Source organism: Drosophila virilis, chromosome 3 (assembly GCF_030788295.1).
Source record: "Drosophila virilis strain 15010-1051.87 chromosome 3, Dvir_AGI_RSII-ME, whole genome shotgun sequence".
Taxonomy (NCBI): Eukaryota; Metazoa; Arthropoda; class Insecta; order Diptera; family Drosophilidae; genus Drosophila; species Drosophila virilis.
This window is the reverse complement of record NC_091545.1, coordinates 26,548,391-26,835,576: the sequence shown is the minus strand read 5'-3', so window position 1 is coordinate 26,835,576 and position 287,186 is coordinate 26,548,391. Positions and strand designations below refer to the sequence as shown.

The 287,186-nt window shown below is 38.4% G+C and overlaps 26 protein-coding genes and 1 long non-coding RNA gene across 56 annotated transcripts; 15 read left to right on the top strand and 12 right to left on the bottom strand.

Moving 5' to 3' along the window:
- The first annotated feature begins 60,457 nt into the window (after positions 1-60,457).
- On the top strand, positions 60,458-128,067 carry pHCl-1 (pH-sensitive chloride channel 1). Of its 22 annotated transcripts, XM_070207820.1 has the most exons (17): positions 60,458-60,645; positions 79,945-80,060; positions 80,114-80,983; positions 81,181-81,195; positions 84,602-84,690; positions 85,621-85,695; positions 85,960-86,024; positions 86,083-86,303; positions 88,423-88,505; positions 93,483-93,620; positions 94,087-94,239; positions 95,020-95,172; positions 101,146-101,360; positions 113,321-113,371; positions 116,374-117,003; positions 121,633-121,743; positions 121,818-128,067. In XM_070207820.1, the coding sequence occupies exons 3-17, from the start codon at positions 80,124-80,126 to the stop codon at positions 121,962-121,964; spliced, it is 3,006 nt and encodes a 1,001-aa protein (XP_070063921.1). In that variant the 5' UTR covers positions 60,458-60,645; positions 79,945-80,060; positions 80,114-80,123; the 3' UTR covers positions 121,965-128,067. The 22 variants fall into 22 exon arrangements, with proteins under 22 accessions (XP_070063921.1, XP_032289894.1, XP_070063919.1 ...); XM_032434003.2 differs by lacking the exon at positions 79,945-80,060; XM_070207818.1 differs by lacking the exons at positions 60,458-60,645; positions 79,945-80,060 and adding an exon at positions 61,145-61,788.
- On the bottom strand, positions 90,443-91,368 carry LOC26530998 (uncharacterized). Of its 3 annotated transcripts, XR_001450473.3 has the most exons (3): positions 91,085-91,340; positions 90,577-91,016; positions 90,443-90,479 (listed from the first exon to the last, which is right to left on the bottom strand). It is a non-coding gene; the product is annotated as an uncharacterized lncRNA (long non-coding RNA). The 3 variants fall into 3 exon arrangements; XR_004303378.2 differs by having other exon boundaries at positions 90,443-91,011; positions 91,085-91,368; XR_004303377.2 differs by having other exon boundaries at positions 90,443-91,016; positions 91,085-91,360.
- A 10,129-nt stretch (positions 128,068-138,196) lies between the features above and the next one.
- meru lies at positions 138,197-145,935 on the top strand. The gene is made up of 5 exons (XM_002048643.4): positions 138,197-138,737; positions 142,267-142,669; positions 143,762-143,918; positions 144,286-144,428; positions 145,002-145,935. Exons 2-5 carry the CDS (start codon positions 142,295-142,297, stop codon positions 145,815-145,817), a joined length of 1,491 nt encoding a protein of 496 aa, XP_002048679.1. The 5' UTR covers positions 138,197-138,737; positions 142,267-142,294; the 3' UTR covers positions 145,818-145,935.
- Positions 145,936-147,133: 1,198 nt separating this feature from the next.
- On the top strand, positions 147,134-148,217 carry LOC6622240 (zinc finger protein 706). The gene is made up of 3 exons (XM_002048642.4): positions 147,134-147,328; positions 147,727-147,895; positions 147,967-148,217. Exons 2-3 carry the CDS (start codon positions 147,752-147,754, stop codon positions 148,054-148,056), a joined length of 234 nt encoding a protein of 77 aa, XP_002048678.1. The 5' UTR covers positions 147,134-147,328; positions 147,727-147,751; the 3' UTR covers positions 148,057-148,217.
- Positions 148,010-149,567, bottom strand: LOC6624419 (CDAN1-interacting nuclease 1). The gene is made up of 3 exons (XM_002048641.4): positions 149,245-149,567; positions 148,699-149,187; positions 148,010-148,639 (listed from the first exon to the last, which is right to left on the bottom strand). Exons 1-3 carry the CDS (start codon positions 149,502-149,504, stop codon positions 148,501-148,503), a joined length of 888 nt encoding a protein of 295 aa, XP_002048677.1. The 5' UTR covers positions 149,505-149,567; the 3' UTR covers positions 148,010-148,500.
- A 777-nt stretch (positions 149,568-150,344) lies between these two features.
- NUCB1 (Nucleobindin 1) lies at positions 150,345-152,701 on the top strand. Its single transcript, XM_002048640.4, has 3 exons — positions 150,345-150,717; positions 150,789-151,436; positions 151,506-152,701. Exons 1-3 carry the CDS (start codon positions 150,475-150,477, stop codon positions 152,346-152,348), a joined length of 1,734 nt encoding a protein of 577 aa, XP_002048676.1. The 5' UTR covers positions 150,345-150,474; the 3' UTR covers positions 152,349-152,701.
- Positions 152,702-153,926: 1,225 nt separating this feature from the next.
- ssp2 (short spindle 2) lies at positions 153,927-162,240 on the bottom strand. Of its 3 annotated transcripts, none has more exons than XM_015176096.3 (7): positions 162,087-162,240; positions 161,768-161,877; positions 161,567-161,685; positions 158,819-158,895; positions 154,974-157,364; positions 154,756-154,917; positions 153,927-154,698 (listed from the first exon to the last, which is right to left on the bottom strand). In XM_015176096.3, the coding sequence occupies exons 2-7, from the start codon at positions 161,812-161,814 to the stop codon at positions 154,495-154,497; spliced, it is 3,000 nt and encodes a 999-aa protein (XP_015031582.1). In that variant the 5' UTR covers positions 161,815-161,877; positions 162,087-162,240; the 3' UTR covers positions 153,927-154,494. The 3 variants fall into 3 exon arrangements, with proteins under 3 accessions (XP_015031582.1, XP_002048675.1, XP_015031583.1); XM_002048639.4 differs by having other exon boundaries at positions 154,756-154,914; XM_015176097.3 differs by having other exon boundaries at positions 162,008-162,157.
- Positions 158,902-161,548, bottom strand: Nxf3 (Nuclear export factor 3). The gene has a single exon (XM_015176316.3). It carries the CDS (start codon positions 160,837-160,839, stop codon positions 159,025-159,027), a length of 1,815 nt encoding a protein of 604 aa, XP_015031802.1. The 5' UTR covers positions 160,840-161,548; the 3' UTR covers positions 158,902-159,024.
- A 123-nt stretch (positions 162,241-162,363) lies between the features above and the next one.
- Positions 162,364-164,865, bottom strand: GNBP2 (Gram-negative bacteria binding protein 2). Its single transcript, XM_002048638.4, has 4 exons — positions 164,648-164,865; positions 163,849-164,595; positions 163,734-163,790; positions 162,364-163,022 (listed from the first exon to the last, which is right to left on the bottom strand). The coding sequence occupies exons 1-4, from the start codon at positions 164,778-164,780 to the stop codon at positions 162,565-162,567; spliced, it is 1,395 nt and encodes a 464-aa protein (XP_002048674.2). The 5' UTR covers positions 164,781-164,865; the 3' UTR covers positions 162,364-162,564.
- Positions 164,866-166,502: 1,637 nt separating this feature from the next.
- Positions 166,503-168,956, top strand: GNBP1 (Gram-negative bacteria binding protein 1). The gene is made up of 4 exons (XM_032434033.2): positions 166,503-166,689; positions 166,748-167,593; positions 167,656-167,972; positions 168,615-168,956. The coding sequence occupies exons 1-4, from the start codon at positions 166,548-166,550 to the stop codon at positions 168,810-168,812; spliced, it is 1,503 nt and encodes a 500-aa protein (XP_032289924.1). The 5' UTR covers positions 166,503-166,547; the 3' UTR covers positions 168,813-168,956.
- A 469-nt stretch (positions 168,957-169,425) lies between these two features.
- On the bottom strand, positions 169,426-171,217 carry LOC6624326 (gram-negative bacteria-binding protein 2). Its single transcript, XM_032434035.2, has 4 exons — positions 171,149-171,217; positions 170,374-171,036; positions 169,778-170,115; positions 169,426-169,727 (listed from the first exon to the last, which is right to left on the bottom strand). The coding sequence occupies exons 2-4, from the start codon at positions 171,014-171,016 to the stop codon at positions 169,524-169,526; spliced, it is 1,185 nt and encodes a 394-aa protein (XP_032289926.2). The 5' UTR covers positions 171,017-171,036; positions 171,149-171,217; the 3' UTR covers positions 169,426-169,523.
- Positions 171,218-172,134: 917 nt separating this feature from the next.
- LOC6622232 (gram-negative bacteria-binding protein 2-like) lies at positions 172,135-174,145 on the top strand. The gene is made up of 4 exons (XM_032434034.2): positions 172,135-172,371; positions 172,449-173,132; positions 173,191-173,522; positions 173,872-174,145. Exons 1-4 carry the CDS (start codon positions 172,254-172,256, stop codon positions 174,073-174,075), a joined length of 1,338 nt encoding a protein of 445 aa, XP_032289925.1. The 5' UTR covers positions 172,135-172,253; the 3' UTR covers positions 174,076-174,145.
- On the bottom strand, positions 174,084-174,882 carry Sgf11 (SAGA associated factor 11kDa). The gene has a single exon (XM_002048635.4). The coding sequence runs from the start codon at positions 174,792-174,794 to the stop codon at positions 174,153-174,155; it is 642 nt and encodes a 213-aa protein (XP_002048671.2). The 5' UTR covers positions 174,795-174,882; the 3' UTR covers positions 174,084-174,152.
- Positions 174,883-175,461: 579 nt separating this feature from the next.
- LOC6624214 (uncharacterized) lies at positions 175,462-176,035 on the top strand. The gene is made up of 2 exons (XM_002048634.4): positions 175,462-175,629; positions 175,689-176,035. The coding sequence occupies exons 1-2, from the start codon at positions 175,529-175,531 to the stop codon at positions 175,984-175,986; spliced, it is 399 nt and encodes a 132-aa protein (XP_002048670.1). The 5' UTR covers positions 175,462-175,528; the 3' UTR covers positions 175,987-176,035.
- Positions 175,999-177,030, bottom strand: Chmp1 (charged multivesicular body protein 1). 2 transcript variants are annotated; one of them, XM_015176095.3, is made up of 3 exons: positions 176,932-177,030; positions 176,810-176,850; positions 175,999-176,742 (listed from the first exon to the last, which is right to left on the bottom strand). In XM_015176095.3, the coding sequence occupies exons 2-3, from the start codon at positions 176,829-176,831 to the stop codon at positions 176,153-176,155; spliced, it is 612 nt and encodes a 203-aa protein (XP_015031581.1). In that variant the 5' UTR covers positions 176,832-176,850; positions 176,932-177,030; the 3' UTR covers positions 175,999-176,152. The 2 variants fall into 2 exon arrangements, with proteins under 2 accessions (XP_015031581.1, XP_002048669.1); XM_002048633.4 differs by having other exon boundaries at positions 176,810-176,996.
- A 54,511-nt stretch (positions 177,031-231,541) lies between these two features.
- Positions 231,542-237,535, top strand: LOC6623227 (mediator of RNA polymerase II transcription subunit 1). 2 transcript variants are annotated; one of them, XM_002048632.4, is made up of 4 exons: positions 231,542-232,083; positions 232,149-233,504; positions 233,583-235,369; positions 236,100-237,535. In XM_002048632.4, the coding sequence occupies exons 1-4, from the start codon at positions 232,050-232,052 to the stop codon at positions 237,321-237,323; spliced, it is 4,401 nt and encodes a 1,466-aa protein (XP_002048668.1). In that variant the 5' UTR covers positions 231,542-232,049; the 3' UTR covers positions 237,324-237,535. The 2 variants fall into 2 exon arrangements, with proteins under 2 accessions (XP_002048668.1, XP_032289922.1); XM_032434031.2 differs by having other exon boundaries at positions 231,543-232,083; positions 236,105-236,434.
- A 508-nt stretch (positions 237,536-238,043) lies between these two features.
- Adsl (adenylosuccinate lyase) lies at positions 238,044-239,677 on the bottom strand. Its single transcript, XM_002048631.4, has one exon. It carries the CDS (start codon positions 239,576-239,578, stop codon positions 238,133-238,135), a length of 1,446 nt encoding a protein of 481 aa, XP_002048667.1. The 5' UTR covers positions 239,579-239,677; the 3' UTR covers positions 238,044-238,132.
- An 802-nt stretch (positions 239,678-240,479) lies between these two features.
- Positions 240,480-246,744, bottom strand: MED1 (Mediator complex subunit 1). Of its 2 annotated transcripts, none has more exons than XM_032434128.2 (4): positions 246,547-246,744; positions 245,122-246,477; positions 243,241-245,042; positions 240,480-241,868 (listed from the first exon to the last, which is right to left on the bottom strand). In XM_032434128.2, exons 1-4 carry the CDS (start codon positions 246,569-246,571, stop codon positions 240,657-240,659), a joined length of 4,395 nt encoding a protein of 1,464 aa, XP_032290019.1. In that variant the 5' UTR covers positions 246,572-246,744; the 3' UTR covers positions 240,480-240,656. The 2 variants fall into 2 exon arrangements, with proteins under 2 accessions (XP_032290019.1, XP_002048666.3); XM_002048630.4 differs by having other exon boundaries at positions 241,546-241,863; positions 246,547-246,743.
- Positions 246,745-246,855: 111 nt separating this feature from the next.
- ORMDL (Orosomucoid 1-like) lies at positions 246,856-247,628 on the top strand. Its single transcript, XM_002048629.4, has 3 exons — positions 246,856-247,091; positions 247,163-247,314; positions 247,377-247,628. Exons 1-3 carry the CDS (start codon positions 246,915-246,917, stop codon positions 247,510-247,512), a joined length of 465 nt encoding a protein of 154 aa, XP_002048665.1. The 5' UTR covers positions 246,856-246,914; the 3' UTR covers positions 247,513-247,628.
- Positions 247,629-247,769: 141 nt separating this feature from the next.
- Positions 247,770-249,432, top strand: LOC6624095 (galactose mutarotase). Its single transcript, XM_015174905.3, has 2 exons — positions 247,770-248,086; positions 248,158-249,432. The coding sequence occupies exon 2, from the start codon at positions 248,191-248,193 to the stop codon at positions 249,322-249,324; it is 1,134 nt and encodes a 377-aa protein (XP_015030391.1). The 5' UTR covers positions 247,770-248,086; positions 248,158-248,190; the 3' UTR covers positions 249,325-249,432.
- Positions 249,433-249,774: 342 nt separating this feature from the next.
- Positions 249,775-251,349, top strand: LOC6623858 (fumarate hydratase, mitochondrial). Its single transcript, XM_002048627.4, has 2 exons — positions 249,775-249,968; positions 250,024-251,349. Exons 1-2 carry the CDS (start codon positions 249,783-249,785, stop codon positions 251,290-251,292), a joined length of 1,455 nt encoding a protein of 484 aa, XP_002048663.1. The 5' UTR covers positions 249,775-249,782; the 3' UTR covers positions 251,293-251,349.
- Positions 251,350-251,726: 377 nt separating this feature from the next.
- On the top strand, positions 251,727-253,440 carry LOC6623097 (probable fumarate hydratase, mitochondrial). The gene is made up of 3 exons (XM_002048626.4): positions 251,727-251,971; positions 252,030-253,038; positions 253,102-253,440. The coding sequence occupies exons 1-3, from the start codon at positions 251,810-251,812 to the stop codon at positions 253,359-253,361; spliced, it is 1,431 nt and encodes a 476-aa protein (XP_002048662.1). The 5' UTR covers positions 251,727-251,809; the 3' UTR covers positions 253,362-253,440.
- Positions 253,441-253,799: 359 nt separating this feature from the next.
- On the bottom strand, positions 253,800-255,385 carry LOC26530379 (fibroleukin). The gene is made up of 3 exons (XM_015176105.3): positions 255,251-255,385; positions 254,018-255,189; positions 253,800-253,968 (listed from the first exon to the last, which is right to left on the bottom strand). The coding sequence occupies exons 1-3, from the start codon at positions 255,317-255,319 to the stop codon at positions 253,851-253,853; spliced, it is 1,359 nt and encodes a 452-aa protein (XP_015031591.1). The 5' UTR covers positions 255,320-255,385; the 3' UTR covers positions 253,800-253,850.
- Positions 255,386-255,797: 412 nt separating this feature from the next.
- On the top strand, positions 255,798-257,091 carry LOC6623956 (galactose mutarotase). The gene has a single exon (XM_002048625.4). It carries the CDS (start codon positions 255,886-255,888, stop codon positions 256,987-256,989), a length of 1,104 nt encoding a protein of 367 aa, XP_002048661.1. The 5' UTR covers positions 255,798-255,885; the 3' UTR covers positions 256,990-257,091.
- A 120-nt stretch (positions 257,092-257,211) lies between these two features.
- Atox1 (Antioxidant 1 copper chaperone) lies at positions 257,212-258,499 on the top strand. Its single transcript, XM_002048624.4, has 3 exons — positions 257,212-257,417; positions 257,519-257,594; positions 257,768-258,499. Exons 1-3 carry the CDS (start codon positions 257,412-257,414, stop codon positions 257,899-257,901), a joined length of 216 nt encoding a protein of 71 aa, XP_002048660.3. The 5' UTR covers positions 257,212-257,411; the 3' UTR covers positions 257,902-258,499.
- Positions 258,500-261,335: 2,836 nt separating this feature from the next.
- Positions 261,336-285,800, top strand: LOC6623985 (ankyrin repeat and BTB/POZ domain-containing protein 2). 2 transcript variants are annotated; one of them, XM_032434066.2, is made up of 7 exons: positions 261,336-262,015; positions 270,585-270,766; positions 281,415-283,308; positions 283,376-284,336; positions 284,416-284,779; positions 284,850-285,177; positions 285,239-285,800. In XM_032434066.2, exons 2-7 carry the CDS (start codon positions 270,648-270,650, stop codon positions 285,476-285,478), a joined length of 3,906 nt encoding a protein of 1,301 aa, XP_032289957.1. In that variant the 5' UTR covers positions 261,336-262,015; positions 270,585-270,647; the 3' UTR covers positions 285,479-285,800. The 2 variants fall into 2 exon arrangements, with proteins under 2 accessions (XP_032289957.1, XP_032289956.1); XM_032434065.2 differs by lacking the exons at positions 261,336-262,015; positions 270,585-270,766 and adding an exon at positions 276,962-278,749.
- A 457-nt stretch (positions 285,801-286,257) lies between these two features.
- On the bottom strand, positions 286,258-286,849 carry Cpr78E (Cuticular protein 78E). Its single transcript, XM_032434068.2, has 2 exons — positions 286,762-286,849; positions 286,258-286,694 (listed from the first exon to the last, which is right to left on the bottom strand). The coding sequence occupies exons 1-2, from the start codon at positions 286,771-286,773 to the stop codon at positions 286,284-286,286; spliced, it is 423 nt and encodes a 140-aa protein (XP_032289959.1). The 5' UTR covers positions 286,774-286,849; the 3' UTR covers positions 286,258-286,283.
- Between the last annotated feature and the right edge of the window lie 337 nt (positions 286,850-287,186).

Here is a 287,186-nt window from a genome sequence, read left to right as displayed (position 1 = left end):
CAAATGATTGGGAACATATCATGTGAAACATTTATTTTGAATGATGATATTTCACGAGGGGTGGAGAAATTAAATTTAGTTATTGACACGCTAGCAGAAGATTTGCTAGCAATATAGGCTGCCAATGACTCAGAAGTGGTGTCCGACGAAAGTCGAGACACAAAAACTTGCCTACGAGGGGCAACTACCGTTAAAGTAGGCGCTGATGGGGCTGTAGGTAATACAGGAGTTGGAGGAGCTAACGAGGCACAATGATTGCTTTTAACAATCTGCGCAAGATTGCGCGCAGGTCTACCTTTGCGGCCAGGAGCTGACGGGGCTGAGGCAGTTTGATTAATTAGGACGGAATCAGGTACGGGCTCTACTGGGTCTAGTACAGGGCTTGAAGCCGGGGTAATTGGACAGTCGCTTGGAGAAGGCGATAAAGACAACATTGGAGATACCTCCAAGTTGCTAGGAAGAGACAAGAAAGTCGTAGCATGCATCATATTCTCACACAGCCAGCAATTCGTCAGCCTGCTTGAACGTGCACGGTTTCTTACAGCACGACATAATTATTAAATGCACAAGCAACTTGCGAGAGCGCAGAGCAAAACGAAACGAAAACGGTGCACAAGTAAACACTCAAAAAACAATTATTCGTACACAAACAAATTGTTTGGTGCGAAAAGCAATAGAAAGAATTTTGTGAGAGCGCGATGCACAAGCAGAAAGTATGCAGCGAACACACGCACAAACAAGTGTATGCACAGGGGAGCACAAAGGCAAAAGACTTAAAACAGCCAATAACAACAAACACGGAACTGACGCCGCGTTTTATAAAATGTAATAATTAACAGACACGCTGCACAACAGATGACACTTTGCACAGTTTATAAAAGCTTTTTAAATCAAGCACCGAAAATGCAAAATTTTGAAATATAAAGCAGGATAAAAGCGCAAAAATATATAAAAATCTTGGAGCACAAGTAAAACACGTCAATCACTCTCAACTGAGAACTCTCTCTTTTACAACGAGTTAGATAATTCTCATAGCATTGAGAAATAAGAAGAAAGAAGTTCGACTTGGCTATGGAATATTTAGCCAAGTCTGTACACGAACCAGACCTATTAAACTTCAAAAATATTTTAAAATATTTAGATTTTACATTTTTTAGATGTGATAATCTGGGAGTAAACCAGGGTGGTTTTGAAAAAGAAGTCGAAGGAATTGACTTAGGAATACACACATTTAAGAGGGAGTTTAGGGTGATATAAAAAAAATTAATGGCTGTATTCATATCAACTGAGTCATATAAGAAGGACCAATCGGTTGCATAAATAAGGTGATTCAGAAAAGAATAATTTCTTTTGCGAAAGCAACAGCGGGGGTTATTGGCTGATGAGCACGAAATGAAAGGATAAGAATTGAGCATTGCAATCTCTAAAGTAGGATGATAGACATCCTCAGGAGGAGATAAAGGAGGGGACCTAGACACATTAGAAATAAGGTAGTCGTTAACAAATACAAGGTTAAGTATTCTATTCAAATGATTAGAAATTGAATTGATTTGAAATAACGAAAGATCAAGCATGCAGTCTATAAAATCGTGCTGTGCTGAGGGCACTAGATAATTTTTTAGCAGTGAATAATGACCAAGAGATGTTTGACAAATTAAAATCACCCGACACCATTAATAGGTCATTATCACGCACGTGTGAACTTCTTTAATACAAGTAATATGTTTCATATAAACTTGAATATCAGAAGAAGGTGGGACATAAGAGCATGTTACATAGATATTCCGTGTAGGAAAAGACACCTTAACTGAGACAATCTCAGCATCAGTAGGCGTACTAAAACAGAATAGTTCAGACTGGAGATTGAGGCAGATATTGATTGATATGGTTGAGTTTAACCATGTTTCTGAAAATGCTATTATGTCCGAATCGAAGGAAGTGCTGGCCATGAAAAGATTTTTAAGCTTTGAAATGAGATCTCTAACATTCTGATAATGAATACAGATTTGGTCAGAAGATGATGCTAGTTTTTTAAGGCAAAAATGGTACCCTGTATTGAAGGGACTGGAAGGGTGACAGGCTGGTTACGCTTTTTAGGCTTGAACTCGTGAACAATCAAGTGTGGAGGCCAAAATTTGGGACCACAAATGATTGGGAACATATCATGTGAAACATTTATTTTGAATGATGATATTTCACGAGGGGAGGGGAAATTAAATTTGGTTATTGACACGCTAGCTGAATATTTGCTAGCAATATAGGCTGCCAATGACTCAGAAGTGGTGTCCTACGAAAGTCGAGACACAAATCTTGCCTACGAGGGGCAACTACCGTTAAAGTAGGCGCTGGTGGGGCTGTAGGTAATACAGGAGTTGGAGGAGCCAAAGAGGCACAATGATTATTTTTAACAATCTGGGCAAGATTGCGCGCAGGTCTAACTTTGCGGCCTGGCGCTGACGGGCCTGAGGCAGTTTTAATAACTGGGACGGGATCAGGTACGGGCTCTACTGCAAGTTGCGAGAGCGCAGAGCAAAACAAAACGGTGCACAAGATAGAGCAAGTAAACACTCAAAAAACAATTATTCGTACACAAACAAATTGTTTGGAGCGAAAAGCAATAGAAAAAATTTGCGAGAGCGCGATGCACAAGCAGAAAGTATGCAGCGAACACACGCACAAACAAGTGTATGCACAGGGGAGCACCAAAGCAAAAGAATCAAAACAGGCAATAACAACAGCACGGAACTGACGCCACGTTTTATAAATGCAATAATAAACAGACTTACGCAGCACAACAGATAACACTTTGCACAGTTTATAAAAGCTTTTTACATAAAGCACCGAAAAATGCAAAATTTTTAAATAAAAAGCAGGATTAAAGCGCAAAAGTATATAAAAATCTTGGAGCACAAGTAAAACACGCCAATCAATCTCAACTGAGAACTCGCTCTTTTGTTGACATATGGTAGGCTTGCTCCTGCAAACCGTACCGCCGCCACAGGAGAAACTTCTCCAAGAGCTAGCTTTCTTGCATCCCGCATCGATTAGGCTGCGCGTGGCTGGCGGCAAAGCTGGTCATTACGTGCTTCCTGGCATCATCGACACAGCGTTTAGGTAAAAAGCCAAATTGCCATCTATTTCCATCAAGAAGCACCTCCTTCAACCGATCCACCAAGATCCCCTCAAGCACCTTACCAAACACTGGCAATAGGCAGATGCCCCGACAGGAAGCTGCATCGAGCGCTGAAGCAGCTTCGTCCGGAATGACGATGTCTTAACTCGACTCCGCAACTGGAAAAAAGTTAAGGAGGATGGAGCTCGCGCAGTCATACCATGTTATAACCAGCCTGCCATCCGCCCGAAGACACCTTAAATCGGTGGACCGTTTTTGTCCCCGGCATATCCGGTAGACATGACACCATCATCATCTCTGTGGTCTCTAACGAATCGTCGCCAGTTTTCCTTCTTCGTCTTCAGGATGAGCGTCCTGAACTCGCGGACGGCTGTCGGCAGATGAGCTGCAGGAAACTGCGCAGATTCGTAGCCTCTGCGCCGTGCATCCTGGAGACTCCGCACCAGTCTCCTGACCTCCCGGCGTTTGGTACTCAGTTCGGCAGTGCACCATTTAACTTTTCCCTGGGCTCTCGACGGACTGCGGCCTAACACTCTGTCGCACACAGACTGTACGACAAGGCGTAGTGCAGACTACGCGGAATCTAACGGCACCATCCAAATGTCCTCCTGGAAAAGGTGCTAATCGATTTCCTCTACCAGCTCCAGTTCGAACAATCGCCAATAAGCCTTAGGGAGCTTCCAGGACAGCACAGGAGAATATGCATTTGGGGATGGCGACATCACAGCAGTGATTATGTTGTGGTCGCTCAAGTCCCACTCGTCCACACTCCAGTCATATGTGTTCCACGTAGACGCTGCTTCGTTGAAGATTACGTCGATATCGCTCTGTCTTCTTCAATTATCATACGTGTACACCTTACTGACTTAGTTTGGCACGCCAGCACGACTATCGAGTATCCACTCACTCAATTGCTCGCCTTGTCTGTAACTCAGCTGGCCCCGAAAGAATTTTCTGAACCACATGGGAAACACATCATTTGCGCCCAGGCTAAAGATTACCGGCGTATTGTTCGCCAGTAGCAGTAAGGCATATATAGCTCAATATAGCTCATATAGCACAATATCCTCATCAAATCAGCATGAACATGGCAGTATATGGGGTCAAGTAAACTGTGCCACAGTCACCCTCACAAATACTCCAGCCTCGGTGGTCAGCGACTTCACTGGTAGGCGGATGGCATTCGGGTAGTGTATAATAGCAGCGGTCCTTTCCGGTCTCCGACAGTGTGGCTTCCGAAAACGGGCTGGGAAGCCCGTAATCTTTTCGCCGACGTCTACATATGGCTCCTCCAGCAGCGCAAAGAAGTGGCGGTGGTCACTCATACGTAATGTTTAGCGTGCACCCTCGCCAACTCAGCGCCATAGATCGGGCATGACCACAAAAGCATATAATGCCCTGAGGGCATCCTCTTGAAGCGGCAATTCCGGCAGTCCACCGGATTTACCCACTTGACTTCGATGTGTCCCATCTGCCCACATTACCTACATACGTACTGCTTGAAGCGCCACTCAAAGATCATATCAAAGCCGACACATCTGGGAAGCATAGGTGAGGACGAGTGACCGGCATCGACTTTCTTGAAGGCTCTGCGGTCATTTCCTCCTTAATATTATTTTTATAAAGCTCCTCCATGAAGATCTCCGGCAAGATCGTCGTGTCCACGTCGTATACTATGACCTTTGGTTTCAGACTGTTTGGTTGGATATGTAGTCCAACCTCTCCAAACTTTTTATTCCCCAACACCTTCTGAAATTCGTTTACCGATGGCGTGCGGATGATGGCAGCGATGTGTTTAAGCTCTCGCACATCGTGTACACGCACACCAAGTGATGGTACAACCTCCTCCATAATCTTCTTCGCTACCGATTTGCCTGATTCACTTGGGTCTTGACTCTTGACCACCGCGGACCACGACACCACTGGCTTGTTGATTCGTGGCGCAGAATAGTAGCGGCTTACTGGGATACGGGTACTTTGCTTGAGATTCTCTCAAGCAGCGCGTTCTTCACTGATGGCGACATCGACAGCTCTTCCAATCGCTTTATAGTCATCTGCACCTATCGCAAGGATCGTCGACGTCCATCATACGATAGAAGAAGCAGCAGAAGCGGCTCTATGACCATCCTCCTGGGCTGTAGAGCTCCCCTTCGTCGTTGCGGGTCTTGGAATGGGCTTCACGAATTTCGTTGTGTCCGAGTTTGAATTGCCTGCCTCTTCGCATCGATGGGCTCACAGATTATCGGCAACTCCTTGCCACGGTTCTTCCCCTTCTTGTGTCCAGCAAAACCGGAGACCGACTCAGCACTCGATTCAGCTGCAGTTGTACTAGCGGAGCGGCTTCTAGTGCCCATGACGTTGGCGTCCTCCATCGTACAGGAAAATGTAGGTCGCCCACGGACCATATAATTTAAAGCCTTACTGCACTTGTTTCACTAGTTAACCGTCGAATATTACTGCTTTCATAGAACACTAATGAAAATATTTTATTATATATATTAAAAATCTCGACGATAGAATCAGACCATTGAGTAACTCTGATCTTTTTTTCAGTTTTAAAAAACACGAGACATAGATCGGGTTGGTCCGAAAACGCAAAATCAAACCCAAAAACAAGCTCATTTACCATAGAAAGCAACAAAAAATCACTTACGAAACTCAGCGCAAAGAAAATGGACAAATAATGCCACTGTGTTTTTTGCGGTTTTCTCTGTAGTTCTTACAAGACAGCGCGTAGAAAAAACAAAAGTACAATTTGGATACTAATGTTGTTGTTGCTGAACCGAGTCTCGGCGCAAGTAGGTAGAAAATTTTAATGCCTGCAGGCCATGGCATTCAAATCAAAGGGTCACGCTCACGGCGCGTTAACATAAGAAATTATGACGTCACAATGTATTGAATTTTATTTCTTGTTTTGACGAATATGTATTCCAACCTTTATTATGTACATTTCAATAATTTTTGAAAAGGGCCCTTTATAGCAAATAATTGATTGACATATGTAATCATTTTTTATTTATTTTTCTGTTTTATAAAATTTTGTTTATTTTCAGATCTGGTATCCTGTTACTCTATTTTAGCAATTTTTATCAGAGTGACGTAATTACTTATCTTAACGAAAATTGTGGATTTAAAATTAGTTTAATAAATTAGACATATATACATATATTTACAGGGACATGTTTAGGGGTATTTATTGCTGTTTGTGACCTATATATCGATCAACTAGGTCAGTTGGGTAGGTCCTCTTCAGTCGCCTTCTTCTACGATTTGCGCTTTCTTCCAGGCCGCTGGGAAGTGGCCTAGTCGAAGAGCTGCATTGAAAATGGAGACAAGAAAAATCAAAAAAGCAGTCTTCGCCGGGGGCTTTGCGGTTTTTAAGACTCTTGATCTCCTGCTTCACTTCGTGTACTGTGATTGGTGTCACAGGGAGGGACATTTGGAAGGGGTGCTCCAGGGTTTGCGCGACTCTGTAGCCTGTCTTGTGATGCGGTCTCGAACGGCGTGAATCGCTCCTCCAGATTGCTGACGAAGGCTTCTGCTCTGTCCTTTGGCGATCTGGCCCAGGTGCCGTTGGCATGACGCACGGGAAACTTGGGTGCGGCTTGCCGTTCATACTGCCTTGTGAGGTTCCAGAGCGCGAAATTCGAGCTCACGTCGACTGTTGCTTCCTCCAGCTTGGTGTCTGTGGCATTTTTTTCTGGATAATCAGCTCCTTCCTTACCCTGTTGGCAATACGACGATAGATCCTGTCAATCGTGGGGTCCTGGGTACGGACATACTCCCTCCTCAATCGCTTTTTTAGGGCAAGTAGACCTTCCAAAATGAGGGAAAATGTCCTTGAGCGCTGGCTTGTAGGGGCTGGTTACGTATGTCGCAGCATTGGCGGGTGCGGCAACAAAAAATCACTTGCAAAACAACAACAGTGCGCACGAAACTCAATTTGTTCTTAATCCTTTGTTTTGATCGATAAGAGGTTTGTGAGCCATGATGAGGACTTATGAAACTCAGCGCAAAGAAAATGGACAGATAATGCGTGTTTTTTGCGGGTTTCTCTGTCGTTCTTACAAGGCAGCGCGTAGAAACAACAACAGCACAATTTGGATACCAATGTTGTTGTTGCAGAGCCGAGTCTCGGCGCAAGTAGGTAGAAAATTTTAATGCCTGCAGGCCATGGCATTCAAATCAAAGGGTCACGCTCACGGCGCGTTAACATAAGAAATTATGACGTCACAATTTATTGAATTTTATTTCTTATTTTGACGAGTATGTATTCCAACCTTTATTATGTACATTTCAATAATTTTTGAATAGGGCCCTTTATAGCAAATAATTGATTGACATATGTAATCATTTTTTATTTATTTTTCTGTTTTATAAAATTTTGTTTATTTTCAGATCTGGTATCCTGTTACTCTATTTTAGCAATTTTTATCAGAGTGACGTAATTACTTATCTTAACGAAAATTGTGGATTTAAAATTAGTTTAATAAATTAGACATATATACATATATTTACAGGGACATGTTTAGGGGTATTTATTGCTGTTTGTGACCTATATATCGATCAACTAGGTCAGTTGGGTAGGTCCTCTTCAGTCGCCTTCTTCTTCGCCTCCTTAGCAGGCTCCTTTCCAGGACGTTAGGATGGTTGTGGAGCTTTGTTGAGTAGCTCGCCGCTTGCCTGTTGACTACATCGCCCACCATTAGTACCCTGAGGTCCTTTGCGATGTCGCGTGTGCGAATAAACCATTCGGCTCCAGTAATTTTGCGCAAAGTTTTGGCCTGAATGATGCGAATTTTGTTCAGATGTGTTTTTGCAGTTATACCATAAACTTGGAGACCATAACGCCACACTGGGGCAAGGATTACTTTGTAGATGAGTACTTTGTTTCGGAGCGAGAGTTTGTTGTTGGGATTGAGGAGCCAGCTCATTCGTCTTATCTTTGATTTGATGCTTGTTACTGCAGAGACGTGCTTACTAAATGTAAGTCGTCTGGCAAGAGTGACTCCTTTATGTTGGCTATATTGATCTAGAAGTTCACCATGAAGAAACAGTCCCGGGCAAGAGTGCTTGCGCAAAGTGTGAGTAACAGTGGCGTATTTTCTAGGGTTCACTGCGATGTTCCATCTACAGGCCCAATTTTTAAATCGTTTGAGGTACTCCTGCAGGAGTTCAGTTCCCTTGTATACACATTTATTCCTAGCCAGGATTGCCGTGTCGTCAGCAAAGGTCCTGCCGATGATTTCGTGTGCTTGCATTTGCAGTGGGCATATCATGAGTAATCAGGCTATATAACGTGGGACCCAAAACGCTGCCGCGTGGAATTCCCGCGTTTATGCGTTTACTTTGAGAGGTTATGCCATCCTGCAGCACTTGGAAGGTTCTCTCAGTTAGAAAGCTCGCAATAATGCTTAATAGCTGTGGATTTAATTTGTCCTTGATTTTGGAGAGAAGACCTGCGTGTTACACGCGGTCGAAAGATTACTGAATGTCGAGATATGCTGCCACCGCATACTGCTTTCTGTGGAAACTATCTAGCATGAAGTACTACCGGATGTACTACCGATGGAGTTGCTCAGGTGTACCATGCCTGAGTCGGAATCCGAACTGGAACTTCGGGATTGCATGTTTTATCTCCGCACTTTCAAGGATCCTTCTAAGGGTGCATCTCTCCAGAATTTTCCCAAAGGCAGGCCGGAGGCTAATGGGGCGATAGGATTCCAGCTGGTTGGGAGGTGATGTAGTAGGGCGTCCGCAGGGCTTCCAGATGAACCTTACGTATTTCTGTATCGTTGGGTGAGCGTTTCTGCTCTGCACAAATTTACTTAAGAAGGTTTTGAAAAAAATCACGTTTGTTCGCTTGCAGTTTATTTTTTCTTTCCTTCTATATTTTCAGGGTACATTACAATGTATTAGTGTAAGTGAGGTGAATTTCATGTTCCATGTACTGGTTCCGGAGTTACATGGCGGTTGGATAGCGACTGCCGGATACACTTCTTGTGTGAACATGCCGCCCGCCTTGCAGTATTGCAAAAAGAAAAGGGGAGAGGGAAGTGCTTCTGTTCCTACCGGTGAGCGCAGGAGCCGGACAGTATCCACCCGAAGACCGTGTTTTGGGCCAGTGGTGCGCCGCCATGGCTCGGCAGGACGCCTTGGAGAATAATGTCTGGGTAGATATCCGAGCCCAAAACCAGATTGGAGATTTCCGGCTGGAACCAGTGATCGTCTGCCAATCGAACGTTGTTGAAAGGCTCGTTCAGTTTCTCGCTGTCAAGCTTCGTTGGAGTTCGATACCGGAGATTTGGCATCACCTGCAGGATAACCTCTCGCTGGAAGCTAGAGGTCCTGGAACTTATAATAGCCGAGCATGCGTTGTCTTTACCGACGCTGGTGACGGATAGCCCGGAGGCCTTTGCCAAGGATGCGTCGATAAGACTTACCGGACAGCACGGGTCTAAAAGTGCCCGATTGTCGCGGGTCGCCTTGCCGTTTCCAAGTCGGATGTGTGCTCTCGGGAGCACGGTTGTCCTTTTGTGTTCCATTAAAATCTACAAGGAGATGGACCCAGAAGATGAAGGCGGCGCGGAGCGTCGCGCTTGGGCCTTGGTGCTGCGCATTGTTTGGAATCGCTCTGGAGATCGCGATGGCATGCGACGCGCTTCTTGGAAATGAAACAAGATGTGATGGTCGCCCTGGCACTTTCGTCACTTGACCTTGCGGCGACAGGACTCCCCGGAATGTTGGTGAGGCAGACAGTTTGGGCAGTATTTGTTGACCAGAACTACTCGGAGTCTCTTCTCTGGAGACAGCCGCATAAACCGCTGGCACTTACGCAGCGCTTGGACTCCTCGGCATCGGAATGATTCCGTTGCCGGCGTGGAGACATCGTGCTGTTACGTGAAAAAGATGGAAAAAAAACATAATAGACATTACTGATGCGGCTTTATACGGATGGTCCGCAGACCTATTTATCCAGTATTCTAGTCTTTACTGGAGATTCTACTGGATGGAGAATGGGAGAGAATGAAGAATGGAGAACGGGAGCAGGATCAGCTTAGAGATAGGTCTCTTGGAGACACCTCGGGCTGTTAACACGTTGACCCCTCGAACTCTTTGGTCGTCGCCAGGATAGGTCGTTTGGATTCGACCTAGACGCCAGTCATTAACTGGAAGATTAACTTCTTTAATAATGACTAGATCGTCCCGTTGTAAGTCTCGCGTTGGAGTTTACCATTTGTTTCTTTTGTGTAACTCTAAAAGATACTCATGTTTCCAACGGAGACAGAACTGTTGTTGCAAAGCCTTCAATCGCTGCCAGCGGTTGAAGATGGACGCGGCGTTTTCCTTGATCTCTGGCTCTGTGGCGGAAAGTAGAGGACCCCCGACTAGAAAATGACCGGGAGTCAGAGCTAGGAGATCAGTAGGATCTTCCGACATTGGAGATGTCGGTCTTGAATTCAGGCATGCTTCAACTTTGGATAGGAGCGTGGAAAGCTCTTTGGAGGTCGATGTAGACTTATAAAGTAGATTTTTGAAACTCTTTACACCTGCCTCCCACAGGCCACCCATATGCGGTGCACTAGGAGGGTTGAAGTTCCAGGACAGTTTCTTGAGACTGTAAGTGGCCTGGAGTTGAGTCTTAAGCGCTTCTACAAAATCGCGCGAGAGGACTTTGGCCGCTCCGACGAAGGTTTTGCCGTTTTCGGAATGCATTTGACTTGGGCAGCCTCGTCGTGCCACAAATCTCGCAAATGCACCTAGGAATTTTTCTGTGGTCAGGTCAGATGTAGCTTCTAGGTGGATGGCTTTGGTGCTGAAGCACACAAAGACGCACACGTAGCCCTTTGTAATAAGACAGGCTCACCTGTGTAATTTTTCACATCGAAGGGGCCTGCAAAATCGACTCCTGTGTGAGTGAACGGCCGAGAGAATGTGAATGCGTTTGCAATTTCTTTTTTCGAATGACACAGATTTTGCAGGAATGGATTGTGGATTTGACGAACACCTTCAGCTTGGTTGAGCTGGTTGCCTCCATGCAAGGATATAAGATGGGTGAAAGCGGTCAAGAGACGCGAATATGCACGTGTGTATGGCAGTATGATTGGATGCCGCTCATCGTAGCCGAGTGCTTCGGCCGCTCTTACACGACCACATGCTCGAATAATTAATTCCCTTACCATCTAGAAAGGGGTTCAAATTAAGGAGTTGCTGGAAGTGAGCTGTTTCTTCGTGCTCAGGCAAGCGTAACCATTCTGGCGCGTGCCACCACAGCTCATTGTTGACTAACACTTGTGGTGGGACACCTCTGCTCGCTAGGTCCGCTGGATAGTACTCGGATCGTACATGGGACCATTTATTGAAGTCGGTGGCCTGAGTAATTTTTGCGACTCTGTTTGCTACAAAGGTAGTCCAGGCGCATGTTGGCTTATGAAGCCAAGCTAGCACAATTGTGGAACCTGTCCAATAGAACCAGTCACCGCGAGCGGAAGGTAGCTGGGGACTGAGTGCAGCGGATAACTCGGACAGAAGTGCTGCTCCGCACAGTTCTAGTCGTGGCAAGGATACCATCTTGACCGGAGCAACCCTCGTTTTCGCTGTTAGGAGATGTACTGAGATGCGATCTTGTATCTCAGTGCGCACGTAAATGGGGGCCCCCTATGCACGCTGCGAAGCGTCACAAAACCCGTGGTATTGAATAGTCCCCTGTGGGCGGAATTCGACCCATCTAGGGATGCGAATCGCACTGAGGCCCGGATACTCTTGCAGAAATAAATTCAACTTACTGAGAAGACTCTCAGGTAGCGGATCGTCCCAGCCCAGTTCTTGGACCCAGATCTCCTGCATGAATATTTTTGCCTGAATAATGACTGGACCCAGCCAACCTGCTGGATCGAACAATTTGGCAATCTGTGAAAGGACTTCACGTTTGGAGACGGACTGTTTGGTTGTTAGCTCGGATGGAGCGAAAAAGAACTCATCGGTGTCAGCTTTCCATGTGATCCCGAGAGTCTTTGCCGAACAGGCTTCTTCGAAACAAGTGGTCCTTGGGAATCGCTTTTAGCAAGTCCTTTTCATTGAATGTACATTTTCGCAAGGGGAACCCGGCAGATTCAAGGGCTTTGCGGAGTTCTGCAATTGCTTGATCTGCCGTTGATTTGGAATGGAATATTGTTTGCGATAATGTGACTTGCTAAGGGATAGAGCGAACGAACGTCATCAGACAACTGATGAAGTGCCCAGATTTCCAAAAAGGGTCACAGTTAACTCCAAACGTGACTGTGCTGAGTTCGAAGTCACGAAGCACGAAGAATTCTCTGATAGGGCGTGTGTGTGGGATGCACAAGTATCTGCCGATACATTTTCGTGATATCGGCATTGAAGACATATCGGAAGAAGCGCCATCTTAAAATTTGAATGGTTAAGTCGGATTGCAGAACGGGCCCTGCATGTATCACATCGTTCAGACCTTTACCATTCGATGACGGGTAGAAGGCGTTAAATACTACGTGGAGCTTGGTCGTGGTGCTGTCAGGCTTGTGAACAGCATGGTGTGGTAGATAAAAGTTATCCGAACCATTGCTTGGAGGGACTTGTCGCATGTGACCTAAGTCCAGATATTCCTGAATCACCGCATCGTACTGCTCCTTAAGGGGGGCATTTTTTGCCAGTGTGCGATGGACCTTGAATGGCCTAACTGGATGTGATCGGAATTCTTGAATGGTAGTGTGACCAAGTATCTGCCGTTTTTATCCCTTTTAGTGTTTTTTTGGAAATTGCGCTCACAAAACAGGTCGGATTCCTTTTCGTGCTGTACTGGAATATCCTCCACCTCCCAAAATTTTGTGAACAGTTTCTCCAAGCTCGCATTTGAATTCAGCGAGACTTGAGTCGAAAAGGATGCGACCGATTTGGCACTGGTCTTAGAAACGGGGCCTGTAAGGGTCCAGCCGAAAATCGTTTCTTGACCAAGGAGAGTGCCACATACTTTTGGATAGGAGCCCACTAACAATATGAATGGGAGGATATCGGCGCCGAGAAGCAATTGTATCTGTGAGCTCCTATAAAAAGAGGGATCGGCCAAGTGTGGGTGGTGTAGGAGGGCAAATTGCCTGCTACCTTTGGAAGAACATAAGACGAGGTTTCAATATGAACCCTTTATCGGAGAGCCAATATTAAAATGGCACAGTTTTTGAGGTTGAGCCGAAATAGCTTGATTCAAACCGGAGACCTGTGCGTCGACGGGTTGATAAGGAAGTTTAACCCTTTTGAACAATCGCTCTGAAATAAAGGTCGCTTCAGACCCAGAGTCGATTAATGCCCGATCGGTATACTTTGTGCCCAAATGACACACTTGAATGACAGCCGTGCCGAGGAGAACACCATGTGAGTTTGCGGAAAAGTAGTTTTGAACGGTAGCTTGGGTTGAAGTAGAAGTGGACTGTATAGACGAAGGAGGGTTCAAAACTATTGGTGTTGTGGAAGCTGAGGGCACCTGGGGTCTGTCACGGTGGAGCAGCGTGTTGTGACATCCCTTGCACGTGAAACAACTATGTGCGCTGGTGCAGTCTGGCGAAGCAGTTTAAGCACAACTTTGTTGCTTAATGACGGAAACTCTCTCGGGTACGGACATTTGTAGAAAACGTGGGCATAGACGCACGGGATGGTTTTCCTTCTGACACAATTTGCAGTGTTGCGACTTTGTAGTCACTGTTGCTTCGAAGGTTCTCAGGTGGTTGGACTCTTTTCTTGTGGGTTTCGACTGGGGTGGCGTATGTGCGGTAGGTCGTACATCCTCTATCGCCTCCAAGGTGCGATATCGGTCGATCAGAAATGAATTCATCTCGGACCATTGAGGTATCTCTGCCTTATCGTTGAGCGATTGTTCCCATAACGACAGCGTGAGCTTAGGCAATTTAAAGGAGCACAAGAAAATAAGCAGACAATCCCAATTTTCGGTGCTCACCCTGGACAAGTCAAGAGACGTAAAACATCCCTGGATTGTGCCCTGAAGCACTTTAAGGGCGGCTCCAGACTCTCGTGTTGCTGAGGGGAGATTGAAAAGAATTTTCAATTGACTATTGACTAATAGTCGCTTATTCTCAAATTTATCCGTCAGGCTCGCCCACGCTGACTGAAAGCCGTCATTCGTGAGTGGGGACTTGGAGACAATTGCCCCAGCTTCGCCGCTGGTTTTGGAATTTAGATGGAACAATTTTTCCACCGGCGTCAATCTTGGATTGTTAATATAAACCGCTGTAAACAAGTCTCGGAAAGTAGGCCAGCGTAGGTAATCCCCACTGAGAACTTCAGTGTCGCATGGCGGTATGTGATTATTTGGTGAAGGTTAGAATGGAGAAGCGCATACACTTGTTGTTCAACGGAGCGAAAGCCTATGTGTGCAGATATGTCTTGATGTACTTGCGTACATCAATATGGCGATCGGTTGTCACTTTGTAGATGCCCTTATGGCCACGAACAATATTTTATTTCCGTTTTTTTTTTTTTTAAATTTTTTAAATACAATTGCCGCTCTAACCACGGACAATGTGAAGCGAAAAAATATGTTCAGACACAAAAATATGAATTAATCGGACTGGAGTTGCCGGAAAATTGGCAATGGACGAGTTGAGGTAGGTGCACTGCTAATTATCTTGTTTGAATTTGTAGCTGTTCCTGGAACCTTTTATTGCAGATCCACCAATGCTTGCTGGGGCGAACTGGATATGCCAAATGCTGATGAGAGATCCGGCTGGAAGGACCAAGTGATGTAGTAGGGAGTCCGCAGGGCTTCCAGATGAACCTTACGAATTTCTGTATCGTCTTATACTTAAGAAGGTTTTGAAAAAAATCACGATTGTTCGCTTGCAGGTTATTTTTTCTTCCCTTCTATATTTTCAGAGTACATTACAATGTATTAGTGTAAGTGAGGTGAATTTCATGTTCCATATACTGGTTCTGGAGTTACATGGCGGTTGGATGGCGACTGCCGGATACACTTCTTGTGTGAACAGGAGGCTTTCCGCTCTTGTACCGCTGGGAAGTGGCCTAGTCGAAGAGCTGCATTGAAAATGGAGACAAGAAAAATAAAAAAAGCAGTCTTCGCCGGGGGCTTTGCGGTTTTTAAGACTCTTGATCTCCTGCTTCACTTCGTGTACTGTGATTGGTGTCACAGGGAGGGACATTTGGAAGGGGTGCTCCAGGGTTTGCGCGACTCTGTAGCCTGTCTTGTGATGCGGTCTCGAACGGCGTGAATCGCTCCTCCAGATTGCTGACGAAGGCTTCTGCTCTGTCCTTTGGCGATCTGGCCCAGGTGCCGTTGGCATGACGCACGGGAAACTTGGGTGCGGCTTGCCGTTCATACTGCCTTGTGAGGTTCCAGAGCGCGAAATTCGAGCTCACGTCGACTGTTGCTTCCTCCAGCTTGGTGTCTGTGGCATTTTTTTCTGGATAATCAGCTCCTTCCTTACCCTGTTGGCAATACGACGATAGATCCTGTCAATCGTGGGGTCCTGGGTACGGACATACTCTCTCCTCAATCGCTTTTTTAGGGCAAGTAGACCTTCCAAAATGAGGGAAAATGTCCTTGAGCGCTGGCTTGTAGGGGCTGGGTACGTATGTCGCAGCATTGGCGGGTGCGGCAACAAAAAATCACTTGCAAAACAACAACAGCGCGCACGAAACTCAATTTGTTCTTCATCCTTTGTTTTGATCGATAAGAGGTTTGTGAGCCATGATGAGGACTTATGAAACTCAGCGCAAAGAAAATGGACAGATAATGCGTGTTTTTTGCGGGTTTCTCTGTCGTTCTTACAAGGCAGCGCGTAGAAACAACAACAGCACAATTTGGATACCAATGTTGTTGTTGCAGAGCCGAGTCTCGGCGCAAGTAGGTAGAAAATTTTAATGCCTGCAGGCCATGGCAATCAAATTATGACGTCACAATTTATTGAATTTTATTTCTTATTTTGACGAGTATGTATTCCAACCTTTATTATGTACATTTCAATAATTTTTGAATAGGGCCCTTTATAGCAAATAATTGATTGACATATGTAATCATTTTTTATTTATTTTTCTGTTTTATAAAATTTTGTTTATTTTCAGATCTGGTATCCTGTTACTCTATTTTAGCAATTTTTACAGAGTGACGTAATTACTTATCTTAACGAAAATTGTGGATTTAAAATTAGTTTAATAAATTAGACATATATACATATATTTACAGGGACATGTTTAGGGGTATTTATTGCTGTTTGTGACCTATATATCGATCAACTAGGTCAGTTGGGTAGGTCCTCTTCAGTCGCCTTCTTCTTCGCCTCCTTAGCAGGCTCCTTTCCAGGACGTTAGGATGGTTGTGGAGCTTTGTTGAGTAGCTCGCCGCTTGCCTGTTGACTACATCGCCCACCATTAGTACCCTGAGGTCCTTTGCGATGTCGCGTGTGCGAATAAACCATTCGACTCCAGTGATTTTGCGCAAAATTTTGGCCTGAATGATGGATTTTGTTCAGATGTGTTTTTGCAGCTATACCATAAACTTAGAGACCATAACGCCACACTGGGGCAAGGATGACCTTGTAGATGAGTACTTTGTTTCGGAGCGAGAGTTTGTTGTTGGGATTGAGGAGCCAGCTCATTCGTCTTATCTTTGATTTGATGCTTGTTACTGCAGAGACGTGCTTACTAAATGTAAGTCGTCTGGCAAGAGTGACTCCTTTATGTTGGCTATATTGATCTAGAAGTTCACCATGAAGAAACAGTCCCGGGCAAGAGTGCTTGCGCAAAGTGTGAGTAACAGTGGCGTATTTTCCAGGGTTCACTGCGATATTCCATCTACAGGCCCAATTTTCAAATCGTTTGAGGTACTCCTGCAGGAGTTCAGTTGCCGCGTACACACATTTATTCCTAACCAGGAATGCCGTGTCGTCAGCAAACGTGGCCACCAGAAGGTCCTGCCGATGATTTCGTGTGCTTGCTTTGGCAGTGAGCATATCATGAGTAATCAGGCTATATAACGTGGGACCCAAAACGCTGCCGCGTTTACTTTGAGAGGTTACGCCATCCTGGAAGGTTCTCTCAGTTAGGAAGCTCGCAATAATGCTTAATAGCTGTTGATTTAATTTGTCCTTGAAGCTTGCTGAATGTCGAGATATGCTGCCACCGCATACTCCTTTCTGTGGAAACTATCTAGCATGAAGTACTACCCGATGTACCACCGATGTCGTTGCTCAGGTGTATCATGCCTGAGTCAGAATCCGAACTGGAACTTCGGGATTGCATGTTTTATCTCCGCACTTTCAAGGATCCTTCTAAGGATGCATCTCTCCAGAATTTTCCCAAAGGCAGGCAGGAGGCTGATGGGGCGATAGGATTCCAGCTGGTTGGGAGGCTTTCCGCTCTTGTACAGCATAACGATTTGCGCCTTCTTCCAGGCCGCTGGGAAGTGGCCTAGTCGAAGAGATGCATTGAAAATGGAGACAAGAAAAATCAAAATGAAAAAAGCAGTCTTCGCCGGGGGCTTTGCGATTTTTAAGACTCTTGATCTCCTGCTTCACTTCGTGTACTGTGATTGGTGTCACAGGGAGGGACATTTGGAAGGGGTGCTCCAGGGTTTGCGCGACTCTGTAGCCTGTCTTGTGATGCGGTCTCGAGCGGCGTGAGTTGCTCCTCCAGATTGCTGACGAAGGCTTCTGCTCTGTCCTTTGGCGATCTGGCCCAGGTGCCTTTGGCATGACGCACTGGAAACTTGGGTGCGGCTTGCCGTTCATACTGCCTTGTGAAGTTCCAGAGCGCGAAATTCGAGCTCACGTCGACTGTTGCTTCCTCCAGTTTAGTGTCTGTGGCATTTTTTTTCTGGATAATCAGCTCCTTCCTAACCCTGTTGAAAATACGACGATAGATCCTGTCAATCGTGGGATCCTGGGTACGGACATACTCCCTCCTCAATCGCTTTTTTAGGGCAAGTAGACCTTCCAAAATGAGGGAAAATGTCCTTGAGCGCTGGCTTGTAGGGGCTGGTTACGTATGTCGCAGCATTGGCGGCTGCGGCATGTACGTGGTCCAACAGAGTTTGGACTGCATCGTCGACGTCCTCGGCTGACTGAAGCTGCGTGTTTATGTAATCATTTTAAATACGAAATAATCGCACGGAAAAAGCTTTAGGGTGTCGCAATCTTCTTAAGTTCATAAACTTCCATTGGCTTGGCAGGCATACATATATGCAGATTTGCACCAATATGTGTGAAATGAGACACACATACAACAATTTTTTGGAGAGTCGCGGCATTAATTCTCTTATTGTCATCTCGACATATAATTATTGTTTTCTCGATACATTATAATAATTGGATAAAAATGTATATATAAGAAGGTGTGTGCTATTTGGCTACATCACTTATGAATAGTTCAAATTCTCTATTTTGAGAAATTGTGCCTTGCTGGTCGAAAAATGAAAATTTATGAGGAAGTATTTCTAAAAAGAGCTTTTGATCCAAACGACTGCTCTTTCTCTTCATTACTCAATGGAATCAGGCTGGACGGACAGACAGAAGGACATGGCCAGATTGACTCGGCTATTGATGCTTATCAAGAATATATGTACCATAAGATGGCAAACGCCAACTGGCTACTAAGCCCCCACCCTTAATAAAATCGACTAAAGGTAAGTCAAATGAAAGTGGAAATGAATATGATCAGGACCGAAAGGCCCATAAACTGTAGTAGATGACGCCATGGGGGAAGATAAATCAAGAAAAGCCATAAATCAGATCGACCTCACTAATGCTCTGCACAAATTAAAAGTAGACGGTATAGAGGAGGTCTCAAGGGAGAGTTACGGCAGTTGCAGATCAGAAACAGCTCGGCTGATAAGGAAAACAAATTAAGCAAGCTATAAGAGTTTGCAAATCGTAGCTACTAGCCAATAAATTTCAGTCACCACCTCTTCAAGGCAGGTGTTATCTTCAACATCCCCACTCACATCCTCGATGAATCTATTCGGAAGTCAAAATTGCACAAATATCGAGAGCTATGAGGAAAGGAAAAGGAGAGCCTAATAGTGAACGAGTCCCCATTGCAGGGTGAAGGTCTGGTTTAGAGGCACTATCTTGCCATCAGAAACCAAGTTTTTCTAGTCGAGGGTGGATGTCAGTCTGTATATACACTTTAAACAATGCCTTCAAACACCTTTCCTTCAATCCGTCCGCATGGAAAGGGTCGATCCCTGATCCATTGCAGGAGCGCTAAGTCAGTTCTGGGTCAACTATCCTCTACTGCGTTCTAAAAACCAGTTCAAACGCCGGACTCCCTCAAAAAAGTTAGTTGATATTCGTGAAGGACGACAAACAGCTCTGAGTGCACGATTGGAATCGCGTGCACAAGAATAGCTCAATGCCGTCATTGCAAAACTTTCAGCACATCTAATGGACACGAGCAACAGCAATAAGGAAAATGCAACCCTTATGAACTTTATTTTGAAGCTAATTCATTATATAAACAGAAGTAATGTAGATCTCGATATATACCAGATCTCCCTATTATTAAATAACGACTAATGATTCTCCAGCTTAACATCCCAAGGTTGAACCACAACTACCATAAACAAACAAACAGCTAAATATTTTCCCAATCATAAATAATATATATAATATAATATGGACATTGAAATTGTATCTGAAATATGGGTAAGGGACAACGCGGATTGTAGCATCGAGGGATACATGTATTAAGGCATACCTAAGGACGATGGATACAGGGTATTTACTCTAAGGAATGTTCCACCACAGCTTTAAACTTAGAGAAGGAATCAAAAAGAGTGTTGCCGGTGGCATCCGCCCTAAACAAACCCTCTTCATAGGAGGAGACTTAAGTGCGAAATCAACGATATATGGAAGCAACAGAGACGGCTTTATTTGTCTAAACGACACAGCCTAGTACATACAGTATGTCAAGAAAATGTTTTGACAAAGCGAAAAATTCATATTTTCCAGATTAATATGCAATTTAAACCACATACTTTTAATGCTTTATTTTTTACATATTTTATATCGATATATTATTTTTCTTAGAACTATTTAAAAAAATACATATTGAGATCCATTACTCCAAACATTTTTTAAAAATAAAAATTAAGAAGTATCCATTTTTAATGGTGTCGAGAAATTGTTCTGACAAAACGTTTTTAGACCTATAATATTCATGGAAATAAGTAAAAACAAGACGCTAATACTTTGTATGACGGCCTTTGGCAGCACATACAGCCTGTAATCTCCGGTTCATAGACTTAACTAGGTTATCCATATTATAAGTTTCAGGAATCTTTATCCATTCTTCAAAAATATCAGCTTTCAATTCGTCGCGAGATTTCGGACTCCTTTTTGGCACTGTTTTCTTTAAAAAGGACCAAACATTTGGAATAGGATTTATGTCAGGGCTCTGTGGAGGAGTGTCCAATACTTTATTACAGTTGTATAGCAACCACAGCCTTTTGCTTGGGGTCATTGTCTTGGTAAAAAAAACCCAAATTTATGAGCGCTACTTATTAAATAAGTCTTTAATATTTCCAAATATTTGGCAGCATCCATAGTGTTTTCAATAAAAGCCAAGTCACCAACGCCCTTGCTTGATATACAGCCCATACCATCACGGAACGTTTTTCAAACTTTACCGTCGGTATTATGTTCCGGGCTTCCAATGCCTTTAAGGGCTTCCGCCAGACTCTGGATGGTCCATCATTATAAAAAAGCATAATTTTAGTTTCGTCACAGAATTAGACGTCATCCCAATACCCTGCTGGCTTCCCCATGTGCATTTGCGCGAATAAAAGCCGCTTCTCAATATTAATATTTGAAAGCAGGGGCTTCTTACGTGCAACCCGCGATGTATAGGCATTGGAATTCAGGATCTTTCTTATTGTTTCATGGGAAACATTGATACCACTTTCTTGCTCAAGATCCCGTGAAATGTTCCTGATAGAAATTTTAGGATTTTTTTCCACTTTTCCCAATATTTTCCGCTCATCTCGATCAGATAGTTTTCGCGGACGCCCACTTGAGACCTTTGTGTCTAGTCTATTATCATTTTTTGCGCGGTCCAAGATGTTATATATTGTTTGTCTGGACAACGAAAACAATTCGGATAACTCACTGTTTTGCCGATCTGGTGGTTATAGTAAACCAATTAGGCAATATTAAAAGATGTTCGCTTCCCTAGCATTTTTGTTTATCCACAAAGTTCAACACGCGCTCAAAATTTCTTCAGAAAATGCTAACAGAATTCATAGGCAAAGTAAGAGCAAAATATGAAAACTGAATTCTAACGGGATCGCATCAAAAGCGAATTGCGAAATCGATGACAGTGGTTGTCAAAACAATTTCTTGACACCATTAAAAATGGATTATTTTTGATTTTGATTTTTAAAAATTGTTTGGAGTAATCGATCTCAATATGTATTTTTTTAAACTAGTTCTTAGAAAAATAATAAATCAATATAAAATATAAACTACATAAAAACATTAAAAGAATGTTGTTTAAAATGCACCTTAATCTGGAAAAAATGAATTTTTCGCTTTGTCAAAACAATTTGTTGATATACTGTATTTGGCCCAATTCCTATCCTTCTGTAACGCAAGCATGTCGTATGCTACCTGGGAGGTTAAGAGAGACAAAATCCCTACATTAATCCATTTCGGATTGTCATATCAGTGAACAACATAACCCAACCAATCACAAACAGCAAAAGAAGGCTACATCACCAGGTAATCAGGGGGCTCAACGATTTTTCAAGTACAGAAGAATTAAACCAAAACCTAGCTAGAATCTTAACTGAAAACACCCTATTAATCCTCAGCTCAAACTGATGTGTCCAAGAAATGGACAACGAGACGGAAAAAATTCACCAGTTGCGAAATGAGTGGCTTAAATTTAAGGTCGCCTTGGCGTATTTGTATATACAGTGGCTCACAACTTATTTTAATCTGTACATTAAAAAAACTGCAAACCTATAAAAATAAACTAAACAAGTAAGAGGTTTTAGTCGGGAGTTCCCGACTAGGGGACACCCTGAACCCTCTTATTCCAACACAAAATGCATCTCGCGCGTTCATTTAAAGTAATAAAGACAAATTTAAATCGAGAAAGTAAGGCTATGTTTGGCACGCGGAAGATCTAATACCCTTGCAGACCCAACCTTTTCATAATGCTCATAGTGCTTTGGCCGTATCTAAGAAGCACAGGGACCATGGTTAATGCCGGGTTTGATCAAGATATCTTTATAGCAGATATATGATAAAGTAGTCCCATGTAAATAAGATATTGCTAAAATGAAGGGAGCATAGTGAAATCTAAATGCCGTGTTAATCAAATTATCTTGAATGACAAAAAATTTTCCATACAATGACTTAACCTTCGACCGACCCTTCCCATGGCAGCTATATGATATAGTGGTCCGATCTTAATAGGATTTTGTACATATATGAGGGGCATAGTAAAACTAATAAATGCCGAGTTTGGTCAAGATATCTTGATAAACAAAATATTTTTTCATACCACTTAATTTTGGACCGATCGTTCCTATGGCAGCTATATGATATAGTGGTCCGATCCTAATAGGATTTTGCATTAATATGAGGAGCTTAGTAAAACTAATAAATGCCGAGTTTGGTCAAGATATCTTGATAAACAATAATTGTTTCCATACCGATCATTCCTATGGCAACTATATGATATAGTGGTCCGATCCTAGTAGGACTTTGCATTTATATGAGGAGCATAGTAAAACTAAAGATACCGAGTTTGGTCAAGTTTGATTAATATCGAGAAAGAAAGGCTATCTTCAGCACGCCGAAGATCTAGTACCCTTGCAGACCCAACCTTTTCATAATGCTTATAACGCTTTGCCAGAATTTAAGGAACACAGGGAAAATAGTTAATGCCGTATTTAATTAAAATATCTTGAATGACAAGAAAGTTTTCCATACAACAACTTAATTTCCGACCGATCGTATCCATGGCAGCCATATAGTGGTCTTATCATAATAGGATTTTGCATATATATGAGGAGCATAGTAAAACTAATAAATGTCGAGTTTGGTCAAGATATCTTGATAAACAAAATGTGTTTTCATACAAAAACTTAATTTTCGACCGATTGTTCCTATGGCAGCTATATGATTAGTTAGTTCTTCGATCTTAATAAGATTTTGCATTTATATGAGGACTATAGTAAGCCTAATAAATGCCGAGTTTGGTCAAGATATCTTGATAAACAAAATGTTTTTCCATACAACAACTTAGTTTCCGACCGATCGTATCCATGGCAGCTATATGATATAGTGGTCTGATCTTAATAGGATTTTGCATATATATGAGGACTAAAACTAATAAACGCCGAGTTTGGTCAAGATATCTTGATAAACAAAATGTTTTTTCATACAAAAAAGAGGGACTTCTGCAAGACTTTATGAAGATAGCTTTAAAACTGAGCGAATAGTTCGCAACGAAAAAAACAGAACATGGTTATATCGACTCGGCTGTTAATACTGACCAAGAATAAATATACTTTATGGGATCGGAGATGTCTCCTTCTCTGCATTACACAAGGGTACAAGGGTATTAGAAAATTTCTCTTGGGTAGGTTCGAGCTCGCTGCTAACTGCACTACTTACCGCCGTCCCTATACCTCGGTAGGGCTCGAACTTCCGACAGACCGCTCCATTTTGCGCGGCCTCTAATCAACAGCCACATCAATCATTAATTCATAATGAGAAAAAAAAAACGAATAAATATAGCAGCTCAGAAAACAAAACGAGGTCAATTGCTATGCTGTTTATAGAATTTGAAGCAGACGCGAGTGAGAGTGTACAGAAATTCTTGGAATTTGGGCTAGCTGCCGCAAACACGTGTTTTCTAACCGATTTAATACAATTTTCCACAGTATATTTTATTGTACCATACAATATTTGGGTATTGTTCAAAAGTCAATTGCATTAAAATTTTGGCTTATATATGTGGGAAATACAAGTTGGGTTATTAACTTAATGTATAGCTCTGCGGTGGTAGCGGGGAGTTGGCGGTAGGTATAAAGTAAAAGATCCTTGATACTATATATTATATTTTACAAGCAACTTATCAAGTTTGGTAACTCTAGCTCTTATTATATACACAATTTTTAAAAAAAAACAGGATATCGATATCGATTTTTATCGATTACTTGGGAACGGAGTAAGTTATCGGTTATCGGATGGAGAACCTACAGCTAATATTTCAAGTCTCTAGCTCTCATAGGTTATGATATACATACTTTATGGTGTCAGAGATGCTTTCTTCTGCCTTTTGCATACATTTACAAAAATGCATAATACACTTTTTACCCGTTCTCAATGGGTATTAAAATATATGAAAGTTTTAGAAATGCAGGTTTTTAGCCTGATTAAAGAGATCAACTATAATTATGTTAATTTTCTCAAATATTTTATAACAGCTAAAAACTAAAAATTTAACCAAAAACAATGTCACAGGCTATTTCAACCAGAAACTTTGCAATTGAGCATTGATCCGTAATTTTACGATGCAACGGTTGTTTCCTTTTCTTTGCTTTTATTATTAAATTCGCAATATATTCTAGCTGAATTTTGAGAATAGATGTTGCAGAAAATGGTTTTCAACGAAATGGGACCACGAACAATTATCGAGCAGAGAGAACTCGTTCTCAATAACTTTAAAATAGGCCATACGCGCAGGAAAATTGGTGAAATGGTTGGACTAAGTGAATCTACATTGCAAAGCATAATATACCGGTTTGTCCGAGAAAAAAGAACCCATGACAAGGGGAGAAATGCTCACAACAAAATTTTTAACTCAACCGACGATCTTTATATTGTTCGAAAGATCCGGAAAAATCCAAAGCCCGTAAAATAGCCATTGATGATTAATGTTCGACAAAACGAGTGTCTACCGCATTATTTAATAGATTATACAATAGAGGTGTTTTCATTGCCAGACCGGCCAGCTGTGCACCTTTTCACAGCTAATTTTGTCAGTGATGCTATTAGAGCCTACATCTAAGCAGATAGGTGTAAGCAAGAAAAATATGTTCTTAGTTTGCTATATTAATTAAGAAAATTCAATGAATATAAAAAAAAAGAACATAAGAAGATTGTAAGTGAAGTAAAGAAAAGTAAGCAAGATATAAAGAGTATTAAGAAAATATGACATCTAGAAAAGTAATGGGAAATCACCGACCGGTGGGGGAAAATTTACAGCCTGTCCGGCAAGCTATGCCCCTGCTCATAGCTGGGAATGGTCAGCGACTTCCCGAAGGTATCCTTAAAGCAACGATTTTAGTAGGGGTAGAGAGAGTTCGGTAGAGAAAACGGAATGCAAATAATTTTTGCATAGCACGCGAAAAGGATTATGCATAGCGTAGTCTGTTGTGCACGTAGATAGGAATAAGGGGCGATAATTTCTGGTTGGTCTAGCCGGAACAGAGAATTAAAGACACCCTAGCAGAAAAGGAGAATCTATGTCGCCAATAATCAACTTATGTAGAGAACACCGAAAATTGTCCTACGGTTGGTTAACGACGGAAGGTTGAGAAGAAGCAGTCTGCTGGAGTAGGATGGCAATCGAAGATTAGGGTCCCAATTTAAACCTCGTAAGGCAAAAAGCAGAAATTGCTTCTGAACAGACCCAATACGATCCTGGCTATTGTTATACTGTGGAGACCAGATGCAAGAACAGTATTCAAGGATAGGGCGAACAAGAGAGATGTACAGAAGTTTTGTTATAAAAGGATCGTAAAACTCTTAAGACCATCGTTTAATGAATCAAAGTACACCTTTTGCCTCATTAATAATGGTATCTATGTGAAGATGGAAACAGAGCTTAGAATAAAAATAACGCCTAGATCCTTAACTGTTAGTATACGCTGCAAAGGGATATTGTCGATTGTATAACTGACAAGAAAAGGTGTAGTACGATTAAAAGTCATAAACATACACTTTAAACAATTTAGATGCAATTGATTGGCCGAACACCAAAGTTGCATAGCGTTCAAATCGTCTTGTAGACGAGAATGATATAGGGGATTAGTGTGTGATAGGATAAGTTTTATATCCTCCGCATACATGAGTACACAGGAATGTGATATAACAGAGGGCAGATCATTTATAAAAGCAGTAAAGAGTAAAGGTCCAAGTTGACTACCTTGAGGAACCCCAGAAGTAATGTGAACTTGTTTAGAGGTACTCAGCCTCAGCATTACTCTTTGGGTCCTACGTTTTAAAAAAAGTAAAATGTCATGGTGCACAGAGTAAAACGCCTTAATGAAGTCAGTGTAAATAACATCAGTTTGCATTTTCGAAAGGAAAGCATCATTTACCAAGGAAGTAAACTCAAGCAGATTGGTCGTAGTTGACCGATTCTTTACGAATCCATGTTGAACAGGGAAAACAACTGATTTGCAGAAATGCTGCAAATTCGAAGTGATTATTTTTTTAAATAATTTAGGAATGGCGGACAGTTTTGCAATGCCCCTGTAATTTTGTATATCAGACTTCCCACCTTTCTTGTGAAGCGGAATGATATAAGATGCTTTCCAAGGAGATGGAAAGACAGAAGTTTCAAGGAATAGATTAAAAAACTTTAGCAATGGATAAAGAAGGGAAGAACTACGCTCCTTGAGTAGACAACTAGGAATATTGTCAGGCCCAGGAGAGTAAGAAGATTTTAAAGAGTTTATAGCTAATAGGAGAGAGGATTGTGAAATAATGGGGGGAGGTATGGATCTAGCGGAAGAAATAGTATAAGGGTAAGAATTAGTATTAGGACAGACTGAAGAGTAAGTTGATTGGAAAAAATTCGCAACGAGGTTAGCAGAATCAGTGGCATTGCTAGCTTTATCCATCCCAAGAGAAAAAGAAGATGGCAAACTTAAAGATTTACGCTTCAAGTTTACAAAATTGTAAAACTGTCTCGGATTTTGGGCAAATTGCCTTTTACATTTTTTACATTTTTTTTTACATTTTTTAGATGTGATAATCTGGGAGTAAACCAGGGTGGTTTTGAAAAAGTAGTCGAAGGAATTGACTTAGGAATACACACATTTAAGAGGGAGTTTAGCGTGTTATAAAAAAAATTAATAGCAGTGTTCAAATCAACCGAGTCATATAAGAATGACCAATCGGTTGCATAAATAAGCTAATTCAGCAATCAATAATTTTCTTTGCGAAAGCAACAGCGGGGCTTATTGGCTGATGAACTCGAAATGATAGGATAACAATTGACCATTGCAATCTCTAAAGTAGGATGATAAACACATTAGAAATAAGGTAGTCGTTAACAAATACAAGATGTTCTATTCAAATAATTAGAAATTGAATTAATTTGAAACAACACAAGATGAAGCATGCAGTCCATAAAATCGTGATGTGCTGGGGGCACTAGATAATTTACGGAAGAGCATAATGACCAAGAGATGTTCGGAAAATTAAAAATCACTTAACAACATAAATAGGTCATTATCACGCAACTGTGAAGAAACTTCTTTAATACAAGTAACATGTTTCATATAAACTTGAATATCAGAAAAAGGAGGGACATAAGAGCATGTAATATAGATATTCCGTGTAGGAAAAGACACCTTAACTGAGATAATCTCAGAGTCAGTAGGCGAACTAAAACAGAAAAGTTCTTACTGGACAGTGGCTTTAACGGCAATTAATACCCCACCATTGATTGAATTTAATCCATTCTTTATTGAAGGGACTGGAAGGGTGACAGGCTGGTTGCGCTTTTTTGGCTTGAACCTATGAACGATCATGTGCGGAGGCCAACATTTGGGATCACAAATGATTGGGAACATATGTGAATATATATGTGAAACATTTATTTTGAATGATGATATTTCACGAGGGGTGGGCAAGTCATGCCACCCAGAAACTATTTGCCGAATGCTTAAGAAGCCTGATTTCGATGGCAGAATAGCCCGCAAGAAGCTCTTTGTTAGTGACAAAAATAAGAAGTGCATCCTAAAGGTTGCCCAGGAGCACATTAATAAGGACAATAGTTTTTGCAATACCGTCATATTCGGTGATTAGCCCAAATGAGGTGCGTAACGAAATTTGACGAAACTATCAAAATATTACTTCAAACACTCGACAGATCGAAAATGTTGTTAAATCAACTCACACGATGGAATAAAATGAAAATGCAAAGAGTAATGTGCAATAGAGAATCGTTACATTCTATATTTAGCCTATTTTGGAATTGTCCCGTTTGATTTGCTTCTAAAATCCCGTTTCTATGCTGAAATTTTATTGTCACGATATTATACAAAACATTCGAAAAACTGATCTTTAGGTGTGCGTATCAACTTTGTTTGAATTGCAATTTTGAATTTGATCAATTTCATTGAAAAACTCATTGAAATGCCACGAGAAACGCGTTTGACTAAAGAGGAAAAAAGGAAAATTCTCACTTTCAAAGCCTTAGGCTTATTAATTAACCAAATTGGAAAATCAATTGGTCGAACGAGGAAGGATACGGCAAAAATAATAATGCTGGAGGGAAATCCAAAAAAACAAGTAATTCGACTTTGTCGTCAACTTGCTGCATACAGCAGCATCCAGTGTCACCAATGTGCGTTTGGCGTACTTTTAAAACATCCAAACATATAGTGCAAGGAGTAATGAAGAAGCAGTCAACTCTCAAAAATCCCCACAAGGCAGCACGACTTGAATTCGCTATTAAAAACATTGATACGTGCTGGGACTTGGTAAGGAATCGTTGTCAGGTAATGTTTCATGCAACATGCAGATGCAACACATGCAAAAAATTTTAATTTAAATGGTGTGTAGTATGTGCATATATCGAGGGTACACTATACCAAGAACTCAGCATAAATATAACAGCAACACTTCGTAGCATTAAATAAACAAAACCAATTCAAATGAGCGTGAAATATGATCACCCACTTATGAACTTCGCTAAGTCAGCATTCCCACGCTGACCGCCAATAACATATATATATATATCCACATAAGACTCTCTCGCGCTCTGATACTGTTAAGACATATACATATATGCAGCCACTCCGCTGCTAGCGTAACCGGCAGCTAAGCTACGTGGCTTTAGCCTAAGCACTTATGTACATAAGCTAAGCGTACGATAAGAATATATTGAATAAATTATTCTAAAAGCTCAAGTCCATCAGCACCAACGTGCTTCTGTATTTCAATTAAATTCACAATTATTTCAGGTGCAGATGGATTTCGCGGCTGTTGGCACGATTTGCGAAAGGAACCCATCGAATTTTCAAAACGGAATTTTGGAGGTGGTTCTGTTATGGTATGCGGTGCATTTACCAAGTGCAGCACCCTTGAACTCCGCTTTGTGTCTTCAAGAATGATAAGTGTAGATTATATGGAAATGTTGGACAACACTCTCCAACCGTTCCTACAGGTTAACAGGGAAAGTCCTTACAGTTTCATCCAAGATAACTTACACCAGTCGTCACACGATGGCTTACCTATTGTCATCCTCTGTCAATACTTTGGACTAGCCTGCATGTTCACCAGATCTGAACCCTATTGAAAACCTCTGGGGAATTCTTGTACCTATTGTTTACGGCGAAAATAAGAAAATTGATAGTGTTACTGAACTAAAAAGTAAGATTTTAAGAGAATTGGGTAAATTGGACCAAACCCTTTGGCAAATTTAATAAACTCAATGAGAAGAAGGTTAGGCAATGTGGGAAAAGAACAATGATTAATGGTTTTATAAGCTAAAAAAAACATGTTTTCGTATAATATCGTTCCACTCGAAAAGTGTCATTTTTCTTTTCTATTTTTTTCGAATATTCTAAAAACTATGAACATTTAAGTGCCTATATTATTATATAATGTCCCTTTAATATACATTTTCGAAAAAAAGCATTACTTTACTTTTAAGATTACTCAAACAAAAAAAGTTAAAAACCAAAAAGTTTCGTATAATTTCGTTACGCCCCTTATTTTTGGCTCTGATGGAGCCTCGCATGTGTGACGTTAACCAAATACAGAGCTGCAAACAAAAAATTTGAAGACTACAGTAAAACATGGCGGTTAGAGCGATCAAAATATTGAGACGACAATGGACAAATCTCAATATCTTGAGATTTCGGAGAATAATTAAATAGAAAGTGCGGAAAATCTGGGCATACGGGATGTGTTCAGATTTTACCAAGACAATGAGCCGAAACACACGTCGGATATTGTTCACTCGCCAGACATAATTGTAAACGCAACAAATTAATAAGTTAGATCTGCATTCCTAAATAGAATCCAAAAAGGTACAAAATGGTTATTGACCACAAGGCTGGTCACACTAAATATTCAGAAATTTTGTTTCGCTGTAATTTTTGTTATTAAAAGTGAATTTAGAAAATGGTTTAAATTACCTGTGACATTGCTTTGGGTTGATTTGTTTTTAACTGTTCTAAGATGTGAAGAAAAATATTCAAAAAATACATGAAGTCATAGTTTTAAACTTGAAACAATAATATAAAAACCTGCATTTATATAATTTGAATATCTTTCTTAATTTAATTTTTAAAGCTTTCCTAAGTTTTTTATACCCTTGCAGAGGGTATTATAATTTTGTCGTAAAATGTGTAACGCATAGAAGGAGACATCTCCGACCCCATATAGTATATATATTCTTGATCAGCATCAACAGCAGAGTCGATAGAGCCATATCCGTTTTCCGTCTGTCCGTCCGTCTGTTTTTATGCGAACTAGTGATGACTAGTGAACTCTTAATGAAACTTTGCAGAAGTCCCTATTTCTGTTGCACGCAGCACATATGTCAAAACCAGCTGGATCGGACCACTATATCATATAGCTGCCATAGGAACAATCGGTCGAAAATTAAGTTTTTGTATGAAAACACATTTTGTTTATCAAGATATCTTGACCAAACTCGACATTTATTAGTTTTACTATGCTCCTCATATATATGCAAAATTCTATTAAGATCGGACTACTATATCATATAGCTGCTATAGGAACGATCGGTCGAAAATTAAATTCTTGAATGAAGAAATGGTTTGGCTTTCACGATATTTTTTTCCTGTGCCTTTAAGATGTGGGCATTATGAGTCATCAGTGGAATTAACGTTATTTCTACAAGTGGTTGATTTAGAATGTGTTCAGAAAGGAGGCTAAAAAGCATACGTTTTTCAGCAAAAAAGTTGTGCTTAAGTCAAATATTCGCAAACGTTTGTGAAAAATCGGGGTTTGTAGTTATATTGCAGAAGAATAATTTAATTGTAATACAAAAGATCGGTATTTATTATGTTACCTTAAGCATTTCAATGTTACAATGAGCTTTTTCAATAGGTGGTACTAGCGCGGCGGCGAAATGAAAAATTGAGAGGGCATGCTTTGCAGCAAATTTTAAGTCATCGATTTTTGATTTTTGCTGTAAAAAGTTCCACTGAGATGCCCTAATAAAAATTGTCCTATTGAATTAAATTTTAAAATGATAATCAAGGAAGGAATCGCTTCTGACCCCTTAAAGTATATACATATATTCTTGATTAGGACGGCAAGCTGAATCGACTGAGTAATATCCGCCTACCTGTTTTTCGGTCTGGCGGTGTGTCATATGTGTTATCTAAGTTATGTTCACATATATATATATAAATTATATATATATGTTCAAAAGTTTATCAAATTACCTATACATATATCCTATCGTAAATCTACTTTTAATCTATATAAGCAAATTAAAATATGTTGTTTTATGTTTTAATATTATATAATTTAATATTATTTACATTTATGACCGAAGCGCAAATACATTAAGTTGTATATTCGTAATATATATAAATATATATCTACACTTACGCATAAGTATGTATGCTTTTAGTTATACAACCGTAATAAGAAACTTTTATATTATTGATTCGATAAATGATCTTTTGCATGCAAATGTCGTTGGAAGTGCGCGCAATGAAAATGTTCAGTGAACTTTGAAAAAGCGAATTCGCCTATTGTCAGGCGAGACAAACGAAATTGCCATTCACTCTTCAACCAACCATCGATTTGTGCGGTCGTCGATTCTCGATTGCGATTACGATTCTAAGAATTTGCGTTTTTCTTAGATTTAAAACAAATAAAAACTTATTATTCGTTATAATAAGATCCAGTGCAACTGAAATTAAATAATTCTTCGGTTAGTTCAGTGCTTTAAAGAATATTTAATATGACAATCTATAATCGGGTTTGCCGCGTAAAATCGTCAATTATTCCCCGCCAGTGCTAGTGAACATTTGTGTGTGTATGTGTGCGTTGACTCGTCGTTAGACCTCACCTCCCCCTTAGACAAACAACCTGTGTGTGTGCGTGTGTAAACATTTTGTGCAAGAGTGTGAGGGGCACTTGCTAGCGGTGGACCAATAATACGTGAGTGTTAGTGTTCGTCTAAGCGTTGTTATATGGAATATATATATATTCAAACTAACAATTAAATTATCAAATAAGTTAATATTATAATTATTTTCTTTTTCAGTATCCATTTTAAGTTTCGATTCATACTTAATTATTCTTTGTTATCTTAACATAACTTTAATTTTCGAAATATTTGGGAATAATTTCTTCAGTTTTTTAAAAATGCCTCGCGCGTTTAACAAATCCGCTTATCAAAGGCGCCAAGGTGCCATTAATCGTAGTCGTGTCTACTACATTGAGAATACCGAAAGCGTTTGCCTTCGAAGTTCTCAAAGTTAAGCTGACTGTCGTGAGTGCAACGGTGATATTCGTGAAGTAGACCGTAATACTGACGCTCTGGCCCGATCTAAAAGATGAAGAAGTGGTCGATTTCGACAGGATGAAAGGGATCTCGATGCAGCATCTCGCGCAACGCAAAGACAGGATGAGGATATGCGAGCTCTGGAGCAGACACAAAATACAGCAGACCATGCTGTTCGGCGACAAAATCTGGAGTACCGTACCCTAGAGCGTGAGCGCCATGCAGAAGCCCATGCTACAAGGAGACAGGACTTAGAATTTAGAGTGAAGGGCAGGAATTAAACACAGTGGAACACACTGTGCGTCGCCAAAACGTGGAGTACCGCGAATCAGAACGCCAGCGAGATGCAGCCGCCCACGTTACAAGGTGACAGGATTTAGAAATTCGACTGCAAGTAATCGAACACAGTGGAACACACTGTGCAACGCCAAAACGTGAAGTACCGCGAATCTGAACGCCAGCGAGATGCAGCAGCCCACGTTACAAGGCGAGAGGAGGAGCAGGAAATTAACACAGTGGAACACACTGTGCGTCGACAAAATGAAGAATATCGTGCATCTCAGCGTATACGTGATGCTTCTGCTCATGTAGCGCGAAGACTGAATGTTAATAGTTGTGAGCTAGAGCAGGAAGCTAATACAGTTCAACATAACATTCGCCGCTAAAATAGAGCATATCGCACTGGAGAGCGTGAAAGAGACGTCTTAAATAAGCGAAATGTCAAAATATTATCGCAAGACGCAGAGAACAAGTTGTCAATTTCTCTCAAAGACGAGTTACTAGAAACCAGGCTCGTATAAGAGAGAACGAATTCCGAAATATGGCTGAAGCTCGACTTATAAACTTTAGAAATAGTTTTCAAAATCGTGCCATACCGTCAGCTCAGCAATCTCAGAGAAATAGATATGCTAGAGAAGAAATGTCACCTGAACAGCGCGAGCAACAGCGTGACTTGCAAAGACAACGTAGAGTTTTTTCTGCCAGAGATAAATACCTGGAAAATATTAAGAAAGGCCCTACAAAAATATGCATATCATGCGAAGAACTTGGTTTCCTTTCCAAGTGAAGCTTTTGAATAAAATAAATGTATCGGTAAAGTGTGCAAACATGGATATTTCAAAAGCATTTTATCTGTCCAATAAGTTCCCAAGTCTATCTGAAGACTATTTGTTTTGCTCCACTTGTCGCCGACACATATCGTCCGGCAAGATTCCGAGTCTCTGTCTTCAGTTGCTTCCAACTGGCTAGGTGTAAATGCTCACAATGAAGAAGTCCCTTTTGTTGCTGATCCAGCTGATATAACAGCTGTGGATAGCCTTCTTCGCTGCCGAATGGAAACAGATTCAGAAGGACACGACACTTCTTATATTAATCCAGGTGGACAGGAAACTTTGTTGGATAACGAGTCAATAGAAAACAATGCTATAATTGGTCGTATTGCAATGGCTCCAGGTGAGGGTCGACGACCAATTGATATGACGACAGATGAGGATGCTGAAGAATTATCGTTCCCAACCATTTCATGTGGCGAAATTTGTAAAAGCAAAAGTACTTATTGTCAAAAGGCCAAATTACAGATTCGGTATTACGATTGTCGTTGCGCGAAAGTACCAAAAATTCTGTATATGTATAAGTGTTATGAGCTCACACGCATAAAAAGTTCTATTTCTATCTGCCTTCGGGAAAAATCAATAAACGCCAATATCACCGTTGGTAACTTGAGAGATGAAAGTCTTGTCAGCAATCTTGTGCAGCATGATGACGGATATCATGTTCGTAAGGGCCTGCGATCTGCTCCAGCATATTGGGAGGCTGAGAAGACAAAAAGTGCTGGCAATGATTCGTAAGTTTGGGCTACCAAATTTTTTCATAACGCTTTCTGCTGCTGAAACCAAATGGAGTGAGCTGCTGGTCATTCTATGTCTCATTTTGGATAATAGAGTCCTTGGTGAGGAAGAAGCAGCGAATCTTTCAAGTTCCGAAAAAGCTCGACTAATTCGGTCTGATCCTGTGACCTGCTCGAGATGTTTTGACTATAGGTTTAGGCAGCTGTTGAAATTATTTAAAACAGATATTTTTGGAGAATATCAACTCTCTCACTTTTATTGGAGAATTGAATTCCAACCTAGAGGATCGCCACATTCACATGGCATGTATTGGCTAAGCAGCGCTCCTAAACTAAATGAGAATGGTTCCCAAAGTAGCCGTCAGGTTATAGAATTTATTGACAGATTCGTTACAACAAACGGAGAGGAAGGGGTTATTAAGTACCAACAGCACAGATATAGCTTTTCATGCCAAAGAGAAAAAAATAGGCATAAAATTTGTCGTTTTAACATGCCGTACCCTCACATGCCTCAGACTGAGATACTATACCCCCTAGAAAAGGGAGATTCAAATCTGAGAAGGCATCAAGACATGTGGAAAAAAATCAGAGAGCTACTAGATAGTTCAGTTTCGGACGCTGAAGCCTTAAGCTTAAAGAACTTTGATAGTTTTCTTGTACATATAAATACGGATTATATTGGATATAAATTTGCACTGAGATTGAATCTTAAAAAGCCGCAAATATTTTTGCGCAGAAAATACTGTGACAAAATGTTAAATGCAAATAATGAATATATATTGAAGATATATATAGAGCCAACATGAATATTCAATACATACTAGATGCGTTTGCTTGTTGTAGTTATATAATAAACTACATAAACAAATCGAATAGAGGGGTTTCTCAATTATTGCGAGAAGCCATGAACGAGATAAGTAGTAATAACATTTCAGTTAAGCAAAAACTACAACATATCGGTAATAAGTTCATCAATGGAACAGAAATTTATTTATTTAGATTTATTTATTTATTTATTTATTTATTAATGGTCGACAAAACGAGTGTCTTCCTCATTATTCAAAAGATTGTACAATATAATTATATGCTAAAAGCCTAGTTAAAGGATACAATTTTTAAATAGCATCACCGACCGATGGAGGTGTTTTATTTGCCAGTCCGGCCAGCTGTGCCCCTTTTCACAGCTAATTTTGTCAGTGACGCTATTAGAGCCTACATCTAAGCAGAAGGTTGTAAGTAGGAAAAAAGTGATCTCAAGTGAAATTAAAAATAATCTTAATTTGCTATATTAATAAAGAAAATACAATAAATAGGAAAAAAGAAAGTAAGAAAATTGTTAATAAAGTAAAGCAATGTAAGTTAGATAAAGAGTGTTAAGTAGATAGGACAAAGAGAAAAGTAATGGGAAATCACCGACCCGGTGGGGGAAAATTTTTCAGCCTGTCCGGCTAGCTATGCCCCTGCTCATAGCTGAGAATGGTCAGCGACTTCCCGAAGGTATCCTGAAAGCAACGATTTTATTAGGGGTAGAGACAGTTCGGTAGAGAAAACGTGATGCAAACTATTATAATTTTTACATAACACGCGAAAAGAATTGTGCATAGCGTAATCTGTTGTGCACGTAGATAGTAATAGGGGGCGATAATTTCTGGTTGGTCTAGCCGGAACAGAGAATTGAAGACGCCCTAGCAGAAAAGGAGAATCTATGTCGCCAATAATCAACTTATGTAGAAGGACAACACCGAGAATTGTCCTACAGTTGATTAACGACGGAAGGTTGAGAAGAAGCAGTCTGCTGGAGTAGGACGGCAACAGAAGATTAGGGTCCCAATTTAAACCTCGTAAGGCAAAAAGCAGAAATTGCTTATGAACAGATTCAATACGATCCTGGCTATTGTTATACTGTGGAGACCAGATGCAAGAGCAGTATTCAAGGATATCTATAATTTGTGGCTAGCTGACTTTGCTGCCAAATTTAAATATTCTAAGTCGCTAAATGCCCATTTAACGAGGAGGAAAATGATGATGAAGAGCGGGAGGACAATGCCAATGACGGGCGTCCCATGGTACTCAAAAATAGATCAGGAATTTTGACTGAACGTAGGCACTCTCTTATCCTTCGGTGGAGAAGGTATAGCATAAATATATCCCGATCTGTTTAGTTTCGAGAACTTGTAATGCTCTTTTTCCCTTGGCGAAATGAGCAAGTGGATATTCTTAGCACCGATAATGAGCAAACGTTCAATGCACAATTTTAAATCATCGAATCAAATAGAAAACGATATGAATATTTGGATGAGGCTCATTTTCAAGAAGTCTTAGATGAGATCCGAGAAGTCAACAATGACAATAACGATGGACAAGAAATTTCAGCATCTCAGTTGCTTGATGGAGAATTCAGGGGATTTGCAGTACCAAAAGTTCCTCGAAACATTAACGTACTTGAAGATAATGTGCATGAAGCCCACTCTGATGAAAATGCAATCCGAATGATTAAATTAGCTGCACAAGTTCCAGAAAATGAGCTTAATTTAATGGTGTGATCACTTAACAGTAAACAACGACTATATTACGCTTACGTTATGCATAATATGAATGTTATGCAAATATTTTATGATTACGTTGGAGGTGGAGTGGGTGTTGGAAAAAGTAGGCTGATATCAACTATAAATCAGTCATTAACTTTAAGATTTAACACCAGAGTTGGTTGTGACTCTGATTCTGCAAGGATATTGCTGTGTGCCCCAACTGCCAAAGCAGTCTTTGGAATGGGTGGACTCACTCTCCATTTCTCTTTCACTCTCCAGTTCTCTTTGCCTGTTAACCAATATTCAATGGAATTAAGACCCCTTAGCAACGACGCAATCAACACTATGCACTCAAGGCTTATAGACTTAAAGCTTATTATTGATGAAATTTAAATGGCGGGTGCAAAAATGTTGTCGTACTTGGATCTTCGTCTAAGGCAAATTTTTAGAAATAATACATACTTTGGCGAAATTTCTATATTGGCATTTGGTGATCTAAAGCAGCTTCCACCAGTTGGCGATAGATGGATTTTTGCTCCAAACTCGAGAGACACATATAGCATAATTTTGGGAGCACCACTTTTGAATTTATTTCAATATTTTGAATTGACCGAAATAATGCGGCAACGTGAGGATTGCGCCTTTGCCATCGCAATAAATTATATATCAGAAGGAAAAATGACTGACACGGACAAGCTGCTTATTCAACAGAGAATTGTTTTGCTTTCTGAAATAAATAATATTCCCAACGGTGCATTTCAGAAAGCGAGCGACTACAATAATATCCGACTTAGCCAAATTATTACTGAAGAATATACTTCAAAATCCAAAGATATGCTGAAGGCCAAATCAATAGCTGAAAGGAACAAGCTAAATATTTTAGAAAATATTAAGGCATTCAAGACTTCCGAAACCCAAGGCCTTCCCTATCTGTTTAAGCTCAAAACCACAGCTCAATATAAATGCCAATGATGGTTTGGTCAATGGAGCAAGTGGACAGCTTATGCATATTGACTATACAGCCACCGGATCTGATGGGTTAGTTTCGACGCTTTGGCTTAAATTTACTGAAGCAACTGTGGGAGCGCAAGCAAGAGCAAAAAAAACATATCCTTTGCACTCTGATTGGACACCAATTTAGAAAGAGTTTTAAGAACATTTCAATATAGAAAAAAGGACCAAGTAACAATTGAACGCTTGCAATTTCCAGTGGTTCCTGCTGAAGCCATAACCATCCAAAAGAGTCGGGGAGCAACCTACAAAAAAGTTGCAGTGCATTTGCAAGATGGCAAGAGCCGTGCAGCATTATACGTAGCTTGTAGCAGAGCGACTAATGCATCTGGGCTTTTCCTTATAGGAAAGTTTAATCCGCCTAGAGAAATATAAGCTACCGACCCCTTCTATATTGAGTTGGAAAAACTCCGGGGCGAGAAACCATCACCATCAGATATATTTTGAAAGAGTAGAAGGAAATATTTTGACATACTTCCATAATTTTCAGGACTTGCATAATCATAGTTTAGGCATTTCAAATGATTTTATAATAAAGTAGAGAAGACCAAGTATATAATATAGACGGCTTTGACATACTCGGTCGAATCGATGGTAGCATGTGTACAGTACTACCGCAAGGTGGTATAATTATTTATGAAAAGTGTACATTGCACAAAGTGCTGAAATATTGTCTATGGTTAATATTAATCTGGAACATAATAAAGTTTTTTTATTTCAACACTTAGATACCAAATGTGTAGTTGTTTATAGAAACCCGTCCTTCTCCTTTTCCGAATTTCGTAAATTATTTTTAGAACACTTAGAGCAGGAGTTTGATAGGCACAGTAAAATAGTTATTTTAGGAGATTTCAATTCATGCCGGGCTAGAGTTCGAGACCAGTTAGAAATTAGATTGATCGAGCTTGGTATATCATCTCTTTTGCGTGGGGTACCTACAACAAAACAGCTAACTGAAATAGATTAGGTATTTTCTACTAACGGACTGGACAATAAAAGAGCCGAGGTGTATGAAACGGCATATAGCTACCACGATGGTATTTTCGTTTTCAATAGCTAGGAAACTTTTGATAAATTTATCTTTTGTGTGATAGATCAAAAACATATATATAAATATATATATATATACTATATTCTTCGGCTGTTCGTTCTCAATCACATATATTTTTTGACATGGACATGGACGGAAGCCAGATCAAAAAGCTTAAGTTCGCACTTAATAGAAAAGCGTCGGTCTGCAAGAGTATTAAATCTTCGGCGTGCCGAAGATAGCCTTTCTTTCTCGTTTAATGTACTGGTTGAATGAGCTGTGAGCCACTGTATGTCAAGAAGTGCAGAAAAACGAACATTGAGCAGTTTAGGGCAGGGTTAAGATTCTTTACAAACAGACCAAACCCATAAGCAACACCAGGTCGGATAATGATAATGAAGATTTCTCCTGTCAGCACGTTATACATCTCACCACCTGTCGTAAGAAGCTCAGGGCGAAAAAGACTTTCCGACCTTTTTGGGGGCAAGAAACCCTAAATCCGCAAGAGGCCTAGACAGTCTGTCCTATAGCATGCTCCAGAAGCTTTCAGCAGAAAAGAAAGTAGAGATATTCAAACTTCTGAATGAAGTAGAAGCAGAAAACTGGAGATTAATAAGAAGTGTACCGATCCTAAGAAGAGGCACAGCCCCGGCAAACATATGTACCTATAGACCTATTTCGCTGCACAGTACTCTGCTCAAATCAATAGAATGGCTAATCAAAATTATATTTGATGCGCACATATCTGCTATAGATGATCTCGATATCGTATTCCTAAAGCTGCTATGCGGATGCACATTCGAAGTGGATCCCAGATGGGATTAAGCTCTGTATAAAACGTTCGTACGCAGCAGACTGGAACACGCATGTTCGTCTTTAAATAACCTATCCAAAGCGACATTACATTAAATCAAAACACATTGTATTTCGAGGCTAAGGAGGGCACTGGGACTCAAAAAATCCACTTATGTACCGATTTGGTGCTCCCTCCCGAAAACAGGGTTCAATTTCTGATGGCAAAGGCATAGGCATTGCCTATGATCTGCCAATATTGGAGACGCCTTGGGTGATAATGTGCTAAATAGTAGCTCCTCTAGAGTGAAACGAGAGAAACAATTAAGATTGTCTAGTCGGGAGCTCCCGACTGAACCCTCTTATTCCAATACCAAATACAGCACGCGCTCGTTAGTAATACACAGAGAAAAAAACGGCGGGCTATAATGACAAGACTTTTCCTAATTGATTTTGAACCAAACAATTAATAACGTTGTAAGCCCTAATCGAGCTAAAAATTCTTAAGTTAAGTATAATTCGTATTTAATTTCAGAGTAGCTCCGAAAGGAATGAAAATAATATTAATATTCTTGAATCAAGTATAAAAAATTTATTTTAAGAAGTATTTGTACCTAATGTTAGCTTTAAGAAATCAAGAATAATAATAGTTAATTCAAGATTTTAAAAATCTTGAATAGGTGAAAAGCGAAAAAAAATATCAGAGAGAATTGGCACGCGCTCGCTCTCTCCTTTTTTTATACCCTTGAACCCATTGAAAATGGGTAAAAAGGGTATATTGCTATTTGTGCAAAATGCAAATGTATGTAATAAAGTATATATATTCTTGATCAGCAGCAATAGCCGAGTCGATCTAGCCATGCCCGTCTGTCTGTCTGTTCTTCCGTCCGTCCGTATGTATGAACGCAAGGATCTCAGAACCTGTAAGAGACTTGAAAGAGATCTAGGTAGAGATCGATATCCTGAATTTTGGGCAGTCTTCTGTTGAAAGTAGATCCAGCGGGGGCATTCCGGCCAGCATTGGAGCTGCGTCGTCTGAGACGGTCCGAAAGGCGCAGAGGACTCGGAATGCGCTTCTTCTGTACGATGCCCTGCATTTGTGGCTGTAGGAAGGGATCCTCATTGCTGGTCTAAAGATCGATGACGCGTAGAGGAGCATCGACTGGACCACGTTACAGATCAGCCGTCTGCTGCGCTGTCTAGGGCCTCCAGTGTTCGCCATTATGCCAGATAGTGCATTTATAGCTCTACTCGCCTTTTCACATGCGTATTTAAGGTGGTCCTTGAAGCTGAGCCTGTGATCCAGCAAGACGCCTAGATATTTTATTGAGAGCTTGGAAACTACTTCAGTGCCGTCCACTATGATGTTGGCGGTTTCCTTCATTGGTTTTCTCTCCACCTGCGCTTTCTCTTTCGCCACCGTGATGATTGCAATGTCGTCTGCTAAGCCTATTATGCTGCAGCCAGGTAGTAGGGAAAGTCGGAGCACTAATACATCACGTTCCAAAGCAAGGGTCCAAGCACCGGTCCTTGAGGAACGCCCCCAGTAATGGCGTACTTGCGTCGTCCAGCAGTCATGTCGTATATGAGTACCCGGTCCTTGAAGTATCTGGCAACAAGACTGATGAAATACTCGGAGATTTGCAGCCTGGAGAGTGCCAGGAGTATATTTGGCCAGCATGCCGAGTTAAACGCGTTTTTTATGTCTAGCGTTGTCACAAGGCAATACTTTTTGGATCCGCCGCGCCATCGCGTGCCTTCTATGGCCTTCCGTGCCATGTCCGCTATCAAATTGATAGCATCGACAGTACTCTTCTGTTTACGGAAGCCGAACTGCTGGTCCGAGAGTCCGTAGCGATCAGCGATCTCCTTCTCCAGTCGATCGCAGATGATGAGCTCGAATAGCTTGTCCGTGGAGTCTAGCGTGCAGAGTGGCCTGTAGGCAGAGGGGTCCTGCGGGTCCTTTCCAGCTTTAGGGATAAGGACCAGTCTCTGCAACTTCCAGCACGTTGGAAAGGCTCTCTCTGCAATGCATCGGTTAAACACATTTACGACTGTCTCTGAGGGGCGCTAGCGATGGTGTTCAGCACTGCATTGGGGATGCCGTCGGGTCCTGGCGCTTTATTTGATTTAATGCGCCTTAGCGCGGCACTTATGTCTTCTGTGTCGATGGGAGGCACCACCGACGTGCCTACGGCTGGAGGGTTGTGGCGTAGCTCTATCTAGTGCGGGAACAATGTCTCCACTATCTGCTTTAGATGCTCTGAGGGGTTGGCAAACGTCAGGTCAATAATTGAACTGCGTCCTGCCTTGGTGAAGGTGTGTTCGGTCCCGGTGTTCAGCAGTGTTACATTAGGGGCTGCGAAGGCGTCTAGCAGCGTGCAACAATGTGGGTTCGCCCTGACACTTCCCAGTCCACTGCCCACGCGTTGAAATCGCCGGCAATAACCAGTGGAAAGTGCGTTTGAGCGTCCGCCACTAGTTCATCGAGCATTCTTGCAAATTCGTCGAGTTGAACGCTGGGGGCCATATTACAGCTATACCAATAGGTGCCGCCGATCTTGGCTCTTGCGTATCCCAAGGCCGTCTTCCAGTCGCTCACTAGGAGTGGTAGGTTTCCGCAGCTCCATACACTAGCACCATGTTCGGTGCTTTGAACCCAACTCTCTTCAGACATTGCTGCGTATGGTTCGTTCAGTAATGCCACTTTGGCTCGTATCTCTCTGGCTGTTTGGGTCAGTAGCTCCTGCGCGGCTCTGCAGTGATTTAAATTAAGCTGTAGTAGCTTCAATTTGAGTTTCTTTTATTTGCGGCCTTTAAGAATAACGGACTTGACCATCTAAGGGTGTTGTGTCCCATGTTCTTCTGCCCCTTATGATTACATGGCATGCTTTTGATGCATGTTCCTCCGCAGTTGTATCACTTGCCTGTTTCGTCATGGATGTTTCTACACCTGGTTGCGATGTGCCCGAAGCACTTGAAACATCTCGTGGGGTCGGTTTTACGCCGAATGCGGCAAATTACCCATCTAATTCTTAGTTTACCGATTATCAGCAGCTGTTCGGCTAATTCGTTGGGTAGAAGGACTCTGGCCGTCTGGGTTCCCCGGTATGCTGCTCGCAGCTTGGGAGTGGCTTCTACGGGAATGTCCTCGTTTTTGCAAAATTTTGGATGCAGTATCCAAAACATCTGTATTTGAGCACGACTCGGGTATATCTTTGACCTCTATCATGGCTTTTTCAGAGATTGATTTGACATCCGCGAGTTCTCCTATCTTCTCTTGTACGGCCTTGAGCAGTTTCGCTGTCGCATCGTCTACTGCTTTTTCGATCTGTACCAACAGCTCTCCAGCGTCTGTTCGTCGTATTTTAGTGACTTTTCTCTGTATTTTTGAAGAGATTTATCCTTTTTCACTGCCTTAAGGACCTCGGCATATGAATCCGTATCCTTGCACTTGACCACCAGGGCATTTAGTCTGCTTGGAATTTTACGTGGCTTTTTTGGTCGGCGGTTCTTGCTGCCACGTGCTCTGTTTGGCGGTTCCCTCCTTGGGGCGCGCCGCCGGTCTTGCATGGTTATTGTCCGTACGGCGACCGTTTTCGGTAACTGCAATGTTACGAGTTGGTGCGTCACCGTATTCTCGTATTCTTTGCCTTCGCTGTTTGCCTGCGTTTACTGCGGGGCTTACTGTGTTCGGCGTGTCCTTGTTGTTGCAATTATTGATCTGCGCAACCGGTTCCGTGTCGCTTTGCTTCTTAGCGTCTTTTTTGCATTTTGGGGCAGGTTGTGTCTATCCGCAACTGGCCTTCTGTTTGGTCGCACACAACCTACTCACAACCCTCAGTACAAAACATGCATTCATACATATGTCAACACAAATTTGGGATGGGTCATGATCAGCGCTAGGAAACTAAATATATATTATAAATATATTTCTTTGCCAGCCAGTCACTTTACCAGAGCAGTGGATGACAACACATTCATCTACAGTGGCTCACAGCTTATTTTATGCAGTGCATACCCACGATTTAAGAGGTATGTAGTAACAAAATTGTTAGGAATTGAATAAATATTTTGGTACCATTTTAAAGAGTAATATGTCTAGTTTAGTAAAGAACATCATTAATTAATAATATACAGTAACTATATACTTTAAATTAAGAAAACAAAAAATACTGAACATTTTAGGTCACAGCTTATTTTATGCAGGAAGTTAGGATATGGATAACTTTACTTATTCTGGTAATATTAATATGTTTAGTACTTTGTATGATAGCCTTTATTGTTTAGAACTGATTTAAGGCGATTCTGGTAAAATTTGCTGCCATTCAGTCTTCAGTGTCACTTTAAGGTCGTTTTTATTAGAAATTTTGTGTTTTCGAATGTTTGTTTCCAATATCGACCATAAATTTTCAAGTACATTCAAGTCTGGTGACTGGGCTGGCGGAGTCATCACGTGTGGGCAATTATAAATAAGCCACGACTGAACTATACCTGCTTTGTATTTAGGGTCATTATCCAGATAAAAGCGAAAATTCGTCCGTATGCCCAGATTCTCAGCACTTTGCAACTAATTATCTTTTAAAATTGTAAGGTACATAAATTTGTCCATCGTACTCTCAATTAAAGTAATGTTTCTAGTCTAGTTTCTAATCCCTCCAGCAGACATACAGGCCCAAACCACGACGCTGCCACCGCCATGCTTTACAGTTGATTTTAGGTTTTCTTTTTGCAGCTCAGTGTTCGGTTTTTGCAAAACGTAAGACATGGCAGCTGATCCAAATAAAATTGAATTTAGACTCATCTGCAAAAATCACTGACTTCCAGAACCTTGGGGCCCATTTAAAATAACTCTAAGTTAGGACACTTCAAGTGACAAATTCAGAATAAAATGCTTGCAAAAACATTTCTAGAAGCATAGCAAAGGCATACAAAAATAAAGTACCGTTAGTGTACAACAGTAGTGTGCAACAGTAAAGTATCGCTGCACATAAAAGTGTCTGCATAAAATAAGCTGTATTTTCAATATTTTTCGTTTTTCAATTTGTATGCTACTATGTAATTTTATATTTATAAAAAATGAAGCTCATCGCTTAGCCAGACATTTTGCACTTTTAAATGGTCCCAATATGTTTATTAAATTCCTAATAGTTTTATTGCTACATACCTATTAATTCGGGAATATGTACTGCATAACATAAGATGTGAGTCACTGTATGCTGTTATGTATGCAGATATATTCACACGCATACAAACATAAATGCTTTTACGGCCCTCATAGAGCCGAAGCAGAGTACATTCTATTTTAAGCTATTTTGCTCTCTCGGCTATGAGAGCGCAATGATACAGATTTGTTGAAATAACTTCAAATACCCGGTTGGGTAGGGAGCTATACAAATTTTCCAGGATTTGCAATGAAATTGTTGTCCACGCCGCTTTAATCGCCGCAACTATAGTTTCTTTGCAGTCGAATTGTCTGCCTCCTTCAAATACCTTGCGCGATAACAACCCCCACACATTTTCCATTATATTAAGGTCAGGCGAATATGGAGGCCATTCAAGCAAGTTCACCTTTTAAGCCTTAATCCATTCTTTTACCACCCTATCAGTATGAATGGGGGCGTTATCGTGTTGGTAAGTCCATTGAATAGAGTGAAAAATATTTGTATAGTGAGGAAACGCCTTTTGAATTATGGATTTATAGGTTATCGCGTTTATTTTGGAAGATACAAATTCAAGGTCGCATGTGCCATAGATTGATACCGATCCAAAAACCATAACGCCTCCTTCACACGAGTGGCGACGGCTCAGGAAATGCTCCTCTAGCCATCAGGGCCGTCTAAATTGAATTTGTTTTCGTCGGAAAATACAACGTTGCGCCACTCCTTCGTCCAGTTCATGTGCTTGCGCGCAAATTGCAGTCGTGAAGCTTCACGTGCATCATTTAAAGGTGTTTTTTTTAAGTTTCAATCTTTTTAAATGATCAGCCGACAAAATCACACGTCTAACTGTTGACACACCTGCTTTAATACCACAAATTTCTTTAATTTTGGGTGCTGAGAGATGCGAATTGGACCCCGGTCGAACAATATGCCTGCTGTCTGTCGCAGTGGTTGCGTATTTGACTCCGCCCTTCATATTTTTATCATAGACGGCTTTGTTTATTAAAAAATTACTGACAACATTTTGGGTTCTTCTAATTTTTTGTGCGATTTTGCGATGGCTAAGACCACTTTCATGATAGGCTTCGATTTGGCCTCTTTCTTAGTCGGATAATTGCGCTCCGCGACCCAATTTTTCATTAAATATGAAGTAAATATATTCATTTATAAATTTACAAAAAAATTTTGTCGTTATATCGCCGAATTTCATCAAAACACAAAATCATTCAGCTGAACCTATTCACTTGAACCAAAAAATTGCATTTGCAATTTAACGAACGCGATATGAAAACAGAATGTGCAAAGTAACGGTACATGGCAAACTTGACTTTACAAGCGCCGACCGATTGACACAAATATAACGTTTCAATAAAATACAAAAAATATGTGTACATTCAATATGTATTAAGAAAATCATGAAAATGCAACCAGAATTATGGGAACCTATTCAGTTGATCGGCAATGTATATGCATTTCATGTAGGAAAAAGTGGGCTCAGGCAAAGACAATATATGTATGTAAGATAAGATGAGTAACGCCCATACATTTGCATTCGACGTTAAATTTCTAGCCTGGCTTCCTAAACTGGCTTTTACGATTTCGCACGACGTGCCAGCCGACTGCTATTTATTTAGACGAACGAATACCGAAGTCGCAGCTTGCTGATTCTGACACGATCAGCGAATTTAGTCGCCAGCCTGCCTTCAGCAAAGTTGGTCGACGCTGCTTTGCGTCGCTTCGTTTTCGAAGTACATTATGCGAAAAAGTTTAGAACTTACGATCGACGTAAAGTGCTTGTGCTTTATCCATGAAATGCATGCTTTATTTAAATGATATATTACCCTAGATATTAACAAATAATTTTACAGGAAAATTTAAGAACTTATATAATTTTTACACAAGGCGCTTCTTGCGCAATAACTATGTTAAGAAAATAGCACACATAGATTGATTTCACTTTTCTTTTTGGACAGTGTATGCTCGAGAAAAGTTCTTGTCTTAGCCAATAGCGTGCGTGCACCTTTCCTTGTATGCGTGAATTATACATGCATAAGATCTTTAAAGTATGTATGTATGTGTTATTTACTGCTCTGGCTTTAGCTGGCAAGAAATTAATTTTGTTAGTTTTCTAGCGCAGATCATAACCTATCCCAAATTTTTGTTGATATATGAATGCATTTTGTGTACTGAGGTTGGCTCCGCAGAAAATATGTATTTCTTAGTCGATGCATATATTTACATAATTTCTTTAAATTAAATTAATATTATTTTTATTCTACAATTAAGAAATAAAAGAGTTCTAAAAAATACAATTACATTTCAAGTCGACTCGAAGGTCATATTTAGTTATGAGCCCGTTATAATTATAATGGCCTCCTCGCGGTGTTCCCTGCGTACTTTGTTTTTTATAATTCGAACAAAAAATAATAAAAATTAATTTAATGTATCTTTGAACACAACAAATTTGCACTTTTATTTCTTTAATTTATTTTGTATTACTTAACAATAATAATAATTTTATAAAAAATTTCAAATATAAAAAATTACATAAATATTTGCATCGAGTTAAAAATGCATATTTTGTACGGAGCCAACCTCAGTACACAAAATGTATTCATATATCAACAGAAATTTTGGGTAGGTCGTGATCTGCGCTAAAAAACTAAGAAAATTGTTTCTTTGCCAGCCAAAGACTTTGCCAGAGCAGTGAATAACAACACATTCAAATATGCTGTTATGTATGTATATTCACACGCATACAAACATAATTGCTTGCACGGCCCTCATAGAGCCGAAGCTGAGAGCAAATTCTATTGTTTAGCTTTTTCGTTCTCTCGGCTGTGAGAGCGCAATACTACAGATTTCGTTTTCGTTCTCAATTTTCAAAAAATCAAGCTGCATAGTAGCATTTTGTTGTATGGCGTTACTCATCTTAGTGTTTATATTGTCTTTGGTTCAGGGTATCCCCTAGCGGGATATCCCGACTAGAACCTTTTGGTTTTCTATGTGTTCTTAGTGAGGTGTCTATTGCATCTGTAGGTAGAAAACATGTAAAAACCGTTTAAGATATGGAATTTTTTTGGGTGTGAATGGAAAATTATCTGATACCGATGTACTTATTGACCGTTCGATTGATGAGGTTGTTTTTGCGTTTGTAGTTATATGATGGTGTTTGACGATATAAGCTATTGGAGTGTCTGTTGAGTTTAGAAGATTTTTGACGAGTTTCAATGGTAAAAGATTCTTTTGAAGTCTAATGATAGGATATTTGCTTCAAGAAGGATCTTGAGCAGAAGGCTCCGAGTGACATTCGCATTGCAGCGTTAAAAGTTGTTTTCAGCTTATTTAAAGTTGATTTGGGTGTGAAGCCTTATATAAATAAAGCGTAATCTATTTTAGAAATAACTGTAGCTTTTGTAATTGAGAGAAGTGTTATAGTATTGCAGTTAAATCGGGGGCTAGCGAGACATTTTATTACATTAAGTCTTTTAGATAATGATGTTTTGATTTTATTAATTTTTTAATTTCAACTGTATTTATTATTTATTGTTAATCCTAATAGCTTTATTGAAGTGACAGTGGGTATTTGCATGTTATTGTAAAATATATTATATGTACAATTATGTTTTCTACATATGTGTAGATGCTTGCATTTGTTGATTGAAATGGCGGCCGCTGAATAGGAACACCAGCTTTGACTGTTTTCAAACGTTGTATCAAGGTTGTAGGTGATATTTTTGTTCTTGTTGAAATTAATTATGAGAAAAAAGTCATCGGGATGATATTATGTTGGCAAGTTTGTTGTATGCAATGAGAAATGTTATTACGAATAATGGTGATCCCTGTGGTATGCCATTACTCAATGGAAGGGTATTAGATGATTGCAATGCGACTCTTACTACAACTTTTCTGTTTGACATAAAGTTTTTTATATATTGTATAATTTTTGGTCCTGCTTTCCATTCCATGAGTTGATCTACTTTTGTATGTACACCGACTCTATCAAAGGCCTTATAAAAATCAAGGGAGATGATTGATGTGTGTTGTTTTTTGTTAAGGGATCTTGTGATTTAAAACCGAATTGGTTTTGGTGTAATAATTTGTTTTGCGTTAAGAACCACCAGAGTCTTTTGGCTACTATTTTATCTAGTATTTTAGCTATACAGCAATTGAGTGATATAGGTCTGTACGAAGATACTTCTGTTTTATTTGGGTTTGGTTTTAGAAAGGGAATAATTAAACTGGTTTTGTAGGATTGTGGAATGTAGTTATTTAATATGTTGTTAAAATGAGTTACAATTTCAGCTTGGACTGTATGTGAGCTATTCTTAATCATTGGATAAGATATTCGGTTGAACCCAGGAGAGTTTGTATGCTGGCTTAAAATTCAGTTAAAGTGATGTCCTTTTCTATAGAATCCATCTGGGTTTTTGTACTTTTCTTCCACAATATGGATACTAACGTTAGAGTCCCGGGAGAGATCTGACCAATGACTTACAAAAGTATCTGCTATGCTTTTGCGTGTGGTTTCGACTATGTTATTTTGTCGATTTGTTATGCAGCGTTTGTTTTTGGTTGGACTAAGCCCACAGAAACGTCTGTCTGACCAGATACTAGCTATAGGTGTAGATGGTTCTATTGTCGATGTGAATGTGTTAGTTGCATATATTTTTCTGATATTTACTTCGTTTTTGAAAAGAGCGTTTGCTCGTCTGTAGTTAATTATGTGTTCCGTAGTAAGGTTACGTTTTATTATTCCACGTTTTATTTTTATACCCTGAACCCATTAAAAATGGGTCTAAGGGTATATTGTATTTGTGCAAAATCCAAATGTATGTAACAGGCATAAAGAAGCATCTCCGACCCCATAAAGTGTATATATTCTTGATCAATAGCCGAGTCGATCTAGCCATGTCCGCCTGTCTGTCTGTCCGTATGTATGAACGCAAGGATCTCAGAACCTATAAGAGCTAGAGACTTCAAATTTTAGATGTATGTGCTCCTAGTTCCCGCGCAAATCGAGTTTATTTCCGATAATCGATAACTAACTCCGTTTCCAAGCAATCGATAAAAATATATCGATATCGCTGTCCTGTTTTTTTTTTAGCAATTCTGGTAAATAATAAGAGCTAGAGCCACCAAACTTGACATATAGCTTCTAAAATAAAATATATATATGCATTTGATGCTGAACGAAGAGGGTTCGGGGTATCCCCTAGTCGGGAGCTCCCGACTAGAAACTCTTACTTGTTTTTTTTTTTTTTTGTTGAGTAAAAAGTGAGTATCTATTATACTCTATATACATATATGTAGTGTTCATAGTGTTTTCGACTGATCATATTAGCCTTTGCATTCTATTTATTCAATTCAGACGCGTGTCAATAATGAATTTACTTTTGCGCCTATAATCTTCCCACTTACACGCATTTTTTTGTGTGTATGTGTGCCTAGCGCCCCTAACGATCTGAGGCATCACCGTTCGTTAGGTAATTCGCCAACGAACGTTGATGCGATGGCCCCCAGAAAAAGATGACAACTAAAGATCTTATGCATTACTGATCGTCAGGAAATTCGATAGCGAATGGTCATGCAATGCGTGCCAATCAAAACGAAAATGTTAAAGATTTTTTTTTATCATGAAGTCTATGCTTCGTCTCAAAAATTTGATGACGACCAATAAAAAGATATAGGCAACAAGGTCAATGCGGCACGCGCGTCTTTTGTTAATTGTGTAGTTTCCTTTTACTTGTGATTCTGTCTGCCACGAGGTACATAACTTTAAAACGTGTCATATGTGAAGTGAAGCTATGAGTTGTACGTGCAAATTTTACTTAACTGGAAAACGTTAAAACATTATTATTCTAATGGGTATGTATTTGCATTAATATTCATATATTTTTTATTCAGTGTTAATTGGTATGTATTATTAAAAAAAAGTTAGCATTTGAAATGTAACATTGACTTTTAATTTCAGAGTCTATATCAAAGGGAAATGCTGCTCAAAAAACAATGCAGCTTCTTAATTATAAGGTCATTTGTTTGTAAGTTAATGCTAAGAAGGCAATTTTTTTAAGAAAATCAAAATTGTATAATTGTAGACAACTATGAGTATTATTTCAACTATCAAAAGAACAAACCACTTTGCACCAGCATTTCCGTTAAGTAAAGTGTGCTGGCGAAATAGTTAGCCCTTTTGGATCAGATAAATCGCCCTCATCTTTGCTCGAGGACAATCGCTAAGTAAAGTGTGCTAACGAAATCGTCAACCCTTTTGCACTAGCTATATCGCTAGGTCAACGTCATGCAATGTCGTAACGCTCGGTACGCGGCAATGACATTTTTGCTTGTGCGGACAAATACACGCACAGACAGTACAACAATAAATACGCAAATTGAAAGAGCACTGAGAGTAAGCCAAAGCATTTTCCTGTAGTGCGACGGAATAAAAAACAACAGCGATGCCGTTCTATCGCACAAGACATATGTAAAATGTGTAAATGTAGTAGAACACTTTTGTGACTATTGGCGACTGCGCTATGTTGCGTTATTCGCCAGATGGTCAGCTTAGCTCGATGCAGGTGTAGAGAAATGTTGCGTAAGATCCTAAGTGGCGTACGTGCCAAAATAATGTTAGACTGAGAGATAATTATTGTGCGTGTAATACTGAGTCACTGAGAGAGAAAGAGATAGCAGTAGTGCTATAGTGTTAACAGAAGGCGTGTGAGCAAGGTTGCATGAAAGATGCGATTATTACGTTTTGGCAATTGAACAGAACAGTGCACGCGGTATTCTTCGCCATAGACAATATAGTCTAGCCAAAGACAATATAAACACTGTCTTTGGTCCAGCGAGTGCCTCGCACTATATGCAAGCCTCATGGTCACGTCCCTAACCTCAAAATGGCGAAACATGAGTACAGAGAAGATAGATGAGAGAAGATAGCGCACATGGCAAATTTCGAAAGTCGTTTGCAGCGCATGATGTTGTCTTCCAATATACAAACGAGAACTCAACTTCAAATGGAACTGAAGGCATTTTCATTTGACAAAAAGCGCAGCGCTAAAGATTCTGATGGGAGCTAGTGGTGACTACAAGCGAGTCAAAATTGTGTGCCACTTATGCAAGAAAACAGAACACAAAATGGCTGACTGTAAACTCAAACGTTCTGATTTGGAAAAACAATTACAGCGAGACTTGCGGAGTGTAATCTGTTACCGATGAGGACAACTTGGACATCTTGCAAATCGATGCACGAGCAATACAACAACATCTGGAGCGGTTTCCGAGAAGAAATGTAATCAGTGCTCTGTGTCTGAGCCAAAGCAGTTGTAATACACTGAGGTGAGACCTTTCCAATTTGTTTCGACGCCGGAGCGGAATGTTCGCTTATTCGAATCAGTGATAGCAGATAAATTTGATAGCAAGCTCGTTAACAATGTTGTCATAATACGGGGTATGGGCGACACGCATATAAAGCACCCACCAAAGGTTATGTAAATGTTCGATTAAGGCAAATATCATAGAATTACTATTCCATGTTATATCACACAAGCATCACACAAATGATATTGTATTCGGTAGAGAAATGCTCAATCAAGGATATGAAATTTCGTTAAATTCGGATAAATTTGAAGTTGTTAAGACAAAGTCCGTAAATTCTTGTGCAGTGTCTGAGTCATCTGCTCTATCATTTAATATTGATACTGAATTACTTGATAACGACAAAGAAAACGATTAAATTACTTAAAAATTATTCAGCAGCATTTACTGATGGAATCCCTTGCACAAAGGCTAATACAGGTGAAATGACCATTAGGTGGATTGACCCTTACAAAACTGTGCAGAGGCTACCATATCGACTGAGTCTTAATGAAAAAGAAATTGTACGTGAACGGATGAATGAATTGTTAAACTGTAACATCATTTGACCTAGTTGTTCTCCCTATGCTAGTCCTATATGATTGGTTAAAAAAAATTGATTAGACCGCCGTTGCATTGCTTATCGTGAGCTAAACTCCTATACGGTTTCTGGTAGATTTCCTTTACCACTTATTAATGACCAAATTGCTCGACTCAGGGGTTCAAAGTACATTACTTGTTTAGATATGGTTAGCGAGTACCATCAGATTCCAATTCACCCTGATTCCATTGAAATAAATGTGGGTTACTAAAAACTGCTGTACAGTATCTGGGGTATGTGGTGCGAACTGGAGAGTTGAGACATAATCCGTGGAAAGTTCTTGCGCTAAGTTCTTTGGCAGCGCCATCAACAATTAGTAGTGTAAGACAACTTATTGGATTGGCGTCTTATTTCCGTAAATTCGTGCCTCAATACTCTCAGATTATGAAACCGATATATTCACTTACTTCGAGCAAAAACGTTGTTAGTTGAAATGATGAATTGGAAGCAATTAGAAAACAAATCAATGCAGTTCTTACAAATAAGCTAGTGCTTATAATATTTGATCCACAATAACCGATAAAACTACACACCGATGCAAGTTCGCATGGTCATGGCGCTATGGTAATGCATCGGATAAATGGCAATCCTCACGTAGTGAAATATTTTAGTTAAACAACTTCCCCTGCTGAGTCCAGATACCATTCTTATGAATTGGAAACAGTGGCACTAGTTAAGTCTGTTAAGCATATCCGGCATTATTTGCTTGGTTGTGAATTCGTTGTGTATACATATTTCAATTCTCTCAAAGCATCGAGAACAAAGATGGACCTAACGCCAAGGGTGCACCGCTGGTGGGCATATTTAGAGTCTTTTGATTTCAAGATAGAATATAGAGAAGGTAAGCGTATGGCGCACGTAGACTTTTTATCCTGAAATCATGTACCAAGAGACGACTTAAAATCAAGGGTGTAAATTTCCCGAAAAGCGTGTAAATTTGGCTGAAATCACGGGCGATTGGCTTGCTGCTGAACAACGACAAGATTCTGAAATTACCGACATTATAAATAAACTTAACAGTAATGAATTGACTGACGATGTTGCGCAAACTTATGAATTGAGAAAAGGCGTTTTGTTTCAAAGAAATGGAAGGACACGATGTTTGCCCGTGGTACCGCATCCATTTCAATGGTCCGTGATAAATCAAGCTCACGAATCGAATATTATATTATTACAAATATTATTAGTTTGCTAAGATAAATAAATATGTTAGAAAATTTGCCGATAGTTGCATCACATGCAAAACAGTGAAGGGTTCATCTGGTAAAATGCAAGTTGAGTTGCACCCAATCCCAAAGTCAAATATTCCATGGCATACGGTGCATATCGACATTACAGAAAAGCTTAGTGGAAAGAATGACCTTTAGGAATATGTAATAGTGCAATTGATGCTTTCACTAAATTTGTTTATTTGTTTCATACATTAAAATTAGATACCGATAGTTGCATTCAGGCAATAAAATCCACTATTTCTTTATATGGAGTTTCGTCCAGAATATTTCCTGATCAAGGTAAATCAGTGGAAAATTTGCTGAGATTAGTGCGTCACAGGAGGTTAAACTACATATTATAGCTGCAGGAAGGTGTCGCGCGAATGAACAAGTTGAGCGCGTTATGAGCACTCTCAAAAACATTTTGTCCGCGGTTGAATCAAGTCCCCGGTCTTGGCAGGATGCTCTTAGCGAGGTACAGCTTGCCTTGAATTACACAGTTAGTAGTGTAAGCGTCTGGCAATCTCAACCCATTGCCATTCACAGCGAGTCGATAATTAGGTGAAGAAGTATCGAGTTAAGCATCACTAGAGAAAAAGCAGCAAGCTAATAAAGAAGGAGGACGGACGCTTCTTAAAAATCTAAGATATAAGCAAATATTGGTGAAGTTAACGCATTAAATTATTCTATAATTTACTTCTGTTTGTATAAGCGTATCTCACTCAGTCGAACTGACCGATTCTTACATTAGTGTAACCAAAGCAAGTCCTCTAGAGTTGCTAATCGGCAAAGAGGCACGTCCTCTGGGGTTGATCCCACCGTGCAATACAGAGATTGAGATCGACAAAGCAGATATTAGAGATAAGGCATTATAAAACATAAATAACCAGGCTATTTACGTCAAAACCAGATTCGATGAAAATAAATCGGCTGTCATTAGACACAAAGTTGGGGATTACGATCTATTGAAAAATGAAGAGCGGCATTAGTCCAAGTTGGATGCAAAGTTTATAGGACCACTTTTGATTAGTGAAGTGTTAGAAGGCGACAGGTACATTTTGAAGACATTGCATAATAAGAGAACATATAAATATTGCCATGAGGATTTGAGAAAGATGCCAGATGGTTATGTTCCGGAGGAATTGGAGTAACCGCCGAGATTTGTTAACATTGTTGTAAGATATCCGTGTGAGAGGATATGTTGTGCGATAAAATTTGTCCATTTATGTTGTTAGTTGCAATGGAGTTGCAATAACTTTGGATATGGATATGCGTCATTGGGCAAACACAAGTGAAAAACGAAAGTTGGAAAATTGCGTGTGGCGCTCTTGACGGAACCAGTCTCATAATCACAAGGAATCATAGAGAAAATAACAAAAGTCGAATTGTGAACCCTTAATATGCACCTGACTAAAATGTTAAGATATCCAATTATGTTAGACTGAGGTTTGAAGAAAGAGTTAAGCAGGAGATAATTATTGTGCGTGTAATACTGAGTCACTGAGAGAGAAAGTGATAGCAGTAGTGCTATCGTGTTAACAGAAGACGTGTGAGCAAGGTTGGATGGAAGATGCGATTATTAACGTTTTGGCAATTGAACAGAACAGTGCACTCGGTATTTGTAATGGCGCTTGTTAACAAAAATTAGTTGACTATTTTTTTAGTGTGCCCAAAAGTAGGCAATGGAATTTTCGTTAATGCAGTTGTGACTTACAATTGGTTTGCCACTTAGTAAGTATTACATTTCTTTTGGTTTTAGTAGTATTTTTGTTAATTATTGTAGTTTGCCTACCTACGCAGAAAATGACAACAAAAATAAAATATAAATATAAAATAATATTATATATAATATAATAATATAATATAAAATGTTAGCTGAAATATAAAATTACTCGATTACACTTGGAAATTGCACACTTGTGTTCGATCTATAAGAAAAATTCGTGTCTGCGAATTTTCGACACGGTGAGGTTAGATGACACTTCCGCAAGCCAGACTCGACCTTCCTACCAGTGATTGTCAACCAGAGCAGTCGCATTTAATAATTTTGCCTAAAGCTAAGCCTTACCTGCAAGGACGCTTTTGTATTATTTTTTTGTGCTAAATTTAAAAATACAAGACTAAGTTTAAATACTACAGAAAAGAAATTCATGCTTAATGGCATTGGTCCACAGAACTCCCATTGGCTTGAGTCCATGCAGGCAGCTATCAATTGGTACATAGCTGACCGTAGTTTGAAAAAACAAAGCCCACAGTCGGACGGAACAATCTTTCCATGTTTTCATTTTGGTGCCAATCCCAAAAGGGTAAATATTTCTTTCCTCTTGCGGACCAGCCGTCATTGCTTTTGGGCTGTGTACTTATTTTTCTAATTATCATTTTCTGGTGTACACTGATTGGCACTTATACAGAAACCCCTAAGCTAAGTTTCTCACTCTCTGAAATAATCGAGCAGAATCGGAATTACGGGCACAGGGAGCATGGCAGATCATCGCCACCTGACACAGTAGTGTTCGGCATGTGTTAAACAAGCACGGATCGACGCTCATAAAAAAGAAAAAAAATGTTATAAGTTAGCAAACGAAAGTGCCGCCGTTTGTAATAGTCCGAGCCATAACCTGCAGTGAAAACTAAACTTGTACTAAAGCGAAAAGTTGCCGAGTTAACAATAAGTGAAAAGCAAAGTGATTTTTGTCGGCAAATGAAAATTTTAAAACTTTAATTCATCTAAAACATTGCGTCAGAAAAATAAACCCTGTCTTTAAACATATTTATAAATACCACTCGTATGGACACCGCCATAAGTACTTTCGGTATTACTTGGCAGGTTCACGAGCCAAAATACGTTTTTTTTTTTCAACAGCCAAATGAGCATGCGTACGACAATTTTAAACAGTTGTTGTTGTTTTATCGTCTTGTTGTGCCAAAGCGTGAACCGAGCTTATGTGAAACCGGAGTAATCAACGGTAAAAAAAAAATAATGATAACAAATTGACGAGCGTTTGATCAGTCGCATGCAATGCATATCAGCTCTGCACCGTACAGTAGTGGGGCTAAATATTAAGCATACCTCCGGTAAATTTATTAAACAGCTAAAATGGCCTTTAGCCGCATAATATAATCTGCATAGCTTAATCCTACTTTTATTATAACGATACATATTTGTGTCTTTGACATATTTGCATATATAAAATATACATATTAATCTTTACTGTTTTAAGCAACTTTTCGCTTCGGTATAGTAATAAAATAAATCAACTAGTTTTTGGCCTAGAGTAAGCAAAAGATATGTAAAATTTGGTTAGTGGTAAGGAAGCAACTTTAAAGTAAAATTAACTCATTTATATGTTGTAATATCTTTTGGAATGTTAAGGAATAACCACAACTTAAATGAAAGATCTAATTGACATAAATAAAGAAGTAACCATGAATTCTAACTAAGACCCTTTCCCATTCCGGGATTTATGAAAAGCAGACTTGAGTCAATGTAAACACTATCAAGGGTGTACAAGGGATCGTCTCAAACATGTCTTGGCCCTTGGACGATCATGGTAGGGTGGGTATACGCTGCTTCCAATTTCCATCTCTGGGGTAGCTATCGTACACTATACATTCATAAATAAGTGCAGACCTACTTTTCTTTTTCTCCTCTTTTCTTTGTCTATGATGTCGTTCCAACCGATTAATGGGCGACCTGTTCCCCCAAAACAGCACGCGAAATTTTAATAATTAATAATTTGCAAACGAGCATTTGAAATCTAGGAATTTTTTTCTGAGCCCCCACATCGCCGACGAGATAGAGCCGGAAAACTAGCGCGTGCTCCGTAAGGTGTCTATACTTCTATCAGCTCGACTCTGCAACTGTCCTACGTTGTATGTTACATATTCTTCGCCATAGACAATTAATAAAGAATAATTAAAAATGAGTAGCAACCCGCAAGAAAAGCATAATGATAACCCGACATATACATATATATTCTTTATCAGTATCAACAGCCAAGTCGACATAGCCTTTGCAGAAGTCCCTCTTTCTGTTGTACGCAGCACATACTATGTACGTTTGTCAAAACCAGATGGATCGGATCACTATATCATATAGCTGCCATAGATCGGTCGAAAATTAAGTTGTTGTATGAAAAACATATTTGTTTAACAAGGTATCTGGACCAAGCTTTACATTGGTCATTTTTCCTTTGCTTCTTAGACACGGGCAAAGTACTATGAGCATTATGGAAAGGTTGGGGGTGCAAGGGTATTAGCCGATGATAGGCCTTCTTTCTCGTTATAATGTGTCTTCGTTCATTTTTACGAAATAAAAGCTCTGTCGTCGGTTCACAGACAATTGTTATTGACAAACGAAAAGCTAACATTTAAAAAATGAATTGTTGTAGTAAAAACACAGTATTCACACAGCACATACAGCAATATGTTTGTTTGTTTGTTTTTGAAGACATGCAGATATATTTATTTTAGTATTTGTTAATTCTAAACGAATATTGAAATTTTTTCGTCCATTAACCAACTCAATATTTTTCATAAAGTACAAATGGACAAATCCTATAAATTAAATCAATAGGGCTCTTGACGTGAGATTCGCATTTCCACACCTGCGTTTTTCCCCAGATCTTAACGTAAGCTCTGACTAGCTACTTTCCATTTCGAGGACATGAGACACGAACGAATAGAAAATTTAGATAACAGCAACGGGCAGTGTCCTCTTCCTTTCCTTCCTTTTAACTCACATATTTTCACACAAAAAGAGAAAAAACCAATTTTATAAAATTAAAAGATATGTTATCCCATTCGACAGGACCTTGAATACTACATTTCGATATTAATTTGCCATCGTTCGAACTAACAAGATGTGCAAAAGATTTCTCGCCATTTTCCTCACAATACATAAGCTCACGCAAACATTGAACATATTTTTTTAATAATGTTAAGCACCCGATAATTTTACATAATAAATATTTAAATAACTAAACAAATAGGGCAAGTTGTTAGTTCAAACCAGGAGCGATCAATTTTTTAAAGATGTATGTCTAGAACTAAGGGTGAATATTTATAAGTGTCTGCAAGTGCAGAGCATTCGTTAGTCCATACTTCGAGACTAGAGCACAATTTTAATTTTATATTGGTATATTGGTTTTGTATGTTAAAGTTAGAGACTCGAGTGTACGTGCAATCGACCCCAAGCAATTCAGTTTAAGCGTGGACACCTACATAATTTACTAATGAAATAAAATTAATTAGGTATTAATCAGTCAGACCCTCCTGACTTAACGGAGCTAAATTATTTTAGTTTGTTTTTTCTTCGAAGGTAGCCCAAGTAACTACGAATTTTGTTTATACTAAACATATCGAATGTAGCTTACATATATCTTAGAATTGTTTTTATTTTTTGTTGCTTAATCATGTTTTATTTATTCAAATAATGTTGTAAATTGAAAGGGCGTTATATTTCCGGTACCTCGAAACCTCGCTTCCATTAAGTAGCAAATTATTCTGCCACCGATGACGTAGTCTTTTAAATTTAATTTTTTTTTTTAATTTTAGCGTTTGAGTTTTACCGAGATGGGGGTTATTTTATATTTTACTTTCTGTTATTTTCTATTTTCCCTCCTGTAATATGGTAATTAAGCACCATTAGAAAATTACGTCATTTGTTGCCGTATTTTATTGTAGAGTACCAATTAAATGTAGGGGGAGGCGGCTATTTACACAAATCAGCTGTTTTTAGCACAAGAAGTGGGGGAGAAAGAGAGAAACTACTTTAAAAAAGAGAGCGTATGCACTTTGCGGGTATCAAATCGTAAGCTTTCCATGCAGAGCTTAGCGAGAGGACCTGCTCACAGCTTTAGAACCAAAAAGCTTGTCAATACCATTCCGAAAAGCAAGAGGCGCAACAGAGTTCGCCGTGTCGGGCTCTCTGCTGTGCTTTGATTCCGAAAAAATGCGTGCTAGCTGCATGAAAAAGAAAACTTGGTCATTTTATCGCTCAGTTCGGGTCGGGTTTGCAAAACAACAGCACAGTGAAAACGGATACAAATTTGAGCGAAATATTGACATTCAAATACCAGCGCAAGAGTCAAAACAATAAGCGGAGTATAGACTATAGCTCTCTCTATATGGAATATACTAAAAGAGAGTTAATTCAAAGGAAATCAACAAAATACAACACGGTAGCCAACGAATAATTCATATATAACACAAATACAAATATCGACGCGTATATAAGCCTAAATGCTTTACTGAAGCCTTTAAAAGTGTAAAGAAATTATAAGAGAACGAATCAACGTGTGAAATTGAAGATTACCTGTGTTTCGGATATATAAAGTGCTCCCTTTTAAGTTGATTTTGTTTGTTACGTACGGATGCAGTAAGTGAGTTATGTAAAGCGTGTTCGGGGAGGTGCATTGAGAGAGAAACGCGAATAACAGCTATAACAATAATGATATGCAAACATATATAAGCATCAAATGCGGGAATTTGAAAACTATATGCATAAAATAATCAAAGAGAATTTTTAAGAAAGTCAAATATTTTAAGTGGAAACGTGAATATAATAAATTTAATGTGATGGTACAAATATAAAAATAAATAAAAAATCGTATAAAAGCCATTTAAAACAAATGAAAGAAATTTGAATAAATAATATATATTTTTGGACATCAATAAATACAAAAATTTTAAAATTCTCAGAATTATTAAATAAAAGCCGTTTTACTTTATTTGTGCCGCTTTTAAGTCAATTATAATTGCATAAATAAATCATTAAATGTGACCTAGATTGTTGACTTGTCAACAACATATAGGCAGCGTTCAACTATCTGTTGTATAACAAATCTCTATAAAAACGCCAGTTGCCGTTAAATGGAGTCCGCCGCAGACACCAAACAACCCTTTTACGAATCATTTTCATTGCCATCGCACTATTTTTATTTTTAGCTGCACTTTTTTTAATATGAGTGTCAAGGTGCAGTCTGAAAAACAGAGACCTGGCGAAGACCGCATCAACTGTAACGACAACAACTACAATTGCAACATTACAAACACGAATAGCTAAGATTCCGCGCTGCCACCGCGAAACCGACACAAAAGTTGTTGGGCAAATGTGGCAGGCACAACGAAACCAATACGGAATACCGAAATCGAAACGAACTTAAAGGTGTCAATAAAAACCAACTAATAACAGTAGCATGAAGTACGGCAACAGAACAAAAACAACTGAAAAGAGTGACTAAACGACAGCGAGCGTAATAAGCAGAATTTATATGTTCCGATCTGGCTAATAGGCGGATATAGCTAATGCGATAATAGGGAAGGTAAAAAGAGTGGGGCATAGGCGGTAGCACGTGTTCGGCTTTAAAGTAAGTTGAGTAAGCAACAGTAATAGAAACCGCAGCAGGTAATAGTAAGACTTAAGTGTGATTAACCTACAGGGTAACTCATTTTGAATGTTAGTGCCTACGTTTGTTTGAGAGTATATTCGAGCACAACAATAAACATTTCCTGGTTTTCGAGAACTGTGAGCAATATTATATGTAATTTTCTTTATTCTCACCTGAACGAAATACGAAAATTGAATTTATGTTTAATTGCAAGAAACTAAAATTATCGTCTTCGAAAAAAAGCAAGAGAGCATAACTATATTTGGATAATGATAACATACACTGCAAACAAAAAGCAGATCAATATCCGCTGAAAACGTAATGGAATGTTGATTAGTGTGACAAGACATAAATGTGAACTAATTTTGACTAGTTTGCTTTACTAGGAGCTATACAATATATATGACCAATGTTAACGGATAAATCTTGTAATACCAATGTTAAGATACAATATTTTAAACATCAAAAATGTTTGGTCCGCCCGAAAATTCAGATTTCCACATTTGCAAAATTCAATTAAATCAAAGTTATATTGATGCAGGTCACTAGAAATCGGTGGAAACAAATAAATCCACTATTCAGGTATGCATTTCCAATGTAGGAACAAAAATCAAAGGCCATGAGTAGAGTGCGTAACTTACCACGCGACTGTTTGTGTGCTCTGTGCTCGGATTTGGGTACTAACGTAGGTCCACGTATAGTCCATGATTAGTGATTGTTTGCTGTATTGTGTATATATTATTAACGTTTTTTGGCCGTAAAAGCTTAAATGTCAGTGTGGCGTTAAGCTTTGAGGCGATGGGCACAGGTTCGTTCTGTTGTCGTGAATGCAAGTTCGACCCCGACAATAAAACACGTTGTTTAAAAATGTTGTTGCCAATGCACGTTAGGTATGGGAAAATTGTAGCTACTGGCTAAGATTGGAGCACGCGCGCGGAAATAGCTTTAGAATTTGATTATAGAAGGTTCAATTTATTGATAAATTCAACTAAGGGCTTTTTAATGGAAAGCTCCACCGGTAATTTATCTGGATATCGGCCGATATTGCGCATAATGTTCCCATTGCAGTGGGAGAAGATGTTTCAAGGTGTCTTCCAGTCGGGCACTCCCTATTGGAGCACTCTTAACTGTAGTTATGTTTTGAAAACAATAAAATGCTTAGAAAAGTTTCAATTGCGGCTTACACTCGATGAGAGGGATTTCTAAAAAAAAAGTGAATCATGTTGTATCATAAAGTTAATGTTAACAAAATTGTAGCAGGGTCGGGTAAAAAATAAAAGGATTATAAGGTAAAAAAGTTTCCAAGCTCTCTAGTAGTGGTCTGGGGGTTGATTACTAATCAGTCAGACAGTTTAGACAAACATATAAATATGTAGGTGATTTCAAAGCAAACTCATTACAAGGTCTAGCTAGAGCAGCGGCTAGGTGTGCAAGGCTTAACTTACAAGCGACCCACATTACTTAAATAGCGAGCTACACGCAAAAGCAATGAACTAAAAGCCGCACACGTTGATTTCTGAGACCTGACCAGGCGCCAGTCAGTCAACCAGTCAAATCATTCACACAGCTTTTGTCTGATGGGCTGCCTTATGAGTCAGCCTAATTTCGCTCAGATTGCGTGTTGAGCTGAGCCTACTCAGCAATAAATATGAGCATTGGTATGGAGTGTTCAGCGTACATGCGCGCAAGACATGTTGCATACTTTCGTTCTTGTCGTTGGATATTATATACGAATCTAGTGCATTCAAATATATTCTAACAATGGGTAGTCTCAGTGGAAGGCAAAACTGTTTTCCAGCTAAAGTTTTGGAATTCGAAACTCTCCCTAAGCTCATATATTATACTCATTTTTTATTAAAACCCGCGACCCTTTGTCTAACAGTTTCTATGAAAGTAAAAAACTCTCACTTTTTACAAACATCATCTGAAACAAAAAAAAAAATATTTACTTAATTTTGTTTGTTTTTGGAAACTTATTAGCTTAAGTCAAGAGTTAGGAAGTATCAGTCTCAAATTATATATCGCAAATCTGAAAAATGCTTGCAAGTGTATTTAAAAGTCTGCAAAAAGTTTATAATGGGGTTGGGCAAATGTATAAAACTGGCGGAAGGCAGCAACTCCGACGCTCTTGGTCAGTATCAATTGCCGAATCGATCTAGCTATGTCCGGCAGTCTGCCTGTATAATTCTATGAATACGTAGATCCTATCATCTATAAGAGCTTAAATGAAATTTTGAACGTAGGATATCCCAGTTCACGCGCAGTACATATTTATTTCTGAATCGATAACAGACGATATTAAAATCCTGTTTTTAAAAATTTATTTTAATTTAATTTATACGGTCGAAATTGCAGAAGGTACTCCTAGTCGGGCTTCCCCAACTCAAACAGTTTTGCTTGACATTTTATGAAATATGTCACACAACTCCGACCACATAATGTATATAGATTCATGATCAGTATCAATATCAGCATCCGACTCGATATACCCATGTTCGCCTGTCTATTTCTTTGGAAATATATATATTATAATATTTGTATATCTTGACCAAACTCAGCATTAATTACATAAACTTATATATTAGCCAGTACAAGTACAATTTGTATCTTCAATAAGAATTGTCGGTCAACAATTGAATTCTTGTATAAAAAATTTAAAAATCTTTTCAAGATCGAACTCCCACATCATTAAGCTTTATAGAAAGAATAGGCAAAAAATGAAATGAAAAAGTGCATTTTACTCACTGAAGTTATTCAAGAATCTACTCCATGTGAGTATTTGATATGTGAATTGGGATCGGCGTATGTGCTAGTAAAGTCTCCTTTTCGATAATATCAGCTTTTTGGTTATGTTATTAGAAGATTAAAAAATGGTTTAAAGTGCTCTAGCAATTGTAACAGCAGAATAAATCACCTCACAAGCCATAAGGCATATATATTTTTATCCAGCATCATGAAGACATTGGCCTCAGAGCCTTTAGAGCTGGTTTAAATAATTAAAAGCTCACCCTGTTCTCGTAAAATCGAGCGAATATCCAAATGTATTTAAAAACATGTTTCTCGTAACGTGTAGCTGGGGAAGAAGAACTGCTCAGTTTGAGGTGTGCGTGTATGAGTATGTATAGAAAGAAGGTATACTATGCATTTGTAATGACAAGTTTGCGCTGGTGTCTCATATCGGATTCTCTCTTTCTTTGTTTTTGTACCCTGAACCCATTTAAAATGGGTATAAGGGTATATTGTATTTGTGCAAAATCCAAACGTATGTAACAGGCAGAAGGGAGCATCTCCGACCCCATAAAGTATATATATTCTTGATCAGCATTAATAGCCGAGTCGATCAAGCCATGTCCGTCTGTCTGTCCGTCCGTCCGTATGTATGAACGCACGGATCTCAGAACCTATAAGAGCTATAGACTTAAAATTTTATATGTTGGTGCTCCTAGTGCCCGCGCAGATCGAGTTTGTTTCCGATAGTCGATAACTTACTCCGTTTCCAAGCAATCGATAAGAATCGATGTCGATATCCTGTTTTTTGAGCAATTTTAGTAAATAATAAGAGCTAGAGTCGCCAAACTTGACATATAGCTTCTAAAATAGAATGTATATATGCATTTGATGTTGGAAGAAGAGGGTTCAGGGTATCCCCTAGTCGGTAGCTCCCGACTAGAACCTCTTATTTGTTAAATTTATTGTGCTTGTTTGGATTACAGTGTATTTTGTAAATACTTTGCTTTGGTTTATTTTTAACATTAGTGCACATTCAAATAGCAGTGAAATGTCTTGTTGCTTATAAACATATAAGCTATTTATACCCTGTACATATTAAAAGTGGGTGATGAGGGTGTAATCGTTTTGAGTAAATAAAAAGCAATTCACGAATATTTTTGAAAATGAGCTCGAAGCAAAAAATTTGCATACAACCGTTCCCGCTATTTTGCCAAGGTTGCAGCTAGAAATTTAAGGTTAAAAATAAATTTGAAGTAAATCGGGCAACTTAACTTGCGTAAAGCATGGAACACTTCTTAAATTCCTTTTCATAAAGATGTTTGACAATGAATTTAAATGCGAATTCTCACCCACTTTCAAGTTTTTCGCGATTCTTCCACACTTAAGGGTGAAATTTCCCAAAACGTATTAGCATGCTCCCCCATCACATTAGAAAACTAGAATGAAAACATCTTAGATATCTTAGGTCCTGCAGCTTGGATTGCGCGCTGATCTCTAATCAGTCAAGCATAGAGAATAATTAACAGTTCAATATTATTTTTCATTCGATAGATTTCTACAACTGCCTCAAACGAATTATACCGGCTTAAATGTGTTTAAAGAATATGGGATTTAGAATTTTCAATAATATATACAGATTATAAATATTTACTTATTTTGCAAAAATCATGCTTTTCCCATGTTCTTGCGATAATGGACAAGGAAGCGCAGGCGCCCATAGAAGTAGAGCTAGAATTTTATTTACTTTATTTATTTTTATTTTGACAGCTTAGAGCTGGTTACAGAGTGTGTCCTAGTCGAGTAGTCCCGAGATAGTCTTGCATTTGTGAAACTAATTAGATTGATGAATAAATATATATTTACACGGTTGCCAAAACTTGGCACCAAGCTATATACAAAACACCATAGTTAATACATTTTTCAATGCAATTCTCTACTCTTCGTAGCATTTATGATGCTCACCCCGCACGTCTTGATATCTCTCGAGAATAATTCAGTAATCTGCGCAGTGCTGGTGATAAAAATACCCTAGCCGACACAACAAAAATTCAATATATTTATAATTTTGGCCCCACAACGGGTTGTTACTATGATGTATTGATTAGTTTTGCAAATATAAATTTAAAAAGATTGTTTTAACTTGTTATTGGTTGAGTTTTATTTATGGTTATAGATAGATTAAAAGGGTGTTCGTAAAAATAAAATTTGGAATGGCTAAGGAATCAAATTTGGAATGGTGCACACCTTACCTATCCGAGCCAGAGATATTAGTATTTAGCCTCAAATGTGAACTGTATTTAAGAAGAATCGCTAAACATACACACCCCACGCACGGCACATTCATCTAGGGGGTCGAAAGCAATTGGTTCGTTTGTTTTGGCGGGTGCATGAAGTGTCGAATATTAACGTATGCATTGCCTTGGCTGTACCGCTACATCTGACTACATCAATTATTGGCTAGAATTCATGTATTAGATGCATGTTTCAATACGACAACTTAGCTTAGGTACTACAAAACTTGGGCATTAGATGTGTGGCACGTGTATCTAATGTACAAATCTCTTTTGTTTAATTCTTTTTGACTATTTGATTTTCTTTATACACTAGGTTTACAAAGTGAATGTAGAGCTTTGTAATAAAAAATCCATTCCATTTTTATGGACCTCAATCTTTAAAAAGTATGGGTTTCAAAAATCGCTGGAATAAAGCGTTTCATACTGTAAACATAAGGCGTCTTTTCGAAAAAATGAATACATGATTACAGTGTGAACAGAATATTTTGTGGTCTATTGAACCCGACTGCACTACTACTACTTATTTTTAGATCCATTATTTCAGTTTAGTCGCTGAAAAATTATTTTCTTTTATTTATCTGTAAATTAATAACGAACGGTATTAGATGAATTAGCTATAATAGTGAAAACCATAAATTAATCACCGATTGGTAGCTTCAGGGGGCTAATCGGAAAATTATAATCAATTCAACATCTTTGACTGTTTGGATCTAAGGCTTTGAACATTTTTCACCGTCGCATAAGAGCAAGGTTCCTACTAATTCTAGAGTTTAAGGTGCACCTTTCTAAAACCATGTAAAAACATTTTCTTAGGAAAAGCCCAAGTCGTATGTTCAGACACAGTCACTTCCTATGGAGTAGCGACGCAGAAGCAATTTAGGAATAATTAAACGAGTCAGGACCTCTTTGTGCTTTCACACCCCTGAGTACAGAGCTACTCTCAGACGGAGGGTCTAAATAAAGCCTAGCATATTTCAAAAAGTGTCTTTTATGTATTTTATTAAGGAATATTAATAGTTAATAAAGTGGGGTATTGAGAAGAGCTCCATTAAAATACGATGGAGAATAATACATCACAGCTGAAAAGTCATTTTATATTTGGCTTCTTGTAGTAGACGACAATGTTTATGCGAATGTTGGGCTTTGAATCATTTCAGAACCGAGATTTACCTTTAATTCCGATGAAATTAGGTGGTGGAAGGGAGTTGATCAATCGTTTGCCCATGGAAACTGAATTCAGAATAGTACTAGATATATTTTCTATTGGTACAGATTATAAGTATACTGAAAACTCTCTTGGTCGACTTTCGGCTAATTTTTCCTCAAGTGGAATCTCGCCTAATAGAAGGAAATGGTTGAAGACTGATTGTTAATGGCTTGAGAACAAATTTTTGTCTAATGGAGTAAAAGTTAGGGTAATTTTGACAGTATTTCACTTTTTTGATAGTATTTTCCATTCCGTAGCCACAACCCCGAATTTTTTTATAGCATTCCCGACTTGTGAACCAAACATGGTGAACCAAACACTGTGAACCAAACATGGTGAAGTCAGTGAAACCCTACTGTAGTGATATTACCTAATAAGAAAACACATTAGAAATCCTTTCAGTATCTACCCATATGTTACAAATGAGAAAAATCTCATCAATATTAGACTACTGTATTCTATAACAAGTAAAAGTTTCTAGTCGGGAGCTCCCGACTAGGGGATACCCTGAACCCTCTTCCTTCAACATCAAATGCATATATATATTTTATTTTAGAAGCTATATGTCAAGTTTGGTGACTCTAGCTCTAATTATTTACCAAAATTGCCCAAAAAAACAGGATATCGATATCGATTTTTATCGACTGCATGGAAACGGAGTAAGTTATCGATTATCGGAAATAAACTCAATCTGCGCGGGAACTAGGAACGCCTACATATAAAAATTCAAGTCTCTAGCTCTTATAGGTTCTGAGATCCTTGCGTTCATACATACGGACGGACGGACGAACGGACAGATAGACGGACATGGCTAGATCGACTCGGCTATTGATGCTGATCAAGAATATATATACTTTATGGGGTCGGAGATGCTTTCTTCTGCCTGTTACATACATTTGGATTTCGCACAAATACAATATACCCTTATACCCATTTTTAATGGGTTAGGGTATAAAAACAATCGGTCGGCATTGCATTGTGGTACAAAAATACGAAGCAAATCTTGTATATTACAAAAACATCGCTTGTTTGTTAAATACATATATATTGGTAAGCAAATTATTCCTTCTGCACCACCAAGAAATCCTTCTGCTCCTTCTCGTTTCATAGCTAACTTGCGCGTGTCATGGATTTTATCGATTCGCATGGGTAAATTTAGTGGGTCGACATGTAATATGTGGCAAGGTAAGGCGTGCAGCGCGCCTATTTACAAAGGTGTAGGTCACTCGGAACACCATATTTTCACCACCAACTCATTGCTATTAAATATTACATTGTTATACACAAAATGACCGTCAGTGCCTGCTTTTGGACACATAATTAAAGTTTCGTCCCTTGGCCTGGTAATGTTAGCCGAGCACACATCGGCGCTAAGTCCAGGCCAATGGCTTTGTCAGTTTGAACCAATTCCCCTTTATCAGAAGGGACTGCCTGTTGCCAAGTCCCCAGTTGACTTTAAGCTAAGTCGTATTACATATGCATGTGACATGTTATTCGGTTGTTTTTGGAGTTTATTGATTGTTGTTCATGTGCTGCAGAGATCAAGAGAGACTGCGGTTGAAATTGTAAGATAAGCCTTGCGTCATTTAGTCAAAGTACGGCGGTGACACAAATTATATTCGAACAAAGCGTGTTATTATTTTTATTTAAAAAATTAAACATAGATTTATCTATGATATACAAAACCGATTTGAACTCGATGTTCTAATACTCTAAGCTAATTAGAAATGATGATATATTGATTTTTTGCGAATGTCTGTAAGAGGCATACAAGAGCATCGTCTACTCCATAAAGTATGTATTTCTAGGTCGGCGTATATGCGCGCGTTGATCTCAGAACCTATATGAGCTAGAAATTAACAGAATGAGTCTTAAATCAATAATAACTATCTCGTTTCCAAGTAATCAATAAATATCGATACCAAAAACATGTTTTTGTGCATGTCTCTGACAGTTAAAGAGCTAGAATCACCAAATTTGTTATGTAGCTTCTAAAAGAGTAGACTTAGACCAAGAGAGTTTAATTTTTTTAAATCATCGCCTAAGCCTCAAAATCAAATTATACAATTGGAACTGGAACCACACCAATTTAAGTCAAAACAAGTAAGAGTTTCTAGTCGGGAGCTCGCGACTAGAGGATACCCTGAACCCTCTTCCTTCAACATCAAATGCATATATATATTTTATTTTTTAAGCTATATGTCAAGTTTGGTGACTCTAGCTCTTATTATTTACCAAAATTGCCCAAAAACCAGGATATCGATATAATTTATGGGGTCGGAGATACATGAATTCTAGCCAATAATTGATGTAGTCAAATGTAGCGGTACAGCCAAGGCAATGCATACGTTAATATTCGACACTTCATCCATCCGCCAAAACAAACGACCAATTGCTTTCGACCCCCCTAGATGAATGTGCCGTGCGTGGGGTGTGTATGTTTAGCGATTCTTCTTAAATACAGTTCATATTTGAGGCTAAATACTAATATCTCTGGCTCGGATAGGTAAGGTGTGCACCATTCCAAATTTGATTCCTTAGCGCTTACCTAACATGTTTACTTTACTGGGGCGTTGACCGCTAAAAATATATTTTTACGAACACCCTTTTAATCTATCTATAACCATAAATAAAACTCAACCAATAACAAGTTAAAACAATCTTTTTAAATTTATATTTGCAAAACTAATCAATACATCATAGTAACAACCCGTTGTGGGGCCAAAATTATAAATATATTGAATTTTTGTTGTGTCGGCTAGAAAATTTTTATCACCAGCACTGCGCAGATTACTGAATTATTCTCGAGAGATATCAAGACGTGCGGGGTGAGCATCATAAATGCTACGAAGAGTAGAGAATTGCATTGAAAAATGTATTAACTATGGTGTTTTGTATATAGCTTGGTGCCAAGTTTTGGCAACCGTGTAAATATATATTTATTCATCAATCTAATTAGTTTCACAAATGCAAGACTATCTTGTCGGGACTACTCGACTAGGTCACACTCTGTAACCAGCTCTAAGCTGTCAAAAGAAAAAAAAATAAAGTAAATAAAAGTCTAGCTCTACTTCTATGAGCGCCTGCGCTTCCTTCTCCATTATCGCAAAAACATGGGAAAAGCATGATTTTTGCAAAATAAGTAAATATTTATAATCTGTATATATTATTGAAAATTCTAAATCCCATATTCTTTAAACACATTTAAGCCGGTATAATTCGTTTGAGGCAGTTGTAGAAATCTATCGAATGAAAAATAATATTGAACTGTTAATTATTCTCTATGCTTGACTGATTAGAGATCAGCGCGCAATCCAAGCTGCAGGACCTAAGATATCTAAGATGTCTTTATTCTAGTTTTCTAATGTGATGGGGGAGCATGCTAATACGTTTTGGGAAATTTCACCCGTAAGTGTGGAAGAATCGCGAAAAACTTGAAAGTGGGTGAGAATTCGCATTTAAATTCATTGTCAAATATCTTTATGAAAAGGAATTTAAGAAGTGTTCCATGCTTTACGCAAGTTAAGTTGCCCGATTTACTTTAAATTTATTTTTAACCTTAAATTTCTAGCTGCAACCTTGGCAAATTAGCGGGAACGGTAGTATGCAAATTTTTTGGTTCGAGCTCATTTTCCAAAAACATTCGTGAATTATTTTTTATTTACTCAAAACTATTACACCCTCTTCACCCACTTTTAATATGTACAGGGTATAAATAGCTTATATGTTTATAAGCAACAAGACATTTCACTGCTATTTGAATGTGCACTCATGTTAAAAATAAACCAAAGCAAAGTATTTACAAAATACACTGTAATCCAAACAAGCACAATAAATTTAACAAGAGGTTCTAGTCGGGAGCTCCCGACTAGGGGATACCCTGAACCCTCTTCTTCCAACATCAAATGCATATATATATTCTATTTTAGAAGCTATATGTCAAGTTTGGTGACTCTAGCTCTTATTATTTACCAAAATTTCCCGAAAAACAGGATATCGATATTGATTTTTATCGATTGCTTGGAAACGGAGTAAGTTATCGACTATCGGAAACAAACTCGATCTGCGCGGGCACTAGGAGCACCAATATATAACATTTTAAGTCTATAGCTCTTATAGGTACTGAGATCCATGCGTTCATACATACGGACGGACGGACGGACGGGCGTACAGACAGACGGACATGGCTTGATCGACTCGGCTATTAATGCTGATCAAGAATATATATACTTTATGGGGTCGGAGATGCTACCTTCTGCCTGTTACATACATTTGAATTTCGCACAAATACAATATACCCTTATACCCATTTTTAATGGGTTCAGGGTATAAGAATGTGGGATTATTTTAGCAAACCACGTTCGCACCAAGGGCAAGGATTTTCTTCTGATTTATTCCTCTGTTCAAATAGCCCATGTTAGTATGGTGCTGAGGTAAGAGGCGAAGAAATTTAGATTGTTTGGTTGATGGAAGGGAAGTTCAAAACCAGCATAGCGATTTTGAATTTAAATTTTGTTATTAATAATGATAAGGAAATAATCGAAAATGTGCATTTATTTTGACTAAAATTTAAAAAGTAAACATAAAGTTGAAGAAAAGAGGGCCGCAAATCGTAATTGCCGAGTTTTAATACAAAAACTCAGATTTTGACCAATTCTTAGTATGTATGTATACTTACAACGCATATATACTTTGTACAAATCATAAATATAAATTTATACTTTTTTGTCATTACCGAGTCAAGTTTTCTATATAATATAAATATAACTAAATATAACGTTTTAATCCAGTTCCGAGTTCCCCCAGCGGAGGGGGCGCATTTTACAAAATTTTTGAAGCAAGCGTTAAATGAGTTTTCATAAAATTCTTTGAAAATAATTTTGGAACCGAACTGACAAGCTGACCAAACTGTGGTAAATTCAATAAAAACGTTTTTCCCCATTTTTCATACTTGTTGGAATTTCCAAATACAGTAAAAACGCAAGCTTTCTAGTTATTATGATTTGGTCTGTTCGTTGTTAAGTAAAATCAGTCAGTCAGTCAGACAAACAGTTTTATATATAGAGATGGGTCTACGATGCCTCATATCAATATGTTATACAATTTATGAAAAAATGGTATTGCTAATTTTAAAAGGTATACAAATAAAGTAAGATTCTTTCAATTTACATAATTTAAAAGCATAATAATTTGTTATACCCTAAGCACATTGAAAATGGTAAATAAGGGTATTATGGTTTTTTGAAAATGTTTGGAACAGGTAGAAAGGACCTTAACTATGCACTGGGCTTAGTTACACGGTTACGCCTTATGTATGCCCGTTTCGTATCATAGATCTTAAGCGTATGTTGACTGTAGGAACCGAACAATGGCTACTTATCTTGGAGCTCAAGCAAGACGACAAGTGGTTCAAAGTCGTTTGATAACACCAAATACCAACCTAAAATGGTTAGGCTAAAACATCGATTTTAGATAGATTGAGAGACTGAAATGAAAAAATTAAATTCTATTTTTCCACGGGTAACGTGTTTAGAACAATTTTTAAGGTTTATCGGTGTAACTAAAGCTTTTCTTTCAAGGTGAGTTCATATATGTAAAGGCTATATTCGAAATCTACCAAGAGTATGCGTGTCCTGATACTATTAAGAAACAATTTTCGAATGCGATAAAAGCGGATCAAATTGTGAAAGATATAAATTTGCAATAGACCTGTCCCTTTGTGTGCAGTGTGGAAAATCAACATTTTTTTCCTTGAGTATACATAGAAAGGTAATCTTTTGATGCAAAATTATGAATAAGCATAAGGAAGCGTCGCCGGCCACATAAATAGACGAACCACACTCGGCGACATCGTCACCTCGCCCTGACAGCTCTAAGCAAAGCGTCAATAATGCTTCTAGAGCAGTCGCAACATATAACATCATTTGTCATTCCCAATCATTGTAAACTACCATATATTTTGACATTCCCAATCATTATTGTGACATTCCACAAGCAAACACACAGACATTCCGTAGGCGCGGACATTTATATATAGATATAAATATTTCACTTTTTAGATGCCTCCCCCGTTATTTCCCAAAACTGGATACGTAAAACTTTTGTTATATCTTAGCTCTGAAAACATGATCGAAGAACAAAAGACCTAAGTATGAAGTTTGATCGTGTGGGACTAATGGAATAAGAATAACTAGCGCTAGTATCTAAAATATTATCGTTTAGCACAGAGAGAGACTGGGTCGATTTCGATTTTATTGCTGACCAATAATTTGTATATGTAATAAATGGGGTCGAAGAAGCTTCTTACTGCATGATTCATGCATTTAAAAATAAATAAGTTTTCCAACAACTTAACACGAATTGTGCTGCCGAATGGGCCTACAACAGTTATGATGCTTCGGTAATGGGCGAGATTCTGCATGGTTGGTTGATAAATAGCTCGACGGCTGTATGTTTCGATACTCTTAGCGGAGCGTGATCCTTGGAAATAATACACTTGCTTTGGATCGATTAAGGGCTCAAGTCAGGGCAATACGGCGCAGAAATAGTTTTATTCTGTCTTTTCAGCAGCACATGGAACCTTATATTTGGACGCTTTTGTTGTGCATAATTTATTTTGCGAGCTCTGCCAACTCAAGCAAGGTTACTTAATTAAGTACTGAAAGTACTGCTTTTTTTCGCTTTTCGGCACTGCTGATAAAATACTTCTGCTCCTTGAGACGTCGTGCACGTGCACTAGCAGCAATAACAAAATTAACCCTCACTCAGCCCCGCAACAAGAAGTCTCGCATCTCTGTTATGGCCAACGGAGCTGTTAGCACATATAACAACAGTAATGTACACACCAATATCAACCGAGGAGCTTCTTGCTTGGTGATTGCAAACTGCAGCCGCGGAACCATAAGGTTGCGATTCTGTGCATTAATCCAGTGTCATCTATATAGTGCATGATTTCACATCGTACGTCAGGATCCGCAATAATCTAGGTCACTAGACTCTGACAATTCGTAGAGCACGCTTTCTGCGTAAATCAAGCTTATGGCGAATAAAGGTGCTTTGTCGTACATGCCCGGGCAAAATGAGCAGCACAAATCGCAACATTTTTCTGGGTTAGATACTTAGCCAAAACAAGCAGCAAAGCCAGTGCCTTGTAACATAAGCCACCAACTTCTTTTGGTTAGACTGATCAAATACACTTTACAACTTTACAAAGTGCCTCCAGTAAGATTCTTTGCTGAAGTTACCGAAGCATCGATGCAGAGGTAAGGTAAGAATACCAAAATGCTTGACAGAGTCCTGTAGATCTTTATGGCTGGAACTCACCACCATTATCCGGACATGTTTCAGCTAAAGCTTCTGGCATTTTTCGAATGTTCCACCACAATTGTCGATACATCGCAGGGCGACAATGCACTTAGATGACTAGAATACGCATCCAACATCTAAACATCCAACTCCATGGTTCTCCATGGTTATACGCTTAAATGGTTCAAGGTTAAAGGTATATTTTAATAATTTTTAAAATAATGAGAGACTTTCTTTGGCGATTTAAAAAAAAATATGTTCAATACGGATTACGGACAAGTCCGACAACTACTTCCCCTAACGCATCTACGGGTGCCATATCCAATAATTCAAGGTTTATTTTTTAAAGGGCATCGATTACATCAATTGATATTCCTGATATTTATTAATTACACATTTAGTGTCTGGGCTATTGTTGTTACCCATACATTCGCGTCAATGCCAACTAGAAAGTGCATCTACGTCTTCGTAAATTATATACAAATTATATAAATCCTTGCAAGCAGTACTTATTTCGATGCTTTTTAAATTTAGGAAAATCTTATCAAAATCGGACCACTACATCATATAGCTGTCACAGGAATGAAAGGTCAAAAAATAGGCTAATATGAACAAATTTTTTTATCAAGATATATATATATTTATTTATTAGTTTTTATATGCCGCTTATATAAATTGATTGCCTCAATATTAATAAAACAAAACACTTGCTGGAACACATGTCCTTTTATTCAAAAGTAATATTAGAACTAAAACATAAATCATATCTAACCCTATACAAGACCAACAATTGGCAACTGCGGCTTCAGCTTCAGCGGGTGGCGTAATCGCAAAATTCTATGGAATTTTTATTTTGGCTTCAGTCCCGAAATTATTGCAGACGCTTGGTAAGCAATTTTGGCAATGTTGCAACGGAAGTAATTGTTTGAGCCAAATAATTCTGGGTTAACTTATATGAGCCAAATCTTATCAAGATCGCATTATTATATAACATACAATACAATATGGTTGAAGCAAATCGGACAAGACTAAAAATTTCAATAAGGATATCTTTGAATTGCACTTTCCCACGAGAAAAAATGTGAAACACGTCTTAAATGATATCTTACGTAGTTCCATGGAAATTAAATTAAGCGCGAAATCGTAAATGTAAAGCAAGTGTCAAATGATTTTTCATATAGACCCTTGGATATGATCTTGACAGCGAAACGTCACCCACTAAATCTTTGACCTCCATATTCACGAAGAAGGAATGGATTTTTCGATAAGTGTGAGATCCCTCAAATGAATTCGAACAAAGATCTTTCAAGATATGTTTGAGGCCGATCGGATGATAAACAAAAAGTTTCATACAACAATTTTTCGCGATTTTTCCACACATGCGGGTAGAATTTCTCGAAACCCCGTCTTAGCGTCCACCTTAATTACATAAGAGCTTCCTAGCTCTTACGGTTCGGGCTGTGCGTTGATCACCACAGCTTTATATTAAGAAATAAAGATAAGTTTTCTATTTCACAAGATATTTTCACATCATTAATAAAAACATTTAATCTTCGGCGTACCGAAAATAATTACTTTTTTTCTTTGTTGCAACTACTTCTGTTTTAAAAATATTGCTACGAGAAGTACTTCTATGTGCTTAGTCGTCCCTTAGCGCCCCACAGCGAAGTGCTTTCTTTAAAAACATCGGTGATGATTTCCCGACTTCATGCCAAAACTTCAATATTTGTTCAAAGAACATTATATGACGAAAAGATAACTAGACAGCCTGCTAAATTCATATCATCAAAATAGTTATACCTGATTTACCCACTTTCAATGAGTTTGGTGCATAAAAAGTTAACTTGGAATCAACCATTAATGCATTACTGAAGTATTTTCTGCAGCCTTCAACACATAGTTGAAAATAGGTTTCAGCCCATTTTCTCAAGTATGTGGATGAGAATGCTTATGCACACATTATATAGTTATTTTACATGTTTTTTATACATCGCCTTAGCAAATTCCCTTTACGTCAGAAAATTCTTTGAATAACCTAAGTTAGCAGCTTACCTGCTCTTAGCTATAGGCTAAATAATTATGTATGTATGTATTGTGTAACTATTCGAGGATAGCATTGTTAATATGAGTGACCCTCGAGATATATAAATAAACTGGCTGAAGATTAGTTTAAATGGTTGACGTCGCGCCTTTGTCCTCATTTCGTGTGCCCTGCAAGCGAAAAAGGGGCTTCAACTTGTTTGCGATGAACGTCAGTTGCATGGAGGGTGTGTGTCTCTATGGGTGTAGTTGGAGTATGCATGTACATACATATGTTTGTGAATGTGTAAGTCGTGAGTGTCAAACTGGAAGATACCATATAAACGAGTTTATTTCTCTGAAGAGCCAAGGGCTGTAAAAGAAATAAGTAAAAATGCTTTGTCTTGTGAGCCCAACTAAGAGATACCCTGTGTCCAGAGTCAAGCTGCCGTTCAGCCACTTTGAGTGGCAAGTAAACACACAAAAACACCTGTACACACGCCGCATGCTGCGCAAATTATTATGAAGCATAAATTTAAAATATGCATAGAGGCAAGGGTAGATTTATTAGGGGTTGTCTGCTTCAGCCTATTAAATACAAATATACAAATTTGTTATACTCTTTATTGCTACTTTAAATAGGTGCAATAATATTAACAAATAAGAATTTTCAAGTAGGGTGTAACCAACTGATTAATATACGCTTTCGTGATAATTGTTTAAAAGAGAAAACCTAAAAATTTATTGATGCGTTTCTCCATTTTCCAAATGCTCAGTTGTTATTAATCAACTTTTAAAGAAGTTCATCGGCCGACTTTAAATAAAAATTGGCCACTGCAGCTGTAAACACATAAATCAATTTTGTCATTGCCCCACTAGGGTCACATGCCCTTAATAATTTCTCTGAATCGGGAATACATATATTCCGAGAGTAAATTACCAGTGTCAATAGTGTTTGAAAAAATGTAGGGCAATGCATAAACCAAATATACTCTTTTTATTTTGTCTGGGGTATTGCGAAAAATATATGAAGATAAAATAGTAGGGAGTACCCAACTAGGAAATACCGTCAATCAAGTTTTATAAAAAACTCAAACAGGTCCGCCGGGCAAGCTATCGATGCTTACAAACACACTACCCAGAAGAGTTTAAACTACCTATTTCATTGGTAGTGAAGTAAAACTATTATGATTAAATCGTTAATTTAAGTAAAATGCTCTCCCCTGCATGGCTTAATGGCTCATGCCCCCATGCCTCTTAGCTCATAACTAAAATAGAAGCAGAAACACTCAGCACAGCCAGAATACATTGGAAATTTCATTCATATTTATAGAATTCGAAAGGGAGCACAATATATGACCTAACCATTCTTTAAACAGTTTCGGAGTTTCTTAATCTATATTGACCGCATTCCGCAATAGGTCTTATTGTGCCAAAGAATTTTCATTTATTAAAAAAAATAAAATTAGCATTAAATTTGTGGATTACAACTATTTTGTGTTCCAATTGGATTTGTACTTATGCTTCTTTTAAAAAGGGAAAGAATTGAATTTTGTTGATTGCATGGGAACAAGGTGAGTTATTCATTATTTCAATTTGAGCAGCGCTCTAGCAGCAAGCATTAATATTCTGTATGAGGTCGGAATGGATTCCTCCTGTCTGTCACATATATTTGAACAAAACCGCTATACCCCTTTAACCATTTTCAATTGGCTCAGGGTATAAAGAATATAGTAGTGAGAACACAATGAGTAGAGAAGATAAGATAGAAGAATCAAGGGGAGACTTGCGGCGTGGTGATACGCCTACTAATATTAAAGCTTGCATGTCGGTAGTGCCCAACTAGGAGAAATCGAGCACTCCGCTTAAAGCTACCATTATAAACATTGTAGCTTTCTTCTCTAGATTAAATACTTATAAGGACACGTTCACATATGGACTTCCCTATGACCGATATATGAGAAATGCCTTAGTTTGAATTTACAAGCTCTTGATTTTGTAATATGTGCGTTTTATACAATTTTCGGAACACGAAGTGTTATCGAAAGTGTGAAATAATTTGGATCAGTGTATGGTATATGCGAGTCGTCTTTGGCTAGGATTTTGATGTAAATATAAATCAACTTCATGTAAAAAGGACCAGTTATCAATGACTTAAAATAAACTCGTACTGCGCGGAGGAGGATCTCCGATCAACATTTCGAGCTCTCCTGATCTCCGAGATAGAAACGTTCATACTTACGGAGTTAGATGGACGGGCAGACAAATGGACATGGCAAGATCGAGAAAATATGTTCTTTATGGGGTCTTTTTACCTTTACATACCTTCGCATAAGGAATCGAGAATATCGATATAAAAATCATATTTTTTAAACATATCTCATAGGTGTTAAGAGCTAGTGATTAACTTTGGCATTTTGCTTTGTATAGACAGATGTAAATGTGTTATTGATGCAAATATGCATCAAATAAGATTCGAATGGCTTATTCACAACATTAAGCATTTTAGTTCGTATTAATATCATTTTTTTGCAGACTTGTGAAAACAATATTCTAAAATTTCATATTATTGTTCAGACATAAAAAAAAAAACTATTGAGTAAAGTTCAGCTGCTTGGATATCACGACTGCGGTCATCAATCAGGAAATGGGTATAAAGAAATAAATGTACTTAAATATGAATCGTATATACCTTTTCTTGCAGTTATCATAACATGGGCTGCGTCTTTGAATCAGCGAGAGAGCAGCCCAAGCAGAGTACAACAAAACAAACACAAAATCAATGCTCTCGCATAACATCAACATTAGTAAGGAACATAGAAATCAAGGATAACTATAAACAAAGTCATAAAACTCAAACAGCAGCAGCAACAGCAACCGCCAAACATCTAAAAGCAGCAGCTCAAGTGCTTTTAGCGGAACAACGGCAACAACAACAGCAACAACAACAACAGTTTTTTCAAGTGGCGCATGATAACAAGGTCGCGTTGGCGACACGCGAAACAATTCTAACAATCAATATTCAGGCATCGAGGCAGCCAAGCACTTTGCAAATAAATTGCTCCAACTGCTACAGCCGCAGCACAAAGATTACAAAAAATGAGCAGCGACGCTACCGACGCATTCATTGGTGCCAGCATCATGCGGCCAGAGGATGTGGCAGTTGCACCGGCAGGAGTACCGACATTGGTGCAAAAGCGACTTTGGCTGGCATTTCCAGCCAAGCGCAAACTGACCTAGCGAACCTCCTGGACGAGAAAGGCAAGGATCGGCAGGAACAGCATGAGAAGGATGGGCGTAGAGATGTAGAACAGCCATTAGCTTATCTTACGTGGCGTCTAGGCAATGTCGCCAGCGCTGTCGTACCCATCACCATGTCAGCCGCAATTCTATCCACTCTGAGCACCACCTTAGCAGCCGGATATCAGTATCTGGCACAGCATTATAAGCAATATAGCCAATCGTTCAGTTTCTATGCGGCATCCAGTGTTGTACTGATGCTCTGCTATCTGACGACGACATCTATGGCCGCTGCAACACAGTCTGAGACGGTTGCCATTGACAAGCATCCTATGTAAGTTCTATTCCTATGAGCTCCGGAGACCTTTCTATACATTTTCTCCCATTCACAATTTACACTGTAATTTTTATTTTTACAAGTCTGAAATCTGAATTGAATTATGTATATAGTAAATACTATATGTAACACCATGTAACCACTTTACTCGAAATTTTTCTATTTACACTCTTTTAATATTCTTTCATTCACAGCATCGATTGGTCAAAGTAAGTTTTGCACCCACACCAAAACATACTTAACAAATTACGAAAAACGCAATATATGAAAGCAATATTTCATATTCTTACTTTGTGTTTAAATATTTTATTTACTCTTTAATTTTTATACCCTAACTATTTGTAATAAAAATGTATTTTTGAGTTCTGCAAATGTATAAAAAATGTAGGATTCATCTCTCACCAAATAAAGTTCATTTATTATCAGGCAGATTCCACGGGTGAGTTTGTTTGGCTGTCTTTATGTAAAGGCGCGTTGATCTCAGAAACTGTCAGATTCAAATTTGAGTTTATGTAGACAGTTCAATAGCACGCGCTCTATCCTCCGATATAGACAATAAACAATCGTCTACATCTGCCGAAGATGTTATAAATCTTTATTTACTTCGATTACAAAGTTAAAATGATGTAATAAAGGCTTCTCCAACTCATAAATAAGCAAATACAATATGTGTCTACGACTTTCATTAAATTCTTTCAATAACTGAATAACATATAGAGAGTAGTCGAAGTTCTAGCAAAAATCAGAGCTCTAATAGAGGGCTTTGAAAGTAAGTTCAACGCCCATTGAGTAATAAATATATCTGTTTATTACTCTATGCTTAACGCCGAAGGGCCGAAGGGCATTTATATATTTTATCACGTAAGGTAACTATAGTAAAGATTTCAGCTTCCGTACTCTCAGTTAGTTAGTCATTTAGAACTAACTGTTTTGTACCAAACAGGGATTTTTATGGCTATTGTAATACCCTTGCTGAGGGTAATATAATTTTGTAGTGAAATGTGTAACGCATAGAAGGAAACATCTCCGATCCCATAAAGTATATATATTCTTGATCAGCATCAACAGCCGAGTCGATATAGCCATGTCCGCTTGTCCGTCTTCCTGTTTCTATGCAAACTAGTCTCCCAGTGTTAAAGCTATCTTTATTAAACTTTGTTGAAGTCTTTTTTTCTTTTGCACGCAGCACATATGTCAAAATCAGCTGGATCGGACCACTATATGCTATATTCTACTATATGCATGTAGCTGCCATAGGAATGATCGGTCGAAAATTAACTTGAATGAAAATTTTGTTTTTCAAGATATCTTCTCTGTGCTTCTATTTGCTATATACATGCAAAGCACTATAAGCATTCGGCGTTTTTTCATTAAAAAAGTCGCCAGCAAACAGATATTTTTCGTAATGTTAGAATCATGGCAATGGATTCAGTCACTTATTATAAGATATGTGTTCCGATCCAGCTCATATGTTATCAATAGTGAAATATTTCCGCAATTAGATCAGATGGATGACAAAAACAAAGACGATAATAGTGAACAATGCTTTGGAATCGGCTAAGCTCGTATCGGGTAGATTGAACTAGGAAGAGCACAGTTTGCAGTTTGATTGGGGTCAGAATTAATGAAATGTGATTGCCGTCCTTTGAGGTTGGTACAAAGATATCCATTATTGCGCCATTGGAGTGGGATTACGTCGTCGTCTCGAATAATAATTTCTCTTTAAGATCGAATAACAAGTTAATGTTGGAGGGCAGATCAGCTCTAATTATTCGTGATTATACATCAGCCATGATTAAATGTCTAAATCATAAATGCGTTCGAATATGTGTAGACGAGGCTCAACTGGACGTTTTTCTTTGTCGTCTAACTTGCTGTTGCCATACTGCTGCCTCAGTTGAAAAGTACAGCTGTGCGAAGCAATTGGAACTATTGTAAACAGCTTAGCTAAAATTGCTCAACTCCATTGTCCACCAAATTTTTTAATTTGAGGAGAGTTTGAATTTGCTTTGGAGTTTGAGTGAGCATTTTGTTTGATTTCAAGGCAGACAAAACAACATTTTGTTTATTCACAGAGTCTAATAGCTTTACATCTTATGGCTGTCAGCTTACTTACAGTCGAATTGGTGTCTAGTTACTCTGGCAGCTGCTGGTGTGGGGACATGTTGGTTGCTTCCAATATTTTGTCGGATACATCAGATCGGCAGATCGTTCTCCTTCCTGACTGATAAAATTGTCTTTCATGTGGTCTGATATCAAATCAAATTTACTGGCTTCAGCCTATACATTGCTGAGACTGAACAGTCTTTTTTGTTGGGATACCCTTATTTCCACGTCTTATTTATTAAATTTAATTACGAATACTTGCGTCAGAATAGAGTGTTGTGGTGAAATGGAAGCACTAATTTGCTGAATGTTTTGTTCACTATGACACTCAATGGAATATTGAACTCACATGTCATAATGTTATCCCCGGATTCGTAAAATTAAAATTCGTCGATGATTTAGTTTGACTGCGGATATGCAGAACGTAAATTGTGCGTCGATAATTCAATTCTTCACAAATTAGAGAACGCTTCGAAAAGGGGACTTGTCGTTTGCAATGCTAGAGTCTACAGCAAAATCTATTAATGATAGAACCGGTTCTGAAAATTGCTTTACAGACAGCTTTCTCATTCATGGTTTTTCATGCCTTGTTGGTTAATATTATGAAAATCCAATATTCAGCTGGATTTAATATTTATTTTATTATGTACACACAGTTCAAGTTTGCGGAAATACCAAATGTTGAACCAAACACAAGAGGAGTTAATTTAAATAATGCAATATCGTCGAGGGGATAAATAAATCGTGCCATTGATTATAAAAATTAAATTAAAATTATAAAATTATTATTGTTGTCAAACTTCTGTCTTATATATAATAACTAACAACTGCCGCGATTTTTGTATTCAAGCAAGCGAACAATTTCTTGTTGCAATAAGATATTTTTTTGGCGCAGTTCACATAGTTACCAGGAGAACGTTTGAACAAAACGCTATTTTATGTATGAAATATTATTAATTGTCAATATGTGTTGAAACATTTTTATTTTCGGAGGCAGTATTTCACGTGCCTTGAATTTTTTTGGGTGAATCATTGAAGTTGAGATTGAAAAATCAGTTCATAGTGTTGTGCGTGCTTAGGAACAGACAGTCATATAGACTCTACTAAGAGTAAGAGGAAGACTAACTCGGATTATCTCTGTTAACCACAATAAAAAAATCTCGTGCTATCTTTTAAAACATACATTTGCCCTACTCTATACAATTTTTAAATGGATACATCGGTTAAAATACAAAATGCATGAACTCATTTTAACACCAACTATGCAAATATAAATCTTAAAGCTTGTGTTATTTCCAGTTCAAATTTTGTTGTTAACTCTAAATTTTAATTCGATACTAACGAACCCTTATTCCTCACTTCCTAGTTTATTATTAACAAAATTGTTATAGATATGAAAATATGACCTTTTGAGATCGTTTTTATTTATGTGTTGCGATATGCTTATAACAGTCTTAAATAAATTTATACAAACTTGTAGTTACAAAATAATGTTATCTTTACACACAGATTCGACGAGTCCAGTTCGGATAAGGAAATTTTAGATTTATTGCTTGAGAAGAAACGCTACGATAAACGATTACTGCCGCCTGTAAATGGTAAGCAACTTTCGAAATTGACAATAAATAACCACAACCTAAACTTTTCCTTTAACTGAAGCTATATTATACAACAATAATGAGGACAATGCATTAAGTAAACATTATTCCTGTACCAACTTATTAAGTTGTTGGTAACATTTTCGGACTAATAAACACCGTTAACGTTTTCTAATAGACACGTTGACAAAGACTTGGCCACTATACAAATAATTTAATTCAATTGCCGGTTTAGTGAGAATGCAGACAGAAGAAGATAATATAGTAGACATGACATAAATTATATGCATTAAAATAAATGCTTGTATATAACATATAAATATACCTTTAAGGCAACGGTATTAAAATGAAAGAAGGATTCTAGTAAAATCTTTAAATAAAATCTGTCCAGGCTTAGTTTTGTTTATCTTCAAAAGTTTAACAACCAGAAAACAAGAGTCACAACTTTTGGATGATGATGTTTTTTTTACTTCATTGTCAATATTTTATTATACGTAAAAACGTGGGACCTGTGTGGAAAAAATTAAGCTATACAATACTTTAAAAGGAAAAGAGTCGTCTTGATTTTCGGATTGGTGTCTCTATGGCTGTAAATCCGAGGTAGGTCCCTTGAACAGTGACTTTGATAAATAAATGCGAAATTGCTAGCAATCCCCAAATGCAAAATTATGTAAAATTGCAACTTAATATCATCACAATTTCAAAGTCGCTGATTCGTGGCTCCAGTATTAGAGTTAAGAACTTAATAATGAAGAAAATCGTATTCAACTAATTTAAGTATGCCTAATTTGAAGTCAAAAGCTCCAAAATAAATAGAACAATTGTGAGCTTGAAATATGTTAAGCTATTTTGAGAGTCTATTTTGCAGAGTAAATGAGTTATTATATCTTGACTCATTTGTAAAAAAAAAATTTCTATTAAATCTTACAGATGAAGACTTTTGTTGTGGCTTACAATCGCCCGACATGGCTACAAATCAAAATGCGCGGAGACCACATAATCGCGGTTGGTGAAATGTCCTAAACAAATCACGAGAATAGCAAAAATTTTAGAGTAGCGTCTTATAGATTGTGTTGGTTAATTTAGCACCATATTGATTTCATACTTCTTCTTAATTTTGATTTGTAGTATTTATCACAAATATATTGATCTATAAGTTATATATGTTGCCTCTGGTGCTAGCACTTTTATTAATACATATAATTTGTACTCAAAAGTTGTTTGGTATACCTTTATTAAATTTTTAACTAACTTTGACTACTTTTATAGGCACCCTGACAGTTAATGTTAATGTATTGCTGTTAAGCTTAGCATCGCCCGACGAGAGCAGTCTGGTAAGAAATAGTGTTACGTATATATATTTTTTAATACTTAAGTCGTATTTTATTGCAGAAATATGAAGTGGAATTTCTGTTGAATCAGCAGTGGAACGATCCACGCTTGCAATATGGCAATAAGTCCCACTACGATTTCTTAAATGCTTTGCATCATCATGATAGTATCTGGACGCCCGACACATATTTCATTATGCATGGCGATTTCAAGGATCCCATCATACCAATGCATTTCGCTTTAAGAATATTTCGAAATGGGACCATTACGTACGCAATGAGGTGTGTTGCACTAATTTAAATATAAATGAGAATTATTTACACTTTACTATAGACTTTAACCCGGCGTTTACCGGCTCATTCATACCCTAAGCCTATTAAATATATTTAAAAAGGGGTATATTTTATTCGAAATGTATGTAACAGACAAAAAGAAGTGTTTATATTTCTTGTCAAAATAAAGAGCCGAGTCGATTTAGTCGTTCCGTTTGTATTAACGGGTCGATCTGTAATACTAAAAAAACTGGGTATGTTTAAATAATCGACATCGTGTTCTCTTTTATTTTTTAACGAAAACAAACTCGATTTGCGCAGGCACTAGGAGGACCTACATCTAAACGGACAGACGGATAGACAGACTGACGGACATGGCTAGATCGACTCGGCTATTGATGCTAATTAAGAATGAATATACTTTATGTATCTTGAGATGCGTCTGCCTGTTACATACATTTACATATTGCACAAATGCAATACACCCTTTTTTCACATTTTTATGGGTTCAGGGTATAAAAACAAATGAGAGTGCGGATTACCATTTGAACATTGTCGACCAATTCGCAGACGTGTTCAGACTACATAATCCTTTACACGATTATTTGAATTGCCTGAGATATCAAAGGAATGGTTTGTCATCCCTCTTCATAAAAAGTGGAAAACAAAAGATGTGCTTCTAAATTGTCTGATATTCCTAAAGATAATTCTAACAACTCAACTGCAGCATTAATGCAGCTTCATTGTTTATGCTTCTGGTTTCGAAAAATACAATTACTAACAGATTTAGGAAAGGCTTTCAATTTAGCTAATAACTTGTTGCTTACTTTACAAACTTGTCCTTCCCATATTCTTAATATATGCTGGTATCTTCTGAGGTTCCCAATCAGTCATTAAGCTACTCTTTACATTTTAATCATTGACCTTCCCTTCCATTCTACTTATGTAAGAATATGGATTCCTGGTTTTGATGCCTTTAAGTTCGAGTCTAATCTAGTACACGTCAGCTGTTGCAAATGCAAAGTACTGGCTATCTACAGAAACTCTGCCCAACTACTTTCCTTCAAGCTAGACTTCACATCTCCTAAAGAGTCACTGGTACCGGTGATAACAACTCGTATACGACAAAGAGCCTATCTTTGACTATGCCTAGTCCCCAGAACATTCAATTATCAAAACGTGATTTAATGTGTATAGAAAGAATACTTATAAGTTCTTATTGCATTAAACATGTATTGCTGCCATATTCCAGTAGACTCCTGGTGCTCAAGCTTGCCTTTTGGATTATTCTTATTATTATTCTTGAAGTATTATTTCTTCACAAATGAATCACCTGCGAAATTGATTCCTTTGGATTGATAACTTACACGTGGCTATAAATGTTTATCTTTTGTGCAACTATCAAACATTTAAAGGGTTAGATAACTTGACCCGTTTCCAAACAATTGATACAAAATCTATATTGATACCGTGTTTTTCAGCAGACCTCTTAAGAGCTGTAACCATCTTAACCAAAAATCAACTATACATATTTCAGGATACTTTTTGAGTACTTAATGAGGACATCGTGTAAAATCAAATAAATCAAAGTTCGAGTGAACAATTTGAAAGCTATTTTTTATTTGCGAGTATTATAATATTCTATATCCCAATAAGATGTCCTGCATTTAATTTATGACTTATTCTATAAAGTCTTTAAATTCCTCCTGCAAAACTTGCATAATGCATAATGTCGATATAAGGTGACTTTAAAAACCAATGTGCCGCAGAGGTTATTTGCCTACAAATTGGTCACCTTCATTAATATTCAAAATTATTCTCCTCGGTTCGGGTCGTAAGGGCGTCCGATTGCCAAGAAAATTTGTGATGATGCCACAAAACCGGAGAACTATAACATAATACACAGCGCTCAGATACATTTCTGAGTATAGTAGGTATGACAAAATATTTTAGAGAAAAGTTTATGCAAAAACAAAACAAATCCGAAATACACCTTTCCCGTATATTTTGTATCTGCAGATATGTTACCTTTGTAATCTTTTAATAGTCTATTCAATTCTGTCCTCAAATATGTTTGACTTAAGTCTACTACAAAAATTCTAAAATTTTTTGCTTGTAAATATTACAGACGGCATTTGATATTGTCCTGTCAGGGAAGTCTACATATATTCCCATTCGATGATCCAAAGTGCTCCTTCTCAATGGAAAGCAGTAAGTACGAGTATTGTTTAATAGCTACTTATTTGCTAATGGCAAATTTCTACAACAAAAATTCACAAAAAAAAAATTAAATGAATATAAACAAATATACCATCAGGATACATACATACATACGTATTGAAACCTAACAAAAAAACTAAGAAAAAATGGTCATCAACTTTTGTAGAGAATGTTGAATTCCCATAGTTATCCAAAGTTTTTATAAGGGGAAGAAAAAGTTCGACGATAGATCACTAAGTGCTTAGAGTAATTTTTTTGTAAACGCACCTAGAGAAAGGGCGATAGGTTTCGGTAAGCCAAGAAAGACCATATAATTAAACCTAAAATAAAAAAAGAATCTATGTCAGTAGAAAACATTGAGGATTGTCCTTCGGTTGGTCAACGATGGAAGATTAAGAAACAGCTTGCTGTGTCATAATAAACGGGGGGTCCCAGTTTAAGTTCGTAAAGCAAAAAGCAATTCGATCCTGGCTATTTATACCCTGAACCCATTAAAAATGGGTAAATCAATATCGAAGTCCTATTTTTAACCGAATTGGGTAAATAATAAGAACTAGAGTCACCAAACCAGATATGTACCTTCTAGAATAGTTTATATATATCAAGAATCTTGTATTTTATACCAATGACCAATTTATACTGCCCACCAATTTAAGCCACAATTTAAACGCTATTGATTATTAGGTAATATTGAGATAGTCTATAGCACAATAAAATCCACTGTTGAAGATTTCATCAAGATCAGTTAAGAACACATAAGTTATTATAAAACACGTGTTTTGGCTGGTCACGAGTTTGGGGCAGCTATTCCAAATTGCATGCGCGTCTTCATTGAATGCTATCAACAGCATTGCAATTGCGATTGTATTGTTTTTATGCCCTGAACCCATTAAAAATGGGTATAAGGGTATATTGTATTTGTGCAAAATCCAAATGTATGTAACAGGCAGAAGGAAGCATCTCCGACCCCATTAAGTATATATATTCTTGATCAGCATCAATAGTCGAGTCGATCAAGCCATGTCCGTCTGTCTGTCCGTCCGTCGGTATGTATGAACGCAAGGATCTCAGAACCTATAAGAGCTAGAGACTTGAAATTATAGATGTAGGTGTTCCTAGTGCTTGCGCAGATCTTGTTTGTTTCTGATAATCGATAACTTACTCCGTTTCCAAGCAATCGATAAAAATCGATATCGATATCTTGTTTTTTGGGCAATTTTGGTAAATAATAAGAGCTAGAGTCACCAAACTTGACATATAGCTTCTAAAATAGAATATATATATGCATTTGATGTTGGAAGAAGAGGGTTCAGGGTATCCCCTAGTTGAGAGCTCCCGACTAGAACCGCTTACTTCTTGCTTTTGTGGCTGTTGAGTAGAGGCGACAGCAAGTAATGCGAGTAGGGAGCTCCCGACTAGAACCTCTTACTTGTTTGTGCTGCAATCTTACTCTCATCAAGACTAAATTAACACTAACCACAGAACATGTGTCCAGAACTCCCGACTACAACCTTTTATTTCTTTGATACTGCTACCTTCTTTCAACTGTAAAGTCAGTGTACAGTCTTAGGAGGCAAAGCAAACTCGTCATTGCAGGTGATACACATGCCTGGTCTTAAAAGCAGGAAATCAAGCCCTTTGAGAGATGTCTACACTCTTGAACAAAGAGCTTAGCTTGTTGCTGGTATAGCATTTTTCAGCCAGTCTCTTTTAAAAAATAAGAGATGGAGATGACTGTTTTTGTGTTGAAAGCAAAGTTATTTCCTCCCTGGCGTTTAAATATGAAATATATACCTCCTTGCTACCATATGCTTCCACATGATAAAACGATTTCAAATATATTTATCGGAAGTTTTATTCCAACATTTCAAACTTGGACACACTTATTATAAAACTGTAGAAGATGAAATGTTCCCGACTTGCGATGCTTACAGTCGGCATAGGCATATATTCTTACCACATAATCTATGAATACATAAGACAAACATATATGTATATCAGGGGAAATGCTCCTGATTGGCAAGCCATCTGCAGTGGCATAGCGAGTAATTTAGCCACTTACTGTGCTCACTGTGCAAAATATGCGAAGTGAAATGGCGTGAAACTCGCTTCTACGTAGTCATAAAACGAATTCGCATTCTTCTGTTCCAACCACGGTTAAGGCCCTTTTGCTCGAAATCGGAGATCTCGAATGTTTTGTCATTTAATGTTTCTCGGGAATTTCCAAGCCGAGAATTTGTTTCTGCCGTCTGCCCAGCTCTTTACAGAATGCTGTCAGCATTTTCCCTTCGGGTCCTGGCCAGCAAACGTCCTAGCTGGTTGGACGTGCTGAGCATGTCCGCCTTGACATACATCACGCTTTTTGCATGAAGGAGTCACCGGAGATGTATCTCTGGCTGCTTCTGTGATTTCTCCTGAAAGGAAATCGACATATTTCTCAAGTGCGCTACAGGCAGGTTCAGCAGACGTTTAGATAGACCCATTTAGGAATCTGCTCCTATTCTATCAATAACGTAACGTGATTCAGTCAGGTCCAGCAAGATCATGTTGCTTTTCATGTAGTTATTTACCTCTGTTGCACAAACAGTAGCTTTCGCAGCGCCGTTGCCCCAAGCCAGCAATTTTGGACCAAGCTGGAGATGTGCACATCTGTTATTCTGAAGGCCGGTGGGCAGTATACTGACGCCAGGTAGAAGATACACATTAAAACTAAAAATTTCACTGAGATCTTCACATCGTAACACATTCAACGGTGCATTGTACTAGTTCCACCCACTCTCTCGTTATTAATTTATTAATAACTTTTTTTTCCATGTGAATAATAACAAATTTTAAAATATATAAAAATTGCTGTTTGACTTAAACTGGCCGGCCGCCTCTCTCGTAATCCGTCATGCGCAAATATGCTTCTTAGATTTTTTCATTGACGTTAATATCAAAATAAGGGTCTTACTGTTTTGTCATAAATCGTGTAAAGCATATCTCCGACCCCAAAAATTATATATATGTATTCTTGATCAACAGCTGAGCTTATATAATCGGTTTCGTCTGTCTGTTCAAACTTGCCTCTGAGCATAGAGCCGTCAACTGAACAACGCACGACCCGAATACAACATAAACGTTCGTACGTACCAGTTAATACTATCGAATAAATCTATCTACCTGCCTAATAGGAATAGAAGACTTTCTACGAAGAAGAGAAGACTCGTAGTAAAATACTCCTTAATACTTGTTCTAATCATCACAGAGGACCCGGAACTGTTCAAGCAACGCATAGTTATATAAACCAACAACTAAGCGCTAAAGGTATCATAAGGTGTTAGTCTAGAAGGAACTTAGAAGTTTACTTAGCTAGTTAACCCAAAAGAGTCAAATTCAACCGTAATCCTTGAATAAATTTTAGTTATATAGATGGAACTTAAAAGCCAAATTCTACATCCATTAACACAAGTAATAATAATATATCGATTTTTACAATAGTAGCTTTACTTATTATAAATCAAAAGAGAGCTCGAGCTAGAGGAAAAGTGTGTACTTTTCGTAATATGATGAAAAAACAAAAAATTGTAACCAAACTTATCAAAGACAAAAATCTTCAAATGTATCAATTTCTGTGCTGACCGCCACGAAATATTACGCAACATAGTCCCACAATTATTTAAAAAGGGGTCTCTAACCATAAAAAGTCTACTGGACTATGTCGATAACCACACACGAGGATTCCAGTTTCAGCCACAAGAGGCTAACAACAGGAATTTTTCAAGAAGAATAATCTAGAATAGGTCGTACCACAGATATAACAAGTAAGAGGTTCTAGTCGGGAGCTCCCGACTAGGGGATACCCTGAACCCTCTTCTTCCAACATCAAATGCATATATATTATATTTTATAAGCTATATGTCAAGTTTGGTGAATCTAGCTCTTATTATTTACCAAAATTGCCCAAAAACAGGATATCGATATCGATTTTTATCGATGGCTTGGAAACGGATTAAGTTATCGATTATCGGAAATAAACTCGATCTGCGCGGGAGCTAGGAGCACCTACATCTAAAATTTCAAGTCTCTACCTCTTATAGGTTCTGAGATCCTTGCGTTCATACACACGGACGGACGGACGGACGGACAGACAGAAAAATACAATACACCCTTATACCCATTTTAAATGGGTTCAGGGTATAAAAAGGGTATTTGTCGTGTACGGATATTAGCACGCTATACAGTAATCTTTCGAGGATGTAAAAAAAACATTTGAAGAGGGCGTCTGTAGGAAGTCATTACCTTACATTTGGAATAGCTTAGATTAAACGGATTAACATGACACCAAGACTGAGGGGCAACATTTTCGGATTGTAAAAGGTTACATCAGGCCAAATCTGTTTATGCAAAGCACAATTCTACGTCATCATCATACGTTAGTAATCGATAGTAAGACAGTAACGAGGGAAGGTCAATTATGAAAAAAATAAAGAAAAGCGAATCAAGGTGACTGTTTATAGAAAAAGTTTCTGGGTATCTCTCTTCGAGCACTCCCGAGTAGTATATTTTCTTTGTCGGATAATATGATTCTAAGAGTAAAACATAGTTTTTGTTGGGAAATCATTAAAGTTTATGGATAATGTTAATTCGTTTTTGGTTTTCATGGTTGGTTGGGTCACTAGTGTCTAGCACCTTTTCGCGATATTTACCGTCATTTTTTATGGGTGTTGCGTATTATAGGTATTAATGCTTTCGATGTTAATGATGGAAAAAAAGTAAATTTTGGAAAGTAGCTTATCGTATAGTATAAGCAGATCACAATATTTATTTTTTGGGTATAATAATATGTAATAATAGTACGGTGTGTTTCAAATAAAATTCGCGCAAGTGAGACTTAGAATTAGATATGAAAAATGTAAACAAAAACTTGTATGTATCCATAATTTGCCTTATTACATCGTTATGTTTTCTGCTCGTTCTGACCTACAGTTTCCTATGAGGAAGCACAAATCAAATATGTCTGGAAGAATGATGAAGACACATTACGCAAGAGCCCATCGTTGACCACACTGAATGCATATTTGATTAAAAATCAAACAACGGCCTGTGATCAAAATAGTTGGAGAGGTAAGTTCAGCTAGTAGCATCCAATTATTTAACAATTTGATCTTGTGTGTTTGTATCTATATGATTTTATGTGTTTGTCTTTAGGCGCATCTTTTATTAATATCCAATGTTCTCGTATTTGTCTATATTTTACTTCTAAGTTAAAGTGGCTAAATCAAAATTTGCAGCAACAATTTAAGTTTCTTAGATCCTTACAAATTTTGAGTGTCATATTTTGTGCGATTACGATTATTTCGACATGTAGTCTGGAGCTTATTTATTGCCTTGTTTATTTAAGAAATTATATATACATATTACCAACAAGTACATTAATTGTTTTGCATATCTAATGGTCTAATCTTTGTCTACCCCTAACCAAAAACAAAAATATATAAATGTTACAACAAATACTTGGTCAACTCCTACTCTCTACAAAAACAAAAACAAAAAAACAACATCAATCTTATTGCTAAACTCAAATCAATAGGGAACTACAGCTGCCTTAGGGTCGATTTAATCTTTACCAGAGATCGGGCGTTCTATTTTACCACCGTTTTTATACCTGGCATTATTTTGGTGACGTCGTCTTTTATAACATTCTGGCTAGAATGGAATGCCGTGCCCGCTAGATCAATGATAGGTAACGAAAACCAAATAAAACACCAGTAAAAAATAATACCAAACAAACTAAGCAACCAACAATATATCTTTAATTATTCAAATTTACCCTTGCTAATTTCACTGAAAAGTACAAATTTAAGCCATTTTTGTATACGCCATTAAGATTTGACTTATTTCGCCTTTTTAGCGATTGACTTACAACAATTTGTACTGCCCTCTACATGCGCAATTTACAATCCTTATTTCATTTTGATTTAGTTGAAAATTGCATTTACACACTCTGCCATATTGAGTAGTTTGCATTTGAAGACACATCCCTATATAAAAAATAATCAAACAAAAACCAACCTAATTTGCAGCCTTTCGTTTTAATGCGTTACCACTGCCCAAAAGAAAAGTATGCCATACTACCCCTTAATAATGTATTGTTTTATGAAAGGTTTGGTGCATGGGTTCCGTTTTCAATATTTTACGCTTAACCTTCCTAGCAACCAGTCCCAAGTCAAAACCAATACCGAAGATCAGAAACTCAATACTTTCCATTCTTATTTTTATTTAATTATTTTTTATTGTTATTATTATTGTGGAAGTACCGCTAAGAAAAAATACACTTTTCTAATTTAAGAAAGGATAGGTAAGATGTATTCTCCTGTGTGAATCAAGTGTACTATTACTGTCTGTGACTCTGTCTCTGTATTGTCTAAGAAATGTACTGCGTTAACAGCCGTTTACACAGTTGTGTTTTATATAATTTTTAATTTGTGGCCCAAATTCAACGATTTTGGCATTGTACTTTAAGGTAATTACAGTTGCCTACAAGTCGAAATGACATTTACCCGTGATCGTGCGTATTATTTCACAACCGTTTTTATACCTGGCATTATATTGGTCACCTCGTCGTTTATCACATTTTGGCTAGAATGGAATGCAGTACCAGCCCGGGTTATGATCGGTACGTAAACCAAAAACCAAATTTTTACTGCAAAAAACCACAAATCCATTGGAAGTTAAACCAAAGTCTATGAGAGTTTCATATGCAATCAGTTAAAAATCGTGAACTCTAAATTACTAATGTGACAATATTTTAGACGCTGTTTTGCTAGTGAAATACTAGCAGATAATAATCAACGTTGAACTTGTTCCGTACCCAACAGTATATAAAAACAGCTTGCAACTTATTCAGAGTATTGACTTATAGTATCATATTTTGGCGCTTGGCGCTTAGATTTTGATTAAGAAACTATTTTGTTTTCTCTTCTACCATACTGTATATCCAATCCCTGCACTGTTTAGTCTTTTTATTCAACAGTAATATCCATAATCTTTTGCACTACCATAAATAAAAACTTGATTTTAAGCTTTGCACTGCATGCTTTTTTCTCTTTAAATATATTATTATAATCTATAAGTTTCTTCGAATATCAGCCAAAAAAATCCAACAGAGTTCTCTATTAGATACAGCCGAAACCAGAAACATCTGTTAATTTTGGGGATATCATTTTCTAATGCAAACACACATGACCGTGTTCCTATAGTTCTGTAATCGTGGAAATGTACATCTTATCCCCAAATACCCCAAGTTGAGTGATCTAGTCTATCTGAAGTGCCCGACTAGGAGATGCCCCTAACCTTCTTCTAATAAAACCAGAAGCAGTTCGCTCTACGCGCTCCCTTCTACACACTTTCTCCAAACTAGGAAGAACGCTGAAGTCGAGTGTGCCCGCTTAGAAAATCTCCTGTACCCTTTATATTTGGCTGATGCAAATGTCCTAGCAAATGTCAACATAATGTTTACTTTGATATAATCTCGAAGAAATCAGAGTGCCGGTCGGACCGCACCACTAGATCATATACTTACTTTTTGGGGTGCTTTGGACCAAACTAAGTTCTAGATTCGCTAAGCTTCTCACTTGTATGCAAAGTCTCATCAAGATGGCATTACTATCTTGTAAGGCTGTATAGCAATAATCGGTCGAAAACAGTTTCTGTATGGGAAAATATTCTGTTTCCCAATATATCTTCACCAAACTAAGCCTTAACGTGCTTCACTGCTCTTACATATCTTCAAAGCCGTAAAGTAAATGTCTTTTTAGGTATATCATTAAATTTAATTATACCGTGCCACTGTGTTATTTATTGCATATGTTAGCCATATTTCGTTTATATATTTATTTTTTTACTTATATATTTACATAGCTTCATGTGATTCATTCATTCACGTGAGTTCTTTGCTATAGGAGTATAATCTAGAAGGTTGATGACAACGTCGGAACTTAATTGAAAAAGGAAAAATGTTGGTCTGCATTATTGATGCGATCAATTCGATCTAGCCATTTACGTCTGCCGTCTGTCCGTATATATGAACCTTTCGATCTGAAAACGTTTCCTAGTGCTGGCGCAGTAAGTGTTTGTTTTCGCTAATCGATAACTTGACCCGCTTCCAAGCAATTGATTAGAATCAATAACAAAATCCTGTTGAGCAAATCTCTTAGGTTATAATATCTAATCTTCACATGTAACTTAGTGTATTTAATTTGCAGGTTCGAGTCTTTCTGCGTACACGGCAAGGTATCTATTATAATAGGCCTTTCTTTATTAACTTACATTTTCTATCGGCTACCAAATCAGTTCAAAGTATACTGCAACTATTGGGTTTTTAATTATGGCTAGCATTTCTCTTCCAAAAGAGAGTTTCTTATATAATATTATTTCCAGCTACTTGCCTCTGGAATAAGGTATGTAAGTCTATTATTTAGTGATTAGTAAGGCTTTGCCCACCCAAGGCTAAATCAAATAGCAGATTTCAAGAGCTTACTAAAGGAAAGGAAAAGTATTGCCTTTACCATAACAACTAGCAAATCTGCGTAAGACAACAATTCTTTCCTCCATGGGAGTGCCTCTTTTGCGCACTTCCACTACAGCGAACCATTTTGCCATTCCACCTAGTAATTGTCGGACTCCAGTCGATATCGGAGCGAAAGCCACCTCGAAGCAGGATTTTAGTTGATTGATAGACACAATTCTTTCTAATTTCTAATTTATTGCCGTGTCCACGCTGGATGCAAGGGATCCATGTGCTGATAAGTTCCTTCCGAAGCCCACGAGGCTATCATTTTTATACCCTGAACCAATTAAAAATGGGTAAAGGGGTATATAGTATTTGTGCAAAATCTAAATGTATGTAACGTGCAGGAGGAAGCATCTCCGACCCCATAAAGTATATATATTCTTGATCAGCATCAATAGCCGAGTCGATCAAGCCATGTCCGTCTATCTGTCCGCCCGTCCGTCCGTTCGTCCGTCCGTCTGACCGTCTGTCCGTATGTATGAACGCAAGGATCTCAGAACCTATAAGAACAAGAGACTTGAAATTTAGATGTAGGTGCTCCTAGTGACTGCGCAGATCGAGTTTGTTTCCGATAATCGATAACTTACTCCGTTTCCAAGCAATCGATAAGAATAGATATCGATATCCTGTTTTTGGCAAATTTTGGTAAATAATAAGAGCTTGAGTCACCAAACTTGACATAAAGCTTCTAATATAGAATATATATATGCATTTGATGTTGGAAGAAGAGGGTTCAGGGTATCCCCTAGTCGGGAGATCCCGACTAGAACCTCTTACTTGTTTTCCTTCATCTATCAAATTTAATATTCTGAAATTTAAACTTTATGAGTATTATTCTCCTTCGCTTTGTTCTGCATCCTTGTATGCACCACAAGCTTTATCAATCTATCAGATTCAAGCACTTTGTTTTCTGGGGGCTCCGGGATAAGAAGTCGCACGTTCTTGCAAAACTTCTTACAGCTAGAACTGCTTGTGTTTGAAGAGTTGAAGGAGTATATACATTTTATGCAAACGATATACATTTGGCAGAAAGAAGTTTTCTAAGATCAGTATATACATTGTTCATTAGGACTGAGGCGATCTAACTGTGTCCTTCTTCTCCGGCATGCATTTGTATCCAAATATAAGCTTTTATATATGTACATATGGAGGAATCTAAAATGTTGTAACAGCAGCTTTGCTGTTGGTGCAAAGTGCCTCGTCTAGTCTAGTCCTCTATGTGGACGCAGTTCATTTCCAACATTAATTGGTATCGCTTCTTGTGTAATTGGCCAATTTTCGCATAAATCCACCCTTCCGGGTTGTTTCCACCTAGAGGTAATTCTGTAATTATCGTTAGATTCAGCCTGGGCTATTCTCTAGGAACTGTGGCGGCCTTTAGGTACCTTTTCACTTTGTTTAGCCATCGGCCCTAAACATTTTCAAAATGCTTTGCTCTGAATGAGTGCTTGAACATCAGTCTTGGTAAGTCATTCATGGTGCTGCGATTTGTAGTCGTGCTTTTCTCGAATTGCTTTTCTATTCCTCACACGACGATAAGCATATAGCTTGCTTAAGGCGTATGCAATTATATCAGTCCTGTGGATCAGTCTAGCGCTATGGCCAGCTCGTTTGCAGATGTCGACGTTCCTGTGAACAGGAATTTGTCATTAGCAAGCCCCCGGCCCATGTCTGTGCTAAATGGCCCCTGATCTAGCCTGTTTCATTTACCATGCGGCCTCCATGTATATATATTTCCGAGAAATCATCCAAACGATCATTTAGATACAGGATTGTTGTCATTGACACTGATGGCTTCTCACTTGCACCTTGCATACTGTTACCTAAATTCGTTTAATCTCGAAAAACGAATACTTTGTGGGTCTTACAAGGATAAACCAAAAACAGTCTCCACAAAGATGAGTAACGCCCATTTGAAAGCAACGTAGAAGTTGTAGTGTTCTTCTTTACGAGGCTTTTCAGCAGCCTCTCGTGCGGCTCGTTAAGCATTACACAAAGAACGCAGCCAGACTGCCTTCAACAAGGCTGGTCCAAGGTTTTTGTTTTCGTTAAAGCTCTATAATAGAGTATACTCGACATTAAAATTCATTGTACCCCTTGGTTAATATAATATTCTGGTTTTTAGCACCACTCTTTGAAGTCTTTGAATCATAAAATGCAGCCACTAAAATTTTAGAATATTCAAGTACATACATGTAGATGCATTTATGCATAAACTTCTGTGCTGCTTATATGGTTGGGTACACAAGCAGTGAAATATTTATAATAAACGAGAGAATATTTACCAAATACCGCTATAGGTCTTATGCTTAATGAACAACATTCATTTCCTTTAATTATATTGAAAATTTGAACAGGTCGCTTCCCAATCGAATCTATGAGATTTTACTCAACAAGAGAGAATCGAACCAATACTAAAATTATTGCAAAATCTTATAATTTTTAATTTTAATTTAATAATTAAAAGTTTGGAAATAGGTTTATGGAAGGAAAACTTAAACAGGAAAAATTTAAACAAGTAAGAGGTTCTAGTCGGGAGCTCCCGACTAGGGGATATCCTGAACCTTTTTCTTCCAACATCAAATGCATATATATTCTATTTTAGAAGCGATATGTCAAGTTTGGTGACTCTAGCTCTTATTATTTACCAAAAATTCCCGAAAAACAGGATATCGACATTGATTTTTATCGATTGCTTGGAAACGGAGTAAGTCATCGATTATCGGAAATAAACTGGATCTGCGCGGGAACTAGGAGCATCTACATCTAAAATTTCAAGAGATCCTTGCGCTCATACATACGGACGGACGGACGGACAGACACACGGCCATGGCTAGATCGACGGCTATTGATGCTGATCAAGAATATATATACTTTATGGGGTCGGAGATACTTCCTTCTGCCTGTTACATACATTTGGATTTTGCCCAAATACAATATACCCTTATACCCATTTTTAATGGTTTCAGACTATAAATATTAGTTTCGGAAACTGGTGTGTAAACCTGATTACTCGCAGTGTATATATATATGTATTTACATAATTGACCAAAATATTCAAATACAGTATAGTAGACGTAGTGCATTAATATCTCACTTGGAGGAAATATTCCTCATTCCTTCCTAAATATAAAAAGCGCAATTTTAACGCTAGAAACGAGATTTGATATACACACATATTTGAATACTATGTTAATGATATCATGAAGATAGGACAAGAAACTTAAATGTTATTTCAATTTTAATTTACAATTTATATTTAGCTATATTTTATGATTTATGGCAAGCAACGAGTGCCTCAAAAAAACAAAATATATTGACTCAGGGGTAGAGGATATTTAGTAGTCGAGAACACTCGACTAAAGCGTTCTCATTTGTTTATTCACAAATATAAAACCTTCTGGTTATTTACAAGCATAATACTTTCTAGTTTCTATTAATTTTGTCTCTAGAGTCAGGCAATATACATTTAAAATCATTTAATGAAAAAACTTGCTTACACCTTATTACAAACTGTATAAGTAAAACTTAAAGCAGTAATTATTTAAAACACATAAAATAAAAATTGCGCCTGTTATGTTTTTGATCCAAAGAATTTTTTCCTGGACATGTAGACATTATACTTTTATTTTTCAAAATGGAAAGTGTTGCTTTTTTAGAGTGGAGAAAGGCATGCTGTGAGACAGGCAGTAAAACGCAAGCTACTCTTAAGCAGTCTAGTTACATGTTTAATACATTTTGTTAAAAGTACCTCGAAACGTTTCCCAAACGATTTTTTAGTATATAGTGGTTATTTACATTTTAACACGCATTATACAACTGCAATGTGACCCTGCAATTAACTTCGAACTTTTGCTAATACATCTTTACATCAAAACTGATTAACTATATTGCAATAACCAAACAAAATACACAATCCTTGAACTGCAACCTAAGACCCCGAAAATGAACCCGCCGTCGTGTTCCATATAAGTATGCAACATGATGGTAAACAAGTTACAAATAGCTAATGCAAGCTTTTCTGTCTTCCTTAAATCCAACTTTCTACGCTCAACTGGCAACAACAACAATAACTAGGCGTGACAACAATGTTGAATTTCTTCACTACCTCCAATGGTTTCCGCAGCACCCTGCCCGTTGTCTCCAATCTGACGGCGATGAATGTGTGGGACGGCGTCTGCATGTGCTTCATTTACGCCTCTTTACTGGAGTTCGTTTGTGTCAATTATGTTGGACGTAAGCGTCCGCTGCACAATGTCGTCTATCGTCCGGGTGAAAATCCCGTAACACAGGTAAATTAGAATACAATATAAAACAAAAAATGCTCATAGGTCATAAAGGGGCCTGTGGCTAATTTGTTATGCATTTCAAGCAAAGAAATATATAATTCACATACGCGTCTATTGAACCATTCAAAACGCACACACACACGAAACACTACAACACACAGCTAAATTTACTTACTTGTTTTATTTATACTCTTATTTTAAATGTATTTGGTTAAAAACACAAACTCAAAAATGTTATTTTCGGTTTGCCGAAGATTAAATACCCTTGCGGACAGAAAGCAAGCATGTAAACTTTAATCGTTTCTGGCGATTGTCACTATTGTGCTTAAAACTCAAAAAGAGTTTGGCCCGTATATTACGTCAAATTAAGGCTAAAAGGTCCTGAGTTCAGTTTGAATATTGTTATTGTTATTGTTATTATAACTAAATAAGTGCTGTGCAATTGTGCAGGGTAATATAGTGGTCCGATTTAAAACACAATACACAAGGATCATAGGGACGCTCGAAGTTGAAAAGATTCATTAAAATCTATTCAAAGCTGAGAAGCTGCTTTCTCGAAGCAGACAGGCGTACAAGAATTAACCGACTCTTCTGATCAAGGGTACGGACAAATATGTATGGACGAATAGGTCTCACACGATGCTTGACATATTTGGCAAATTTATAATACCCTCTGCAAGGGTATGAAAACTTTTAAGCACTCTTAAACAATAATCATACAGAAACAAAAAACTTTACTCACTGTGTTGTTTCTGTCGATCTCTGAAACCTAGCTATGTATGTATGTTACTCCCCAAATCTTCAAGTTCTCTATCCCTTTTATCTCTACTCTTCACAAGTCCTTTTTTAAATTTATTTCAATGTGCTAACTATAAACATTCCTTATATAAATGCTCGCTCACCTTGTGTTAATGCTCAGCATACCCCACAGTTAATCATTCCCAATTAGCATTTTGAATTGAACTTCTGTGTCCTAAACAAAAACAAAACAAATAATCCCAAGTTACCAAAAGTTTTTACTTTATTTTTACTCAATAATTGCTTATATTATAAAATAATAAATACATATGTATACATATATATATATATAATTAAGTTTTACACGTTAGGTTACTATAAAAAAATATATTTCAATTTATTATTTTCACTTAACGGCTACTTTTGTTGAGTACATTCAGATTTGCTTCCCGAATATGAACTGATTTATCTAACTGTTGCGGTCGCTTAGCAAACTTCGCTTTGAGAGAGTTTGAGTCAAAATTGAGTGAAGTTTGAGCTGCGTCAGCAATTATGCGTGGGATAGTACTCTGATGGGAACATTGACAGTGGCGTGATATTTAGGGTGAATTGTTTATGTCTACCAAAGGGGGACAGTTTGATCTTGACCAATGTCGATGTTATCACCAGGCTCTTTGTTTACAATATTAGAAATGTTTATAATTGTGCTTATGCTTATGTGCTAAGTTATGTTAAAGGGTGGGTGCGACTATGGATATGTCACTCCCCCAACCATTAGAAAAGTGCCTGTCCTCAGGTGTTTAAGTTTGGATATAGTGTAACATTTTCTTCTTTTACAATTGGTATATCTCCTATTATTGTAGGTGTTTCTTCTACTTTGGGTTTTTTATATTTTATAATTAATTTCTTAGGTATGCTTTTGAACTTATATGTCAAATACAGTGTTAAACTTATTAATATGATTACAAATATGGTTATTGTAATTATCTGGAATACATTGTTAAATTTTGTATGTGCATTTATAATTTGTTTCGTTTGTACAAACGAAAGTGGTTCTAATTTTATAACATCATTGCTTACGTAAATGCTTTGAGTATAATCTAACATATTGTTTGAAATTGAAATTTCATTAATTTGCAATGAACAATTAAAGATTTTTATTATATTGTCTCCTTCTATTGTTATTTCGTTATTTATACAATTATGGTTTAATATAGTTTTTGGTAAATTCCAAGTTAAAATTATATTTGGTTCTATGTAGTTGATTTGAAAATTTTGCAAAATTTTAGTATAACTACATTCTGATGTTATTTGGTTTAAAATTCCTGTTAAACATTCATTATTAATTAATTTTTTTGTTTCTCTGCTATAAACTTTTTTATCTTGGGTAAAATATTTTTCATGAGCTATTTCTGTCAAAATATTATTATTTTCATCCGGGTATGGAATTATTTCGAATACCGGGCTTTTTATTATTTCTCGAGGAATATGGGATATTATAAGTATTTCGTTTGTATCTGATTTAAACCAAGTGGAAGTTTTTGTATTCAACAATTTCTCAGAATTAACATGCAACAAATAGTCATGTTTTAGTAATTTTGGGTTAAAAATTCCTAATCTTGTGAGCTGCATTCCCATCTCAATGTCTTCTATATATTCTGTAAAGTGTTGTAAGTTAAATATAAGGATATCTAATTTCTTTCCTTTTTGTTTCTCTTGATCTAGTTCGTTCATGATTTCTATTCCTTTGTTTATAGCTTCTATTATGTAATTTAATTCGTTAACCTGGACGCTGTTTTCTGCTAAGTTGCTTATTTTTTGTTCAATTTCTGCTTTGTCTTCTTGATCTAATGTTCCAAATAAGTATTTATATGCTGTTCCTACTATGTTAACTAAACCTCTTTTGCTGCGTTTGGCTATTTTTAAGCCGTTTATTTCTCTGTTTAATTTTTCTACTAGGTATTCGATTTGTATAAGGTTATTGAATTCTTTACTTTGTTCAATTAAATTGTTAAAAGTTTCTTCGGTTTTTGTTATATTAACCGTTAAACAGTGGAATTCGTAATCTGTCGGAATGTCTATGGTTCCTGTTTTAAATATGAGATATCCGTTATGGGCTTTGATAGGATTAATTTCAATACTCTGTGCATTTATATGGTTTACAGTTATTGATAGTAATATTATAATAATTAATTTAAGCTGGTGCTTGTATGTTTTGATCGCTGTCTGTTGTTGACCTGTAATTGTTATATTTGCTTTGATTAGTCTTCTTTTTCTTTTTAAATTTGGTTTTGTAATGTGTTATTTTCCTGCCTCTGTTAGTTTCCTCAAAATGTTTGTCGTCGATTTGTCTTAGTTCTCCTGTTTTCTTGAACGGGGTTGTCGTCTTTGATTTAACTAACGGTGAGTGTTTGTATCTAGTGTCAATTTCATAATTTGTTCGTTTTTTGTTGAGGTTATTTATTAGTTTTTCTTTATTAGCTTGAGTGTCATACTCTGGTGTACCTGCATATATGAATATGTCCGCTGGTGTTCTGTTAGTCGTTTTGTGCTTTGTTTTATGATTGTACGTGTAGAGTATAGTTTCAAATTTTGTAAGTTTATTTTCGACGTCTGAGTCGCTGTTAATGATTCTTAGTTTTTCGTTAACTGTCTTATGAAATCGTTCTACGTCGGATATACCATTTTTACTAGTGGTTATATTAATATTTACTGCTTCTGATTTTAGCCATAATTGTAAAGCTGTGCACATAAAAGCTGAGTCTTTGTCTGCCTTTATTTCGATGGGTTTACCCATTTGGTTGAACACTTGTAATATAGCTCGTTTGGTTTCTAGCCAGTCTCTACTTTTTATTTCTATTAATGATGCAAATTTTGAATAGATATCAATGCAAGATAAAAATTGTTTATCTCCTACTATGTAAAAATCCATTACATATTTTTCTCGGATATTAGCGATTTCCGGAGTTATTTCGAAAGTTAATTTTGTATCTCTGTGTTCTGTTTTTGCGATGTTGCAAATCTCACATTCATTTATTAGATTTTGAATTAAATTTTGATAATCTGGGAAATAGTGGGTTTCTTTGAACCAATTGATAGTTTTTTCAATTCCTGGATGTAATAATTCTTTGTGCTTTTTTAATATTAATTCTTTGAATTCTGCATATGTTTGAAGGTCTATTAATTTTGTACTAGTTTTCATTGCCTTTGTTGAATTATTCGGACTTATTATTTCTAAGTAGGCTTCTTGAAAAATTGGAAAATCTGCTTCGTTGTGGAAGTATAGCACACTTTTCTTTGTGCATAAGTATTCTTTTATTAATTCTTTGGCATGCGTATTAGTCATGTCTTTGTACGTAATTTTTATGTTGGTTTTGTGAAAGTAATTCGTAACTTTTGTTTCGTTCTCGGTTCCTTTTTCAAATTCTATTTGTCGATTATAATAATTAAGTGGTCTTTCTGTGATTTGTAAATGGTTACTGTTGTCTTCTTGAGCACTATGTATTGTTGCTCTTGTGCTAATTGTATCTTCGCCTAAGAAGTTTTCGTTTAATTGAATTCTGGACAGAGCATCTGCCACATAATTTTCTTTTCCTGGGACGTATTTAATTTGGAAATCAAACTCATTTAGCTTGATCTTCCACCTTTGTAATTTCATGTTAGGTTCTTTCATATTATTTAACCAGACGAGTGGTCTGTGATCACTAAGGATTTGAAATTGTCGACCAAAGAGATAGGACCTAAAGTATTTAGTGGCCCAAACGATTGCTAATAATTCTTTTTCAATCGTTGAATAATTTAACTCATGCTCGTTGAGAGTTCTACTTGCATAGCATATAGGCTTATGCTCTTGCGAAAGGACGGCCCCTATTGCCATATTACTTGCGTCTGTAGTTAATGAAAATGGTTTTTCGAAGTTAGGGTATATTAAAATTGGGTCGGATGTTATGAGTACTTTTAGCTTTTCAAACGCTAGTTCGTAGTCTCTGTCTTTTATATTGATTTTTGCTCCCTTTTTTAATTTAAGTGTTAATGGTTTTACTATATTAGCGAAATTTGGTATAAATTTCCTATAGAAACCACATAATCCTAGAAATGATTTAATTTCTTTTGGGGTTTTTGGAATTGGGAATTTGACAATTGCTTGTATCTTGTTGGGATTTGGTTTTATACCCTCAGTTGTGATGATGTGACCGAGAAATTCAGTTTCTTTTCTCATAAACTCGCATTTATCCAACTGTAGTTTTAAGTTAGCTTCTCTAAGCTTCTTAAATACCTTTTGTAGCGACAAAATGTGTTCCTCCAATGAAGTGGAAAAAATAATAATGTCGTCTAAGTAGACCAGACAATCTTTAAAAATTAAATCTTCTAAGAGATTGTTCATACAACGTTGGAACGTTGCAGGTGCATTCTTAAGACCAAATGGCATGCGAGTGTACTCGTAATGGCCATGTTTAGTCGAAAATGCGGTCTTGGGAATTGAACCAGGATCCATTTGGATTTGGTGGAAGCCTTTGGCTAGATCAATGGTTGTGAAATATTGACATTTTCCAAGTTTGTCTAATATTTCATCCATGATCGGGATAGGGTATTTATCATTAATAGTTAGTTCATTGAGATTGCGGTAATCTATGACTAACCGGAACTTTTGCTTTCCAGATGCATCGTTTTTCTTTGGAACGATTATTACTGGTGAGCAGTAAGGGGATTTGGATTTACGTATGATATTTTGTTTTATCATATCGCTTATTTGTTTATTTACTTCCTCATCGTATATTTGAGGATATTTGTATGGACGCTTGTAAATTGGGTCCTCATGTTTTGTTAGAATTTTGTGTTTAATTGTACTAGTGAAAGTCAAATTGTCACCTTCATGGTACTGGATATCACGAAATTCATGTAAAACTTTTTTTATTTTTTCTTTTTCTTCTGAGTTTAGGTGCTCTAGCCTAAACTCATTGTTTTCTATTAATTCATTATTAATAGCGAAGTTAAATGGTCTGTCCTCTGTTGAGGGTGGATCAAGGCACTCTTGTGCGGTCATGTCCTCTTCGACCTCTTCGTCGTTATATCTAAAACAAAAGTTAAATTCTCCTAAGGTTACGGATCCTTGTGCATAGTCTATTTTTGCTTGACATGCCTCAAGGTATTCTCTCCCAATCAGAACATCATAATGCTCTGAGAAGTCGTGAATATAGAATTTTTGTTTGCTCGGACAAATTTTGCTTGCTCCTAAGCGTATACTTTGTTTTAATTCAATAACACCATTTATGGTGTGAACCTTTAATGTTTCGTTGTAAACTGGAAAATTTAAGCGGTTTGTTTTCATTAGATTTATGGTTGAACCTGTGTCGATGACACATTTTAGAACTTCGTCATTCATAATCAATTTTATGAATGGATTTCTTCTGTTTGTTCCGAGGCTTGCTGATGAAAATTTTCGGATGTATCCATTTTCATCTGCCCACTGTTACTATCTCTTTGACGTTTAGTCGGAGGGTTTGGTGCATTCAAGCGTGAATGGGACTGATTTTGGTAGTTTAAGGGATTTTGGTATCTACCTTGACTTAATTTCTGTTGGAACTCGTGGTGAGCTTTCTGATTGTCTTCGGACTTACTGTGCTGTTTATTTTGTGCGTGATAACTCTGATTTGTGTTGGAATAACCACTTGAAATGGTGGTTGGGTTAGCATTTTGCTGATAATTTCCCATGTTCCTACGATTGTTATTTGGATTTCCCTGAACATTATTATTTTTAGGTTTTTCAGTAACGCTATTTTCATATAATCCCTCTCTTTGAGCTACTTGCTTTAGTTTTTGTGTCGACGTAATGTCGTGTCTGGCTAACATCATGAAAAGCCTATCTGGTAATTTTTTTGTAATAACATCTTTGATTGTGTTATTCATAGCATTTGTATAAAGGGTTGTATTGCTAGGTATATTTTCTAGTGCTAACTTATTTAATATAACAAAAGATTTATTCTCGAGCTCCTCGATGAACTTACGGACGTTTCCTTGGTAATTCGTGTTGTATAAGCGTCGAAGGAGTTCTTCAAATGGTGTCTGCACTTTGTATTCTTCAATCAATGCGTTTCTCAGCTCCTGCCAAGTGTTGGCTGCTGTCCTTTGTGATATTCTCTGAGCATCTCCTGTGACTTGCAATTCGATGGCTCCGTATAAGATGCTATGTTGTCTAACATCTCGGGTTGGATACAGGTGTAGGATGTAATCTATCCTTTTAATGAAGGCGTTTAGTTGATCCGTTGATCCGTCAAAGCTTGGCACCTGTCTAAGTTGTGAAAGGGCCTGGTTGAGGTGTTGTTCTGATAATTCCATTGTCATCTTGGTGTAATACACTTTTTTTTGAATAGTTTTGAGTTTGTAGGTTTGAACTTTATTGTTCTTTGATTTTGCACTTTTATTTTAGGTTAAAGTTTGTGATGGATTATTGGTTAAATGTTTTTTTTTTTTTGTGTGTGTGTCTTAAAAAGACTCAGTAATAACGTATTGCAGGGATCAAACGATATGCAAAGCCAGTCGTTATTAACTGTAGTAGCTTTATTGCCCAAAGGGTCAATATTATTAAGCTACTAGTGACCCGAAGGTTCTTGTGCGGATACGTATTCGAGAAAATTTTTATTACACTCCGACAACACTTTCGGTCGCGATTGTGCGTTAGATCTGGGAATTAATTATCCTTTAGCGATCTTTAATTTTTCCCGACGTATCCTACCGGCTGCGCCAATTAAGTTTTACACGTTAGGTTACTATAAAAAAATATATTTCAATTTATTATTTTCACTTAACGGCTACTTTTGTTGAGTACATTCAGATTTGCTTCCCGAATATGAACTGATTTATCTAACTGTTGCGGTCGCTTAGCAAACTTCGCTTTGAGAGAGTTTGAGTCAAAATTGAGTGAAGTTTGAGCTGCGTCAGCAATTATGCGTGGGATAGTACTCTGATGGGAACATTGACAGTGGCGTGATATTTAGGGTGAATTGTTTATGTCTACCAAAGGGGGACAGTTTGATCTTGACCAATGTCGATGTTATCACCAGGCTCTTTGTTTACAATATTAGAAATGTTTATAATTGTGCTTATGCTTATGTGCTAAGTTATGTTAAAGGGTGGGTGCGACTATGGATATGTCACTATATATATGTATGTATATAGGTATTTATATATATTTGTACGTGATGGTCGAAAATAACTCACTCTACTTATGTTGAATGTGTTTCTCACTGTACTTAAGCAAACCCGATTTTATTTATTTTTTCGGAGTATGCCGACATTCTCCTGAATGTTTTATGTTGAGCGAAAACATTAACCTTCACTGAACACACTTTGAACGTTTACATATACTATCCAGAGTGTCTTTTTATGATTGGTATAGTAAAACAGAAAAAAAGTTTCAGTTTATTTAGTTGTGTATGTTATTACTGTATATATTTGTTGCTTGCCATCTAATTATAAAATATAAAATATAAATAAATAACATGTATCAAATAATTAGTTTAGCAAAGCACAAGCATTCTATTAAACTTTTTCTGTCACTGAAGGAATCTTACTCTCTCAAAAATAAGCCGCCACATGAGGGAAACATAAATAACACGGAAAACTATTTCCCACTAAGCACTGTCACAAAACGAAATTTTTTTTTTGCTTACCTCTGAACTTTAACATGCATTTAGAACACTTCAAAGTTGAGTGAGTTATTTTCGATCACTGTTTGTATGTTTGTGGCGATGCTCAGCTATTTATTTCGTCTGCTATTTTAATATAAAAGGTATAATGAGTAAATCCCCCCTTACTGCTCCAAAAAAGAGAAGTGTTGTTAATTTGCTTTGTCCCAAGCAATCTAATATTTTCATTCCTTTTTGTAAATGTTGTATAGTAACAATGTTGCTTATGCGTCTAAAAATATTTTTGTTGAACGAATAATAATACGATTTTACTTATGGCAGTAGGTCTACTTATTTATTTACATTATAAGGCCTATGAATTAATATAATTAATATATAATTAAAGTGTGCATGTTAAGCATTTCGTTGAGGCTGTGTAAGGAAATGAAAACAAATTGAACATGAATGGTAAAACCTAAGACAATATAGAACACTGGGTTTTTATTGGCTATAGTAACCCTATGTGAGAGCCAATAATAAATCGATAAGGCTTAACCTCACTATTGTGGTGGTTGGGGCCCCAAACATAGGCACTTACACTATCTAACAGTCAATTTGTATAAGTTATCAAGTTTACTTTTCCTTATGCATATGGGGTTCCATATATCGAAAAATCACTTTTTTCTATTTCATCGGGCATTTGTTCCTGTTTTGCCCTCAATAGCCGGTTTTAATGACCTTCATACACATTTTGAAATTTAAATTAGTTTCTTAGCTATATAAGTAGTTGAAAATTAAGAAATAATCATTTGTTGTGCGGTATATTATTCAATATGTTAGCTTTAAAACTTAAAGAAAGCTCGTAATATTTTGGAACCTTACAGCAAATATTATTTTAATAATTGGAGCAATCATTTTTTTTTTTTTTTTTTTTTTTTTAAGGTAATAATGAAATGTATTTACCGAGATAAGTGTGCTGGTACCTTGCGCCTTGCAACTTAAACTAATCAGAAAATTAAACTAAAAATAACAAAATAATTTATGATAGAACATAACAATGAATTAGGGGAGGCTTAAGGGGTGATACTGGGGAGATCGTCTAAATTTTAGTATGAGATATTTATGTCAAGACCCGGTTCAGGAGGTCTTGAGGGTGATGGCGTTTGAGTTTCCTCCTTAGCCTCTCCGTGTATTTTTGGGCAATCACTTGAATTCTGTCACCTATTTTGGGCACCTTAAGGTCGCGCTCAATGTTACGTGTCCTTATGTACCATGGAGACCCAGAGATCATCCTCAAGGTCTTAGCTTGTAGCACACGGATCTTATTCAGGTGCGACTTGGCAGTAATACCGTACACCTGTATGGCATAGAATAGGCTGGGAGCTAAAATGCACTTGTATATTATTGGAGCAATCATGTCACTGAAATTTGTTCAGCAGATTTCTATATTTTACCAATGATTTTATTCTATGTAAAGAAGTTTTCGGGTTTGTGAAATTAGAAGATGAAATTAGAGATGAACCTTCCGACTCTAACTTCTTACAAGGTCTGCTGATGATCAATCCATTAGTTTCTTGAAATAAATAAATAAGAGTCCAGCTTAAAATCTTTTTATATGGTTGTAACAGCAAACAGCCACAAGAATTAATTCGGAGCGGCATCCTGTAACTTTAATGTAACATCGGTTTGGTTTGCAAAAATAGTGATATGTGTTACATTACGAATATGCAGGAGTGAAAAAAAAATAAAAATTTTTTTTTCTCATTTCCTCCAATTGTTAAACATTAAAATCCGTTAAAAAAAAAACGCACAAAAATCATTATCTTATTGATTCAGAATTAGTAGTTACAAAACAAAGCTTATAACCAAAAATGTGTATGAATATTATTTAGTTATATATTTGCTTGCAGGCAGCCTAATCCTTATTAAAATTGTCTAAAAGATTTTTGTCTCTGCAAACAAATTTAAGAAATACAATTTTTTTTTAAAAATATCAGTATAGGAAATTTTTTAAGTAATATAAACTCTTATGAGGTATGCCATAAAGTTGGCTTGGTAACTTATACAACCATTTTTTTATTTAATTTATTTTTTTAGTAGAATTGTTTTTTGTTTATGATAAGAATCTAAACATTTTTAAAGTTTTGACTTTGCTTTTTAGCAATTTTTTAATGCGAGCGAAAATCGGAACCGAATCTAACAATTATAATAAATCATTCACTTTGTAAGCGTATCTGAGCTATGGTTGAAGATTTATTGGTCTGATATCACAAAGATATTCTGTTACTCCATTTTTTTAATTTATGGTAAGCAAATTGATGAAAAACTGATTTTTGATATGTAAAAAATATAGCTTAGATGTTCGATTTAATATCTTGGCAATAGAAATTTTCTTCATTATTTTTACAATTTATTTATTTTTTTTTTTAAATAAATTAATTTAAAACAATAACTTTTCTTGTAATGAAAAATGTAATAAATCTTCGACCATAGTTCAAAAATACACTTTTTATATTTCTCATTTTTAGGCCGTTCAATTACATTTTCATATAAATTAAATTAATTATTTTCGCTTTAAAATGGCTCCAATCTACCAAAAATGTTGGCCTCACACAGAATCTGTTTCATAGTTTAATTGTGGCGTATTACTTAGATGCTCAACGAAGCCTAAACAAAATAATTAACTGGAAATGCTCCCACTAAAAGAACTTACAGCCCTTATGCTTTCAGTACATGTATAACAGTAATAGCAAGAAATGTTTCTAACAAAATTACATGTAAAGTAAAATCTCCGAATATGCACAGAGCTCATAACTGAACAAAAACAGTGCGGCTGTGGGTGTCCGCTTAAGGAAGGTGTTACTGTATTGACAAAACTTACAGAAATAAGTTCTATTAAAAATAAGCATATAAAACAATAGAGCATTTGATTTTGTAAATATTCCAAATACCAGGGAATGGAAAATACGATGTACAATATATATTGATATCATTTATAATCTGCCGATCAGACTCCACCCCAACTTTTATTCATACATATGTATATACATTCTTAACCGAGAGGGCAATTTTCTAAAATTGCTGGTGGATTTTTACAGGCCCCGCCTTAAAGCGAACGTGCTTCGCATAAGGTAAAGATTTCGGCTTCTTAGCGTTTTTAGCTTCTTAGCTAGGATTAGCATAACTACACTATGCGGGCGATTTCCCTTTGCTCGCATTCTGTATCTATTGTATTCTTACTTTTCGACCGCTTTTCATGAAGTTTCCCAATACGTATAAATATAAGTTAAATGTTTTTTTAGGTATAAGAATTTTGATTTTATAGATTACATATAATTTAAATACATATAAAAGTATGTATGTTTAAGATATGTTTAGCCCAAATAAAAATCAAACATTGTTCCCAATTTTTGTGATTTTTAAGATTATATTTATTTGAGACAAGAACTTGAGCATAAGCAAAACGAATATCTTACATAACAGCAACTAAGCTATGCAAAAATGACGCAGAATCAAAGCAATCCTAACTAAAATCACCAACTTCAATCAAACTTAAAGTGTGTTTTGAGTATGAACATTATTTTGTGTACATTTTTACAGCGTCTTCCAGCGGTACTAAGCAGGATCGGAGTAATTCTTGCAAGTCCTTTGGTAAGCTATTAACCACAAATCATGCACCTTCCCTTTTTTTGTCAAGAAATGAGACAAACACCAACAATAACAACATAGCATTGACATTATAATGGAACACAAACTCATCTAAAATCGTGCTTCTCACCGCTCACACAAACCGACATTATTAAGTGAGTCACACAAAATCTAACAAATGGCATGTGAATTTTGCTTTTAAACTTAACTGCATTAAAGAATTGTTTTATTTTCATTTACCTATTTATATATTGTTTTTTGGTTACCTACATATTTTTTGGTTTTGAATATATTTAATTTTATATTCATTTAATAGATTTTGAAAGAAAAATAGGGATGTATTATATATTTCATATAACATAATATAGCAGCATGCTTTAAAAGTTTAGTTCATTTTACATTTTGTTTTTAGTTTCATATTAATCAGAGCCCCGATATTTTCTTGAATTCTATTCCTGTTTTTACCATAATAAAACTCTCAATATACTCGTAATAAAACACTCGGCAGCCCAAACAATTATAACAAAACTGTGAATAAATAATAATTAATAAAAACATATGAACAACTCTGACCATATGACAATTTAACAATAACAAGCAGCCGGAAACATCAACAACAACATTAATTGCGTAAATAAAAATAATATAAAAATAAAACACACTTTAAGATCACTTACAATTGGGAAAAATGTTAAAACTACATCTCGAAAAATGTGAGCATATGAAAATATGTTCCTTTTTATATGGTACTAATTTAAAACTGAAACTGAAATGAGCAATAAATTATTATATAATTTTATTTAATTATTTATTAAGAGTATTTATGTTATAATATTTGTCCTGTTTTTTGTGCTTTTTTGAGTTACTGACAACAAACACTCCATATGCAATAACTAAAAGATGCCTTATCGTTTTTAAAATTCAGAAATATTTGTAAAATTAACCATATTCCGAATTTGTAAATTGTGTTTTGAAGGTATGTAGAAGCAACCGAATAATGCCGACAGTTATTAATTTCGATTTTCTGTTGCTGTATGTTTAAGAGCTTTTTTAGGTAATTTATCTGGTCATACCTTTATTTAAGACTAACTTATTATATTCCTCGAAGCATATGAGTGCAATAACCCAACACAATACAAGTACAATTAAATATATATTATAATCTTAATGCTAATTGTATTTGATGAATGTTAAGTTATACTTTTCCAGTCTTCTTTGAATTAATGTTATATTCATTATGTGTTTCACTATATTTGTCGTAGTATTTAATTGCAAAACAACCCAACACCTTAGAAATATCCATAACAGTATTTGTTTTTTTGTCAATACTTAGCTCACGCACTTAATATACATGTCCTCTTATATTTTTGCTTGTGAGTAAACCTTATGTATAAGCTAACGGTGCAAGCATTACTTTTATTGTAATATAACTGGTTAAATAGAAAATTAAATTGAGGGTATTAAGATTTTATCGCCAAAACTATAATTTACATGTGGAAAGTGAACCTTAACTTTGGATATGTTCATTGAAATTCTTCTCGCAATCTTATGAATTTATTATAAAAGATTTCCATTTGATTAAAGGTTTCGGTGTTTTTATTAGTCTTCTGGTTTTTAAAAGTAGTATTAGTAATAGCTTAAGCAAAAATATATGAGCATTCATTACAATTTTATTTTTTGGATTATTAATAGTTATCTCTGACAAACAAAAAGGCAATGAATAATCCCTAAGGGTGCAAATGTGAATTTTAGTAATTTTATATTTAAATGAATCGTACTGTTGGGTTGCATAGCAAGTATAGATTCTCCGAAAATCCTCCATAGGTGTTAGAGAACAATTTAAAATTCATCACTTAAGCAGTGTTATGTTCTGCAACTAGAAAAACCCCACCGCATGTCTTACAATATCCATTCCTGCAAAAGGAATCCATTTAGCGAATTGTACAGTTTCCCTTAAAACAAAGCGCAACCCACAATAACTGTCAGGTCAGCCTGGTGTTGCTCTATCCATGCAATACTTGTGATGGTCACCCAATACATCCCTGTTAAAATTTTTCGCATCTAAGCCCTACTTGGTTTTTCGGTAAATTAGCGATCTTAGCTCAGTTCAATTTTTGAAATTTTTTATATAAAACCTAGATTGAAAATGTCCAGAACAGCTGATTGCCCAAAATGGATGCTTAGTTTTAAAGCAGCAGCATATCGTGAATTGGCTGCTGCCGTTTTGTGCGATTTTTATGGAAATTATTAATCCGGTTCGCTTGTTTAGCTCTGACTATTGTGCTTACTTTTAGAAGATTCCTTTAGATTTTCGATGTCATCAAAGCAGCAATTACGCACATCTTACGCCATCTTCATTTACCGCCTTGTTCTTAGTCTACTCAGCTCTTCAAGGAACTTTGAACAAACATTAAATTATATTTTGCCCTTGACGAGCGTTTTTTAGTTTTGTCGCAAAATATGCATTGAAAAAAAATATACTCGGCCCACTGTAATAATAATAAGTCCCTCACGTTTCCGTTTCCTTGCTGATAATCGTTAACGAACTTTTAGAGATACTCAATGGTTTATAAATAGTATAAAGTAGTGACAAGTCGTAATCAAAATAAATTGCAAATTGAGTTGCCAGAAGTAGCGATTACCTAGATTACCTATTCTTCCGACTACTAACTGTCATTGTTAAATACGCTTTTACCTTACAATTCCGATCTTACAATTTGCGATCTGAAAGCTCAGCAATTATGGAGCAGCAGGAGGACCCTGCATGTTAAACTAATCCAACTAACTTAAAAAAAAACTATGCAGCAATCAAGTCCTAACTAAAAACAATCTCCAACTCTCTCTTCGCAACATCAATGTTTCCTCTTTCAATGTGCTCGTGCAACATGTAAAACCAAAACCAAATAAGTACAAAACTATTGCACCCAACTGTCCCATCCACCAATACAAGATAGGAAATAATCGAACAAGAATTTCACGCTGCTTTGTCGTCTCCCAACGAAAAGGCGAGCACCATCACCACACCGGATATGGCCGGTACGCCGCTCCCTAAGAGCTTGGCCGCGCCCGAATCTTCATCGGGCACACAAAGGCCTGCGGAGAACGAATTTGTTAGCGGCATGCGGTGGCAAGAGGCACATGGTGGTATCATTGGTGCAGCAGTGCAAAATTTGAGAGCACGTTCTATTAAACGTAAAAGCGGCCACGAAGCCACAAGAAGCGCGTCATCAAAGTCCACATCGCCAGGTCTAAAGTCCACCTGTTTGACTACCGAGCATATTTATGAAGAGCCTGAGCCGAGTAAAAATGTGGCTTCGACTAGTGTTAGATTTGAAGATGTACAGCAAAAGGATAGCTCTCCCACGATGCGCCGCTCTGTTGGCACTAGCACGCCAGCGCTGGTGGTGCGTATCGAACAAGAAAAGGAAGAACAAGAAGAAGGTGTGAAGGAACAGTTGCAGCGCCAACCATTACCATTTATCGAAATGGCTGAGCGACAGCATCAATTAGAACTACCTTTAAAGCCGCCACGCAGAAAATCTTCGCGTTCAAATTCACCAAGCAGCGCCTACGCGGCGGATATGGAAGCAAGAATAACAATCGGGACAAGGACATCCGCGGCTGAAGTGAAAAATGTGAGTAATTGCCCGTCGACAAGCCGAAAAAAGCCGAAGTGACTAACACTAATTTATTCAGTTATTGTTAACCGTTTACTCTTAATCCAAGCCATAACAACGTGAACCCAAAACGAATTACATAAATTCTTGCCAATTTATATATGTAACATTCACACATTCATGCAGAAAATCTCACGCACACGCCGTAAGCTGTGCACCTTACACAGCGACTGTGCTACGTCGTTCTCCGCTCTCCACATATTCGACAGGGATGCCTAGTACGCTACTCTGAATTGCCGTAACATACATCCGAACGCACTTACAACATACATGCTTAGGCAAGTAAGAGTGCTCTAGTCGTATGTCTCCGAATAAAAGAGACCCTAAACCCAACTCTTTCACTCAAAGTTTAACTAAGAAATTCACTTTTACCAACTTAAAGGTTTAAAGAGAAATCATTAACTTTGTTAAAACTAAACAAGTAAAACTAAAAATCCGATTGAACTCGCACCCCCATCAACCGAACTAACTAACTGGAACGGCTCATACTAACTTACCTAACTTGAAATAAAAGCACACAAATACAACATGACTTTTGTTCCAATTGGCATTCTTGTAAATCTACTTGATCTGTAAACCATACGAGAAGCTACATATCAACATTGAAGCCAAAGAGATATGCTCCGAAAAGCGTATTTCGATATCGATTTTTATACTCTGTAAAAAAAGTATACTTTTTTTCGATTTTTGTCTCTTTTCATTTAGGCTGGACAACCAGTGTAAAATTATACGCGGATGGTCCAAAGTCGCATTAGTTTTTCTTCGGGTTCGCGATACGCCCGCATGCTCAGACAGCAAGAGAGTAAAAATGCATATGACATATGTGGTAGAACGGCATCGTTCCCTTTTTATTCACTCACACTCCTTTGTGCGATAGAACGGCGTCGCTGTTTTTTATTGCGCTCCCACTTACTCTCAGTGCTCTCAATGCTATCTCTTTATGTTTTTGGGATCGTTTAAATTTTTGAGTGTTTATGTGTCTGCAAAAAAGCAAAAAGCAAAAAAGCACTCAAAATCAATTTTTGTATGGTTAGTAGCGCCGAGCAGTCAACCCGATTGTAACGCTCCTTGTTTTTAATAATATTAAATTTAAATATTTACACGAAAACTTTCTTTGACAGTTACATATGTTTGCTTCACGACAAATGGTCCTATATGCAGCTATTAACAGCAAAAAAAATAACAGCAACCTAGAACTTAAATGAAATTTGGCTGTAATTAAAATACCATTTTAAGGAGTATACAAATATAATTTCCCCATATTTTATCCATTTTCTGTGCACAAATTACTACTAGCGTGTTTTGTGGTTCTGAATCAATTTATGCAACTTCCGGCTCGGTAACGTTCTCTCACCAGATTCGGTTCTAGCCGGATTGGTTGGGTTGTTGCTAGCTACTTACACATCCTAAAAACTAGACGCACCGAATCGCTCAAACGAAATCTTCTAAGGTAAAATTTTTAGTTTTATTATTCATGTGGTGCAGATGCCTGACGGGGATATTCCACCCGCAAGTATGGAAAAATAGCGAAACACCTTTGTATGAATCTTAGTTTGTTTACCATCTGTTCGGCCTCAAACTCATTTTCAAAGATCTTTGCTCAAATTCATTTTTATTTTTTTTTTCAAATTCATTTGACGGATGCTTCACACTTTTGGGATAATTCATTCCTCTTTGGTATAAATGGGCGTCAAAGATTTGGCTGGTGAAAATTCACATTCAAATTCGTTGCCAAAGAACTTAATGGAAAATCATCAAAAATGTGTTTTACACATTTCGAAGCCTTCTCCAAAGTCTCGTTCGATCTGCTCCAAACTTATTATTAAGTCCCATTCGCAACTGTGGAATTTAGACGAAAAGCTGTTTTATGCTTATTAGCTTCAAACTAAAAGATTTTTGCTCAATTTCATGTGTTACGTATTTCACACATTACCAAACTTGGACATGGCTAGATCGACTCGGCTATTGATGCTAATCAAGAATATATATTCTTTATGGCGTCGGAGATACTTCCTTCTGCCTGTTACATACATTTGCATTTTGCAAACATACAATATAGGGTATATTTTGCCCATTTTTAATGGGTTCAGGGTATACAAAATTAAAAAATACATATAAAACTCAATGAATATAAGTTTTCATCAAAGATACTGCGCAGTACCAGGAGTACTAAAGTATAAGGCCTATCCCAGCTGTACTTTGCGTATCCGAAGAAATGAATTTGTTGAGTCTAAAAGCATCATCATAAATATAGCAATGCTGGATATTATACCTCTCAATGATGCAGCGAGATTATTTGGCAATTGGTATCACCGGTACATTCAATTGAAGTTGTATAGAAAAAGAGATTAGTTAAGATGTGCCTTACAATTTATTTAAAGCCGTTTTAGCGACAATAAATTTCTACGGCTGTTTCAGTTATTCGCAAAAAAACACTACTTCAAACCGAATTAAAAAAGTTTTTAAGTAGTAAGATAATAAAAATAAATAAATAAATAAACAGTCTGATAAACCTGATCAGTCTGATCAGATCAAAAAAGATGAAAAATTTCTATCTTGCTATAAAATGTTGATGCTGCCGTATTTATACACTATCTTAATAATATTTTTGGTGTCCAATATTAAAAATGTAAAAGATATTTTCTCGTCTTTCTTTGTCAATTTATCATCCAACAACATACGAGTTAATAAAATCATTGAACAAGTTAAAAGGAAAACGCAGGCTTTTAGCTATTTCAGTCTGTTTGGGGATCACCCGTAAGTCAAGCAATGTAGCCATTGCGATACAAATAAATATATAGATTGCGGGGCTGGCTGTCTCTCGTTTTGAAAATGCATTTTGTACAAGACCAGAATTCCCATTTCACGTGGATACAGGGTATAAAAAGTAGAAGCTTTTTACTCAACCCTTTCTTTGCGCACGCGCTTTATATATGTAATTTTTGAGCACGTTTAAAATACTTATTAATTTCCATTGCTTAAATTACTTAAAACTTCGCACCTCCTACGTACAATAACGTTTTCAATGATGTTAAGCTTTGATCACTTGTAAAAATAATAATTCATACAATACGCCTTTCCACTCATCTACTGCATAAATCCTAAACAAAATTCTCATGCCATATCAACAACAAAAAAATATTATTAAAAATAAATATTCTTCGGTGTACCGAAGGTTTAATACCCTTGCAGTATTGGCGTATATCTAGGCAAACAACGCTGCGTAAATAAGAAATTCAGTTTAATAGTCTGAAATCCAATCAGAAAATATATTGTAGGCAGTCTGATGTAAATACATTTTGGTTTGATAGAACCACATCACAGAGTCCCATAATCAAAGCCTATATTGCTTCTCAATGTATCTTAACCAAATGCCCGCCACGATTTATTGTACTGCCTGCAACAAAAAGATAGAAGATACTTATGGATTGTTACAACCAATTCATTAGAATCAAATATCGATATTACAATATTGCCATCATGTATATCAACATAATTGCGTATCGTACAATTATAATATTATTATAATAATAATACCATCTGCAAGGGTAACAGCTATAACAAATAATGGTACGAACCAAAATGTTAGGCAAAATTCTCTAAATAAAACATTTAATGCCCAACTTTCATAATTCTTAAATGCTGCCTTCAAAAAAAAATTGTACAACTGTGATAGCCCGTAAGTATGCAGAAAAATACGCTGTATTCCTCTTCAAATTAGTTAAAATTATCTTAGCGCACATTTAGGGTAGTTGGCATAATTGGCATTCTGCGTAGCAATATTGAACATTAATGGCTAAATACTACCAAAATCCGAGAGAATCTAGCCATGATGGGCTGTGTATCAATTCAGGGCTTAAATATGGTACACAAGAGAGAGATATATTTTTCAATTTTGTATAAAAAGCGGAGCTATTTTAAATAATTAATACCATGTTTGGTGTGTATTCCACTTATAGGAGGTTTACCTAAATCGTTGTCTCAAAATCAATACGACAGTTTATATTTCAAATTTGAATTCTTTAGTTTTCGAGAAGAGTGCGTTCACGCAATCAGATACACAGACAGACAGACAATAGAAAAGCTCGTCGTCCTTATCTAAAATATTTATACCTGATGGGGTCTGTTTATCCGATACATTTTCACAAAAACTATCTTTTATTCAAATACTTTGTTCAAAAATTCCAAAACTTGAGATGATGATAAATATACACGCTTTAAGTGGCCGGAGCTATAACCTTTTGACACTCTCAATACATATTATACCCAATAAAGCTGGCTATATCTTGTATGCAAGGTATACTTGACAAAGGAAAGAATTTCAATGCAACGACTTTATTTGCTAGCCTTTTAGAAGTTTTACTCTGAATTGTACATGTAATATTTTACACAGTTTGTTTACTCTATAAACCGATCCCTAAGCAAGTTATTCGCATCATTTTTATAATCAAAAACATAAAACTTGAACTGTTAAAAAGGTTATAGTTCTATTTGCTTGTGATGAAAATTCATTTGAAGTGCCTTAAAGTGTTATATTCCTTTGCAAGTGATCAATAATTAATCGCTTTAATATTTTAAATGTATTAGGGCGAAAAGCGACGTGACGCCGGAGCACCGAATGAGATTGTGGCATGCACCACATGCGGAAGCAGCAATAGCCCATGCACCCACTCCGCTAATAATGGATGTGCCACGGAGGTGAGATATTTATTTTAGCGCAGTTAAGTTAAGCTAAGAGGCACTAACAATATATTTTAATTATGCATTTCTAGACCTGCTTTGTTCAGATGCGCAAGAAAGAACCACCGCATCCGATACGTGTGGCGAAGACGATTGATGTCATTGCGAGAATAACATTTCCAACAGCTTATGCCATATTTCTCATATTTTTCTTTGTACACTATAAGGGATTTTCATAAAATTAAGCTAAAAGTAACATCCATTAACTTGCGCTTAAGGAAACAGCATAAAAACAGCATAAAATTATTTGATAATCTAAAAATGTGGAATTACATCATAAAAGTCAAAATTTGAAAGTTCTAAAGGTCTTGCAAAGCCATTTAACTTAAATTTATTTAAAAAAAAAACAACACAAACTAATTTATTTAAAAATTAACAAATAAGTTAAAGCATATAAAAAGTATATAGTAAAAACCAAAGCAAAACAAAGAACAAGTGATAAACAACGCTAATCGTCAATAAAAAAAAAAAAAAACAAGAACAACCCTAGTTAAAAACATAAAATTTTTTATTAAAATAAATATACAAACGAATTGTTTATTATTAATATTATATAATATAATATTATTTATACGACATTACAAATAAACAAGCAAATCAGTAGCAGTCGGGTGCAGCCGACTGCTCAATACTCTGTTCGCAGTATAATTATAGCTTAAATTAGACAAACAAAAACTTTGGTTAGGTTGTTGGCTCCAAGAATGTTATTCTAAAACAGTGACTTTGAAACTGTGACTGCGAAATGTCGGTAATTGCATTTGGGATTTAGAGAGAGTCTGGAGAAGTCTGCCTGCAATATTTCTGACTCTAGCTTTCAAATTGTATAAGGTTCCGATTTCGCAGTTTGCGATCCGCCTAGTTTGCGTGGCCAGAAGTCTTAGCAAATAGTCTGGCACTGATGTACACGGGATACGAATATATAAATAGATTTCAAGTTTGATGTCTTTGATAGGGTAACAAAGGTTGCATTCATTCGGACAAGCGAACGGGAAGCAAGCCAATGCACAAAGCCAATATACTCATTTTTAATTTGTGAACAGAGTAAAATTCATACGTATTGATATTGCTTAAAATCAAATGTTTGGCAAGATGAAATATATAATTATTTTCATAAATAATATTTAAACCGATATTTGAAGAACTTATGCTGAAAGTATGTACCAAAAAGAAACGCCGTCTAAAATAAAAGACCTTAGCATAAAAAGCAAACAAAAATCAGCTTTAAAGCTATAAGTATCTAACCGTAGTTGAAAAGAAAAATAATAAAAAAGGTGATCCAGGCTATCAAAAAAAAAAAAAAATAAAACAATGAATGAAGAATAAACCTTGCAAAAAAGACGTATTTATACATATGAAGTTATGCATATGTTATTTACAACATTTCTAGTCAAATATTTTGCCTGAAAATAAATTTTGTTCAGTTACTTTATTTATTTTAAAGCCTTCAAATATGTCAAGATATTATTCTACATATTTTGAGTTTCCCGAAATTATATATTTGTGTATCTATAGAATTATAGTTATATTTGTATGCTCTGTTTCTATTTTATTTTTTTCTCAAAATAAATGTTTTGTTCTTTTCAGTGCATTAATTGCTGCCAACACTAGTTTTAATACTCTGTATCCATCAAGACTGGGTCAAAAAGGGGATGAAGAAATCTCCTCTTAGAAAAATATATCTTATATCAAAAAGTTGAGATTAGTTGTTATAGCCATGTCCACCTGTCAGTCTGTTTAAACTCATTGTTCTCGAAAAGAGCTAAGGGTCTAAAATAATGAAACTTTGTTTACCTACAAATCAATTAATATCAATTTAGAACTCTACTTTCTTGAGTAGATGTGACTATAAGAGTTAGTGCTTATCGCACTTATTAACATTTTTAAATGCCTTTCAATATTCATATTGAATGTCCTCTGCTATCAGGATTTGATGAGTTTGAGTAAACACACAATATGTGTTTTTGTGGGAAATACAATACATGTAAGTACAAATGTTAGAGGTGGGTACAGGGTATCAACTAGTCGACCACGCTCGACTAGAGCACTAATATTTTCTTAGGTCTTTTCTATTACTAAAATGCAACAAGCCAGCAATTAAGCAGGAGTTTCAAAATATGTTAATAATCTTCAATAATTTATGAATTAGTATTTTAATATTGTCGTATATGTCTTATAATTGCACTCAACTAAACCACACAAGAAAGGAATTGGATTCAACAATATAATTAAAAACATATCAAAGCAAATAAAGCAGCATGAAAGCATAAAATAAAATATATAAAGTAAAAACAAATAAGTTTAAACAAATAAAAAAATGTAGAAGCTATGTTAACTCAATTATAAACAACTGGCCCAGGTATTTTAGATACAATTTACCTTGAAAGCAAATAATGCCTCACAACATTTGCATATAGAAGACCAAAACTACACAACAAACAAAAAGTACATAAAAATAAAAACAATATACTTAAATTAAAACATTTTAGCTAAACTAATTCAATCCTTAAAGCCTTGTGATAAACTTAACAAAAATTTAAATATAAAACCTTTGCATAAATATTTATTCAAGTTAATTAATTGAGCAGGTTATGAGGGCCACCGTTACCAATTATTTAAAAATGCATATTAATTATATACACGAATGCGCAAAAACCGCTTTTTAGAATTTGTATATTCTTAGAATGGTAGATTTTTGAATTATATATATTTAATTTTGCAACACTTAAGGCTATCACAAATGTTCTGAATTTCACTTTTATAGCAATTCCACACAATAATATATAAGATATTGCACATTTTTTACGAGTAATGCAAATATAATTAAGAATCCAAGCTATGGTACCAGAAAGGCCCACTTTTTATGTAAAATACACATTAAAATTCTGTCGAACACATTTAATGGTCTGTATCCATTAAAACGGGTATTATGGCTGTCTGCAAACATATGTAACACAAAAGCTGGAGATTTAATTTGGAAATATATATGTTCTCCCTATAACGAGTTATTAACTGAAGATTATATTATTTAAGTAGATTCTTATATACATACACATTTGCCGGATATTTCACTTTTTAAATTTCCACCAAATTAAAAATAAATATATTTGTTTTGATTATATTTATATGCAATGAAGTACATGTACTGCGTAAAGTGCACAGCTTATAAAAAAAATAAGAATGCGTATCCCCATGTCGGAAAATAGCGGAGTAGAGCGCTCTAACTTGTTTTTAAATACAGATTAAATATCGGTTCTTACGCTCAGTTTTCATAGAAAAGGTGGTCTATTGATTTTTTACATCTGTCTTGTTGCAATTTTCGATTTCCGAACGCAATATTTGGTTTTTTTTTATTAATCTTGTTTCGATATATATATATATATATATATATATATATATGTGTGTGTGTATGTGTGTGTGTGTGTGTTGCAAGCAAACTGCGAAAATCGGTGTATCCCACAGCTTTAAAATAGACTCAACAGTCAAAAACCGCCACGCCCACCTCCGATGTCCTTATAATCTTTTAACTTAACTTATTGCATAGCCCATATAGTCAGTGTATACATGTAACATTCTGGAAGGTCTTTCAAAAAAGAATTTGGTAGTGGACGTATGAAAAGCAGAAAAGTTTTTTACAACCGCTGTCTACAAGTTTTTTACGATTGAGAGCAGAACTCATTAGAGAAGTTAACATTTCATCATTGATCTAGCGGTCTGGGCTGATCATCAGTCAGCCGATCAATCAGTTAAGACAATCAGATTTATATACAGAAACGCCGGGAGAGCAAAGAACTTTTTATAATTTTAAAAATATATTAACATTTATAAATTGTTTTTATTTTCCTCTAATGCATGTGGCCAGCTAAATCAAATATTTCCTTCGAAGTAGGCATGCATGAGTATGTTTTTATACCCTGGCAGAAAACACTTATTATGGGCAAATTAAACTTAAAAATAAGTCAACTATATAAAGTAGTGGTGCGATACTACTAGTTCCCACGTATGAACTGCCTCCTATGGCAACTCGGCTGCTGATGCAGAGATAAAATATATAAATGTATGGGGATCGGAGATCCCTGAACCTATGCATATTAAAATTGTATTAATAACTGTTCACAAACATATGATAATAATTGGGAGGCTCAATAGCTGTGAAGGTATATTAAAGCATATAACATATAGCGAAACAAAATTTCATTATTCGACCGATTCTTCTAATAGATCTACACAATATGCAACCTTATTTACATATCTCAATAAACAAAAAAAGTTCTTCATGCAAAAACCTACTTTTAGACCGATTTATCCTATAGCAGCTACATAATATAGTAAGCCGATGTTGTTAATATTATTACTATATGGAGGGAATATAATATATGCCAAGCTGGACACAGTTTAATTTTCGACCAATCATTCCTCTGACAACTATATGATATAGATAGTAGTCTGTCTCAGAGTTTCGTATCAAGAATATATATGCTTTATGGGTCGGACAGATCTTTTATTATCCATTAAAATACACGGTTTTTAAGAACATTATACAACTTTCAAGAGTGCTGTAATCGAGGATCCTCCGCTTAGATATACCCATCATCGATCATACTTTACGCTCTTTACGCAGCGGTTGTGCTTCTTATACCTAGTCACACACTATTGAAAATTCTAAATACTTATCATATTAATTAATATTTGTTATTTGTTCATTATATAAAAATACTACATTACATTTTTTGGATTTATACTTTAAATTATATTATAATGAAAATATAACCTGCCTGTTACATATATTTGCATAGAACCATTATACCCTTTTTAATCCGTTCTCAATAGGTACAGGGTATAGCAATTTAAAAAGCCAATTATTTTTATAGCTTATCGATTTAAAGGACTTAGGGGTATAATTTGAATGTAAATCGTATTGTATATGCCTAGGTATATTTAAAACCAATTGTGATGAACAATGCACAGCCAGCTTCGTAGTCTGGCAACATCTACATTGCATTGATCGACCTTAACAATGTTCGCAGGAGTATTTAAATGCTAGGTTAGGTTTCATTATTATTATTAGTGGTAAGTCATAATTTCTAAATAATTGTTCGATTATTGTCAGAAGTACTTTCATTTCCGAATAATTCATTATAAGGGCCTTATGATATAGAAATCCGAATCGATAATAGTTCCCTGATATGCAAAAAAACATGTCTATGCTCTGAATTGCTGATTCTGCCTAAGACATCTCGAACAAAATAGAATTTTTTTTTATACAAAATAATGTTTATTCTCTAGAAGGAGCATAGTAAGCCTCGCAATTTCTATGTTTGATAAAGGAATCTTTAAAATCAATTGTTCAACCCGACATTCCTATGAGAGCTATATCATTTGGTAATCTATTTGCGAAACATGTATGTTCTAATGCTAAGATTCTCGATGATAGTTATAAAACTGAAGGACTGGGAATAGTAATCATAGACGAACGACCCACTGATACAGGTCGTGAATATATTAATTTTCTAGGATCGAGGATCAAGGAAAATTATAACACCCTCTGCAAGAGGGTATTGCAATATGCAAGCTGGTAGAGCCAGGTTTTTAAATACCCTGTACCAATTGTAGAGCTACTTAAATTTCTTTCTTTCATTCATACATGCAGAAAAGGACACACTCACGCATAAAAGAAACCACCCCGTACTCAAATTTTCCTCGGCTGAGCTTCTCCTATCAGCCTCATCAATACATTATTGAATTACTGCCATGCTTTTATTCCGATCTTTCGGAGAATTTATGTAACACCAAAGCACACGCGTATGTCTCAAACAATTTTATTTTTTTCTTCTAACGGGTAGACAGGCACACAAGGAGATGCCATCTCCTGCCTAATAATAAATTAAAAATAAATTTGTAACGCTGTAATATGCCGCATTTAATAAGTAAAGCGGAAATTTATTAGGCAATTCACAGCAAAAATTAAAAGCTTGTGCTGTTTAAGCCAAGCAGTAAGAAAGTTTAACACATAATACAACAAAAACGAAAAGCTGTATAAATTGTTTTATCACAATATTATTAATGATAATTTTGTTAATTGTATAATAATTTCAACTTTAACATTATTTGTTAAGTTATTAGACAAAAAAGCAAGAAAAAGCTAAATTCTTTGTTAATTATAAATCGCTCAAATACGAAATGATTACACTGTCAAAACATTAAAAAAAGGGTTCTTTTGATATAATTTAACAACCTAAAACGCAAAAAAAGCAACCAAAAATAAATATATTTAAATAAAAAGAACGCTGAATGTTGAGGATTTTTTAAGTAGGGTTTAAGGTCATATTTGATCATATCTCATGTTATTTCCATCTACACCTTTATTTGTTGGCTGAATAATTTAAAATCTAAGAATTCGAAATTTCAAATCTCAATAATTCAAATATCAGCAATTTCTAAAATCAATACACCAAATTCGAAAATGCTAAAATAATTATAGTGCTCGTTACTTTTATATTTATCACATTGTTCAAAATCAAAACTGTTTTGGTAAACAAAGTAGCGTTCTAGTAAACTAAACAATTAACAAATACAGAAAATAAATAAATATGCGCGGTCTTTTGTTTGAAAAGTATGCAACTAGAATCTGAGCTTCTAAGAAGAATTTCACTCAAATAACAAATGTGATTTAAAGCAACATTTTCGTTTGGCGGCAATAGGTTCCCAAATTTATTATTAAATTGGTTTGTCACTGAAACTATAAATTACACTCAGTACGCAAAATGCATTCATATGTGAATACAAACTTGGGATATAACCAAATTAATTTCTTTGCCTGCAAAAGCCAGTGCAGTGAATAACAAAACTTTCAAATATGGTGTTATGTGTGTATATTAACACTTACACAAACATAATTGCTTGCACGGCCCTTATAAAGCCTAGGCCGAGGCTACATTATATTGTCATATTCTCAAAAAACAAGCTGCATAGTACCATTTTGTTTTAATGCGTTACTCATCTTAGAGTTTATATTGTCGTTGGCAGCACATTGTGAAGCTCCTAAATGCTCAGTTTTGTTAAATTGTTTACAAAACCAAAAAGGTTTTTATACAAAACAAATTTTTGTCTAAAATGACAACATTTTTTAAGAGAATAATGCTGAGGGCTATTTAGTAATACATCCCGCTGAAGCAGGCTTTCCAGAAGGAAAACTACCCTTAACTTACTTTTAACAGCCTCAAGAAATAGTATGAAAATACAACGAATTGATGTTTTTGAACAGGCCATTTTTTTGAAAAGAAAACTATAAGGAATTGTAAGCTACTACAATCGCTGCAGTTCCTTGTTATATGGAATGCACACATAGATATGGTGGAAGCCCCGGCACATTAGGGTTAAGATATTTGAAATGGTTCCTTTCAGAGTTTTTTTCACAATTTATTATATAAGAAACTCGTTCATTATTACGGACTGCTCGAATGTATACAGTCTTGACCCATTAAAAAACTCGGTTCGATCCAAGCGCTTATGAACGAAACAATAGATAAGAAAAGAGATAAGACAAAGTACAATCTGACATAACACCATCGACAGAACGATTGTACGGACCGGAGGCAGACCCTGTTAAGTGAACTTGTAGCAATAATTTTCCGTATGTCCTCTGTATATAAACCATCCGATTTTTGATTTGCTTTTTCCTAAGACATTTTACAGTCTTACAGTTTCATGGTAAGTCTCTACACAGTCGCAGTAGCGTTTAGCTCTTTTGTTGTATGTATCTTCATCAACTTAATACATAAATTATGGGATCGGAGTTACTTTCATCTACTTATTATTTGCACAAAAATAAAAAACCCTTTGTGGGTTTTTTGCGATCAGACTAGTACAGGAGCACTTCTTCCTCTGAACATATCGCTAACCTACCGATACTCTGCAACTACAGACAATCACATCTCTCAGAGTATACGTCACACAGTAACTATAGTACCATTTTCCAACTTTGGGCTGCACGTTTATCTCTATATACAAAACTGTTTGTCCTGACTGACTGACTGACTGACTGATTGGTGATCAACGCAAAGCCCAAGCCGTAAGAGTTAGGAAGCTGAAATTTTTACTGTAATTACCTTATATGATGAAGGTGCACGTTAAGACGGGATTTTGGGAAATTCCACACGCAAGTATGGAAAAATCGCGAAAAATGTTTGCATGAAACTTTTTTGTTTACCATCCGATTGGTCTCAAACTCAGTTCACAAAGTTCTTTGTTCAAATTCATTTTAAGGACGTTGCACACTATTTTAGAAATGTATCCCTCCTTGGTAAAAATGGGGGTCAAAGATTTGGTGGGTGACGTTTCGCGCTCAAATTCATTTTCAAAGCTTTATATGAAAAATCATTTGAACCGTGTTTCACATTTTGCGCAAAATCTAAACTCCTTCGGTAGAAATACGATTCAAAGATTTTTTGGGCGAAGTTTTAAGTGGTGTCTGATTTGCTTCAAACTTATTTTTAAAGCATTACGTTAGAACTTAATGAATACGTATTTCAGCAATTTGGAAAATTCCACCCACAACAGTGGTTAATTAGCAAAAAATGTTGGTATAAAACTTTTTTGTTAACCATCGAAGATCATTGCTAAAATTTATTTATAACAAATTATTTGAGACGTTTTTCTAATTTTTGGCAAAATCTAAGCTCCTTCGGTGGAGAGTGCATTTTAAAGTAATTTTTTGAGAATTTTAAGCTGTGTCCGATTTGCATCAAACTTATTTTTAAAACTCTATATAAGAATATAATGATTTTTGTTTCAGCTATTTGGGAAATTCCACTCGAAACAGTGGTAAAACGACGGAAAACGTTTGTATGAGAGTAGTTTGTTTACAGTCCGCTCCGTTTCAAAATCATTTTCAAAGCTATTCGAGAACATTGATTTTATAACATAAGTGCCACGGGCAAGGCCGGGCTATACCCGCTAGTCGTTAATATACTAACGGGTACTCCGTATAATCTTGAACTCCACGTCTATTTGAAAATAAGTTATATATCTTTTAAATAAATAACCATAAGTTTAAATTTTGATGCCGAATAACTAACTTTCGGTCATTAACCTTTGAACAACATTTTGCATCCAAGAGTGGTGGATTTCGCAAAAGAAAGGTATTAACTTACCACATTTGTGAATAGAATTTCCAAAATCGCTGAAACACGTATTTATTACGTTCATATGTAGGTGTTTAAAAGAAGTTTGAAGCAAATCGGTCTCAAATAAATTTTGATAAAGATTCAAATAAATGATCATGAACAAAAAATAAAACAACAAATCTTTGAGCCCCATTTCCACCAAGGAGGAATGAATATTCCCGAAAGTGTAAAACATCCTTCAAATTAATTTAACCAAACATCTATGAAAATGAACTTGAGGCCGTTCGGATGGTAAGCAAATATAATTTATACATTCGTTTTTTTTTCAGCATCCCAGCTTTACAGTTTGCGCTGTGCCTTGATCCCTAATCAGTCATTCAGTCAGGACAAATAGGTATATATGTATACAACAATCAACGTAATAATACTATTAGGTATTTTGAATTTAAAATAAAATATAATCGGTAAAATTATTAAAAAAGATAATAAAGAAAATTAATTTACTGTTAAGAAAAATTAAATATAATTTATTATACATCATTAATTCACTGGACAACATATACAAAATATGTAACAGCCTGTTCCGAGCCCATAAAGTCTATATATTCATGATCAAGGCAGCGAGAATTTTAAGAACTAGATAAGATTGGGAATATTTCATTTTTAAATAAAATTTCGGACAACAAACATTAGTAGAAGGTATTCATCATTAATTTTGCACTAATGTGGCGCAGGCGACAGAAGCAGTGCTGCGGTGAATAAGTTGCCCAGTTGGTGCATAAATGCAGCTATAAACAAGGGCAAATTCATATAAGGTTAATATCTGGACTAGATCACTGTGTGCCGTAGAATATATTAGTATATAAGCAAAAATGTAACTGCCATAAAATTGATATTTGATTCCGATTGAACCTTTTTGTTAATGGTGGTGAAGGCAATCCCAAAATATTGGTAAACAAACATGATCTGTATACACTATACTAGAAGCTTCTGAGATCGGTGTGTTTTTACATACGAAACTGACTAGATTCACTCGAACATTGATGCCTCCTTCTGTCTGTTAAATACATTTGCTAAAACCATTATAGCCTCTTTATCCATTATCAATGGGTTTAGTTCTCGACTACACAATTCCCTGTAACCCTCAGTCAACATAATATTCATTTTTTTAGCACCAAGCGTTTATTGTATTATTTAAAGCATTTAAATGTTTGTGAATACTAAGTCACAAGGCTCTTGTTTTCAAATACAAAATATGTGTAGCTCAAAAAGCTTTTGATCTGTGCTTAAAACACCAAGTTTTTAAACGTTTTCGCTATAAGATCTGTAGCTTTTGTAGTCGCCGAGATCGAAGCCTTAATACAGAAGCTCCGTTCTTCTTAATCGATCTTCTGCCTGATACATTTATTTAAACAAGTCCACTATACCTCTTTTATCCATTTTCAATTGGTGCAAGGTATTATAATTAATAGTGTCCGCCTTGGAGGTTCCTAAGCCCAACTCGGTTCTACTCTTACCAATATACTAGACTCCTTCATAAAAATCGTATACAAAAACAAAAGTATAAGTAAGTTTATCGGATAACCGATAACTTATTATGTTTTTAAGTAATTGATAAATGTCGAAATTGAAGACCTGTTTTTTTAACAAATCTCTTAGGTTTTTAGACCTTGGGCCTCTAAACTGGACATATAGCTTCTAGAATATATATATATATATATCAAGTATCATTTAGTTTGTAGCTATCACAGCCTCCCCGCTACCACCACATATCTATAAATCAAGTAAAATGACCAATTTGTATTGCCCACTTTTTGAGAATATACAAATATTTTATAGGACAATAAGATCTACTGTTGAATATTTCATCAGATCGATAAAGAAACAGTGAAGTTTTTAAAGAAAACGGGTTTTGACTGACCACGTGGTTGGAGCAGCTAACGCAATTTACAAGAATTTCTGGTATATGTACACACACACCCTCACTCGATTGTACTGTTTTCTGTGCTGCTATTTAAATTCGTTATTTTCCCGCTAAGAGTCAATTGTTGGTGTGGCTGTTGAGTAGAGGTTGCATCAATTATTGTGGTATGTTATGAGCCTGGGCTCCGGGTAGAGAACTATTTTCTTATTTATTTTTATTATGTGTTTGGTATTAGCAGAACACGGTATCCCCTCGTGCCTTGGTATAATGAATAGATTCTATTGTCTAATCTTTTAGAAGTTATGTTTTTATACCCTGAACCCATTGAAAATAGGTAAAAAGGGTATATTATATTTGTGCAAAATGCAAATGTATGTAACAGGTAGAAGAAAGCATCTCCGACCCCATAAAGTATATATATTCATGATCAGCATCACTAGCCGAGTCGATCTAGCCATGTCCGTCTTTCTGTCCGTCCGTCCGTATTTATGAATACTAGGATCTCAGAACCTATAAGAGCTAGAGACTATTAAATGTAGGTGCTCCTAGTGCCAGTGCAGATCGAGATTGTTTCCGATAATCGATAACTTACTTCGTTTCCAAGCAATCGATAAAAATCGATATCGACATCCTCTATTTAAAGCTCACTGGGTAAATATTAAGAGCTAGATTCACCAAACATGATATGTTGCCTCTAGAATACTACATATATGTCAAGTATCTTTCATTTTATACCTATCGCCACCTCCCCGCTACCACCACACAGCTATAAATCAAGTTAATAACCCAACTTATGTTGCCAACGAATTCAAGCCACAAATTAAATGCAATTGACTTTTTCAAAATACACAAATATTCTATGGTACAATAAGATATACTGTAGAAAATTTTATAAAAATCGGTTAAGAAAAAACCAAAGTTATATGCAACTGCGCAATTGGATAGGGCAGCAGCTTTAAGAATTTCTGTATACATGTACACACAACCATTCACGCGCGTCTGGGCTCAGGGTATTCCCTACTCCCAACTAGAACCTCTTACTTGTTTATTTCTGCTATACACTAAAAAAACTTGGGTCATGAATAGCTTTGGTTTTAATTATCCGTTTTTGATAAAATTCCAACGCACGAATGTAATATACAAAATATACAAAATGAATATAATATACAAAAGCTTGTATACCCTAAGGACCAAGGGTATAACCTTAAACATGCGTTCTTTCCTATTTTCGTGGAATGGAAATAGGCATGAAAAGGGAAAATAAGTCTGGTGTATAAGCCTAAGTCCATATTATTTATAAAAATCTATAAACTCCTGCATATGGTATAGGAGTACACATATTTTCAATTTCAAGCCTCTAGTTTTTATAGTCAAAGATTTAATACCGTTTATGACATTCTCCGTGTGGCTTTGCAGATATGTTGGAATAAACAAGCTCATAGCTGCTAAGTTTGGTAAAGATATCTTGGAAAACGGAATATTTTGCCTTACAACTTATTTTTCGAAAGATTCTTCCTTTAAAGTTATATAATGTCCTAATACGATTATGATAAGTATTATAGTTTGACTAATAAGTTCTGGGATTGGCCAAGATATCTTAATAAGCTGAAAGTTGTTCCTGAGAGAGAGACTGGGCGAAACAGACAGAGGGATATGACTATATCAACTCGGCTGTTGATGCTGATTTAGAATATATACACTTTATGGGGTCGGGGTTGTCTCCTTCCTTCGCTCTACAAGGTACTATATTGGAAAATTTAATTTGCATACGAATCCCAATTTAGGTACATATTCCTTGAGATTGCGAATTGATAAACATTTTGAAACCACTAAACTCTCAATTTAAGCAAACTTGTGAAAATTACACATCAGGTAAATACATTAATAAACAGGTTTAAATAAGAAGAAATAATATAAATAAAACTAAACAACACCAAGAACATTCCAAATCCAATAACAGCCTTGCATTAATAAAGATTGTTCCAAAAAAAAAAAAAATAAACAAATTAAAGGTCTCGGTTGCCTTTCAGCTTTGGTATTCAAAAAGATAGCGCGAATTTTCAGGTCAATGCACACGCGAGCAGCCGGCGGCATCTTAACGGAACAACCCCTAACAAAGGAACCATATGTCAAGTGGTTGCCACTGAAGCAAGCAGCTTGCAATATCCGCGCGCCCGAAAACAGGTTCCTACATTTTTTCGTCAAGCAGACAAGTGTTTTGACCAGCGCAACAGCCTCTCGTGCCTGGCCCAACTGCCTATCCACCGGACTCTGTTACTCGACCTGAGGGTTTGGGCCTCGCCTCGTTACGCTTGTTGAGTTCTACACCTGCAGCTGCAACGTGGCGGCAACAACAGCGGCAGCCGCATCGCAGTTGACACGAGGCTCAATGCAGGCATTGGAAATTCGTACCCACAATCGTAATACATGTTCACCCCTCCTTGCAATTAGTAACTGCCATCGGTAGACAATGTTAATATTGTAATGCTTGTGCTGCTCTACTTTGGAAGGGTAACCAAGTCAGCTGTTCTTAGTGTAATTACGATGACTTTAAGACTGAAACACTAAAAATGTAACTCTGAACCTGCTACTTCTTGAACTCTCGATTTGCTATTGTAACGCAGGAGGTGGATGAGGCCGTAATACTTCGTCCGGATTCTTAGAGAAGATCGTCAAGTTTTGGGACCCTATCAGTAAAATTAAGAGAAGATATATTTGCAATGTGCACGATCGAAGTAAATTATATTCGGATGTGCATAACTTTGAATACATATGCATTTAATGGCGCAAAAATTTAATTCGATACTTTACAAATGAATAGGATAAATTGTAGCCGAATATTTCGAGATATACATTTTATTTTTGATGATTTCTTATACAATGCTGAAATTCAGACTTACATTATTAGAAATACGTAAGGATGCCATTTAAAGTCCATTGAAAATGTGTTTAATGCCAATCGGAGGGTAATCCAGTAGCAAAAAAGTTAAATACGATCGAGCTTTTTTCACATAATTTGCTATAATTTTGAACAGTAAGAATGGGCATTAGGTGCTTCCTTTCTATTTAATTTGTTTTTTAAATAATAATAACAAATAAAAGAATTTTTTTATAACTGTCCATATACCGCTAATCTGCATATTCAATGTAAGCTGATGTTTAGTGTTATTTTTTTAATATAATTATTCCCTGAGAAATACTACACGAGAACGTAGAAATTAAAAAGATCGATCAATTTACAATATTTTACCCCAAAAACTAAACCCCGAGCTGGCTTAAGTTCCAGCTACTAATAATAAGGTTTTCCAAATAGCTAAGATAGCTTTTAATTTAAAATTTGCATTGTTTTTTTATTTTTCTTCATTCCAGAATAATGGATAGGATTTCGCGAGTGCCTTCGGTATTTACAACCGATTTTGATTAATTTATAAAAACCTGCCTCTATATACATACATAATCAGCATATACACAAGACTACAGAAAGTTGCTGTCATTAGTGATTATGAAGGGTTTATCAAGTAAGGTTCCCTTAAATACCGTACGGGATCGGGGATATCGTCTTCTTGTTGTTACTTACATTATCTCTTTTTTATCAATTTAAATTAAAAAAAAAAAAAACAGCTGGCCGTGTCAGTCCAAAAACTGGCTAAGCAGGACGACTGTCATCGTCGTTAGCATAACAAAGTTTTTGTTAAATATAAATTTGCATATTCTTTTTTGATGTAACAGACCATATATATTTCGGAGTGGTACAATTGGCATATCTTAAAGTTCGCTATTATGATTATGTTACTTAAATTTGAGCATTAACTTTTTAATATCTGATAACCTAGATTAAATCAATTAGTTTTATACCCTCAATGTTTTGAAAATATACACATATTGCATTAAATTACATTACATATATAATAAATAAAGGGTATTTTGTTAGCTAAACGTCTAAGTGAGCGTTTTTGTTTCTGCGTAGTGTTTATATAAATGCATGTATGCAGAGGTGTCTAAGTATGCATGTTATAATAAACAATAAGCAATACGTATGCACTTTCCAATGAAATCAACTAATTTTCCATTACTGCTAAACATCAGTTGATCTAATCGATGCTCTTTTCTTAATTATGCCGTACACACATTTAAAATTTGCAAAAAGGATCCGATAGGTCCCAATATCGCATGCGCAGATCAAACCAGCGGCAGCGTGCGCCTTCGCGGATGCTCTTATTTTTCGGGTAACAAAATATCTCCTAGTCGGGCACTCCCAATTAGTGCTGACAGTATACTCGCTAATAATAATTAAATGTTAATCAATAGTGTACTAAACATAAACTGTAAACATAAAATTGCCATTATTTAGAATTCGACTTAAGATATATTTTTTTGCGTACTTAGACATAGATTCATATTGAATGAAATTAACTATCATTTATATTCAGGTCTGCTTTTTTAATGCTGCTCGTCGGTGGTGTCCATGGTGTTCAATGAAAACACATTTCGAGAGTAGGCTCTTTTGACAGGATATTTTGAACTTAGTCAAAAAGCCGCTATTAAACAAATCGCACATTTTCCAACCTTGATTTAAGAATTGGTTTTGAAAGAAAAACGTAATAAAATACTATTTATACTTTAGCGAAACCCCATAAACATGTCATTATTATTAGTTTAATACATAGTATTATTTACGCAGGGGTATTAAATTTTCGGCAACATGAATATAATTGTTACAGTGTAAAAGAAAATCGAGCTTAAAGCCAAATGCTACCCACTAACAATAAAATATAGAATACACATAAAACCCCAGTCGTAGAATTAGGTCCTGCCAGCAAGGTACACACATTTTATGTACGGCTAGTTATTGTTGTTCTTACTGTGGCATTTTATCAACAATCTGGTTTTACCAAATAACGCCCGAGCATTGGTAATGGTGAAAAAAGAATAAAAGAAATACTAACAACATCAAAGGGAGTGGAGGGTTGTAGTTGTAGTAGTCGCCGTAGCAGCACGCTATAAAAAAGAACTATAATGTGGATTGAGGGAGTGGTCGCATGTGGATCGCCTGTCTATAGGGCAAGTGGGAAATTGGTAATACGACAAAACGCGACTTCGCTTGCTTGGTGGTTGCTGCTGGTTGGCCAAAAAACGACAACGGACCAGTTGTTAGCTGCTACTGCCAGCAACAACAGTCGCTGATGACGGCAGCAAACAGAACCTAACTACCCCTAGACCCTCTCTCTGCCGTGTCATGTACGTGTGAGTGTGGGTCCGTGTGTGCGTGCATGTTCGTGGCAGGTGTGCGTGTGCGTTTGTAGCTGCCCGGTTTTGCTTTAAAGTTTTGTGTGGTAGCAAATAAAATTTTAGTTAGTCACATGCCGTCGTCAAGGATACGTCATCGTTCAGTTTTGTTTGTTGTGCATTGAACGCGACCTGCGAGTTGTCACTGGCAACGACAACAGCAATGAATGTATGTGAATCGCCTGCTAGTGCTAGGCATTATTTGAATATATACGAGCTGCACATATGCTGGGGCCATTCTTCCGTGACTGCAGCCAGACAAGGACGGCAGCTTAGCACCTAGCACCTGTCTAGATCTAGAAGAAATATTAGCAGTTTCCGGCAGCGCTGCCTGGCGTTGACGCTGCTGACGCTGACGTTAAGAAACACGTTACGTAGCTGCAAATTCAAATTTGAACTTCAGTCAAGTGTCAAAGCTCAAAGGATTAACATGTCCTGTGCCTCTAGCTCGGCAGCGGCAGCTGGTCACCAGCTAAGCTAGCAAGTGTGAATCCCCATCCATAAAACCGAAAAACAAACTAAAACAAAAAGTTATATTATATTATTTAAACAATTATTAAAATTAACCCAAGCAAGGAAAACCCGAATAAAGCAACAACAGAAGCAAAAACTACCTAATGGTAAGTCTACTCTTGATCAACTCGCCAGAGAATATTGTGTTCTTCTACGGAAAGCAGAGCTACTGCCATTTCATCTTGGCACTGGGAGAATTCACAGTCGATTACATAATATTCTGTGGTTCTGCGGGTGCCAAAATGTAATGTGTGGACCAAGACAGCCTGAAACTAAACAATTGTGTAAAACATATTACAAGCAATTAAGAGTGCTTAAGAGTTAAGAAATGCCAAAGTTGGAAGTGAAATATCATTTACCCGGCTGCACATTACCGTGACACGCTACAACATCTGTCCTCCTTCCTGGTTTACACAAAGACTATCGCAGATCCACTGATTTTCCAATGACTCCTATAAGATACCATATACTCAGATTTATATATAAGGCGTGCTTATCTTATCTTATCTAGAGTAAAAACGCAATTTACGACCGTAATACATCAAGAAAACAGGACAATGAATGCAGTAATGAATTGTGTAAAAATAGAACTATGGCAATAGTGGCTTTCCGCTATTATACTTAGCAGTCTTGTTCGAACAAAACTTGCAGTCCATTTGATTATAAATTTTTAGGGTTTTAATTTTTAAGTTTAACGAATTTGAGTATATTCACCTAATAACTTATTAGCTATATTTTCATTTAACCTCTATAAATACAAGTTTTTTGTCCTGGCCGATTGACTGATTTGTAATAAGCGCGCCGTAAAAGCTGAAAGTTGTGCTATAGAAGCATTATGTAATGAGGGTGCACGTCACGACCAGGTTCTGGAAAATCCCACTGGCATATGTAGAAACTTTTTTGATTACCAAACCTTAAACTCATTTTCAATGAGCTATGTTCAAACTTATTTTGAAGATATTTCATACTTTTCGAAAAACCTACTTTAAAATATATTAAATAATTTCCAACCCGAATTGATTTGTGTGCTCATCTAAATTTGGTCCGATCAGCTGCAAACTAAGAACTTAATGATCAGTGATTTGGCGAAAAACGGTTGTATGCAATATAAATATTAAAGTTTTTTCAAACAAGTTTATTTTTAAATTTTCAACATCAAATCTGTATTCACTTTTAGTCCATGGAAAATTGTAATTACATAAAATTAAAAAAGTAAAAAATAAAAAATGTTAAAATATACTTTTGATTGAACGAGTTCGAAGCAAAAAGTCTAACCGAAGAAGAAACCAGAATATCAGCTAGTTAATTATAAGTTAAAAGCAAGCAAAAAGATAGAACAATAAGGCCCTGAACTAAAGTATTAGTATCTGAGTTTCTTTCAGCCACTATACTATGCATTTATTAATCATAGGCAATCATCCCGCATAAGGGTTTATATACTTACAAGAATTAGTTGCACTTAAAACGTCAGAGCCACGCGTTCAGATAATTGTTCTGCAAAGTTGTCCGAGGGTCTGCCATTTTAACTTATCATGATTGAAAACTTCATATTTTTTAAATGAATGTTTGCATGTGTAGCCCCTGAGGTAATCAAAGACTGAATTGACATGAACGGATGCCTGGTGGGGAACAGGGGGTGCGATGGCATGGGCGTGTCCCTGCATATGAAATGCAGTGCCTCATTCCGCCTGAAAGCCATTTAGGGAAATGCTTCACGACCGATCGACGGGCGTAGATTGTTTTTTTTTTTTTGCTGTCGTCGGTCAAGTGCAAATGGAACATATGTATTTTTATACCCTGAACCCATTGAAAATGGGTAAAAGGGTATAATGATTGTGTAAATGTATATAACAGGCAGATGGAAGCATCTCCGACCGCGTAAAGTATATATATTCTTGATCAGCATCAATAGCATCAACAGCCAACTAATATTGCAATTGACTTTTTGAGAATACACAAATATTCTATGGTACAATAAGATATGCTGTAGAAACTTTCTTTAAGATCGGTTAGGAAAAAACCAAAGTTATGCTGCGGAACTGAATGGGGCGCAAATTCCAAGATTTTTTGTATACATGTACACACACACACATTCATGCTCGTCTGCTTTAAATTATATTTACAGCGTAGCAATTGCGATTATTTTCTGTGTTGCTATTTTAATTCGTTTTTTTTTCTTAATAATATACAATATTTGGTGTGCTTGTTTAGTAGAGGCATAGCATAGTGTTGCTGTTGAGTAGAGTCCCCAGTTCTTATTTATGTTTATTACTTCAAACGAGCGCGTTGCGCGAACTGCATTTGGTGTTGAAATAAGAGTGTTCAGGGTACCCCCTAGTCGGGAGCTCCCGTGTCGAACCTCTTACTTATTGGTAATCGAACCATTAAAAGCAGGCGAAAACAAGAAAGTATGACTATCTTCGGCACGCCGTACATTAAATGCCTTTTCAGATATACGGCTAGCAATTTGCAGACGCGCAAGAAGAATTCTAGAGCTCATAATAACTAAATTTCGAAAAAGGTATCATGAAGACCAATTTCATAAAATACCTTGAAAATCAATAAGCTTTTTCATACAATAACTTAATTTTTGACCGATCGTGAGTGGGGCAGGTGTATAGTGATCCGATGCTAGTAAGATTTCGTTGATATGGGAGCATATTAGTATATGGTTGTATCGACATATTTTGTTCGGCAGATCATTCCTATTACAGCTATTTGATAGCCTATTCAGACTTTGGTACAGCCTGTTACATCATAAAACTTTCATAAATCTAACGCCTATCTTGCATAGAAAAAGACAGATGACAGATGATAGAAGACATGTGTAGAACAAACATGGTTTACTTAAAAAGCAGAAATGTTATCTGGCAGTCCAGAAGAAAAATAATTATTGGGTCATGTATGCTTATAGAAATGTTTAGTAGAACATAATATCAGTGGATGAACATTATTTTATTTTAACATTCTAAAAGATATATGAAAGACAATGTATTATTTATTATTAAAATTTTGAATTCCTGCAGAGCAATAATAAATTTCTTATATTATGCAGTATGCAGGAAAGAAATAATCGCTGATTTCAAATAGTTCATACATAAAAATATTGATCAGGATATATCAATATCAATATATCCATATATCCATAAGAAATTGTGAAAATGGCTACAAAAAAAAAAAAGAAAATAATGTTTCAACGCAAACAGACACCTAATCTACAAAATGGAATTTATGTACAGCCAGAAAGAAATTATGCGCCGCAGCGGAGGCACAGAAAAGTCTAGCATGCAAAAGATGGTCACAAAGCTGCTGAATAGTTTTCCAGGAATTGACGTAAGGCAATTGGCTGGGCAGGTGGATTTTGTTGTGGTGTTTATTGAACCACCGCCCATAAGTTGGTAGGCAATGGCAATGCCATGCAATGTGAAACTCATGCATAATTTGTTTAATCGCTACCAACAAATCTTAATGGATTGTTAGTCGTGGGCTTCCATAGAACCAACCACCACCAACACAAGTTTTGCGTGCTTAAAAAAATCAAGCCCAATATACATGCATATGAACAAAAATACACATTTACACATATATAAACACCTATAATTACAATTAGCTTTTACCTGCTATTTTCCATTCCAGTACCAATTAGTGGGCCGATTTTACCAAAATGGCGGTACAACAACAACAGCAACAACAACAACAACAACAGCAACAACAAAATTCAACATTCATCGATAATAATCCTGAGTCTTGTACGCCGCTTTTGAATTTTCCTGATAGCCCAATACTGCCGCCCAAAAATCGTCATCGTCGCCAAAATCAAGACAGCACCCACCCCAAGAAGCCAAGTGCTAATCTTTTGATAGATGCCAAGGTGACAGCACCCAACGCATTCATCGATGCCCCACCGCCCACACAACGGGGCCAAAATAAACACGGCAACATGGCAAACGGAAATGGAAATGGAAATGGCCAGCACATGGTCACCAGTAGACGTCATCGCCATCGTTTCGTATCCCTATGTGGCGCTAATAGCACCGTGGTAAGTACGTAAATACGAGGTCCTGAGCTTGCTGTCAAGTCAAACAATACTCCTTTTTGGGTGGCTAGCGGAATCGAGTACAGTTCTGTTCCTTTTGGCTTTGGCTACTTTCTAGTCATCCGGATAAATAATATTTCGTGAGGTGAGCGGAAAAGAGCCGCGTCGACTTTTGTGCCGTGTCAATGTTTACAGAGTGACAGTGGTATTTGGAGATTGTTCATTTTGACCACAAGAAGAACCGTACAAGAAAGATAAACAGTTGAATTCGGTGGATTATAAATCTCAATTGAGTTTTTGACCCTGCCAACAAAATATCTTACTCCTAGTTGATATAGTTAACACAATATTATTAATTTAAGCCAGTAAGATTGTCAATTTAAAGCATTTAATAGCCTTGAACTTGAATCAGTCTTCCTGGTTATTGGCCTGACACTCCAATGACTAGGAAATATTATTTCTTGCGATTCGTATATAATACATTGTATACATATAATAATACCACTATCAAAAGGAGTTTTAGTAAGTCCATTGAAACTTGCAGGCCTTAATCAAAGTTAAGCATAATAACCATAGAGAGTGGTCTATTAGAGAGTGCTCGACTAGAAGATATCCTGCTCGCTCGCAACGTTTTATCGTTTGCATTCCAATCTTTGTGAGAATTTAATAACTATGCAAAAGCTACGGAACTTTTATAGTAGCTGATATAATCAATGGGATCCGTGAAATCAATTCTAACGGCTATATCCCCTCGTCTCTGATACTGAGTAAACACTGTCGAGTCAGATATGCCTCCTTCCAGGCCTTTCTACATAGTACCCTACTTCTAAGATAGCGTATATATCGTTGGATCGTCTGTACTTGAACTTTAAAAATTGGTTTCACTACCTATTTGAAAAGATGCAGTAGAGCTAACTAATAGTATTGATCTGTAAATGCAACGAGCATCAACGCTTGCCTGATACTGAGATCCCTTTACATAATCCGAATGGGTCAATCTCGAATAAAATACGCTTTTTCAGAATATTTGTTTTGTTTCTGTTTCAAAATGGTGTTTGACTAATAAACCAATGCATTATCTATCTGCGCAAACAGGAACAGTGTGATAAGGAGTTACCCATTTGGCTGAACCATAATGAACTACGTTATGTATCGGGTGTAACCAACAAGACCACTTGTAATGATATCATTAAAGCGCTGATAGACGACGAGCAGTGCAACAACAATAACAGCAACATCAACAATAAGCCGGGTAAGTTAATATTTGTACATACCAATCTAGAGCCCAATTATGTAACGTCCAGAAGGCAGCATAACAGCCAATACGATCGGGTGCCCTGTCTCTCCATCCGTCCGTCCGTCCGTCCGTCCGTCCGTCCGTCCGTCCGACCGCGGGACTATTTATAGGCACATTTCAAGTTTTGTGCATTTGTGTGTTATTTTTGTGTATGTATAGACGTAAGTAAGTGTATGTGAAGGTAAGCCAGTTAAGTGCTCGGTACAGGGCATCTCCTAGTCGGGCACTTCCGACCAGAGTACTCTTATTAGTGTGTGTTTTAACAAATATTTATTGTGGCTTTTTATTTTCGTTACGTTTGCGCTGTCCCCCAAAAAACAAGATGGCGACCATGGCTCAGGAGCAGCATTGCGTGACTACAACGATTTCGTTATAACGGAACGTTGGCGTGGTATCGAGCGCAGCTACGATGGCAACATGGCCATTTTACCTGTTTGGCGCGCTTGGAGCCGTGTGCACAATGAGGTAATATGCGATAAACCCACACTTCACCCTAACCCCCCCTGCGCACAAGCATCATATCCTGGCCACATGCCGTGCAAAAACTAGGCCCAAATGCAGGAACAAAAGTCGACAGTGATTGCATAATAAGCGTTTTTTGTTTTGCTTCGTGTCTGCCCGCCCGTCTGGCGCTGCACGCGACTGAAAATGCGAATTAGGTGCTTAGAAGCGAACCCCTCCCGACCGTTGGTCACTTAACTATACTCCATGTACTATGAGGTATATGGTATGTTTTCTCATATATATATGTATATGTACATAGGTATCAGTTAAATGGTATTTCACTTGATTATGCATCGTTAGTCAAAACAAAACTTACCTATCGATTTTAATATTAAAGGTAATGTTTTTTATTTGTTTTTTTTTTTTTCTGGCTGGCGGGTAATTTAGTTGATTGTGCCCTCTCTCTCTATTCAAAGTAATTATTAATTTTGTGGAGCTTTTTTGGGTTAATAGCATTGTAATTATTATAGAGCGCCTAAAATATATTTGCGACTTATATTTTCACTTACATTTACTAAGTATTTCTCTTTATAGTTGTGTCTGTCGCTCAAGCAACGTCAACAGCTCAAGGAATCGTTGCCACCTCAGTATGGGGAAATAACTCCATCCGCCTCTACCGGATTTTCAATGCTCAAGTGGCTGAAAAGACTTTTACACTTTGGCAGCAATAAAAAACACAAAACCTATGCAAAAAAAACATCAGCCAAAGTGGCCAATCAAATCAGGGAAAACTGGTTGCCACCAAAAAGAAAACTGCGAAATGAAATGCTCGACGAAGTGCTTTTGGTCATACTTCCCGATCAGCATTACGAGAACTACAACCGCAATGTCAAGGCCCAGTTAAACAGCTGCGAGCTGGCGACAAAACATCGAAAAAACAACCGCGAAAAAATAACCACCTCCGACAAATTTGTCAGCAACCATTGCATTAGACGGCGCCGCAAGGATGCGCCGTTGCGCAATAGCTTGCGCAACAAACTGGCTGCGCTGCACGCAGAGATGAATATGAGATACGAAAGAGAATACAATCTGACGCGCCAGCTAACCGACAAGTGCAGGCAGTTTAAACTGCAAAACGAGCGGTATAGATGTAGGGAAATTGACCTTTCCGTGAGTCAGCTGCAGCAAAATATTGAAGCCTATGCGGAGGATATTATAAGAACGGAGCACGAGCTTCTCGAGCTAAAAAACGAGATAAAACAGGACATTTCGCTGATAAACAACCTTAAGCGAATGACGTTGGGAGAGGATAAGGAGACAGTTCAAGTTGCTCAAGCTGTTCCACATGAAATGCAGTTCGTTGACAATATTTACGAGTTTTGCGACAATAATGCCAGCATGTTAGTCTAACTTTTTATACCTTGTTAAGTTTTTACCAATAAAGCTTTTTTTAGAAGCATACATACATGTAAGTATGGCCAAATGAAATTACCCGGCTTTGCCCGAGTTAAATAAATATATTATATTAAAAATACAAGAGAACCTGAAATTATTTCAACTTCATTTTGAAAATGGTTGACATGCGTCTTTCTTTGAATTTTCTCTTAATAATCTTCTCACTGATGACATAGTTCATAGTCTTTCGCACCGCCAGTCACGTTGCATTTCACAGTCATGCGTGATTAATCGCAACATTATGTCTGAACGTAAATGTTGACCATTGTGAGTTTGGTGAAAATATCTTGAGGAACGGACAATTGTTCTATATAAAAACTGAGGCTTGGACCAATTCTTCAAATATATATATAGATATATATATACAGATATATAAAAGAGTACTGCGGTATTGATAAGCATGTTAATTTTATTAGTAAAGCCGGGTTTGCTCTAGATATCTCATTGAACCCAAAAACAGTATAAACCACAACCAACTGTTCGACTGATAGTTCGTATAGCAACTATCTGATATAGTGGTCTAATAAAATGCCTAATTGGCAGCATTCGTGTTTGTTCTGCTAATTTAGTTTTTGTTTTTTTTTTTTTTTTTGGCATCGAAATTAAACTGCATTTGGTGGTGGTAGAAAAGCGCTTAGTCAGGCACATCCGACTAGAGCCTCTCAATTGTTTTAGAGAAGGTTAAGTGTACCTCCTAGTCGGTCACTCCCGGGTAGAGCAGCCATAGCAGCAGCCATACAGAGTCTTAAATAATATGAGATTTTTATCGATTTATTTATGTATGCGAGGCAATTCATTCGAAATAAACTCAATCTGTCGCGGCCATATGGAGACCAACATACATACATTCAAAATTTGAAGGCCCTGTCTGTTCGACGCATCCATACAAACGGGCGAACGGACAAACAGGCGAACATGGCTATATCGGCTCAGCTATTTCGGAGATGCCTACTGCTGTCTGTTACATACATTTGGTATAGGGTATATAAATGCGATATTCTGCGCTTATACTCACGGAGCCGGAATACCCCAATTATTAACTATAACATTTGTTTGAATCATTATTATTTGTACAAAATAAGTGTGTATATGCATATGATGGCATATTTAAAAGCAATAAAATGTGCTTCTCATATTTGAAAGAAACATTCAGTGCAGTTTAATAATAAGATAAGCCATCGTCTGTAGAATACCGATATGTTATCATAAGTCCGATAACTTGTGGTGGAAGGCCAACTAATCGTTGCATTAAACCGATAAATCGCTACACAACACTTAACACAACAAAAGCAGGGGTCACAATTCGTAATACCATAAAAAAAAACAAACTACGCTACGGAAATTAAACTCTAAACAAGTGTCAATAATTTCGGGTATCAAAAAAGCCTAGTTTGTAAATTTCACAAATTTATAAGTTTGCCATCAATTGCATTTGGCGCAGAACGCACTACCAAATTTATAATTAGGTGAGCATATAGAACGTGGTCGCTGATTTTGCAGAAACGTGTTAATAAATATGGTTGGGGGTGGTGGCCAAGACATGCTCGCGGCAATATCTTTCTGATAACGTCTTGCAGTTGATTTTTATAAATCGTAAATAATCATTAAATAGCAACAACACGTTTTGCCACAACATCCATATTCCCTCATCGAAGCGAAAGAGAAAGTACAGGCTGTATCGCTATTGCTGCTGCGATTGCCAAATGCCAACTGTCTGCGTTTGTTCCTGCAGTGCAGTGCACACAGTTGAGACGAACCAGCATCGTTAATTAAGGAAAATAAAAACCAAAAAAAAATTGAATTACTGTTGATGTTTAACCAATAATTGCAGCACTTGAGTTTATATAAACTATTGTCTTTGCAGGGTTAAATAAAGCAACAGCTTTGAAATGGCACGCGGTCATCAGAAAATACAATCGCAAGCAAAAGCCGCTGAGAAGCAAGCAAAGATGAAGAAACAGCAGGGTCATAGTGCCAACGATCAAAAGAAGGCGGCCCAAAAAGCACTGGTTCATGTTTGCGTCCTGTGCAAAGTAAGAAGCATGCAAAGTATACTAAATATATTTAAAATTGAGTTAATTAACACAACAAATCTTTTACACAGTCACAAATGCCGGATCCCAAGACTTACAAGCAGCATTTTGAGAACAAGCATCCCAAAAACGACATGCCCGAGGAGCTAAAAGACTTGTAAGGTACGGGTGCGGGTCAATAATAAGAATGACAAGTATAAAATGTCATCAACTAAACGACGAGTTGCCTACCAGTACGAAAAAATTGCAACAATAAAAATTCAAACAATCAATATTTTGAAATAAAATGCAAGCTCGGGCGCCAGCTAATCTTTAAAAACTATATACATTTGATTTGCTTTCAAATAAATATTTTACTTTGTCAAAATAATTATTAGAAAACTGCACTTGGGTTCTAGGGCAATTATTAAACTTTCTAGTTTTATACATATATGCAAAAAAAAAAATGTGTTTTTGTACTTTGTAAAAATCAAAAAGAATTTATGTAAATGCAAATTTATAAATACAAGAAAAAAAATACTGTTAAATAACAGTATATCATGGGGCTAAGTGGAATATTTTAAAGGCTAACCCACAGAAATGTCTGTATTGCTCGCAGCGGGCGCTTACTCTGGCAACTGCATAAAAACTAAATCTTTCCGCGCAGGAAAATCTGCTAGCACTGTTATACCAATATTATTATCCGGCAACTGTGGGGTTTCTTCGTGATAGCCAAACCAATAGATAATGATGCCATGTCCAAAACTGAACAGAAATAAATTAATGTATTAAATGCGATTAAGCGAGCAATACCAAGGACTTACCGGTTGCAGTAGCTCAGCAGTTGCTGCTGTATGTTCCATTTGTGACTCTTGGGATCACCGAAATTTGCCTTGCTCTCTATCCAATTCACTACAAGCCCCTTGTAGATAAATGGCAATATCAACTTGATATCGGGCGTCTTGTCATATCCCATACGTCGCAAATCTTGCTCATCATAGAAATATATGCCCGCTTCTTTAGCCAGTCGTTTCAGCTTCAGTTCGTACTCTTCGCCAATTATCCGTCGTCGTAGATCCGTGATAGGCCCCTCCTGATTGTCGCTGTATAAACACTGTTGTACGTTGGCGGCCAGGCGTGAATCATTAATCAAATGAGGGTGCTTTAGCAACCGGGAAATTAGAGGTTTTTGCTTCAGCTCGTATTTCTCTTGCAGAAGCAGCCGACATAGCGCAACGGGACTCATGTTCTCCGCACAAGCAATGCGAATCACAAGAGTATTATCATTGTACAAGTGACACTGATCTTCATAGCTAAACGAGATTAGGTATATAGATAGCCTTCAAAGCAATATACATATTTTTACGTACGTTTTTAACAGCTTTTTGGAGCGGGTTTCATGTCGCCAATGCTGACCCCGCGCAATGTTAAATAACTCTGTTTGCAGTATGCAGATCAGGGCTAGTGGCTCAATGTCAGTGAAAACTCGATTTACCATTTCCAACTCGCAGTCCATCGGCAAGCCGCCGCTAAATTCATTGATAAATTGACAAATGCGTGCGTATTCTCCGCTGCTCAGCACCTTTTTCTTGATTGCAGCACGGCCGGCTGCAGCTGCGCTGTTTGCCATTATTTGAAATTTTAAAGCTTTGTCTATTATTCTTATCAGCTGATAGCACAGGACTGTTCTTCATTAGAAGTAAACAAAAAACAGTCGCTCATTAAATTGAGCTGGTTCTATTTGGACAATTGTTCCAACCAGGGCAACACAAATGCTGTGCGTCAAATTAACATCGGACACTTAACGTTGATTTAATTTATGAATTTCGGCTTTTTCGGACGGGCAATTAATTAAAGTATTATATATTCTCCATTCTTTTATTATTCTTATACGGAGATATTGGTTTCAAAAACATTACTTATTCTGGAAAGTTTGACCCAAATCGAAAAAGACGCACCAGAAAAACGGACCTATTCAACGTTTCATGACGATAGCCCTAAGCCTAAGAAATTAACGCATCGAAGCAGACAGATGGACAAACGAACATGGGTATACAAACGGCTGTTGCTGCTTTTCAAGAATATATACTTTATTGGGTCGGAGATGCCTCATTCTATGTGTTACACATTTCATGATAAAGTCGGTTTACTTTTTACAAAGGTTTTAAAATAATAATAATAGAAATAATAATAATAATAATAAAAATAATAATCATAATGGTAATAATAATAACAATAATAATAGTAATAATCATAATAAGTAAGAATATTATTAGTTGTAAATTATCAATATCAACTTCATTCGTTAAATAGCAATACAATTCACTTAATATTGTCTTTCAACAGCTGCTTGGATGTAAAAGTGAATGCTTTCATAGTGAAGACACCTTTTGAGTCTTATCGATATTTTTGGATGCAGTGGTATTAGAAACATGTAAACTAGTAAAGCCATCTGGTAACACCCAGTGACAAAACAATACCAAGGCACGGATCATTCGAGACAGACACGTCAGAATACACTTATTTTGTAAAGTTATTTACACAACTGTTTTTCTTCATTGAAAACCATTTAGAAGTAGAGACTTGCAGCACGTGTAATTATGAAACGTACCCTGGCAGAAGTCGTGCTGGCGCTTGCTCTAGCTGCATCTTTAGTTGTAGCTTTGCCTGTCACGCAGAATAAAAAGGAGGATAAGAGCAAGGATCCAAGCAGTACACCAGGTCCGGCGGACGTAGAGGCTGCGCTGGAATATGAGCGCTATTTGCGCGAGGTGGTAGAGGCACTCGAAGCCGATCCAGAGTTTAGGAAGAAGCTGGACAAAGCACCTGAGGCCGATATACGTGTAAGTTTTTTTTGTGAATGACGGCTGTTTGTGTAATTACCCTCAATTTGAAATAATTCCAAATTATCTAGAGTGGAAAAATCGCACAAGAACTGGACTATGTGAATCATCATGTGCGTACAAAACTAGACGAGATAAAACGACGGGAGTTGGAGCGTTTGCGTGAATTGGCCAACCAAGAGTTTGAGCTTAGCAATGACATTGACCGCAAACATTTAAAAGTACCACAGCATTTGGATCATGGCAATGAGCATACTTTCGAAATCGAAGATTTGCGAAAACTAATACAAAAAACGTCTGACGATTTGGCTGAAGCGGATCGAAAGCGACGCGGCGAGTTCAAAGAATATGAAATGCAAAAGGAATTTGAGCGGGAGGCCCAAAAAAAAGAAATGGATGAGGCCTCTCGCAAGAAATTCGAAGAAGAATTAAAGGAAAAGGAAAAAAAGCACAAACAGCACGAGAAAGTGCATCATCCAGGCAACAAAGCCCAACTGGAAGAAGTCTGGGAGAAACAAGATCACATGGACAGAGACGATTTTAATCCAAAAACATTTTTCTCAATTCATGACGTTGATAGCAACGGCTTTTGGGACGAGGCCGAGGTAAAGGCACTTTTTGTAAAGGAGTTAGACAAAGTCTACCAAAGCAATTTGCCCGAGGATGATATGCGCGAGCGGGCCGAAGAAATGGAGCGCATGCGGGAACATTACTTTCAGGTAGGCTTATAATTTATATATTTTAAAAAAAGTGTGGCATGTTAATGTTAATATATATCTATAAACTAGGAAACGGACACCAATCATGATGGCCTTATCAGTATAGATGAGTTCATGCAGCAAACTGCAAAAGAGGAGTTTCAAAAGGATCCTGAGTGGGAAACGATTGATCAACAGCCGCAGTTTTCACATGAGGAGTATTTGGAGTTTGAACGACGACGTCAGGAGGAAGTGCAGCGCATGATTGCTCAAGGTCAACTTCCCCCACATCCCAATATGCCTCAAGGTTATTATGCAGTGCCACCACCAAGTGGTGTGACCTATCACGCGCCATCCCAAGGTGCTCAACTACATTACCAGCAACCAAATCAGTTGCACGCGCAGCAGCAGCAACAGTATGAACATCAGCAACAACAATATGCCCAACAGCAACAGAATCATGGCCAACAATACCAACAGCAGCAGTATGGGCAGCCACAGCCCGTTCAATTGAATCCCGATCAAGTGTATCAGCATGCTGGACAGATACCAGAACACCAGCAAGCGTATCAGCAGCAACAGCAGCCGCTAATCTATCAGCAACCTAGCCAACAGCAACCTTCACAACAGCAGCCTGTATATCAGCCAGTGCAACCGGCTGTCCAACCAGGGCAAGTGCCTGCGCAACAGCAACAGCAGCCTGTATATCAGCCTGTTCAACCGGCTGTCCAACCAGGGCAAGTGCCTGCGCCACAACAACAGCAGCCCGCCCAGCAACAAGCGCATCAACAAATCAACAATCAGTCGCCTTCGCCTCAGCAAAACCAACAGTTACCAGTTCAGCAACAGCAACAGCAATCTAAGGACCAGGTGCTTCAGCATGATCCTTCTAAGCAACAACAAAAGCCAGAACAACAAAAACTGCAACATTAACCACAACATTCCTGTTGTCGCATTTTCTGCTAAATTCTCGGTATTCAAAAATGCAAAGCAAATATTTACTATGTATCTCAACTTACAAATTAGCTGCCGATTGCAGCTTTGTCTTTCCATTACAGAATTTTTTATGCTTTTATACTTTCTGTTGATTCCCATAAATACCCTGTGTACATAAATCAAACTAATATAAATTACTGATCATACAAAAAATACAAAAATATCGAATACATTAATTATGTTTGGTAATTGTTTAGTTTAGGTCATGAACATAAAATAGGGTCGACTTAATTGAACTTTAGATGTAATAATAAAGATGCTAGTGGGAATTATCCGGCTTCACCATGAAATGTCTTGTGCTAAAAATCCTATTTGAAATTTGTTTAAAGTCCATCAAATGCCGAACCAAATGTTGGAATCTACGGTTTTTGCCTGTTAGTTTATGGAGAGAATCTTGACCTCAAAAAAAAAACCATAGTTAATTGAACATTTTACCCGCATTTTGTACCCTATAGCGGTGGATATCGTGAAAATCGTTTGAAATGAATTTTGACAAAGATATTTAACAATAATTTAGAATTCACTTGGCGATCTTTAATGCCTCGGATTATCTAATCGTTTTGGCGATCAAGCCCTTAAAAAGCTTATTTTTGCGTTTCTATGTCTTATCACAGGGCTTTAGATTTTACTATTTCAGCTGATCCGTCATACCGAAAGACTGAGTGTTCACGATGGATGCCTCATCACGCTTAAGGACCTATTAATCCTGATTCGATGTCTGAGGACCTCTCATCCACCTGTCCCCAAAGATAATCGTGGACTGAATCGCAGTGTGTTGCCGCAGCACGCGGTGCTGACCTAGCGGCTTTTTCAGTTCCACCTAAGACGGAACATTTTTCAAAAAGTTTTCTTTTCTACGCCCGTCATCACTCGGGAATAGGATGGACATGACTTTATGAAGTGTATATCAAGTATAAGGGTATCGGCATTGGTTAGGATTAAACTGTCCCGTTTTGTTAGACATAAGCAATTCACCCTAAAAATCACGCCACTTACAATTTTCCCATCGGAGCATAATTCTACGCATAATTTCTGACTCACCTAAAACTTCACTCAAGCTCTCTCAAAAAGGATTTCTAAGTACCCGCAACATTGATAAATGGTGTATATTCGGAAGGCAAAGCTATAAGTGAAAACAAAAAAAATATATTATCCTTAAACAATCTTTGTATATATGCTATGTCGATATATCCAGCGCAAACCAGTCCTTAAGTTCAGCTTCTAGTTTTAATGCTTGCATATGCCGGAGTTGGTAAGATTCAAATCATTTTATTTTCATATCACCATTTTTATAAGATATCTAGAGCCTTGTAACGATCGTTCGAAAATTTAATGTCTTACAACACTTATATGTATCAGAGTATCTTTTAGATGCCTGCGAGCATATTGCTAGCGGTTACCAGCAATCGAAAGATTGTTTTGTTACCTATACGATCGATCCAAAAACAAATTAAATGGTCGGATATTTGATCCCTTCATATATGCTGATTACGTAATGTAAATTTTATAAGTGTATTTAGACTGGTAACAGGTTTTATTATAGTTAATAGACTTATCATGTAGATGCTACATTTTTGTTGTTTGTTTTTGTGGTCTAGCCACTGAGCAGGAATAGGGATATAATCATACGGTTCAATTAATGATAGGATTATTTATACATATAGATAATTTTATTATTCGATCTCCTTATTTGCAGCGCTCAACTACAACAATTAACGTTAATATAATTATTTTTGCGTGTTTTACAAAAATATACAGCAATAGTTTTCGTTTCATTACTATACGATTCACATGGAGTTATCTCCGTTTTTCGTTAAGGCATAGTGTGTGTTTTTTATTCGATATTGGCGCGTTTACATAAGTCGAGGTTGCTTTCAACTAATGAATGCATTAAATAAATGCTAAATCGAATGGACAGTACGGCAACAAATTCTTTATAGAGAGGGAGTTTGAAATAAGTAACGCACATAACAAAGCGAGTAAAGAAAACAAAATTGGATAAACGAAGCACTTTTCTGTTTTCTCTGGTCATATCTTCTATATTAGTCTTCTGGTTGAGTGGTCGTTGTAGTTTTCATGTGGGTCAACGCCTTAGTATGCTTGATGGTCGCGGCAATCCACTGCGTTTCATTTGTGTCGGTTGCCGCAGACCCGATGGCTTAGGTATGCCCGTTGCACCGGTTGTCACCTGTGTGAGCTTCAAGCTAAGCGCCTGTGTATCAAAAGGGTCGTTTGGTTTTGTGTCCTTGCCATACAGGCTGCCACGCGACGATGCAGAAGACAGGCTCTGTAACCAATAATATATTAATATTTAGAGACATGTTGATTTAAATTGACAAATCACCTCGGGTGTTTCAGATTCCCCAGCTGCTTTCACGCTCAGACTATAATATCCGGACGAAGGTCGGGCGAGTCCATTGCCCACAGTTCGCTTAACAGCCGCATTCGTCGGTGCACGTAATCCGCTGACTAACTTGGGCACTTTAAATACGGAACCTCCATCCTGCTAAATGATTTCTATGTTCATTTCTTTTAAAATTTATACTTTCTTATTTTACATACCTCGTGCTGTTGGGTTGCTCGAAACAGATTTGTCAGCTTGCTTACTTGGACGCTGGGTCGTCTCAAGGCGCCACCCAAACTAGGTCGAGGCGCCAACGCATCTACAGTACCGCCAGCACTCACAAGCCCGCTAATGTTTGAGGACAAATTGTGAAATGATTTCGACTTAATGCCCATTGGACTTTTTAGCCCTTCAAAGTCACTAGCTTTTGGCACAGATTCTGTCGTTGTTGCATTTGAGTTTGCTAATGTTGTTGCGTTTAGACCAGCGCCAGCGGAAGTTGCTTTGCTCACAGTACTGAGCTTTTGCAAGCCGCTGATGTACCGCGGTCGAGATAGCGAGCGCGGCTGTGGCCGTGCATTCTGGCCCGATTCGGCTAATGCTGGTTGGGGCTGCTGATGCTGCTGTTGATGCATCAGCAACGATTTCTCCTTTGGCTTCTTGTAAGTCAAGTAATTACTGCCGGAGACGGTATTGTTGTCCACATCGTTTATGTTGCTGAGAGATGTCTGATCGAGTCGTGAAAGACGTCTATGAAATGACTCCTGTCGATCCTCAGATTTTACTGTATCCAATGGTTCATTCTGCGGCTCTTCATCATCAATACAAGGCACAACAATGTTTCCCAGCTCCTCGTCGCGTGCACGCATTTCTTTAGTTATTTTGATAGTTTTGAACCGTTCTCGATCTCTATTACGTCGCCCTGTGACCTTGTAGCTGGAAGACTTGGAGTCTACAGCCTCCTGTTTTTCCACTTCCATGTCCGCTTCCTGCTTGTCCGTCTCATGAAGTGGGGTGTAGACCTCGGTTTTTTTGGTTGGCTCCTCTTCTCGTCGATGAACAATGAACGAAGTAGAATTGCAACTGGCATTGCTGGTATCGCTGTTATGCATTGCGGTCAAATTGACATCGTCATAGAGGCGACTACGTCGGCTGAGCAGTCGCTCACTGCTGCTGGAAGATTGACTATGACTGCTTGTTAATTGTGACTGCGACGATGGGGGCGTAACATGCTGTAGATCCACTATCTGCTGCTGCTGGTCAGGCTGAATGTAAGGCTCCTCATCTTTATGAAAACGACGCTTTATACTGTCCAGTGATTTTTGCATTTTCAGCTGCTCTGCATTAAGAGCATTTACTTTTCCAAGCTCGGCCAGCATATGCTCAAATTGCTCTTCATCACCCTGTTGAGCGAGCAGCTCCACCTCAGCCTCGGCCAGATCCATGACACACTGCATTTGCCTATGCTCTTCCGACTTTTTGTAGGTTGCATCTAAGGTAGGCTGTTCGATTTGCTCGAGCAACTGCATTGTATTTGCCACAAACTGTTGGCTGTCAAAACTGTCAGGCGCCACCTCAAGCTGAAGATCCTTTAATATTGCTGTTGGTGGTTCATAGGTGTGGTTGAGCTGTTGTCGGCTTTTGTAAGGCGTAGTGCTATCCACAATCGGAGATATGTTTATTACTTCGTCACGACCTTTCAGTGTAGGCGTATAGCTTAGCGGCTTATTGCTATTATTATTATTGTTGCTTTTGTATTGAGAACGACCACTTGCTGTGGTCAGGGGTGTGGATTGCATTTGGACAGATGGCAATTTGTTTTCAAGATTCTCAGGTGTATCACAGCGGGCTGCCTCGGGCGTATGACAGTTTTCAGTGAAGGTGCTGTTAATCTGTCGCCCTGCAAGGAGCTGTGTTTCATTTAACACTGCAGTGTTTATGGCCGTTGGTCGTTTAAACGTGGAAGTTGTCTCCCCCTCACACATCGATTCTGTGGTTGTACGCGATGTTAAGCTGTCTACCAGACTGAATGTGGTATCGCCAATCATCTCCTCACTCAACACCATAGTTGTGCACAACTGCGGCTGGGCATGTGCATGTGCTTGTGCTTGCACCTGGATTTCATTTGGCATGGACACACTGTCTGTGCTGTTATCCATTGTGCTGCAACCGGAAGCAGTTTTGCTTAGCGTCGTCAATGATATGTCATCGATCTGGCCAATATGTGAATCCTTAATTAACGTGCCATCACCAGACATGCTCAGTGATTCAAGAACTTTGCGGTCCCTTATCATGTCGCTCAGCGTGTAGCCCCCCTCATTGATCAGCGTTGCCGTCGTTGTCAGATTATGATCTGCTGGATCCGACTCCGTTGGTTCCAGACTGTTAATCGATTGCAGAAAGTTAAGATTTGTAAAATCAGCGGAGCTGATAAGTGAACTATTCATGCATCCGTTGCTTATAGATGTACAGATAGACGATGGTGGAGAAGTGTCCTGCAGAAAGGATTTATGCATGTTGGTTACAAGTCCTCCAATTTCTAGACTAAGCATCAGCGATCCTGAATTTGTCGTGGGCGATGTATTATTTTGTGTTTGGGACACATGCGTCTGCAAAAAAATAAAGATAAATAAAGAAAACGTTTCGATTCATATGCCACTTTGTATACTCTAACAGAACTAACGAAATTCGTAACACATTGGGGATAGAATCTCCAACCAGACATGCATTCTAAAGCTTAGTCGATATAGCCTTCTCCGCCTCTTTATCAAAGACCTTTTTTAACAAATAAATTTGCGAAAAACACTGTTTTCATTATAAGGATGGTGACTCAGAGTAAAAAGCAAGTTTTCAAAAGTTTGGATGACAAATTTTGTGACACCAGCTATAGAAAGATAAATTTCCGCGTTTTGCTATCAGCAGAAAGAAGTAAAGACCGAGTAAGCTTGGAAATAAAAATAATGAAAATCTGTTATGAGATTTTTTCATTCTTAATAGAACTATTGATTAAATATATTATTCATTGTATTAATATCAACGAAAAATATAAATTGATAATAAATTAATTTTGATTCAGAGTTGGAAAATCTGTAATTTCAGTTCACGCTAAAGCATCATTAAGGATGTTATCCAGTATATCAGACAAAGAAAACGAAAATCTGATTGCCACGTTTGATAATGTCATCAAACCGTCCTGATATAACGTCATCTCAAAAGATAGAATAGTTATTTATATAAAATTCCCATAGATAACCCAGATGATGCCATGAGAGCGTATCGTGGACTAAAGTCCACTGCAATAACATCAGTTATGTCTGCTTAAGACGGACATTTCATATTCTTGCTCCCAGCAGACGAAATGATTTTCAAGCATTTTCAATCCGAGAGCAATTAAATAGTCTAATTAAGTTTATACAAGATGGACGTTCCTGTGACGTTCCAGTTCCTGTGATTCAAGTACAAGATAAGAAAGAGCAGAATGAGCGGACACATTCAAAATATCTACTGGATTGCTCTGCAGACTAGAAACGCACAGGTCACTGCCTAGCAGCAGATTATGGCAAGCATAGAATATCTTAGAAGCCAGAATTCTTAATCTCAGAAACATTCCGTCTGCAGCTGACCTCCAATCGAATCATCTGAAAATTAGATGCCGATTACAGCTATGTCTTTCCATTTCAGAATTTTCTATGCTTTCAAACTCTTTGGTAATTTTCATTAATATCTTGTGTCCATAAATCAAACTAATATAAATTACTGATTATGCAACAAATAATAAAATCAAAAAATTTAATTATGCAACTGACTTTCAATCGAATATCTGCAACTACGAAACTCAATATTCTCTAACTTTTGATATATTTATAAATTACAATCTTTAGCATATTATTGCTTCTACATTAAAGATCAGTTAAGTAAAACAAAAGACAGATTTTAAAGTGAGACTAATTAATGCTCTTTACACTTATCTGATATGGCTCGTCTATAGTTAATATCTCCCCTTCGGTACTCCGAAGATAATTCTTTTTTCTAATAATATATATTGAAATGATGTTGGACTTACGAATTGTGTCTCCAGATTTGCCGCCGCCTGTGATCTGCGTTTGGGTCTCGTAAACGTCTTCGAATTAAGTTTGTATGCTTGACATATAATATATATACATATATATTAGTTTTAAATGACTTATTCATAAGAAAAAAAAATGGTTGTGCTGGGTGTGTATGTGAGTGTAGTAATTTTTTTAACAACTATGCATTTGTATAAAAGATTTAAAGCACATCGTCACTGATCACCAGCAACATTTCATCCTCGGAGCACAAGAGCGTATCATCGACTTCCCGCTCTAGCTTAATGTTCTCATCAACGGAAGCTTGCGTCACTAATTGCGGCATCTCTTCAAAACTTGGCAGCACAGCTTTAGGTTTAAATGATTTTTTGGGCTCGATAGCCAGTTTTGGCATGCCATTACTAATTTCTTCTAATTGGTCATCAATGTTGCAGGACTTGTCAAGTCCTTGCCTATGTTGGCTGGCTAATGGAGCTTCCATGGCCTGAGGAGGTACCAAGATCCGCTTGCACCTGACTTCTTGCTTGGCACCCAATGTGATGTTCAGCATATCGTTAGTAATAACCCATCTTGGCGGCACATCCGGGCGCATTACAAAACTTCGCGAATATATACGCCTTTGCCAGTCGTTGTTGGTTGTCAGCTCACTGCAGCTACCGGTTAATGTAAAGGCGCGCAATTTATTGTTGTAAATGTGTACCTCCAGCCGCGCTTCCTCGATGCTTGTCTGCATATCAGGAAGTTTGCAAATTGTTTGGACCACATTCTTACCGCCGACACGCATTTTGCCACAGCGCGCAAATGATGACCGCAAGTGGAGGTGATTTCGATTGAACAGTCTATAAGAGCTGTTGCACTGCAATGACTGCGTCAGCTCCGTAGGGGCGGAAAACGAGAACAGGGCCTTAGCATCATAATAAATGTCTAGTTCCGGACGACGGCTTGTCTCATCAAATATGTTATAGTAGACTTTGGCGAACCCAGCGCAAAATGTGAAGCCTTCACAATTAATGCTATAAGCACCTTGTGCTGATGGGGATGGCGCTCTTATCAATTCTTGAGATTGTAGTTTTTGGCTGTAGCCACAGATGTGTACCCCTTGTGGCAACATTGCGTTCAGCTGCCACGGTTGGTATTTGGCTAGCGGATTGCCTGCAATCTTCAAAGTCTGCAAATCCAGGTTTCGTAAATTTTTAAGCTCCATTAAGTCTTGAATTTGATTAGCGCTTACATCCAAATTTTGAAGCGCAGGCATATTAGCACGTGAAAACCCATTAAAGGCGCGCAGTGTACACAAAAAATTGTCGCGTAATTGAAGAATCCGCAACAGCGGAAACTGTTGGGATATCATAAACAGCACTTGCTGCAGCATTGGCAAAACATGCAGTGGACAAAAGTGACCCTCGAGCTCAGCGACGGCATGAAATCGAGACAGATTCAGAGTAGCACTATCAGCTTCATAACAGGCAAAAAGCGCCGTCCGTATGGCGACTAGTAGTTCGGGCGTAAATTGCGACATCGTTAACATATTTGAAGGCATACCCTGTTCCACAATTATATTGATAATTTGGCTACTGAACAGCACAGAGACTTTGCCGCTGAGTCGCTTCAAACGATTGGCCATCAGGACAGTATCTACAAGGAATTGACCGCAGTCACCGCCGTGGCTGCGTTTGAAATTATACAGCTGCACTTTGAGTGGCATCATGGCGTATTTCAAAGCCAGCATAATGGAGCTATCTGGTAAGTCCATGCAATTGGATATAGTCACTGTAAACCAGCCAGTGACATTTATCATTTTGGGTTTTGTATCGTGCTCTTGCACGTATTTATCTAGCACGTTGCACAAATGAACGGGAGTTAAATCGCCAATCCACACACCAACGTATTCCTTGAATTTGCTGCTTCCGAGGTTTCTGTTGCTAGCTTTTAATATATTAACTGGTGTTCGAGTCTTCATATTGATCCGACGACCATTTCTAAGGCCGTTTTCCTCTAACTTTTGGAAAACACTCATTTTCAGAACTGCGATATTTAACTAAAAATGCCACTCTTTCGCCATATGCAGAATTTTACAGTTACACGACATTGGCATCTAAACAGTGTTGGCTAACTGCGCGCCTTAAAAAATTGCTATCAAACTAGCAAATGCCATTCACACTTTTCGCATAATGCAAAAAATTTACAAAACGGAAAATTTTAAATGCCAATCAAAAATTGAATTAACATATATGCGCATGACCTATACTAAAAATAAACTTTTGTGGGAGAGTTAGCATAGTTCAATATGCCGTTAAATAGACGGCTGCCTAGGGATACTCCGATTTTTGTCAATTTCCATTGTTTCAGATTATAAATTATTGAATGAATTGGCGAAACTGTATGTTTAATTGTTTAATATGCACAATATATTTATATTGTTTCTTGTCGGCCGAATAATCAATTTAAATCATGGCCATAATAAATCCACGCATAAATGTTTTATTAGTTAATGTAGATATTAACGTGCGTTAATTCCTGTCTACAATAACATTGGCCAAATATGGGTAAAACAAACAAGTATACCCAAGGGTACGGGTCAGTAAGCGGCTTGCCCGCCTACACTCACCAGAAAAGCATTCAACATTGTTGCCGTCTATTTAACCCACTAGCGAATGTGTTTTATAGAGCTCTAGAGGCATTTATGTGCCTGTGTCTATATGACCTATGACTGACATACATACATGTATGATGCATGTACCTACCTTGTTCATTGTTTGGCTGCGAATGCAGTTGCGGCTGCATCTGCGACTGCTGTTGATTATTTGTTTTCCACTGTTGAAGAATGTTTGAGATATCATCGTGCGTTTTATCTGCCAGAAAACTGTCATTTCAAAGAAAACAGGCCTTAGGTATTTTTAGCATATGAACCAACGGCAAAAGCAATTGGAAATGTTACTACATACATGTATGAATCATCCTTTAATGCTTCGTCGATGTCCAGTATATCCATGTCCTGCTGATGTGAAAGTATCAACTTTTGGCTTAAGCTAAGTAAGTATCTTCAATCTATGCGCTGAAAGCAAGAAAAACATTTATTCTCGTTGGTTATAAGCGAATAAAAAAATTCCCTTGCTTCTGCCTTAGTTTCGCTGTACACGCAGACGACACAAACACAAATACACCAATCAAAGGTTTTTGTTTACATTGTTGCTTTCTCTTGTGCCTAACATTCATGGTTATGTAGTGTAAACGTTTTAAATCACACTTAGATATTATATTCACCGTATTAACAAATTAATGGGCAGCCGTACGAGCAGAGCACGGACATTCTTTAACGAAACATCGACATAAACGGAATTGGCGATAAAAAGCAGGGATGCAATAATCGCTACAACTTATTAAGGTTTAGTTTATGGAACCAGAAGGTACTGGAACTAGTTCACATTGGTTTCAAATTTTGTGCGATCGATCTGAATCATATATTTGAAGCTGTAGGTAAAGATTACTAAGTACATGTTTCAGCGACCTTTGAAAATCCACCCATAAAGACAAATATAAATGAGCTCAAATGAATATATATTTTATATATTATTTTCTCCGGAAAATCATTTTTTTATCATTAATTTTAAATTTAATGTTTCCGAAATACATTAACGAGTCCACAGTTATGTTATCCACAATAATACACATGTACACAAATACATTCATATAAACTATTTAACGATAGTTAAATTAACATTGTTAATTTAATGTATGGCTTCTAATCGGCATAAACACGCACATAATCGATAATCATCGCGCTGCTTTTTCCCCAAGTAGAAGCCCAGGTATCACGACTTTGCCAAAACGAAAGGGCGGCGCGGGGCTGTTGATTCTTGTATGGCTTTACATCGTTCATTAAAATATTATCATCGAAATTGAGAAATCCGCCCACTGTAACGCCAAAAATTATGAAACACTTCTCATTAAAAAACGGCAAGCCATCGTAGATCTCTCCGTAAATCTCATCATCCACCATAAGTGTTAGCTTGTCCCGTTGCCAGATCATTGTATAATTGTGGAAGTCATCACCATAGTGCTTTGCATTCAATCGTTCCTTAATCAATTGTACCGCTTCCTGTTTTTGCCAAACGATCATGCCACCATATAACCGATTGCCCGATATGTCTTCCTGCTTAATGCTGCGCAAGTGAGCATTACCACGAGCATAAGCAATGCCTGGAATTGTTTAGAATGCATTTCATTTATTAATTACAGTTTTAGTTGCAATATAAAAAGCCGTTTTTGTATGCCATGTATTCCCCTAATACTTAACATAAGTACCTATTAATATACACTGTTGCACGCTTGAAATTTGTTGGCTCTGATCTTTAAATTTTCAATATCGAACTGAAATGGACAATAAGTTAAATAATGTTTGAGCCTCATCAAAATTTCTAACATTTTCATTTTAATGATAGTTAATTTGTAGACATTATAAAAAATATAGAAAGAGTCAATATAATACAGTGGATAGAAAATGCAAGCGCTAATTTTAAAATGAAATTAGAAATTATAATCATTGTAACTTTTTTAAGAGTCCCAAAAATAGTCAATTAATCTAGGCCCTAATAGGAGGACAAATTCAACTTGTGGTAGATGAATGTCTACAACAAGCCAAAAAGAGTTTTATTTAATGCAGAAGCTTTATTTTTTATGGAATCATCAAATGGGAGGTTTGCAAATGTAAGCTGTGCCTATATAAAATTCTTCAAATCAATTTTATCAGCGGTACTCCAGTTTCTGTGAAAACGGTAATATTTGAAAATTAATTCGGGGGCTATCGATAAATACGGAAAATGCAAACCTAAGGTGGAAACCGGAGCATTTCTTAATACTATATATAATAAGGCATTAAGAACTAGTTATATGAAGAATTCCGTTACTTACGAAGTTGATTGGCATAATGGGTTTCCGCATGTGTCGAGACTGGTTGCAGCATCACATCTGTGGATTGATATTGGTAATAAACCTTGTGCTTCCTTGCTTAAGTCAAACCACTTACATGGAAACAGCCAATCGCCTTTTGGCAGCTTGGCGCGCACCACAATTTTGCCATATTTAAAGCTAAAGGTCTGGCGTGTATGTAGTTGAGCCGAATATACAGGAGGCTTGATTTTATAGAAGCTACTCTTGGCAATGCTGCACTCGAGCTCCGGACTGTCAACAGCTGTACATCGATCGCCTAGCTGGTAGACGCCCTGTGTCACTTCGCTGGCTACTTTTGGCACAATATGTAGGTGTCCCTCCCGCACATACGAATAGCGCGGCGAGTCATCAAATGCCACCAGCTCCTCTTCCTCATGGTACATGCGCTGACGTATGTCATGCATCCAAACGCTGCGATTCAGCTGTGCCCCACTGAAGTTGTCCTCAAAGAGCAGCTCGCCCTTACAGGTTCCTTGACTATTACTCACAATGCTGCTAGCTGGCTTGCAATGCTTAAGCGGTTTTTCTGAGCTGAGATTTACCTGGCACTCTTCCGCGTTGGTGCGATTGCTGATGATCCGCGAGATGCTTTGTTGTGTGGTAAGCAGGCGAGTGTTGAGTATTACCCGCGTCTCGCTCTTCTCATATATTAAATCATTGTATTGCACCAATACAGAGATTTGTAATTTATCGTTGTTTTGCAGGCCAATATTTTGTTTGCTAGTCCAGCTCCCATTGGCGGCTTGCGTTATGTAGTCCATTAGAGCCGGACATCTGCCATCCACTTGCAGCATATAAAAAACGCGTTGCATGCCTGGCTCATCTATAATCATTATCATCACAATATTGACCTTGAAGTTATTCGCACCACATACCAGGTATGGAAACCTCAAAACCGCGTTCGTTCAACATTTCCATGTCCACGTTAGGTATTTCATATGCCAAGTTTTGTCGGCATTTTAAAAGAAGCCACGCAAGGGAGAAGCTTAGAAAAAGTTGGCAGATCATGACGCACTTATATTTATTATGCTAATATTACACGATATTTTGTATACGTATCGTTCTGGGAAACTTGGCGCCCCAACTGTTGCAAACTCGTCAAATTGCATTTGGTGTAAGCTTAACAGCTGAAAAAGCTTTTTAGTTACTAATCGTAAAGCTTTCCTTGACGATCGTAAGCTAGTAAACCTGTAAAACAAATCTTGTAATATTATTTATAATACAAGAGAACGGAGCGAACGAATAAATTGAAAAAAAAGCAAGAGGGGCTACATTTGGCTTACTAAAAATTTAATAACTTTCTAGACTTACGGCATGCGGTTTTGAAGATATGTAAGGATATGGAAAAAGGGCAGCTATGTAATAAGTCGTCCCATGATAATATATTTTGCTCATATGTTAAGAGCATACTGAAAACATTAGATGTCGAGCTTGGTAAAGATAATTTGGCACACAAAAATGGTTAATTTTTTTCATTGGAGAACCTTCATTTCGGCCGATCATTCCCATGATGTCTATTAAATACAGTGGTCCGGTCTGGTTGGCTCCGACATTTACTGTCTGAAACAGAAAGAGCGACCTATAGAAAAGGATAGCCTACAAATGGAAGGAATATTTTTCAAAGAAAAATTCAGACACAACCGCCAGTGAATTCACCACATAATCATTTATTGTATTGTAAAGTAAGTGTCATTCAGCAAATTGATGGGATGCTGAATGCTACTATCATTACTTATTGCACTACCAAATCATCGAGAATTGATTAAAATAATCCTGAAATTATGTAAGAATTTTAAGTTAATATATTATGGAAAAATTCTCGAAAACTAAAATATTAAGATAAATAATATGTGCAAACAGACTTTTTGGATCGATTATTGTAGTGCAGCATATTTTGGTTCCGCCGATGTGAGATACTGCATGTACTGTCTGCAAAAAATAGTTATCATGGGTAAATGCTGGTTATGCCCCTTTACCCATTACAAAAATAAAAATAATTTGATTTTTGGATAAGATATTTTAATTTGATCATTAAATGTGTAGCGTAAAAAAAGATAAATCACCGACCACATTTTTTATGAGAGCTTGTCTTTCAGTAACATGACTTGGTCTTACAACTTGCCTCTTCCGTCTTTCTGTTGCATGCATGTTTAATGCTGCTTCCATAGGAACATTTGGAGGAACATTAAGTTCTTAAGATATACAACCCCGGCACTTACTATTTAAACTATTCTGCTGAGCCAATTTTAGTTGCTCTATATCGCGAAAATCTTATGTTCATCAAACATAGAAGGTACTCAACATTAAATTTCCACTGCATTATTTGCCAAATTGGGCTACATTTGATGACATAGAGAATAAAAACGTTGTCTTAAGAAAAATAAAACTGTTATATCGATTGACGGTACAAGGGCTTCTGTAGTCGATCACTCTCGACTACTGAGTTTTTATTTGTTTTAATTACACCCGGATCTTTGGTATCATGGGTATCATGGGTCATTCTATGGCACGGTCATTCTGTAGACGACAGTTGAGGGTGTAATTTGGGTAATTTCATGACCTAGTGCGAAAGCTAAAGCATGTTTAAATACCAGCAAAATATGCTGCAATGGGATCAGCACTACGAGAACTGTTCGACAAAAAGCTGTTGAATGGAGAGAAATTGTTCTAGAGAGCAGCAACTCATCATCGACAACGAATTATTAAATCTGAAACCGGTCTGGGAACGTTTGCCTCAGTTACCAACGAAGCGTCAGAGAGATCGGGCTGAATATAATGCGTGCAGCTAAAAGATTACACACAGAAAAGCTGTTGCTGCTATTTTTTCTTTGTCGTTCGATTGTCGTCATTTTTTCCTATAAGTTGCCCGCAGCCTTAGTGGAGCCATTGGCAAACGGTTTTCGTGTGTCCATACCAGGTAAATTAAAGTTAGCTCCAACAAACTCACATCCAGACATGCCGAATTGTATTTAAAGATGATCGTGGCATAAAAAGTGTGGCTTTCAATGTGAATCGTAATCGAAATTTTACGGACTTTGAGGAGGGTGAGTTTAGTGCCCAAGTACGCGAGCCAGAGGATGGACGCTGGCAGCATGATTTTGAGCGAGCAGCGTTGAGGGCACATGACACGCTTTATATATGGACCAATGTGCAGCATGGCAATGTAATCTATCGCGATAAGAGTCTGCCGCAGCCGGTTTGTCAACTGTCCGGCAAAAACTTGCCTACGGAATGCTCGATGAGCCCTTATCAGCATCAGAATCGAGAGACTACAACAGTCAAAAATGATGAAGTATATAAAGGATCAACGTCAAAGTCCTTGTCTTGCGCAGAGCAAAGCGAAACGGTGATGTCACCTCCCCCAAGCCAGCCGCTTTGCAAGGGTCAACTAATATTCGAGGAAGAATTTGAGAATCTCAACGAAAGCCGTTGGCTTCACGATGTTCGGGCACCACTTGACAGTACTGATGCTGAGTTTGTGCTCTACGATGGAAAGGCGCGCGTACAGGGCGGTCAACTGATCATCGAGCCTAGGCTGTGGTCTAGCTACCGACCTGACTTGCACATAACCAATGCCCATCTAGACTTGTCCGACCGCTGCACAGGCACACACAACAGACAAAAGGAGTGTGTGCTCCTAACAAGTGGACCACTTATTATGCCTCCAGTGGTGGTGCCGCGGCTCAGTACAAAGGAATCCTTTGGCTTTAAGTATGGCCGCGTCGACATACGCGCTAGGCTGCCCAAGGGGGATTGGCTCATACCGCTATTGCTGCTCGAGCCCCTCATGGAGTCTTATGGTCAAACTGGCTATGAATCTGGTGCGTTCATGACATTATCTTCTTCTGAACCATAAATTTCCTAATTGTTTACTTTGTGATAGGTCAGCTGCGGGTGGCCATGGCCCGCGGAAATGATCAGCTACGTCTACCGCACGGTAAGCTAATCGATGGACGCACTCTTTTCGCTGGAGCAGTGCTGTCGACGGAGGCGTCTCAGCGTGAGGATTTCATGGTGCAACAACGGCGAAGTGTTCATTTCGGCGACGACTTTCATGTGTATAGCCTGATATGGAGCAGTCAAAGCTTGCGGTTTTCAATTGATGGTCAAGAATACGGTGAACTGTTGACTGGCTTTGCGGAATCCGACTTAAACCCCAGCTGGCGTCGGGGAGGACCCATGGCGCCCTTTGATCGCATGGCACGTATATAAAAACAAACAGCAGAAACGCCCATGTGGAGCAATTTTATCGTTCCCATTGAAATACGCCAAAAGATGGTATAATGAGTTTCTGTAATTGTATGTAACATGCCAGACGATGCATTTGATGCATCTTATCAGCCCAATGGGGTTAGTAACAGCAAGAGTAAAGAGCAGGAGGATAACCAGAATCTTGATTTCTTGAATGCTTATGAAAGCCTACATTCTAATATTATCTTGAACTCTTCATAATAATCCTCAGTCTCCATCAGAAAAAATCTTCACAGGTGGTAGTATATGTCCACCCGTCCGATTCACCCCGTTCCGACATTTGTACTGCCTACAACAGGAATAGGGATGAGATTTGTAAAATTGAGGACTGCAATTTCTATATATTATTTGGGTGCACTCAGCTATAAAGAGACACAGCCGTTGCTTAATGGTTGTAGATCTACTTTGTAATCTAAAAATCATTCACTTCATTTGCACGAAAATGTCAAAATCTGCTTGTTACATACATTTACACAACATTGAGTTACTTTTACCTTGGGTTCAGGGTAAAATACCATTGATTTGCTTTTTTCACAGAACACATTCCAAATCGAAATTCAAATTAATTTAATTTAATTTTATTTAATTTAGTTTTACATCACGCTGGGCCTCTCAGTTGGCGGCTTTGGAGACTTCGTTGACAAATTGCGCACTTCGAGTTTTGAGAAGCCTTGGATTAACAAACACCCACAGGCGAAGCTTCAATTTTGGCGGAGCCAGGAGCAATGGTTGCCAACCTGGAAGCAGCCAAAATTGCTCGTCGATTATGTGCGTGTTTATGCAATTTAAGATTATATAAGAACTGACATACATATGTATAATTATTATACGTTATATACTCACTCAAATATTTAAAAATAAAAATGTAAGTCGGGAGTGGTCTACTAGAAGATGCCCTAAGCCCAGCGCCGTACTATACATATATATCCAGTAGTTCTGGTGGTGTTAGTTAGTATTTGGAAGTGAGACCTCTGGCCAATTGACCCACTTGTCGGGTGATGCCGCACAGTGTCATTCGCAAAATGCGACATACCAAAGAAAACTTTGTTTTTGGTTTTAATTTGTTTTTTGTTTGGCTCATTTATAAAAGCGCGAGATAATCTTTCGCACGCTTCCGGCAAGTACGCCTTGCGTATTGGAAGAGCTCAAGAGAAAGGGTAAAATAAAGTCGAGTTATATTTTATAATCCAAGTGCAAATATATGTAAAGTGGACGGCTGACCATTACACCAATAAATTCTATGAAATAAATTGAATTTATGTAAAATTAAACGATATCATACACAGTTGTTTGTAAATTCTAAATGGACGTGAAATGTACATATATATGTATGCATAAATATGTAACAATAATAAATAAAAAATGGCAAAAGCTATTAAAGCCGGCATAACATGTTTAGGTATACTTTAAAAATATGTATAGTATATTTTCAATAATAAAAAACTCTTCATAAATGTACATTGTCATTGAAAACTGCTGTGATTTAGATGGAAAAGCATTTTAGTTTTCATCGGGATGTGTTGTATAAACACGCACATGATCTATGACCAGCTTGGGATGCTTCCATGTTGATGGATCTATAGATATATTTTCTAAAAATATTGATGGAGCCTGAGGTGTCACAAGGAAGTTCTTTTCCAGATTTACATATTCTTCTTTAAAGTTTAATATCCCTCCAGCAGTCAAACCCAATACGATATAGTACTGTAAAATAATTAATTATTAATTGTAAACTTTTCGTAAAGGCTTTTTACCTCAGTTCCCTTCAAGCTTTCGATTGTCTTCTTATCTTTTATAGTGCCAAAGGTAACTCCGTCCACTTTAAATATAATGCGATCCTTGTGTCGAATTAATGTATAGTCGTGAAAATGATCCCCATAATGTGATCCGGATTTGTGTGGCATATTCACCGTAGCCTCATGATAATCGTCACCTATCTGACCGAAGACGCTGCCAAAAAGCATATTTCCTCCAATATCTTGGTGGGCATAATCGTGCAGATGTGGATTGCCTCGCACATATGCCATGCGGATGTGAGGTTCAAACACATTAATCGATTCAAAATCCCTATTGATGGGGTACAGTATTAAATCTGTTGAAATAGAGAGTTAAAAATGAAGTCTGCAAGAAGAGTGCAATACTCTGATCACTTTGTAATATTAACTTGTAAAAAGGCTAAAAAAAATAAAGGTTCTATATGTTTGGCTATTATAATTATAAGTAACCCAATTGCAGTTAAGGGGCGAAAAGTTATAAACATTATTTTAGTCCTGCGGTGGGCATGTTTGATTCTAACTTTATATCTAATATTAGTTATACTACTTTATAAAATTACTTTGTTTGTACTTACAGGGGAAGAGCCAATCGCCAATGGGCATTTTAGCACGTATCTCAATCCGACCATAATTAAATCGCAAATTCCTATTATATAGTATAGCCGAGTGCATGGGTGGTAGGGGTTGACTTATTGCGAATGTATACGGTCCACACAGAAAATTTCTACTTTCCGCTTGCGTATAAGTACAACTGGGCAGTGTAAACTTATCGCCTAGCTTGTAGTTCGTCAAAGTGGCATTAAAATGCAATTTTTCATCTTCTATATAGCAGTTATTATCACTTTTCAAAAAGGCTGCAAACTCTTTATGATATGTATGCACTCGGGAGCACACTGCATGAGTCCAATGCGTCAATTTGTTGTCCTTGAAGTTTTCCTCAAAAATAAGGCGGCCGCTACAGCCCCTATTCGAATTTGAGTCGGACTCTTCTCGTATGCATTTCTGCTCATTGGTGCCATGGCCATCAGCATTAATCCTTAAATCATACGTTTTTGATATAACTTGATCTTTGGTTTCAATGACACTGAAAATTCGTATGATATCGTTTATTTTTGGTTCCTTCTCAAGCCTTATACTAAATGTGTTGCTGTTATTGGCGCTATGAACATATATATAGTCTGAAGTGCATTCATCGCTGATTTCTGTTGAAAAGAACATTGATTTAACCTCTGGATCATCTGTAAATATTCAATTTGTTTATTTGGTGATTCTTTATGAACGAAATATTTAAAACAATCATTATTTATAATAATTAACATTATTTATAACAATGACAACATTTGCACATACCAAGCGTTACGTTAACATATTTTCCATTTATATTAACCTTTATATCTGATTTTTCCTTCTCGTTAGCGCCTAGGCAGCCAAAAATGTATCCAATAAAAAATATACATATTTTAATATTCATTTTAAATGCATATATATATTAATTATAGGGTAAGCACTCTATTTGACGGTCCAACTGTTCGTAGTCGACTAGATAGGCGGCTCTCAATCCACAAACGTAATGCTACGGGCACGCGGCTCTCTTACGGAGGAAAACGATAACCTGAGGGAATGAGGTCTATTGCTGTCACCTTATTGTTTTTGCATGTACTGTTGGCATCACTACTCGGTGATAAAGAGGGAAGTTCTAGTCCAAAGGACGCGACTACAAAATGCCCTAACACACATTTCAATTGCTTCCATCTAATTTAAAAGTATACTATAAGTCACTACCCGGCATTGCCTAGGTCAAATGAATAATTTGGAAATGCAAGTAATTCCGGGTTGGCTTATTTTATTCAAGCTAAGCTGCGTTTAAATGACTCGTCTCAATTGAGAAATGTTGAAACTTAAAAGAATATGTTTTCATTAATTAAATAATTGTTGTTTTCTTAGATCAATTTAATAAACAAATTACGTGTTTCACTTTCTCGCGGGTTCCAATCCTAAAGAAACTCATTAAGGCTAAGGCCCATGACACTAATTTTGATCCAAACACTTTTCGTTCGGAAGCCTGACTATGTTGACTATCTGATCAGCTTTAAACGTATTATCAATTACTTTTGTTAAAATTTTATTGACTATTTCTAAGTTAGTGCACAGGGCAATCTTCTGAGCGGTAAATGACAAAGGGCTCTGTCTTAAGAGCTCTACCTCTTAACTGAATGACGTGTACTCCGCTGAGTTAAGTATGAATATACCCCGGAGTAGCATTAAAGTGGGTATATAAATATAAAAGTATATTACTTCTGCTTTCATTATACGCTTTCTGTCACAGTTGCCGGTCGTCGCTTACAAAGAGTTGTTTTCTGATCAATTTAAACCGCAAAAAAAATATATATATATATATAAAAACACTAGTAACAATAACTCGACACATCTCTTGATATTCTATTTTATTTTTAAAATGCAATTTAAGTGTCTACTGTATTTAATGGGTTGCTTTTTTGCTCTTATGTACGCCTTTGAAAAAAACGATATAGAAGTGATAGTGAAAGGCAAAGAAGTCGAGATTAACGTACACGGTATTGAATATAAAAGCTAAAATAAATGATGTCCAAAATGTTATTTGATATATATTTCTCGCTTTACACTTTCGCAGATGATCCCGAACTCAAAACATTTTTCTTTTCAACTGACATTGGCGAGGAATGCACTTCAGACTATAAATTTGTCCATAACCATAACGCGAACAATACATTTGTTTATAAGATAGATATTAACAAAGAACTCCGGAAGGACGATACGCTAAGCATTTTTGGAATTTTTGAAACTACGGATAAAGTAATATCGAAAACATACGATTTAATCATTGATGAGTCTGGGAGAGGAGTCAAGCAAGACATTCCACAAAGGTCCGATTGCATCAAATCCGAGACGGTTGTGAATTTTAAAGAGCAACCCTGCAGCCAAGTTCTTGTGTTTAAGGACGATTTTGATGATCAGAGTCTTTCCGGTTGGACCTATGAAATACGCTCACGAGTCTTAGACCCAGTACCCGATCAGGAATTTGTAGCTTACATGAAGAATACTAAACTTAATAATGGCCTTCTGTATTTATACGCAAATTGGGTGAATGATACTCATTTTCATATTGCTGAAGGTTGCACAAGCAAACATAATGGGGACATTAATAAATTAATGCGTCAATGTGGACCACTAAAACTAAAGGGAGGTGTTTCAATACCTCCTGTGCATTCAGCAAAACTGCATAGCTCTTTTACTTTTAAATATGGACGGGTGGAAATAAGAGCTAGGCTGCCCATTGGCGACTGGCTATTTCCCTGTGAGTTTAATCTTAACAATATAATGTTTATTTGGCTTAGTCATAATTTATATTTTAGATCTACTCCTGCAGCCTGCGAACACCCAAAGTGAAGATAATTACGTCAATCATTTGCGCATCGTTTATGCACGAGGCAACAAAAGGTTACAAGATAAAAATTCCCTGCCAATCGGTGGAGATGTGCTCTTTGGAAGTGCTGTCCTTTGGTCCCAAGATGGAGCCAGGGAGCATATGACCATTAAGCGAAATTTGTACAATAAGCAATTTGGCGATAAGTTTCACATTTATACTCTAATTTGGCACAAGGACCGAATTATATTTAAGGTGGACGGGTTAAAGTACGGGACAATAACGCATCCCGATGTGCTTCGGACGTTCGACTTAAACGAGGTAAGCATAATCTTGTCTAACCAAGCCATATCTCTTAACATATGAATAATTGGAAGTTATGATCGTACAGGGTGTTTAGTCTTTGGGCCTTTACCAAATTAAACTAATTTCTTTATTTCTCGTATCCGAAATGTCATACATACATACATACGTACTTCCACTAACCATATGTTGTATGGTTAGTGGTGCTACGTATCCCAAAATGTATGTATACATAATACGCATACAAAATTAACTAATAAATAAATTTTAATACTGACATTTGTGTACTACAGTTGACGTCTTCGAATGTATCGTTGTTCTTCTTTTAATAACAAACAATTTCCATTTATTCATAACTTCTCTTTAGTGTTTTTTAGTGTTGGGCCTGACTGCAGGTGGAGGTCTCAACTTCCCACATGATTACTTGATGCCAGAGCAGGTGAAATTCATGAATGGAGCAGTAAAGGCTACGGAACTTTTTACTGAACAAGCGGTTAGGGAATCCTGGATACAGCCCAATCTGGTTATTGACTATGTTCATGTTTACACAACTCATGTAAATGAAGAATAATTGAGAAGTTTACTTATACGGTGCATTTCATATATTAGGAAATAAAGAAAGGCTTAATAGAATTCAACGATATCACGTTAAAATGTTTTTCCATTGTTCTTTTTGGATCCGTTGTTGCGTGAGTTCTGTGTTGACTTCTTTTTGCGCTTATCTGATGACCAGTCTACATCATCTTCGTCATCGGTACCGCCTGTATTGCCCGACTGTAAATATGTTGAAGTAGAGGTGGAGCTAGCGCTGGAGCCCTCCTTGGTTGCCAATCGTCGACTGGCAATGCGAGATGAGATGCGACCCATGCCCATGCATTTCTCCAAGTGTGGTGCAAATCTGGTCGCCGCCACTAGTCTGTCACAATTTGGGCAGGTGCAGTCCATCGGCTTCTTGGCTGTTGATATGCCAAAAATGTCCAAATTTGGCATCTCACAAATTCGGTACGCAGACTCAGCATTTTCTTCGCCGACACCATCAAGTGCTGTCAGATTGCCGGTCTTACGCAAATGGTGAATTTCTATAAAAATACCGGCTACCACATCATCGAGTAGCCCCTGGAACAAGTAGTTTGCAGCATCGTCCAATCCTTTTGGTTCCTTGATTAACTCTCGAAAATTGTGTAAAATGGCTGACGCTGTAGTGTGCCCCTGTGCCATTGTGGACATTTGAGATGCAGTTCCGGTCGATGAACTCATTAGATGCAATTGGTTTGCATTTGAATTAGCCATATAACACTTAAAATGCTTTTCTTGCTTTCTAATTTTCCTCAAATTGCAGCCGGTTTACAATTCGTTCAGAGTTACCATGCTTAAAAAAAATTTAACGTAATCTAGATATCTGATGCTTATCGATATTTTTATTAACTGATTTGAATCGATATTTTATTTAATTTCTTATAATTTTTACAGTTGCAAAACTCCGAAACACATATACGTTCAGCTTAGAATATCCTTTAAAATATATTTTTAGCGTGTGGGACGAAACACCAAGTAGGTTTATATTTTGAGAAAATTATGAAACTATTCTGAAATTAATTTAAAAAGAGATTGCTGCCGTACAAAAATGTGAGAGTCAGAATAGAATATTAACCGTAGCTCACATACGCGTATATTATTTGCCAATACATACAAGCATAATGAAAAAAATGTTGCAATATTGCAATATTTTCAACAATTACATTTCTCAATTACAGCTTCTGCCTTAAAACGTATTTAGTTTAATATTAGCATTTTCGTATTTTATAAAACTTTATGATGTAATAATTTTTAAAGTAAATAAAATGAGATTTTGCACAAGGCTTGGTGTTTTTTGGCGGAAACATCATCTGTCGAATATATATCGCATTCCCAAAATCATCGGATATATCACGATTATGTATAAAATCGACGTCTCGCAAGTTGCAACTCTACCATTCCCAGATCACCACAATTTAATAGATATATTTTAACATGTTTGGGATAAAATGACGCTTCATAAAAAACAAGAACTGTACAAATCGCTCGTGGAGAAAATATTCAGTAGGTGCCAGCAAATACAAGCGGAAAATGAACGATGCGTAATGAGGTAAGCATAGAGAACGCAATATTCTCATTCACATCTAAAGGCGGCGCCATCAATTGCAGAGTAAATGGAATTAAGAAGATATTACGTCGGCGCACACACGATTTGGTGTTGTTAAAAAAAAAACTTGACAAACATGGTGATGATTGGCGTTCAATACCAATGATGGGGCCACAGCCAAAGGGGAAACCCGAGCAAAAACGTCGCGGACCAAAACCCAAGAGTAAACAGACAATGACAGATGCAACTTCGGAAGCAACATGCAAGCCCCGAAAACAGCGCGTTAAAAAACAAACGTCAGATGGCAATGCAACCACAGCTCACCATACGGTACAACTTCAACAATTGTCTACGGTATAAAGTTATTCAGAATACATTCAACTTTTAAATATATGTATGCAAGTTTTTAGGAGGCTGTGTTGGTATTTAATTACATAAATTTTGGAATACTTATAGAAATAAAAACAAATTCCGGGGATTATCGTTGGATTGAAAGAAATGTTTAAGGAGTCGCACCCATAACAATCTATTCAGCTTGTCGCAAACGTGCCAGGCGCTGTGTCAGCTCATCCTGTTCCTGTGAGACTTGCGTGGAGGCGCCAATGGTAGAACTTTGTACACCGCTGGGTAGCTCCATGTTCAGTTCGAGACCAGCTTCATCGGCAACTTGTTGCAAGAGATTGTCAACATCGCCTTGGGGCACCGATGTGGTCACCGTATCAGACATAGTGCCTTCCATCACTGAGCTTTGTACATCCAAATCTTCAAACTGCGATTCGAATTTTTCCATTAGCGAAGAGATTTTTTCCAGATTCATGCCCTTCATTGCAGCATCCATGGCTTTCACCACACCGGCCATAGAGCCGGTGACTTTGCGTGTTGTCAATGCCGACTGAACTCGACTGGCAACTGCATCCACACGCGCACTCATGCGAAGGTAATTTACGGCTTGATTCTTTTGTCGAATAGCATTCTCGGCATGAATGCGAGCTACATCCATATTACCTTTTTGAATAGCTTTTTTTGCCTTTGCCTTTTCTAGCTTTTCTTCTTTCTCGCATTTCTTTGAATTGCGTTCCAGCTCTTTTACAGCAAACTTTAAATTGAAAAGGTGTTCTATGGAAGAGTAGGGTGTGTTATTTTTGTTTTGCGATTGGGAAATGGCGTCATTGATACTACTTACTTTCCATTGAAGATGTAGACATGTCGTTACCCAGTTTGAAGCTGTTGGTGTTGATGCCAGGGATTAAAATATTTTAATTTATAGAATTTGGCAGTTTTCTTTTTAGATTTGCTCGGTTTTACCTATTTGTGATTTTCTTATTATGCGTATGAATCACTTGTTTTTAACCAGCCAGCTGCTGTAGAGCTGGAAAACCATTGAATCTACTATCGATAAAATGGTCGTATTTCGTGTTTTAAAAACAATCGGTTAATTTTGAAAAAGGACTATCGATGTTTTCCCAGCTCTAACACTTTTAGAGGAAGAAAAAGCGAGAAATAAAATAATTTTAAGAGAAAATGTAGCAATTTTCTATTAGAAATAATTTTATTAGCAGTGCTGTTGGGTAAAGCTATAGAATGCAGCATCAAAATTATGAATATGTACATGGAAAATATTTCAAGCAACATAGTCGGGTGGCACTGATATTTAACGATAATACTTTAACAAGTTTAAATTGCACTGTTTACTTTATTGTTAATATAAGCTACAAGCTTTCAATTCAAAAATGCCATTCTATATAATTTTTAGCATTCCGACAACGTCCACGAAATGTAACCGAATATTTACCAAGGCTGGGTAATTATTTCAAATCATAGGTGTTCACAAAAGCCGAATTACGTTTAATTATTTTCGTATATGGTATAGATATATTTCGCAAACAATTATATGCGAAACAAAGAGAAAATATATACATACCCCAAAAAAAGTGTTTTGTAATTGTGTTTAAATATTGTACAGATAGCGGCCAATATGTTGAGCATTTCAACAATAATATAAGATAATATTTATATTAATCAAATTTGTATAGTTATATAATATGTATTGTCATGCTTACTAATGGTGAAAGATATTTAACTTATGCCTCTGTCCACTGACCACATTTCTTACACATTTCTAAAAATGTCGCTTTTTGGCAAAATGAATAAAATGCGCACTGTGCGTTTTCCCGACAGACACACAAAAGTCACATATTTGAAAGGTGTGTAAATTCGCGCCAAACATTTCGTGTTTATCTACGATGATTAATCGATATTTCTATCGATGTTGTGAAAAATGTGAAAGTATCATCACCATTAACAGCTGATATATTAACGAACGCAAGCGGCAACTTTAAATAAGAAATTTAAAATTATAATATTCCCACAAATTGTAAAATTTAAGCATGGCGAAATGTCGAACAGATTACCAAAAATTAAAATTTGAAAATATAACATTTCTTAGCCAGTGGAGAAAGGCTATTATTGTCATAAGCTATCATCTTCCAGTTTCCACTCTCTTAGCACTCTCTTAAGTTGTCAGAGCCCAGCTTAAAAGCGCTTTTACGTATAACGTATAACGTAAAAGCGCTTTTAAGCTGGGCTCTAATATATATATATGTATATATATATATACATATACATACATATATATATATAGTGACATATCCATAGTCGCACCCACCCTTTAACATAACTTAGCACATAAGCATAAGCACAATTATAAACATTTCTAATATTGTAAACAAAGAGCCTGGTGATAACATCGACATTGGTCAAGATCAAACTGTCCCCCTTTTGGTAGACATAAACAATTCACCCTAAATATCACGCCACTGTCAATGCTCCCATCAGAGTACTATCCCACGCATAATTGCTGACGCAGCTCAAACTTCACTCAATTTTGACTCAAACTCTTTCAAAGCGAAGTTTGCTAAGCGACCGCAACAGTTAGATAAATCAGTTCATATTCGGGAAGCAAATCTGAATGTACTCAACAAAAGTAGCCGTTAAGTGAAAATAATAAATTGAAATATATTTTTTTATAGTAACCTAACGTGTAAAACTTAATTGGCGCAGCCGGTAGGATACGTCGGGAAAAAGTTAAGATCGCTAAAGGATAATTAATTCCCAGATCTAACGCACAATCGCGACCGAAAGTGTTGTCGGAGTGTAATAAACATTTTCTCGAATACGTATCCGCCCAAGAACCTTCGGGTCACTAGAAGCTTAATAATATTGACCCTTTGGGCAATAAAGCTACTACAGTTAATAACGACTGGATTTGCATATCGTTTGATCCCTGCAATACGTTATTACTGAGTCTTTTTAAGACACACACACAAAAAAAATAAACAAAAAAAAATTTACACAATAATCCATCACAAACTTTAACCTAAAATAAAAGTGCAAAATCAAAGAAAAATAATGTTCAAACCTACAAACTCAAAACTATTCAAAAAAAGTGTATTACACCAAGATGACCATGGAATTATCAGAACAACACCTCAACCAGGCCCTTTCACAACTTAGACAGGTGCCAAGCTTTGACGGATCAACGAATCAACTAAACGCCTTCATTAAAACTATAGATTACATCCTACACCTGTATCCAACCCGAGATTTTAGACAACATACCATCTTATACGGAGCCATCGAATTGCAAGTCACAGGAGATGCTCAGAGAATATCACAAAGGACAGCAGCCAACACTTGGCAGGAGCTGAGAAGCGCATTGATTGAAGAATACAAAGTGCGGACACCATTTGAAGAACTCCTTCGACGCTTATACAACACGAATTACCAAGGAAACGTCCGTAAGTTCATCGAGGAGCTCGAGAATAAATCTTTTGTTATATTAAATAAGTTAGCACTAGAAAATATACCTAGCAATACAACCCTTTATACAAATGCTATGAATAACACAATCAAAGATGTTATTACAAAAAAATTACTAGATAGGCTTTTCATGATGTTAGCCAGACACGACATTACGTCGACACAAAAACTAAAGCAAGTAGCTCAAAGAGAGGGATTATATGAAAATAGCGTTACTGAAAAACCTAAAAATAATAATGTTCAGGGAAATCCAAATAACAATCGTAGGAACATGGGAAATTATCAGCAAATTGCTAACCCAACCACCATTTTAAGTGGTTATTCCAACACGAATCAGAGTTATCACGCACAAAATAAACAGCACAATAAGTCCGAAGACAATCAGAAAGCTCACCACGAGTTCCAACAGAAATTAAGTCAAGGTAGATACCAAAATCCCTTAAACTACCAAAATCAGTCCCATTCACGCTTGAATGCACCAAACCCTCCGACTAAACGTCAAAGAGATAGTAACAGTGGGCAGATGAAAATGGATACATCCGAAAATTTTCATCAGCAAGCCTCGGAACAAACAGAAGAAATCCATTCATAAAATTGATTATGAATGACGAAGTTCTAAAATGTGTTATCGACACAGGTTCAACCATAAATCTAATGAAAACAAACCGCTTAAATTTTCCAGTTTACAACGAAACATTAAAGGTTCACACCATAAATGGTGTTATTGAATTAAAACAAAGTATACGCTTAGGAGCAAGCAAAATTTGTCCGAGCAAACAAAAATTCTATATTCACGACTTCTCAGAGCATTATGATGTTCTGATTGGGAGAGAATACCTTGAGGCATGTCAAGCAAAAATAGACTATGCACAAGGATCCGTAACCTTAGGAGAATTTAACTTTTGTTTTAGATATAACGACGAAGAGGTCGAAGAGGACATGACCGCACAAGAGTGCCTTGATCCACCCTCAACAGAGGACAGACCATTTAACTTCGCTATTAATAATGAATTAATAGAAAACAATGAGTTTAGGCTAGAGCACCTAAACTCAGAAGAAAAAGACAAAATAAAAAAAGTTTTACATGAATTCCGTGATATCCAGTACCATGAAGGTGACAATTTGACTTTCACTAGTACAATTAAACACAAAATTCTAACAAAACATGAGGAGAAGTAAATAAACAAATAAGCGATATGATAAAACAAAATATCATACGTAAATCCAAATCCCCTTACTGCTCACCAGTAATAATCGTTCCAAAGAAAAACGATGCATCTGGAAAGCAAAAATTCCGGTTAGTCATGGATTACCGCAATCTCAATGAACTAACTATTAATGATAAATACCCTATCCCGATCATGGATGAAATATTAGACAAACTTGGAAAATGTCAATATTTCACAACCATTGATCTAGCCAAAGGCTTCCACCAAATCCAAATGGATCCTGGTTCAATACCCAAGACCGCATTTTCGACTAAACATGGCCATTACGAGTACACTCGCATGCCATTTGGTCTTAAGAATGCACCTGCAACGTTCCAACGTTGTATGAACAATCTCTTAGAAGATTTAATTTTTAAGGATTGTCTGGTCTACTTAGACGACATTATTATTTTTTCCACTTCATTGGAGGAACACATTTTGTCGCTACAAAAGGTATTTAAGAAGCTTAGAGAAGCTAACTTAAAACTACAGTTGGATAAATGCGAGTTTATGAGAAAAGAAACTGAATTTCTCGGTCACATCATCACAACTGAGGGTATAAAACCAAATCCCAACAAGATACAAGCAATTGTCAAATTCCCAATTCCAAAAACCCCAAAAGAAATTAAATCATTTCTAGGATTATGTGGTTTCTATAGGAAATTTATACCAAATTTCGCTAATATAGTTAAACCATTAACACTTAAATTAAAAAAGGGAGCAAAAATCAATATAAAAGACAGAGACTACGAACTAGCGTTTGAAAAGCTAAAAGTACTCATAACATCCGACCCAATTTTAATATACCCTAACTTCGAAAAACCATTTTCATTAACTACAGACGCGAGTAATATGGCAATAGGGGCCGTCCTTTCGCAAGAGCATAAGCCTATATGCTATGCAAGTAGAACTCTCAACGAGCATGAGTTAAATTATTCAACGATTGAAAAAGAATTATTAGCAATCGTTTGGGCCACTAAATACTTTAGGTCCTATCTCTTTGGTCGACAATTTCAAATCCTTAGTGATCACAGACCACTCGTCTGGTTAAATAATATGAAAGAACCTAACATGAAATTACAAAGGTGGAAGATCAAGCTAAATGAGTTTGATTTCCAAATTAAATACGTCCCAGGAAAAGAAAATTATGTGGCAAATGCTCTGTCCAGAATTCAATTAAACGAAAACTTCTTAGGCGAAGATACAATTAGCACAAGAGCAACAATACATAGTGCTCAAGAAGACAACAGTAACCATTTACAAATCACAGAAAGACCACTTAATTTTTATAATCGACAAATAGAATTTGAAAAAGGGACCGAGAACGAAACAAAAGTTACGAGCTACTTTCACAAAACCAACATAAAAATTACGTACAAAGACCTGACTAATACGCATGCCAAAGAATTAATAAAAGAATACTTATGCACAAAGAAAAGTGTGCTATACTTCCACAACGAAGCAGATTTTCCAATTTTTCAAGAAGCCTACTTAGAAATAATAAGTCCGAATAATTCAACAAAGGCGATGAAAACTAGTACAAAATTAATAGACCTTCAAACATACGCAGAATTCAAAGAATTAATATTAAAAAAGCACACAGAATTATTACATCCAGGAATTGAAAAAACTATCAATTGGTTCAAAGAAACCCACTATTTCCCAGATTATCAAAATTTAATTCAAAATCTAATAAATGAATGTGAGATTTGCAACATCGCAAAAACAGAACACAGGGATACAAAATTAACTTTCGAAATAACTCCGGAAATCGCTAATATCCGAGAAAAATATGTAATGGATTTTTACATAGTAGGAGATAAACAATTTTTATCTTGCATTGATATCTATTCAAAATTTGCATCATTAATAGAAATAAAAAGTAGAGACTGGCTAGAAACCAAACGAGCTATATTACAAGTGTTCAACCAAATGGGTAAACCCATCGAAATAAAAGCAGACAAAGACTAAGCTTTTATGTGCACAGCTTTACAATTATGGCTAAAATCAGAAGCAGTAAATATTAATATAACCACTAGTAAAAATGGTATATCCGACGTAGAACGATTTCATAAGACAGTTAACGAAAAACTAAAAATCATTAACAGCGACTCAGACGTCGAAAATAAACTTACAAAATTTGAAACTATACTCTACACGTACAATCATAAAACAAAGCACAAAACGACTAACAGAACACCAGCGGACATATTCATATACGCAGGTACACCAGAGTATGACACTCAAGCTAATAAAGAAAAACTAATAAATAACCTCAATAAAAAACGAACAAATTATGAAATTGACACTAGATACAAACACTCACCATTAGTTAAATCAAAGACGACAACCCCGTTCAAGAAAACAGGAGAACTAAGAAAAATCGACGACAAACATTTTGAGGAAACTAACAGAGGCAGGAAAATAACACATTACAAAACCAAATTCAAAAAGAAAAAGAAGACTAATCAAAGCAAATATAACAATTACAGGTCAACAACAGACAGCGATCAAAACATACAAGCACCAGCTTAAATTAATTATTATAATATTACTATCAATAACTGTAAACCATATAAATGCACAGAGTATTGAAATTAATCCTATCAAAGCCCATAACGGATATCTCATATTTAAAACAGGAACCATAGACATTCCGACAGATTACGAATTCCATTGTTTAACGGTTAATATAACAAAAACCGAAGAAACTTTTAACAATTTAATTGAACAAAGTAAAGAATTCAATAACCTTATACAAATCGAATACCTAGTAGAAAAATTAAACAGAGAAATAAACGGCTTAAAAATAGCCAAACGCAGCAAAAGAGGTTTAGTTAACATAGTAGGAACAGCATATAAATACTTATTTGGAACATTAGATCAAGAAGACAAAACAGAAATTGAACAAAAAATAAGCAACTTAGCAGAAAACAGCGTTCAGGTTAACGAATTAAATTACATAATAGAAGCTATAAACAAAGGAATAGAAATCATGAACGAACTAGATCAAGAGAAACAAAAAGGAAAGAAATTAGAAATCCTTATATTTAACTTACAACACTTTACAGAATATATAGAAGACATTGAGATGGGAATGCAGCTCACAAGATTAGGAATTTTTAACCCAAAATTACTAAAACATGACTATTTGTTGCATGTTAATTCTGAGAAATTGTTGAATACAAAAACTTCCACTTGGTTTAAATCAGATACAAACGAAATACTGATAATATCCCATATTCCTCGAGAAATAATAAAAAGCCCGGTATTCGAAATAATTCCATACCCGGATGAAAATAATAATATTTTGACAGAAATAGCTCATGAAAAATATTTTACCCAAGATAAAAAAGTTTATAGCAAAGAAACAAAAAAATTAATTAATAATGAATGTTTAACAGGAATTTTAAACCAAATAACATCAGAATGTAGTTATACTAAAATTTTGCAAAATTTTCAAATCAACTACATAGAACCAAATATAATTTTAACTTGGAATTTACCAAAAACTATATTAAATCATAATTGTATAAATAACGAAATAACAATAGAAGGAAACAATATAATAAAAATCTTTAATTGTTCACTGCAAATTAATGAAATTTCAATTTCAAACAATATGTTAGATTATACTCAAAGCATTTACGTAAGCAATGATGTTATAAAATTAGAACCACTTTCGTTTGTACAAACGAAACAAATTATAAATGAACATACAAAATTTAACAATGTATTCCAGATAATTACAATAACCATATTTGTAATCATATTAATAAGTTTAACACTGTATTTGACATATAAGTTCAAAAGCATACCTAAGAAATTAATTATAAAATATAAAAAACCCAAAGTAGAAGAAACACCTACAATAATAGGAGATATACCAATTGTAAAAGAAGAAAATGTTACACTATATCCAAACTTAAACACCTGAGGACAGGCACTTTTCTAATGGTTGAGCAAATCTGAATGTACTCAACAAAAGTAGCCGTTAAGTGAAAATAATAAATTGAAATATATTTTTTTATAGTAACCTAACGTGTAAAACTTAATTATATATATATATATATATATATATATATATATATATATATAATATATATATATATGTATATATATATATATATGTATATATATTTATATTACATGAATATGTATACATACGCAAATCAAATAATATTTGATAAACAAGTGTGTATTTGCCATGCCGTGTTGTCTTGTTGAAAACTTTTTATGAAGCCTTCACTATAACTTCTTGATTGTTAGAATGGCCAACAAATTTGATCATTTTTACATTTATTAAAAATCTTGATTATTTTTTAAAAATATAGTTGATAAAAATATTATATTCAGTGGACTGGATGTGCATTCTGCGACGACATTCATAGTTAAGCAATGGCTTTAGCTTCTTAAATTGTTTTGTTTTTTTCCTTTTGTCATGACATACAAACAAAATATATTAAGAAAACATACATATTTTGTTTTTTGTTTTGTTTTGTTTTTATACTCTGAACCCATTAAAAATGGGTATAAGGGTATATTGTATTTATGCAAAATCCAAATAAATGTAACTGGCAGAAGGAAGCATCTCCGACCCCATAAAATATATATATTCTTGATCAGCACCAATAGCCGAGTCGATCTAGCCAAAGACAATATAAACAGTGTTTGTATTGTCTTTGATCTAGCCATGTCCGTTTGTATGTAAGAACGCAAGGACCTCAGAACCCATAAGAGCTAGAGACTTGAAAGTTTTTTTAGATGTGCCTGCGCAGATTGAGTTTGTTTCCGATGATCGATAACTTACTCCGTTTCCAAGCAATCGATAAAAATCGATATCGATATCTTCTTTTTTTTTGGCAATTTTGATAAATAATAAAAGCTAGAGTCACCAAACTTGACATATAGCTTCTAAAATAGAATATATATATATGCATTTGATGTTGGAAGAAGAGGGTTCGAGGTATCCCCTAATCGGTAGCTCCCGACTAGAACCTCTTACTTGTTTAAAGATATTTAAAACGTTTCGGACGATAAATGAAGCAATTTAAAGCAAGATGAAAAGGTAAATTTTAAGCGATTGGGTTATCCACATTAAAAGTATAAATTGAGAAACAATTAAATAACGACGGAAAGCAACGACGGTCATTTTGTCTTTCGAGGGGCAGCATCAGCCAGCCAGCACACACCTTGTGGGTCAGTATCAGTACTCACCTATGGGTGAGTATTAGCATTCACCTTATGGGTTAGTATACCCGTGACAACACCATCTTCCCAACACTGCAGCTGACATTAAAACGTAAACAACGTTTTTTTTTTGGGTTTTATACATTCGTTTTTTATTATTAGCAATAATATTACTATATAACATTGACAGCTTTGCTAGGGAAAAACATTAAGCAAGACTTATTGCTATTAAGGCTAAGGTGTACAAAGTTAAGCCGAAAATGGGAAAAGTTTTTAATTTCAATTCAAAAACCCTTGTTTAAACAAATTACCTTCTTAATTTTATTTATTTTATGACTATTTAACATTGGCAGCTTAAGCTAGTTATATGTGAGGGAAAAACATTTAGCAAGACTTACTACTATTTAGGCTAAGGTGTACGAAGTTAAGGCTAAAATGGGAAACGTTTTAATTATGGTTGCTTATACTAATGGGTTTAGGCTTATAGAATCCTGTCAGGTAGATCCTGTGGGTGTCTGAACAAAGGTCAATGGCATAACACTTCAAAAACAAGGGTAACTAAATGTAATAACCAAAATCGGTGGCCTTGTTGTGATTGAGCTCATGCCAAATTTATTGATGTAAAAAAATATTTACATATTACCACCTACCCTACCCAGTACATTATTCCTTTCATTAGGCGGTATAATTTTCGCTTTCTTAAAATTATGACAAATAAATATTATGTATTATAAAGTTTTTATTACATCGAAAGCATCTTCATTAAATTTATAAAAAAAAACAACAAACACTACCTAAGGATTTTACATGTTGCTGCTAGAAACAACACGAATATATGTATAAGGTTTTCTGGACTAATGTGGAACAACAAGCCCACATATATACATATATATTTAGATCTATATGCCATTAATTGTAAATGTTACTTGTAGTTATTTTCAATCGCTTAAACTATCTTACACCACCTAAAGAGCTCTCTGGATAGGTAAGGGGCGATAGGAAGGGATATTTTAATGTATATTTAATTCTCTTTTCAGACGAGATATATATTATAAATTTGATATATATTATTTATTTTTTTTACGAATTTCGTGAAACGCGAGTTAGAAACCTAATATTTTCTCATTTCAAATTAATTGTTTTGCTTTAATACGATTTTAAATATTCAGCCGCCTAATACATCCTTAATACTTTTGTGTACTCATACATATAATACACAATTCAACTTGTAACACTTTGTTGCAATTATAAACAAATAGCATACATAAAATCGTATATAAACGAAGCCCCTTTTACATGGCGATCGTGACATGGTAACGCAACGAGGGAAGCAGATAATTACAACAACAACAACGAGCTACAACCGCAGGGAAGCAACAAGCAACAAAAAAAAATAAAATGATTACAACAAAATACGTTGAGAGAAATTAATCTGGTGGTGGACAACAGAGTATACTGAGTGCGTAAGATGTCTTAAAAAGTGTCGCAAATGTCCATACGCATCATATTAGATGAGTATTGGGCAAGACGACTAACAGCCTGTGCCCCGGCCGTTAATAAAAAAAGCATTGGAAACAAAAAACCAAGAAATCGTGGCGGCATACAGCTGCGTATTGAAGACGCAAAGCTGAAATATGCCAGCTATTATATAATAGCAGCAAGCCCCCGACTTGGGAAAACGCAAACAGACTAGCAAGAGAGCTAGATTTCCTCACAAAAGAGCCGAAACGATTAAAAACACAAAAAACACCTGCTCCTCAATACATTAAAACAATTAATATTCACACAAAACTTCCACCGCCAGTGAAAAGACAGTTGCCCACACCAACAAAGAAGTGCCCTGACGATTGCGCTGGACCATTGTACACCCCGGTCTTTATTTAAGAATATATTCAAGTTTTATATACACTGCAATAACGCCCACTATGTTGTGTGCGTCCAGGTAAAGTACAACCTAAAAAGTTGTACGACCTATTAGAGAGGAGATCGAAGATGTGCATAAAAAATCACTGAGAATGAATAACTCGTTAACGACTTACACAAGGACAAAGTAGCTCTTAAATATATATTGAAGATCACCCAGAACATTAGATTTTGTTGCATAAAAAAAAAGATACAACAATTAGAACACCCTATTTTAGGACCCATTGACATTATTATTGTGCGTTTGCAAAGATACATTAAAAATGTCTATAAATGGAATGGACGCAAATCGTTACCATTCTTAGGGAACAACGTGAGTAGTTTAATAAAACTTTCAAGTGCCTTAACAAAAGCGCACCTGTCTCAAACGAGACAAAGCTAAAACACGTTAAAACTCTTGTAAGTTCCTACAATATCAGCCGTCAACTTATATGTGACAATGTAACAAAACTAAAAGATTTGCATTTAACACAAACAATTGACGTATTAAGCACGTTAAGAGAAAACATTAAACGAATTTCGGAAAGAAATAGTATAACAATATTCCTTCCAAATTCTCTTAACACTTCAGGGTCATTCAGCTTTCGTTGCAAGCTGATATTACACCATCAGATTCTGAAATAAATACCCATTCAATTGACAACACAAATTGCCTTAAGTTTTCTCAAACTTGCCTCATCGCTCTTAACAGAGTTTGATTACAAGGCAGAAAACTTACAAAGCTTCAAAGAGGCTTCGAGTCTTATAGACCCACTAAAAATAGATCATAAAGCAACAGCTAGCAATCTTATAAAGACAAAACTAAAAGGCCATGCAAGAAACTTGATAAGCGATGAAAAAACAATCTCCGAAATAATGGCAAAATTATCAAGAACGATAAAAGGAGAATCAAAACTGCCAACATTTACACACAAGAAGTTGAGCAACTGGCAAAAGCTCTGTCAGGTGCATATATTAATGATGGCTTAAACTCAGATTAAGCCAGCAACAAAATACTTAAGTATAAATGTCTTTGGCTATGATGGAGACATTAATGAAATTATTGGTCCACTCTATCTAACCTAAGAACACCGGGGGAAACATTATACCTGGATTAGGGATCTATCAAGGTAAGTAAAGAATACAAAAAAATATATACGTTCCTTTTTTAATATCAATCATATTTTCTCCTCCAGGCTTACACGCAATCAGTTGACTTCGCATGCGAGGAAATTACATTTTTGTAAAGTGTAGTATGTGCATATATTGAGGGTGCACTGTACCAATAAAGTAACATTGTTTAAGCATAAATATATCAGCAACACATTGTTGCAGCACACAAACAAAACCTTTTCAAGTGAGCGTGTAATATGATCACCCACTTATAAGCTACGCTAAGTCAGCAGTCCCACTCTGACCATTAGTAGCATATATATACATACATGCAAATATGTACATAAGATTCTCTCTCTGCCGATTATGCTGATAAGACAAAATATATATGAAGCCGCTCCGTTGCTAGCGTAACCGGCAGCGCAGCTATGCGGTCTTAGCCATAAGAATATATTGAATAAAATATTCTAAAAACCAAACTCAAACAGCACAGACATGCTAAATTCCTATCAATACAACTGGTGTCTTCTCTGATCAACAAGTGTAATTGTGCACAGTATTACAACTAAATCGAATATATTTCAACTCCAAAATTCGCTATCCGCAAAAGAACTTAACGTGTGAAAACAATTCAAGCAACGTATAAATCCAATTCGGTCGTTGCAACAAAGTGAATTTCGTGACACAAAAAAAAAAAAAAAAAAAAAAACAAAAAAAAAATAAAAAAATTGAGCAACCAGAAGGCTCTCATGTGGCTGCACTTGCAGCAATGAATAAATTAAACGACCAAAATTTAAACCAATTGCTTCAACAAATACGGAACGTGCCAGCCTTTGAGCGAGACCCTATAACCCTGGGTCCATTTATCAGAAGGATGGATTACCTGTACCTGCTTCAACTGTACTCTACTCACAATGAACGACAACAATGCATCATATTCGGGGCGATTGAGCTCCAGATATCCGGAGATGCCCAGAAGGTTCCTAGAATGCTGCAAATCAACAACTGGTCCCAACTGAGGGAAGCCTTAATCTCCGAATACAAGACGCAAACACCCGTGGAAGAACTACTGCGAAGACTATATAATACCAATTATCAAGGTAATTTACGTAAATTTTGTAGTGAGGTAGAGGCTAAGATAACAATTATAACTGACAAGTTAGAATTAGAAGGGAATTTAGATAATTCCAGATTGTATACAAACGCTATGCATAACACTGTAAAAAACTTGATAAATAAAAAATTACCAGATAGACTCTTTATGTCACTCGCAAGACATGATATATCCACTATTTCCAAATTAAAACAAGTAGCTCAAATGGAGGGCTACTATGAGGTAAATTATTATAACAATAATAAAAAACAAAATACTAACAATGCTATAAATTATACAGGCAATACTAAACCTCAATTTACCCCAAGTTACATAACTAACAATAATCAATGCCACAATTTTTCACATCACCCTCCGAACAACCAAACTTATTTTAACCAAAATAAGCAACTAGCTTAAGAATTCAAACAGAATTTACAACAAGCACAAATAAATAACCCCATAAATCAAAATATTTCCCAAGGTAGATATATACCAAATCAACCGTACAAGCGTATACGAGAAAATACTAGTGGTTCCCAAAAAATGCAGGTTGATGAAAATTATCAACAATCCGAAAACTATCAGGGTAACTATGTACAAGAAGAGTATGGTTGTCAGAACAACCAATATGAGGTTTTTCAGAATAATGAAATAAAAGGCGAAAATTTTCCAATGGGAGCCTCGGGACAAGCCAGTACATAGAAATTAAAATTAATAACAGACGCTACAGATGTCTCATTGACAATGGGTCGTCAATAAATATGATGAGGGAAAACTTCCTTAATATACCAGTTTATACAAGACCTACTTCGATTAGAACCATGACAGGGATATCAAAACTAAAACATTATGTATCCACTGCACGTAATAAACTCTTTAGGCAAGATCAGATATTTTACATACATGATTTTTCACCTCATTATGATATACTTTTAGGCAGAAATTTATTAAAGGCAAACAACGCCATAATTGACTACGCTCATGACAGAATAATAATTAGCGAGAGATCGTTCAATCAGAAGAAATTAGTTTGGGATCCAAATTCAGAAATAAACTTCGAAGCATATTTAAAGCCAGTGTATAACTTTACACTAGAAATTAATTACGCAATAAGTAATGAAATAACATCGGGAAAAGATTACCGAGTTGATCATCTAAACGTTGAAGAAAAATCAAAACTATTAAAATTACTGAAAAATTTCAGTGACATTCAATATCGAGAAGGTGACAATTTGACCTTCACGAGCATTGTTAAGCACGAAATTAATACACATCATGAAAATCCAATTTACAAGAAACCATACGGTTACCCTTTCGCTTTTGAACAAGAAGTCGAAAAGTAAATTAAAGATATGCTAACCCAAGGTATTATTCGGCATAGCCAGTCGCCTTATTGTAGTCCCTCATGGATCGTACCAAAAGAAGCAGACGCCTCAGGAAAGGCAAAATTTAGATTAGTGGTCGATTACAGAGGATTAAACGACATTACAATCAATGATAAATTCGCCATTCCAAACATGGACGAGATTTTGGGAAAATTAGGAAGATGTTCATACTTTACAACAATAGATTTAGCAAAAGGTTTCCATCAGATTGAGATGGACAAGAACTCAATTAATAAAACAGCATTTTCTACCAAATACGGACATTACGAGTATACTCGAATGCCATTTGGACTTAAAAATGCACCAGCAACATTCCAAAGGTGCATGAATCACGTTCTTCGTGATTTAATTAACAAGCATTGTCTTGTTTATTTGGACGACATTATTGTCTTCTCCACATTACTTGAAGAACATTTAAATTCAATAAATAAAGTTTTTGAAAAATTAAGACAGGCAAATTTGAAACTTCAATTAGATAAGTGCGAGTTTTTAAAAAAGGAAACAGAATTTTTAGGCCATATTATAAGTCCAGAAGGCATACGGCCAAACAAATTGAAAGTAAAAAACATACAAGAATTTCCTTTGCCAAAAACATCAAAGGAAATTAAATCATTTCTAGGTTTATGTGGTTATTATCGAAAGGTCATTCCAGATTTTGCAAAAATTGCAAAACCCATGACTCTTTACCTAAAGAAAGCGGCAAAAATTGATATCAAAAATGTTGAATACAATAAAGCCTTTGAAAAATTAAAAATATTTATTATAAACGACCCAATATTAGTATGTCCAGACTTTAATAAAAAGTTTCAGGTAACAACCGACGCAAGTAATTTTGCAATAGGAGCTGTGTTGTCACAAGATAACAAGCCAATTAGTTTCTCAAGTAGAACGTTAAACGATCATGAACAAAATTACAGTACAATAGAAAAAGAGCTTTTAGCAATAGTGTGGGCAGTAAAATATTTTCGCCCATATTTGTATGGCAGACCATTTGACATTTTAAGCGTTCATAAGCCACTCGTTTGGCTAAACAACATTAAAGAACCCAACATGAAATTACAACGTTGGCGTATTAAACTTAGTGAATATAATTTCTTAATCAAATACTTAGAAGGAAAATTAAACCACGTAGCAGATGCTTTATCACGCATCAAAATTGAAGAAAATATGCTAGGCGAACAAGATATTAACACACAAGCTACAGCACATAGCGCTGAAGAAGATAATGAAAATTTAATACATTTAACAGAAAAACCATTAAACTATTTTAGAAGACAAATAGAAATGATTAGAAGTGATACCGAGCAAATAGAAGTTGCACCATATTTTAAAAAATTAAGAATAAAAATCGAATATTTAAACTTAAACATTGAAAAAGCTAAACAGATATTGATAAAACATTTTTGCAACAATTCAAGCGTATTATACATTGAATACGATTCCGATTTTGAGATAATACAACAAGCCTTTAAAGAAATAATGAGCCCCAAAACAACTCGAATATTACGAACAAATATTAAACTGAAAGACATTAGGAGCTATGCAGAATTTAAAGAAATAATAGTTAGCAACCACAAGAAACTTTTACATCCAGGAATCGAAAAGATGGTCAGACTTTTTAAAGAAACATATTATTACCCAGACTATCAAAATTTAATCCAAAACATAATTAACGAATGTGAAGTTTGTAATCTAGCTAAAATTGATCACAGGAACACATCTTGTAAATTTAAAATTACACCAGAAGTAGAAAACTGTAGAGAAACTTACGTAGTAGACATTTATTCAATAAAAAACCACAGCTATTTAACATGTATTGATTTATATTCAAAATTTGCAAATGTTATTGAACTTAACGGCAAGGATTGAATGGAATTTAAAAGAGGACTCATCCAAATATTTAACAACATGGGAAAACCTATAACTCTGAAGGCAGATAGGGACAGTGCTTTTATGAGCCTTGCCCTGAAAGAATGGTTGAATAAGGAAAAAGTTGAAATTCAAATAACAACAAGTAAAAATGGTGTAGCGGATATAGAAAGACAATTAATGAAAAAATACACATTATAAATACTGACGATGACGAAGAAAATAGACTCATGAAAATTGAGATAATTTTATACATTTATAATCATAAGCTAAAACATAACTCTACTGGAAGAACTCCAGCTGACATTTTCATTTACGCAGGTACACCTAATTATAATACCCAAATTATAAAAGATACCAGAATAAATAATCTTAATAAAAACCGAAATGATTTCGCAGTAAATACAAAGTTTAGGAAAGCACCCATAATTCACGGTAAATTACATAACCCTTACAAACCCACTGGGAAAATAGAACAAATTGACGAAGATCATTTTGAGGAGACTAACAGAGGTCGAAAAGTTAAGCATTATAAAACAAATTATCAAAAACAAAAGAAATTAAATAAGAGCAAATATTTACAGGAGGACGAAGTTCCAAAACAGGTGTAGCATGCGTACATATGTATATACATACAAATGAATAAGGCTGCAACACTTTGTTACATGGCGACCGTGACAGGACATCACGCAACGTAACTTAAAACGTAATGACTGGAGTGCCAACAACAACAACAGCAACAACTGAAACAACGAAGCATCTGGAACGACACACACACCCTGGCGAATCAAAAAATTAACTGAGTGAGTACAGGGGGCATGAGCTCTAACAATACTTTAAAGCTAAAAAGGCGCAGTGGCATTAAAGGGCGGATCAGGCAAAGAAAGTCTGAGATCGTAAGACTCCTATATAAGTCCCAAAATCCAATACCCTGGGAAACTGCAGTCAAGCTACATGACGAACTCAAACATCTTGAGTCGTTAAACAAAGTAAAGAGCCCCCCCTGTCCCTCAGAGGAAAAACTTATTAATCCAGACACACATCGACCACAGCCACAACCGATCCTGAGAAGGCAACGTGAATGCCCAGCAGACTGCGAGGGACCGCTATACAGCCAACATTGCCTGGGCACATGTCAGCGACCACCAACGAGTAAAAACTAGTACGAGAGGCAAACCGCCCCTTGTACCAACACTGAAAAACACCAAGGGTGAACTGACCGACAGCGCCACAGAGGGCGCACAGCAAAAAAAAAATTATAATTATAATTATTATTAAAATATTTGTAAAACTATTGTAATGCCCGACGACAATTGAGTCGACCGGCAAAACGTTTGGTCCGTAAAGCCATTCGAAATACTAGGCAGGACAAAATGTACATTCAGTAAAAGCCGAATTAATATTAAATTTCTCTCCGCCCACGGGCGTAAATACAAAAAAAAATTTTAAATATAAACTCAAAATACAAACCTTATAAAGTTAATGAATAGCGTTAACAAAACTATAAGTTCATATATAAATCAAGGACCCAAGTATATATTAAGAATAACAACCCCAAATATGGGTTTGGTAGACGTTAAGACTGTTGACTCGACGGCTAACGTAATAAATAAAGTTGAGGTCAGCAACACAGATGTAAAATTGATAACAATTTTTGTCGTTATGATATTTGTCATATTAGTAGGACATCTATTGTACAAATTATATACGTATCATAATAAATGCATAAAAAAGAGATACCAGAGTCACACAAATGACCTGGATAAAATCTAAATTTTTTTTCTTGAACAATGATAAGCGACAAAATAAAATAAATAAATAAAATGAAATTTCGAGAAATATATATATATTCTTATTACCAGAAATGCCTATTATTAAGTTTGCGATAGAAGTATATTTAGAAGCAATATATAATAGCGACGCAGACTTTAGAATTCGTGCATTGAATATTCTGCACAATAACATGACTACATATAATACCATGTTCAGCCCACTACTATTCTATAACAATAAGATAAAAGGCATAATTTTAAATACACTGCCATATGTTGGCATTAAAGAAATAGTGGTCCAGTGGACGGCGAGTGCCCAATTATAATGGTAAAACTTCATAAATAGAGAACTATGGAATGGAGTGAATTAGCGAAAAAAATAAATAACAAAGATAAATTCGAAAAATCTTATAAGTGTGTTAATAAGAACGCACCTATAAGGGTTGAAACGCTAATTCACCACATAAACATATTAGTGCTAAACTATAATAACATAGTTCAACTTTATTTAAGTAAGGAAAAAAGGCTTACAGAGCAGCATGTAAATCAATGTAAGAAAATAATCAAATCACTTGGGAGTAGAATATCGAATATCAGCACTAGGCACAACATAGTAATAGATATCCCAACAGATTTAAAATTAATGGCAACTTTTGAACCAGATCAACTAGAAGAACTGAATGAGTCTAAGCCAACACTAAATAGTGACCCTGATATTGAAGCTGATAGCGACATTGAGCCACTTGAATTAACAGAACCAAACATGGCAGTAAATCAAGTGGCCTTAGACCGCGAATATGTAAGACAGGTATCGTCTACAATTCCGGAATTTGATGGCAAAAAGCTATCACTGGCCAGATTTCTAACGGCTTTAAGACTAGTCGATCGTACTAAAGGTACACAAGAAGACTTAGCCGTAGAAGTCATAAAGTCTAAAATTATTGGCCCAATTTTGTACAAAGTACAAAATGAAACATTCATTATTTGTATTATAAATAAATTAAATACCAATATCAAAGGCGAGTCAACTGACGTTATCAAAGCTAAGTTGCTTAACATAAAGCAGAAAGGCAAGTCAGCCTCGCAATATACAGCTGAAATTGATAGTTTGCGTAAGCAACTGGAAGCAGCCTATATTGACGATGGACTAGATTTTGATAACGCAGAGAAATTTTCTACTAAAGAAACAATATCTGCCATGACAAAGAATTGCGAATACGAAAAGCTTCGCATAATATTAGAAGCGGGCAATTTCAGCAATTTCAATGATGCTATGGGTAAATATATCCAATGCAGCACTGAAATGACTGGAAGCCCAAGTACAATATTGTACTACAAAGGCAGAAACGATCGTGGAAATTACAGCCGTAACAACCAAAGAGGTAGAGGCAATAGCCGCGGCAATAGTAATTTCCACTATAATGGTAATAACAACAATAGGGGTAATTTCAGAGGAAATTACCGAGGTGGCAACCGAGGTAGAAACAATTCAAACCGAGGTGGCTACCAAAACCAGAACAGTAACAATAGAGGTAATGTCCGAGTAACTCAAGGTAACTCGGAAAACCAACAGACCCTCAGATGTTCAGAGCCAATAAATGGCTCAATAAAAACCATCAACCTTAATCTTAGCATGTATGTAAAAATTAAGAATGAAAGAACAGGTAAATCAATTACACTGTTAGTAGATACTGGTGCAGATATATCATATTAAAAGAAAATACAGATATATTCGACAATGTAAACGAAACAATTACTACCCAAATATCGGGTATTGGCGAAGGCATAATTCCTTCAAAAGGCTTAGCCTTTATAGAACTCACTACAGGCAAATATATAATTCCACATAACTTTCATTTAGTCGAACAAAATTTCCCAATACCGAGTGATGGCATACTAGGCATAGATTTTATAAAACAATATAATTGCCAACTAGATTTCACTCAAAGTGGCGACTCACTTAAATTATCCAATTCGATTAAAAATACTTCATAGTTGTGACAATAATGCCACAGTACTCCCAGCTCGTTCCGAAGTTGTCCGTGAAATACAAATTCCCTCAATACAAAATCAAATTCTTATATTAAATCAAGAAAATGAAGGAATTTACATCGCAAACACGATATCCAATTACAAAAATACATATGTCCGTATTATAAATACAACAAATGCCAATAAGATAGTAAACTTAAATAAAATAAAATATGAAACTTTGAACAATTATGATATAGTAAAAGAAACCAACGAAGGAAGAGACAACTTCGTTATGGAAAAATTAATCAAAAACTTTCCACCTTTATTTAAAAATCAATTAAAAGATTTATGCATCAGATATACCGACATATTCGGATTAGAAACCGAATCGATAACAACTAATAATTTTTACAAGCAAAAGCTTAGATTGAAGGATGATGAGCCCGTATACATCAAAAATTATAGAAGTCCTCACAGCCAAGTACAAGAAATTCAAGCCCAAATGCAAAAATTAATAGACGACAAAATAGTCGAACCATCAGCCTCAGAGTATAATAGCCCACTTTTATTAGTTCCGAAGAAGTCCCTTCCGGACTCTGAGAAGAAGAAATGGCGATTAGTAATTGACTATCGTCAAATTAATAAAAAGCTATTGTCCGATAAATTTCCGCTAGCGAGAATTGATGATATTCTAGATCAGCTAGGTAAAGCAAAATATTTCTTATGCCTAGACTTAATGTCTAGCTTTCACCAAATCGAACTCGAAAAAAGTTCTAGAGATATAACGTCATTTTCAACGAGCAATGGCTCGTATCGCTTTACGCGATTACCATTTGGCTTGAAAATAACCCCAAGCTCCTTTCAAAGAATGATGACAATAGCATTTTCTGGTCTCGAACCATCTCAGGCTTTCCTTTATATGGATGATCTGATAGTAATCGGTTGTTCCAAAAAACATATGGTCAAAAACTTAACTGAAGTTTTTGACAAATGTAGGAAATTCAACCTGAAACTACATCCAGAAAAATGTTCATTTTTCATGCATGAAGTCACATTTTTGGGACATAAATGCACTGATAAAGGAATCTTGCCAGACGACAAAAAATACGACGTCATAAAGAACTACCCAGTCCCACATGATGCGGACAGCGCTAGACGATTCGTTGCTTTTTGCAATTACTATAGGCGCTTTATTAAAAATTTTGCCGACTATTCACGTCACATAACAAGATTATGTAAAAAAGACGTTAAGTTCGAATGGACATCTGAATGCCAGAATGCCTTCGATCACCTCAAAACGGCTCTTATAAACCCAACCTTGTTACAATATCCAGATTTCGCTAAAGAATTCTGCATAATAACTGATGCAAGTAAGCAAGCGTGTGGAGCGGTTTTAACTCAAAACCATAATGGACTCCAACTTCCAATTGCATACGCATCAAGATCCTTTACTAAAGGAGAAAGTAACAAGAGTACTACTGAGCAAGAATTAGCGGCTATTCATTGGGCAATAACGCATTTCCGACCATATATTTATGGTAACCATTTCACGGTTAAAACTGACCATAGACCGCTAACCTACTTATTTTCAATGGTAAATCCAAGTTCAAAATTAACACGTATGAGGCTTGAATTAGAGGAATATAATTTTACGGTAGAATATCTGAAGGGTAAAGATAATTTCGTAGCCGATGCGTTATCAAGAATAACCATAAAACAGCTACAAGAAATAACAGGGACAATCCACAAAGTCACTACAAGATATCAAAGTAGACAAAATTCCTGCGCAGGAAAATATCAGGTAGAATTGCCAAGGCAATCTACAGAAAAAGCTTCACAGCCCAACGTATACGAAGTCATTAACAATGACGAGGTACGCAAAGTAGTGACCTTGCATATAAAAGATACGCTTTGTTTCTTTAAACATGGCAAGAAAATTATTGCAAGAATTGACATTGGTGATCTATATACAAATGGAAATATTGACTTAGGTCAACTATTCCCAAGGCTCGAAAATGAAGCCGGTATATTGAAAAAAAACCAATTGAAAATGGCACCGTGGGAAAATATCTTTGATACAATTTCAATAGATAATTTCAAAAATATGGGCAATAAAATATTGACTAAATTAAGGGTAGCGCTACTCAACCCGGTGACCACAATAACAAATAATAAAGAAAAAGAAGCTATATCGTCTACACTACATGACGACCCAATACAAGGAGGTCATACTGGCATTACAAAAACCTTGGCCAAGGTCAAACGACATTACTTTTGGAAAGGAATGACTCGAGATATTACTGAGTACATACGTAAATGTCACAAATGCCAGAAAGCTAAAATAACTTAGCATAGTAAGACCCCATTAATTATAACTGATACACCTGTACATGCGTTCGATAGGGTTATAGTGGACACAATTGGTCCGCTACCCAAATCTGATAATGGTAAAGAGTACGCAATCACATTAATTTGTGACTTGACTAAATACCTAGTCGCGATACCAATACCAAACAAAAACGCTAGTACAGTAGCCAAAGGTATATTCCAATCTTATATTCTAAAGTACGGTCCAATGAAGACGTTCATTACGGACATGGGAACAGAATACAAGAATTCAATTATAAATGATTTGTGCAAGTTTATGAAAATAGACAACATAACATCAACTGCACATCATCACCAGACAGTTGGAACAGGCGAAAGAAGTCACAGAACTTTTAACGAATACATACGATCTTATATATCAGTTGATAAAACTGATTGGGACGTATGGCTCCAATACTTTGTCTATTGTTTTAATACGGCCCCTTCTACGGCACATAATTATTGTCCGTATGAATTAGTATTTGGTAAGACATGTAATCTACCAAAATACTTCAATAGCATAGCAAACATAGAACCAACATATAACATAGATGATTATGCTAAGGAGAGTAAGTATAGATTAGAAGTAGCCTACAAAAGAGCTAGAAATATGCTAGAATTAAATAAGATGAAACAAAAGAAGCTATATGACTTAAATAGTAAGGAATTAAAATTATCTATAGGAGATAAGGTTTTATTAAAAAATGAAGTAGGACATAAACTAGATTTTAAATACCCAGGGCCCTATAGAGTAGAAAAAATAGAAGATAGGGATAATATAGTTATTTCCGGAAATAAGAATAAAACGCAAACAGTCCGTAAGGACAGATTAAAAATTTTTAATTCATAATCAAGCATGCAAAAATACATGCAAAAAAATATATAGAAAAAAACAACAATATAAATATATATATATAAAAAAAAAATATATAATAATAATAAAAATAAATAATTATTAAGGAAAATAACTCCATTGTATTACGTTATTTTTTAAAAGGAGGGAGATGTAGCATGCGTACATATGTATATACATACATATGAATAAGGCTGCAACACTTTGTTGTTATGCCAACAGAATGCAAACATAAGCAGCGACTTTGTCGCAGCGCGCCTAACGGTAAGTGCCCTCTGCGCATATTCAAGTGCAGACGAAATATGATCCGCACTTGATAACAACGACCGCCCAAATAGCTAAGTCAGCGTTCTCACGCTTGACCGTCGCTGTGTATACATATGTGCGCGCATGACTCTCTCTGACTCTCCTGCTGTATATAATAAGCCAAAAAACCATGTATGTAAAACGGCTGCTCACTGCTTCACGGTGGACAGCTCGAACTCCAAAAAAAAACATTGAATAAAGAACCATCAAGGAAGACTGACGTCTTTTAATCAGGGAACTATTACAACACAACCTTCAGTCCCGGAAGTAAAGGTTTACAGGGAAGTTGAAATCATAGACGGGGTGGAATGTAATGAGCCGCTCGACGTGGTAAAATGTCTTACCGAGCTCCATGGGACTCAAGACACTTACGTGTCCTGGAGGCAGGCTGCCTATTAAATTTTCAAAAAATACGACGGTAGTTCTCGTCACTACCAAGCCACCGCAATCATTAGGAGTAAAGTGACAGGCCCGGCAGACGCGGTTCTCGCCTCGTTTAACACGCCGTTAAACTTTGAGGCCATCATAGCGAGGATGGACTTCACTTATAGTGATAAGCGGCCTATCCATGTAATTGAACAGGAAATGGGTACGCTTAGGCAGGGCGGCATGTCCATTCTACAGTACTACGATGAGGTTAAAAAGAAACTCACGTTACTCACAAATAAAGCCCATATGTCATATGACAGCAATCTGGCAGCGGGAATGTGTGAAAAATTCAGGGGTGACGCACTTCGCGTATTTATCTCTGGATTAAAACGCAGTCTAACCGATGTTGTGTTTTCGGCTCACCCCTCGGATCTACCGACGGCACTAGCGCTAGCCCAGGAGGTCGAGGCTAATCACGAGAGATATGCCTTCGCGACAAGTTTTGCTAGGGGGCAGGAAGAACGATCTCGTCCAGAGCAGCGCCCACAAGGGCGCCAGCAACAACAACAGCAAGAAAAAAAGCAATTCTCTCAGGGTGGCCAGGGCAAGAATTTTCATTTCAAGAAGCAGAACGGCCAATCCACAGACAAAGCCCAGAATAGAGCTGGGGCCGATGCCCCAGTTCCCATGGAAGTCGACCCTTCTTCTTCCAGGTTTAGGCAACCCACAAACTTTTCGAATTCCCAGGGCTCGGCTAAGTTTAACGCCAGCCAAGGTCAGGGAAATAAACGCTCCGCCGGATCGGAACGCGCGACAGGCCAAAGGAGGCAAAGGGTAGACCACGTCCAGGCGAGCGAGGCCGAGAGCGCAGGGTACACCGACGCGGCACAAGAGGCGTCAGACGAACAACAAGACGAACATAGCCCTGATTATGATAGCGATAGCGCTAATTTTTTAGGGGAAGGTATGATATGAGATTTTTAATCGACACGGGTGCGTCAAAAAATTACATCAGACCGTACAAACGCCTTAAAGGCGTCGTCCCGGTCGAGTCCCCTTTCGTTGTCCACTCCATTCATGGGTCCAACAACATCGCCGAATAATGCAAGTTATCCATGCTTGGGTGCGACACATATTTTTTCCTACTAGATTCTTTATCCACTTTTGATGGAATCATAGGGCTGGACCTGCTAAAGCAGGTGGGAGCGGTTTTATGCCTAAAAAAAGGTATGTTAATATTTGGTGCGACTTCGGAAGCGTTGCAGTACCACAAATGTGTGAGCGTTAATCACACGAAGAATAAGGAAGTCGAGGCACCACCTGCGGTGAAGGCAGATTTCCTGCGAGTACTTCATCGAAACAACAAGGCTTTTGCGGACTCCAACGAAGCGCTGCCTTATAACACGGCTGTTGTGGCCACGATCCGTACGACCGACGAAAATGTGGTCTACTCAAAGCTATACCCCTACCCTAGGGGTGTAGAGGATTTTGTCGTTTCAGAAGTCAACGAACTACTAAAAAACGGTATAATTAGAAAGTCGAAATCGCCCTACAACAATCCACTGTGGGTGGTCGATAAGAAAGGCACAGACGAGGTAGGCAATAGAAATAAACGTCTCTTAATAGACTTTAGAAAGCTCAACCTCAAGACGGTTGCCGACAAATATCCAATGCCAAGTATCACAATGATACTGGCTAATCTGGGTAAAGCCAAGTACTTTACGACGCTCGACCTAAAGTCAGGTTATCACCAGATTACGCTGGCGGAGCAGGATCGTGAGAAGACGGCCTTTTCGATCAATGGCGGGAAGTACGAATTCTGTCGACTTCCCTTCGGTTTGAAGAATGCAGCAAGCATTTTTCAGAGAACCATAGATGACGTCCTGCGGGAGCAGATTGGAAAATCTTGCTACGTTTATGTAGATGACGTCATCGTCTTTTCGGAAAACGAGTCGGACCATGTCAGACATATCGACTGGGTATTAGGGAGCCTTTTAAATGCGAACATGCGCGTGGCGCACGAGAAGTCACAGTTTTTTAAAGAAAGCTTCGAGTACCTCGGCTTCATAGTGACTAAAGACGGTGGAAAGTCAGATCCAGAAAAGGTAAAGGCCATTCGGGAATATGCTGAGCCGACTACGGTGTTTGAAGTAAGATCCTTTTTGGGGCTGGCAAGCTATTACGGCTGCTTTATCAAAGATTTTGCAGCAATAGCGAAACCAATCTCCGACATCCTGAAAGGGGAAAACGGATCCATTAGCAAGTACAGGTCTAGAAAGGTCCCTATACAATTCAACGATGCTCAACGCAACGCGTTCCAGAAGCTTAGGAACATATTAGCGTCGGAAGACGTCATACTGATGTACCCGGACTATAAAAAACCATTTGACTTGACCACAGACGCTTCAGCCTATGGCATAGGTGCTGTCTTGTCGCAAAATGGTCGCCCCATTACTATGATATCACGGTCCTTAAAAGATAGGGAAGCAAACTTCGCTACCAACGAGCGGGAGTTGCTTGCCATCGTCTGGGCATTGGGTAAGTTACGGCACTTCCTTTACGGGGTTAGGGACATAAATATCTTCACTGATCACCAGCCTCTCACGTTCTCGGTGTCCGAGAGCAATCCCAATGCAAAAATAAAGCGCTGGAAAGCGCGCATTGATGAAACAGGGGCTAAGCTTTTCTATAAGCCTGGTAAAGAGAATCATGTAGCGGACGCGCTGTCGCGCCAGAACGTGAACGCCCTGCAGGGTAGCCGCGATGAACCAGAATCTGACGCGGCCACGATTCACAGTGAATTGTCCCTGTCTTACACAATCGATTCGACGGAGAAGCCCTTAAACTGCTTCCGAAACCAGGTTGTTTTAGAGGAATCTCGCTTTCCTTTAAAAAGAAATTTCATACTTTTCGGCGAGAAAACCCGCCATTTGATAAACTTTACCGATACGGTCGCCCTCATCGAAACGATAAAGGCCATCATTAACCCAAACGTGGTTAATGCGTTTCACTGTACTCTCCCAATCTTGGCCAGTTTCCAGCACGAGTTGGTAAGAGCCTTTCCGACTACGAAGTTTTGGTATTGCAAAAACATCGTGGCCGACGTGTTCGACGTCAGTGATAGAAGAGAAATCATCACTAGGGAACACAACCCAGCCCATAGGGCGGCTCAGGATAATGTAAAACAGGTCATGACGGAATGAAGTGGTGCTTAACTGTAGAATTTGCACGAAAGCAAAATACGACAGACACCCAAAGAAGCAGGAACTCGGCCAGACGCCACTTCCCTCACAGACTGGCGAAATATTGCACATTGACATTTTCTCCATGGACAAAAAGTTCTTCCTTACTTGTGTTGACAAGTTCTCGAAGTTTGCGGTAGTCCAGCCTATCGCGTCTCGAACGATAGAAGACACGAGACCACCTCTGCTGGTCTTAATGAATATTTTCCCTTCGGCTAAGAAAGTGTATTGCGACAATGAGCTCGCATTCAAGTCAGAGACTATCAGGTCTCTGCTATTGAATAACTACGGCGTAAGCGTGATAAATGCGCCTCCCCTTCACAGCACGTCCAACGGTCAGGTAGAGCGCTTTCACAGCACTCTTCTGGAGATAGCTAGGTGCTTAAAGCTCCAAAGGGGTATAGTTGACACAGTCGACCTTATCCTGCGGCCACTATCGAGTATAACAATTCCCTTCACTCAGTTGTTGAGAAGAAGCCTAAGGACATCCTGCTTGACTCGCTTCCGGAATCCACCCACGAGGTTAGAGGCAGGATAGAAAGGGCCCAAATCCAGCAGAACGCTAGGGTTAATAAAATGCGTCGGAACAGAGTATTCGAGGTAGGAGAAAAGGTCCTGGTAAAGACGAACCGCAGACTAGACAACAAGCTATCGCCTTTGTGCATTGAAAAAAAGGTTGAAGCGGACTTGGGGACAACGGTCCTCATTGGGGGGAGGGTGGTCCACAAGGACAACCTCCGTTGAATTGAAAGCACAGTTTTTTTCATTACCATTCCGATAACAGTAGTTTCAACATTTTAGGATTACGTTCACCATACTTTCAATCATGTCCATGACAACGGCTCGGGTGACGGACTACTCGCACGCGGACTACATACCGATTATGGACGGGGACATTCTACTTTGGGACAGTTACGGATACTTACGTCACACTACCAATCTCACGGACTATAGGACAATGACTGAAGAGACCATGAAGCTGACGGGAATGTTTCCACAATCCCATATGAGGAAATTGCTGGAAATTGACACTGGACATGTACTGGACATGTTGTCCGCTCTCGATGTGCACCATCGCAAGGTAAGAAACCTTGACTTCTTGGGAACAGCCCTTAAGGTTGTAGCGGGCACCCCGGATGCAAACGACTTCAGGAAAACAGAACTGACTCAGATGCAGCTGGTCACTGCAAGCAACAGACAAATTTCTATAAATTCCAGGATGCAGGAAAAGATCAATCAACTGACCGACACCGTTAACAGAATTATTAAGTCCTCAAAAGAAAAGCAGGCCGACACTGGCCACCTCTTTGAAACCTTAAGCGCACGCAATAGAATGATAATAACAGAAATAGGGAACCTTATGCTTACTTTAACCCTAGAAAAAATTAACGTAATAAACCCAACAATAATAGATCATTCTGATCTTATGAATATTCTCACTGACCAAATCACAGGGACCCCTATCACTGACATATTGAAAGTATCTAATATTAAGGTAGATAATGTAATAAGTTTGATAATCGAATTCCCTATAATAAGTAAGCAATGCAGGAAGATAACAATTTTCCCAGTCGCCCACAACGGTTCTGTGCTCCAACACCACGACAATCTTGTGGCCGATTGCGACGGACAAAGCTCGTCACCTTCTCGTCCTGTGCCACCGTAAATGGCACGCGATACTTCAATCGCAAGAGCGTGCAAAATCGGTTCCCGGTGGTAGCGGCATCACCGTTGCTTTACATCAGCGGCCATGACTCGATACTCAGCCTTCCCTACATTCACCGCCTGAGTGAAAACAGCCTTAACTACATCAAAGAGGTCAGAGACAGTATTGCAGTCGGAAATACATTGGCGATTTCCTTCGGCATAATGCTGTTGGCCTGTGCTGTGGGGGCTGGAGTCTACTGGCTCCATAGGCTGACAATCAAGCGTCGAAACTCCCAGATCTCGAAGATATTGGAAAACTTAAATGCGACCGAGGACGGTCGATCCTCGAGACGGGGAGTAGTTAACCACTGACTATTGGTATGTGCTGACCCAGCGTTCTGGGGAAGCCAATGACCAGAGTCATGTGGCGATGGATATGTCGCAACTATGTCACCAGCCGCGACGGTCATCCGACACCGCACACGAGGCGCTAACGCTGCACTTTTGCGAGAGCGGCGGCAGCGGTTCTACAGCAGCGGCTCTGGGGCAGCGACGGCGGCTCTGCAGGCATTGCTTAGATTGATAAAGATTGTATTTTTTAGTCTAAGTTAGGAAACAATAAAAGCGCGACGTCCCTTAAAGTCTCCCGTTAGTTAACTCATTTTTTATATGCATCTTAACATGCAACCGGCAAACCCAAAGTTGCAGACATTAATGCACTAATTTATATAAAACTTAACACATAACACTTAATATAGGATATTTCATAAGTGTATAATCAACCCTCGCTATCGCATGCTTTATAAGTTAAGGAACAGCCCTCGCAATTGCGACACTGCATACTTTGTATCAGTGCAATGGTCAGCGGCGGTAACCGGACACTTTTGTTTTGCTGCAAGAGTTTCCGTTATTGCCTAAGATTTTGCTGAGTCGGCTTGCCGACCATGACATTGTGGCGTGATGCGAGTTTTGGCTTAGCTTAAGTGAAATATTCTGTGTATAAAGAAATTAGTTTTTAATTCGACTTTCACTGAGGCACATCGGCCCAGGGACTTCGCGCTTAAATTAACTCACTCACTACGGCGTATCGGCCTAGTGTTTTATGAATAACCAAAATAAAGTCCTATAACGAAAATCCGCAAAGACCTTATATTTAAATATTAATTGGCGCCCAACTAGTGGTAGTTACGATTACCCACGCGATTAAGTCGCGGTAACACCAACAGCGCCGCGCAGTGAACATTACAAAAATAAAATAATTAAAATAATAAGCTAATCACTAATAATCATAATAGTGACAGTGAGTTAACAAATGTAGTTGCGCAGTGAACACTACAACAAGAAGCAATAAGCTGCAGTTACAGTGAATTAGCGATCATATTCTCGTGATTCACAAAGGTGCGCTCAAGCGTTGTGCGATTTACATATATTTTTACACCGAACCGGCTGGAGCTCTTCGGGCAGCGGAGGCTGCGGCGAACGGAGCGACTGCGAATAACAAGTGCGTGACTGCGGCGTTGGACCCGCAAACGAGGCTGGTGTAGTGACTAAAATAAATCATAAAAATCATGTAAGTGGGCACTTTAGCCAAATCTGTTATTAAATCTGATCAAATTAAAAAAAAAAAAAATAAAACGAAAAGAAAAGAAACAATTAGAGGAGAAATCTTGCATGCGTTATCATTTGCTAGACAAAGAACAAAAGTTTTTGAGAATTCGGTTTGACAGCAGTAAACAAATTTTGTATAAAAAAAAAAAAAAAAAAAATTACTTAGTGTTACATTTTATGCCACTCTAAAAATTGTGCTGAAACGGCACATACTTTCTTGCTTATGCGATTCTCGTGGTTCAGAGCTGAGGCGACCCATCGACCCATCTTTTGACGGCCCGTTTTATTTTTCGCGGCTACTGGCCTGCGCATGTCACGGTTCAGCCAATATAGAAACCCTCGCAAGCAGTCTAGCGACTCAGATTCCGACTGTGACATTCGCATCAGAGTCCTGGCTACAAGAATTCTCCCTGCAGTTTCCCCACCATCAGGTAAAATGGATCCAGATCAGCTTAGGGAAGTAGTAAGGACGGCTGTCAGCAATGCTGTAGCCGAACAGGCCGCTGCAAACCAGCAGAGGGAGCAAGCATTGACTCAAAGAATTAATGAGTTAGCTGAACAAGTTGCAGCAGCAAACGTTGCCGCCGCACAAGTAGTAGCATATGCTCTTCTCACTAACAAAGTTAACATGTCATATGAGCCGGCTTTAGCAAAGGGCCTATGTGAAAAATTCCGCGACGATGCGTTGCGTGTGTTCATATCGGGTCTCAAGCGCAGTCTTCCAGATGTGCTCTTTGCAGCAAAGCCAGAGCGCTAGCTCTCGCGCAAGAAGTCGAGTCAAATCATGAAAGGTACGCATTCGCGGCTAATTTCGCAAGAAGTCTAGAAGACAAAGACCGCAAGCCGCATGCAAAAGCGCAGGGTCACCAACAGGAGAGGCATTCGCAACAAGCTGAAGCACAAGCTAGCAGTACAAAGAATCCGCACTTTAGCAAGCAAAGCAAGGCCCCAGTGCAGACTGACCAACGAAGCAGCAGGCAGCACAATAATAATGGCGCACCGGTGCCCATGGAGGTCGATCCTTCCTTCTCAAGGGTCTTGCAGCCCAATCAGGCCCCTGCTTACGCGAATAGGAAGCACCCCGCATCTGACCGCACAGGCGGTCAGAGAAATCAGCAGAGGTTGAATCACGTCACGCAAGACGCGGGACAGGGGGCAGAGGCGTATGCTGATGCCGCCTCCAGCGCAGCGCCACAAATCTATGACGATGCTAGTTATGACTCTGATGCCCTCAATTTTTTAGGAGCAAATCACATGCAATTCCTCATAGACACGGGCGCGGCCAAGAATTTCATTCGGCCACATGAAGGGTTTAAAGGCGTCCGCTCGGTAGAGTCCCCCTTCAAAATTCATTCCATTCACGGCGACACACAAATTACACACAAATGCTTTATTTCAATGTTTGGGTTAAAGGCAACCTTTTTTATTCTGCCGGACTTGTCAACTTTTGATGGGATTGTAGGCCTTGACCTGCTAATGCAGGCAGCTGCTTCGCTTTGTCTAGCTTCAGGACAACTTAAGAGGGGTACGGAGGTCGAACAAATCACTTTCCACACGTGCAAAAATGTAAATTTCACAAATGTAGACTGTGCAGAGGCATCCCCATTAGCTAGAAGTTCTTTTTTGAAAATGCTAAAGACCAGACAAAAGGCCTTTGCAGACCCAGACGAGGCGTTGCCGTATAACAAATCAGTCATGGCTACCATTAGGACCACAGATGAGCAACCGATCTATGCCAAGCTTTACCCATATCCAATGGGAGCAGCTGATTTCGTTAATAAAGAAATCAAAGATCTGCTAAGAAATGATATAATTCAAAAGTCCGTCTCTCCCTACAATAACCCAATATGGGTAGTAGACAAGAAGGGCACTGATGAAGCAGGCAATAGGAAAATGAGGTTGGTAATGGGCTTTCGTATATATATATATATATATATATATATGTCAATTATATTGGGGAATTTGGGGAGAGCCAAATTCTTTTCAACATTAGACCTCAATTCTGGTTATCACCAGATCATAGTCGCTGAACGCGACCGTGAAAAAACCTCTTTGTCTGTGAACGGGGGGAAATACGAGTACAAAAGACTCCCCTTTGGATTAAAGAATGCAGCAAGCATCTTCCAAAGAACCATCGACGACATACTGCGAGAGCAGATTGGCAAATCTTGCTATGTTTATGTCGATGACGTAATCATCTTTTGCGAAGATGAGGAATCCCACATTAAACACGTGGATTGGGTCCTAAAAAGCTTACACGAAGCAAACATGAGGGTCTCCGTCGAAAAGTCACGTTTTTTTAAGAAAAGCGTGAACTTTCTTGGTTTCATAGTCACCAGCACTGGGGCCACGACGGATCCTAACAAGGTTAGGGCAATACAGGAGTATCCAGAACCTAAAGCACTGTTCGAGGTCAGATCATTTCTAGGCCTCGCAAGTTATTACAGATGTTTCATTAGGGACTTCGCCGCAATAGCAAGACCCATCTCGAATATCTTGAAGGGTGAAAATGGAACAGTCAGTAAGCATAGGTCCAGAAATATAAGGATTCAATTCTCTGAAGTGCAGCAAAGGGCGTTTCAGAAGTTGCGCGATATTTTGTCATCCGAGAATGTAATGCTCAGGTACCCCGATTTTAAGAAGCCATTCGATCTAACGACCGATGCTTCGGCTCACGGCATAGGTGCAGTTTTGTCTCAAGAGGGTCGTCCTATAACAATGATTTCAAGAACATTGAAGGACAGCGAGGTTCACTATGCAACAAATGAGAGAGAGTTATTGGCCATCGTATGGTCACTTGCCAAGTTAAGGCACTATTTGTATGGGTGAAAGACATTAATATCTTCACTGACTATCAACCCTTGACCTTCGCAGTTTCGGAATCCAATCCAAATGCGAAGATCAAAAGGTGGAAAGCGCGCATTGACGAGTCTAATGCACGTATCTTCTATAAACCTGGCAAGGACAATCTGGTTGCGGATGCCTTGTCAAGACAGCAGCTCAACGCTGTAAATGAACAAAAAGTTGTGTCCTGCGCAGCAACGATCCACATGAGGTATCTCTCACCAACACCATTGAGACAACAGACAGACCCTTGAATTGTTTTCAAAAGCAAATAGTGCTAGACGAGGCGCGTTTGCCCTTTAAACGAAGTTTTATTCTTTTTGAAAATAAGAAACGCTACTTGATCAGCTATACTTGCATCGAATCGTTGCTAGACGAGCTCGAAGATGTAGTTTCACCCAAATGCGTAAATGCTCTCCACTGTAATTTACACACGCTTGCAATGATACAAGATGCATTGGTTCGAAGATACCCGGCCACAAAGTTCTGGCACTGCAAATCGATAAAAGCAAAAGTGACACCGTAGAAGTCATTTTACTGGCTACAACTGAGTACAATAAGTCGATCCATTCGGTCATCGGCCAGACCCAGTCGATGTGGTTCAGGCGCACCTAGATGAGCCACAAGAAAAGATACAAGAAAAGATAAGAAACGCTCAGACAACGCTCAGAGCTAGGGAGAACGCAAATCGGCAGAATAGGGTCTTCGACGTCGGTGACAAAGTTTTGGTCAAGTCCAACCGACGGCTCGGAAACAAACTCACACCTTTATGTGATGAGAGGGCCGTGGAAGCAGACCTGGGGACCGAGGTCCTCATTAGAGGGAGGTTGGTCCACAAGGACAACCTAAGGTGACTCCCTTGTTTTTTCACACCTTTTTTTTTGGCCACTTGGCATAGTTTTTATAAAACATTTTTGGTGGTGGGCAAACCTCTTTAAAAAGAAAAACAAAAAAGTTGATAAAAAGAAAGAAAACAACTTAATTTCACAGGTTTGGATCCATATTACTCCTTTCCTTATCAGTGGCTTCGGCACATGTCACCGACTACTCGCGTGCCAAGTACATTCCCATCGTCGACGGCGAAATCTTGGTATGGGAAGAATACGTCTATGTTAGGCACTCGGCAAACCTCTCAGAGTACGTGCGAATGGTGGAAGAAACGGTCAAATTAATTGACATGTTCCCGCTATCCCACATGAAAAAACTTCTAAGTGTGGACACCGCACATCTACAAGACCTATTGGAGGCGTTAGGCACACACCATAGAGTCGCTAAGAGTTTAGATTTCCTAGGATCCATACTGAAGGTTGTGGCGGGTACACCCGATGCCGGTGATTTAGAGCAGACTAGGTTCACTGAAAGAAAACTAATAAATGCCAACAATAGACAAATAGAAATAAACACTAGAGTTCAAGACCAGCTTAACCAGTTAACAATCACTGTCAATAAAATTCTCAAGATAACCAAAAACTCACAAGTTGACACTAGCCATTTATTTGAAACACTACTGACTAGAAACAGAATGCTGATGATGGAGTTGCAAAATTTAATGCTTGCTATTACTCTTGCGAAGGCTAACATTGTTAGCCCAAACATTTTGGACCACTCAGATTTGAAATCAATTTGGTTAGAGGAACCCACCAACACTCCCATAGGAGATCTTATGTCCGTTGCGTCCGTAAAAGGTCTTCAATCCATTAACACTATACATTTTATAATTAAATTCTCAATGATTAAAAAAGCTTGCAGAAACGATTTATCCTGTCGTCCACAAGAACCTCATATTGCGATTGTTTGACAACGTCATAGCCGAATACGATGAAGAAACCCACACACTGCACAGTTGCGCCGCTTCACCTGGAGCCCCTTTTTGTCGTCTGGCATTAGAAAGTTCATGTCCCAAAAAGCTCCATGCAGGTGGCACGGCACACTGCGAGATTCAGCCGAGCAACCTGGAAATAATCACCCATCTAGATGACGGAATCATCATCAACAACGGCACTAAGATCCAGGTACAAGGCACGCATCTCATCACGTTCGGAGACCGAGTCGCAATTAACGGGACTCTGTTTTACAATCACAACAACGTACGCAATAGAGTCCCGGGTATTGCCAATTCTCCCTTGCTGAACATAACTGCCAGCCAAGATGTCCTCAGCCTCCCTTACCTTCATCGTTTGAGTGAACGTAATTTGGAGGTGATACAACAATTCAAGAAAGACGCCGGAACTGATCAAGCTTATCGTGTGGCATTCATCATTGGAGCCATATGCTGTGCTTTAATCTGCATTGGCCTCACTCTTTGGCGGATCATCGACGCAAAGAAGTCTGCGAAGCAGTTACGAGAAGTCGTCGCCGGGATTGGTCGAATAAATTTTTTTTTTTCTTTACTTTGAATAAATTCACGCTAAAAACCCAAGTTAACCAGCACTCACGTGCTTTGTAAAATCTTTATTGAAAACCAATTATTACATGGCGACCGTGACTTGCTCACGCATCCCTGCCTGGAGGCAGTAGACCAATTGGAAAAGGAACTTCAGGAGAGGCCATCTATAACAACTGTCGTCGAAGCTTGGACATTGAGGCATCCTGTATTCTGACCTAGCAAAAGAAAAACGAATGTGCCCACAGGATTGCGCAGGCCCACTCGACAGCCCTTTCTGCGAATATAAGTTAACAACTAAGCATAAATATATTGCCCTAGCAATTAAGTAGCTTCGTATTAACAATGCTGACGCGCCAGAACTGAGTTCAGCGCTCTGCGCTAAGAACGGCCAGCAGCGGTAAGCTGACACTGCATGGAATGCTGAGTCGGCTTGCCGACCATGCTTTGATGGCGTGATGCATTGAGGCTTAGGGTATTTGTATAATTTGCTTGTCCCCTAGTTTTTAGTTTTATATGAAGCGCGCAACACATAAGTCGCCGAAATAAATATACTGCTCCGGCATTGCCGATAAAACATATCTTTCGTAATATTACTGGATCAAGGAGAACATATTTTGATCAAGGGCAGCGCGGGATCAACGCAACTTACCCAAGATAACATTGTGTTACATCGCAGAACATACATTAATGAATAATTGGCGCCCAACCAATAAATAGGAACCCATACCATGTAAGTTCATAAGTGATTTCAGTTTGAAGAAATTATTCACGAACGCCACGTACCGATACGTGTGATTTTAAAAAAAAAAAAAAAAAAAAAAAAAAAAAAAAAAAATTGTAAAGTAAAGTAAATATTGCTGCTCTCTTCTGCCAGCATTTCATTCCTTTAAATCATTGCATACTTTCACTAAAAACTGTTGCATACTTTTACCAGCGTTCCTTGTCAATAAAGCATTGCATACCTTAAACGAATAATTATTGCATACTTTCGGCAGCATTACATTTTTTGCTGCATACCCCTAACAATTTTTTATAATAAATATTGCATACCCCAAGATTCACCAGTTTCCACTATTGCCAACAGCGTTACCTGCCGATCTTTCTCGATCGGCCTAAGTTTGAAAAGTGCCAACCATAAGCCAATGAGTTGGAATTATAGGGAGATAAAAGTCGAATATAATAGTGACGATAGCTGGGAGGGGGAAATCAATTGCTCAGTAGATCCTACTCCTGCAGATACCGTTGTAACTGAAGAAATGGAGCCGGCTCAAGTTCAGAATCTCATTGAGGGTGCCATCAGGCAAGCTTTAGCGCAACAACAAAATCAGTTTCAAGCACAAATAACCGCTTTAGCTTCACAAGTACAGAGTTTGCAGGTGGAGGCGCCGCAAATCGTCACATACGAGAAAATATCCGTCGATCCAAACGCCAAATGCGATATTCCCTTGGACATTATTAAATCTGTGCCGGATTTCTCCGGCGTACAGGATGAGTATGTAGCGTGGAGGCAAGCAGCCATCTACGCGTACGAACTATTCAAGAACTATCCAAAGAGCACTGCACACTACCAAGCGGTAGCGATCATTAGGAACAAAATCAAAGGCCCAGCTGGAGCCTTACTAGTGTCTCACAACACTGTCCGAAATTTCGATGCAATACTAGCTAGGCTAGATTGCACATACTCGGACAAAACATCCTTGCGCTTGCTGAGACAATGTTTGGAGTTAGTTACGCAGGGCGAAATGTCCCTGATGCAATACTACGATGACGTCGAAAAGAAACTCACGCTCGTAACTAACAAAATTGTAATGTCTCACGACCAAGAAGGCGCGGATTTGCTCAACCGGGAGGTCAGAGACGACGCCTTGCACGCCTTTATCTCCGGTCTTAGGAAGCCGTTGAGAGCGGTTGTGTTCCCTGCACAACCAAAAGATCTACCATCCGCTCTGGCCCTTGCCAGAGAGGCAGAAGCTAGCATTGAGAGAAGCATGTTCGCGAACTCTTACGCTAAAGCCTTGCAAGACCGAGCGCAAATTGCTGAAAGTAACAAAAACCGTGCCCAAGGCAAGCAAACCAGATTTAACAAAGATGAGCAAAATCAGGAGAGAAATCCCCATTTTGTGAAACGCCAAAAGGGCGGTCCCCAGCCCCAGGCCCCTAAAGATAATCAAACTGAGGCTCCACAGCCCATGGAAGTTGACTCTTCCTCCAGATTTAGACAAAAAACCGACTACAGCAAGCGTCAGGCTAATGAGTCCAACGCACCAAAACGCAAGAATTCGTCAGACCGTTCAACAGGTCAAAGACGACAACGCGTTAACAATGTCGTACAATCAGATTCCAAAGAAGCCGTAACAGAATTCGAGAAGGCGGCCAAAGAGGCAGTTGAAGAACTAGAGAGTGAGAACGAGTACGCACCTGGTGACGACTCGATTAATTTTTTAGGGAACACTCCCGGCTTCCGTACATTGAACGACGGTTGGCTGGGAGAACTCTGAAGATGTTGATTGACACTGGCGCGGCAAAAAATTATGTGAAGCCCTTAACAGAGCTAAAGACCATAACGCCGGTCGCCAAGTCATTCTCGGTAAACTCGATCCACGGGTCTACCGAAATCAAGCGCAAATGCTTGATGAACATTTTCCAACATACCTCCCCGTTTTTTCTCCTCGATACCCTAAGTTCTTTCGACGCCATCATAGGCTTCGACTTGCTAACACAAGCCGGAGTCAAATTGAACTTGGCAAAAAACACTCTGGAATACCAGAGTACATCCGAAAAACTCCAGTACTATCAATGTGCTGATGTGAACTTCACCGATGTCAACGACATCGTAGTCCCCCCTTCCGTAAAGAAAGAGTTCAGGGACATGATACTCAGAAACAAAAGAGCCTTCTCAAATGCAGACGAAGCTCTCCCTTTTAATACTGCTGTTATCGCTACAATCCGAACAGTAGACAACGAGCCTGTGTATTCAAGATACCCGAGTCTCATGGGTGTTTCTGACTTCATAAACAAAGAAGTCAAACAATTACTGGACGATGGCATAATCAGGCCCTCCAGATCGCCTTACAACAGCCCAACATGGGTGGTTGATAAAAAAGGCACTGACTCATACGGTAACCCAAAAAAAAGGTTGGTAATCGACTTCAGGAAACTGAACGAAAAAACCATACCGGACCGCTACCCCATGCCGAGCATCCCCATGATCTTAGCAAATCTAGGAAAGGCAAAATACTTCACTACCCTCGACCTAAAGTCGGGGTACCATCAAATTTACCTTGCGGAGCATGACCGCGAAAAGACTTCATTTTCAGTAAGCAGCGGCAAGTACGAGTTCTGTCGCCTACCATTCGGCCTGCGCAATGCAAGCAGCATATTCCAAAGGGCAATAGACGATATCCTGAGGGAACATATAGGAAAGATTTGCTTTGTCTATGTAGACGACGTCATAATTTTTTCTAAAAACGAAACGGAGCACCTTCAACACATTAACATTGTGTTAAAATGTCTAATCGACGCAAACATGCGTGTAGGCCCCGAAAAGACTCGTTTCTTCAAGGAAAGTATCGAATTCCTGGGTTTCATTGTAACCAAAGACGGAGCAACATCCGACCCCAAAAAAGTTAAAGCCATTCAGGAATTCCCTGAACCAAAGAATGTCTACAGCGTTAGGTCCTTCTTGGGGTTAGCCAACTACTATAGGGTCTTTATTAAGGACTTTGCCGCTATAGCGCGTCCGATATCGGACATACTTAAAGGGGAAAATGGTTCAGTTAGTAGGCACGTATCAAAGAAAATCCCTGTTGAATTTAATGAAGTTCAACGCGATGCATTTCACCGTCTGCGGAGTATTTTGGCATCAGAAGACGTCATGTTAATGTATCCAAACTTCCAGAAACCGTTCGATTTAACCACTGATGCTTCGGCCAGTGGAATTGGCGCGGTTCTTTCCCAAGGCAATAGGCCAATAACAATGATTTCTCGCGCCTTAAAACAGGCCGAACAAAACTATGCCACTAACGAAAGAGAATTGCTGGCCATTGTGTGGGCTTTAGGCAGATTGCAGAACTTTCTGTACGGTTCTAGGGAAATTAACATTTTCACGGACCACCAGCCGCTCACGTTCGCTGTGTCGGACAAGAACACGAATTCCAAGATTAAAAGATGGAAATCTTACATTGACCAGCACAATGCCAAAATGTTTTATAAACCGGGCAAAGAGAATCTGGTGGCGGATGCCCTTTCAAGGCAAAACATTAATGCTCTGCAAGATGGGCCCCGTTCGGACGCTGCAACCGTTCACAGCGAACTTTCCCTGACCTACACGGTCGAGACAACAGACAAACCTTTGAATTGCTTTAGGAACCAGATTGTCCTAGAGGAATCGCGTTTTCCGCTAAAGCGAAACTTGTTGCTGTTTCGCAGCAAAACACGCCACTTGATCAGTTACACTGACAAGAGCTCAATTCTCAAAACCCTCAAAGAAGTTGTGAATTCTGGAGTCGTTAATGCAATACATTGCGATCTTCCCACGTTGGCAAGTTTCCAACACGACCTGATTTTGTATTTCCCTGCTACCCAATTCTGGCATTGCAAAAATCTTGTGCAAGATATAACGGACAAAAACGAGCAGTTAGAAATCATCACTGCCGAGCACAATCGAGCGCACAGAGCAGCTCAGGAAAACATTAAACAAGTACTTCGGGACTATTATTTTCCCAATATGGCCAGTCTGGCCAAAGAAGTGTTTGCAAACTGCAGGGTCTGCACTAAAGCCAAATACGATAGGCACCCGAAGAAACAAGAACTCGGGGAAACGCCTATACCAAGTTATACTGGCGAAATGTTGCATATTGACATTTTCTCGACAGACAAGAAACAGTTCTTGACCTGCATAGACAAATTCTCAAAATTTGCAGTCGTCCAACCGATATTATCCAGAACGATAATCGATGTCACAAGCCCTCTACTGCAAATTGTTAACCTTTTTCCCGCAACCAAGACAATTTATTGCGATAACGAGGCGGCCTTCAATTCCGAGACCATCACTTCGATGCTCCGAAACGCCTACGGCATTTGCATTGTGAATGCGGCTCCGCTTCACAGCACCTCAAACGGCCAGGTGGAGCGCTTTCATAGCACCCTGACCGAAATTGCGAGATGCCTCAAGTTAGACAAGAAAATCAGCGACACTACAGAATTAATCTTAAAGGCTACGATAGAGTACAACAAAAGTTTGCACTCAGTAACCCTCGAGAAACCAATTGAGGTCGTTCATGCAGCAGCTTCTGATCGTCGCGGGAACGTCAAAAACAGGCTAATTAAGGCACAGCAAGACAATATCAAAAGGTGCAATGCATCCAGACAAAACCGCGTTTTCGAGGTAGGAGAAAAGGTGTTCCAGAAGAACAACAAGAGGCTAGGGAACAAGTTAACTCCCTTATGCTCAGAACAAAAGGTCGAAGCAGACCTGGGAACGTCTGTCCTCATTAAGGGGAGGGTGGTCCATAAGGACAACCTGAAATAAGTTTTCCTCCACAATTAGCTAGTAAGCCAACTCAGAGTTTAAACACCGTCTTATATTGTTCGTCCATTTCAGGTTTGCACTCACTTTGCTTGTGGCACTAGCAGCGGTAAATGCTCGGATCACCGACTTCTCGCATGCCAACTACATTCCGGTCTTAGACGGGGAAGTACTGGTGTTCGATCAACGTAGCTACTTGAGGCACTCAAGTAACATTTCCGAATTTGTTAGTATGATAGACGAGACGGAAAGACTGTCCGATTCCTTTCCACAGTCGCATATGCGCAAACTACTAGACGTAGATACAGATCACCTTAGAACATTGTTGTCCGTTCTTCAAGTGCATCACAGATTTGCACGAAGCCTCGATTTCTTAGGCACTGCCTTGAAGGTTGTTGCTGGCACCCCTGATGCTTCAGATTTCTTAAGGATCCGCGTTACAGAGACGCAGTTGGTGGAGGCTAACTCCAAACAGATACTAATAAACTCCGAAACTCAAAAACAAATAAACAGACTAACGGACACTATCAATAAAATTATCAGTTCCCGCAAAGGCGATTTGGTTGACACTCCTCATTTATTCGAGACCCTGTTGGCAAGAAATAGAATACTGAACACAGAAATTCAAAATTTAGTACTCACCATAACGTTGGCAAAAGCAAGCATAGTAAATCCTACAATCCTTGATCATACCGATCTAAAATCACTTATCGAACAAGATACCCCAATAGTTAGCTTGATAGAAGCTTCTAAGATCAAGGTCCTTCAGTCCGAGAATATTATCCACATATTAATAGCCTACCCTAAAGTTGAGTTTAGGTGCCAAAAGGTCTCCGTCTACCCCGTTTCACACCAACAAACCATTCTGCGACTCGACGAAGACACGTTGGCGGAATGCGAAAAGGATACCTTTGCAGTTACTGGATGCACCGTAACTACGCATAACACCTTCTGCGAACGAGCACGGCGCGAAACCTGTGCTAGCTCCCTTCACGCGGGAAACATCGCCAACTGCCACACTCAACCTAGCCACCTGAAAGCGATAATGCCTGTAGATGACGGCGTCGTGGTTATCAACGAAGCGACAGCGCGCGTCCGAACAGATGATGACGCAGAGGTAACCGTCTCAGGAACCTTCCTGATAACTTTCGAACGGTCTGCAACTATCAATGGCACAGAATTTGTAAACCTGCGCAAATCACTAAGCAAGCAGCCTGGCATCGTGAGGTCACCGCTCCTAAACATCATCGGACATGACCCGGCACTAAGCATACCACTCCTGCATCGTATGAACATCAACAACTTGCTATCAATTCGAGATTTCAAGGAGGAGGTAGTTGCGGCTGGCTCGCCTAAATTCTGGTTCGCGATTGGCGCGGTCCTGAATGTCGGACTAATTGGCTCATTCTTCCTTTTTCTGGTGCTAAGGAAAAGACGAGCCTCCATGCAGATGCAGAAGGCGATTGACAAATACGACATGCCCGAGGACGGCCATCATCCTGAGGGGGGGGTAGTTAACAACTAAGCATAAATATATTGCCCTAGCAATTAAGTAGCTTCGTATTAACAATGCTGACGCGCCAGAACTGAGTTCAGCGCTCTGCGCTAAGAACGGCCAGCAGCGGTAAGCTGACACTGCATGGAATGCTGAGTCGGCTTGCCGACCATGCTTTGATGGCGTGATGCATTGAGGCTTAGGGTATTTGTATAATTTGCTTGTCCCCTAGTTTTTAGTTTTATATGAAGCGCGCAACACATAAGTCGCCGAAATAAATATACTGCTCCGGCATTGCCGATAAAACATATCTTTCGTAATATTACTGGATCAAGGAGAACATATTTTGATCAAGGGCAGCGCGGGATCAACGCAACTTACCCAAGATAACATTGTGTTACATCGCAGAACATACATTAATGAATAATTTATACGTTCAAACACTGCACAGCCAGCACCTCCAAACATTACATTACATCCAACAAATAAACACCTGTGCGAAGACCAGCACCGGTGCCGCCAGCGCAACAAGCTGTGCCATCGGAATAAGTGCGAGAGGCACACCGCTACTTGCGCATACGAGGGAGCATCAGCGTGCCACATCCGGCGACGCCCAGCTGATGCAACGATGAACAACAGTTGCAGCTATCTCCTTACTTATAATTAAATATAAAAAAAAAATTTTTTTGTAAAATTGAGCGGAAACACCTCCGCCCGATTAGCAGCATAGCCCGTAAAGCTATGCGAAATGCTAGGAAGTATTTTGTGTTATTAGCAATAAAAACATGATATGAATTTAAAAACATTATATTAATTTTTGTAGGAAATTTTAATTAATATGGGTTCGAACGAATCCAAGGTTGAAAAATCAGCCGCAAATGTTATAAATAACGTAAAAATAATTGACCATAAAGAACATTTAGAAAATATTACTATTTTGCTAATTATAATTACTACAGTATCTCTTGTATCACTAGCATTAAAAGTGTATGCAATGCATACAAAGAAAATTAAGAAACGCTATAGCAGTAGAGAAGACGGACTAGATAAGGTATGAATATATTTGAATATGTCAGATATAGAGGTTAGAGGATAGAGGAATATGTCAGATATAGAGGTTAGGTTTACGCATAGAGATGAGCCAAACTTTCGTACTCGCGCACTAAACGTACTGCGATTACATAGAGATTTTATAAAAGTGTGTGATTTCGAATACGAATACACGGACATGTTCAATAGTCATATGGGTCCATTGATACATTGTTCAAAAATCGAAAAGGGAATCATACTAAGTACGTTGCCATATGTCTCAGTAAAACTAGTAACTGAAGAACACCCAATTTTGGGACCAGCAACGATACTAATGGTGCGACTGCATCGATAGATATCTTCAAAGACCAATTTGACAAGTCATATAAATGCATCAATAAAGGCATACCTATAAAGGTAGAAACACCAATATACCATGTACAAATATTGATAAAACAATATAACAATATAGTACATGCAGAATATCATAATAAACGTTCCAGAAGATCTATTTTTACCAGCAAAATTTGAACCAAACCAGCTGCAAGATCTGAATGAGTCGAAGCCAATTACCGATATAAATATCGATATCGACATTAACAACACAATGGCCCAAACAGCTATAAGTTTTCTCAAACTAGCCTCATCGCTCTTGCCAGAGTTTGATGGAAAGGCAGAAAACTTACAAAGCTTCAAAGATGCTTTGAGTCTTATAGACTCCCTAAAAGAAGATCATGAAGCAACAGCTGTCAGCCTTATAAAAACAAAACTAAAAGGCCATGCAAGAAATCTAATAAGTAATGAGCAGACAATTGCTGCAATCATTACGCAACTGTCAAATGCAGTAAAAGGAGAATCGGTAGAAGTTGTATCTGCCAAGCTACTTAATCTGCAACAGAAAAACAAAACGGCTAACCAATACACCTAAGAGGTGGAAAAACTGGCAATGGCCCTTGAAGGTCTAAGCCAATCACTAGCAAACAAATATAGCACTACAACAGCTGTAAAAGCTATGACTCAAAATTGTTCGATTGAGAAGGTAAAACTTATCATGCAGGCAGGCACATTCACAAATATGAATGATGCCGTCTCCAAATTTGTCAATAGTTGCATGGAGGTAACAGGTCAAAGTACCACTGTCCTGTATTAACAACGAGTTGCAAATCAGAATAAAAGAGGAGGCCGAGGTTATAATCGTGGCAGAAATTACAACCACAACAATTATAACCGAGGCGGTAACAACAATAACAATAATTACAATAACCGTGGAGGAAGACGAGGCCAAAATAGAGGAAGAGGCCGAGGTAACTCCAACCAAGGTTATAATAGTAACAATGTGAGAATGGCGCAAAATACGCCGGAAAACTCTCAGAACCCTTTAGGAAACAACCAGTAAATGTAAAGGTTCATTCCATCAATTACAGTCTTAATATCTTTGTCACTTTTTATAATCATTCAACTGACTCACATTCTTAATAGATACTGGTGCAGATATCTCACTTTTAAAAATAAGTTCAGACAATTTCAAAATTCAAGAAGAAAAAATTATAAACATCCAAGGCATAGGCCAAGGTGTAATAAAATCTCAAGGAACAACTTCAATAGAACTTCAATAAAAATAAAAATAAATAAAATATATTATTCCACACGAATTTCATTTAGTAGATTCCGATTTTTCAATACCGTGTGATGGAATAATAGGCATTGATTTTATTAAAATATTCAATTGTCAATTAGATTTCAAACCAAGTGAAGACTGGTTTATAATTAGACCTCAAAATTTAAATTACCCAATTCATGTTCTGATAACATATAGTGCTGGCAACAATACAGTTCTCTTGCCAGCCAGATCCCAAGTAATTCGAAAAATAGACATTAATACAGTAAATGATTATATATTTGTCCCTAATCAAGAAATACAAAATGGAATTTATGTTGCAAATACAATAGCAGCATCCAAACATGTATACATTCGCCTTCTAAACACAACTAATTTCGACCAATTGGTCAAAGTAAACGAAATCCAATATGAAAATTTAACAGATTACGACATTCATAGCACTATTCCAAAAAATAGAAGCGAACAAGTACTTTCTAAATTAAAGAAAAATTTTCCAGAACAATTCAAAAGTCAACTAACAGAATTATGCACCAAGTATAGTGATGTGTTCGGACTGGAAACCGAACCAATAGCGACAAATAATTTCTATAAACAAACATTAAGACTTAAAGATGATGAACCCATTTATATTTATTAAAAACTACAAAAGCCCGCATAGCCTCGTTAAAGAAATTCTAAAACAAGTAGGGAAATTAATAAACGACAAAATCGTAGAGCAGTCTGTATCCGAGTATAACAGCCCACTCTTGTTAGTTCCGAAAAAATCATTACCAAATTCGGAAGAAAAGAAATGGCGATTAGTAATTGACTATCGCCAAATCAACAAAAAACTACTTTCTGATAAATTCCCGCTCCCCAGAATTGATGATATTCTAGACCAACTGGGCAGAGCTAAATACTTTTCATGCCTTGACTTAATGTCAGGTTTCCACCAAATTGAACTTGAGGAAAATTTAAGAAATATAACATCTTTGTCAACGAGCAATGGCTCAATTCGCTTCACGCGATTACCATTTGGTCTTAAAATAGCACCAAATTCTGTTCAAAGAATGATGACTATAGCATTCTCGGGTTTAGAACCCTCCCAGGCATTCCTTTATATGGATGTCTTAATGGTGATAGGATGTTCCGAAAAACACATGATTAAAAACTTAACTGATGTTTTTAATGTATGTAGGAAATATAACCTAAAGTTGCATCCAGAAAAATGTTAATTTTTCATGCATGAAGTGACATTTTTAGGTCACAATTGCACTGACAAAGGAGTATTGCCAGATGACAAGAAGTTTGACGTCATCAAAAATTATCCTGTCCCACATGATGCGGACAGCGCGAGACGATTTGTAGCATTCTGCAATTATTATCGTCGATTTATAAAAAACTTCGCCGATTATTCACGGCACATAACTAGATTATGTAAAAAGAATGTTCCTTTTGAATGGTCAAGTGAATGCCAAAACGCATTCCAATACCTTAAAGAAAAGCTTATGCACCCCACATTATTACAATATCCTGATTTTCGCAAAGAATTTTGCATTATAACAGATGCCAGTAAACAAGCTTGCGGAGCAGTTCTAACTCAGAACCGTGACGGAATTCAGCTCCCAATAGCTTATGCATCTCGTTCATTTACAAACAACAGAACAAGAGTTAGCGGCAATTCATTGGCCAATTACCCATTTTAGACCATATATATATGGCAAACATTTTACTATTAAAACGGATCACAGACCATTGACATATCTTTTTTCTATGACTAATCCCAGTTCTAAATTAACTCGCATGCGGTTAGAGCTTGAAGAATACGATTTCACAGTAGAATACCTAAAGGGGAAAGATAATTTCGTAGCAGACGCACTTTCGCGTATTAATATGAAAGGACTCAAAGATATGCAACATAAAGTCCTGAAAGTCACTACCAGGCGACAAAGTAGACAAAATAAAAACTGTACAGTAGAAAATTATGAACTTCTGCCAAGGCAAAGTCAAAAAAATGTATCTAAGCCCAACGTACATGAAGTCATTACAAATGATGAAGTACGAAAAGAAATGACCTTGCGCATAACAGCATCTAAATGTTTATTTAAACATGGAAATAAAATTATCGCAAGAATTGAAGTTAGCGATTTATATACTAATGGAGTTCTCGACCTAGGTCAGTTCTTCCAAAGAGTCGAAAAAGAGGCCGGTATATTAAAATTCAGCCAACTCAAAGTGGCACCGAGCGAAAAGATCTTTGAATCAGTTTCAATAGATTCTTTTAAAAATATGGGCAATGAAATATTAAAATCTTTAAGAGTAGCGCTACTCCAGCCGGTGACCCAAATAAAAGATGAAAAAGAGATACAACAAATATTGTCTACATACCATGACGACCCAATTCAAGGAGTTCATAGCGGCATAACAAGAACGTTAGCGAAAATAAAAAGACACTACTACTGGAAAAATATGACACGTCATATAAAATAGTACGTACGAAGATGTCAAAAATGCCAAATGTCTAAAACAAAGACGCACACAAAAACTCCTCTGACCCTCACAGAAACACCTGTGAATGCTTTCGATATAGTGATAGTGGATACAGTTGGTCCGCTACCCAAATCGGAAAATGGTAATGAATACATAGTCACATTAATATGCGACCTTACAAAATATTTAGTAGCCATTCCAATAAAAAGCAAAAGCGCAAATAATGTCCCAAAAGCTATATTCGACAATTTTCTACTCAAGTTTGGTCCAATGAAGACGTTCATCTCGGACATGGGAACAGAGTATAAAAACCAGATTTTAACTGATTTATGCAAGTATTTGAAGATCAAGAATCTCACCTCTACTGCATATCATCATAAACATTAGGGACAATAGAACGAAGTCATCGAACTTCTAATGAATACATTCGTTCATACATCTCTGCAGACAAATCTGATTGGGATGTCTGGGTTCAATATTTCACTTATTGCTTCAACACGACACCATCAGCAACGCATGAGTATTGTCCATACGAACTAGTATTTGGCAGACTACCGAAACAGTTCATAGATTTAAACAAAACTAATTACATAGATCCTATTTATAATTTAGATGACTATTCTAAGGAAATAAAGTTTAGATTAGAAATAGCATACAAAAGAGCTAGAATTATGTTAGAAAAAGCCAAGGCTTATAGGATATTAGCATATGACGAAAAAACAAAAAACTTTGAATTAAAAGTAGGAGATAAAGTACTTATAAGAAACGAAAAAAAAATTAGACCCAGTATGTTTAGGACCATATATAGTAGAGAAAATAGAAGATAATGACAACATTTTTATTAAAGATAGTAAAGATAAAAAACAAAAAGTTCATAAGAATAGATTAAAAATTTTTAATTCTTAATAATCCAAAATTCTCTTTATGAATTCGAACTCCAAAAAAAAAAATAAAATAAAATAAAAATATATGACGGCCTGATCAACCGAATGAAAAAAACAATTTTTTTTGCTTTACAAATAAACGAATTATAAATTTTTATACCTTAAATAATTTTGTATTTTTATACTCCAACATTTAAAATTTTTTATTATATAAAAAAAACATTTCAAATTTTTTACAAAAAAAAAAAACAAAAAACATCAATAATTAAGTTCATTTAATAACTACACATTCATAAAGTTACGTTATTTCTCTAAAAAGGGAGGTGTAGTGCGTATATGCCCTTACAGAATACCCCGTACTTAAATATAAAGTATGCAGCACTTTGTTGCATACAAAAACAATAATATGGCAAACGAGCCCAGAGCCACATTATGTATTGGCTCGGCCTCATATTACGCAGCGCGGTTCACTAGCTTTACTAGCTGACCGTTTATGCTTATGCTGCATATCCCACGCTCCGTCTGAGCGCATTCCGTGAGCAATATATATGCTCACTAATACAGGCATATGCGAGCTACTCACTGTCCCTCTCTTTGTAGCTGTTAACGAATGACAGCATAAGTATATATGTATATCCATAGGCTAAGCGAACATTATAAAAACTGAATAAATTCATTCTGAACAAAGATACTAAACAGCACTAACGTGCTGGCCTTTTTTCATTGACAATAAGTGCTCTTTTTACAATATAATCCCTCACAATTTTCATATAGTCGATGCAAATTTCGCTATACCGTGTGACGGAATAATAAGCATATATTTCATAAAAGGTCTTAATTCCAAAATAGACCTAGAACCGTCCGAAGATTGGTTTATAATAAGACCAAACAATATAAATGTCCAAATTTATGTCCCAATAAGATACAGTTCTGGTAACAAATCAATACTTATACCAGCAAGATCAGAAGTTGTCCGAAAAATTGAAATAAACACAAGTGAAGATAGTATATTCATTCCAAATCAGGAAATTCAACCTGGTATCTACGTTGCAAACACAATTTCAACACAAATACATTTGTCCGATTTCTTAATACGACCAATAAAGACCAATTAACTAATAAACCACTTTCAAACTACGACGTAGTTCAAGCCACTCCAGAAAATAGAAAGAACACAGTACTAGCTCAATTAAAGCAATTTAAACCACAATTAAAAGAATTATGCACCAAGTATAGTGCTGTATTCGGACTTGAAACCTAATCAACAACAACAAATAATTTTTATAAACAAAATTTGAGATTGAAGGATACTGAACCAATTTATATTAAAAACTATCGAAGCCCGCATAGTCAAGTAGTAGAAATTCAAAAACAAGTAGGCAAATTAATCTACGATAAAATTGTCGAACCATCAGTGTCAGAATACAATAGCCCACTTCTACTAGTCCCGAAGAAAGCACTTCCAGGCTCAGAAGATAAGAAATGGCGATTAGTAATTGACTATCGTCAGATAAATAAAAAACTGTTGCACGATAAGTTTTCACTACCTAGAATTGATGATATTTTAGATCAACTAGGTAGAGCAAAATACTTTTCATGCCTTGACTTAATGTCAGGTTTTCACCAAATTGAACTTGAAGAGAGTTCAAGAAATATAACGTCTTTTTCAACGAGCAATGGCTCATATCGCTTTACGCGATTACCTTTTGGTTTCAAAATAGCGCCAAATTCATTTCAGAGACTGATGACTATTGCATTCTCTGGACTAGATCCTTCTCAAGCATTTCTTTATATGGATGTTCTAATAGTTATAGGTTGTTCCGAAAAACATATGCTTAAAAACTTAACTGATGTTTTTGAGAATTGTAGGAAATACAACCTTAGGTTACATTCTGAAAAATGTTCATTTTTCTGGGACACAAATGCACCGATAAAGGAATCTTGCCAGACAACAAAAAATTTGACGTCACTAAAAACTATCCAGTCCCACACGATGCGGACAGCGCTAGAAGATTCGTTGTATTTTGCAAATATTACAGACGTTTTATAAAAAATTTTGCCGACTATTTTCGACACATAACAAGATTATGTAAAAAGGATGTTAAGTTCGAATGGACAGCCGACTGCCAGCATGCATTCGAACATCTTAAATCGGCACTAATAAACCCAATATTATTACAATACCCAGATTTCAGCAAAGAATTTTGCATAATAACTGATGCAAGTAAGCAAGCTTGTGGAGCGGTTTTAACTCAAAACCACAATGGACTCCAACTTCCAATTGCTTATGCATCACGTTCATTTACTGAAGGAGAAAGTAATAAAAGTACAACAGAACAAGAATTAGCAGCAATTCATTGGGCAATAACACATTTCAGACAATATATTTATGGTAGACATTTCACTGTCAAAACAGATCATAGACCACTTACATATTTATTTTCAATGGTCAATTAAAGTTCCAAATTAACACGTATGCGGCTCGAATTCGAAGAATACGATTTCACAGTAGAGTATCTAAAGGGTAAAGATAATTTTGTAGCCGATGCATTGTCACGGATAACAATATCTGAACTAAAAGAAATTCAACATAAAATCCTGATAGTCACTACCAGGTATAAAAGTAGACAAAAATTCTGCGCAGAAAACAATAAAGTAGAGATGCCAAGGCAATCTACTGAAACAGCTTCTCAGCCCAATGTATACGAAGTCATTAATAATGATGAAGTACGTACAGTAGTGACCTTGCATATAAAAGATATGCTATGTTTTTTTTAAACATGGTAAGAAAATTATGGCAAGAATTGATATTGGAGATTTATATACTAATAATGGAAATATTGACTTAGGACAACTATTTCCAAGGCTCGAAAAAGAAGCCGGTATATTAAAAATAAACCAATTGAAAATGGCACCGTGGGAAAATATCTTTGAAAAAGTTTCAATAGATAATTTCAAAATTATGGGCAATAAAATATTGAACACATTGAGAGTAGCGCTACTCAACCCGGTGACCACATTAGTAAATGTTAAAGAGAAAGAAGCTATATTCTCTACATTACATGATGATCCATTACAAGGAGGTCATACGGGCATTGCAAAAACCTTGGCCAAGGTCAAAAGACATTATTACTGGAAAGGTATGACTCGTGATATCCATCCAGAAATGTCAGAAATGTTAAAAAGCAAAAACAACAACAAATATTAAGACCCCTTTAACAATTACTGAAACCCCGATGAAGGCTTTTGACAGAGTGATAGTGGATACAATTGGTCCACTACCAAAGTCAGAAAAAGTCAATGAATATGCAGTCACGCTCATATGTGACTTGACTAAATGTTTAGTTGATATACCTGTCGCAAATAAAAGCGCAGCAACAGTAGCAACAGCAATATTTGAATCTTTTATTCTCAAGAACGGTCCAATGAAGACGTTCATTTCGGAGATGGGAACGGAATTAAAGAATTCAATTATAAATGATTTGTGCAGATATTTAAAAATAAAGAATATAACATCAACTGCACATCATCATCAAACTGTTGGAACAATAGAAAGAAGCCACAGAACATTTAACAAATATATACGATCCTATATATCAGTAAATAAAACAGATTGGGACGTATGGCTTCAATATTTGGTTTATTGCTTCAATAGAACCCCTTCTATGGCACATAATTACTGTCCATATGAGTTAGTATTTGGTAAGACTAATAATCTACCAAAGTATTTTAACAGCATAAGCAATATACAACCTATATATAACATAGATGACTACGCTATAGAAAGTAGGTATAGATTAGAAGTAGCATACAAAAGAGCAAGAAATATGCTCGAATTAAATAAACAGAAAAATAAGGATATATATGATTTAAAAACTAGGAACATAACTCTATCAATAGGAGATAAAGTTTTACTAAAAAATGAAGTAGGCCAAAAGCTAGATTTTAAATACACAGGGCCCTATAGAGTTGAAAAAATAGAAGATAATGATAATATAGTTATTTCCGGAAATAAGAGTAAAAAACAAAAAGTTCATAAGAATAGACTAACAATTTTTAACGAATAAAACATACAAATATTTTTTATGAAGTCTTTATGTTCCTTTATGATTTCACAAAAAAAAAAAAAATAACATTGGCCTGATCAACCAACTGAAAAAAAAAAAAAATAAATAAAAATCAATCCTTGAGAAAAACAAATTACTATAATGAATTTAACATTTTTATATTTTTATTTCTTTATATTTTGAAATGTTTTCAAATAATTTTTTTATATTCATATTAATTTTATCCTTTTATTATATTTTATTATTTTATGACAAAAAAAATTTTATACACAAAAAAAAAAACTTTTTATTCAAAATAATTAATTTCATTAAATAACTACACATACATAATGTTATGTTATTTCTTGAAAAAGGGAGGTGTAGTGTATATATGCCTTAAAAGAACATCCTATATACAAATATAAAGTATGCGGCACTTTGTCACATACAATAACAATTATACATTAAACAAGCCCGGAGCCACTTTATATATTGGCTCTGGCTCATATTACGTAGCGCAATTCACTAGCCTCTCTAGCTGACTGTTTATGCTTACGCTGCATTTCCCACGCTACGTCTGAGCGCATTGCATGAGCAGCATATATGCTCACTAACACAGGCATATGCAAGCTACTCACTCTCTCTCTCTCTCTCTTTGTAGCTGTTAACCAATAACAGCATAAGTATATACATGTATCCATATGCTAAGCGAAATACTTTACTTTGAATAAACTCTAAAAACCCAAGTCAACCAGCACTAACGTGCTTTGTAAAATCTTTATTGAAAACCTAACATTACAAGATATTTAATTAAATATATATATATCTAAATGTTAAAATTTGAAAATTGTGTTGCATGCAACTATTATAAATCGCTTAAACTACCTTACACTGCCTAAAGAGCTCTCTGGGTGGGTATGGGGCGATATGAATGGATATATTTTAATGTATATGTATGCATGTGCGCATTTCTCGTGCTGATATTTAATATTTAGGATTTTATGTTTGTTTGGGCAGTAGCAATAACTTTTGGCGTCGTTCGCTTCTTGCTCGCAGATAACTGGAGGCTTTCTCATATATATATATATATATATAGATTCAATTTTTAATATTTGACTACTACCATGCAATCGATTTAATTACATATATTTTAAACATGTAGTTAAAAAAATTATACAATTTTAAAATTATGCTTCAGATCACGGAGAATATTTGTTTTTGTACCAGAATTAGGGATACTGCATCGTTCACCGTTGATCAATTTATCAAGCAGTGCTAATTGTTTTTTCTATGAATATCAACAACATATATACATATGTACATATGTATAACACAGAACTAAAGCAATTTATTTTTAATTCAGGCTCTCTGGCCTCTAGCTTTATTCTAACACAAGGAACGAACTCACTCGTTTAATTGTCATAGTTGTCTCGCCGCTCCTCCTCCTTGGTCAGTCCTCCTGGGTCCGCGCCATGGATCGACGAACATGTGTTTCCGGCCCGGAATCTTCTCCTGGTCAAAGAGGTAGCGTTGGCGTACGTTTTATTTTATTGAGCGCAGTGTAGTGCACATTTTTGGCCCGGCAGAAATTTATGTATATTATTATGTATTCAAGTTTTTCTTTTAGAATATTTGCACACATAAATAAATATTTGTAGTTCTACGGGTGCATTAAATAATTTAATTCAATTTTGTTTAACTACAATTTTTTGGTGGCCGTTCTCAAAATAAAGCATTCTCCTTATCGAAGCTGTGGCGTTGGCGTAGGTTCAGGAACGTTCTTTCCCTTTTTTCTTTTGTTGAGCGCAGTGTAATGTACATTTTTGACGCGGCACACAATTATGTACATACATGTATGTATTTATGTACGTATTTATTTTTGAATATAAGTACACATAACTTAATATTTGTAGTTGTACGGGTGAATTAAATAATTTAGTTTAATTCTGTTTAGTTTACATTTTTTGCCGGCCGATCTCTCAAATTAAAAGAGTACGCTTGCGCACCGCGCGACTGTCGTTGACGGCAACCTACTTCAGACTTTTCGGTGCCATGTGCAGCGAAGAGAACGATGCCCTAAAACCCCGGAACTAGTTAAGGAAGACGAATTAGCTTGCCCATATTATAAGCTGATGCTTGGAGTTTGGTTTTATGACTAAAAACTTAAATAATTGAATAAGTGAGTGATTGCGGCTCCGGAACCAAGTTCCAAAATGACGCACGTGAAAACATCGCAAATTACAATCGATAACAACGCAGTGACGAACTGGTTCGGTTCAGTAAAACAAGCCGGCTTGAATGACGGTTGTTCGTTCGCTGAAAGTAAAAATGGATGCCTAAGATATTTTTCTGTACTCCGTTAACCAATTTCATCTTGATATTAATAAGAAAACATCATTAAAATGAGCGGAACCCATTCGAAAACCATTGGCGGAGGTATGTTATTTGATTGCTTATCTGTGAATATAATTTACGTTAAATTTTTATATTCATACCAACAGCCGGATATAGCAGCCACACACCCGTGGTAATGCCCATACCTAGCATTGAAGAGAAAAACAAGCAAATGCAGCAAGAGACAATGATGGAGAAGCTGCGAGCCAAATACCGGAACAAGCCGAAAAGCTACGAGGACATCAAAAAGTCGGTGCGCATGTACTTCATAGAGAAGCATTATCCGATGGATCCCCTTTGCAAAGCAGCGCTGCAGTCGGCACTGGACAAACTGCAGCACTACATCAAAGTAACATCCCGACACGGACTCGTAGAGCGTTTAGAGAGTCTGTCCCGCCAGCTGGGCCTAAAATTCATGGAGGATCAGCAAATGTTATTCATTTCCACGGACATGTTCTATGTAGAGATACTGTTGGATGCCAGTGGGAAACTTAGTGATGTCAAGGTCCACCACGAGTGCAAAATTGAGCAGCAATCAAATTCCAGCGCCAGTTCCCGAGAGCTGCTCAACTGCCTTAAGGCGGGCGACTTTGCCGACTTTACGGTGCAGCTAGAGGGCTTATCCTCCATTTACCAGCTAAACGCGGAGCCTAAAGTCAAAAAGAAGGCATACGTGGCTTTGCAGGCCATGGAAACGGACATTTTTAATCTCTATCAGCACCAGCTACAGCAGCAGATCAGTGGCAGCAGCGATAGTTACTACATTATGAATAAATCCTCGGTGGGCTTAGTCCAGCAGCGACGCGGTGGACATCCAATGAAGCTGACCTACTTCTGTCCGCCCTTGCATCTCATCGAGACGAAAACAAAAGGGGAAAAGGTGGGCGCTGCAACTGGAAGTGGAACTGCGAGCAGGGACTTCAGCATTGAGCAGGTGATGAAAAGTCCTAACGGACTAAGCGCGACACTTAATCTTGAGGCCTCCTCCGCGAACAAGCTGCAAATCCTCCCGATTCTAAGCTTCACTAGCGAGTCGGGGCTGCCGCTAGAGCAACCCGGCTATGCGCCGCTCACGCAGAACAACTCAATGCTGATGCCGGCTACCTATGTCCTGCGCCTTAGCAAACCCATGCCCGTTTGCATTGACTCTCTGCGTGCTTTGTCTCTGCCGGGTCTGTCGGGCCTGTCAAGCGAGGGAACGACGACTGTCATGAATCTGATCGTGCAAACGGCCTCCAGGCAGGTGATAAAGGGCACCCAGAAAGGCTTGTATGTTAATTTGCCAAGGGAGACACACTGCTACTTCTTCACGGACAACCGACGACTGAAGGGTACTCTGATATCGTCGCTGCCATTCACGGAGCCTGCGCAAGTGCCTAAGATAATCGCGTTCCTTAAAAAGCAGGCGCTCTTCTACACGCTTCTCTCCAGTTGCGTCAGGGAGCAGCAGAAGCAATACAACGGTGCGTATTAAACATATTAGAACACGAGAGTAAAATAATTGTGTGATAAAAAAAAAAAACAATTTGAATTCGTTACAGACATGGATAGTACTGTTATTTTGGAGGTCACTGCTGTTTCGCTCAATCAGATCACTGTGGAACTGCAGCATCCGTACGAGGAGTCGCTGGCCACTGTCGATTTTTTGCTTGAGGACAGCCAGGCGACCTGCACTATTTACTGCCTCAGCAACGATTACGAAGCGCTCTCCCAGAAGCTGACTCGAACAGTGCGCCAGGTTCTCTCCATACCGATGGTTATATACAAGTTGCTTAAGTGCTGGGATGAGGAGCATCAGCAAAAGTTGCATGGCGCTATAGCCCCAGGAGCAGGCAGCGGGACAGCAGGTGGTTTCAGTAGCGCTGGTGGAGGCGGTGTTGGAGGTGGAGGGATGCACGGAAGCAACTTCGGACAATTTGCCATGGAGACGGGTGCAGGCGAAGGCAGCAGTGGAGCTAGCGGCGGCTTCAATAGTGTTAACAATCTCAAAATGGACTCCAAGGTACGATCTCTAGCAGATGCATTCGCTGCATCAACATCGGCGGCTGCGGCCATTGCTGGACTTATGAATTTAAAGCGAGAAACCGACCCTCAAGCTGCCGAAGGCAGCAGCAGCATCCTCACCCCAAGCTCTGTCTCAGCATCCAAGGCTAGCGACAATGAGATCGCCGACAAGTACAAGAACATATGGAAGGACAAGACGTCCAACCTGAAGCATTGCGTCAGCATCACGCCCATTGCTGGCGATGGCAAGTCCCTTCTACAGCAGCAGGTGGATGTGCAGCGCACAGGAGGCATTGAGATCATACCACTGAATGCTCCGGCCAGCGTGGGAGCCACGCCCAGCACGGACTCCCCAGCCACCACAATCACCATAACGCCCATCACTGGAGTTAGCAAAGATGGGAGTAAGGAGGCGAAAAAGCAAGTAATGAGTGGATCCGGAAGTGGCACTAAGCGGCCCCATGAGAGCAGTTCCTCTTTGTCTGCCTCCTCGAACTCGAGCAGCAGTAGCAACAGCAGCTCCTCCAGCGACACGCAGAAGGAAAAGAAGCGCAAGAAGAAGCGAGATGACTCGCCCATGGGCCCTCCCGAGAAGGTATACTCACGCCAGAACTCGCCTGCAGGAGGCGGCATGGCGGATGCCACGACAGGGAGCGGAGCTGTCCGCAAGTTCTCTTCGCCTTCAACTTCATCTTCGGGAACTGGAGCTGTTTTGGCCCTTATGTCCGGCCAGCCATCGGCGCGCCCCAGTCCGAAGCACTCGCCTGTCTACAGCAGTCCCAAGCACAACAGCAACAGTAACACCGCCTCGAACAGTCCGAAGTCGCCTTTCGGAACCCTCTCGCCCAAGCATGGATCCTCCGGCAAGCCAAGCATGTCCACTCTGAAAAGTGCGACGGCGGCCACTAGCCTCAGCCTTAGTCCCAAGGCTGAAAAGTCAATCACTGCAGGTGCCGGGGGTGGTTCCCTTTCTCTGGCAACTGCTGGGTCCGCATTAAGCTCGAGTGCTAATCCTTCAATGATGCGGCCTGTGCCACCGCTGGCCAGCAGCCAGTTGCCCTCGACCATAAAAAAGGACAAGCAAATCGCTAGCAGCTCACCATCTGGTCCCCCACCGGGGGTGGCAGCTGCGGTGGCCGCACTCAAGAGCTCCCAGCAGCAGCAGCAGCAACTAAAGTCCTCCGTGGCTAGTCTATCTCATCTGACCGCGGGTGGGAATCTGAGCAGCTATGTGGCTCCAGCCGTAGCCGCCTTGGAGCTGAATGCACTGCGCAAGGGAATGGCGGGACCGGGATTGGGCGCAGCTGCGGGAGCGGTAGGTGCGGTAAGTCCGTTTTCAATTTATGAGTAGCTCTCGTTGTGTGCCCACCTCCGCCTCCAACTGCACCTCTAACCCAAAGTTGATTCCTTGTTTCTACTTTTGCATATAACAAAAATTTTTACTAAAACTATTTGAATGCGAAATGTTAAATAAATTGTAATAACTAATTTATATAATTATTATTATAACTTATGGCTTCTGTAGTTTTTGATTTGATTTACAGTATGTTCTGTTTGTAAATATATTTACTTGTATAGTCTTTTTTCTAACTGCATCCGTTTAATTTGTCTTGTTATTCCTGTGATGGGTTCTATTTTGTATGTGACCCGTAGTTTGATATCAAATAAGTATAATCCGTAGATTCTATGAACCTTGCACGATTTTCTTGCTATTTCAAGCATTCAGATAATTCTTTATCATGTAGAATGTGCTTTAAAACAGCTCTTGATTTATTTGACACTTTATCTTTGCATTTCTTATAAAGGGCTTATGGAATCATTGATAAACTATATACTAACGAGTTTCTCTTCTCTCCCGCTCTCTCTTGTACACTCGCTGTTCCGTTCGCATGACCCGGGATATGATTAACAATCGCCACTTTGCCACTTTTTGACACGTTCCGCCTTTGATTGCTTTAATTTGCTTTCTCGGTTCGTTTTTCATTTGTTTGTCTCCGCATACGCTCACACACACGTACACTCACATGCACACCACCACGCGCTTCCTTTGTCAGGCTAGTTTGATGACGTCGACGGCAGCTACGACGACAATCATCCAAACCACAACAACAACAGCAGCAACAACTCTAGCGGATTCGTCGGGCACAGCATCAGCAACATTAGTGGAAACGGGAGTGGGAACATCAATTGCAACAACAACACAGCAGCAGCAGCAACAGCAGGGACCAGCGCCACGTAGTAGCGACAACTCCAGCTCCAGCTCCACTAGCAGCAGCTCCATTGCGGGAGCAGTCTCTGACCTCACTACGGGGTACATGGTGAAACCGAGCAGCCAAGAGGGCCTCAAACTGACCATCAATAAAACGGGGAGCGGAAAGAGAGAGAGCAAGGGGGTAGCAACTAGCTCGTCGTCGTCCTCGGCTAGCAGCAAAAAGCAGCACACGGGATTGAAGCCAGGCGTAAACAGCGGACCGGCGTCTAAGAAGGCGCTTTCATCAGCTTCAGGCACAGGGTTAAGCAGTTCCAGCAAACACATTTTCCAAAAGGCCAATTCTTCCGGCAATCTAAGTAGCAAACTAGGCGGCTCCTCCACTTCAGGCGGTGGCTTGCCGTTGACCAAGAGCAATAGCACCAACTCCTTCCAAGAACACAGTGTACCCAGGCGCCGACCCAGCATGTGCAGCCCGGGTAACACTAGTGGAGGCGGAGTGCAGCGCAAGTCATCATTAACGGCATCTGGATCGGCATCGGGCTCTGGTTCAGGACCAGGATTGGGGGCTGGCAGAATGTCACCAGCAGCGCTAACAGGGTCGATGTCACAGCCGCCGCCGCGCTTCGATCACCACACGGACATGATGACCATTCTACAGTACGCGTCGCCCACTATGGCAGCCAGTATGGAGGGCTTCATCAAGGGAATGCAGAACAAGTTTCAGATACCCAAATTGTCTCAGCGACCAACTGGCAACAGCGGCGCAGCTGGACACACTGTTAGCCCATCAGAGCAGCAGTCAGCAACAGCAGTTGCATCTTCCTCCTCATCCGCATCGACATCCATAACCTCATCGCAGGATCAGCAACAGCTTAATGCAGAGTTGAGTGCTCTGGCATCTAGCCTAACAGCTACGCCCAGTAGCAGCAGTGGAGCGCAGAATCCATCGGCACCTCATTCACCTGCTACAAGCGATATGCTACTCAACTTAAGCAGCAATGAGGCAGTTGGTGCAGGTGCTGATGGCATCGACGAGGAGCTGCTCGCCAGCTTGGCAGGCGAATGACATTTTGAACTGCACCCGCTACTCTCAGTAATCCCAACTTAGTTCAATTGATGTGTTACGGGCCTTGGGCTAAACAATGACAAGAAGCTGTTTTTAATAGTGTAAGGTGTAAATATTAAATGGGTTTATAAAGCTGCTGCCTTAACTGAAAGAAATTCTGTATTAATTTAAATATATTACATCTATAAAATCAAATATAACTATGATAAAAGCAAACGATAATAATACGAATTTTTAATAGACAAAAATTATATTTTCATGTATTCGGCAGTTGGAAAATGTTGTAAAAATGTAGGTCTTATCTGATGCAGCTTACGAATCTAGGCGATGTTAACTATTAGAGGCTTGTGGTTTTCAGCTCCCAATTACATTAGTACGTCAGACACGCGAAACAAATAAGAATCGCATTGGGGGCTCAGGGGTCAGAGAACTGCAGCGATAACCGTAATGAGATGCTTCAGGGGGTGGGGGCTTTGGATTAAAAAACATGAAAATAATAAACAAGAAAAATAATTACCTTCGTTGAAGATTTAATACCCTTTATACACACATCGCACGGATTTGCATATACGTAAGAAGAGTGAAACTCTCAGCTGATAAAGATCAGGGATATAAATATATATATATAAATATATAATATATATATATATTTTATAGGCTTGGAGGTGTCTTCTATATGTTACACATTTCATGAGAAAATACGATAACTTTGTACAGCAGTATTGGAATATATACGTCATAAAAAAATGCGTAAATGTATTTAATAGCTTTGAGTTTATAAGATTACAAAATTGCTGGAACAATAATTTTTAGATATTTAGCTGTACATTCTGGACACTCTTGAGGGCGTCACTGTAGCGGGCTAGCACGGGCTTCACCTCCTCAGCAATGAATTCGCCCACCTGCTCGCTGGCACGGCCAGTGAAAGTGCTTGCATCCAGAATGTGGTCCAGTTGATCCAGAATGGGCGCAAAGTATGAGTCGTTGCGTACGCGCTCCACCAGATCGTTGTCTTTGCCAAGCTGCTTGACCTGAGCACCGGCCTCTTGGGAGAGAATGCGTATCTTTTCGTGGCATACTTGGCGATCGCCACCGGCTTTAACCATTGCCATGATAATATTCTCCGTGGACATGAATGGTAGCTCCTGAGCAATGTGTCTCTCAATGACCTTCGGATATACCACCAGTCCTTGAGTGATATTAAGAAGCGTAAGCAGAGCTGCATCAGCAGACAAGAAGCCTTCCGACAAAGTTAACCGCCTGTTAGCTGAGTCATCCAGAGTGCGCTCAAGCCACTGCGTGGCGTGCGTATTCGCCGCATTGCTGAACAATGTGATCAGATGGCGAGCCAGGGCACAGCAGCGTTCCGAACGCATCGGGTTGCGTTTATATGGCATCGCTGACGAGCCAATCTGTGTGCTCTCGAAAGGCTCTTCGATCTCCTTGCGTGAGGCGAGTATGCGCAGATCAGAGCACATTTTGTGTATGCTGCTCCCCAGGCTCGCCAGGGCAGCCATCACCTCGACGTCTACTTTGCGTGTATATGTCTGCCCGGTGACGGCATAGGGCTTGCTAAAGCCTGCCAGCTTAGTGACCAGTGTGTCCAGCTGTTTCACCTTTTGGCTATCTCCATTGAAGAGCTCCATAAAAGAAGCCTGTGTACCAGTGGTTCCCTTTACGCCGCGAAAGCGTAGATCTTCGAGACAGCGACTTAAAGCACGCTCGTCCATTAGTAGGTCCTGAATCCACAGACAGGCGCGTTTACCAACTGTAGTCAGTTGCGCCGGCTGCAGATGCGTGAAGCCCAGTGTCGGCAGGGCTCTATAGGTCTCGGCAAACTGCTGAAGGCGTCCCACAACTGTTGCCACGCGTGGCAAAAGTAGCTGCAAGGCATCGCGCAGCACAATGAGATCCGTGTTGTCGCCCACATAGCATGAAGTAGCACCCAGGTGAATGACTGGTGCTGCCGCTGGGCACTGCTTCGCAAAGACGTGTACGTGAGCCATAACATCGTGCCTCGTGAGACGCTCCTCGGCAGCCGCTGCCTCGAAATCAATGTCCTTAATGTGCAGCTCCATTTCTGCTATTTGTTCCTCGGTTATGTCTAACCCAAGTGTGTGCTCTGCCCTCGCTAGCCAAACCCACAGCTGCCGCCAGGTCGAGAACTTGTTCTGATCACTGAACAGAAACTGCATCTCCTTGCTGGCATAGCGTGTGCTCAATGGCGACTTGTATCCCTCGTAGTTGCTTAACATTTTATTTCTTGATATTCTTCCGCCCGAATCACGAACCACAAATAAGGTTTTTCAACTGAACAAGAAAAAAAATACCACTTGTTGCGTACTTGTATCCAAGTGTTACCAAAGCTAAGAAAACACATTAAACATTAAATAATCGTTTTGTTCATCAATCTGATTCGATAGTTTAGTAACTCTATATCGATACCTCTGGAATTTATCGGTCACAGTATATTGTGCATCTATTTGCGGACTTGACTGAATTCGAAATTAATATACAATTATTTCGATTTTTTTGTGTGGATATAAATCTATACATTTTTATATCTGATTTTCTGTTATTGTTCTAAATTGACTTAGAGCTGGAAAGAGATAGATTGGAATGAAAGACGAATGCATGAGGGATTGCACGTCCTTGTCCAAATAGATGGGCAACGATTGAATTTTTTTTTAATAAGGGACCTGGCCTGTAATTGGCACACGACATGTATAGCAACAACAAATTAAACATACATTTTAAATCTTCAGCGCACCAAAAATTAATGTAGCTGTTCCTTTGGCAAGAGGAATTACAAGTTCTACCCTTATCCGAAGGATAAGGCGTTCCCAAACTTTCTGAGCAGACAGACGGGTGGAGCTGAATAGATCAGCTTGGTCTCTACTATGTTCATACACATTTTTTTCTTCAATACCAATTTATCCTTCTTTCATTTTTAAAAGTTCAATGACGAACCAATTAGACTCAAATTAATTATTACCTACACTACTCAGGGCTCCAATTTTATCAAGATGCCTTTAGTAAAATATTTGAAATAGATGTCCATATGGATTTTCACTAAGAATAAGCCTATTCGGGAGCTAAATAATATATTGATAAATTTTTGAGGATTTAATTTTTATAAAATCAATTTTTTCAATATTCATGCACATACATATTTGTATGTGTATTAAATATTTATTGTAAATATGTTTTTCTTATCCTATTTGACAAGTAAAAAACAAAAAACAGCTCACAGTCAGAGTCCAGCCAAAGGCCTTTAACACATTAATTGAACTATGTTGAGATTGCAGCGAGTTGAAGAAGCAGCTCAATATGTCATTTGCCTGCCAAGCTGGCGAGCAGCTCCTCGTCGATACCATCACCAACTGCGCTAACTGTCCCACTGCTGCTCAAGTTGAGTAGCATACGGCTTGTAGCAGGGGAAGGAGCTGTCGATGGCTTCTGCGTTCCACTGCTGCTACAGGGCGTAGCTGTTAGGCTGGATGCCAGAGCACTCAAGTCTGCGTTAAGCTGTTGCTGTTCCTGTTCCTGCGAGGAGGACGTGGAGGCGATTGAGGAGAAAGAAGCTGCTGTTGCTGACGCCTGCTCTGCAGTGTGTCCAGCTGCGACGCTGCTGCCACTTGGTCGCTGAGACAATTTGGGTATCTGAAACCTGTTATGGAGTCTCTTGATGAAGCCCTCCATACTGGCTGCCATAGTGGGCGACGCGTACTGTAGAATGGTCATCATGTCCGTGTGGTGATCGAAGCGCGGCGGCGGCTGTGACATCGACCCTGTTAACGCTGCTGGTGACATTCTGCCTGCCCCCAATCCTGGTCCTGAACCAGAGCCCGATGCCGATCCAGATGCCGTTAAAGATGACTTGCGCTGCACTCCGCCTCCACTAGTGTTACCCGGGCTGCACATGCTAGGTCGGCGCCTGGGTACACTGTGTTCTTGGAAGGAGTTGGTGCTATTGCTCTTGGTCAACGGCAAGCCACCGCCTGAAGTGGAGGAGCCGCCTAGTTTGCTACTAAGATTGCCGGAAGAATTGGCCTTTTGGAAAATGTGTTTGCTGGAACTGCTTAACCCTGTGCCTGAAGCTGATGAAAGCGCCTTCTTAGACGCCGGTCCGCTGTTTACGCCTGGCTTCAATCCCGTGTGCTGCTTTTTGCTGCTAGCCGAGGACGACGACGAGCTAGTTGCTACCCCCTTGCTCTCTCTCTTTCCGCTCCCCGTTTTATTGATGGTCAGTTTGAGGCCCTCTTGGCTGCTCGGTTTCACCATGTACCCCGTAGTGAGGTCAGAGACTGCTCCCGCAATGGAGCTGCTGCTAGTGGAGCTGGAGCTGGAGTTGTCGCTACTACGTGGCGCTGGTCCCTGCTGTTGCTGCTGCTGCTGTGTTGTTGTTGCAATTGATGTTCCCACTCCCGTTTCCACTAATGTTGCTGATGCTGTGCCCGACGAATCCGCTAGAGTTGTTGCTGCTGTTGTTGTTGTGGTTTGGATGATTGTCGTCGTAGCTGCCGTCGACGTCATCAAACTAGCCTGACAAAGGAAGCGCGTGGTGGTGTGCATGTGAGTGTACGTGTGTGTGAGCGTATGCGGAGACAAACAAATGAAAAACGAACCGAGAAAGCAAATTAAAGCAATCAAAGGCGGAACGTGTCAAAAAGTGGCAAAGTGGCGATTGTTAATCATATCCCGGGTCATGCGAACGGAACAGCGAGTGTACAAGAGAGAGCGGGAGAGAAGAGAAACTCGTTAGTATATAGTTTATCAATGTCAATGTGAAGGTGTCAAATAAACCAAGAGTTGTTGCAAAGCACATTCCACGTGAAAAAGAATCATCTGAATGCTTGAAATAGTAAGAAAATCGTGCAAGGTGCAGAGGATCTACGTATTTATTCGATACCAAACAAAATATAATGTATTAAAGAAATGACAGGATCAAATAAAACGGATGCAGTTAGAAAATAGACTATACAAATAAACGTATATACAAACAGGGCATACGGTAAATTAACTAATACTACATCAGCGATAATAATTATATATATTTGACTTTTGTCCTGACTAACTAATTAGAAATCTAACTTGTTTTACTGTTGGCGGAGATCTGCAAAATTGCACCTGCAACTGTGAAAAATCGTTCAAATGAGGATAGAGTTCAATCTAAAAAATCATTCATCTGGGGAAAATGAAGGTTGAAGCTAGTGTGGGCAATGTTTTTACATTCGTCCGAACGGTTTTAAGCTTTTAAGACCTGTTCATACAAATTAATGTATCGATGAATAGCACTTGAAGTTTTTTGGAATTTGTAAATTACTTTCACTTAAAAAAGGCGCGGGTTCATGTTTTTTTTTAAATCGATCAGCAGCAGAATTGCTGTCAAACATCTACACAACAACTAATTGATGAAGCACTTTTCGGCGAGCTCGCAAAATGAGCGAGAATGGTTGAATAAAAATGTTATATTTTTTTTCCGATTTATATTTACTAACGGATTTTACAGGACTAATGCGAATATTGATTGAAGAGGTGCTTTTCGTTTTTCGAAAAATCAACCCCTTTAATGGTTCTATGGGCGAAAGCTTGGTCCGATCAGTTTTTAACCTTTTTATTAAATAAGGAAAAAAACTATTGATTGCAACGATTTGTTATTATCCAATCGATCTTAAGAGATTCTAAATTTGAAGTAACATCTCAGACCGCGCAAAGCTAGTTACCCGCTAGTATTAATGTACATCAGTTATTACAATAATTCATTATATATGTCGCATTCAAACATAAGTTTTAGAGTTCATGTTTTAGTTGTATGTAAAAATAGAAACAAAGAATCAACTGTGGGTTAGAGGTGCAGTGGGAAGCGGAGGTGGGTAAATAACGAGATCTACTCATAAATTGAAAACGGACTTACCGCACCTACCGCTCCCGCAGCTGCGCCCAATCCCGGTCCCATTCCCGCTCCCGCCATTCCCTTGCGCAGTGCATTCAGCTCCAAGGCGGCTACGGCTGGAGCCACATAGCTGCTCAGATTTCCACCCGCGGCCAGATGAGATAGACTAGCCACGGAGGACTTTAGTTGCTGCTGCTGCTGGGAGCTTTTGAGTGCGGCTACCGCAGCTGCGACCCCCGGTGGGGGAGCAGATGGTGAGCTGGTAGCGATTTGCTTGTCTTTTTTTATGGCCGCGGGCAACTGGCTGCTGCTGCTGGCCAGTGGTGGCACAGGCCGCATCATTGAAGGATTAGCACTCGAGCTTAAGGCGGACCCAGCAGTTGCCAAGGAAAGGGAACCACCCCCGGCACCTGCAGTGATTGTCTTTTCAGCCTTGGGACTAAGGCTTAGGCTGGTGGCCGCCGTCGCACTTTTCAGAGTGGACATACTCGGCTTGCCGGAGGATCCATGTTTGGGCGAGAGGGTTCCGAAAGGCGACTTCGGACTGTTCGAGGCGGTGTTACTGTTGCTGTTGTGCTTGGGACTGCTGTAGACAGGCGAGTGCTTCGGACTGGGGCGCGCCGATATCTGGCCGGACATGAGGGCCAATACAGCTCCAGTTCCGGAAGATGAAGTTGAAGGCGAAGAGAACTTGCGGACAACTCCGCTCCCTACCGTGGCTTCCGCCATGCCGCCACCCGCAGGCGAATTCTGGCGTGAGTATACCTTCTCGGGAGGGCCCATGGGCGAGTCATCTCGCTTCTTCTTGCGCTTCTTTTCCTTCTGCGTGTCGCTGGAGGAGCTGCTGTTGCTACTGCTGCTCGAGTTCGAGGAGGCAGACAAAGAGGAACTGCTCTCATGGGGCCGCTTAGTGCCACTTCCGGATCCACTCATTACTTGCTTTTTCGCCTCCTTACTCCCATCTTTGCTAACTCCAGTGATGGGCGTTATGGTGATTGTGGTGGCTGGTGACTCCGTGCTGGGCGTGGCTCCTACGCTGGCCGGTGCATTCAGTGGTATGATCTCAATGCCTCCCGTGCGCTGCACATCCACCTGCTGCTGTAGAAGGGACTTGCCATCGCCAGCAATGGGCGTGATGCTGACGCAATTCTTCAGGTTGGGCGTCTTGTCCTTCCATATGTTCTTGTACTTGTCGGCGATCTCATTGTCGCTAGCCTTGGATGCTGGGACAGAGCTTGGGTTGAGGATGTTGCTGCTGCCTTCGGCAGCTTGAGGATCGGTTTCCCGCTTTAAATTCATAAGTCCAGCAATGGCCGCAGCCGCCGATGTTGATGCAGCGAATGCATCTGCTAGAGATCGTACCTTGGAGTCCATTTTGAGATTGTTAACACTATTGAAGCCGCCGCTAGCTCCACTGCTGCCTTCACCTGCACCCGTCTCCATGGCAAATTGTCCGAAGTTGCTTCCGTGCATCCCTCCACCTCCAACACCGCCTCCACCAGCGCTACTGAAACCACCTGCTGTCCCGCTGCCTGCTCCTGGGGCTATAGCGCCATGCAACTTTTGCTGATGCTCCTCATCCCAGCACTTAAGCAACTTGTATATAACCATCGGTATGGAGAGAACCTGGCGCACTGTTCGAGTCAGCTTCTGGGAGAGCGCTTCGTAATCGTTGCTGAGGCAGTAAATAGTGCAGGTCGCCTGGCTGTCCTCAAGCAAAAAATCGACAGTGGCCAGCGACTCCTCGTACGGATGCTGCAGTTCCACAGTGATCTGATTGAGCGAAACAGCAGTGACCTCCAAAATAACAGTACTATCCATGTCTGTAACGAATTCAAATTGTTTTTTTTTTATCACACAATTATTTTACTCTCGTGTTCTAATGATATGTTTAATACGCACCGTTGTATTGCTTCTGCTGCTCCCTGACGCAACTGGAGAGAAGCGTGTAGAAGAGCGCCTGCTTTTTAAGGAACGCGATTATCTTAGGCACTTGCGCAGGCTCCGTGAATGGCAGGGATGATATCAGAGTACCCTTCAGTCGGCGGTTGTCCGTTAAGAAGTAGCAGTGTGTCTCCCTTGGCAAATTAACATACAAGCCTTTCTGGGTGCCCTTTATCACCTGCCTGGAGGCCGTTTGCACGATCAGATTCATGACAGTCGTCGTTCCCTCGCTTGACAGGCCCGACAGCCCCGGCAGAGACAAAGCACGCAGAGAGTCAATGCAAACGGGCATGGGTTTGCTAAGGCGCAGGACATAGGTAGCCGGCATCAGCATTGAGTTGTTCTGCGTGAGCGGCGCATAGCCGGGTTGCTCTAGCGGCAGCCCCGACTCGCTAGTGAAGCTTAGAATCGGGAGGATTTGCAGCTTGTTCGCGGAGGAGGCCTCAAGATTAAGTGTCGCGCTTAGCCCGTTAGGACTTTTCATCACCTGCTCAATGCTGAAGTCCCTGCTCGCAGTTCCACTTCCAGTTGCAGCGCCCACCTTTTCCCCTTTTGTTTTCGTCTCGATGAGATGCAAGGGCGGACAGAAGTAGGTCAACTTCATTGGATGTCCACCGCGTCGCTGCTGGACTAAGCCCACCGAGGATTTATTCATAATGTAGTAACTATCGCTGCTGCCACTGATCTGCTGCTGTAGCTGGTGCTGATAGAGATTAAAAATGTCCGTTTCCATGGCCTGCAAAGCCACGTATGCCTTCTTTTTGACTTTAGGCTCCGCGTTTAGCTGGTAAATGGAGGATAAGCCTTCTAGCTGCACCGTAAAGTCGGCAAAGTCGCCCGCCTTAAGGCAGTTGAGCAGCTCTCGGGAACTGGCGCTGGAATTTGATTGCTGCTCAATTTTGCACTCGTGGTGGACCTTGACATCACTAAGTTTCCCACTGGCATCCAACAGTATCTCTACATAGAACATGTCCGTGGAAATGAATAACATTTGCTGATCCTCCATGAATTTTAGGCCCAGCTGGCGGGACAGACTCTCTAAACGCTCTACGAGTCCGTGTCGGGATGTTACTTTGATGTAGTGCTGCAGTTTGTCCAGTGCCGACTGCAGCGCTGCTTTGCAGAGGGGATCCATCGGATAATGCTTCTCTATGAAGTACATGCGCACCGACTTTTTGATGTCCTCGTAGCTTTTCGGCTTGTTCCGGTATTTGGCTCGCAGCTTCTCCATCATTGTCTCCTGCTGCATTTTCTTGTTTTTCTCCTCAATGCTGGGTATAGGTATCACCACGGCTGTGTGGCTGCCATATCCGGCTGTTGGAATAGCCATTAAATTTTAACATATGTAAATTTGTTAGACCGAGAAGACAAGAAAAAACGTACCTGTTTTTAAATGGCTTCCGCTCATTGTAATTGTAGTTCGTTTAGAATCTTAAGATGAAATACTGCAACAAATCACAATTGCCATTGTATAATAAATTACAATTATACTTTAAAAACAGCGTTTGCACATATACTTCTTGTATCTGGGAGAAAAACAAACGCGACTTCGCAAAACTGGCCATTAATGGTAAGTAGTTTTCGTGAACTGAACTAGATCATAAGTGTATGTTCTGTATGTATTATCGATACGCAATGTTGCGTTTCGATAGTCACAGTGATATTATTACCTGATCGCACTTTATATATCCGTTCATCTCTATTGTCTACAACAATTGACACTTTAACAGCGCCAACTACTCCATGTAAAAATGACATCTATTGCTGGTGGACATGGTGAAACGAATCCGAATAGCTCATGGCTAAGCGCCCGTGGCTTCTGGCTTGCATATTTTTTGGGACTGCTGTTTGTGCATTTGCTGCTGTTATCAGTGCCCTTTGTTACGATTTCCGTCGCCTGGACGGCAACCAATTTGCTGCATAACGTAGTAAGTATATATGTGCCCCACAAAATATACGCAACCTATTATTACAAATAATACTAATTATCCGCTGCTAGGCACACTTATATTTTCTGCATATTATAAAAGGTGCACCTTGGCTGAGCATCGAGAATGACGCTAGTCGGCAATGGACCCACTGGGAGCAAATAGATGACGGCGTTCAACTGACTCCAACACGTAAATTTCTAACCGCAGTGCCAATTGTACTGTAAGTCCGCATTTGTATATACTATTTATTGAGAATTTCTCATAGAATATTGTTACTTGCAGCTTTCTGTTAACTTGTTTGTATACGCGCAACAGCACGGAACATTTCATTGCAAATTTTATATCCTTGGTTGTAGTCACGCTGCCAAAGCTACCGCAGTTCCATGGCGTTCGTTTATTTAATATAAATAAGTATTAAAATTCGCATAGATCAATGCATGTAAATATTTATGGCCGGACAGGTAGGCTTATCGCTATGTGAGCCTGTGTACATACTATTTATAGATAATAGACTGAGCAGTTTGTGGCTTTTAACTTTTTGTTATTGGAATTGTGTAAATATGCTACTATATATGGCGCTATAGTGCCTATTTAAGATAATACGATTTTATGCTTGTCATATAAACTGACAATTTCAAACAAAAGTTGTACAGTCAAATAACAACCGGAATACGAACCTAAGCTTCCTACAATTGTATTATGGATGCAATATGTAAAATGTAAACATATACATTAGTATATCGTTGTCTTATCATATATAGGTTTTGTGCTCATGAATCTCTCTCACTGTCAGCTGAGTTACCTAATACAACTCGTATAGACACACACATCTACATGTTCTATCAGCAAACGTCGCTGTTCAATAATAAAACCCGCTGGCATTTTAGAAATGCATCAGTTTGTTAAGCACCGGGAGAGCTGCATCTATTGCCCTTTTTGACTTTGCGATAACAGCGCGCGACCTTAACGTTTTTCAAGTACAATAAGAAGAGGTGTGTCAGGCTGCCTAGCAGTAATTGTTATAATATTGTTATTTGAGTGAGAACCCATAAAATTTTGTCAGCTTAACTAGGTAACCAAGATCAACAGCCGCAATATGTCTGTCAAAATTGAGGAGGAAATCTTTGGTCTGGCCAAGAATCCCTTCACCAAGATACCCGAAATGGTGCGACGTTTTACAATGACCAATACAAATCAGATGTCTGTTTCGGTTATACAATTGGGCGCCATTATTCAGAGTGTACGTATGCCTGATGCCTATCAAAAGATCGAGGATGTGTGCCTTGGCTTTGATGACATTGCCAGTTATGTCAATACCAAAGCGGCATACATAGGCGGTACATTGGGCCGCGTGGCGAATCGTGTGGCCAATGGCGAGTACACCGTAGGTGAGACCAAGTATGAGCTGACCAAAAACTTTAAGAATACATATCAGCTGCATGGCGGATTCGTTGGTTTCGATAGCGTCATTTGGGAGGTGGTGCGCAAGTCCGATTTGGGTATCACCTTCAGGCACGTGTCACCCGATGGTCACGAAGGTTATCCAGGTAATTTAACGACAACGATCACGTACTGGCTAGATAATCAGAACCGTCTGGGTGTTCGTTATGAGGCTTTTACGGACAAAATGACTCCCGTCAACTTGTCCAATCATGCATACTTCAATTTGGCTGGTCACGCCACTGGGGCCAAGGGACTGGCCGAGCATACTGTAGAGATAGCATCCACAAGGATTATCGACACGGATGATGATCAAATTCCGACCGGTAAATTCTTGGATGTCGACGATACGGTCTTTGATATGCGCCTACCAGTGCTACTGGGCGATCGTCTCAAGCAGTTCGACAATCGCCTGATCAAGGGCTACGACAACTGTTTTGTGGTCAACGAGGGCAACGATACTGGCATTAACTTGGTGGCCAAGCTAGTGCATCCACCTAGCGGCCGAGCCATGGAAATTTATTCTAATCAGCCGGGTCTGCAATTTTACACGGCCAACAATTTGCCGGACGAGGAGAATGGTGATGCCCCAATGATTGGAAAGGAATGTACTCATTATCGCAAGCATGGATCATTTTGCGTAGAAACAGAAAAATTTCCCGACGCCATGAACCAGCATCATCCAGAGTTTCCGTCGGTCTTCCTCCACCCGGGCGAGAAATACTTACATGAGGTCATTTACAAGTTTAATGTAGAAGAGTCCTGGAAATGCTGTTGTAATAACAAATGATCTTCCAATAAAAGCTGACAGTTTTATAGGTAGTATGTATTATATAATTGTTTATTTTATCATTAGCATCTGATCTAAAAGAGTAAATGTATTGCTTATCTGTGTGAACGCATTAATTTTGGAAACTACAAAACAAAACTACAATAGCAGTAAGAGTTCATCGTTTTACGATATCTAGTTATATTTTCATTATTAAGTGTATTATATTATTGATTAAGAACGTTTCACTTATTCGATACCCAATCCCAATTCTCTTAAAGAAAGCAAATTTTTTAAACAGGACTGCCCTTTGGCTTAGGTAATACAACATCAATTTTGTGATCAGTAATTCGAGCACAAATCCTCGTTTATTTTCAAACACAGGATTACTGATCCTAGTAGCCTGCGTTCACAATTGCTTCCTTCTTTCAACACAACGTACTCACAGTGCTAGACTCTCATATTTGTTAGATTTCAGGATGTCGTTCGACCAGAAGGAAATGTTCAGTCTCATGTACAAACTAGCCCGTCTAACAGGACCGGATACGCGCGTCGAATACGATGCGATGGGTGCGGTAAACGTGCCGCTGGACCGCATGTTTGGACCACAGACAATGCGTGCAGCTATGAATTTTCCAATTGGTGGCATGGAAGAGCTGATGCCGGTAAGTAGCTGCTGCTTATTGATGGATCAGAGCTGATGCCAGCATGTGCCAACAGCGTCCCATTATTGTAGCCATGGGTATATTGAAAAAAGCCGGCGCTGAGGTAAACAGGGATTTCGGATTGGAAGTCAAAATCTGTGAGGCGATTTTAAAAGCTACTGATGAAGTTATATCCGGCAAGTTATATGATGAGCATCACTTCCCATTGGTCATCTGGCAGGCAGGCTCGGGCAAGTCAACCAACATGAATGTTAACGAGGTGATCAGTAATCGGGCCATTGAAATAATGGGTGGTCAGGTGGGCAGCAAGGATCCAGTAGATCCGATCCTGCATGTCAATATGTCTCAAAGTTCCAATGACTGCTTTTCTTCGGCCATTAATATTGCCGTGGCCATGCAGCTAAAGGAGAAGTTATATCCATCACTACGGCTGATTATTCAGGCCTTAGAAGAGAAGGAGGATGAATGGAAGGCTATTGTCAAGACCGGGCGCGCAAATCTCATGGATGCAGGGCCATTGACACTAGGCCAAGAGTTTAGCGGCTACAAGCAAATGATGGCCAACTGCAACACAAGACTGTATTCATCAATGAAGCGACTGTACCAGCTGTCTCTTGGTGGCGCTACCGTGGGTACAGGTCTAATGGGCAACGATGATTTTGGGCCTCAATGTGCCAAGCGTATTGCGGATATCACCGGCTTGCCATTCGTGCCTGCACCCAATTTATTTGAGGCACTCAGCTCACGGGATGCCTTGGTCGAGGTGCATGGCGAGCTCAATTCTATAGCTGTCAGCACCATGAAGATAGCAAATGACATAAGATTTTTGGGTTCCGGACCACGCTGCGGCTTGGGGGAGTTAATTTTACCGGAGAACGAACCGGGAAGCTCGATAATGCCGGGCAAAATTAATCCCACACAGTGCGAGGCAATCACAATGATATGTGCCCAGGTAATGGGCAACCAGGTGGCTGTGACCATCGGTGGCTCCAATGGACACTTTGAGTTAAATGCCTTCATGCCACTTATCGCTTCAAATGTGCTACGTTCCATTGCATTGCTTAGCGATGGCCTCAGGGCATTCACCACCAACTGCTTACAAGGCACCAAGGCAAATATAGACAAAATAAATAAAGCGTTGAACGAATCCCTCATGCTGGCAGCCGCACTTAATCCTTACATTGGCTACGACAGAGCATCGGAAATAGCCAACGCTGCATACACCAATGGAACCACTCTGAAGCAAGAGGCCTTTAAAAAGGGCATCTCCAGCACCGACTTTGATTCGTGGGTCCAGGTTAATAATATGTTGGGACCCAATTAAAAATTACCACACGTAGCTAAATATTCGTATGAATCAATAAAGTACATTCTTAATATATTTACATTATTTAAAAATGATTTAGATGTGGTAGATATTAAACCTAGCCCTCAAGTTCTATATGAATATATCATTGAGCTTTGAATATTTTGATTTGAACGGGCCACTATATGAATAAAATTGAATTGATCCATTTAAATAATGAAAACATATGAGAATCAAATGCTTGATCCAAGGCTTGGGTTCAAGGATGTGTAAAATCTGATACGCGAATCAGACAACGGCTGAAAGTTGATGCGAAAGGTAAATTGTATCACCATCATTTTTTTTTTTTTGGGTTTCAACAAAATAGTTATTTTGAAACTTATTTTAGTATACTGCCTAACAAAGCAACCGTAAGAGCCTAGGAAGGCTTTGCTCTACAATTTTATAGGCATATTTGAAGTCGTCTGTTTCATATACTGTATTTATATACATATATACATTTTGTAATTGGTATTATAATTGGAAAGGTGTGCAAATGGAGAAAAAATTGAGCCTGCAGCCTTCGGCCAAGCCGCCTATGCGATCCGAGAAAGACACGATTGGCAATATAGAAGTGCCCGCCGATCGTTACTTTGGAGCCCAGACTATGCGTTGCGTTAACAATTTTCCTATTGGCGGTATGGATGAACGCATGCCGGTAATTATAAAGAGCGGGATTCATTTAAATTTGGTTTAGTAACACATAACCCTCACAGAAGCCTGTAATACAGGCCATGGGCATATTGAAGAAGGCAGCTGCCGAGGTTAACCAGGAGTTTGGGCTGGACAGCAAGGTGAGCACAGCAATTTCAGGTGTTTGCGATGAGGTGATATCTGGAAAACTATTCGATGAAGGCCATTTTCCATTGCCCATATGGCAAACTGGCTCAGGCACAATGACAAATATGAATGTCAATGAGGTGATTAGCAATCGCGCCATTGAGATTTTGGGTGGCGAGCTGGGTTCAAAGAATCCGGTACATCCCAATGACCATGTTAATAAATCTCAGAGCTCCAATGACACGTTTCCAACGGCCATACATATCTCTGTGGCCACTGAGCTGACCAGAAGCCTTAAGCCGGCGATAACCCAGCTGCGCGACGCTCTCAGGGACAAATCCATTGAGTGGAAGGATATTATCAAAATTGGACGCACACATACACAGGACGCTGTGCCGCTAACCTTGGGACAAGAGTTTAGCGGTTATACACAGCAGTTAACAAATGGTCTGGAAAGGATTGATGCGGTCCTGCCCCATGTATATCAGCTTGCGCTGGGTGGCACTGCCGTTGGGACCGGCCTAAATACCCGCAAGGGATTTGCAGAGAAGGCCGCCATGCGCATTGCACAGCTGACATCTTTGCCATTTGTTAGTGCTCCGAACTTTTTCGAGGCCTTAGGCTCCAGGGATGCCATGGTCGAGGTGCATGGCGCATTAAACACCATCGCTGTCAGCCTAATGAAGATAGCCAATGACATTCGATTTTTGGGCTCGGGTCCACGCTGTGGCCTAGGCGAGCTTACCCTGCCGGCTAACGAGCCGGGTAGCTCAATAATGCCGGGTAAAGTGAATCCCACTCAGTGCGAGGCTATGACAATGATCTGTGCTCAGGTAATGGGCAATCATGTTGCAGTCTCTGTGGGCGGCTCCAATGGACACTTTGAGCTGAATGTTTTCAAGCCGCTGATCGTTTCCAATGTGCTACGTTCGATAAAACTGCTGTGTAAGTTCTCAAAACCAAGGGACCCTTTAATGTCAATTACTAAATGCTATAGTATTATTATAGCTGATGGTTGCAATACTTTTACTAAGAACTGTGTGGTTGGTATTAAGCCGAACACAGAGAAGATAGCCAAGATAATGAACGAATCCTTGATGCTTGTGACAGCACTTAATCCACACATTGGCTATGATAAGGCTGCTGAGATAGCAAAGACTGCCCATAAAAATGGCACCACTTTGAAGGAGGAGGCGCTTAAGGCTGGCATCGCAGAGAAAGATTTTGACGACTGGGTACGTCCGGAAAAGATGATTGGACCCAGCTAAAGTGTTTCAAGAGTTTTCTTTGTCCTATGCGAACAATTTAACTAAATAAGTCAATTAAATTTATGATCTCTACACTTCACCTCTGATACCCTAGGAACTTAATTGAACCAGGTTGCATCTTGACAACTTTCTAGACTTTTATACTAGAACTTTGGTAACATGGCACCACAAAATGCACCTCTCTACTGAGGTACTGTCCAGCTATTACTTGAGATTAAGGAAATCACCTTGGAACAGATTGTGCTCATATACAATTGTAAATGGCAAACGACTAGCAGGGACCACTCGTATAGTATTATTTAAGGTTATAGGGTATTTTAAGCAAAACATTAATTTTTCAATTTATTTCAATCTACTGAAATGATGTTGCATAAATTTAGATACATATATATATATATATATATATATATATATATATATATATATATATAATAAAATTTGGATATAACAAAACTATGAAAATTTGATTTTTTATTGAATTTTTTAAGTTTACGTTTGCTTTCGCCTCACCAACATTTGTACGGACTCAAGAAATTTATAAGTGCCGTTGCCTCTACACCACCAAACACCAAATTCACTTTTCTCATTGAATGCCCCGTTCAGGTTACTAAAATAACAAATATTTAAGACAAGGTTATAAATAAATTGCAACTTACCAGTTCGGGTATTCGTGCTGCCACCAGCGATTGTATTCCACGGAGTTTGTTGTAACATATCTGATTGTCTTGAATATATGTTGCTCATGTGTGCGTAATCCATCACCCGCATTTCCATAATAATTCCCAAGCGATCTCAGCTTATAATCATCACTTTTACCAGATATGGCAAAATTATCATAATAGGCGTATCGTGTCTCATTATTCGAAAATACTAGATGAATGTAAAGCTCGTACAGTTGACCTTTTGTCATTGCGTGTATCTTGTCCAGGCCTATCCAAAAATCTTCATCCAAGTTACCAAAACCATCGACATAGGAAAACCAGCCTTGATTAAAGTCCATCATTTTATAAACACGTCGCTGTATGACCATCCAGCCGGAGCCATTTGCTCCATTTTCGATAGCTACCTTAAATGGACCAATACGTGGCAAGGAAATTATTTTGATCTCAGATGTACCCTCTCCACGTAGTGTCTCTTGCAGTTCTTTGATCGTATAGTGGAGAATGCGTTCGTTTTGCATTCTGCATTTATCGTTGCTCAATTTGATGTCGGTATCTTTACAGTTAACGGCGTGATTGAAATTGTGGGTATTCCAATTGCGCGCCAGATCTTGATTTGAACTGACCCTTTCTGAATTGGGCGCAACCTCAGTTCCGAACAGTCCGATTTGGTAATCCTTTTCCCTGATTATAGTTTCTTGAGCAAATATTTTTGCGTCACTTTCTTCAACTGTTGCTTCTAATGCGGCAATTTGTTTTCTATATTCATTGGAGAGATCACTTTTCTCTTTAAGTTTTGCTTCCAACTCCACTATTTGTTTATCTTTCTGCTTTATAATAGCATCTTGTATATCGATCTTTTCGTTTTTCTCGCTAATCGCAGCTTCATAGTTAGCTATCTGATTTTGGTGCGTTTTCTTTAATGTTTCCAAATTTTTATGTCTTTCCGACAGTTTTGATTTTAAGAACACTATCAGATCATTATCGTTCTGGTTAGTGTTTTTATATGTTTCTAAACATGTTTGAAGGGCCAGGATTACGTCATCTTTGATCTTGCATTTCTCGTGATATAAATTTAGTTTTTCCTTATAAACCGAAAGTTTTATTTTTTTTAGTTCAGAAATGCTACTAAAGGCGTTATCCCTCAATAGTTCCCATTCATTTGATGACTATGCCACAAGGATCATACATTATTAAATTGTCCAGCGGCTGATTTTGGAGTGCACTCACCACAGTATGCTCTGATGCGTCCTCTTGAGACTGCTCCAATTGGATGGTAAGTATATTTTGGGTATTCATTCTGGTAAAACCTGTAAAAATCACATAAAATGTTGACTGATGTACATATGGTTGCTCTGCTCAATTCTTAAATATTAACATGTATTATATTTTTTTCGGGAGTAAAAAGGTATAAATCATACAATTTAAATTCGCAACAGAATGACTAAGGGTCTTAAGGCGGGAGAAGTTTAAAATTGTCAATAATTGCGCCTTATGATTTGAATAGCTGCTATAGATTTAGATATTTAACTATCAGCTGCTTTTTAATTGAGATTGTTATCGCTCGTTGCAAGGATGCATTGCTTATATATCGATATGTGCTCATCTTTCTTTCTAAAGGGCGCGAGTTCAAAAAGTTTTTTTCAGTCAGTATTATTTGCTCACCCCGAGAATTATAACCTTAAAGCATTTTTGATTTTAATAAATCTGTAATTTTTGGTTGCATATACAGTTGGCTTAGGAAAGTTAGGTACGCCAAGCTTACGTTAGCACATATTACATTTTAAAAATTCGGTTTGATTCATGACATTCGAAATTTTAGTTCAGAAAAAGTTTTCAGCATTTTAATATTTCCTACCACAAAGATGGTACGCGTCATAGAAGATGTATTTGGCATTGCCGTTAATCCCATGACGCAGAAAACCGAGCATGTGCGACGCTTTACATTATGTTCAGAAAAGGGCATGTCTGTGTCAATATTGACTCTGGGCGCCACTATACAGAGTGTAAAGGTTGCAGACTTTAATGGAAAGCTGGAAGACGTTTGTCTGGGCTATGATGATGTCGCCGGATATTATCGCAATCAGAAATCATATTTTGGTGCAACTGTTGGACGTGTTGCTAATCGTATATCCCGCGGTCACTTTAAGCTTTGCGGAAAGGATGTAAATGTGAGCCGAAATTTTAAGGATCGCTACCATCTGAATGGTGGCTTTGTGGGCTTCGACAGCGTCATCTGGGACGTGGTCGGCATTCATAAGGATGGTGTCACTATGCAACATGTTTCTCCAGATGGCCATGAGGGTTATCCGGGCGAGGTGACAGTCAACATTAATTTCTCGCTTAATGAAACTGGTTGTTTTGGCATGAGAATCGAGGCGCGTGCTAAGGCAACCACCTGCATCAATATATCTAACCAAAATTACTTTAATCTTGCCGGCCATGGTACTGGCAAGGACACTCTTTACCAGCACATGGTAATGATAAGAGCCAACTCAATTGTGGACTCGGATAAGGAGCAAATACCTACCGGCAAGCTTATGCCAGTGCGTAATACACCTTATGACTTTACCACCTTAACCAATTTGGGCAAGCGCCTAAACCAGGTTTATCGCTGCCCGATCTGCGGCTTTGATAACAACTATTGCGTCGATGTAGACCCGAATCAAGTAAAGTTAGTGGCCCGTGCAGTCCACCCATGTTCGGGTCGTTTTATGGAGGTTCATACCAATCAACCCGGATTGCAGTTCTGTACGGCAAATAATTTGCCGGATGAAGAGCGGGATGAAATACCCAATATTGGTAAGGATGGTGCGCATTACGTTCAACATGGCGGATTCTCCATGCAGACCCAAAAGTATCCAGACGCTGTGAATAATTCCGATTTTCCAACGACCATTATCAATCCGGGTCAATTGTATGATCATCAAGTTGTATACAGATTTGGCGCATGTCCGAAACGTGTGTAAGATGCGATTTCCATTTCACTTGCAGTAATTTATAATATTGGCTAAAAATTATTTCATACCAAAATCAGTAGTATCAATAACGCATTTGTTTCATAATAAATATACACACATCTATCCAGACTTTTGTACCACCCAACATGTCAAAGTCTTTTCGATTAGTATCCCTACAGGGCCGGCAAATATTATTTACCAACGATACATCGATAGGCATGGCAACTATCGAATTCCATCGATTGGCTAAAGGCAGCGCAAACACAAAAGTAAAAGTAGTTTATTAATTTGCAAAGTCTTTTAAGAGTTGTGTGTGCCACGCTTACAAAATAGCAACAAAACTTCAAACCGCCTTCAAGCTGTTTAATTTACCGCAAATTTATAAGCACACTACGGCTGACTCGAGTCGTCCAAGCAGTAGCAGCAGCAGAATGACAGTACGTACAAAACATACACACTTGTGTGTGTGTGTGTGTGTATCCCAATTACTGCAAGTAGCCGCAATCTAATTGGAAAATGTTCCATCTATTCCGTTTAGGTGCATGAGTTTAAAGTGGAAATGACGTGTGGCGGCTGTGCCAGTGCAGTGGAGCGAGTATTGGGCAAATTGGGTGGTGCGTATATTAATATAAAATATTTAGAGATTAATGCTGCTGTTATACATATATATTTGAGTACCTATTAATACTGTAATGCCTCGAAGAATCTTATCAGGCAGACGGAATTTGTTTGTTTGCGGTTGCCAACTTAAGTCGGTTTTTTTTTTCCTGTTTTTGGCATTTTACAGATAAGGTGGAAAAAGTAAACGTCAATCTGGATGAAAAAACAGTAAGCGTCACCTCAAACTTATCGTCCGACGAACTGTTGGAACAGCTGCGCAAGACTGGCAAAACAGTTTCATATGTTGGTGTGAAGAAATGAGACGAGTTTCTCAGCAAGTTTCAGAAATACGGCAAACTGAAACTTGAAGTCTAATGAAATGAATTGCCGCATGGATATAGTGATTGCCGTTGGCTTTTGTTGTGAAACATCCACAACGAATCATTCGAAACACAGCGTGATGCATACGTTCAATGAGATGGAATATTTAGTCAGAAGAAATGTATACATTTAACTTATTCAAAAGTTAATACAAGCAACTTATCTACAAAGTTTGCATATGAATTTTGCTTAAACTCCAAATTTTAAGTAGTGGAACAATAAATTGTAGCAACTCAAGCAGAAAGTATTTATATTCAACAAAAACAAAGAGTTATACGCCCCATAGATGCAGAATTTAAAAAAATTCAATTTATAAAAATTAAGTAGAGAATGCAATTATTGACATATTTGCACTAATCAAATATTTAGAAATATTTTAAATATTTCCAATGTAGTTCAGCTAATCAATAACAACAGACAGATATGCCAATTAACTTCTTATGATATACCATATTTACGTACATAATTATAATACAAATTTTAACATATTGCAATTTTAAGATTATAAATCAAAATATAAATTATTTGTTGTTGAAAACTTGATTTTAACAATATTTTTCAGCGGGAATGAACTGATGCAATACAGAGTAATGATAATAATAATGATTTTTCAGCTAATTTTTATTTATAAACGGATAATATATGAGTACCTATCTAACGGGTTTGCTGGCTTCTGCTGCAAGCTAACCCAGATATTTTCTCCCAAAAAGTCAAGAGATAAGGCTTAAATAAGGAGTATCCAATTAAATGCGGGCACTTAGTCATGCTAGAATCATTTCCCAGCGACAAATATCATGCTAACGCCCAACAATAACAATAACAATAACAATAACAATAGAGATTCAAACAGAACATGTCATAAATCTTGGGAACGGCAACCCAAAGTTATCAAAAATGTATTTTGAAACATGTTCGAGGCGTAACAAAATTATCAATCAAATGCCACATTGGCATGCAAAGAATGCAACACACACACACACACACACACTGCACTAATTGAGTTTAGAGTTTGGGTCGACAAACGGAACGTTGGTTTTGTTTGGAGGCTTTGGAATTTGATGTTGACGTCGTCGTCGTCTTTGGTATTGCTACCTGAGTTTTACCTTTTGCTTGGTTGCGGTTGCATTTTGCGGCTCGTGTTGATTTATGCCTCATGCAGCGACACAGGAACAGAACCGAGACCTAAGCACCGGAGTAACTCAGACGATGTCAGGCGAAGGCAAAGACAAAGGGAGAGGGACACCGAGTAGGATTACCCAAAGCAGTCGGTGCGCTCCGCTGTCACAATAAACGTCAGCGACACAGTCACGTCCTTGCCCAATAATTATTATTTTCAAGTGATGCAAGAGATTTTCAGATTACGGCCCTGTGGTCTCTCGCCCTCCAGGTGGCAGGTAGGTAAAAGCAAATTATTAGCGCTAATGCCGTTTAAATTGCCTCAGTAAAATAACAGCTTGTGTCTTTATTGGCCTTAACACTGCCACAAACGTAATGGGTAGCATTAAAATTCCTGAAAACAATGCGCTGGCCAACTGGCTGATACTTAGTTTAAGTCTGCTGTCTAGTAAAATGAAGATTTCTTTCGGCAATCATCTATATACAATTCGGCTTATCCTGGATATTTCGATTAGAATTCAAATCATTTTTTTATTCGCGACGTGTTTCGCGTTTTCAATGAATCCAGCCTTTGTTACTGAAAAATGTGGGTCAAAGATTGTGCTTCTCACAGTTTGTTTTTTAAATTAAAGCTAATTTTTAACGTTTTGTACGTACCTTTAAATTTCCTTCGACCGGGAAATGTGTAGAAAAGGAAATGTGTAGAAAATTAAAACGAAAAGCTTGATTCAGCCAAGGCTGCGAAATAGCCGCTGGTTTCTTATATATTCTCAATTGTCATATATTCAAATTGTCACTATGAACAGTAAGCTGTTTGCTAATTACTGACAAAGCCCCTTCTTGCAAAGCCCCTGTTGAAGGTGTTTCCTGCTCTGCTTTTTTGTTTCTTCCAAGTGAAACGCTTGCAACCGTCATTCCCTTGCATACACTTACAACAGCACGGCATATTAGGTATGTTATCAAGTTTGCATGCATTAAAAGCAAGCTATTAACTTTCGGCCTCATATGTAATTTTTCTTAAACAATTGACGTCATAAATTCGATTAGAAATAATATGCAATCTTTAGGCAGAGCATGTTTACTTCGGTCATTGCATTTACAAGCTTAAGAACTGAGTTTTTGTTTTCGGTTTCTTGTTCAGTTTTTTTTTGTGGTGTTTGCACACTTGGTACATTGAAAACATTCCAAAAATTGCTGGCTAAATTCTTTGGCGCATGCTTTTCAGCAACTCTTAACCAGTTGGCTGCCAGTTGATCAAGTGACTGCCCTGTCGTTCGGGTTCGGTTCGGCGTTTGAGGCATTGGCAGGAGCAGAGCACAGAGCGCACGGACCGCGACTGGTTTTCACGTTGCGGCAGCTTCAAGCAAAAAAAAAATCAATATAAGTATATATAAAAAACAACAACAAGTCGGGAGAAAAATGCCGCTCTTTATTGTCATACGATTTAAAAAGAACCGACGTGCTGGTCAGAACAATGGCACACTAAACTAAACCAAGCTGAACAACGGCCGGGCAATAAATTCTAAAATAAGTTAAGACGATGGCAGCACAAATGTTTGAAACCTGGCACACACGACAAGGTCGTTCCATAGCTCCTATAGCTCCTATCTCTTTTTAGTAACAGTTCTGCAGGCTCGGTTCATTGAACCAACGACTCCTACGCCGCAAAATTTGAGTTCAAAAGAAACACAAAAATAAAAAACATTTGGCAATTGCAGCTGGAAACAGTAGCCAATATATTTACGCCAAATGTGCCAAGCTGCAGTGGAGTTAGAGTGCGCAGAGAGCAAACCTGTCGCCGCCGCCATGGACATTCCTGGGGCCCCCAAACATTGTCCGGGGGTTGAGGTTGAACATGTGCCAAGCCCACGACAACACGCCACCAGCAGCAGCAGCAGCAGCAGCAGCAACAACAGCAAAGCTATACAGCCACGTCTGGTCATAACAAGAGCAAAAATGCTAAGCGTAAATAACTCATAGATAATAATGCCATGCATTTACGAGAAAAGCAATTGCAATGCAGGCAAAACAAAAGACTTAGGACACGAACTTGCCAAAGGAGCTGCGAGCAGTGAGCGCCGAGTCATGTAACAGCAGCAGCAGTTAAACCGACTCAGAAACAAGATCAACTGGTTTCAGAGGCAGGCAAAAATAAAAACAAAAAAAAACTCACTCAAAATGTTGAGCTCAAGACCTGTTGAGACCCAAGCAAGACCCATTGTTGGTCTATTGCGCGTGCCGTGCGCTGTAAAAATACTTTTTCCCAAAGAAGTTTCAGTTGTGTTTTTGACTCTTCGTCGTGCAGAACGATTCTGCTCTCTAGATCGCGATTTACGCTAGACGCAAAAACGCCAAACGCCGCGGGCGTTTTATGGGTGTATGTGTGTACATCTGCGTGTGTACGTGTCTGTGTGTGCGTGTGTGTAATATTCGCGAAAAGTTGTTTTCGCTACTACCCATACTTATATATCGTGTAGTTTCTACTCATATGCATGCATACATATTTGTATATAAAGTCAATTTTCCTGTTAACGAAACCTGCCAAAACTGCAGCAGCAGCAGCGGCAGCAGCAACAACCACAACAACAACACAACAACAAAAGATGCATGCAACATAAGTAAATTTGGTGTCGAGTGCCCCCCTACAACAAATGTGTGCGAGTGTGCTAAATGCTAAATGTCTAGCAGATCAAAGTACTCGTAAATATGCAAATGCTACATGAATAATTGTTAGTCGAGTACCCGCAGTTTTGGGTGAAAGTAAAGCAATTTGTAAAATTAATTGCACGCAAGAATCGTTTTTGAAGCATCGTTTATTTGTGTGCCATAAACTAACGGAACAGCTTGGATATTTATCTTTAAACATTATATTTGGATAAACAGCAACCGACACATAGAATTGATTGGATTGTATATAAATTGGATTAAACTGTTTGAGGTGAGCAAAAGCGCTGGTAGGCAGCTTTAAATATGATGTGTTTTTAGCACACATTAATTATTTTTATTTAATAGCTCTTTCTCAAAGACCATAGAGACCTGAGGGTCGTCATACTAGCTAACATTTAATATTTATCAAGGAAGACTTTAATTTAATTAGCTCGATGAAGAACAACGAGCATAACGCTGAATCAAACCATATTTTGTCAAGAAATAACTGAAAATAATTTGGAAAAAGTTGTTGGGTTTTACAGATTTTAAATCTCTGATTATGAAAAATGAATCAAATACGCGGTTTAAACAAATAATTAGATATAACATTTTTAATTTATAATACATTTAAATTGTCTATAGAAGATTTCAAAAAGTGTGAAGCAAAATTTCAGTGCCGACACTAAAGACCCAGGAAAGAATTGTTTTGCGCCGACAAGAAACGCCCAGAAAAAGTAGGAACGAATATTTTTCTTGGTTCTGCAACCGTGGTTTCTATTATCAGATATATATCTTGCATGCAAATCTGTAGCCTATTTGTATTCAGTGACATTATAATAAAACAGAAGTAAGCTAAAATAAACAAGACGTATGTAAAGGCTAAAGAGCTTAAGTGAAGTAGCCAATAGACTTCCACACCTAAAACCTATTTCTAATTCTTAGTCTAATTTGATAAGATATAAATATGTAGAAATGTATAGGTCAAAATTGAATAGATATATGCAAATGTTCACGCTTACAGCAGCTTTAAGATTCGAATTAGCTGCCTTTCTGTGTCGCAGCCACATTCCAAATGAAATGAACGAAATTTGTTGCCAAAAATTATGCCAAGAATAAAAAAAAAGGTTTAGTCTCTTTGACAATACGGTCAAGCCGCCTTCTTGGCAGTAAACACAAAATATGTCGCATATCAAATAGATACTTTTGCTGTTCTGGTTTTAAGTGGAAAACAAACAAGCACTCAAATAGTTCGAACCACACAAACAAAAGTGTTTCTGTATATACATATACATACAGTCGATGGTTAACTATTTTTTATTGACTTTAGCGTGGACGTTTGACACCTTAGCGCTTTTGTTTAAGATTTCGACCAATGGAAGGGGACCTAGTTTTTGGGAATAGTTATGTAAAGTATGTAAGAAACAGGAAAGACAACATTTGGGCTTACCAAACGATGCCTAAATATGCCACTTAAAGAATACTTAAATGTAATTCGTGTTTAGGTTTTAGAATATATAAAAAAAAACATTTAATGGAGAAGATACAAAAGGACAGATATACCGATAATAACTAGGACATCTAAAGCTTTTTAGATGAAAATAGTTAAGAATTCTATAATCGGAAATGCTCGACTTGGATATAACTGGAACGTACCGACAAGTCACCTTTACAAACATTCCAGCTTCCTCTAATCCACAGATACATAAGAACAACCTCATACGCGTGGCTTAATTGATTAGCTTCGATGCTTGTAGTCCGATCCTTCTGAAATGTACAGGACTTAAATATGGAATACATTTTACATTGACAATGAGTTATATCCAATTTTGGGGGTCCCAAAAGTAAAACAGTTTTTATTTGTGTATATTATATTTGTGTATATATGAGAATCTAGTTCTTATAATTTCCGGACTATAGTTAAAAAAGATGTTCAAAACCGATGTTAATCGATAATATGAAAATAGGAGGAACTATCGAAAAAAATGAGGAACTCGTTCTACATATGTTAGAATATCTGTCGATTCTCAGAAAGACCAACAAATGGCTACATAGGCCCTATTCGTCGCCGAAATCAAGATGCTGTACATAATTGAATATGTATTACATAATTTTCATGAAAATACAAACAGAAATGCAAAGGGCTCAGGATATAAATAGTTCAGTAGATGATTATTTTATTACGATATATTATAGAAAGGGATATTACATTATAAAATAGTATTGAATGCAGTTGAGCAAATCAATTGAAAAAGACCCATCGAAAAAGGCCGTATAAGGTACAAGAATTCTTTTGTATTAAGATCAGAAACTTGCCCAATTGAGATTTTGACTTGTTACTGTGGGCTGTGCCTTTTGTGGGCTGGAGTGGAGCACCAGACGAGATACAAGTCGCTCGTGCCGACACACCTGAGCGCTAGCTGAGTGACTCAGCGGATCGAATCAAACATTACGAGATCATTTTATAGGGCCGCACTCAAAGAGAAAGGGACACAAAAGTGGTATACGTATGAGTATGCGAGGTGGACACAAAAGAGACACCTTTGTCAGTTCCAATCAGAGATCACAGATCGAGCTTGGTTTTAATTACCAGCGGAGCCATTTATTGTTGTTTTTGTTGTTACTATTTGCTGCTTTGGGTGTTTGATGGGCGCATAATCGACACCGTTATGCTGCGGTGGATACAACATGATACTGTCCCACTTGGAGCTGTCGGTGACCTGGGGTTGCGGGTAGCGGGCAGCGGTCATTTTGTCTCTAAGCCAATTGTCCCACTAAGTGCAGCAGCCGCTCCGATTGCATAAGCTGGAGGTAAAGCATATTTTTCACTGTCAGATTTTTGTTGTTGTTTTGCTTTTTAAGCTGCTTGCCCCCTGGGCTGACATCACGCGACAGTCGAGCCGAGCAAAAATGCTGTTTCGGTGGCATTTTTCGGTTGCCCCAAAAAACAAATGTACACAAAATGTTCGAAAATAATTTAAATGTCAATGAGCAAAAGAGCAGACAACAGCCAGGAAACCAAACAGCTGGAGCTGGAGAGTGAACTGGACCTGGAAGCTGGGCTCAGAGTGACCCAATTTTATGGAGACATTGCAACAGGTCGGGCAGCCTCCAGCCCGCAGCTAACGGAGCACAGCTAAGCCCCAAAACAGAAACACTTTCTCTTGATCGGGTTCTGCCCGACTTCGAGTCCAACTCTGGCCAACGTCGACTGTCTGTAATTAAGAGAAAATTTAATTTTGAATTTATTAACAGAAATGAAAAATACGAGCATGCAACAGCAGCCAAAGTCAGCTGGAGCGTTCGTTTTGACATTAATCAAGCGTTTGACTTGCTCTCACAAGAGACACCCATATATGTATACCAAAAATAATTTATACGCTGGAATATAATCAAGTTCAGGTTGAAAGCAGAGGGTATAATAATTAGGCACGTTATAGATTGGGCTTCTTTAACGAATGATAAATAAGGCGGCGCACAGTTTTTTTTTGCTTAAAATTTTCAGCGCTGTATAAATCAACGGATTTTTTGAATTGTTATTTGATTTGATCAAATTTTGAATAATCTTTATAGACTGCATATACAGTTATCTCTTAGCAGTACCGAACTTTAAATACCCTACAGCACAGTGAGAATTTCATAAAAATAACCATTAATTTTTTAATCAATTGTTTCTATTGTCCCTTTACAAAGTAGAGGATCGATATCCAAATAGCTCTACTTTATGGACACACAGATTGACAGACGCAACATAGTTAAATTTGCACGGCTGTTAATATTAAATTTATTGAAATATATGCGCAGATGTCTGTCTTCAATGCAATATACATTTCGTAAGAAAAGAGTATAAAATGATTTGTTGGTTTAAATGAAAATGCTTTCCAACAAATGCTTTTAGTGCTACAAATAAAACTGATTTGGAATTTAGCTGATTCGCTTCAAAGACAATATCCATGATATATAAAATTCTTTGCTCATAATCAAATCGATTCGTGTGCTCGTATGTGGCCAGTGTCCGATTCTTGGCTGCCCGAGTAGCTACAATCAAGGCAAAGTTACAAGAGTTGAGCTACAACAAACAAAAAAATGTCTAATATGTGCGATGGTTGGAGTCGAAAACTCGTTCCCATTTCAAGTGTTTGCACTATACTTGACAGCAAAGCGCAGCCGATGAAATTCCTTGAGAGTATCAGTTACAAAACGTTTCAATTTTTTGCTGCCTCACTGCGCCGTGTCCATTCGAAAAGTAATTTCGGATCGGTTATCGCTGAACATTTGTTTGTTTTGAGCCATTTTAACACGCGCTTGCGCCCCCGGCCACAAATGAGCCAAGCAAGCAGACAAACAGACAGTCAGACAGAGGGTCAGACTGAAAGTCAAAGCCGGACAGTGGGGCGGAGAGTGTGTAGAGCAAAGACAATGGTTAAGAAATAAGATACTTTTTTGCACATAGTTTAGAATGGTTATAAATATGTCGATGAAATTGTTTCGATAGCACTCTGATTCGCCCATTGCCTCATCGCTCGAATGGAAACCAAATCGCTAATCTCTATCTGTATCTTAAACCATGTATCTGCGCGATTGCCACCGCATCAGGCCATAAATGGCTAATGACAATCGATTTGCATAAGCAACGCAATTAATCTTTGTAATAACTAGAAATCGAACCGAAAACCAAGAAAGCCAACACACAAATCACGGCAGAGGCTTGAAAATTATTTGAAATTTTCAGCATGAATCTTTAGTATGATTAATGAATAAAGCCAACCAGAAGACTGCCTCTGTCTGTCGGCCTGTCCGCTTGTCCGTCTGTCCGTCTGTCCGTCGAGTTTAGCTGAGTTTATCAAAGGGACAGTGTTTCATTATTTAAATTATTGTTAAGGGCGTAGAAGGCCGTATCCATTAGTGTCACGTCCATGCGGCTAGAACACAGAGAGAACGAAGCTTAACACCAACGCCTGGTCAATTCTCCACATTGTTGCATATTAATGTGGCATGCCAGCTGCAAACAGTTGGTTCCATGTGCGGCATATTAATTATGAAATTTCTTGCTCATATGTGTGCGTGTGTGTAGTGTATGCTTAAATATCTTTCACGGTATTTCTCCCTACCTTCCTACTCTCTGACTTTCTGGCCTTTCACTTCGGAATGCGGTAGCCGCAAAAAGCTGCCAATAAAGCACATAAAAAACCAGCCGGTCAGCTCGGATTCCATTTAGCGGTAACCATTGCAATCAGATTTGGCCAAATATTTCTCACATTTCGCAAAAAAAATATAAATTTTTTTTTTTTAAATAACTGATGCGTTTGCATAGATACATAATTAAGTGGAGCAAGTTAGATTAAATCACTTCACGACCAGTAAATTAAGGTCTTTAAATTCATGAAAAATACATTTTATATTTAAACTATAGAAACATTTTTTTATATGAATATTTACAAACTATTTATTCTACTGGTAAGTCTAATATACAAATTTACAAGGGTGACTATATAAATCGAAGAAGACGCCTAGCCAGCTAATTAGGATGGTTTCTCAGTCGAGCTGTATAGTTTGCAGCTTGTATATTTATAGCAGCCCCTACTTTGGGCACTCCTAGGCCTTTTTGCGAATCGGAATTTCTCATATACCAGGGGGCACCAGACAGACATCAGATGGTTTTTGCTTGAAACACCCTGATTTTCGTATGACGAGACTTTGCAGCAATACCGTATACCGTATACCTGTATTCCATAACGCCAGGCGGGAGCTATGCAGGTTTTATAGATGGTTACTTTATTTTTCAAAGATAGCGCATTTATACTTTTTAGAAGTCATCTTAGTTTTCTCAGTCTGTTCTTCAGAGTTACTGAAACACTTGTGATGTGTTGGTTAAAATTCAAGCGCCTGTCTAAATGCACTCCTATGTATTGTGGCTGTGGAGGTGCGTCACCAGTTGACCGCGCAAGAATACTCCCAGACATATATTCCTCCGCAGCGCATAGGTCACATTGGCGCATTTCTTTAAATTTATGCCAATATTCCAACGCTTGGCCCACATTTCTAATTGGTAAAGGTATTGCTGCAGGACGTCGTAAACACATTAATTTCTTGATAAGATGGCTGTGTCAATGGCGATGGTATGGTCGTGGCCTTCATGTTGGACTCAACTCCATTGAGGACTACCGAAAATGACCGGTTTGTTAAATAGCTTTGTACAATCAAATGAAGCTGAGTTGGCAACAAGGGCTTGCTTTTGCAAAGAAGCCCAGAAGCTAGACTTTATCGAAGGCTTGTTTTATGTCTAAGTACGCTGCAAAGAGTACGTTGTGACTCTTTGGCTTTGAAACCCTCGAGGATGAAATTAACCACCCTGTTCTGGTGTGCCATGAGATTTTCGGAGTTTTCCAATCGTGGAGTCATAAGAGTCTAGGGATGAGTGGCTCTTTCCAGCCTTATGGATCAAGCATATCCTCGCCTTTTTCCAATGGTTTGGAATATGTCTCAGTCTCAATACCGCATTAAGAATTAACACTAAAATTAGGACTGCACTGGCCGGCAATGCTTTAAGTGTTATGTTGTCAATCCCATCGTCGCCAGCCTTAAGTCTTCCAAGAAACGTTCGGTTTGTCTCTTTGTCTATGCAACTTCATCATCTTTTTGACCCGGTTCAAAATAATAAAATACTGTCTTCTAAACCTTCTCTTAATCAGCAGTAGTGCATTAGTTGCTGGGGAAAGCTGGGTCTTGCGTTTTCTGGTTGGCACAGCAATGAAAGCTGCCGAGTGAACCTTGTTCAGGAATAGCACATATGTATCATCGAAGTCTTCTGGTGCTATTATTTTGCTCTTGCTCTTGATTTGCACCGAATCCAGTAAGCAGGTTCCTCTTGCGATAGGTGCAAAGCAACCCCATAAGGAACATACTTCTTAGTCTGCTGTAAAGTTGCTGGAATTCTAATATTGACCACGACAGTTGCTGTGGGGATATGTCGTAGCAATGGTAATAGAATAATTATTTTAGGATTATATTATAGAATTATAGATTTTAGTATATAATAATCAAAGACATTGGCTTATCGACTGACAACGCAGCTCGAAATATAAACTGAAGGAAATTCTTTCAATAGTAACGGCTAGCAGACCATAAACTTGGTAAATTGATATCACTGACACCAGAAATGGAGTTAACAGAGCTCGCGCGCCGGGCGCCATAAATCTGCCAAAGAGCATCCGTGGAGCGGCAGTTTAGCTGCTATTTATATGGGGCTATCGATCGACGTTCTTTCGATTATCAACTGTCCAGCAGCACAGTTAATTGATGTGCTGTGAGAAAAGAAGACATAAACAAACAATAAGAAACTATAAAAGAAATCTCTCCAAGACTGAAGAGTTGACCCCAAAAATCAACATTTTTGATATTGTTAAAGGGCCGCAGACTCAAAGACTGGGCAAATAAGAAGAAAGAACAGCGAGGTTAATGTAAACTCCACTAGTGCTCTTCAGACACACGATCGGCGGAAGCCCGCACAATCCAAAATGAAGTTCGGCACAAATTATGAAATTTCGTGTATGGCAACAAGGTCAATTGAAGGCGACTAATACGAGTCATTAATCATGGAGCAGTGTGGATAGTTATAAAGTATGGCTAACCAATATCTGGAAGGCTGATACATTGGCATCTGCTCAGAGTCTGTTTAGATTGCCATAAAGACTAGACAATGCATTCTCATCGCACTCTTACACAATCATACAACCTATCATACGTCCCCTTTGGGCACTTCCGATAAGATCGTCTCAGCCGGTTCAATAGAAAACAGAACAGAAGGCAGACGCAGCCCTGCTATTTTTCTGAGCTTGAGCATTTTTACCGGGAACGATAACAGAAACTAGCTACATAACACAACAAGTATGGCAGCTATAATAGAGACTGCTCGACTCACTGATTCCCTGTAGATAAAAGTCAATTATGAGTGTAGCATAAGAATAAAAATAAATGATTGTAAATATGTATCTAGGTTGCAAGTCGATTTTTAAGCTGATCTGGTTGGGATCCTGAATTCTATTTTATTTTTTCCATTGAGCGAACCTTTAAAACATTTGAGTGACAGAAATAAAAAGCCCCAACCATTGCATACACGTAAAATAGTTTAGTTTATTTTCTGCCGTGATCAATATAAAAAAAAAAAACTTTCTAAATATCCAAGTCTTATTTGAAACTGTCTGAAACTAATCAAATGGATTTTGGAAATTCTTTCAACTTCAAAACTTGTATTATTAGTTTGTTCAGAAATGAAATATTCCTCGTGTGCTTTTGTATGATTTGCTGGGTATACAAAACATTTATAGCAGAAATATCTGGAATTATGCCCGGCAACAATTTCCAACGAAATGAAATCGAACGGCATTGATTGCATGCCAATGTGGCTCCAAAGTTCTTGGCTGACACCTGCAGCCAGATCACCAGACAAGTAACCATTTATAGAGCAGCAAGACGATCAACAGACGATCAACTTTCAAGGCAATGACGCAAAACACGCAATGTTACCAATCCCGCTTCCCGCCATCCGCCGGCCGCCTCCTGCCTTCTGTCTGCTACCGTTTGCCCCGCTAGCTCCTGTGTCTCAATCACAGACTCGGGTCTTTGCCACCGTCTGGTGACTACTTTGTTTTGTGGCTTTCTCTGACAACGCTGGCTTAATTATTATGAGCAGAGGAAGTGGAGACGACGTTGGCAGCGGCTAATTGCACTCGGGGTGCCTGCTTAATTTGTAGAACCGACCGGACTGGACACCATTCTTGATTTCCCACTGAATGTCCGCGCCTGTCGATCAAATGAAATCAATATTTAATATGTTCTTTGATTTTTTCACTTAATTGCAGGGCAAACATAATGCAGCAACTGGCTTTCCTTTAAATAACTAATACAAAAAGCTGTTCCAGAAAATGCCCACTCGCCACAATTGGGATACGGAGCGCGTGGGCGTGGCACATTTGGCAGGCGCGCTAAGTCCGCTATGCATAACAGATGCCAATCATGAGATTTTGCGCCCAAAACCACGCAGGTGAGACAAATTTAGTGTGATGAGTATATTTACCTTAAATTTTTATATATTTTATGAGCTAGGCTATTTTTTTTTTAAAGAATATCATTTCTTAACATTTTATAAACGCACTTCTGACAAGCGCACAAGAACGAACGCTAGATGGCGCTTTGTTATATTTTTATAAATATGGAAACTGCCTAAAAGCATGCAACATTTTTTATTTGATACATGCATTGGATTATTGCTTATAATGCGTATACAGATCGTCGTCAACTTTATTTGTATTTAGTTCTTATATTCTTCTATTCTTATATTCAGGAATTAAAGACTTATTTTGCATTATTAATTGCATAGCCTTTAATTTTTGTTAACCATAGAAACAAAAAGCGAAAAAGATTTGAATACTGCTCATTTATAAATGAAAGGCAATGTTTTTATTTTATTTAAGATAATATTTAAATGAACTATCATAACATATTAACCCAGCAGAGTTTCTATATCTTGATATGGATTACTATACTCCTTCAACCATTTTTCTTAAAAAAGGTCAGTACATCATTTAAAGTAAAATGATGTATGTTATTTATGATTAAAATATATTTAATACAAATAGCTTTGCTCAATTGCTAGACTCTGTGCAAGAGTATTTAAATTTGATAGAAATTGGAGGAACATATAACTCTTTCGTTCTGGTTCTTTGCTGGTTTTGTCTCTTTCTATTGTTTCCGACCCGAACGAGTGTCTCACCCAAACAATGGCTACTATTTTCGGTCTTGGACACTTGCATGCACAATTGTGCACAAAAGCGTGAAGCCTCCGAAGTTGAATGGACAATAAACTTTTGTGTTGTTTTGTTCTAGGGCGGTCAACTTCTTTTCGGAACTAGTACCACATAACACAGCACGCATTGCAAGAATGCCAAATGGCAAACGGCAGACGGTTTTTTTTTAGGAAATCTTAGGATTGTTGTTGCTGAACTAAAAGCAGAAGAAACGGGCACAGCCCGTCTAGATATCTTCTTTTATTTTTTGTTGAAGTGGCATTGTGAAGCCGGTCAAGGTTAATTTGGGGAAAATTAATGCGGCAGTTGGCAGTGTCAGACGAATAGAGCAGCAGATCATTTGGTCGCCGGATGTGTGCCAAAAATTGATAAATGAAACTGAATAAAACTAGCTGACTTCAAAGTTATGAAAGCTGAGGATGAATATTTCAATTTGAAGTTGAGAGCCGTTCGAACAAAACTAATTCAATTACATTGCAACTGAAGCTGAAGATATTTCAATTTTCATACGCGATTTCTCAATCAAACAAAGCCGCAACAATTGCAGATTTCAAATCTCTTTGAAGGCACCTGCGTGTGTGTATGTGTGTGTGTGTGCTCGTGTGTATTAGATGTAACTACACAGGAAGCCGAAATATGACTGGCATTTTGGAAACTTTTTGCATGGACAAACAATTAAAAGTTTTGAAATACGTGTAACAAACAAACAAATGACAGTAGAAATTCACACAAATGAAAGTGAAAATGTCCAAATGTGAATAATTAGCTGCAAACAACAATAATAATGCACAGCAAACGAACTGAAATAGGAAAAATTTACACAAAATTCGCCACACAATTCGCCAACTAACAACAACAACATCAACAAATTGTATCTGTATCCATAGCAGCCAAGTTAACTACGCCAATGACAATGGAACAGGTATGGGCCAGGCTCACGGTATCTGGCGTCTGGGGTCTGGGCCTGGGTCTGGGCCTGGGCCTAGGCCTGAAGCCGAGGGCATTAAACCCCCATAGTTGTTACATTTTTTATTAAGGCATCTTCAGCGCAGCATTAAAAATGCGACGTCGACATGAGGCAAGTGAAAATGTTGTTACCTTTGTTACCTTTGTTACCTTGTCTGTGCCTAAGCCCGTGCGCAGTGCCAACACTTTCTTTCACGCACACAAATATAAAAACGTATATTTAAAAGCTGAGGCACATACCCATACGTATCTGTGAGATACTTTTAGTGTTTGTCAAAATGCGAGTATCTACTACTACAAACTAAATCGTTAAATAGAGAGAAAAAAACAAGTTGGCATGCTTTCAATGCAATTGCCAGAGTGTAAGATACCCTTCATGTAAGCTACCCATATATCTGTTAAGCTTTCAGTTTTTATGCAGATTGTTTAGGCTAGAAAACAGCCTCTTTTTGCTGCTTGGTTCAGTTTTTTCTTCATACCCGTTCTTATATCTGATGTGTACAGGGTATTATAACATGAAATAAGAACTAGACACGAAAGTGTGGGAGACGCAAGTTGCCGTCAGCTGTTGCCCAGTTAGCCACATGCTGTGGATTTCTGAATGACAGACGTCGCAACGTCACTCGCTCAACTAATTAAGTCGTTGAGGCCAAATGGGACTTAAGGTTGGGGCCCCACGGAAGCGTACCCAGTCGCATCCAATGACCGCATCTGCTGCTGGTTAATGTGGCTAATGTAAGGCAGCCAAATTGCGGAAATTCAGTTAACGCCCTATCCGCACAATCAGCGCATATTTATCTATAAATCTTCAAATCAGGTGCCACAAGCGTCAGCAGTTGTAATGGTACGGCCGGGTTATAGCTACTAATGTAAAAAATTGTGTGTTTCATAAGAGGTACAGATAATGATAAAAGACAACAAGTCAAAACGGCTGACATCTGCAAGCCGAATATTAAATACCCTGGCAGAATTTGCAGATAGGTCATTCTCTCTATAGAGCCATTAAATTAAGTGCGCCGATGTTGCAAGGACTTAGTTCATATTTAAGAAACAGGTAAAGTTCGTTAATGCCTAGTTTTTTACTTAAGATATTTTGAAAGACAACAGATTCGCATGCGAGAAGTACAAAAACGTAATCTTCGACCGAGTCGTATGGCTTCTATATGATACAGTGGCCCGATCCCGACCTAATTAATTTCTTGCCAAAAATCTTAAACAGACATCTATACCTCTATTACCTTTGTTAATAAACAAGCATATAAACACGTTATGGAGTGGCAGATGTCGTTACACAGCGCATGAAATAATGATAATACCCTTTAAAAGGGCATGGAAACAAGTGCCTTATACTACTCGATCTGCTTGTTTTGGTAGAGCCAAACAAAGTCTTTATATAACCACTGCAATTAGCTGCATAAACAAAACATCCACAACGCACATCAAAGTCTGTGGTCTTTGACCCCTTTTACATTTCCTGTTTGGAATTGTACACAAGAAATGTACATTCGACTAATCATGTGCGGAATTACCAATGGTCGGCATTACTGATAATGATTAATTAAAGTATTTGCTGTCAAAATATTTGCCACAATGCAGCGAATACGCCTAATCCGACAATCGATTGTAGCGATTATCTAAGAAAAAGCTACTCAATTCAGAATTCATACGAATAGCCTTTATTTTCCACTCTTGAAACAAGTTACTGCAAATTGAACGACTTTGGAAATTGTCTATCTTAAGATCCAAGTGCGTTTGTTTTGAAAAAGTGTAAGTCCGCAGTCATTTTACAGAAAGTATCTGGAAATGTTTTCCATTCCCATACATGACTAGACGAAAAGCGATGTGTGTCAACGAAGTGTTGAAAGCGTATACGTTGGCAGATTGTAAATTTAGATTTAAAATTGAAGCTCTTTTAAATTTTATATTGGCAAAAAGTAGACAGAAGTTCAGCTTAATCCCCGAACTAACCTTGCCAGAAGTTTAACAATAATTAGCATTTAAAATTGTCTTATGTCTTAACGATGCCCGCAACCAAGTTATTAATGGCCAACAGAATGCGAGTTCTAATGATCTACAATCTAAAACCTCAGCGAAACGCAATTTCCTGTTTAAATGACGGCTTGAAAAACGAAAGTTCCTTTGGCGCAACGGACTGCAATCTCATTAGTTGGCCTTACCTATTAAATGACACACATATTTCGAATAGTTTCTTATAGTTCGTATATAACTGCAGCCCAAAGGGCCGGGCACACTTAATAGGTTTTTGGGGTTTTGCCTTAAGCTGCAGTTGCCGCCTTTGGCCAGTTTTTCAATATTTATACCCTCAATCCATTAAAAATTGGTTAAAGGGTATAATCGTTTGTCAAACTGTATGTAACAGGCAGTAGAAGAGTATATTTTTTCCTCATTAGGAGACGAGCTGAGCTTATATAGCCATGTCCGCCTGTCTTTAACTACATAACATATACTTACAAGCTAAAGAGACCAAACCTGGTTTGTTGATTTTCGTATATTAGACACAGATTAATAATATTTTACACGTTTACTAGCCATTTTTAAGGTCACAATGATCGGACTCTAAGCACCGATGTTAGTCAGAAATGCATTTTTTGTAACAGTTCCTGCGGTCAGGGTAGCTTCCAGTCGACTACTCCCTACTAGAGCATTCTTACTTGAGCTATTTTTTTGTTGTTTAATAAACACGCAAATATTACATTAAACTCTCTGCCATACTTTTGCTTTTTCGGGTCTGGCGTGCTTAATGGGTGTAAGCATACTTATTTATAGCCTGTCATTACAATTCCTTAAATTAAACTTTTTAATGCGCAAATTGCTTCGAGCCACATAATGCTTATACATATTTTTTGTTTTTGTTTTTAATAATTAACAACGCCAGCAGGTTGGACTAGAAACAGAGGCACGCCAGAAAAAATGAAGAAAGTTATTATTGTATAATCCAACAGTACGGGTGTAAGTACAGTGAAGTCTCCCAACGCTTTTCCGCATTACGGGGGCGTGTTTTCTTTCGGTTTGAATGCGCTGACTGGCATTTGACCAAATGACCACCGATCGGTCATGACTTTCTAATTGCGATGGGGCTCGTTTTGTGGTTTGACGGCTGGCCCTAGGATGCGATCGCAGTAATTCTTCAAGAATAGCTCACAAAAGAAGTTCGTGTGGGTAGCTCTGTCTAATAAAAACCTCAAAAGACCGTTATATCAACAAGATGAGCTGGTATAAATCATTAGAAGCAGGTTACGCCTAACGAATTTATCTACGCTACACATGAAATGTATCTGGCAGATGTATCTTGAAGAACCAACGCGTGTCTGCACATGCTCAGAACACAAAACGTGATCTTGGGTCTCGGCGCGGAAGGAAGCTAGCAAAACGATCTGATAAGTGTCAAGATTGTATAACCTTCGAGTGCGTCCCAGGCCACAGCTCTTCAACCCCCCCCCCCCTGCCCCTTCGCTCCTCCTCAACGGTTGTACATAATTAAATTCAAAAAGCCTACGAATAGAGATGAGCAATTGTTGGTAACTTGGTAAAGATTATAAAGAGTCTTTTCTAATAATTATTAAATGTGGAATTGCACACAAAAATCACTCAGGAAGAGTTTGGCTCTAATTGTTTTATTTAAAAAACAAAGTAAGAGGATCGATTGGTTAGGTGATCTGTTGATTTAAGATAACCTATTGATTCAATTTGTTATACGTTACAAAATAAATACATTTTATGTAGAAAAAAAAATTTAAAAATATTTCTCCATTCTCTTTAACTTTTATTGATTTCTAACTCTAGTTCTTTAAGAAATTGTATATGTATATTAATTATATTTAATATTTCAAAAAATCCTATTTATTAGAAATCGATTTTTCCTTAACTTAAATTTGACTTGACGCTCTCTTTTTCTCTTACATATTTGATTTGAATATATTAAATATTATTGATTAAATGGTTTATGCAAGTATATATTTTTTGGGTCTATATTCTCCTTTGTCTGTATTCTTCTTAATTCTCTGAGATTATTGATTTAAATATTAAAAAGTATTTTTTAGATAACTTTTTGTTTTCCTGATTTGTCTATTTGTTTTTTTTTTTTTAATATAAATATTATTTATTATTATTATGTTTGGTTTATGAGTTCTCTTGCAATCCGGCGACATAGCTCAAGTTCTTAGCAAAATATAAATAATATCGAATGTAGTGTGATTCGAAATTCACATTGGAAAGTAGCTTAAGGTCCGGGGCTTAATTTATTAAAAACAAAAATGAAGAACAATTTTGTTTTAATCTTTATATTTGTTTTTCCTTTCTATATATTGTCTTTAAATAATTAATTTTATTTTGAATATACTTATCCCGGAGTTCAAGCTAGCTAAATGAAGATTCAGATGCTGGAAAGGTCCCCAAAACCATCAATTAATTTAATAATAATATATTTTAATCGCACTTGCTGTGACTTTATTAGCACAGCATGTACTTCATTAATATTTGAGTTGTATGTAAATCGCAATCGCAGTCGCAGTGGAAGCCACAATATCGCTTTCAATACGACTACGCAGACCTGATGGGCTCTGCCCTGGAGTAAATCTCCGCCTGCTGTTACTGCTGCCTGCCGCTGCTGCTGCTGCTGCTGCTGGATGTTACAGTTGTGCCATTGTTTTGGTCACACAGCTGAGAAACAACAACTCACGGCAGCTGAAATTACCCAAGCCAAAGACCTGCAAGGTGGCATGGGCCCCAAAGGCCTACGATACACTCTGTGAAAATCAGGAAAAACAGACGTTGCCGCGCTTAGACAATGACTGGGCTGCGATGCTGGCTTTGACAGCGTCAGCGGCAGCAGCAGCAGCAGCAGCAACAACCGCCGCGCTGGCTTTGAGCCGCCAGCTGGCAGTTGGTAAGCTTCAGTCTAGCTTGAAGTGTGAACGCGCACGGTAACGTGTTTATCGAGAACACAAAAGTCGAGTGCTGGAAAATTCGGAGTCGGGACACGGATTCGGATTCGAGTACAGCTTTGGATACGTACGTCGTCGGCCACGCAACGCTGCGCACGGCGCTAGAGCAATGAAAATTTATAATTTGCATAATTGTTGTTATTATTTGGTGTATTAAATTGTGTATGCCAGAGTCGCAATTGCTGTGCAAAGTGAAATGAAACCAAAGCAAAAGTCGTAACCAAATGCCGCGCAGCAAGCAAATTTAAAATTTTCAGAAAAACTTAATTTTAATCAAATCCAACCCAACTTCGAGATGTACTGCACCAAAGATTGCGCCTGCCGTTTGTGCCGCGAGCTACGCGACTATAAGCTGAGCACCAAAAAGCCAGCAGTACTTCCTCCGCAGCAACTGCTGCTCGCCAAGTCCAAGTCGAAGCTGGCTGGGAAGGGAACGCCTCCAAGCTCCCTGCTGGGTCGCATGCTCAATGAGAATTTCATACTGCGGCGACGCGGCATTTCGCTGAAGAACTTTCAGCCGCAATCGCTGCGCAATAGCGAAATGTGTCAGTCGCAGCCGCGCGATGTGCCACGCCCAGCGCAGACACCATCGCCCACACCTATCGAGGAGCTGCCCGACTGGGCGGCCACACAGCACCGGCGGGCAGAGGATCGTGATGGGAATGGAAATCTGGGTGATCGCGAGGTTAAACCAAATCACAAAGTGGTCATCTATTTTGGTGACTCCATGAATCGAGCTCAGCAGCCGCCGCAGCAGCAGCAGCAGCATCCACCCGCAGCATTGGTTTCGAAACTGCCCGCAGATGCAGCCAATCTCCACTCACAGCTGCTGCAGGAGATGTCCCACAAACTGCAGTCCAATGACAAAGTCAGGCCAGAGACGGAGCCGAGAATAGCGTTAGAGGCGGTGGAGGAGTTGGAACTGCCGCAGTCGGCGGCGGTGGTGGCGGCGGAGGCGGAGGCGGAGGCAAACGTTGATGATGAACTGCCGCCCTACATTGAGAGCGTGCAGAATGGCGTAATTAATATCAAAATTGAAGGCAATTACCGGCGCGCCAGTGCGCTGGTGGAAACGGTGGCAAAGCCAACTTTGGCCGTTGTTGGCCAAATGAAATCCGATGCTGCCAACAGCGAACTAACTGCAGCTGATCATGATAATGATGACGACGACGACGACGACGATGATGATGATGACAGCGTCTCTGGCCCTGGCCACGATGCGGAGACCGCGAGTCAGTCAGATTCATGCGATTGGAGCTACGTTCAGGAGTGGCGACGCGCTGCGAGACGGTAGTGAAAAGCACTTCAAATGATTTGCAATTATTTTTTGCCCATTTTTATTGTTTTTGTTGTTTTTTGCATCAATTGTTGTCTGGGCTCCCATATTCTTGAGCTGTGAAAGCCTTGGCTGTGAGGGTTTGCCCAGCCCCGTCTAGCAAGTGAAAATATTTGGATTTAGTCTTTTTTTTGTTAAACATTTGCATGAAAAGGGAGTTGATTATATATATAAGAGAGTAAAAGCGGAAATCTAAGTAAAAAAAAGAAATCGAAGATAAGCTCTTTGAGTAGTCTGATATATTAATTAATTTAGAGAATTAACTTCAAAATCGGCGCTACAAGTATTTTTCTTTTATTTTTAACTCAAAATTTTGTATATACAGCAGTCAGATATGGGTTTGCAAAAACCAGTCGAAAATTTAACTTGTGCCCTTTCATGCTTAATGCATGCATTCTTCTTCCTATGAGGTAGGTCTTATAAAGTCGCTGGAACAAGATTTTCTTTATTTATTTCTGTAGGTTTTTGACCTAGAGAGCGATTCTTATATTTCACAAGTATGGTGAATTTTTCGAAAACACTTCTCGAATTAATATTCACAAAAAAAACTTGAATATACATTTTTAATTTAATCGAAGGGTAGAAAAAAAAAGAGTTTTTTTTGGGGAGACTTTTCCCACAGTTGTGGGTGGAATTTTTAAAGACGATAAAATAAGAAAAGCGTTCGTGCGTTCATTACCAATCAGTCAGTCGGGACACAAAGATATATACAGCTTATAACATGTATGTATATTATATTCGGATTTCGTGAATAATGCGGATAGGTCACTGATCGTTTCTGTGTAGAAAACAGTTCGCTAAATGAGCTCATGTCAAAGCATTGTAAGACACTGCCAAAGCCATAAATCGTATTTAGCGCAAGACATTGTCCAGTGCTATCCAAAATAACAATGGACACTTTAAAAAAAAAACTCTGCTAAATTCTGGGTCAATCAAACATAGAAACGACGTTTTATGTTACAGCATGAAATCAAAAATCATAATAAAAGCAAACGATTTAACTTGGATCTGTGCGCCATGCAAATGAATGGTCGTAACTGGCTCTTAATTTTTTTTGTTTCCAGTTAGTTGATGTTGTTTTAAGCCGACGACAGTGCAGAAATGTGAGAACGAATGGCAACCCAATTTCATAAAAAAAAGGAAACTTTACTGTGTATCTTGTCTGGCACACAGAATCCCGCATACTCTAACGTGCTTGAGAACTTTGAGTTACTCCTCAGTCTCGCATTTGTACGATTGAATTTTTCGTTTTATCTATACATTTTATAAGAAAAATGCAGAATTGCATCCAATTTATAATTTGTTGATAGATTGAAGCAGGTTTATTAGAAGAACATCGTATAATACGAACAAGTATTTATTCAAGCAAACAGCTTCAGTGAGTCGCAGTCCCCCGATTTGACTCTTTATAGTGCAAAAAGTGTTTGACAAAGTTTTCGCTGAAGAAGACGCAAACTCAGCAACGGCCTCCGGATCGTAACTCTGTTTTTAATTAGGTGCCACCTCCCAAGCTCAAGCTCATGCCCAAGATCGCGCTCTGCGTTCGAATAAACACAAATACAAACCTCACACAGATACAAAGATGACCAAGTAGATTGTCAAGACAGTGTGAAAGATAAGCGGTAATATGACAGATATACTACCTATATAACGTAGTATATGACAGCAGCTGCTTAGACCGTTAGACGTTGCTTTGTTTACTTTTGGGTTGACAAATTCTACAAATTCAGATGTATTCTAATTAGTTGCATAACTGATGGGCTGCTGCTTAGAAATGGGTCAAGCAGACACATTTGAATAAAGTTCAACTTTTCAGTTCTTTTTCGCGTAAGCTTCTTTTAAGTTTCATACTCTTTCTGTTAGAAATATACTAAATAAAATTAATAGTACCGTTTACTCCCTCAATCATCGATCAAAATATCTATATTTTCTTAAGTATTATCCTCTGCATGCACGTAATGTTCAAGCAGCTAAACCTATAATCAAGGCAAGTTCTTACGCCCATTTTCAGCTTTTGTTATATATATGACCTTACGAGGTCTAAATGAATACGAAGATGCGCTTCTCCGAAAATTCCATTCGTATTTGCGGAAATTTTCATAATACTCTCCCCAAATAATTTAGCTTATATCTTAAAAAATACATACACTATATTATTCCCGCCAGTTTTAAAATCAGATATTTGTGAAAAATATTGAAAGACGTTTTAAATTCTTGGTACGCAATATCACCATTTTCGTTCCTTAAAAACTATGCAAAAAAGCGTGAGTTGAATCTATCCGATGGACGTCAAACTTTTTTTCGAACAATCCACTTTGCCACGTAGAAATGCGGTGTGAATGTGATATGAGAGTACCAACGCGATTGTTACCAGAAAGTGCATACAGTGAAAATTCACTTTGGTAGACAAAAGTAGTCGGGTAGTTGTTGTCCGCTCAAGAAGTGTCCACCTAACAGAGGGAGACTAGCTAAGCCAAATTCGTGCTGGTTTTACAGAAACGAAAACCCTAAAACTGTGTCCGTCAGGGTAATTTCACTGTACTAATATACTTCTGTCATATACATTAAGTCCAGTTTGACTAAATACCTTACAAGTCAATGTTTTTCATCTATCAACAGACCCACGGGAAACTTGCCGCCAAACTTTGGACAGCAGGCGCCCGCACAGGTAACTGGATTGCCGCCAGTGCCGGTGCCGTTGCAGACGCAGCTGCAGACACAGCAACAGGCGCAACCAGCCCTTGCAGCACATAGTACACCACAAGTGGGAGCCGGCGGTGGTGGGCATGCGGTGGCTATGGCTACGCCAGCACCACGCGTCTTCAAGGAGCTGGCGCAGCAGCCGAACAAGGCGCCTGTGAGCGTTAATAAGATAACAGCGAATGCGCTGCCAGTGGTAACCAGCCCCTTGCCCCTGCAGCAGCAGCAGCAGCTGACGTCGCCCATCTCCAAGGCGGCAATGCCGCAGCGGGCGGTGGCCGGACCCGCTAGGCTGACGGTGCAAAGTACGCCAGTAAAGTCTCAGCCACCGCAGCTGAGTGGCAGCCTGCAAAGCTCTCCCAGTCGGCCCACACTGGGCATACCGACATCCACGACGACGACGCAGGCGACGCGAACGCATCAGCACGAACAGTTTCGGGCGCTGCAGCGGGTGCAGGAGTGCCACAGTTCCTCGGATGAGAATCGCAGCTCGGGCCATGCTAGCATGTCGGATACGGGCGGGCACAGTTCCTCGCCTGCGGGCGGCATGACTTTGGGACCGCTGCCCGAGGATCGGCTGGCCGCCGGTGTTACCAATCGGAGCACACGCTCGAGACGCCATCGTGGTATATTACCAGCTGGCAAGGCACCCTGGAGCGGCAGCGGCCTAGAGGACATAAAGCTGGCCATACAGCAGCTGACTATGCGCTCCCAGACTAGCAGCAGCACCTACAGCAGCCTGAGCGCCGGCTCGGAGAGCTCAGAGCCGGCCAGGCGACTGGGACGCTATTCATCGCTGGAGACGGTGATCACCAGCACCAGCGCGGATGAGTTTGTGTGGGTGGATTCGCACAATCGGCTCGTGGAGCTGCAGCATCCACCGTGGAGCCAACAGTGCATTATGCGTGTGCTGCGGAATGGACGCTGCAAGCAGCAGGCGGAGCATGTGTCTGTCGAGGTCATATCCCGGCTAGGTTATCTGCTGCAGCGTGCTCTGGTGCGCATCGCACGGGAGATACAACGTTTCTCGGCTGGGTTGGGTTTGTGCTCCAAGCAGGAGGTGACCGGCGCTTTCAAGGTGGTACTTTGCTCCACACTTGCCGACTCCTGCACGAAGGCGTGCCTGCGTGCAGCAGCCATGTTCGCAGTGCCCGGCGAGAGCGCCCTCAAGCAAAGCAAGTCCTCACGCGCTGGTCTACAGCTGTCGGTGGGCAGCTTCTTCAGATGGATGACTGATGCTCGGCTGGGCAAGTTCATACACGAGTATGCTGCCGTTTACCTGTGCGCTGGCATTGAGAATCTGCTCGAGGAGATTATGTTGCAGTGTGGCGGCGGTGCCGGTGGCACCACAGCCCAGGCTCTAGATCAGAACATTGCCAGTTCAGGCGATTTCTGGGGTTTGTTGCAGCCGTTTGCACATTTGAATGCCGGACGCATTGCCTCCGGCGCTTTGGCCATGCCACGCTGGGCAAGCGCCTTTTCGCTGGCCACCTGTGTGGGCAGCATACGCGAGCTGAAGGAGAAGGCGCTGCGCACACAGCAGGAGTTCCAGCATGCGACCGCCCTCTCCAATGCGGCGCTAAGTGCATTGTTCTATTTTATGCGCTGCTCCCAGCTGGAGCACACAGAACTGGCTGCCCAGAGCTCAACGGCCGGCCAGGCACCACCTAATAGTGGCACCCAAAACGTTCAGGAGCTGTGCTATGAACGCGCCTACGTGGTGCTACCACCGCTGGCCGAATGGCTGCGAGTGGCATCGGCGCACGCTGAGCATCGCAATGGCTTAATGATTGACAAGGATGATATTTTACAGGTAAGTTGAGGCGCGCATTTAATTAGTGTTTCATGCCCTAACACACCCAATCTACATCCTGTTGAAGGCTGCGCGTTTATTGCTGCCCGGCGTGGATTGTCCCATACGTCCTGTGGCCCATGATGAGGAGCTGCCCACAAAGAAGACGCACTTTAGCAGCGGCAGCAGCCAGGGTGGCAGCGCCACGGGCACTGGCAGCTCCAGCTCTAGTTCCCCGGCCGTGAGCAGTATTGGCGAGGACACCTCAGAACTGGGCAGGCGTGCTACCATTGGTGTCGCCTTCAAGTTGTTGCTGACGGGTCGCGCCGAGCTTCTAGCCCAAGCCGCGCAGCTGCTGCCGCCCACCACACGCTATGATACACAAAATAGCGCCGGGTTAACAGCTCTGATGATTGCCAGCATACGGAATGATGAGGTCGCCTTGCATGCCCTGCTCGATGCCGGCTGTGATCCGAATGTGGAGGTGCCGGCGGCAGGAAGCACTGGCTATCCGGCCATACAACCGGACACACAACACTGGACGGCACTCAGTTTTGCCGCCAGCCGTGCTAACTATGTGGCGCTGCGCATTCTGTTGGAACGCGGCGGCAAGGTGGAGGGCGGTGCTCGCAGCAGCGAGGAGAAGTGCACATTGACGCCGCTGCAACTGGCCGCGGGCACAGGCAATCTGGAGATGGTGGCACTTCTACTGGCGCATGGCGCCAATGCGTTCCTGTCCACACAGCAGAAGGATACACTGTGCTTTGCGGGTGCCGCGCAGAAGGGTTGCTTCTGTGCCATCTCCGTGGCGGCAGCGCATGGGCATCGCTCGTGCTTGCGCAAGCTGCTTACGCATCCGCTGTCGCCGGGCACGCGGGATGTGCTCTCGCTGGAGGAGATGCTTGCCGAGGGCGATGTGGTGGGTGTGCGCGGCTCTGGCGCCGCCGCGGCCACAGTCGCTGGAGAGGACCTGTTGCCGCTTCTGAACAAGACGCAGATCAAGCGACTCCAGGAGGCCATGTACCACAGCGCAGAGAACAATCACTTGGGTAAGCAGCAAATCCAAAGAAATTCCAAACGAGAACAGCCTCGAAAAATGCTAAGAATATATTCTTTATTCCATTTCAGACATAACCATAGAGTTACGCAAGCTGGGCGTGCCCTGGACCTTGCACTGCTGGATGCATGCGCTGTCGGCGGCTCACGAGTTGCGACTGGACGCGGTCATTGATCAGCTGCTGCAGGACTTTCTGCAGGTTTGCCCCGATGATTATAGCGCCCAGTTTGTTAGTGAGTGCCTGCCCCTGCTTTTCAACATCTTTCGCAATAAGAACGAGGGCACCACACTGCTCCTGGCGGACATATTCGCCACATGCTTTGGCTGGGAGGCACTGCATCCACTGAAAGAGCAGCCGCCACTGCAGCCAGTCCAGGGCACACGCATAGATCCAAAGTTTGTCAACAATCCAGAACTAAGCGATGTCACCTTTCGGTATGCCAGCAGCCCTATCAACTTATCAGGATTACTTTTAATGTTTACTTTGCACATATTTTTCTTGCAGCGTCGAGGGTAAAATATTCTATGGCCACAAAATAGTGCTGGTCACGGCCTCGCCACGTTTTCAGAGCATGCTCAGTGCCAAGCTAAGCGATGCCACCAGCACGCCCACTGTCCAGATCAACGATATACGCTATCACATCTTCCAGCTGGTCATGCAGTTTCTATATAGCGGCGGCTGCAGTGCTCTGGATGTATCCCATGGCGACGTGCTCGAACTGATGGCTGCCGCCAGCTTCTTTCAGCTGGAGGCGCTGCTGCGCTACACAGAGGCGCGCTGCTCCGAGATGGTTGATGTGGACAATGTGGTCGCCATGTATATACATGCTAAGGTTGGTGCTTATTACTGTCATCCACATGGAGCTGGTGACCAAATCGGATTCATTCTCACAGGTTTACAATGCCAATAATCTCTTGGAGTATTGCCAGTGCTTTCTGCTACAGAATATGGTCGCGCTGCTGACCTACGATGATTCAGTGAAGCGTCTGCTGTTTGCCAAGAAGATACCAAATCATGATGTCCTGGCCGGCCTGCTCCAGACGCTGCAGCAGCGACTCAAGAGCCGCAAGCCGAATGCTGGTGGATTGGTCAACGTCTATCGCTCTCCGCCGGTTACGCCTGTCAAGAAGTAGCGGCTACATCTCGCTCCTTACCCAGACTAACATATACAGCATATGTTCTGCTTATGTCATATTTATTGCATTGTTCTTAACGAATCTCTTTGAGCTCTCGTTCTCATATGTATTATAACGCCCCTTATGCCTAGACCTATCCCTAAATACTTGTAGTTGTATTTTGTACTCTCAACTTGTTCAGCGCACTGTTAATTTAAATGCTAGTTAACGTGGGACAGCTTAGAGCGTCCAGTAGCAAACCTGTAGTTAGTTGAAATTGTTTCTGCATTAAATGAAAAATAAAACTTAAAACAATATATGTATATACCCTGAACCCAGCCACAAGCTGCCGTTGCCAACATTCTTGCTTCTTTTTAAACATTCCTTAGCCCCATACTGTGAGGAATACACCCTTGATTAAGTTCGGCATAAATTCTGATATTCAAATTTATGCGAATACCAAAGTCCAACAATATCTCTCCAAAAATGGACATACAACATAAATCCATTTTGAGGGAAAGTATTTTAGTATAAGTTTCCGAATAGCGGAAAACTAACAAATTAAATTTGGAGTATTACGCTCCTATATTCTCCGAAATATGCTCAGAGAACTGAATTTTGATAAAGGTTTTATATTAAAGCAAATTAAAATTGCGGACGGAGAGACGGATATGGCTAGATCAATTTGGCTGTTAATGCTAATCAAGAGAATGGAAAAAGCCTACTTCCTCCATTTGCATTACACCAATATACTCATTCTAACCATTTTTAATGGTTTGTAGGCATAAAAACTAATATTTTCTTTTCAACGTTTGGTCACTATTTATTCGTATTGCGGCGGCTTTTTATAGTCCGTATCGGGAAAAAGCTGCTTCTGCTCACTGGCCAGCTTGGCGGCCAGCGATATCTGTGGCAATATGTTGCCTCCCTCGGGCACAAAACCGCGATTATCGGCCTTGTAGTTGACAACTACCTCCTTGCCGTCGGCATCGAAATACGAGTAGGTGCCGCTCACCTCGAGGAACGCATCCTCAGTGCCTGCATTCTGCACCACGGCCGTCTCCTCGCGCTTGGTGCCATCTTCGCCCTGGTAAAAGAAGTGATACGAGCCATCCTCATGCTTCTCCTGACCCGAATCCACAATAGCCACTGGCGGCACCGTTGTGCTTGTATGATCGACATCGGCGGGCGCGGCCATAGCGCCAACCAGACACAGGCCAAAAATGCTAAGTAGCTGCATCGAAGGAAGTGGCCGCATTAATGGACGTAACCAGGAGAATGGAAGATTTGCGGCTACTTACAATCTTCAACATGCTGTTGTTGTTTGTGCCGCTGCTCTCTACGGTTTGAGCCTCTGCAGCCGATTAGTCGCCTTTTAAAGGCCAAACCCACCAAAATGCAAAAAAAAAAAAAAACACAAATAATTATTTGTGGTCATCATCCTTACCGGTTTTTGCTTGTGACATACATTAAGTCGCAAAATTTTTGTAAGCTGAAACTCGTTCTAAGAATTAATTTCATATCAATTAACTGCATGTATACGCCCTACAATTTCTGGCATTCAATTTCAGATCATCCGGCCAGATACATACATACACAGAGCCCATAAGTACTCGGGTATTCATGAGTATTCCTGCCTATTCATATTCACATCGTTCTCGCATTCCTTATGCACTTGTTTACTTTGCTCTTAACGCCAACCCAGTTGCGCTTCAGTTTGCATTCA

Bases quoted from the DNA above. Each gene is read 5' to 3' on its own strand.
- pHCl-1 (XM_032434003.2), top strand. From the start codon at position 80,124: ATGGGCTGCGTCTTTGAATCAGCGAGAGAGCAGCCCAAGCAGAGTACA. The intron at 88,506-93,482 runs GTAAGTACGAGT...TCTGACCTACAG, and splicing joins CTCCTTCTCAATGGAAAGCA to TTTCCTATGAGGAAGCACAA. The intron at 94,240-95,019 runs GTAACGAAAACC...TTGTACTTTAAG, and splicing joins GCCCGCTAGATCAATGATAG to GTAATTACAGTTGCCTACAA.
- LOC6622240 (XM_002048642.4), top strand. From the start codon at position 147,752: ATGGCACGCGGTCATCAGAAAATACAATCGCAAGCAAAAGCCGCTGAG. The intron at 147,896-147,966 runs GTAAGAAGCATG...TCTTTTACACAG, and splicing joins ATGTTTGCGTCCTGTGCAAA to TCACAAATGCCGGATCCCAA.
- ssp2 (XM_015176096.3), bottom strand. From the start codon at position 161,814: ATGGATATACTGGACATCGACGAAGCATTAAAGGATGATTCATACAT. The intron at 158,896-161,566 runs GTAGGTACATGC...TTATATGTCAAG, and splicing joins GCAGCCAAACAATGAACAAG to CATACAAACTTAATTCGAAG. The intron at 154,699-154,755 runs GTGATTTGTCAA...TATTGGTTACAG, and splicing joins GGGAATCTGAAACACCCGAG to AGCCTGTCTTCTGCATCGTC.
- Adsl (XM_002048631.4), bottom strand. From the start codon at position 239,578: ATGTTAAGCAACTACGAGGGATACAAGTCGCCATTGAGCACACGCTAT.
- LOC26530379 (XM_015176105.3), bottom strand. From the start codon at position 255,319: ATGAATACCCAAAATATACTTACCATCCAATTGGAGCAGTCTCAAGAG. The intron at 255,190-255,250 runs GTGAGTGCACTC...CTTGTGGCATAG, and splicing joins ACGCATCAGAGCATACTGTG to TCATCAAATGAATGGGAACT. The intron at 253,969-254,017 runs GTAAGTTGCAAT...TTGTTATTTTAG, and splicing joins CAGCACGAATACCCGAACTG to TAACCTGAACGGGGCATTCA.
- LOC6623097 (XM_002048626.4), top strand. From the start codon at position 251,810: ATGGAGAAAAAATTGAGCCTGCAGCCTTCGGCCAAGCCGCCTATGCGA. The intron at 251,972-252,029 runs GTAATTATAAAG...TAACCCTCACAG, and splicing joins GTATGGATGAACGCATGCCG to AAGCCTGTAATACAGGCCAT. The intron at 253,039-253,101 runs GTAAGTTCTCAA...GTATTATTATAG, and splicing joins ACGTTCGATAAAACTGCTGT to CTGATGGTTGCAATACTTTT.
- MED1 (XM_032434128.2), bottom strand. From the start codon at position 246,571: ATGAGCGGAAGCCATTTAAAAACAG. The intron at 246,478-246,546 runs GTACGTTTTTTC...CTATTCCAACAG, and splicing joins CGGAAGCCATTTAAAAACAG to CCGGATATGGCAGCCACACA. The intron at 241,869-243,240 runs GTAAGTCCGTTT...TTCCTTTGTCAG, and splicing joins CTGCGGGAGCGGTAGGTGCG to GCTAGTTTGATGACGTCGAC.
- LOC6623985 (XM_032434065.2), top strand. From the start codon at position 277,755: ATGTACTGCACCAAAGATTGCGCCTGCCGTTTGTGCCGCGAGCTACGC. The intron at 278,750-281,414 runs GTAGTGAAAAGC...ATCTATCAACAG, and splicing joins TGGCGACGCGCTGCGAGACG to ACCCACGGGAAACTTGCCGC. The intron at 283,309-283,375 runs GTAAGTTGAGGC...ATCCTGTTGAAG, and splicing joins ACAAGGATGATATTTTACAG to GCTGCGCGTTTATTGCTGCC.
- LOC6624095 (XM_015174905.3), top strand. From the start codon at position 248,191: ATGTCTGTCAAAATTGAGGAGGAAATCTTTGGTCTGGCCAAGAATCCC.
- LOC6623858 (XM_002048627.4), top strand. From the start codon at position 249,783: ATGTCGTTCGACCAGAAGGAAATGTTCAGTCTCATGTACAAACTAGCC. The intron at 249,969-250,023 runs GTAAGTAGCTGC...ATGTGCCAACAG, and splicing joins GCATGGAAGAGCTGATGCCG to CGTCCCATTATTGTAGCCAT.
- LOC6623956 (XM_002048625.4), top strand. From the start codon at position 255,886: ATGGTACGCGTCATAGAAGATGTATTTGGCATTGCCGTTAATCCCATG.
- Sgf11 (XM_002048635.4), bottom strand. From the start codon at position 174,794: ATGGCTAATTCAAATGCAAACCAATTGCATCTAATGAGTTCATCGACC.
- Chmp1 (XM_015176095.3), bottom strand. From the start codon at position 176,831: ATGTCTACATCTTCAATGGAAA. The intron at 176,743-176,809 runs GTAAGTAGTATC...ACTCTTCCATAG, and splicing joins GTCTACATCTTCAATGGAAA to AACACCTTTTCAATTTAAAG.
- LOC6624214 (XM_002048634.4), top strand. From the start codon at position 175,529: ATGACGCTTCATAAAAAACAAGAACTGTACAAATCGCTCGTGGAGAAA. The intron at 175,630-175,688 runs GTAAGCATAGAG...CATCAATTGCAG, and splicing joins AATGAACGATGCGTAATGAG to AGTAAATGGAATTAAGAAGA.
- Nxf3 (XM_015176316.3), bottom strand. From the start codon at position 160,839: ATGAGTGTTTTCCAAAAGTTAGAGGAAAACGGCCTTAGAAATGGTCGT.
- LOC6622232 (XM_032434034.2), top strand. From the start codon at position 172,254: ATGCAATTTAAGTGTCTACTGTATTTAATGGGTTGCTTTTTTGCTCTT. The intron at 173,133-173,190 runs GTGAGTTTAATC...TTTATATTTTAG, and splicing joins TGGCGACTGGCTATTTCCCT to ATCTACTCCTGCAGCCTGCG. The intron at 173,523-173,871 runs GTAAGCATAATC...ACTTCTCTTTAG, and splicing joins GGACGTTCGACTTAAACGAG to TGTTTTTTAGTGTTGGGCCT.
- LOC6624326 (XM_032434035.2), bottom strand. From the start codon at position 171,016: ATGTTCTTTTCAACAGAAATCAGCGATGAATGCACTTCAGACTATATA. The intron at 170,116-170,373 runs GTAAGTACAAAC...CTATTTCAACAG, and splicing joins TGGCGATTGGCTCTTCCCCT to ATTTAATACTGTACCCCATC. The intron at 169,728-169,777 runs GTAAAAAGCCTT...ATTATTTTACAG, and splicing joins AAAGCTTGAAGGGAACTGAG to TACTATATCGTATTGGGTTT.
- LOC6624419 (XM_002048641.4), bottom strand. From the start codon at position 149,504: ATGGCAAACAGCGCAGCTGCAGCCGGCCGTGCTGCAATCAAGAAAAAG. The intron at 149,188-149,244 runs GTACGTAAAAAT...AATCTCGTTTAG, and splicing joins TCCAAAAAGCTGTTAAAAAC to CTATGAAGATCAGTGTCACT. The intron at 148,640-148,698 runs GTAAGTCCTTGG...ATTTCTGTTCAG, and splicing joins CTGCTGAGCTACTGCAACCG to TTTTGGACATGGCATCATTA.
- meru (XM_002048643.4), top strand. From the start codon at position 142,295: ATGGCGGTACAACAACAACAGCAACAACAACAACAACAACAGCAACAA. The intron at 142,670-143,761 runs GTAAGTACGTAA...CTGCGCAAACAG, and splicing joins GTGGCGCTAATAGCACCGTG to GAACAGTGTGATAAGGAGTT. The intron at 144,429-145,001 runs GTAATATGCGAT...TTCTCTTTATAG, and splicing joins GGAGCCGTGTGCACAATGAG to TTGTGTCTGTCGCTCAAGCA.
- GNBP2 (XM_002048638.4), bottom strand. From the start codon at position 164,780: ATGATCTGCCAACTTTTTCTAAGCTTCTCCCTTGCGTGGCTTCTTTTA. The intron at 164,596-164,647 runs GTATGTGGTGCG...TAATGATTATAG, and splicing joins TTTTGAGGTTTCCATACCTG to ATGAGCCAGGCATGCAACGC. The intron at 163,791-163,848 runs GTAAGTGGTTTG...ATCAATCCACAG, and splicing joins AGGCGATTGGCTGTTTCCAT to ATGTGATGCTGCAACCAGTC.
- GNBP1 (XM_032434033.2), top strand. From the start codon at position 166,548: ATGCGTGCAGCTAAAAGATTACACACAGAAAAGCTGTTGCTGCTATTT. The intron at 167,594-167,655 runs GTGCGTTCATGA...ACTTTGTGATAG, and splicing joins TCAAACTGGCTATGAATCTG to GTCAGCTGCGGGTGGCCATG. The intron at 167,973-168,614 runs GCACGTATATAA...TATTTAATTTAG, and splicing joins TGGCGCCCTTTGATCGCATG to TTTTACATCACGCTGGGCCT.
- Atox1 (XM_002048624.4), top strand. The intron at 257,595-257,767 runs GTGCGTATATTA...GGCATTTTACAG, and splicing joins AGTATTGGGCAAATTGGGTG to ATAAGGTGGAAAAAGTAAAC.
- NUCB1 (XM_002048640.4), top strand. From the start codon at position 150,475: ATGAAACGTACCCTGGCAGAAGTCGTGCTGGCGCTTGCTCTAGCTGCA. The intron at 150,718-150,788 runs GTAAGTTTTTTT...CAAATTATCTAG, and splicing joins CACCTGAGGCCGATATACGT to AGTGGAAAAATCGCACAAGA. The intron at 151,437-151,505 runs GTAGGCTTATAA...TCTATAAACTAG, and splicing joins TGCGGGAACATTACTTTCAG to GAAACGGACACCAATCATGA.
- ORMDL (XM_002048629.4), top strand. From the start codon at position 246,915: ATGACATCTATTGCTGGTGGACATGGTGAAACGAATCCGAATAGCTCA. The intron at 247,092-247,162 runs GTAAGTATATAT...ATCCGCTGCTAG, and splicing joins CCAATTTGCTGCATAACGTA to GCACACTTATATTTTCTGCA. The intron at 247,315-247,376 runs GTAAGTCCGCAT...TGTTACTTGCAG, and splicing joins ACCGCAGTGCCAATTGTACT to CTTTCTGTTAACTTGTTTGT.
- LOC6623227 (XM_002048632.4), top strand. From the start codon at position 232,050: ATGAGCGGAACCCATTCGAAAACCATTGGCGGAG. The intron at 232,084-232,148 runs GTATGTTATTTG...TCATACCAACAG, and splicing joins TTCGAAAACCATTGGCGGAG to CCGGATATAGCAGCCACACA. The intron at 233,505-233,582 runs GTGCGTATTAAA...AATTCGTTACAG, and splicing joins GCAGCAGAAGCAATACAACG to ACATGGATAGTACTGTTATT.